At 39.3% G+C, this 288,358-nt stretch overlaps 4 protein-coding genes and 2 long non-coding RNA genes across 26 annotated transcripts; 2 read left to right on the plus strand and 4 right to left on the minus strand.

Annotated features, from left to right (window-relative positions):
- Window positions 1-17,278: 17,278 nt before the first annotated feature.
- On the minus strand, window positions 17,279-23,045 carry LOC124237809 (uncharacterized). Its single transcript, XR_006888142.1, has 5 exons — window positions 22,838-23,045; window positions 20,761-20,880; window positions 20,224-20,274; window positions 18,976-19,161; window positions 17,279-18,265 (listed from the first exon to the last, which is right to left on the minus strand). It is a non-coding gene; the product is annotated as an uncharacterized LOC124237809 (long non-coding RNA).
- On the plus strand, window positions 22,593-98,685 carry PHC3 (polyhomeotic homolog 3). Of its 12 annotated transcripts, XR_006888140.1 has the most exons (18): window positions 24,023-24,078; window positions 25,132-25,297; window positions 28,635-28,790; window positions 29,887-29,964; window positions 47,887-48,045; window positions 50,100-50,198; window positions 57,280-57,526; window positions 63,139-64,010; window positions 64,297-64,344; window positions 68,449-68,602; window positions 73,096-73,346; window positions 74,227-74,386; window positions 80,676-80,790; window positions 83,878-84,010; window positions 84,102-84,333; window positions 84,510-84,637; window positions 87,814-87,943; window positions 89,531-89,622. XR_006888140.1 is itself a non-coding variant. In XM_046657809.1 (17 exons), the coding sequence occupies exons 3-17, from the start codon at window positions 25,154-25,156 to the stop codon at window positions 89,683-89,685; spliced, it is 3,003 nt and encodes a 1,000-aa protein (XP_046513765.1). In that variant the 5' UTR covers window positions 22,626-22,644; window positions 23,431-23,520; window positions 25,132-25,153; the 3' UTR covers window positions 89,686-92,212. The 12 variants fall into 12 exon arrangements, 9 of the variants coding, with proteins under 9 accessions (XP_046513763.1, XP_046513767.1, XP_046513765.1 ...); XM_046657809.1 differs by lacking the exons at window positions 24,023-24,078; window positions 84,510-84,637; window positions 87,814-87,943 and adding exons at window positions 22,626-22,644; window positions 23,431-23,520 and having other exon boundaries at window positions 89,531-92,212; XR_006888139.1 differs by lacking the exons at window positions 84,510-84,637; window positions 87,814-87,943 and adding an exon at window positions 92,669-98,685 and having other exon boundaries at window positions 89,531-89,739.
- An 834-nt stretch (window positions 98,686-99,519) lies between these two features.
- Window positions 99,520-148,374, minus strand: GPR160 (G protein-coupled receptor 160). 9 transcript variants are annotated; one of them, XM_046657820.1, is made up of 6 exons: window positions 148,227-148,374; window positions 147,308-147,548; window positions 145,235-145,473; window positions 144,142-144,319; window positions 104,827-104,944; window positions 99,520-101,008 (listed from the first exon to the last, which is right to left on the minus strand). In XM_046657820.1, exon 6 carries the CDS (start codon window positions 100,934-100,936, stop codon window positions 99,923-99,925), a length of 1,014 nt encoding a protein of 337 aa, XP_046513776.1. In that variant the 5' UTR covers window positions 100,937-101,008; window positions 104,827-104,944; window positions 144,142-144,319; window positions 145,235-145,473; window positions 147,308-147,548; window positions 148,227-148,374; the 3' UTR covers window positions 99,520-99,922. The 9 variants fall into 9 exon arrangements, with proteins under 9 accessions (XP_046513776.1, XP_046513777.1, XP_046513779.1 ...); XM_046657821.1 differs by having other exon boundaries at window positions 144,142-144,322; XM_046657823.1 differs by lacking the exon at window positions 144,142-144,319 and having other exon boundaries at window positions 147,425-147,548.
- A 42,661-nt stretch (window positions 148,375-191,035) lies between these two features.
- On the minus strand, window positions 191,036-218,585 carry SEC62 (SEC62 homolog, preprotein translocation factor). The gene is made up of 8 exons (XM_046658540.1): window positions 218,409-218,585; window positions 209,984-210,092; window positions 208,871-208,976; window positions 203,539-203,743; window positions 203,178-203,270; window positions 200,719-200,779; window positions 198,083-198,202; window positions 191,036-194,794 (listed from the first exon to the last, which is right to left on the minus strand). The coding sequence occupies exons 1-8, from the start codon at window positions 218,442-218,444 to the stop codon at window positions 194,325-194,327; spliced, it is 1,200 nt and encodes a 399-aa protein (XP_046514496.1). The 5' UTR covers window positions 218,445-218,585; the 3' UTR covers window positions 191,036-194,324.
- A 12,349-nt stretch (window positions 218,586-230,934) lies between these two features.
- SAMD7 (sterile alpha motif domain containing 7) lies at window positions 230,935-248,275 on the minus strand. The gene is made up of 7 exons (XM_046659304.1): window positions 248,190-248,275; window positions 246,784-246,908; window positions 243,109-243,187; window positions 241,363-241,985; window positions 240,223-240,344; window positions 236,141-236,251; window positions 230,935-232,875 (listed from the first exon to the last, which is right to left on the minus strand). Exons 1-7 carry the CDS (start codon window positions 248,273-248,275, stop codon window positions 232,681-232,683), a joined length of 1,341 nt encoding a protein of 446 aa, XP_046515260.1. The 3' UTR covers window positions 230,935-232,680.
- Window positions 244,311-247,849, plus strand: LOC124238388 (uncharacterized). Of its 2 annotated transcripts, none has more exons than XR_006888300.1 (3): window positions 244,311-244,490; window positions 247,420-247,459; window positions 247,699-247,849. It is a non-coding gene; the product is annotated as an uncharacterized LOC124238388 (long non-coding RNA). The 2 variants fall into 2 exon arrangements; XR_006888301.1 differs by having other exon boundaries at window positions 247,702-247,849.
- Window positions 248,276-288,358: the final 40,083 nt, after the last annotated feature.

Genomic DNA, 288,358 nt, shown 5'->3' on the forward strand with positions numbered 1-288,358 from the left:
GTCAGCCCACTTGGGCCTTCGGGTAGATTTGCCCGGCGGGTTTCTGGGATTTGAAGTTGCCGTGGGATTCTGGGATTTGAGGTTCTTTACGTGTAGAGCGCCCCGCCTTCTGGCTGAGTGAGTCTGTCTCCACAGTGCGCCCCAGGACCCGTCGGCGTGGAAATCCTGAGTCCAGCCCTGGCGTCTGAGGTCCCTGGAAATGATTGGGCTTCGTCATGATCTAGACTTTGTTCTTTTATGAATTCTCCCTTCCAATTACATAAATCGTCTCAAGTATATAGTGCCTTTTTTTGGGCACAAGAATTTGATTACCTGTGCAGCATAGCCTCTTCCGTGGAAAGAATTTAATAATATACGTAACAAATGTAATAATGAATGTCATAAAGGAGGAAACTCAACTAGAAGATATGATGGAAGAATGACTTTTATTCCTCCACGGCCCCCATATCTAGGCCCCCGTATATTGCCATTGCGTGGAACAGGTGCATAATGAGTATTTATCCAGTCCATCCATCCATTCGTCCATCCGTCCATCCTTCCATCAGCATTTTTTCTAACACTGGCTAACCAGGCATTATAAAGAATCTGTTCTTGTAGCCTAGTCTCTGACGTTCCACTGGTCTTGGCTCTGTCACATACTGCAATTACAGGCAGCATGAATTCAGCCCCTGCATCAATCTTGGTACCAACACATACTAAAAGGGTTGGAATAATCAAAGAAATAATTTTCTTTAGGCTTGGGAGTTGACTCATCAGAGTTATATGTGACACTTAGCCTGGGAGGATATCATACAACTGCTACAAACTTGGATTCTACACTCTTCATAAAAACTCCGGTTGGAGACTTGGTATCAAGGTTTTTGGCAACTGGGGACATGCATCAGCTTGTTAAATACGAATTAACTATGGAATATAAACTGTTTTTAAAGCGAGATTGTGAAATAACTGGATTAGTGGAAAATTTAATATGCTTGTGACAAATTTGAAAAATTATGTAATGCTCTAGAAAAGGAAATTATGTTATATGGGAAGTGAGAGTTTAGAAAGGAAAGTCAGAAAAAACTTCTTATTTTGGATCCTTACTCCTTAGTAGTTTGAAAAATCCTTCATCATTGCCCTCATGGCATACTTTGAAGGTAGTCCTTGTTTTCAGAGGAAGCTTATTGCTTACTTTGTCATCAATAACAATCTGTAAATATTGATAATTTGCATCAATCCCATCATACAAATAAGTTTTCCTTTTCTGAATGAAGAAAGCTTTTGGTCGTGGTTATCAGGGAAAGCATAACCTTAATTTTTTAACAGCATTATGGAGATATAATTCACATAACATACAATTCATTCATTTAAAATGTACTATTCAGGGCTGGCCTGGTGGCGCAGCGGTTAAGTGCGCATGTTCTGCTTTGGCGGGCTAGGGTTTGCCAGTTCGGATCTGGGTTATGGACATGGCACCAGTTGGCAAACCATGCTGTGGTAGGCGTCCCACATATAAAGTAGAGGAAGATGGAATGGATGTTAGCTCTTCCTCAGCAAAAAAGAGGAGAATTGGTGGCAGATGTTAGCTCAGGGCTAATCTTCCTCAAATAAATAAATAAAAATAAAAGTGTACCATTCAATAGTTTTTAGAATATTCACAAAGTGATGCGATTATCACCACTATCTAATTTCAGAAAATTTTCATCCCCCCAAAAAGAAACTACACATGCATTAACAGCAACTCTCCATTCTCCTTAGCCTCTGGCAACCATTAGCATATTTACCGTTGCTGTGCATTTTCCTATTCTGGACATTTCCTGTGAAACTCGAGATCTGAATCTGCTAACCTGGGTCACCAAAGTGGAGCACTCAGAACTTTAACCACTTAGCCATAGGACCACTGGGCCCCTCTACTCTTAATTTTTTGAGGAACCGCCATAATGTTTTTCATATTGGCTGCACCAATTTACATTCCCATTCTAATTTAATTTTTGATTATTCATTGCTAGTGTATAGAAATATGATGGATTTTCCATATATCTTGTATCCTACAAGCTTGCTGAACTCTTTCTTAGTTCTAATAGTGTTTTGGTGGATTCCTTACAATTTCCTATATACATGACTATGCAATTTTAGAAGACAAATTGTGGGGCAGTTCCCGTGGCCGAGTGGTTAGGTTTGTGTGCTCTGCTTCAGTGGTCCAAGGTTTTGCTGGTTCAGATGCTGGGTGCAGACCTAGCACCACTCATCAGGCCATGCTGAGGTGACATCCCACAGAGAAGAACTAGAAGCACCTACAACTAGAATATAGAACTATGTACTGGAGGGCTTTGTGAAGAAGAAGAAGAAAAAAAAGATTGACAGCAGATGTTAGCTCAGGACCAATCTTTAAAATAAAAAAAGAAGACAAGTTGATTTACATCTTCCTTTCCAATCTGGATGCCTTTTACTATTTTTTCTTGCCTGATTGCATTAACTAGGACCTCTAATACTATCTTGAATAAAGAGGAGAGTGTAAACATCCTTGTCTTATTCTCAGTCTTTGTTTTTTAAAGATTTTATTTTTTTTCCTTTTTCTCCCCAATACTCCCTGGTACGTAGTTGTATATTCTTAGTTGTGGGTCCTTCTAGTTGTGGCATGTGGGACGCCGCCTCAGTGTGGCTAGATGAGCAGTGCCATGTCCGCGCCCAGGATTTGAAGCAACGAAACACTGGGCTGCCTGCAGCAGAGCACGTGAACTTAACCACTCAGCCCCAGAGCTGGCCCCCTTTTTTTTTAAGATTTTGTTTTTCCTTTTTCTCCCCAAAGTCCCCCAGTACACAATTGTGTATTTTTTAACTGTGGGTCCTTCTAGCTGTGGCATATGGGAGGCCACCTCAGCATGGCTGGATGAGCAGTGCCATGTCCGCACCCAGGACCCGAACCAGCAAACCCTGGGCTGCCAAATCTGAACACATGAACCTAACCGCTCAGCCATGGGGCCAGCCCCTTATTCTCAGTCTTACATGGATAGCTTGCAGTCTTGCACCATTAAATGTAATGGTTGCTCTAGATTTTTTTGTAGATGCCCTTTGTCAGGTTGAGGAAGTTCCATTCTATTCCTAATTTGTTGGCTATTTTTATTATGAAAGGGTGTTGGGTTTTGTTTAGTGCTTTTTCTGTGTCTGTTGAGATAATGATATGGTTCTGTCCCTTATTCTGTTGGTATGGTATGTTACATTAGTTGATTTTTTCTTTTTTTTTTTAGCTGAGGAAGATTTGCCCTTAGCTAACATTTGCTGCCAATCTTCCTATTTTTGTATGTGAGCCACCACCACAGCATGGCCACTGACAGACAAGTGGTGTAGGTCCGCACCCAGGAACAGAACCCAGGCCACTGAAGCAGAGCACACCAAGCTCAACTATTAGGCCACCAGGGCTGGCCCATTAATTGATTTTTGGATGTAAGCCAACCTTGCATTTCTGGGACAAATCCTGCTTGGTTATGACATATAATCCCTTTTATATGTTGCTGGATTCAGTTTGCTAATATTTTGTTGAGGAATTTTGAATCTATACTCATAAGCATGGTTTCCTTTAGTTCTTTGAACATATTTATAATAGCTGCTTTGAAGTCTTAGTCTGCTAAGTCCAACATCTGCGTCTTCTCAAAGGCAGTTTCTGTGTGCATAGGTCCCACTTGCCTGTTTCTTTTTATGTCTCATAATTTTTTTTGTTGCAAACTGTACAGGTCCATTGTAACAACACTGGAGATTGATCTAGACTGGCTCCAGGGCTTGTTGTCATTGTTGTTGTTGTTTGCTTGTTTATTTGTTTAGTGACTCGGCTAGACTAGTTCAGTCAAGTCTATTTCCCCTACAGTGTGCAGCCTCTGATGTCTCTCCTCAGAGGGTGCATCTCTGGCATGCACACTGTCACACTGAATCCTTCTCCTTCCCCTGGGGGATGATAGTTGTTTCAGTCAAGTTCTCTTTGACTGCCTCTTTCCTCCATCTCCCTCTCAAGCTTTTGGCTGGTTTGGCCTTTACTGATGTCGCTCCTAGCTGTTAGCCTCCACTCAATGGCAACTGATTGCCCCAGTGTTTTTGACAATGCCCTGGAGCATAAACTGCTCCACAGTCTGATCCAATGATAGTTTTTTATTTATAATTTTCACTAGTGATGATTGTTTCATTGGGGAGAGTATACAGGGAGCTCATGTCTCTATTCTGGACATGCTCTGACATTAATTTTTAAAGTCAATGTGATGCCGTTGAAATAGATATAAGGCACAAAGAGTTATGCATATGGGATGATCAGGGCACAGCAATTGTGTTACTTTTAGTAAACAGATATTAGAAACTACTGAGCCACTTCTTTAGTTTAAAGAAAATAGGACTCTGTAAAAGGTTTTAAGAGGAACCAGGAGTCACATTAATCGTATCTTCTGGGACATTTGGCTTCCTATCTACAGATTGAGCTGCTCTAACAAGAAAATGACTGATCAGAAGATCTTTCAGGTAGACCTTTATATTCAGTCTTAATTACCCTCACCAGTGTGCCCTGCAACCAAGATCAAATATGAAAATTTGTCTGCCATGTTCTTTATGTCACCTGATAAATTCTGCTACTGGATCTTCGAAGCCTGTTTCTTAACCGAGAATCAAATGATACAAAACGGGAATTCAGTGGTAGACACTGAACAAGCCTCCTACAGCCCATTTTCTTTCTGTTGTATGCTTACTAATAATGGTGCTTACTAATACCCTCAACTTTGCATAAGCCTGCCGCCCTTAACCTAGCATTCTTCAGCGGTTACACTGAGCATGTGATAATGTCATTAAAAGGAGAAAAAAGTGTTTAAACTGAAAGTCTTGATCATTTGGAGGGACTTTGTGACCTGTGGAGATAAATATTGGGCACTGAGCTGAATTATACTTGCCTTTGTCTCACTGCAATAAATTTAATAGGAAAAAATTAATTAAATCCACAGGCTTAAGGGATTTAAATATTTTTGGCCAACATCTCTCCTTTTGTGATCATCAGAGTGCTTGTCTCAATGTGGAGCAAAGGAATAACCTGCTTGGAGAATTGTAAATGAGACAATAAATAGTACATAGGTCCTGTGTGATCATGTCCTAATATCACATTAATTGTTTCACTTAACTTTCAAGAGCAGAAGCCATGACTAAAACTCCTGATTGGAGTCCTGACAGCTGAGGTTAGTGAGCGAGTTTAGTTTTTATTCTGTAATTAACCTGACTGAGTTAGTGTAAATATCAAACAATACCCCCATGATTTCCCTTTTCCCCTTCCTCTTCTTATGCCCTCCCACTGCCCCATTGACATCTCCCACTTTGTCTCCAAGTCCCTCCAGCCACACAAATTTATCTTCATTCTAGTTCCTCAGTCTACTCCCACAATGCAGATAATGACATAAAGCAGTTTGAGCGTTAATTTATTTTGCCTTTGAAATAAAATGTCTTCACTTTAAGTTTAAAATAGTTATAAAATTCATGTTATATGTTCCCTGATAATCACTCATTTATTGATGCCGGTGACACATATTTCCACCTTTCTATATACAGTACCCTCTGCTTAGTCTGAAAAGCCCTCCCCAGCTCAGTCCCCATGATGCCTGGCCCACTTCCACTCTCCGCTAGGAACCATTTACAAACTCTCCTCTGCCCCCAGGCTGTTAGATACTCATTCCCGTCATTTTTCCTCTTTCTCTGTACTCCTGCTCTACGCTATGTTTATATATCAATTACAACACACACGTATTACACAGTATCAGTTTCTTTTTTCTCCTTTTTTTCCTGGGCTAACATCTGTTGCCAATCTTCCTCTTTTTGCTTGAGGGAAATTATCGCTCAGCTAACATCTGTGACAATCTTCCTCTATTTTATGTGGGATACCACCACAGCGTGGCTTGACGAGCTGTACTAGGTCGGTGCCTGGGATCCAAAACTTCAAACCCCGGTCCAGTGAAATGGAGCACTCAAACTGAAGTACTAAGCCAGCCGTTCCCAGAGTTTATTTTCTTGCTGGCACATTCATAAGGCTGGGACTGTAATTTGTTCTTCTCTGTATCCCTTGCATCTAGTACATAATACGTTCTCAATAATGTCTATTGACACCGAACAATATCACTTTGCTTTATTTTTCTTATCTATAAGACAAGAATAATCATTTGCTTTACTTGATAAGGATTTCCTGAGGCTGGACTAATTAATTCTTAAAATATAAAGTAGCACAATGTTAATACAAAAAACATGTGAAAGAAAAGGTTTGTTCTAATGAACCATCAATAGAGAGTTCCATTAGGCAGAAGAGTCAGCAATAACAAAGGAATTATAAAACATCGACTTAATGAAAGTCACTGAACAATCAAATAAGTGTAAGAAACCTCAACATAATTAACTCCTGTGGAGTTAATTGGTGCCAGGCACTATGCTCTCTCCTTATTTTTAAGAAAGTAAGAGTCCAGATGGGATATCAGAATATATACTGATAAAGAGAAAAAAATGGAAAATAGCAAGCTACGTGCCAGTAAATGACAAAGAAAAGTAGCAACAGTTCATAAGTACTAGCTCATCTTCTTTGGGAGCCAGAAGAACACACTTGTGTCTCGATAGACTGAAAGGCACAAAGTTGACTAGTAAAATGACATATTGAAAGAGCCTCCATCAAAACATAGAAACTTCATTTAGAAGTATCATTGTTTAATGATGTTTGCCTACCAAATATGCTGTCACTAACAGCAATCAACCGTTAAATGTAAGTTACACTCCAATTTGAAAAGGCAAACTGTTGTTGAGGATGGCATATTCAATTGAAAATGTAAACCTTATCTAATATATTCTCCCTGCTCCAGCAGCTCACCCACCCCAGCACCAGCCTCCTTCAGTAAGCTAGTTCTCTCTCACAGCCTCTGGATTCAACTCCTCTCCCCCACAAGTTTGTCAACCTCTCTCCCCTCCGACAGAGGACTAGTTCATTTTCTCTACCACCTCTGCCTACTTCCTATTGGACTCAACTATTTTCACATTGAATTTCTGCTGACCTTGAATTAAACCATGTCCTGTTTTGGGCCACAGAGAAGTCAGGGGAAAAAGCAGAGCTCATAGTCTATAATGATGTCTGGCTGCTTAATCACATGTACAAAGTCAACGGGAACAGCACCTCAGAGATAAAGCTGCCTGTTGGCTCACCTGCATGCTGTGCTTAGCACCCTGCAACTTAAGCACAAGATACTGTATTGAATTGGCATGGCTTCCTATTCCGGATAATAACAAATTATGAATCAGTCTAAAATCAACAAAGGGTCCCAGACACTGAGACTTTTAAAGCAAAGCTACCATCTTTTAGGTGCCTCAAGAGCAGGAATCTTACCTTTTAAGTTATTTTTGTCACTTAGAAAAGTGTAGGTGTTCCACAAACATTAAATTATTTAACTTAATATTTAAATAATGTTACACTGGTTTACGTCCACTTAAACACTAAAATTCATCTTAGTGTGAGAGGAAGGAAGCTGGCAACACTAAACAAGCAGAGCAAGTCTTTATTTTCTGTTTGCTTTGTTAAAGCTGTGACCTGAAAAGTTAGTTCAACTTGTGAGCGATCTGTTTACTTAAGTCAAACACGATTCCTAAGGAAGTGACTCTCATTTTACCTAACTTAGAATCTTTCAACTAGAATCATGGGATGGTAGAATTGACTAGCTAGAAGTTACTTTGTATGATCTAGGTCAGTCTTCTCGAACTTAAACATGCATGCAAATTAGGTGCAGATTTTGTTAAAATGCAGATTCTGGTTTCAAAGGTTTAGGCTGGGACCCAGATTGTGCATTTCAAACCAGCTTTCACATGATGCTGATGCTGCTGGTCCACTGATTACAGTTTGAGGAGGAAAAAATCCAGGCCCCATTTTACAAATGAAGTCCAGAGAAGTGAATGATGATGACTTTATTATTGTTGCAATCTTTTTCATTCTTTAGCATAATTGTAAAACAGCATGAATTTGAAACAGAGACTGAGTGATTTCTGGCAGGTGAGAAAAAAATTAACTTCACAAAATTCTTAGTTTTGTTTTTTTGTCTTTTATTTGTTTGTTTTGCCTGATCTAATCATATGCTAAAATGCTGTCTGGGTTCATTGTCATTAGAGAATGACTTTGAGCCACAGATAATTTGTTCTTCTCACAGTCAATTAACAGGCTCACTGGATTCCCATAGATGCATGGTAGTGTACTATCGTGTCATCACATACTCATTCTTTCTCATTCAGCAACCTTTTATTTAGTCTTAATTTTATATTTTAACTCAGTTAAACAGTTCCAAAGATTCTAGTTACGTTCTGCAAGGCGCTGCTCAATATGCAGCTAGATTATTCCATCTCCTTCCTCCACCTCACAACTAGAAAGCAAGCTTGAGATAAGAAGAGAAACAGGATGTCTTTCTCTACTTTCTGACTCAGTAATTTAAAACCAAGACTCAGAGTTCCCTTGAGAGTTAGTTTAATTTATTGGGTTCTTGGTGGAATTCTTCCAATTTTTTTTATCCTTTTAATAGAATTTTAAAACTTTTAATAGTAATATTAAGAAATATTTAAATATATAGGTACTAATTATTAGGTCTCTGTTTTCCCCATTCCTTTAGGAAAGCAAGTAGAAAGTCTCTAGAAAATTTACAAATTGAGAGAAGGTACAGAGTAAGCTTACTCTCTGAAGAGTACGCTGCCTCTTCATCTATGGGAGGGGGGAAACAGAACAAAACTTAGACCTCTTAGCTTCTTATTTTAAAAATGAATTATTTAAATACATAAATAATATGAAGCAACATCTGCTGCATGTGCACTAGGCACAAGGCTCTATATTTCATACACTAAAGTATAAAATTCAGTTCTTGCCCCTGAGTCTAGTTGGGGTAGTCTACTTAAGAAGGCCACACATTACCATGTGATAAATAACAATTCAAGATTATATAACAGTCCAAAGCAATAGTGCAGTACAAAATAAACCGCCAATTTTGTGGAAGAGCAAGTAAGATCTATAGAAATTCAGAGAAAGGAGTAACTGTGTACAGCTAGGTTGGAAGAATTTTTTTAAAAAATCTCTGATAGCAGTTATCTCAGAAGATAAGTGTGGTATGAAACAGAGGCAGTTGTCTTTATCAAGGACTAACTGAAAAAGTCCTTTGTCAACTTGCAATAGTCAGAATGAAATTTCCAGAGAGATCTGGAACCCTCTGGCAAATTTACATGAGATAGGCCACAGGCTGCCATTCAGCTTTCAAGGTCTACTTTTCCTTACTGGAAAATGAGGGGGTCCATGATCTCCAAGACACGTTCCAGTCTAGGACTGTAAGATTCTGGGACCCCTTGGAAACTTTTGGGTTGAAAAATTCATTAGATTGTGAGCTTTATGTATAAAACTTCCCCAGTACCTAGCAAAGTCTATGGCACTTGGTATTTGCTGGTTGACACTAGGAATCTCCAAACAGTTTTTCATTCATTGAACATGTTTGTTGAGGGTTTATTGTGTCATAGTCCCATGCTAGACATGGAGGTAGGAATAAAAATATCCCTACAGGGAGATCACAGTAGCAGACGTGTCAATGTTTATTTAAAAACACGTGGTAAGGGCAAAGACAATTCAGTGGGGGAAATCATATTTTTTTGGTTTGTTTTATTTTGTTCTGACAAATGATGCTGGAACAATTGGATAACCATACACAAAGGAATGAAGTTGGACCCCTACCAAAATTCTTTACAAAAATTAACTCAAAGTGAATCAAAGATCTAAATGTAAGACCTAAAATTATAAAACTCTTAGAAGAAAACATAGTAAATCTTTGTGACCTTAGATTAGGCAATAGTTTCTTAGATTGACACCCAAAGCACAAAAATCAAAAGAAAAAGACAAATTGAACTTTATCAAAATTAAAAATGCTGGTATTTCAAAGGACACCATCAAGAAAATGAAAGTCATCCATAAAATGAGAAATACATTTGCAAATCACATATCTGATAAGGGACTAGTATTCAGATATATAAGTAACTCAAAACTAAATAATAAAAAGACAAATAACTCAATTTCTTTTTGTGGGCAAAGGATTTGAATAGACATTTCTCCAAAGAAGACATACAAATAGCCAATAAAAACATGAAAAAATATTCATCCTTAGTCATTAGGAAAATGCAACTCAAAATCACGATGAGATACCACCTCACACCCACTAGGTTGACTATAATCAAAAGATGGAAAATAACAAGTGTTGGCAAAGATGTGCAGAAATTGAAACCCTCATGTGTTGGTGGCGGGAGTGTAAAGTGGTACAGCTGTTTTGGGAACTATTTCACAGTTCCTCAAGATGTTAAACATAGAGTTTCGATATGACCCAGCAATTCCACTCCTAGTTATATAACCAAAATAATTAAAAACATATGTCTGCACAAAAACTAGTACATGAATGTTCACAGAAGCATTATTCATAATTGCTGAAAAGTGAAATCAAACCAAATGTCCGTTAAGTGAAGAATGGATAACAAAATGTGATATATCCATAAAATGGAATACTATTTATCTATAAAAAGGAATGAAGTACTGAAACATATTATAATGTGGATGAACCTTGACATTAAGCTAAATAAAAGAAGCCAGATGCGAAAGGCCACAAATGGTATGATTCCATTTATATTAATGTCCAGAATATGCAAATCCATAGAGACAGAAAGCAAGTTAGTCTTTTCCAGGAGTTGCAGAGAAGGTGGAATGGAGAACGATTGCCTAATGGTCATAGAGATTCTTTTAGGGTGATGAAAATGTTCTGGAATTAGATAGTGGTGGTGGTTACACAACATTGTAAATATACACTGAGTTGTACACTTCAAATAGATGAATTTTATATTATGTGAATTATATCTCAATTAAAAATAAACACCTGGTAAGTACTACTAGAGGAATATAAACAGGGTACTATGGGAGCAACTACCTCCATCCGTGGGAGGCTGTGAAGACCCAAAGAAGAAAATGTTGAGCAGAGTCTGAAGAGTAATTCCAGCTGATGACAGTGGGTGGAGAATCAGCATATGGGAGAGGCCAGAAAATGTATTTTGGAGTTGGACTTCGGTTCCAAAGCCCATCTTGCCGCTTACTAGCTGTGTGACCTTGGAGGGGTTACTTAATCCACTAAAAATGAGTATCCTAATCAGCAAAACGGAGAATAGTAATACCTACTTCATGGGTTTGCTGTGTAAATTAGACAAGATATTCTATGTAGAGCACTCAATAAATATTGAACAAGTGTAGCCTTTTCTTTTTCCCCTCAACCTCTTCTTATGGTTATTTTAGGTGGAATTAGTGTTGAGTGTAAAGGCAGAACGGGGAGAAGGCTTAGTTTGTGTCTGAACGGTGAGAAATTCAATGAGGCTTAAGTATAAGGGCAGTTGGAAGGTATTTAACATTAGAGTTAGAAAATAAAGACTCCGTAAGCCAGGGAAGGATCTGTGGATTTAGTCCTAAATTAGCTGAAGTTTCAGGGAGAAGAGAATGTGAAGATGTTGGTTCTTTAGATGAGAGCAGAGGGAATGGTGGCCCGGAATAGACAAGAATAGCAGCTCTGGGACCTCAGGAAAGGATGCAGATTCTTAACTTCATTAATGGTAAACCAATGCCTATATCTTACAGGCACTTGATGTGGATTGTTTGCTGATAATGACTAGCTAATGATTATTTGATGACAGATTTTCTATATTTTAATTGCCTGCTCCAGCAAGTATTTTGATAAAACCAAACCTTAGGTGATTCCAGCAAAAGAAGGTGCTTATTGTGGAGAGCAGCACAATCTCCAGTCTGAGCATTATGTGGCAATATTGAAAGCCTTGCTTCTAATTTTGGCTTAAGCAGGTTACATAACTTGCTGTGTATTTATTTCCCTTACAGAGAATAAATGATGACAACCTTAACCTAACTGACTTCAAAATACTATGAAAATAAATAAACTTTTCAAAGCTCTTTGAAGTTCACTGATGGAAAGAACCCTTTAAGTCCAAAATTTCACTATATAAATAGAGAATGAATTATTATTCTTTTCCTGAATCAATTTTTAGTGTTTTCCCCTCTGATCTTTCCTTTGAACATTTCTACAATTACAACAACAACAGAAAAACCTTCTGAATTCTTATTCTGAAAAAATATCCCTGTGGTACATTGCAGTAAGAATAAACTTCAAAGACATGTATATAGTGCATTGCAGTCACAAAACACTGTGACAAGCACAGTTGCACTTAGATGAATTGATTTCTCTCAATAGTCTCGCCTGTAAAAGATTACTGTTATCCCTGCCGTAGTGAGGAACTTCAGGTTCAGAGAAGTTAAATGAATTGCCTAAGAGCACCCAGCTGGAAATGGGCAGGACCAGTGCTTAAAGTCAGGCTCTCAACTCCATATTTCAGGCCCTGCCCATCTTCCTGTATTGAACTAGACAAAGATTCACACACACAGACACACACACAAATGTTTAATTACCTACAAAATGTTTCATATCCACTACAAAGGATAGATTGCTTCTGAGCTGTTAAATATACTATATTGAGACAGAGGAAACTTATTGTAGATTAAGATTAAATAGTACAGTATTGGCTAGGGGAAAATTATCAGCTTTTAAATGTTTTATTTCCATAAAACTACTTCAAATAAGCAACCCAAGCATTCCTCAGAAAAATATGTCAATTTTATTCTATTTCTTTGAATAAAACCATATATACATTAAATCATCATAGCAGAAATCATTCTGAAATCAACGTATATCATACTACACTTTGTGTAAGTATATAGTGTATTTAAAATACTGCATAGTAATAATGGATTGTATCTCTCTTTCTTTTTGTTTTGTTTTTTTAAATTGGCACCTGAGCTAACATCTCTTGCCAATCTTCTTCTTTTTTTTTCTTCTTCTTCTCCCCAAAGTCCCCCAGTACGTAGTTATATATTCTAGTGTGGGTCCTTCCGGTTGTTCTACGTGGGACTCCGCCTCAGCATGGCTTGATGAGCAGTGCTAGGTCCACGCCCAGGATCCTAACTGATGAAACCCTGGGCTGTGCAAACTTAACCACTCAGCCACGTGGCTGGCCCCCTGGATTATATTTTTCATCTAAAGAATTTAATTGGGGAATCAACCTTCATAATACCTAAATTAGGTTAGAAATGTATTAATCATTTTTTATTTTGTATATTTTATGATGCTTTGATATCGTGGTGGCCTTACTGACACAAGAGAGACCACCCTTTCCAGGGCTAGCTAATTCCTAGAGAGAGCAAATGGCTCCTCTGTAAACGTGCCTTTCATATGCAAACCAACCAATCCAAGGCCCATATCCCCAGTCACCTCCTTTATCTAACTCACACACCAAGCCAATATTTCCCCTGTCCTAAGTCACCCCAGGGCCAGGTACTGGACAACTCGAGAACACCCCCATAGACCAGAGTCTGCCAAAATTATTCATACTATCCAATCCCAAATTTGCTCAAACTTTCCTGCACTGCCTCCCTCATTACTTCCTGCAGAAAACACTATAAAGGCTCTGGGCCGTGCTCGTTTTCATTCTTTCTGCCTCCTGACTGACCCCGGTACTTCCCTGCGTGGCTCTGCATGGTGTGGCATGCCTCCTTCTCTTGGGAACTATAAATAATAAACTCTTCTTTCAAGGGCCGTTGTCTCTATTGTCTGTCACCTTACCATACCTGAATAAAACAAATCCCAGGTACAAATCAAGACAAGTATAGTACTGTTTCTTAACTAAGGGTAAATAAAGAACTGAAGAAAAAGAAGGCAATGCTCTATGCATCATGCACAGGAAGTGAAAGATGAGATATACTTTTTTCAGTGCGTTACTTACAAGCGTATTTATTCTTCCAACACTTATTTATTGAGGGCTTGCTATGTGCCTGTCACCTTGCAAGGCACTGAGTATACAGTAATAGCTTTGGTCCTCTTACTATATACAATAATATACGCAATAGGTTTGGTTCCTGTCCTTGTGAGATGCACAGTCTGGAAAGAAAAAATAGGCAAGAAAACAAGCAAAAAAATACTTAACTACAAACTGTGGTACCTGCTCGAAAGGAAATAAATATTGTGTAGTCATAGAGAATAACGGTGGGAGGACTCTAAAATTAATCAGAAAATCTATGCAAATAAATGATATTTATGCAGAGAATTAAAGGGAAATGAGGAACCAGATTTGCAAAGTATGGGAAAGAATATTCCAGCGTTGTGAGGGAGGTCCTGAGGTAAGCAAAGTTTCGCAGGTTTGAGGAACTGGAAGGAAACAAGCACAGCGACACAGAAAGATACACTGTTAAGTGCAGAAATTTGCCGAAGAGTGTGTGTATAGTTCAATATCATTGCTGAGATAGATCTATAGACTCACATGTGTCAGTACTCAGAAATTCAAGAAGTATATACAAAAGGCTGTTAAAAATTATTATCTGGGGGCATGGAAAGAGTGGATTACAATGGACTTTCATTTTCTACTTATATATTTCTGCATTATTTAAATTTTTGCACAATTTTGTATTCAGAATTTACTAAAGATAAATATTAAAATCAAATTCTGTATCTTTGTATGCTTCTGTCAGACAAGTTTTCCCCAACTTTTCATCCCTGTTCAGTAGCTTTGCTTGTTCCCTATAATGTATTTTGTTCTGCCTCCTGGTGTGTCTGGCATTTTATGTAATCACGAGAGACTTATCTATCATAAATAGGACGTTACAATTAAGACTTAATGTGGAACTGATTTGACACTGTTTATTGTAATATATTAGGACCTTAGAGGCAAAAATCTATTCTCAAATACACTAAATATTTTTAAACACAGTATATGCAAGTTTAAAAAATGTATAATGCTAACTAACTTTCAAAAGTAAGAACTGCCTCGTAATTTTTAAAAAATGCATAACCTTTGGAAATATGATAGAAGATTATCTTCCTTTAAGCATAATAGCATGTGGCAACATAACAAAAAAGTGAGCAATAATAACAGCTATGCTTACCGAGCACTTGTCATGCTCTATTGTGGATATACATTCTTTCTTCTTTTTTTTTTGGAGGAAGATTAGCCCTGAGCTAACATCTGCTGCCAATCCTCCTCTTTCTGCTGAGGAAGACTGTCCCTCAGCTAACATGCGTTCCCATCTTCCTCTACTTTATACGTGGGACGCCTACCACAGCATGACTTGCCAAGCGGTGCCATGTCCACACCCAGGATCCAAACCAGCGAACCCCTGGCCACTGAAACAGGATGTACAAACTTAACCACTGCACCACCAGGCCCGCCCTCATTATTTCATTTTTTATTTAACTTCTACATTAACTTCTATATATTATAACATTGTGGTAAATATTATCCCCATTTTTCAGATTAGGAAAGTGGGGATTAGAGAAGTTAAATAGCTTCATTCACTGAAGGCACATTTATTGAGTACTTAATTTTTTTCTTTTTTTTTTTTGTGGGGAAGATTGTCCCTGAGCTAACATCTGTTGCCAATCTTCCTCTTTTTTGCTTGAGGAAGATCATCACTGAGCTAACATCTGTGCCAATCTTCCCCTATTTTGTGTGAGGGATATTGCCACAGCATGGCTTGATGAGCAATGTGTAGGTCTGTGCCCATGATCCGAACTGGTGCACCCCAGGCTGTTGAAGCGGAACACATGAACTTAACCACTACACCACTGGGCCGGCCCGAACACTTAGTGTTTTAAGAACTAAGAATACAACAGTGAACAAAACATGGAGGTAATAACCCAGAGGCTGTTTAGGGTAGCAAATAAATAAACACATATGTACATAACATAATGTCTGGTGCATTGAAGTGGTATGGCAAAAAGCAAAGAGAGATACGGGGAAGAAAGCGATGAGAAGGCCGTATTACTTTGGGTGGTAGGGAGTGCTCTCTGAGGAGAGACAGCTGAGAGAGTCCCGGAGGCAGTGAGGAAGCTATATCTGTGTGAAGGGCATTCCCAGCTGGGAGAGGAGAGACCCGCAGGCCAGGGTGGCTGGAGCAGAGTGAGTCAGAGAAAACTCGGGGCTTTCTGCTAAGTGTAATGGGAGGCCACTGGAGGATTTGAGCAGGACAGTGACATGATCTCACTTACAATTTTAAAAGCTTACTTAGGCTGATGTGCAGAGAACAGACTGCAGAGGAACAAGAATAGAAGGAGGGTGACCTTTGGGGAGCCAACGGCAGTGGTCTGGGAGAGACACTATGGCAGCTTGGCCTAGGCGGATCCCAGTGGAGGTGGTGAGAAGAGTCAGATTTGGTTTGTATTTTGATGATTTCATGCGTGTTCATGGTAGTGTGACCAGAGATGAGGTCATCCTTTGAGGGTAGAGCTGACAGGATGGCAAGAGGTCACACAGCTAGGGAGTGGCAGAGCCAGGATTCAAATCTAAGTTTGTCTGATTCTAAAGCCCTGCTTATAACAACTCTTCCAGGCTGCCACAGTGCTAAGCAAACACTAAGTGTGAAAGCGGAATGGAAATGAAAGTACATAGCATCTGCAAGTGTTTATTGAGCACCTAAGTGCTTGAAGTAAGGCTTTGTGGCCCAAGGCAAAAACCTCTGGACCGGTGGGTAGGGAATCAGAGTTCAGATTCTGCTTTTGCCATGGATTCTTCCTCAGTGTGGGTCCCATGATGTCTAATGCTCCTTCCAGCCTTAACGCTCTGTGTTTCTACCATTCAGCACCTGGGGAAATACAGCAGCCCGCGCACAGTGCCGCCCACAGGTGTCCAGGGAAGATAAGACTGATAAGCGTGTGATTAATACACTGATTATTGCAAGAGCGGGTGAGAGGTGGCAGCACTAGAGATTGTCTTTTCAGTTTCAATTTATCTGGTTTAGTGAAAATATTTGGTTTTAGTACACTACTTTCAAAGAAAAGAGAAAGCAAGTCTATGCATTGTGTCATTCCAATTTACAGGACATGCTAGAATTTTATACCTCATTCATCCGAATATCCAAGCATTCATTCCCTCAACAAGCATTTAAAACCTAGTCAGTCTTAGGGCTACTCAATAACATTTATTGAGCACTTCTAGGTAAAGAAAGACCTTGGTAAAAAGTTAAAAAAAGAAAAAGAAAAAGAAGATTTTTTTAGACTTTATATTTGGTTTTTAATTAAGACTTTACAGCAATCTTGTAATGTGTTGTGGTCCCCCTTTTTTTCACATTATAAAACGAAAACTTGAAGCAGTTCAATTACTTGTCTAAGGTGGTAAAGCAGTGACTTTAATATTCAAATCTGGGTCTGCTGGAGTTTTTGTCTCATCCGATAGGATCCTATGAGAGTGATCACTGTCTAGCTGGGGCATAGGACCCTGAATGTGCTGTATTAATTGCTCCAAAAGAATCTAGCACAGGGTCATCAGTGATCTAGAAAAGAGGTCAGCAAACTTTTTCCGTAAAGGGCGGGATAGTAATTGGACCGTTATAGGGTCTGCTGTAATTACTCAGCTCCACCCTTGTAGCACAAAAGCAGCCGTAAACAATACATAAATGAACGAGTGCAGCTGTGTTCCAATAAGACTTTATTTATGGACACTGAAATTTAAATTTCACATAATTTTCACTTGTCACAAAATATTCTTCTTCCTTTGTTTTTTCAATCATTAGAAAATGTAAAAGCCATTCTCAGATTGAGGGCTGTACCAAAACAAGGGGATTCGGCCTGTGGGCTTATGTTAGTCAGTCTGGGCTGCTATAACAAATACTATAGAGTAGGTGGCTTAAACAACAATTATTTTTCTCAGTCCTAGAGGCTGGGAAGTCCAAGATCAAGGTATTGGGGGATGTGGTGTCTAGTGAGAGCCTTCTTCCTGGCCTGCAGGCAGCCACTTTGTTGCTGTATTCTCATATGGCAGAAGCAAGATCATCTCCCTCATGTCTCTTCTTATAAGGGCACTAACCCCATAATCCAAATACTATCACATTGGGGATTTGGGCTTCAACACATGAACTCTGGGGGGGACACAAACATTCAGTCTATAGCAGCTTATGAGGGGAGCCCTGGCATCCTTGAAGCGCTCTTGCGATCGCTCTTCTCTCTAGGCCAGAAGTTATAGCAGAACTGTACCCATTGAATTGGGAGTAATTGGATCCCAGGGTGGCAGGGGCCAATTGGAAGTGCTCAACTGCCAGAGGCAAAGGGGGTGTGGTTACTGTGATGGACAGCAGAGTCAAAGCAGCAATCGAACAGTCTGACTGGCGCAGACCTACGTCGCTGGCTAGTTGATCATGGTGTTCCTAGAAGTAAAATAGATACGAAGTCTACTAAATTCTTACTTGAACTGTATCAGTAGAAAAGTTCTAGGTCAAGTAAACAAAAGTCTAACCTGAATAATAAAAACAGTCACAGCCCCTCAATCAATCCCAGACTTGAGCCAGTTTACAGACCCCAGAACCCCTTAAATGAAGGGGAGGCCACAGCCCCTAGAGGAAGGACACTGGTACGCTACCAGAAATTTATATAGTTAATCTTTCTTCAGCCTTCACCAAAGGGACCTACCACCTTTTACCTGAGTAACTGTGCACTGGGGAAAAGGAAATAATCACACCTTTTGGGGACTACCAGACACTGGCTCTGAACTGACTTTAATTCCAGAAGACCCAAAACGTCACTGTGGTCCACCAATCAGAGTAGGGGCTTATAGTGGTCAGGTGATCGGTGGAGTTTCCCCTTAATTCTGTGTCACAGCAGGCCCAGTGGGTCCCCAAACCAATCCCATAGTTTTTTTCCCCAGTCCTGGCATATATAATTGGAATAGAAATAATCAGCAGCTGGCAGAATCCCCACATTGGTTCCCTGCCATGTTCAGTGAGGGCTATTATGCTGGGAAGGGCCAAGTGGAAGCCACTAGAATTGTTTCTATCTAGAAAACTAGTAAACCAACAGCAATACCATATTCCTGGAGGGATTGCAGAGATTATTGCCATCACATCCCCATTCAACTCACCTATTTGATCCATGCAGAAGACAGATGAATTTTCGAGAATGACAGTGGATCTTGTAGGTTTTAACCAAGCAGTGACTCCAATTGCAGTTGCTGTACCAGAGGTGGTTTCATTGCTTGAGCAAATTAACACATCCCCTGGTAACTGGGATGTAGCTACTGACCTGGTAAATGCTTTTTTCTTGGTACCTGTTAGTAGAGACCACCAGAAGCAGTTTGCTTTGAGCTGGCAAGGCCAGCAATACACCTTCATGATTCCACATCAGGGGTATATCAACTCTCCAGCCCTGTGTCATAATTTAGTTCACAGGGACCTTGATCGCCTTTCCCTTCCATAAGATATTACACTAGTCCATCACATTGATGACATTATGCTGATTGGACCTAGTGAGCAAGAAGTAGCAACTACTCTAGACTTGTTGGTAAGACATTTACATGCCAGAGGGTGGGAAATAAATGCAAAAAGAATTTCACTTCTACCTCAGTGAAATTTCTAGGGGTCCAGTGGTGTGGGGCATGCTGAGACATCCCTTCTAAGGTGAAGGATAAATCGTTGCCTCTGGCTCCTCTTACAAACAAAAAGGAGGCACAGAACCTAATGGGCCTCTTTGGGTTTTAGAGGCAATATATTCTTCATTTGAGTATTTTACTCCATCCCATTTACTGAATGACCCGAAAAGCTGCTAGTTTTGAGTGGGGCCCAGAACAAGACACGGCTCTGTGACAGGTCCAGGCTGCTGTGTGAGCTGCTCTGCCAGTTGGGCCATATGATCCAGCAGATCCAATGGTACTTGAAGTGTCAGTGGCAGAAAGGGATGCCGTTTGGAGCCTTTGGCAGACCCCTACAAGTGAATCACAGTGCAGGCCTTTTGGATTCTGGAACAGAGCCCTGCCGTTCTTTGCAGATAACTACCCTCCCTTTGAGAAACAACTCTTGGCCTGCTACTGGGCCTTACAGAGACTGAATGCCTATGAGTCACAAGTTACCATGCAATCTGACCTGGCCATCATGAACGGAGTGTTATCTGACCCACCAATCCATAAAGTTGGGTGTGCACAGCAGCACTCATCATCAAATAAAAGCGGAATATACATGATAGGGGCAAGCAGGCCCTGAAGGCACAAGCAAGTTACATGAATAAGTGGCCCCAACGCCCATGGTCCCCACTCCTGCTACACTGCCTTCTTTCTCCACCTTGTGAGGATACAGAAAGTAGGTGGCTGTCTGCAAAGCAGGAGGAGAATCCTCACCAGACACTGAATCTGCCAGCATCTTGATCTTGGACTTCTCAGCCTCCAGAACTATAAGAAATAAATGTTTGTTGTTTAAGCCACTCAGTCTATAGTATTTGTTACAGCAACCCAAACTAAGACAGATATAGTTTGCCAACCCCCCATCTAGAGTCCACACCAGCACTGTCCAATAGAACTTTCTGCAATGATGGAAATGCTCTATATCTGCACTGTGCGATATAGTTGCCATTAGCCACACATGGTTGTTGAGCACTTGAAGTGACTAATGCAACCAGAGTTAAAATTTGAATCTAGCCCTCCCTTTTATTTTTGTAGCCCTTATCATTTCTCTAAGGATTAATATAGTTCCTCAATTAGTTTCCCTGTCTCCATTTTCACTTTTCTTCAATCCATCCTTCACAATGTGAGAGGGATTTTTCTAAAATCAAATAGGATCCTAGCAGTGGTTCCTGGAAACTTCAGAAAAAAGTTCACCCCACTAGCATGCCATAGAAATCCTTTCTTTCCTTAGGAAATCACGAAGAGGTAAAATACCTTCCTCTGTTTGATCAGATAAGTGATGGTAAATTTCTCAAGCGTAGTTCCTCCTCATGCTTTGTCTCCTCTAACTTTTTGCACAGGGACTTGCTGAATGACGCAGTGAAGAAAACTTGGCTTTGGAGAGAGAAAGCTTGAATTAGAACCCCACTTCTGGTATATTCTAGCAGAGTCACCACAAGCACGTAATCACCTTGAGCCTCACTATCCTTCTGTGCTAAATGGGAACAATGATAACTCCTTCACAGGGTTGTTGTGAAGATGAAAAGAGTCTGTGGAAGTCCTTCTGCACTTAGGAAAAGACTATCCAAATGTCAGCTGTCGTTATAATAAATACTGAGTTTTGAAATGTTTCTAAAAAGCAATACTGGTCTCACTTTACCCAATATATGTCCTGACTTTTAAAGCTGATCTGCACAAGGTGACAATGTAGATACAGGCCTTAGATGTTCAAAGGAAAGAGGGATGAAAAGGAACAGTTTTGGCCTATTTATTCCAAACGCTTCCTTGAATTATGCATTTTCAACATAGGTCTAAGACTGTGCTTTCTTCCCTTTTGTTTTTCTGAAAAAAAATTTCAGTAATACCAATGGACTGTTGACTTGTGAATTGAATGACAATGACATCATATGAGCATGTCAGAAAAGAAAGAAAAAGCAGTAATATCTTATTTTTAAGCATCTACAGGGACTTTTCAAAAGGGGACTTTCTCAGTGAGTTCTCCTAGGAGAAGTAGGAAGGGCACTGCTGTGAGAGAGGAAAATAAGGTAAAGAAACAATGTTATCAGATGGGGAATCAAGGTAAAGGGACAATTTAGCTCACATAGGAAGCGTTCTTTTCCCTTCCCTAGGGAGATTCTGCAACACAAGATTTCTAAGATTAAGTATACTTTTCATTAGACCACATTGCATTTCATGATGAATTTATATCAATATTCCATTTCTCAGTTCTCGAAATTACTGCGACTCCACCATTTTAAGAAAAGCAAAAAAGAAGACATCACTTGTGATCAGTATGGTTTTTCCTGTGAAGGGCAGTAAAGATTTATTATTCCTTGAACTTAAGGTTTCCAAAGCCCTTAATGGATCTATTCCAGAACAGTTATACTGCATGGATATCTCTATAAAATCCACGCCCCTCTCCAGATTAAGATTTCCTGGAATACAGGGTCTTTTTATACTCATCTTTATATATCCCTCTCATCCTGCCTCAGAGAAGTTGCCATATATAGTCAAGCACATTAGCAAACTGGTGGCCATTCCTGCTTGTTCTCTGTGGTATTCAAGTTTGCAATTCCTACTAAGCGCTCAGAAAATTCATGTGGAAGACATGAGTGATATTCACAGGGTAATCAGGACGATTTCTCAACCACCCCCATCACGGCATTGGAACACTATTTTAAAGCCTGTCAGGGACTGCTGGTTCTGAACCCCAAATTCCAACGCGCTCCACGTAACAAGCCCTGCAGCCACATAGCATTTCCTTTCCCTCTAAGACCTCAGCATCCTATCCTCGTATTTTCTTTCATCTCCCTCTTTGCGGTTTGCATAGGCAATGGTATATTTTAGATGTTCTTCACATTTTTAATTAAAAAGTCTAAGCAGAACTTTTCATATCTTGGTTACAGACCCCTCCCCGAGAGGAAGAAGACCCTAGGAAAGAGAAAGCGAAGGGCTGGGGATGAGACTAGCATCTAACTGGGGAAACCTGGTCACTTCCCAGACACAGCAAGGCCTGAGGTGGGAGGGGGGATTGGAAGCCGAGGACCCCACGTGACCTCGGGGGCCCCGGGCTGAGTCGACCCCGCCCCTCCGCCCGCCGCCGGGGGGCGCATGCGCAGCCCGTGCTAGTGATGGAGGAGAGAAGATGGCGGAAGCGGAGTGAGTGACTTGCTGGTGACTGATGTCGTAACCGGGGGGCGAGTGGGGGCAGCGACACGTCCCCCCCAGGGGAAAGCTCGAGGCTCCTTCGCGGGCAGTGCGGGGGAAAAGGAGACCCGAGAGCCCCCTTATCGTGGAGGAGCCCGCTTGGCCCGTGTCGGGGGACGGAGGCGAACTGTAAGGGTCCGGTTACCTCCAGGCGGGAGCGCCCCTTCCGCCGTCTGGTCCCGGATCGGCGGGGCCCTGCGCTCAGGGTCACCCCTGGGACCCCGACCGCGGGGGTCTTCCGGGAGATGAGCCCCGCTGGGCCCCTCAGGCGCTGTCACCCCTGCTAGGGGGCCTCGCGCCCGCGCCGGGGGCCCGCGGAGGCTGGGTAGGGCTGGGCGGGCATTGGCAGGCCTCCTTCGCGCTCCCCTCCTTCCCTCCCCGGCGCCACCCCACTCCTCCTCCGTGGGAGAACCGAGACGCGGGGCGGCTCGCCGCCCTCCCCCGGGAGGCGGGGAGAGGTGTCCCAGCGCGGGCCTCAGAGCGGCCCGGGCTCCTGCGGGGCTGGCCCGGCAGAAAACACCCTGGAAGGAAAGATCTTTCCCTCGGGTCTCTGGCTGCAGTGTGGATGCCTCCCTAGAGGGCCACATTCTTGTGTGGCGGTGTGATGGTATGCTTAGCGAGCGACTCAAACTTAGTGTTTCCTGCCTAGGCCTCTTGTGCACCAGGACTGGCCGGCTGCATTTTGCAGGCGTTACTATACATAGACGGTGGAGTTACCAAAATTTTCTTTTGTGCCAGATCTCCAAATGCAGTACAGTGGTTTGGCCAGTTCCACTCATCGATGTTTAGACTGGTGCCTCGAATTTGGATTCTCTGTGACCATTTTTGGTTAGTTACTGAACTGCTTACTATAGGGTTTGGGTTTGAGTTCATGGTTAAGCAGAATAGCAGTCTAAAAGGACCCGAATTTAAACTGGCTTTTTGCATATCACTGGTACGAGGTTCAGAAGTGTTATGACAGCCAGTAATTTGGTGAAAAGTTTACCTCGTCTATCATTAAATCTGTGTGATGTTGAACAGTCAACCTATGATGCTGTGCTTTGATGAGTGGAAGGCAGTTTGGAAAACTATTAAAACAACAGAGAAGCATAAAGATGTATGAGTCATTTACTATCAAAAAAGTTAGTAAGTGAAGAGTCAGCTTTTCCCCCCCACTTTTTTCCTTTTGCTTTTCCTCTTAGTAAATCGAGATCTTTATCCATTTGAATCCTTGGAGAGCGTTTGACTACTATTTGCATAAATGATATAAAGAACAAAGAAAATTTGTACATAAGAGGACACCATATGAGAATAGTGTATGCATACACAATTAGTGCCAAATTCCTTTGTCTTTTCTTGAAGAAGAATGCGTTCTTGTTACATTCTTGTCAACGCTGCTAATGTGAGGTGGGTCAGATTTTTTTTTTTCAGAAGACAAGACAGATAAGAAAGGCAGAGAAAACCAGAATATTCTCACGTGTGCTTTTCACCATTGTGATGCATTTCTAATTTTATAAAATCTACTGTAGTTCTGGTTTCCGACAACATTGAGGCCCTCCGAATTGACTTAGAATAAAGTGTTGTTTGAATTTATCCAAATACAGATTCTGTATTTAGTGGAATTTCGTACCACAATAGTGATGTGAGTTTGTAATATTGAAGGGAAAAGAATCAGAAAGTCTTGTACAAAAACGTACTTTACTGTCGATACCTGAGGAAAGTGACATAATTATGCTGTTCTCTAAATTTTTATCAATTTCGTGAAAAGAGATTTTTGTCAGAAAGTGGGGAAATTGTTGTCAGCTGCTTCTCTATTTCCCCAGTCAGAGTAATCTGCTTATAAGAGTTATTTGATGAAATAAGGACAATATTGTAGAATAATTAGGGGAAAAGCCAGTGTGAGTTAATAAACGTTATTTTTTTATTAGCTTATTTTCTAAGAGAACTTATTTTTAAAGCAAAGTGTATATATGGTACCCCAAAACTAAGCTAATTAACACAAGTTCTTAGGCATTATATTTTAATGTATAGGTAAGAATTACTTTAATTTGTGATTAGTGTGGTCAAAAGAACGTGAAGAAATATTTTAAAGTACTCTCATATTGCTTAAGTTTTTATTTTCCTACGTAGGTTAGTATTCTTGTATCACCTGTTTTGGTTTCAAAACACTCATCTTCCTTCAATAATGAAAAGATAACTTCATGCTGGGTTTTATCTGAGTTACATGTCCTGAATCAATTGAAGTCAAATTTAGTAGATATTAACTATTAAATATGCTATATATTTGTGACATACTTTTCCCTTTTAAGTGCTTGTGGTGACTGTGTGCTATCTGTATTTTATGAGGCCCTTCTTAGAAATTTAGACTGTTGCTTATTATTTCTTTGGAATAACTAAAGATTCTTTAAAGCCCATAAGATAATGCTTTTGCCAATACAAACCGTCTGTGTTGTCTGCTAGATTTAAGGACCACAGTACAGCCATGGATAGTGAACCAAATCCTGGAACCTCTTCTGCGTCGACAACCACCAACAGCAGCACCACCACCACCATCACCACTTCCTCCTCTCGAATGCAGCAGCCACAGATCTCTGTCTACAGTGGTGCAGACAGGCACGCTGTGCAGGTATTTTAGTTATAATGACGGGTAGGCCAAGACTGAGCGTGTCATTACTTTTTGCTTAAACCGGATGAATCTCTTGTTTCATATCCTCGAATGGGTTGCGTGGTATCCTCTAAATGACTACAGTTAGAATTGTTAATGATTGAAACAACCAAAAGGTTATTTAATAATCATTCTATTGACAGGGCTTACCTTTGTCACCATGTACCTTGTAAAAATGTATATCAGGAAAATTATAATTGGAAGCTTCCTAATTATTGCTGCAATATGGAGACACTCGATGTAGAGCCCCAATATGCAGAATGGCTCTAGGTTTTTCTGGGTTATTTTACATTTGAACCCAAAATATAGACTTAGGGAGATCTATTCAGGTCTGTAGATGTGTTAAGAGGTTCATTTTAAACCCAAGTGGCCTAAGAACCCTAAGCAGGAGGATCCATTCTAAAGCTCTTAGGGACAAAAGGGGAAGGGAATATGTGTTTAACTAGGAAAAGTCTTAGGCTCTTCACTTAGTTGAGAAAATTAAGCTTACTTTGTTAACCTTTATAATAATGGAGGTTGAGGCAATATGGTATTGCAGGACTGATAAAAAAAGCATGGACATTGCAGTCTGATATGTTCTTTGTTTGAATTCCATTTTCTTTGTCGCTATGTAGCCTTGGGTGAGAGGCATAATCTCCTTGAGCTTCAGGAAACTGTAACGAAGATGAGACCACCTACTTCATTAGTTATTATGAGGATTAAAGGAAACATCTCAAACTGTGTGGGGCACATTATATATACCTAATAAATAACAATAGCTAATATTTATTGAACAATTGCTATGTGCCATGTATTTGATAAATGCTTTACATGGATTCTCTCTTTTAATCCTCATCATATCTCTATGAAGTTGGTTATTATCTCCATTTTACACATGGGTGAAAACTGATGTTTTAAATAGGCTAAATAACATTTCTAAACTCACATAGCTGGTAGGTTCTCTGACATTAGAGTTGTGCCCTTAACCACTCTGTGAGTTTTTTTTTTTTCCATTATACTTGCTTACTCTCTCTCTCTAATCCCCATGATTGCATTCTACCCTGAAAATAACTTACCTGTTTGCAATGTAGTCTTCTCCCTGCTCCATTCTCCTAGAATGACTATCTCATTATAATGGCTATTTAAGTGTTCTATGGTTTAGGATTCTGAGGTTAACATGGGTGGAATCAGAATTGCTGGAGACCCAGTCAGTTCAACAGAAATTCAAACTGGATTGTAGAATGTGTTTTTTGTGTTCTTCACCTTTTTCTGAGGCAGGGGATATGGGGAAGAGTATCTAGATCTTTGAGTGTACTGATGATGTAATATTTTAATAAGCCATTTTGTTCTCTAGTTTTTACCTCAGCTGGATGTGTTAATAAAAAAATAGTGTGTTACTGGAGATGTATAGATATAGATATATCTCACAAATAGCACTTACACTAGTTCCTATGAGATCATAGAATTGCTTCTCTTAAAATGCAATCAAATCCATATTTATTGAACTACCTAAGTAGTTCTTTAATGCCTTCCAGCTTTCTTTTTCAGTCCTGTGAATTCTCTTTACCCTCCTTGTTCCTTTAGAGGAGCAAAATAAGAACAATGTGCTGTACCTTTAACGTGTATTTAAAGAGTCTCTCTCCCATGAGTATAGCCTTGAATGGTAATGAAAGACTGCTGACAATAGAAAAAAATTACTACTCTCTGGCAAAAATATCTGTCAGATAGCTTATGCATTTGTTACTTCAGTTTGATTTTAGAATTTTGTTATGGAATTAGAAGAAAATGTATACATTTACCTGACCAAAAAGACATTGTTGTAATTCTGAATCACTTAATGCTAGTCTTTAGACCTCTGCAACTAGGGGTCAAATGCCTACATTGATTTTGTGACAGGAGTCTGTAGCAGGTATAGTAAGCTAAATATGGATGAGATGGGAACACATGAAGGCAAACAGCAGAAGGAAATATGCTTTCTTGGTAGTTGGATAAAGAGATTCACAGTTTTGTGGTTCAGGGTGTCCTGACTCAGTCCCTCAAGCTGTAGGATTGTGGCTCTGTTACTCCCTTAGCCCTGTGAAAACTCTGTGGTTTGATGCTGAGATTAGGATTCGTGCTCTTTCAGAGTCAGTGTGGGCATGACATGACTTTGGGATGTGATTGCAGAGGACTGGCGTAGTCTGACTTACTGGTTTGGACTGATAAAGGATTTTTCTCTGTGATTAGAGTACTTGACTCTTCTACATTTATCTGTTTATGAAGTTTCAGACTCAGATTTTGTATTTTACTAATAAGTATTCACAGTAATTAGGACTTTCAGGAATTTTGTTTTAGTAAGAATAGTTTTATTCTATGTTGAAACAATTGAAACAAGGAATCTGACATTTAAAAAATATTTGAAAAAGTAATTATGTAGTAATTTTCTAAAAAAAATAGCTTTATAATTTTATGTGATTATTAATATAAGACCTACTCATTGTAAGTTTTTTCAGATATTTAAAGAAAAGTACAAATGAGAAGGTAAAAATCTCCTCTAATCTAGCTGCCCATTGGTAGTCTTTTAATGTTTTCTTAAATATTCTTTTACATATTTTAATATAAAAATGATATCTTACTCTATGCACTATTTAGTAACCTGCTCTTTTCACCTAATGATATATTTGGGAATTTTTTTGTTAATAAATATGGATATTTCTGTGTTGTTCAATACAGTAGATTCTGACTGCATGGGACTATTTATATTTAAATTAAAATTAAAATTCAGTGAAGTCCAAGACTCATTTTCTTGGTTGCACTAGCACAGTGCTCAGGAGACAGGTGTGGCTAGTGGCTACTGTACTGAACGGCACTCATCTACATTACTATTTGTAATGGCTGAAGGTATATATATTTTCCTCGCTGCACCCAATCCCTGAATTCTACCAAATTTTATCCAAAACGGTTATACCAGTTTACATTCATACTAACAGTGTATGAGAGTTATCTGTTTGCCTATTTAGTAGTAGTAGTCTTTTAAATCTTGATCCATCTGAAAGTTGGAAAATAGTATCTTGTTTTAATTTGTAAGTTTTAACTAATGAGATTGCAGATCTGTTCAAATGCTTATTTGGCCCTTTTTTCTTTTGTGAATTACCTCTATTGGGTAATTTTAATTTGTACAGATTAATGAATTGTAGTGATATGAAACTAGGAGAGAACTATGTTAATAAGCTTGATGACATTGAATATTACAGTAGTGAAATTTTAAACTGCTACTTTTTTATACTTTATTTTATGGTTAAGATTCTGGTTTGACATTGGTTCACTTGACTTATCACAGGTAATTCAACAGGCATTGCATCGCCCCCCCAGCTCAGCTGCTCAGTACCTTCAGCAGATGTATGCAGCTCAACAGCAGCACTTAATGCTGCACACTGCAGCTCTTCAGCAGCAGCATTTAAGCAGCTCCCAGCTTCAAAGCCTTGCTGCTGTTCAGGTGAGACTGAAATAAGAATTCAGGGGGCCAAAGTTGACAGTATCTGCAGATAATTACTGAAAATAAATACACTGGATATTTCATAGTTCTCAAATGTCCTGTGATTATTTTTCCTTAAGGAAATATAATAGCCTGCCAAATAGAAGTTAATTAAAAAAAATGGATATGTTTTCCATGTTACTCTGTTGCTAGCTTTTGTCTCACTGCTTTTTTCTACATTGCAGAAGTGCTATGCTAACTTCATGGTTTTGTATATGAAATTCTAGGTACAACAGTGAATACTTAGGGTTACATGAATTATGTTTACATTTTAACAAAAAAGGTTTTTTTTGTTTTATAAGTAATTTACACTCATTAACAACATCAGGTATTTGTTTATAAGAGGTAAAGTAGAGGTGTTCCTTTTCCACACCCACTGCTGTTGTTCACTCCTCAGTGGTGGCCGTTATAACAGTTTAATAGGTAGCCCTCCAGAAATTTTCTAAATAAAATGTGTATATGCACCTTACTAAAATCCAGTCATACTATTTTTTACTCATAATAGGATGATTTTATGATTACATGCTTATTTTTTAAAAAATTTTCATTCTTATTCTACTATTTATTTAAATAAAACTATATATGAGATTTAATCTTAAATCTCACTAGAGGAGGATCTCAGTTGACTGAACCTGAGAAAGGTTTATTTCTATTATAAACACATCCCCAGCTGTTACTTCTTGGTAGTGTAATTTTAAATAACATCGTGTTCATGATACTAGTTAGGAAACTGAAACCCACTGGTACTTGATGTAGCTTCAGTTTCTTTTTCATAACATTGGAGAGGTGATTCCACTTCACAGAAGACAGAGACCTGTAGAGTAAAACTGACGATAAGTGCAGCTATTAAAGTAAGCTTAGCCTTTGGGTTTTCACCATTCAGCTTTTTCTTTTTTTCTTAATCTGTTTAGCCAAAGCTTAATCCATGTTGACTGCAAAATGAATTGGTTCGTACATAGACATTTTGACTTTCATTCTGGTTTTGTGGTGTCCTGGTACCAGAAAGTTTTTAACTTCAGGATTTTGTAGACATATTGTAAAGATCTTATTATTTTAGGCAAGTTTGTCCAGTGGAAGACCATCCACATCCCCCACAGGAAGTGTCACGCAACAGTCAAGTATGTCCCAGACATCTGTAAGTGCTCTAAATTTTTTCCTGGATTTAAAAGTTTTAATTATTGCTTTTCAAAAGCAAACTGTTAAATTTGCAAAGCTGTTATTGTATATTTGTTGAATGCTATTTAAGTAACAAGTGCCTGGAAATAGGCATGATAAGGTTCAAGAGTTTAGAACTGATGTTAAAATTCTGAAAACCTGAGTCTTAAAAATGTTTTTGTATTTCTTATACATGCTTTCCTACTGATTGTGTTTAGATCTTATGTGATTCTAAATTATTGCAGTTTTCAGTGTGTACCGAAAGCCTAAAACACACAATGCAGGGGTCTTAGGGCATGCGTTTACTGTGATATACTAAAGAATGTCATGTCCTTGGTAGACATCTAGATGTTCCTAGCTTTTTCTCTGCAGTTCACATTTTAGACATTATACTTTTAAGCTTATACTTATTTGAGTTATCTGGGTCCAATTTACAAGTATCCATTCAAGATAGTGTAATTTATCTTGAGAAAAGAGTAAAAAGAAAGCTGATTTGCCATATTGCACATATATACTGGGAAATTGTGCAAAGTTTCCCAGTTAAAAGAACTTTACAGTTATGCTAATGCTTGCTTAAATTTTTATTTTGATAGAATTTCAAATTGCAAGAATAATGAGACAAATTTTTTATACTCTTTACTCAGATTCACCAATTGTTAGCATTTGGCTCACTGCTTTATCATTCATTCTTTCTCTCTACGTGTATATGTGTTATCTTTTTCTGAACCATTTGGGGGTGAGTTGAGACTTACTCCTTTCCTGCGTACTTTGATATATATTTCCTAGGAACAAAGCCACATGAAAGTGATCAAAGTCAGGAAATTTAACATTGATACAATGCAGTCTATATTCAGATTTCGTCAGTTGTCCCAGATTTCTCAACCTCATCACTATACATGTTATGGACCAGTTATAGGGGACTGTCCTGTGCATTATAGGATATTTAACAGCATCCCTAGCTTCCACCTACTAGATACGGCACTCCTCCTTCCCCCAGTGTGATAACCAAAAATGTCTCTAGGTACTACCAAATGTTTCCTGGGGGGCAAAATTGTCGCTGGCTGAGAACTACTGAGTTAAACCTAACAATGTTCTTTCTAGCTATTTTTTCCTGATCCAGGATGGTAGTACTTTGATACTTTGTAAAATTGACTCTAGTGGAGTATAGTTTGTAGATTGCTAAGGAATTGAAGATGAACTTTTGCTGTATGTCTTTAGCTAAGGGTGTGGTCTTTGCTGACTAAGTACGTGTATGGTGAGCATATATTTTGGTGAGCATATATATATGGTGAGCATATGTTTTTCTGGCTATCGATCTGACATTTTTAATTAAAAATTTCTTTTTTAGTATGGAAGTATCCTGGAACATGAATAAAATTAGCTAAAAAAGAAATTACTTATGGCTTGAAAATGTTAGAAGAAATGAAGAAGATGAAAAATTTAATGTAATATAGCCCTAAGCATTAATACTGTCTTTATGGTTATAGATGTGAGATAAATCTTTAACTAATACATTAGTAGTTAAGGAAAGGACTGGTAAGTAGTTTGTGGGCTGGTTAAAAAAATTATAGACAAATTCTATGAAATACTGAAATAACATTAGGTTATATATGTATAAAGAGATGTGTTTTTGAATTTTTCTCTCTTCACATTATTAAAAGGTATTCTTTTAAACTTTTTTTATTATGATTTTATGTATATGGCCTTCACAGAAATTACAGTTCCAGTGATTGTGCTTATTTTTTTATGAGATTATTAGTGCTACTTGTCATAAACCAGGTAGCCTTTTATTATGAAGTATGCCAGAACCTGTGACTGGCTGGTGGGGGAAAAGAAGTAAGTAGGGAGAACAGATGCTCAGAAAAGAAAGGAATAATGCCTCGCATTTGTTTTATTTTCTGTTCTAGCTGAGCAACAGCTCAAGTGAGTTGACTTGCAGTCCAAATGATGACACACATGGTAGCTTAGTAAATTTAGGTCAGTCTCCAAAAGAAGGTCAGAGCATGGTAGCAAAAATCTCTAGGTAGTGATAATAATGAGCCATCAGATGGCAGTGTAGTAGTTTTCAGAGTTTGGGTTATTTTGAGGTAGGTTTCCACATAACAGTGAAAGCCATGGGAAAGGGTCCAGCCTCCAGTAGAAAAAAGGGCTATAAGGTAGGTTGTCAAGTCACCAGCCAGATAGGTTGGGGTTTAGCGTAGGAGTGGGATCCCAATGTGGAAATGGAATATTATATTTTAAAAAATGGAGTCAGAAGTCCAATCATGCCACCTGGGGAAACTGTGTATCTGGAAAAGACTATTTTAATTGACTATATAGGTAAGTAGTACGTGCCAGCATTCTCTTCTTTCCCCTCAATAAAACGAAAGACTAATTCTAGACTCTTATCAGGAGCAAGAGTGGTGATTTCATGATTGATAGGCTCTAAAACTAGTTGGGACTGAGTCTTTAGGTTGATGTCTTTGTACTTCAGTTGAATGGGACTAATATTTAGTTAAACTTGATTTGCTAAAATGAAATCTAAACCAGTTAAAACTCTTCTGCAGAAAAAAAAAGCATCAGAAAAACCCAACAAAATAGTTGAAAATATGTATGTTACCATATATGTCAATCAGTTTATATTTGTGAAATACTAAGGGTTCTTTTATATTAGTGAGATAAACAATGAGAATTCACAAAAGACCTGTATAGGTAATTTTCAAAAGAAAGACTTTGTTTTATAGACACATGAAAATATATTTACCATAATAAAGAAATGTATGTAAAAACAACAATGTATTATTTTCACCTGTCAAATTAGAAAACGAGGAAAAACAGTGAGACAATACCCATTGTTGGCAAGGATGTGAGAAAGTAGGTGTGCTTACACAATATTAGTGGCAATGTAATTGGTACAGCTTTTCTGGAGGGCTGTGTGGCAGTGTGTATGAAAATTTAAACTGTCCATGCCCTTTCACATAGCACTTTCATTTTTAGTGATGTTCTTTACTAAAAATAACAGATAATTATGCAAAAAAAGACATAATTATGCAAATATGTATGGTTTGTAGTAATGAAAAACTATGAGCAATATAAATGTCCATTAATTGAGGATTAGTTAAATAAATGATAGTTAATTCATACAGTGGAATACTATAGCTACTAAAAAATGCTGTGTGTGTACATACAGAGAGGTTTAGATTTTCACTAGGTATTAAGTGAAAAAAAGCAAGAATGTATAGTATGATCTCATTTAACTCATTTATTTAGGTTATTCTGTTTCTCAATTCTAAAATTTTCATTTGGTTCTTTGTCTTCTATTTCTTTGCTGAGAGTTTATTTTTTCTTTTGTTTTAAGTGGGCTCATAATTGCTTATTCAAAGCATTTTTATGACTGCTTCAAAATCTTTGTCAGGTAATTATAAAATCTCTTGGTGTTGACATCTGTTTGTTGATTGTCTTTTTTATTCAGCTTGAGGTCTTTCTGGTTCTTGATATGATGAGTGACTTTTGATTGAAACCTGGACATTTTGAGACTATGGATCTTATTTAAAATTTTTGTTTTGGCTGGCTTCTGAAAGGGAGCATGTGCCGTGTCTTTACTGCTACGTAGGGGTAGAAGTCCACATTCCCCATTGGGTCTCTGTTGACACCCGAGGGAGTGCTCCTTGTAATTGCTCTGTGGCAGGTGAGGGGTCTGGCTCCTTACTGGGACTCCACTGATGCCTCCTTGGCTGGGAGGGATAGGATGCTGTTATTCCTCCCATGTGGTCTCACTGACATTGAAGGAATGGGGTGGGTTGGTAGTGTGGTAGTCTGTTACCGCCTGCCTGGGATGAAAGTCCTGGCTCTCCGCCTGCCTTCTCTGACACTAACCCATTGGAGGAATTGGGGGATTAGGGTGCCTCCTTACAGTCTGGCGAGGGTGGAAGTCTAGGTTTTTGCTGGTGTGGGTGTGCGTGGGGCCACAGTGTGTTCTGTGGTGTTTGGCTGGAATAGAGCAGTTATTGTCTAAAAGTTTTCTATGTTGCTAGGCTGTCCCTTTCCTAATCCTTTGGCTAGAAAGAGTGGCTTATATTGGGGCTTTTTTTCTGTCTGCATCCATTGGGGTTTCTGAGTTACCGACGACTTCGGCTCCAGGTTTGGGTTATATGAGACAAAAAGAAAACCCAGAGAGCTCACAACCACCTCATCCTCTGGGTCCTGAGGTCCCTAGTCAGTCTGCTTTTCTCCACCTTTTTGGATCTTCTTATGTTTATTTTATATGTAACATCTAGGGTTTTTAGTTGTACTTAAGGTGAGGAATAGGGAAAAGTATGTCTATCCCATCCTCCTGGAGACAGAATTCCTGTCCATTTAACTTATTTTTTAAAAGTTATCTCTGTATCTGTCTGACTATAGAGAAAGAAAATCTTTACTATACAACAAACTGTTAATCAGTGGTTATCTCTAAGGAAGTAGATTGAAGAGCTTTATTTTGTTAGTTTTTATATTGCCTAAATAAAACATGCATATACTCTTGTTGTCTAAGAGACAGACGCTACAAATGTGTAGAGTAGAAGTGACATCCCCCTGCAGTAGTCCCTTTTGCCCTGGCAAGTTTTGTGTGAAACTTTCCTATCTTATTACTGTGCATTTCTATACATAAATGTAAATAGATAGGCCTGTAGTTAATTTTATTTGCTTTAATGTAAATGAAGCGTCATCATTCTGTATACCTTCTGTTCCAAGTCTTCGGACATTTTCAGCTGGAAAGGATTATTGGCTGGAAATTGCAATCATAAGTTTTTAAATGACTCAAGGGCTGTTTGTGTCTCATTCCCTTTCCCTTTCTTCATAGTTTTTTGGCCCTGGAATCTACATTAATTCCAGATGTTTTGACTTTAATTCACTGTACTATTCTGTCAAAAGGGAAAATTATTTTTGATAGCTTTCTAGTTATGTTCCTAGGCAAGATGAGTTTTTGAAGCTCAGTTAGTTTTACGACTTTATTCATACATAATTCACTCATTCATTCAACAGATATTTATGGAGCGTTTAATATGTGCCAAACACCCTTCTAGGTGCTGGGAATACAGCAACCCAACACACAAAATCTGTGTCTGTATGGAGCTAGTTAGGGATAGACACATAGTAAACCAGTGTATAATATGTCAGATGGTGTTAAGTGCTATAGAGAAAAATAAAGCGATGAAGGGGAATGGGATGAGGGAATTTGCTGTTTTAACTAGGGTGGTCAGGGAAAGCGTTGCTAATAAAGATGGCATTTTAAGAAGGGTGAGGGAGGCAAACATGCTCAGGGAACAGAAAAGAGGGCAGTGTGGCTGGAGTGGAATGAGAGAGCTGGGGCTATCGTTTAGGGATGACGTTAGAGAGGTAGTTGTAATCCTGTCATGAGGAGATTATAAAACCCTTGGGTTTTACTCGCATGAGTTGGTAAGCTATTGGGGAAGTAACATGATCTCTAACTACAATGTTGAGAGTAGGTTCTAGGGGGCAAAGATAGAAGCATAGAGATCAGTTAAGTGGTTCTTATAGTAATCCAAGAGAGAGATATTGTTGGTTTGGACTATAATGGTGACAGAAGATGAGTGAAAAATGACTAGCCAGACTCTGAGTATCTTTTTCTTCAATATTTTATAATAGAAATTTGGATATGTTTTGAAAGTATAACTAACAAGATATTCTGATGGATTGAATAAAAGATATGAGGAAAGGCAAAGAGTCCAGGATAACTCTAGTATTTTGACCTGAACATCTGGAATAATCTGCCAAAGCAGGTGTTGGAGAAGAAAATCAGCATTTTGGTTTTGGACATTTTAGGTTGTGATGTATGTTGGATGCCCTCCTGTAGGTGTTGAGTAGACATTGGATATATGAGTTTGGAGTTCATGTGGGAGGTCTGGTGTTTCGTGATGTCTTGTGCATCTCATTGAAACTTCACGTCACGAATACGGGATGACTTTGCTAACAATTGTGGATTATCACGAGAGGAAGTTTGGTAGCATGGAGGAGATGAGGGCCCTGGGTTCTAGTCTTACATGTGACTGACTGGTGGTGTGACTTAGGGCAAGTCATTTAAACTCCTTATACCTGTGTTGTTGTTTTTTTTAATGCAAAATTTAAGTTGTCTACTTAGATGGTTTTTAGTCTTTTCGTCCAGGTGTCCCTAGGTCTGGATCAAGGAGAAGGCTCAATAGATGGTGCTATGCACTGAATTGCATTTCCCCAAAATTCTTGTGTTGAAGCCCTAAACCTCCTTGTGACTGTACTGGAAATAGGGCCTTTAAGGAGATGAGTAAGGTTAAATCAGGTCCTAAGTGTGGAGCCCTGAGCCAGTAGACCTGGTGTCCTTATAAAAGAGGAGGAGACACCGGAGATCTCTCTCTCAGTCTGCCGTGGGAGGACACAGTGAGAAGGAGGCCATCTACAAGCCAGCAGAAGAGCTTTCCCCAGAAACTGAATTGGCCAACACCTTGGTCTTGGATTTTCTAGCTTCTAGAACTGTGAGAAATAAATTTCTGTTGTTTAAGCCACCCAGTCTGTGGTACTTTGTTGTGGCATCCTGAACAGATTAAAATAGATGGGGCTCTGGGCCTTACCCTAAACTTTAAACAGAACAGCTTTGTGATCTATTTGAATCTGGGAGTTGTGAATAAGATTGTGTGTATGTGTCAGGGCTGGCCCGGTAGTGTAGTGGTTAAGTTCATGTGCTCTGCTTTGGTGGCCTGGGTTTTGCAGGTTCAGATCCTGGGTGTGGACCTAGCACCGCTTGTCAAAGCCATGCTGTGGTGGCATCCACATAAAATAGAGGAAGAGTGGCACAGATGTTAGCTCAGGGCCAATCTTCCTCACACACAAAAAGTTACTGAATAAGATTGTGTTTGAAGAAAGGGTTCTATTAAAAAAAAAAAGTGGTTTAAATGTTAAGCTAAGATTTTGTCAGGTTTTCTTGAACAGTTTATATATGTTATAAAAAACAGTGCCTGTCACACAGTAGGCGTGTAATGTTTATTGAAAGGTGAAATTACAGGAGTTATAATCATCAATTAGAATATATAATGTGTAATGTTACTTCTTGATTACTGCAAGTGGATTTTCTGCCATGCAGAGAATTCATTTTAGGATATATTCTTTTTTTTTTTTAAAGATTTTATTTTTCCTTTTTCTCCCCAAAGCCTTCTGGTACATAATTGTGTACTTTTAGTTGTGGGTCCTTCTAGTTGTGGCATGTGGGATGCCGCCTCAGCATGGCCTGATGAATGGTGCCATGTCCGCACCCAGGATTTGAACTGACGAAACCCTGGGCCGCTGAAGCGGAGTGCACGAACTTAACCACTTGGCCACAGGGCTGGCCCAAAAATCTTTTTTTTTTTTTTTTTTTTTGAGGAAGATTAGCCCTGAGCTAACATCTGCTGCCAATCCTCCTCTTTTTACTGAGGAAGACTGGCTCTGAGCTAATATCTGTGCCCATCTTTCTCTACTTTATATGTGGGACACCTACCACAGCATGGCTTGCCAAGAAGTGCCCTGTCCACACCCGGGATCCGTACCGGTGAACTCTGGGCCACCGAAGCAGAATGTGTGCATTTAACCGCTGTGCCACCCGGCTGGCCCAGGATATATTCTGATTGTCTGAAATTGTGTAATAGCAGAGAGTATAAATCCTGACCCTCAGTGATGAGATTCTTTTGTTGCCAGGTATGGGCCGGCAGCCAGTCAGCAGGTATCTCTATTGTCCGACACTGTGCTAGTTGCACTAGGGGTACACACGAGTCAAAGTCCCTTCCCTTAGGGACAGTAATATGCATTTGAAGAACTAGACATACCAAACAGTAAACAACATATCAGTATATAATCAAGGGATAAATGCCATGGGAGTTACAGAAAATAGATCTTTGGGGATTGAAGTAGTTGGAGAAGGCTTCGTCTATGGGACTTATGCTGAATTTTAAAAAATATGTAGAGTTTGCGGAGAAGAGGACTCATCATAAGCTCATGATCCTGAAACAGCAGAGCTTGGTTTCAGGGGTTTATGCCTGAGTGGGGTTCTGTGTTAGTTTCCCGTGGTCATGAGGATAATCTGTGCCAGTACTTCCTTACTGAATGCCTACTTGGGGCCAGGCATGGTGTTCAGTGCAGAGGATTCAGAGTGGACAGAGGTCTTAGGATACAGGGGTACAGGACACAGACATGTAAACAGTCAGAGGCACTGTGATAAGAGTTCTGTCTTACCGGAGTATCTTCTAATAACTTACTTGTAAATGGTACATGGAAGGTAAACTTGGAATGCTTACAGGCCTGAAAATTCCCTACCCATACCTTTCCTATAATTATTTTTACATAAGTTCTCTATTGAAGATAATTTTTTTTAGGAAATTTGAAAGCAGGGACCATTGTTTTCAAAATTTTAGTACTGCTGAAGAAAAGGCTGATGTTAAGTCTCATTATCATTCCTCGGGTGATTGGTTGTTTCTCCCTTCAGTCTTTTAGGTTTGCCTGTTTCTTTAGTTTTTCTGGAGTTTTGTGAGGATGTGTCTAGATGTCATTGTGCAGGACATTTGGTGGACTGTCTTAGTTTGAAGACTAGGTGTTTAGTGTTCATGTATATGAAACTAAAAAAGTTAAAAAAGTATTTCCTTCTATTTTCTCTGTTCCCGTTCTGGAGTTTCTTAGTTGGAGGTTGGTCTTTCTGGATTGATCCTTTATTTCTTTTATCTTTTTATTCATTTTCTGTCTTTACCTTTTTTGTTCTGTGTTATGCTTCAGTTCCTGGGTGTGGAACCACACCACTCATATGTCAGTAGCCGTGCTGGGGTGGTGGCCCACGTAGAAGAACTAGAAGGACTTACAACTAGAATATACAACTATGTATTGGGGCTTTGGGGAGGAAAAAAAAAAGAAAGAAAGAAATCTTTAAAAAAAATTAGTTCAGCCATTGTATTTCCAATTTCTAAGAGGATTTTCTTATTCTTTTTTTTATAGTATCCTGTTTTTCTGTTATGAAATATTTTAGATCTCTGTTGTAATACTTATCAGATTTTAAAACACTTTATAGTTCCTGAATAATTTATTTTCTGTAGGAACTATCTTGATTTTTTTCAGTTTGTGCTGCTGGTTTTTCTTTTGTAAGAGAAAGCAATTTTCTCTTAAAATGCTTGGTTTTCTGCTTAATTTAAGAGTGAATCATTGTGTGGATTAATCAAGTTGGGTTTCTTCCACTGGCCTGAAGATAGGTCTGCCCCCAGCAGACTTCTTTCCTTAGTGGAGAGGCTGATTAGAATTTCTGTATTTGGGGCCGGCCCCGTGGCTTAGTGGTTAAGTTCGCGGGTTCTGCTTCAGCAGCCCAGGGTTTCACCAGTTCAGATCCTGGGCGCGGACATGGCGGCTCATCAGGCCATGCTGAGGTGGCATCCCACATGCCACAACTAGAAGGACTCACAACTAAAAATATACATCTATGTACCAGGGGGCTTTGGGGAGAAAAAGGAAAAATAAAATTAAAAAAAAAATTTTTGTGTTTGCATGTAGGAAGAGCATGTGGTGACAGTGGGAAGGATATACCTTTGGCAGGTTTAGAATTGAAGCTATGCAGTGGGAAGCTGGCCTTTAGGCAGGTGAGCAGCAGTTTCAGAATAAGGAGGGTTTTAGTTCAAGGTCTGAATACCCACTCTAGAAGCCCAGCTTTTCCTCAGCAGTTCTTTGACTTATTTAGAGAAGAGTCCTTTCTTTCTAGGTCTCGATGCCTGTTGTTTTAGGTGGGACAGGGATGGGGTTATACCTGGTGAGTGTTTCGTGGATTTACCTGTAGATAATCCTTCAATTTTCAGCCCCATTTCTTACCTCTGCTTCCATGCCTCTAAATTCTGGATCTCAATCCACTCTGGTCTGTTTCTTCCTATGTTCTGGGCTGTAGCTTCCTTCTCTCTGTTTCCTCCATCAGTATGATCCCGTCTTCTTTGGATCTTGTAGAAATGTGATGAAATATCTTGATACAGATGGCACCCTCCTCTCTCTTTGCTTTATGTGTATTTTCTTTTTTTTTGATGTTGTTTTTCTTTTATCCTCTGAGGTTTTTTAAAAAATTTAAACCCACAGAAAAATGGAAAGACTAAGCAGTGACCCTCATGTACCCTTCAAGTAGCTATCTATACCAGTTGTTGAGTTTGCCATATTTTCTGTATCTCCCTCTATCTATACATACAGCATTTTCCTGACCATTTGACAGTAAGTTGAGGACACCATGACACCTCAGTCCTAGGTCTTTGAGCACATATTGCCCAAGAAGGAGATGCTCCCACACAGCCACAGTACCATATCACACCTACGAAATGAAGACAATAATATCTAGTATATGTTCCATATTTGGATTCCCTCAGTAGTCTCAAAAATACCTTTTATAGCCTCCCCTCCCCCAGGATTTAATTAAGGATCACACATTGCATGTGGGTGTCCTATTTTCCTTTAATATAAAAAAGTCTACCTGCCTTTCTTTTTTGCTTTCCTGACATTTGAAGAATCCAGCTCACTTACGGAATGTCCACCACAGTCTAGATTTGTCTGTCTGTTTCCTCATTCTTTTTGTTGTTGTTATTAACTGCTATTTCAATGGGTTTTAGGAGGAGCGAGAAGCTCTTGGGTGTGCTCAGACCACTGTCTTCTGCTTGTTGTTAGTGCTGTCAGGTGATTCTGATTCCTAGACCCTGTGTACAGCAGAGCAGAACCCTTCCTGGTCTTTGCCCATCTTCCCACCTTCTGGTGCTATGTTAGACAATGCTCTGCTGCTATTCATAGGGTTTTCATGGCCTGTTTTTTTTGGAACTGGGTGGCCAGGTCCTTCTTCCTGGTCTTAGTCTGGAAACTCCACTGAAACCTGTCCACCATGGGGGACCATACTCGAGTTTGAAATACCTGTGGCAGAGCTTTCAGCATCACAGCAACGTGCAACCACCACAGTATGACAACCAGCGTATGGGTGGTGTGGTTCCCTGACTAGGACATGAACCCTGGTCGTGGCAGTGACAGCACTGAATCTTAACCACTAGACTACCAGTTATCTTCTGTATTTATTATTTTATAAACATGATTTTTTTTATTGTGGTCATAATAGTTTATAACATTGTGAAATTTCAGTTGTACATTAATGTTTGTCAGACACCATATAAGTGTGCCCCTTTACCCCTCGTGCCCACCCTCCACCCACTTTCCCCCTGGTAACCACTAAATTGTTCTCTTTGTCCGTAAGGTTATAAACATGATTTTAAATGGCTACATAATATTCTACCTTTTTTTTAAAGACTATTTTCCTCTTGCTGGCAGTTTTAATTTTTATGTTTTTTTAGCTATTGTAACTAAACCTGCATTGAATATTTTGTTACATATCTTTGTATACATATCCAGTTACTTTCTTGAAAAAAAAAACATTTAAGAGTACACTTATTGGGTCAATGAGATTGTTTTTAGATAAAGAACCTTGAAAATGTTCAGTTTTCTCTAAAAATGTCTAAATCAGATCAACCACATATCAAATGAATCCATTATGAAATCATCTAAGAGAAAATTCCTTGCTTATTTATTTATTGTCCTTCTCAGTGTTCTATAGCTAATGTCCTCATCCTCTGTTATCTATTTTAGGAGGTACTTTGAGTTTTAAAACTCACTGTTTTCGAGGATTTTTAAAAATATAATTTCAAGTGATTGAGCCTATTCCAAAACTTAATAATAGTCTAAAATAAAACTCTAGCCTGAATATCTGTATGGTCATGAGAAGTTTACTCCATTCTCATAAAATATTCCAGCAGTACAGAAAAAGTAAAACAGTGTTACCCTCTTCAGCCTCCTTTCCCCTTCAGTCCTTCTGTTTCCTCAGTTTGCTAGATATCCCTCCAGATCTTTACTGATGCCTTATGGACATGCATAGCATGAAGAAACGTGTATGTGTGTTTAACACACCTTCTTTTTATGCACTATAAACACTGTGGTAGGTATTCTGCATTTTGTTTTTTAACTTAACTGTGTCTTGAGATCTTTCTACGTTAGTTCATAGAGCTCAGTCTCACCCACTTCAGCTACTGCATAGTGTTGTACAGTATAGATGTGCTTTATCTTATTAACCTTCTTGGCTGGACATTTTAAATTATTTCCAGTATTTTAATTGTTTCAGCAGTGCAACTTTTCTTTCTAGGGTGTCAAAAATCTGAAAGCAATTGGGAGATTGTGAGCTTGTTTTTTTGTTTGTTTTGCTGTTGTTTTTACAGCTTGTAATACAGAAAGTAGAAACAATGGTTTTCTATAATAGGATAGGCATTTTATTTCTTTTCGTTATTAAAAATGTGCAGTCTCTTAAAAAGGAAATCCTTCATGGCTAGGTATCATTACTCAAAATTTCTATATAGTATTGTGCACTTCTAGATGTTTGAATTACTCACATATAAATTCCCACTGAATAATGAGACAGGAAAATTTATATGCTACTTTAAACTGATAAAAACAATATGCTAAAGTAAATATTAAAAAAAAAAAGGAGGGGCTGGCCTGGTGCCATAGCAGTTAAGTCTGCACGCTCTGCTTTGGTGGCCCGGGGTTCGCTGGTTCGGATCCCAAGCATGGACCTATGCACCGCTTATCAAGCCATGCTATGGCAGGCGTCCTATATATAAAGTAGAGGAAGATGGGCATGGATGTTAGCTCAGGGCCAGTCTTTCTCAGGAAAAAGAGGAGGATTGGCAGCAGATGTTAGCTCAGGGCTAATCTTCCTAAAAAAAAGAGAAAATGGCATTTCCTCTCTGATTCTAAAGTTAATAACCAGTTAGAAAACATAAGAACTTTGAAAAAGAAAATATAAATCTTTGCAAATTTTACCCCTAGTAGGCATTATTCACCTTTAAGATTTTGGTGGCTATTCTTCCAAGGGGGCGTGTGTGTATGTGTATCTATGTGTATATATATCTATATGAAATATAATCATGTGCAGGTTTATGAGTGTGCATTATTGTATGTATATACAGTGCACTTTTTTCTTAACATGTTTTTTACAGGTGTGATATGTATGTATACAGTCATCCTTCAGTATCCATGGGAGATTGGTTCCAGTACCCCCACGGATACTAGAATCCTTGGATGCTCAAGTCCCTTGTGTAAAATGACATGGTCTTTACATAAAACCTACGCACAACCTCCCATATACTTTAAATCATCTCTAGATTACTGTCATACCTAATACAATGTAAATGCTATATAAATAGTTGTCATACTATATTGTTTAGGGAATAATGACAAGAAAAAAAGTCTGTACACATTCAGTACAGACATAGCCATCACAGGCCTTTTGATCTGAGGTTGGCTGAAATCTGCTGATGTGGAACCTGTGGCTGTGGAGGGCTGACTTACATGCACACAGACATTTATGTGAGTGGGGTTATACTCTACAGGGTATTCTGCAGTTTTTTCACTCACCAGTGGATCATAAAGATATTTTCATGCCATTGAATACAAGTATCCATTGTTCTTTTAATTTCTGTGTGCTGTGTCTCTCTGAGGATCAGAATCCACCTGATGGATTCTGATCAGTCAAATGGCAGCAAATGGGCTTGGCTCTAGGGAGTACTCTGGGCCAGAGACACTGTGTAACCTCCTTTTGGGGACACCAAGAGGTGGTTGGGAGTTAAGTGGCTTTTCTTGACAGACTTGGTTTTCTCCAGTGACTCATGGAATTAGTGCTAGTGGGGAGAGAGCTTCCAGTAATAGGGCTCAAGGAGTGAGTTCCTTTATGGAGTGTGGGGCTTGAGGTATGAAGTAACAGGACTGGCCAAGCCTTTAAAGTAAAAGGGAATTAGGAGTGTGGGATGGAATTGACAGAGAAAATAATGGAAACAGTTAAGGGTTTCTGGTTCAGGTCAGAGCAAAGCAGAAAAGTAGAGAAGAGCCTTATCAGTTGTGGAAAGGAAGGGACGTTTTTTAGTCAGGTCAGCTGTGGAAATGGACTTCTTGCAGAGATGGCTACTGACCTGTTTGCCCTTATGGGTTGGGCATTTGTTAGTTGACACTGCCTGAAATGTTACTTGCTGTATGAAACTTAAAAAGAAACATGATATTTGTTCTCTGATCTCACAATTTAGACAAAGTGGAATGCAGGTGGGTAGGAAGTTATTCTTTAGCTTTTTTTACTTCCTTTTTTCTTTTTTAAGAAAAAGAAAAACATTAGGTTTGTACTTGATGTTCTACTTCCTTAAAGGGCACTCTCAGGCATTTTAGCCATCAACCAATCATGTTTTTAAAAAACTTTATGTTTTTATTTAAAGACTGTGTAGTCTATCCTTACTAAAGTACCTTTCTTTCTTTTTTTTTTAAGAGTCACTGACTGAAAAAAAGTACCAATGCATCATTTTTGCAGAGTGAGCCAAATTAGTGAGCACTCGGGGTATAGGAAGGCACCCTGAATGCCGAAGTACATGGGTCCAGTTTGACCCTGCTGAGTGATTTAACCTTTGCAGCACGGCTTGATCCACAATGTCCATTTGTAGAGTAGCGTAGAAAAAGAATAAGTTTTGGAGGAAACTTATTAACCATTTATTATATAGCACATCAAAAATAGGGTTGAACTAATATCACCACACTAGCTCTGCATTTTTACTGTGCTTTGTTAGGGGCTCTACCAAAATTGTTTCTTCCTTTCTCCCATACATACACACTTATGCTCTCTGTGCTGGGTTTATATATTACATTAAAACTCTGAAGTATGTCTTAAAATAACTTGACATTCATTCACGTAATAAACTTATTGAATGATGGCACTTTCATAGATATTGGATGTATGAAGATGAATAACACATGATCCCCTCCTTAAAGAAATGATTATTTAGAAGGGTGAGATAGAAGTATACACTAGAAGTGTATGGAAGGTAACAGGCAAAGAGGAAGGGGAATAGTCAGTTACATGGGATCTGGGGATGCCTGAAAAAGCTTATTACAACAGGTGATTTTTATTTGTTTTGTTTTTTCTTTTGAAAGATTTGCCCTGAGCTAACATCTGTTGCCAGTCTTTCTCTCTCTCTTTTTTTATCCCTCCCCCAAGCCTCAGTACATAGTTGGATATTCAAGTTTTAAGTCTTTCTAGTTCTTCTATGTGAGCCACTGCCACAGCAGGGATAATGACAGACAAGTGGTGTGGTTGTGCCTCCAGGAAGCAAACCTCGGCTGCTGAAGCAGAGTGCACTGAACTTTAACCACTAGGCCATCAGGGCTGGCTCTAGAGAATTGTTCACTACATGGGCGGGGATGGGTGGGGTAGGGGAGTGCTCAGTGTAGTCCAGAGCATCATTACCAGGGCCATAGAGGCCTGAGGCATCATGACATTGCAGATAGTTTCACATGGCTAATGTGAAGGGTGTGTATGGAGGAGTGCTAAAGTAATCTATCTGGAAGTGCCATGGGCCTAGACTCCTAAGCTAAGTGATTAAAAATCAAAATGAGGGGGGCCCGCCTGGTGGCATAGTGGTTAAGTTTGCACGCTCTGCTTCGGAGGCCCCGGGTTCGTGAGTTTGGATCCTGGGTGTGGACCTACACACCCCTCATCAAGCCATGCTGTGAGGGCATCCCATATGCAAAAAGTAGAGGAGGATTGGCACAGATGTTAGCTCAGGGCGAATCTTCCTCAAGCAAAAAAAAAAAAAAAGGGAAGATTGGCAGCAAGTGTTAGCTCCGGGCCAGTCTTCCTAACCAAAAACATTTAAAATAATAAGAAAAAAAAAATCAAAATGAAAATGAGAATATAGGTGTTGAAATAATAAGACAGGTTGACTGGTTTTGTATATGTGATAAAGGAGAGGGAAGAATCAGGATGACTCCCAGATAATTGTTTTAGGGGGTTTTAGAAGTTGCCAGTGGCCATTTGAGGACAAGCTGGTTTAAAAAGGAATAATAATGAGTTTTGTGTTTGAACATGTTGAGTTTTTGTTGGTAAGCAACATCCAGAAAGATGTGTTTTGTAGGTGTTTGGATTTGAAGCTCAGAATAAGAGTTTGCCTCAAGGACTGAGAGTCATTAGGATTGAGTTGTTTGAAACTGTGGGAGGAGATGTGATAATCTAGGAATTCAAAAAGAAAAGTATTGAGGACAACACATGAACGTTTTGGGGTGGCCCAGAAGGAAGAGCTTGTAAAGAAGATTGAGAAGGGATGGCTTGAAAAGACTTCACTGAATTTGTCAGAGAGAGGGCAGTGGTGATTATTGCTAATGGGGTTTTAGTGATGTGCTAGGAGTAAAAGCCAGATTGCAGAATAATTCTGTGTATTATATTAATTGTCTGTATGCACTGAATTACAGATTTAAGTATTTTATTAAAATTAAGAATCACTTAAAAGATACAGATAAATTTAAAGAATTAGTTAACCAACTCTTGTGTGCCCACTATACAGTTTTTAAACTTTATTTTTAAATAATTATAGACTCAGAAGAAGTTACATAAATAGTACGGAGAGGTCCTCCTGTATAGCCTTCACTCAGCTTCTTCCAATCACTTTTTCAGTTTAACAGATGTCCTGGATGAGTGCAAATGCTAATGTTTTGGGATGGGTTGTGGAACTGTGCAAGTAGTATAAATTTGGATTCTGTATCTCCGCATGGCACCAGCCTGGAGCTTTGATTCTCATAGGAGCCTCTCTCCCTACACTGGGAGCAGGGCTGATGGCAGGCTTCCCTGATGCTTGTCTGGGCATATGAGTCGAGCTTTTCTAGCTCCCTTTTCATATATTGAGCAGCCCTTTTAAGGATCTTGGCTCGAAATAGGGCTTTACTTCCAGCTCTCCCCAGAAATAGGCTCAAAATCAGGTCTTCTGTCTCTGTAGGCCAGTATCCCCCCAGACTGCCTTGGTGTCAGCAGGAGCTTAAATCTTTTGAGTTTCTTCCTTTCTGGCACCTGGGAATTTCCCCCCTCCCTTCCCCTTTTTTGAGTTCGGCTATATGTTCTAATTCTTCATGTTGATCTAGCATTTCTGTGAGTCTGTTTGGGCACATGGATGTATTAGTCCAGTCTGCCTTGTTGCTTGAATCAAAAGTCTAATAAACTATTTCTTAATTTTATTCTCTAGCTTTGTCCACAAAAAGGATATGAGGTCAGATTATATTACTCCTGTTAAAAATATTATTTATTTTTAAAGTGGATGTGATAGATGTGTGTGGTATGAAATTGGAAAGATAAAGAAGTGTACACGTATCTCCCTTTGCCCTCTTTCTTACCTGCCCCACCCGTTGCCTTCACAGATACAACCAGTTACTGGTCGCTTATGTAGCCTAAAGATAGACTACACTAGTTTATTCTTAACAGCAGTTTTAACTTTAGTGTTTATAATCTAATTTTGTAACCAAAATTCAGGACTTTTCTGTCTGTTTGACAAGTAGCAATTGTATTTTCTTTTTCTCTGAGAGCTTTTGAGGGAGAATGTTATACTAATTATATGTTACATGTATGTTTTTATACATGTGAATGGATTATCCGTGTTTTAATTTTTGTTTGCTTCAGAAAGCCCTCAAAAAGTGACAGAATCTGACAAAATTGTGTAAACAGTTCGAATGTTTCATTTGAATGTTTTAAGTTATGTGTAATATTAAAATAATGGAACTTTAGCCCTAACTTTTGGGAGGTAGTAGAAATGATATTTTAAGATACTGGAATCTTATTGAAACACAATGAAGATATCCTTAAAAATTGTCCTGATTACTAACCAGTACATGCTATTGTTTGCATATGTGCAAGTAATTACCCAAAGAAGTGAGAGGGGGGTGTCTGTCAAAGATGAAGCCCTCTCTTTTAGATCCCTTAGCCACAGTTTATACTGCTATTGATTGCCTAGCTGCAGCTTGGTGAAATTCAGTGACATAGAAGCAAGAGATGGAAGCCTATGACCTAATATGTTTTCTTCCTTAGATCAACCTCTCCACTTCTCCTACACCTGCACAGTTAATAAGCCGTTCCCAGGCTTCCAGTTCTACCAGCGGCAGTATTACCCAACAGACTATGTTACTAGGGAGTACCTCCCCTACCCTAACGGCAAGCCAAGCTCAAATGTATCTCCGAGCTCAAATGGTAAGATATGAGCTACCAAATTTTTTCAGTGTTTAAGGACTTGAGAGAGATCAAAATGTTTCCTGATTTGATGCGTTGAGAGGCATTTTTAATATTTAAGGAACGTGTAATTTTTTTGAGTGTGTGTATGCTTAGCTCTTGTACATTTATGTCATGGGCCTGCTTGGTGTAATTAGCACCATTGTAATTAATGGTGATTAGCAACATTGGGAGGCTAACAGATTCTGTCACATAAGAGTGATTATTTTTTACTATCAAATTTCATTGGTTCCACACCTTTTTTCACATTTTAACATCTCTGAAACTGAAATACAGTTTATAATTTATGGCATCTTACAGTTATAATTGGTTCTTATAATGATACATAAAATCATTGTATATCTTTGATATCTTAGATTTGATGAAATAGTTAGAAATGTTAAAAACTTGGTTATTAACTGTAAGTTAGAAATTATATTATGGGATCTTCTGAAATCTGGATTTGAGTTCCTAGTAATTTACCAGATGTGATTCTTAGCTGTGATTATTCCCATCTCACATTCTGCAAAGTGATTTGTGTTCTTATGCTCATTTTGATCTTTTTAAAACAGGAATGTAAATTTTCCTGTTTATATTGAGTACCTACTGATTTCCTAATTAACTATTGAGCTTTTTAAAGGAATGTAGAAATTGGTTGACATTTACTTTATTTCATGTCTTTACAGGTAGCTAGACAAGAGCTTTGGGCCTAACATGTATATGTTTATATTCTTTTTTGTCCAGTGAACTGAATATATATCTGGATCCCCAGTTCTCCACTAAAATTACAAAGAAAGTTTCCCATCATATTTCTGACAGGAAATAATGACATGACCACCTTTTCTTTATAGATTATTCAGTAGACATTATCATATTTCTGGGTTTTTTCCCCCATGAGATCTTATTTAATTAATAAAGTGCTTCAAAATTAGGCTGAACTATTTGAAATGATTGCTATTTAATCATTTTTGACTTCAAAAACTGGCAGTTTTATACGGTTCCAGCTAAATAGAACATCATCTCCTTTAGGTTTAGTACTTTGAGCTGTTTGTACTGGAAATTACTTTCTTGTGAAAGTGATACTTTGTTGTTTAATTCACTTGAATTTAGTATATAAAGAACTGAAGTTTAAAGATCCCTTAATTGATAATTTTAATTTAAACAGGAACAGTTTTTGAGGAATTGAATAACTCTTGATGCAGTTTTGAAATAGCGTATTTATACATTCTTTGAAAACAACTGTCATAATTTACTCAGTCGGATAATTTCTGAGGGGATTGTACTGCCGTTTTGAATTAATGGCATTCTGTTTCAATATTGAAAAAACATTTGAAAAGAGATGTGATGATTAGTAAATGAATTGAATATGTCTTTACTTCTTTTACTTTTTTTTGATTTGAAGCTTTTTTGCAACCTATTTCGTTGTTGAATTTTGACATGTTGTGGCATTCACATTTAGAATGAATATTTCTTTACAACTAGTTTTTTAAAATCAAGAGCAACCTAGCTTTGTACTCTGGATTCTATGTGGCTGAGTGCAATATTATAGTGTAGTATGTGGTATAGTTATCCTTTGTGGTAAAGAGGACTGAAAAGACTTTTCGGTGTTTCTTTTCATGTTTCTCACTGAAATTTAATTTGTATTCAAGAGCAGTGACTATGATTGTCTATTATAAGTTCCATTTTAGGAATCCTGCCACAATGGTTTTGAGCTGGGAAAAGTTTAAGTATAATAGCTTATTTGGGGCAAAATTTGGTGTGAGGATTTCGTATTACCAAAATACATTTTCTCTTTTGAGCCCTGATTTATTTTTCTACTCATCAGAATCATGAGCTGTTTCAAAAATGTTTATGATTTTTTTGAGTTCTCTATTATCAGAAACTTCTCTTTGTCATGTAAAACCTTTTGCTTAGGAGGCAGTCCTAAACTGCATTGTCTTTCTGTCACAAATTTCAGTCTTTCTTGCCGCTATACATTGTGTGTGGGACACGTTCTTTTGTCTTAGGGTATTTTTTTGGTTTTTCTGTCTGTACAGCTGATTTTCACACCCGCTACCACTGTGGCTGCTGTACAGTCTGACATTCCTGTTGTCTCGTCGTCATCGTCATCTTCCTGTCAGTCTGCAGCTACTCAGGTGAGCTTGTCTAGCTTCATAACGTGGTTCTTGAGGTCTGGATCTTCAGGTTACAGATAAACATGTATTTGTGTTTAAGTTACTGATGGTTTCAGCGCTCTTTGTCATACATTTCAGATTGAAATTGAATAAAAATACAATGAGAGCTTCAAGAAAGTTTTTTTGTTCTATAGAAATTATAATACCATTAAACATAGTTATTTAGGTTATCTGACATTAGTGAAAGTAAGTTTTTGCTTTGACATTGTATGTTTAGTTTTATTGTAAAGCACATTTATTTTGTTATCTGAGATGTATTCTTTTGTGTAGATTCCTTTGTAAGCAGTTATGTAATTAAGTCAAGATTGATTTTAAGCTTAAAAATGAATTAAATTGGGTAAATTTTAAATTTAAAAAATTGAATAGAATATTTCTTTGGTACTGTGGAAAAAAATGAACCTTAACTTTCTCCTCTCATCATTCACAAAAATAAACTTTAAGTAGAATGTAGACCTAAAGGTAAAAGCCAAAACTATTAAAACCTCTAGAAGAAAACATAGGGAATATCTTTATAACTCTAGGGTAGGCAAAGCTTTCTTAGAATGCAAAAAGCACTAACCGTAAAAGAAAATAATGACACATTGGACTTTATCAAAATTAAAAACTGTTCTTCAAAAGACATTGTTGTAAAAATGAAGAAGTAAGCCACAGACTGAGGGAAGATGTGCATAGTACATATAGCTGACAGAGGACTTGTATCCAGAATATACAAGGTATGCTTACAACTCAATAAGATCATTAGCAATTCAACTCAAAATGGGCAAAAGATTTGAACTCTTCACAAGAGAAGCTGTATGAAAGTCCAGTAAGCACATGAAAAAATGCTGAACATCATTAATCACTCTAGAAATGTACATGAAAACCACAATGAATATCACCACACCCTCACTAGAATGGCTGAAATGAAGAGACTGATAATACCACATGTTAGCGAGAAAGTGGAGCAACCATATTTTTGTACATTGCTGGTGAGAGTGTAAAATGGTACATCTGCTTTGGGAAACAATTTGTCAGTTCCTTGTAAAGTTAAACTTATGCTTAACATGTGACCCCAGCAATTCCACTTCTAGATGTTTCCCATGAGAGATCTGAGAACATATACCCAACATAAAGATGTGCAAATGAATGTTCATAGCAGCTCTATTTAGAATAGCCCAAAACTGGAAGTGACCAGTGTCCTTAACTGATGAATGGATAAACAAATTGTGGAATGTTATTCATAAATAAAAAAGAGCAAACTACTGATGGATCTCAGAAACACAATTAGCAAAAGAAGCTAGACACCCGAGAGTACATACTCTTTGATTCCTGCTTGTATGAAATTTCAGAACAGGCAGAACTAATCTATAGTGAAAAAAATCAGATTGGTGGTACCTGGATCAGAAGGCGGATGAGATTGACTGGGAAGAGACATGAGTGAACTTTTAGGGTGGTGGAAATGTTCTATATCTTGATTGGGGTGGTGGTAACATGGTATATGCGTATGTCAAAGCTTATTGAACTGGTTCATTCATTTTATTGTATGTCATCTTTATCTGATGACATCTCAGTAAAGTTGATAAAAATGAATAAATTTTAAATTAAAATAACTGAGTAGAATATAGTGTTTTATACAATGTATGGCAGAAATTGGTATGTCTTAGGGTTGTCCTTGGCTTCTTGTTTTAATAATCTCAATCTTCTGGTAAACAGTGAAAAATGAGATAGTAATATTCTTTGGTACTGTTCATAGAACCTCTTAATGTATTATTTTATTTAATAATAAAGGCCAGTTTTCAAAATCAGCACATAAAGATGGTGATCAGTTAAACTGAGGTTTCTCCTTAATGTGCTTTGTGACCCTCCACAGTTCCTGAAGTTTGTTAGACCTTAGTTTCTGTATTTACAAAATGAGACTTTTGTCTTTGTTAACTTTTAGGTTCTTTCAGCTCTAAACTTTTGTAGTGTCTCTTTGTGGAATGAGTTTGTTGAATTAATGATCTTTCTGTTTTGTTTTGGTTTTATTAAACCCAGTAGAGCTAGAACATTATCAACTTGATGAATATTTTAAATTTTATTTTTATATATACCTAACTTTGTTCTAAGATTTTAATTGATTTACAAGCTGCGTATAATAAAACAAGATGAAATAAATTGAATGCGTACAAGAAAAAAGCCCAACTAAGAGTAGGAAAGTGGCATGGAGCTAGGAGTGAGGTTGCTATTCAAATTACATGCATGAAGTAATTCATGGATTTTCTTAGTTGTATGACTTTAGACAAGTTACCAAACATCTCTAATAGTCACACATACTTGTAGGGTAACTTGAAGAATGAGTAATATGTATGTGTAGTATCTAGAATGTCATAGGCACTCATCAGTACTTTTTTTTGCAAATAAGGGAATAGGAAGACCTGGGTTCAAATTCTGACTTGAGCAGCAAAAATTGCCAGCTTTATCACTTGCCAGTTGATTGATTTGGGACAAGATCATAGTATATCATAGTGTTCATAAGTTTGGACTCTGGAGCCAGACTCTCTGGGTTCAAATACTTGCTCTGCCTCTTTCTCATTGTGTATCTTTAATCTCTCACCTCGGGGCTGGCCCCATGGCCTAGTGGTTAAGTTCACATGCTCTGCTGCAGGCGGCCCAGTGTTTCGTCGGTTCGAATCCTGGGCGCGGACATGGCACTGCTCATCAAACCACGCTGAGACAGCGTCCCACATGCCACAACTAGAAGGACCCACAATGAAGAATATACAACCATGTACCGGGGGGCCTTTGGAGAGAAAAAGGAAAAAAATAAAATCTTAAAAAAAAAAAAAAACTCTCACCTCAGTTTCCACAATATACAATAAAATCAATATTTATAAAGTAATTATAATGCTTACTTCATAGGGTTGTAGTGAGGATTAAATATGTATAAATGAAAAACATAACGGTGTCTGAAACACAGCACTCCCTAATGTTAGCTGTTATTGTTATTACCTATGCTAAGCCTCAATTTCTTCGCTATAAACTGGAAGTAATAGTTCAGAGTCGTTATACGGAATAAATGAGACAATATTCGTAAAGTACTTAGCATAGTGTCTGGCACATAAGATATCACATGCCACTGATTACTGTTTTTGTTATACATTGTCTAAGGATGCATCTTGAATTTGGTTTTTAGCTTTCAAGTAGCAAATGGTGAAGAGAGAAACACACCATTTAAAGAAAAGATTTGCAGTTTTTAAGGTAAAATAAGCCACTTGTTAGGAAAATACAACTAACATGCTCTCTAGAGCACAGTTAGCTTTGTGGATTCTCATGGAGAAAATATCTTACAGTGTCTCTGATGACATCTTCAATGTGAGCATAGTCAAAGTAATTTATAACAGTGGCTCTTGGGGCCAGCCCGGTGGCGCAGTAGTTAAGTTCTCACGTTTCACTTCAGTGGCCTGGGGTTTGTCGGTTCGGATCCCAGTTGCGGACCTACACACTGCTTCTTAAGCCATGCATGCTGTGGCAGGCATCCCACATATAAAGTAGAGGAAGATGGGCATGGATGTTAGCTCAGGGCCAGTCCTCCTCAGAAAAAAGAGGAGGATTGGTGGCAGATGTTAGCTCAGGGCTAATCTTCCTCCAAAAAAACCCAAAGTGGGTCTTTGAGGTCCAGTTTTACTGATACCGATATGTGGTTCTGTGATAATCTGACTTCATTCAAAGATAGGCTGTGAGGAATTAGACGGGTGGATTGACCTTTAGGAATTTCTCTACAAATGTTTTTCTTTGCTGTTCTTTTGAAATGGCAGTGAATGAGGTTGGCAGTGGTAGGTGATGCTAATACTTTGGATATTCCAGTGATACCTGTCCTTGAGTTCAGGGCTCTTAGTTTTAAAAAATCTGTGCTCCACATTTTTAATTTTTAAACTTGTGTTTGCAGTTTTAAAAACAATTATTTTTCTTGTAATTCAGAAATACCAAATTTGAAGTTTTATTTTAATACTCCTTCAGTGACAGAAGTCAGTATAACAGTTAATTTTTCCTCAGTATTAAAATTTATTTATAGCATACTGTCAAAAGTTGAGATATTTGTAATATCCCACCCTTATTTAGTATTTTAAATGCTGTATTCTTGTCCCCACCGTGCAAAAAAAAAGAAAAAAAATCTGACTTTCAGAAAAGATATCATAGGACTAGAAGTATGTTTACAGAAAAGTAAGAAATCTTACTTATCAAGGGTATCTGGAGAATACTGTTGGAATTGAGGTGAAAACAGTGCTTTGGGTTTAAAAGCTAGAAACTCAGTTCTCCTGCCAGCAGTGTCACATTAACTCTTGGTTTCCTCGTCTGCAAAGAAGAGATGCTGTGATAATTCACACAGTATTTGTTAGATCCAAACTGAAAAATTGATGTGAGAGTATTTGGGTAATCCACTATAAAAATGTAAGATGCGAAATTAGCAAAAATACTTCACATGAAACTTAGACTTTTTCAAAAGTCAAAAAGTTTCCATAATTTGATCATAGGAAAAGTCCAGTGAAATGAAAGTTGGACATTAGAGTGCCCTAGTATTGTTTGTATTAGAAAGGGTGAGTTCTGCTCAGAAGTGAAGCTCTGTCAAAGAAATCTAAATATGTGATCTTTCTGTTAACAGCTAAATTAGCTTTATAATATACTTTAGGAGTATAGTTTACGTTTGAAACTTATTGTAAATGTTTAAGCCAAGATGACCATAGATATTATAGCCATATTCTAAACTTTATTCATAGAAATATTATATAGTCTATATTATATGCACACACATGCATTTTCTTTCTGAATTCCAGAAAACAAAAGGAAAATTAGAAGAAGAAAATACAACATTTTATAGAAATGCACTGCTGCAGGTTTTAGGGTTTATTGTGTCAAATCTTCATTTATTATGAATATGCTTTTCATTTGAAGGAAAGTTTTCAAGTTTCTCAGACTATAATTCAGCTTTTGGTTATTATGTGGTCTACGTTATCATTTATGGCAGAGGTTAAATTTTAATGCTATTTTCCCTTGCTTCCTGAGAGATTTTAATGTGCTTCCACTAGATATTTGTTGAGATCTTTTGGTTAAATATGAACAAGTTTTAATGCTAGCCTAAGAAAACTGTAAATAGAACTAAATACTTAACAACAACAACAAAAGCTGCGTAATATATATTTCTGAATCAGATGTAGGACAATATGTCAGACTTCTGAAGTTTCTGTTATGTCTGCGGCACTGAACTGCAGGGAGTACAAAAATGAATGTCAGATGAGAGCTTGCCAGCCAGACTCTTAGTATTTCACAGACACAGACATTAGTAATTCTAAAATAAGCTAGACATTTGTTAGTGCTATAGGCAATATGATCCAAATTGTATGGGAAAACCATTATAGAGGTGAGGAGAAATTGTTTCTAACCGGGGACTTTGGGGCGGTTTCTTGGGGAGAGAGAGGGGATTTTTACTGGGCTGTGAAGAGTGGGTTGGGCTTCAGGAGTCACTGCTGAAGCAGAAGGGCGTTTTAGGCAAGAGGAACTCGAGCAAGGGCTCTAAATGAAGGAAGGTATGTTTGGAGAAGGGTAAGCAGAACACTTGGCTAGAATATGAGCATTGGGACTGGAGGAGTGGAAAATGGGGCTCCAAGTGGTTTGGGCCTAGACTGTGGAGGGCCGAGTGGCAAGCCGAGAAATCTGGATTTTAGCATATTTTATTTTTGTATTACATTTCAATAATACAGCAATTGTTAGTCTGCTTATATTGCTATGAAATATTTGACAAAAATCAGAGAAGACACTCCATATGGTCTTACTTAGAAAATTCTTTCAGTAACTTAGAATAGAACTGATTGAAACCTCCGCTGCTCTGAGGCAAACATTTACTTAGCACTTGCTATTGGCTGAACACTGCATTTGGCACTTGGAAGGAGAAGGTATAGCCTTTGAACATGAGTTGATAGAGTTGTAGAGAGAGAGAGCCCTCATGAAACTGGAGAACATTCATAAAGCAGCAATATATCATTTGCTTTGTCACTTTGGAATCTTTTTTACTTCAGTTTCCCTCCCAGGGCCAGTGCTAGCATAAATGTATTTGGTGTATTCGTTCCACATAGCCAAAGAGTTAGCTGTTGGAGAGCTGTTTTCTTGCTGTTTGGAGACATTATAAACCTAAGGTGAGAGTAATTTGGATGCTCGCTGCCACCATTCAGACTGGCAGTATGTTTAGAATAGCTCCAGGTGTAGACAGGAGCCATCACATAACCCATTTCAAGGCCATGCACAATCTTTTCAGTTCATGAGATCTAGTTCTCAAAGGCAGGTGAGTGTTCATAACAATAACACAACAAGATCCAGCTAGTTAAAAAGAGTAAATGGGAAATGCTTTTCATAATTCCCTCAATAGGGTAGGTGATTTGGTGAATTAATTTTCTTGCTTAGAAGATTAGTGTTCCCTTATAATCGCTGTAGAGCTGGTAGCTTTTTGTTGTTGTTGTTGTTCTCTCTTTCTGATCTTTATTAAGACAGCAAAATTGTATCCATGCTCTCTGAATTGTACAATTGTACGTAGTAACTTCTCACAAGTTTATGAGATAGTTGTAACCTTAAAATGTTTCACTATCTCCTGACATTGGGAAGTCAGAATGAAGTTGAAGGAATTACTCATTCTCCCCTACACACCCTTGGCTCTCTCACCTCTAGCTTTGCTGAAGTTTTCCTCTTTGCCTGGAATGCCCTTCCTCTTTCTCCTTCCCTTTGGCTGTCTCCAAGCTGGTAACTTCAAAATGCAGTATGTTGCAGAATAATTTCCTCATATTCATAGTTCATTTGCAATGTATATGGTTCTACTGATTCTTTCTCAATGTCTTTTTTAAAAATTGCAACTTAATTTTTAAGATATCATTACTTAGAATAACAACTCCCCTTCAGAATTAATCAGTTGTTTCAAGTGCTTGGAGCTTTATGTATGAAAAGCATAATATATACGTGTTGTCATTGTTATAATGGTAATGATTAACACATCAATTAATACCATCTGTTTCATCCTTATTTTTTGTTATGTGGTTCTTAGGTTCAGAATTTAACATTACGCAGCCAGAAGTTGGGTGTATTATCTAGCTCACAGAATGGTCCGCCAAAAAGCACTAGTCAAACTCAGTCGTTGACAATTTGTCATAACAAAACAACAGTGACCAGTTCTAAAATCAGCCAACGAGATCCTTCTCCAGAAAGTAATAAGAAAGGAGAAAGTCCAGGTCTGGAATCACGAAGCACAGCTGTCACCCGGACATCAAGTATTCACCAGTTAATAGCACCAGGTGGGATAAAACTTTTGTTGCAAATAGTTGCATTATTCATTTTCTTGGCAGGCAGAGTAAAATAAAAGATGTCCATTGCTTGAACAAGAATGGTACTTTAAAAACGTTTTTAAATGTGAATTTCATAAGTTAAAAAAGAACATCTTAATATTGTAGCTTGGAAAAAAAGCCCCACAGTTAAAAACAAATTATAATAATAAAATAGATTTTTTTGGTCAATTGACGTTTGATTAACATCTTCATTGTGTGCTGATCTCCCATTATATAGATAAAACCTTTTAGTTTTAAAACATGTATTTGCCTGTAGTTTCTTTAATATGCTTTAGTGGAACAAAATTAAAAGCGTTTAAAAAATCAAATATATTTTTTGTTTAAAGTTGTCATTAGTGTCAAGAATTTATCACTTTCCAAAAATAAGGATTATGCATAGTTATTTTCCTTACCATGTTGCTTTTTTTCCATCTCTGAGAGGAGGGGTGTCAGGGAATCAGCTAAGTGGTTTTCATTCTCCTCAACCCTTGAATCCATGAGTGCTCCCTGCTATCTACAGATAACCTTGCTTCAGGGTTCTCATGCTGAAAATATTGGAGCCAGAGTGAGTTTCCTTACTATCTCTTCTGTTCATCTCAGAATTTCTCAGTGTTGAGCTTTCTTCACTACTACTGAGAAAAGGAAGTATCTGCTTTCTTCTTTAAAGTTAGCACTGTTAGCTTGTCATTGATTGCATCTTTTTTGATTGCGTCTTTTTTACCGGCTCCCGACCTTCTCTTGTAGTTGTTGCAGCATCTTTTGTCTCTCATGCTGGATCCTTCCCTTTGCTTCTTAAGAATACTTAGGTCTCCCTTACTCCTAATGTGTCTGCATATGTTTTTTTACCAATATACCTATTGTTTATTGAAAGTATGTGTGTGTGTGTCATGTACTAGGCTACACATCTCACATGTTTCATTAAAAAAAATTCTCCTTTAGTTCACCCTCATCAGGGAATCATATTCTTTCTGTCCTTTTGTAACTGCATTACTTTTTAAAGATTCATTTTACACTACTGAAGTTTGCTTTTTCTCTACCTTAATCTGTTTCTCTTTTCATGTTTCCCCTCTGCTAATATTGCCAGCATTCTCTCTGTCTCCCAATCTCTAAATCTCGGAATTATTTGATTCTCCTAGTTAGAAATCTCTCATCACTCTGAACTTATGTAGCATTTTTATGCTCCTTTATGGTACTTTTTCTTTTATAGTTATATGTATACTTACTGATCTTGGCTTTTGTACTAGACAGTAAGCTTTGAGGCAAGGATAGTAATATTGAGCACTTAGGTGTCAAGTACTTTACATTTATTAACTCCTTTAATCCTTTTTCTGGTTCACCCTTTCATCCTTTTATCTTGACAACACAAAGTTGTGCTTTCTTTGTACTTATCTGTAATAGGTGGACAGTAAATATTTGTTGGATTAATAGTTGGGTTTTTTTCCATTTGAATTTTGGAAGTTATAGCGCAATTTTTTCCATTTGTATTAGGTATTACTGCTTAGAATTCTTAAATCTGAATCTTAGATAAGTGTGGGCTTTGTTATAATGTTTAATTAATAAATCCATTCATAGTATAGTTAGATGTGAATTCTTTTTTATAAACATCTGCAAATTCTTTTATAAACGTCTATAAACTCTTTTTCATAAACATCTGTCTGCCAGGTCCCACTGTCTGTATGGCTTGATGACAGGATTTTTGTACTGTATTGTCTAGAGTATTCTCAGCCTCAAACCAGCTTCTGGCCAGAGTAGATAGGAGTGAGTATGGAGCAGCAGTGACCCACTGTGCTTGGAATGACTGCTCAGGGGACAATTTCTAGTGATTTCTGTAGTTTTGATAGATTATACTGGAGGGTAGGTTAATCTCCTTCGAAAGAGAATGCTACCTTCAGAGAAAGCTAGGAACTCTTTCAGGGTTAGTTCAAGCAAGATCTACTTTCAGATTTTCAGTCACCCTGGACGCCCAGTACCTAGTTCTGGTTGACACTTACTCTTCCCCCTTTCATTGATAGTGTTGTAATAGCCTTATAGTTGCCATCCTCTGATGGCCAGTATTTTATGTAGGTATAGAGGAGACCAGTAAGCCAGAACCATTGAAGAGCTGCAGGACACTTGCAATTCTTATGTGTATTAACCGAAGTCCAGTTTTCCACGGTTACTGATTAGAAACAAAACCAAATGGAACCACTAAGCTGTGTAAACCCTTGCAGCTACCAAACTTATAAATTCATTCAAGCCTTACACTGCAGTTATTCAAAGCAATTTGTATCTTCTGACAAGGCAGCAGCTATATTTTTCCCCCCTTTTAGTTTTTCTGCTCTTCTTGGTGGGCAGTTAGTTTGAAGCTAAGATGTTTTTTGTAGATTCTTGAATTGGTAATTTGTCCTTTTCCTCAATTAGAAAAATGCTTGTTCCTACAGGTCACTTTCAAACATTAAAAAATCTACTTATGTTCTAATGTAGTATAATCTAATAATTATTATTTTAATAATATATTTTAATAACATTAATTATATAATTAATATATTTAATAATATCAAATATTTATAAAACAATAAAATTTAAATAAATTATCAAATAAAATATTTAACAAAATATTATATAGTTAATTATTTTAATAATCTAATAATTATTATGTCCTTATATATATTTCTAGGGGGCTTAAATCATTTGGTTTTCTTCATCATTTCTTGAAGGTAGAGTTCCCACTTGATAGTTAATAATTCTATTTTTAATATATGAAATAAAGGCAAACTTTAACCAAATGTCTGGAAATTATCATGAACTACATTACAGCTCAAGTTTTTCTATGGCGGTTTTTAGAACTTTTATGAAATTAGTCTAGTTGGAAAAAATATGTACCATTTTTTGCAAACATTAATTCAATGTGTAGTGAAAAGCCTGTGTCAGTCCATTCAGGCTCCCATAAAAAAGTACCATAGACTGGGTGGCTTAAACAACAGAAATTTACTTTCTCACAGTTCCTCAGTCTAGAAAGCCCGAGATTAGGTCTGGCAGTGTTTGGTTTTTGGTGAGGGCTCTCTTCCTGGCTTTCATCTGAGTGCCCAGAGAGACAGAGAGAGACAGAGAGAGAGAGAGAGAGAGAGAGAGACAGAGAGAGAGACAGAGAGAGAGACAGAGAGGATAGTGAGCTCTCTGGTGTGTCTTTTTATAAGGGTACTAATCCTTTTGGGTCAGGGCCCCACCCTTCTGACCTCATTTAACTTTAATTACTTCCTTCGAGGCCCCATTACCAAATACAGTCACATTAGGGGTGGGGCTTCAACATATAAATTTTTGGGGACACAAACATTCAGTCCATAATAGGAACCCAGACTCAGCTGGGATTATGGGTTCTTTTAGACCCAGCACTGCTGCTTAATAGCTGGGTGATTTCAGACAAGTCACTTAACTACTCAGAGTTTCTTCACCTGTGATATATTGTATTGGTGTAGTACCCTGTCTACCTGGTGGGGTTATTGTAACTATTGAATGAAATAATTAATAATTTACAAGAATATATTTAATTATTTACAATAATTAAAGAATTCTACTACATATGTGAGAGAGGATGCCAATCATTAATTCTCCAAATATAAGGCCACCTTCACAATAATAAAGTGTTTATTAAAATCAGAGAAACAAATATATGTGATATTATTCTCCAGGGCGCTAGTACTTTTCTTGTACAGAAGTATTGTTTCAGATACCCTCACAATATTTCTGTAATATATGTGCTTATCAGTTGGGCTTTTGGACTAATATAAAATACATAGACTTACTTTGATTTCTGATCAAAGAAAAATTTAATCTAGGTGACAGGGTGGACTATTAATCTATTGAATTATTGGCTCTAGAATATAAAAAGTGACTGCTTACTTGCTAGAGCACAGAAAGAATTTTTATTCTTGTGAATATAATATCCATTGTACTTCAAGAATATGGTAAATTTTAATTATAACTTAAAAAACTGAATTAAAGTGGGCCTTTGCTATTATGCCTGCGAAAACTCTTTTTCTTTATCGGTAAAAAAGGGAAGAATAATACCTATCTACTCCACAGGCATTTTGTGAGTACAAATGAGAGAGATGTGAAAACACCTTGAGCTCTTTGAAAGGCACTCTACCGAAATCCAAGATTTTATTGAGTACTCTCTAATATAAAGTCTTTATCAACACATTTATAAAGTGCTGGCATAAAATTTTCAGTCTTAGTTTAAAGTGCTGTTCTAGTTATATGAAAATTATTTTGTTAGATGAAATTTTAGACCTAATTTCCTCCTCCTTTTTTTAAAACAGTTAGTGGATATTTGTTGAATCTTCTAAATGCCTCTTTCTTGAGATGTTAATCAGATGTTAATTTCCTTAAAGGCTCTCCAAAATTTTAAATAATAAGCAACCAAATGCAAAAATGTTTTTAAAAAGTTGTTAGAAGTTTTTATAAGGCTTTTGTCACAAGTGTGGTTGAATATAAAAATAGATGCAAGGTGTTATAATCTTTTATCATAACATGAGATTAAGAAAAACTTTGCCCTATCTTTAAATCTATTTTAAATGTGTATAATTTTTTCATGGTATTAATATTAAGCAGTCTTTTCAGTTTATCTTCTTGTGAGCCCAGTTTCCATACTCATTTAGATAGAGAGGATTTCACCAGCATCTCCCTCTGCAAACCTGTGCACCAATGTACACAAGAGGCATCGTGAATGGGAAACTCCTTACTACTTGATTTTGCTAATTCTTATATTTATTATCCCTGTCATGAGTGGCTTCTCTGTGGAGAAAACTGAATCCTATCAATTATAGATTAGGGGTTTTTTTTTGTGGAGAGGAAAGAAAGAAAACAAGGTCCTTTGTTTAGACACCATGGACTTCTGATTGCAAGTAACACTAGTGCTCTCCAGGATTTGGAATGGACCCTGAAATTTCATTTCTCAGTTACGGTGATTATTTAACCAAGCTATAGAATTCACACATCTGTTTTGCTTGAGTGAATTAACTTTTTATGCAAACATTTTCTCTTCCTGAGTCAAATAATACCAACTCTTCATCTCGGCTCAAATTTGGAAGTTTATTTGGGAAGCTTTATAAGTAATTACATTGACTGTTAGTTGGAAGAATGTTTAGACATAGATTAGAAAGGATGAGACCTTTATTTTATGAGTTTTAATATTGTATTTTTATTATTTTGAAGTTATCTTTATATATATTATATTTGTTCAATGATACTTCCCCTCTTCTCCCCAAAGAAGGAATTCAAGTGGATAAGCTTTGTTCAAAGTTAATGCAGATATTTTGGTGACCTATAAAATTTAACAAGAAAGGTGTAGATTCAGATTGATAAATCAGTTGTTTTAGGCACTTTTCTTTTGGAACTTATTGGTACAGCCTATTTTATGAAATCTTCATAGTTTTCTAAGGAAAAGGTTTGTCGTTAGATTTTCAAGGCACTCTTGTCTGGAAGACTGGTAGTAGATTTCTAATGATTATGACCTTCTGATATGAAAACTTTCCTCCATTAGATTTAAAAATTTCTATGATATTTTTGAAATAAATACTAATTGTCGTTTTTTTCTCTCACAGCTTCATATCCTCCAATTCAGCCTCATCCTCTAATAAAACATCAGCAGATTCCTCTTCATTCACCACCTCCCAAGGTTTCCCATCATCAGCTGATATTGCAGCAGCAGCAACAGCAAATTCAGCCAATCACACTTCAAAATCCAACTCAAGACCCACCCCCGTCCCAGCACTGTATACCACTCCAAAACCATGGCCTTCCTCCAGCTCCCACTAATGCCCAGTCACAGCATTGCTCACCCATTCAGAGTCATCCCCCTCCTTTAACAATGTCTCCCAACCAGTCACAGTCAGCACAGCAATCTGTAGTGGTGTCTCCTCCACCGCCTCATTCACCAAGTCAGTCTCCTACTATAATTATTCATCCGCAAGCACTTATTCAGCCACACCCTCTTGTGTCATCAGCTCTCCAGTCAGGGCCAAACTTGCAGCAGTCCACTGCTAATCAGGTGCAACCTACAGCACAGCTGAATCTTCCGTCCCATCTTCCGCTTCCAGCTTCCCCTGTTGTACACATTGGCCCAGTTCAGCAGTCCACTTTGGTGTCCCCAGGCCAGCAGATTGTGTCTCCAGCATCACACCAGCAATATTCAACCCTGCAGTCCTCTCCAATCCCAATTGCAACCCCTCCGCAGATGTCGACATCTCCTCCAGCTCAGATTCCACCACTGCCCTTGCAGTCTATGCAGTCTTTACAAGTGCAGCCTGAAATTCTATCCCAGGGCCAGGTTTTGGTGCAGAATGCTTTGGTGTCAGAAGAGGAGCTTCCAGCTGCAGAAGCTTTGGTCCAGTTGCCATTTCAGACTCTTCCTCCTCCACAGACTGTTGCGGTAAACCTACAAGTGCAACCACCAGCACCTGTTGATCCACCAGTGGTAAGCCCTTGGAAGCTCTTTGACTTTCTTGCTGAACTGAAAGTAAAAACTATTTTCTCCCACATTATATCATTAGATCTAAATGCCTATGAATTTAAAAAGCTTGAAATTTCCATCTGTCAGTGTCTGAGAAACTTGCTCTATGGGCAAAAAAAAAAATGCCGTTTGTTGTAGTATGGTTGCATGCTTGATAATTTGTGATGGTTATTAAAGTCCCTCGTTAATTTTATTACTATTTAAACAAATCCATCTGCTATCTTTACAGAGTTGATTTTTTTTCCCCAAGGGAATGCATTTGAACCAGTGTCATCTGCACAAAGTTTTTTCTCTTAAGGTGATTATCCTTCATAGATCCCTTCTGTTGGCTTGTATGTTCTTAAACGTATGATTTATCTAGCTAACCTTTTTGGTTGTATGCATTCTGAAGTCCTGGGCCTTTAGGGGCTTTTGTTTCAAGGTGGAAGTATGCTTGTATGATGTAGTTTTTTGGTAATATATTTTGTAATTAAAATTTTGTTAAAAAACATTTATTCTAGGAAAGAATCCAACTTAGCAAAAAAAGTTAACTGTAGACCATCTTTTAGAATTATTAAACTTCTGAGTTTTAGATTTCTACTAAGGGGAAATATATCCTTAACATATTTCTCATTAAAAAGCTTGAAAAATCTCAGTGGATGAATTGAGTACTGAGGATAAAAAAATTCATTGGGAGGAGTAAAAATTTTGAGTAATTGAGATTGGTGGTGAAATTTATCAGAATAAACCTCTAAAAATGGTGCATGTTGCCTACAAAGGAAAATTACCTTGAAAAATGTTTTTCTTTAAACATTCTTTAAAGGACTTTTTAAATTTATAAAATAATTTACAATAAAAATGGAAATAAAGTCTCTAAATGTTTAGGCAGAATGATCAAATTCAGTTTTTAACTGAGGAAAACAATCTTCTCAAAGATCAAACCTCACTGAAGAGATTTTATCATTTAAAGGCTAACAACCATGAGTTCAGAAAGGAAAGGAGTTTCAGAGTCTTTCCATAATAGGAAACATTTTGGTTCTCAGGGTGCAAATCTATAGATTCTTTTATTCTTGTCATTCTGACTGATCTTAATAGGCACAAAGAGATTGAATTTCGTTTCCTATTCACTTTTATTAAAAACAACTTGACAAAAACAACAATGGGCGTTAGAAATAAGTTTTTCATTCAATTATCATGTCTTTCCATTTTCTTTTAAAGGATTGCTGGAAGAGTTTGCAGTGGATATCGTAGCATAAAAACACAGGCTTCAGAGTATTCAGTACCTTCAAAGAGATCAAATTTAATTTAAATTTAATATTCTCACTTTTTAGTTCAGTAGACTTGGTTTTTAACAAGTAAAAAATAAAATTTCTCTCTATGCCGTATATTTTTCTAATTGTCTTTGTTAGGGGAAATCTTGGAGGGACATATTTGGGATAGAAATATCAAAAGCATAGTGACACTTAAATTAAAGCTAAAAATATTTAAGATTTTATTTTGTCAGTTCCTGACTTCTCTTAAAAAAATTTTTTAAAAAAATTCGTGTCATCTCATTTTTGCATTTTTTTCTATGAAAGTGATAACTTTCTTTTCTATCACTCATATGGTCATGCTTGCTGTAGATGTTTCTATGTTATTTTTCTTTTACCTTTGAGTACCATAGCCTATTTACTAAATTGCTATACTCTTCTTTTATTACCTATGATCAAATCTGTTTTTTTAATCGTTTCTTCATGAATTACACATTTCTTTACATATTCCTCCTTACCTCAAATATTTAAAGGTAGAGAGATTACTTCTTAAGGGATATGAAATTTTGAAAGATTAGTATAAATTATCAAAGTAAAATCGGTATTTTTTTAAAAGATATATTTTTAAAATATATTATAAAATCATGCTTTTTAAAAGATACACTTAAAAAAGATATATTTCTAAAACTAAGATTTTTCATTGCTGTTTGGTTATGCTAAGTAAGATGTGAGGGTAGATAATTTAGAACTAATAAATGTTCCACAGTTTATTTAGGAAAGGGAGACGGATGTGACTGATGTATTTTTGAGGTAAGTTTGGCAGTCATTGCCTGTTTTAGAATAGTTGTAGTTATGAACTAAACAGAATTGTGATGTGCCGTTCCCTGATCTTGTGAGCAAAACCTCCACTTCTTTGCTTTATTCAATGTTTTAGTTGTTGCGCTTAGATTTTTTTATGCTGATGGTGCCAGATGTCTGTGACAGATGTTTTTGCCTCCTTCTTTTACTCATTAACTTATTTTGCCTTTACATGGGAGATTTGGAAGAAAGTATGTAGTTAGGTTTGACTATAAATAATGAAAAGTATTTTACGGTATTCTTTGATGGATTATTTCAGAATATGCTATTTGTGTTGTGCCTCTTTTTATCCTTTAAAACTGTTTCATTATTTTTTAAAAATCAGAATTATGTGCATGAACTAACTTTGATTCCTTAAAAGCTACTGTCGTAGGTATTTGAAAAACTTGTGACAGCATTAATATTAAAAAGAGAGTTCAGCATTTTAATAAAAGATAATGATCTTTGGGAGAAAAGTAATACCTAACAAAGGAATGCTACATAGATACAATTGAACTGGTTGCTGAAACTGTACTTGTCTAATTACCTCTGAATCAGTATCCCCACCACTCTGCCAAGTTAAGGTAATCACTACGACAGCAGATGCCCCTCACTAGAAGGTTTTTTTTTTTTTTCCTTTAACCCCCAGGACATTTTTTTGGATGACTTTCCCTGTATTGGACATTATCATCATTTTAAAAAAAATTATCATGAACAGATACTAGCAGCTATCATTGTTGCACTGTACAGTAAGGAACGACTGCCTCCACTTCTGAGGATCCAGACACGAGGCAAGGAATCTCTGCTGGTGAAACAGGCTTCCAGATGCAGGGCTGTGAGCAAATAACTTTTAAAAATGTTGCCTACTTAGTAGCTGATTCAGATCACAATTCTGGATATTATATTTGATACAAAATTATCTGTACCATTAAGATTTTTAAAGTTTTAAACAGGCAAAAGAAAAGATATTTTATTCTTAGTAGAGGCTTTTAGAAAGTTAGTTGTGTTTTTTTTTTCCACACTGTTGGGGTTGTTAGAGATATCTTTGTAGATGAAACTTCATAGTCCTTTATATAATACCTGGTTTTGCTGGTTTCAGAAATCTTGATCATTTTTATATTTAATTTCACATACTTCAAATCATCAAACTTTTTCAATAGTTTGATTAAAAATGTATACAGTATTAGATATCACTTAAAATTTTTTGTTAACGTTGCTGAAAAGTTTTTTGTTTTAACATTTATTAGAAATATTAATCAATTTGGGTAAGTAATCTTAAAAACTCACAACCTTTATAAATTTAAGTAGCAAGCTTTGTACATAAAAGAAGGGAGGTGAACTGCTTTGTGGCTTTGTTTTTAGTAATCTATCATCTTCCAACAATAGTGGTTAAATAAATAGTGATGACAAATTAAAATACCTGTGTCAATCTTTAGAAGTGGACTTTGAAAATTCAGCTTGAAGTTTAATAAAAAATAATAATGTTAGTTATTTTTAGTTATATAGTTCCTTGTCAGAGTGCTTTTGAGTCCGTGTTTTCTTCTTTAGTCTTTGCTTTGGATACCAAGGTAGTTAAGTCAAAGACTTAAAAACTTTCCTCTATAAGTATGGAACAGTATTAAACAACTAAAAATAATGTGTCAGATGGCATAGGATGGTGTGTGTGTGTGTGTGTGTGTATGTATCAGTTATTTCAAGGACAGGTATTTTCTGTTTACCTGATATTAGCTTATAAAAATGCATTAGATTCTTGAGCAGATCAGAAGTTAAAAGAAAAAACGTAATTGCATACGTTTTTTGTAGTTACTTGGGCATTACTTTTCATAATTTAATCTTTAGTTCACATAAATATAATAAGGAAGACCCTGGGATGTAGTCCTTTAGGCTGTACATTTCCTGATATGTTATGTGTCATTTTGGAGATGTACTTGTTGTGCTTGTGAAAAGTATTAGTATCTATTTTGATTTTTGACAGTTAGAAGTTAACAGAAACAATAGAAAATTCCCAAAATAGTTATTCAGGTTTATAAAATCAAAACACGTTCTTTAGTTCTCAAAACTAAAAATATGTTCTGACTTGACAGATACCTTTTTGAAAACTTTAGTGATTTGTAGCCTAGATACTAATCTACAACTTGCTTTTAGTGAAATATCGTCACGTATTATCAAAAACTTCATTTGAGTGATTTGAAAGTTTTCCTTTCAACTTGTATAGTCATTTTGCCCTGTTTTTAAGTTTAAAACACTTAGAATTTATTTTTTTAAAATTAAGTTAGGAACACCTTGTTAAATGTATTTTCAGAAACGTTTTAAGGCAGTGTGGTTTGTCATTGCAGGTTTATCAAGTAGAAGATGTGTGTGAGGAAGAAATGCCGGAAGAGTCAGATGAATGTGTCCGGATGGACAGAACTCCCCCACCACCCACATTGTCTCCAGCTGCTATAACTGTGGGGAGAGGAGAAGATTTGACTTCTGAACATCCTTTGTTAGGTTAGCAAGTACCTAAATTTGTGGGAATTTTCTGTTAGATAAATTTTAGTAATGGGAAAAGTTTATTTTTTTCCCGCTAGAGATGGTATTAAACTAATTTGTTATGTAATTAATTGCAGCACAACATAGATGAGAATTCAAGGGTGTTTTTTGATACGGAACAATTAGAACAATTGATAAGGAAACAGCCAAATGAAAAACATATTTTAGCTTTCTAATTTTTAGTGGTTTGTACAGATGTATTTCAAATGCCCATTCAAATTCATGTGTCAAGCTATTTCTAGCTTAAAAATTAGAAAAAGTCAAAATCTCTATCTAAAGATTTCAGTTACAAACATTAATGTACAATTGAAATTTCACAAGTTTGTAACCTATCAATAACTCAATAAAAAAAAAAAAGATTTCAGTTATACTTTCCAAAAATCACAGTGCATTCTAAGTCATATTTGAGATTCCTCGTAATTGCTTGTGATCCAGACTGAGTAAAGGCTTTTAAAGGTGTTCTTTTCCAGACAGTACTTAAATTAAGCCTCACTAATTCTTACTAGAGACATGGATTAAAAAATTGAGTTTAAACATTCAAATTCGTACTCACTACTTCAGTGCTATTTATGACTTCAGATAAATCTTCTGTATGTTCCTCCTTACAACATCCAAGTGACTGTGAATCCTAGCTGTTCTACTAAAACGTTAGTATGACCTGTAGCCCAGTGTCTAGGTCCTGAAAAAGGTAGATTCCGAGTTAGAGTTTTTTTAAATTTATGAATATTTTATTTAGATCGGGGTTGGAAAATTATAGCTCATGCTTCAGATCTTTCCTGTTTCCTGTTTTTGTATGGCTCATGAGCTAAGGATGGTTTTAAAATTTTTAAGTGATTGAAAAAAAATTCAAAAGAAGAGTAGTGTTTCATGTCATGTAAAAATTGTGTGAAATTCAAATTTCCTTGTCCGTAAATAAAGTTCTGTTCGACACAGCCACATTTGTTTGTTCAGATATTTTCTGTGGCTACTTTTGCACTGCTTTGGCAAAGATGAGTAGTTGTGGAGACCATATAGTCCCCTATAGAAAGTTTACTGACCCCTGATCCAGATGATGCTGATCTTGGTTCAGGCCTCGTTGTGAGTCTTCTGTTCTATTCAGTATCTCATTGTCCTCATAATCATTTTCAGCACAGAAGAACCACTATAACAGGCATGGAAACAAATTGTAATGGGGAACTGACTTTGTTTGCTGCCCAGGCAGCCCTTGCTTCGCTTTTCTTTTCTTTTCTTCTGCATGCCACATCTCTAACCCTTCCCTTCTCTCTGGCTTTCCTTCTCTCACTACCAGTGTGCTTCTCTGGAAAGCATAGAAGGGGGAAAATCAATTTTCTTGCAACTTTTTTCCCCTCCTGAAAAATAGGAAACCTTTAGTCAATAAACTTATATAAAGTATTTGACAAGTTTAATGTTGTTGCCTTTGTTTATTCCAAATAATACCTTAAAAGATGGATTTAAGGAAATCTAAAAAATTTAATCATCTTTGTTGTTTCTGTCCACTGAAAATGGAACCTTCCATACACCGCAGATTTCCTGGAGTTTTGATTTAGAAAGGCAAAAATAGAAGTTTAATTGGATAGTAACCTCACACTGTGACTGTGATTTACTTACCTAATAAGCATTACTAATGGTACTCAAAGAAAATGTAAATATTTCTGAACTATTGGGACACAAGAATATCTTCACATTTTTTCCTCAGGAGTATAGTCTGAGATCCTGTCAAGAACGTCTCTGGCTAAATTGTCTAAGTACAATGTAGACTTTCGAATCTTCTTTAATTTACTATGAAGTAAATACTTAATACTCTTGTGTAATATGTGAGAAGGAAGAGCAAGCACAGGTTGATATTTAGAATAACTGTCATCAAATCGTGAAATAAACTAACCTACAAAAATAGAGGGACTTATTTCCATCCAGGATTCAGTTTTCATATACCTATAAAAATTCTGTAAAGCAAGAAGCACCCATTAAAAAAGAGAGAGAAGCAGCCCGTAGATCATGCTCAGCAAATGAGACTGAAGAGGCAGAGTGACCTGTGGCAGAGTCCTATCAGTTAATTGGGTTCTCTTCCACAGTTGTCTTAAATCCAGAGAGTGTAATGACTGTGTTTTTGTTCTACTGTAATACATTACTGTTTCTTGTGTTTTCGATTTTAGCAGCTAATTAAATCTGGCAAGTAATAGGTATTAGCTTCTTCTAAAAGTAACTTAAAGCTCTATTTTTAACACAACTTAGGACTGTGTAAAATTGGCACATTTGTACATATGATCCAAAAATTAATTAGAACATATACCAAGCAGTATTTTCTGAATAAACCAAATTATACTGAATTCAGCTTTATATTTCTAAAGTAACAGAGTATCTATGAATCTGTAAGGGACATTAGAATTTTATTTATTTTTTTTAAAGATTGGCACCTTGGCTAACAACTGTTGCCAGTCTTTTTTTTTCCCCGCTTTATCTCCCCAAACCCCTCCTGTACACAGTTGTATATCTTAGTTGCAGGTCCTTCTAGTTGTGGGATGTGGGACGCCGCCTCAACGTTGCCTGACGAGTGGTGCCGTGTCTGCGGCCAGGATCCAAACCCTGGGCCGCCACAGCGGAGCGCACGAACTTAACCACTCGGCCACGGAGCCGGCCCTTATCTTATTTTCTAGTTCCCCATAGATTTATATTTTCCTTCCAACAGAAAAAATACCTTTCAGTCCCTCTTCAGAATTTTATATGTTTTATCTCTTTTCCTCTAGGGGTTTATGGGAGGATTGGGTATAGATAAGATATTTGTTGAGTTCCTCAGTTTGGTAATACATGTGTACAATTATGTATTTGTTCTCAGAAATCAGCAAACCACCATTTTCTACTGACTTTCCTTTTTAGTTTTTCATAAGGGATTGTGTGACTTTAAACAGGTTTTCCAGTACAGTTTATCTTGCTGGATTATTTGGTAGAGCTAGATTAATTTGTGGTTATAATAGTGCTGTGATAAGCTACATATTAATCACATCGGAGCTGCTAAGTGTGAACTGTTAGCTTTTCCATTTCTGAGACTACACAGATGATCACTGCACTGTTTTGTTAGCTGGAATTTTTACACTTTAGGGATTCCTATTCTTTCTTCTCTACCGAATTGGGCTATATTTTGAGTGTCTTTGATAATGGTGTCAGTCCTTCCATACTGCTGGTGGAGAGGAGTTACCATAGCAATTAAGAGCGTTGTCTCCAGAACCCGGCTGCCTGGGTTAGTATCCCAGCTCCACTACTTATTAACTGTGCCCTTAGACAGGTTACTTTATCTTTCTGTGTCTTGGTTTCCATGTCTATAAAAACAGTACCTACTCATAGGCTAGTTTTGAGGATTAAATGTGTTATGGGGCATAGTAGTTAACTTTGCACGCTTTGCTTCAGCGGCCCAGGGTTCACAGGTTTGGATCCCAGGTGTGGACCTACACATTGCTCATCAAGCCATGCTGTGGCAGCATCCTGCATACAAAATAGAGGAAGGTGGGTACAGATGTTAGCTCAGGGACAACCTTCCTCAGCAAAAAGAGAAAAAAAAGAGTTACAACATGTAAGGCATTTACACAGCAGCTGGCATATAAGTGTTCAGTAAGTAGTAGTAGTATCTTTATACACATGCTCTTTTTTTGTTATTTTTCTCAAATATCTGTAGTCAGTGATATTCCTAGCTATCAACTGGTTCCATCTTTCCACTTTAGTACATGCAGTAAAGGTTTTTCGGTGCTATCAAATGGGTGAGTAAAGTCTCCATCACAGGCTGTTTGGTCTACTTATTGTGGTCTTCAGAGTTTGAAGGGAAGGGATCACAGAGATCCAGCCCAACATTTTTCCTTTGCCTGGTACTACAGTTGTTCCCCCAAATTGACATATACAGTGCCACTGGAGAGTTGTAAAGAAAACACCAAAGAACATGTGTGCATGGAGTTGGATTAGCCTTACTGCTTGAAGTAAAGGTGATGCCCTGTGTAATTCATCAGAATCTTTGCTTAGTCTGTGGATTTCAGGATCCCTGTTATTTAAGCATACTTTCAAAGTACTTGTTTCTCCCATGCTGTTTAGAATATATAAAAGGAACATAAGGAATTTAACATCTGTGTAGCTTAAAATTTTTTTAAAAAGCAGTTATTTTAGTAATTATTCTTAAATTGACGTTCTAAAACATTTTCATGTTTTATGGGACAGTTCTTTTTAACCAAGGTTGGAATGATAACCTTGAGCAAGCTATTCCCTTCTTCTATAAAGTAGGGGTAGAGTGGTTTCTATCTCATAAGGTTATTGTGCAGATTAAATCAGACAATAAATATAAAGTTCTTAGAATGGTTTTTTAAAATGCCAGATATTAACTGTTATTGTTATTAATCTTTATTCTTGAATTTTATTTCATATTTGCCTGGGCAGAATGCTAAAGATAAAAAAAATGACTTTTTTCTTTTCAGAGCAAGTGGAATTACCTGCTGTGGCATCAGTCAGTGCTTCAGTCATTAAATCTCCATCAGACCCTTCACATGTTTCTGTTCCTCCGCCTCCACTCTTACTTCCAGCTGCTACCACAAGGAGCAATAGTACGTCTATGCCCAGTAGCATTCCCAGTATAGAAAACAAACCTCCACAGGCTATCGTTAAACCACAGATTTTGACCCATGTTATTGAAGGCTTTGTGATTCAGGAGGGATTGGAGCCATTTCCTGTAAGTAGCAAGTAAATTTGTATTTTTTAAATTATTCACGTAGCATTATTATTATTATCATCATTATTTTGGTAGGGAAGATTGTCCCTGAGCTAACATCCATTGCCAGTCTTCCTCTTTTTGCTGAGGAAGATTGTCCCTGAGCTAACACCTGTGCCGGTCTTCCTCTGCTTTGTACGGGGGATGCCACCTCAGCGTGGCTTGATGAGTGGTGCATAGGTCTGTGCCTGGGATCCAAACCCTGGGCTGCTAAAGCAGAGTGTATGAACTTAACCACTGTGCCAGTGGGCCAGCCCCTAATTTTTTGTTGTTGTTGATATTAATGTTAATGTTTGAGGATTTTTCCACTTCTTTTTGTGATTATAATGGTTTAAGTTGTGAACTAGAGTTAGGAGGCTTGAGTTCTAGTCCTGATTCTGCTTTTGTGAAGAAATCACCTAAACACTTTGAACAGTAGTTCCCTTGTCTTTAAAGTACATACAATAATGATCCATCCTGAGGAAGTAACCCTACAAATAAAAACCTTTGTACAGGAAAAATCTTACAAGTTGTGGCAGAAAAAAAATAAATTAAGGATGCTGGCTAATCAAAATTTATTACTGATTTCTTAAGACTTTTTTTTTAACTGCTTGCCTAAACTGGGACACTAGGTTCCGTTTGACAGAGACTTTGAAGTATCTGTACTGCTGATTCCCTGGCATAGAAAGTTATTGTCCAGATTGTCTAACCTTTTCCTAGGGAATAAAGCATTTAATGAATGGATCTGATCAGTTGAACAAGTAGATTATCACAGATAGCATTCATTTCAAAAGGTTTTTTAACCAAGTTATTTCTGAAAGTCTTTTCAAAGATTACTTCATTTTATTCTCTCTCTTTTAAGGTGAGTCGTTCATCTTTGCTAATAGAACAGCCTGTGAAAAAAAGGCCTCTCCTGGATACTCAGGTGATAAATTCTGTGTGTGTTCAGCCAGAGCTACAGAATAATACAAAACATGCAGATAATTCGTCTGACACGGAGATGGAAGACATGATTGCTGAAGGTTCGTGGATGTTACTTGATACCCTTTGAGTTAACTTTGACTTTTACTACTTGAAACATAACATGGATTTTTATTCTGCACAGATTTTCACTTGAAGTATTCACTTTTATTCTCACATAATACTTTATTTCACTAAAATGGGAAAGCTAACCAGACTCTTAATGGCCAAATAATTAAAATAGCAAGACTGTTGTTAATTTGTATTATGTCAGTTTGACTTTTGAAGGAGTGTGGGTGGGAAAAGTTCCATTATATACGAAAGTAATACAGAATTTTAGCATCAAAAAACCAATTCTCTGGCTTTGTTTTTCTAAGCAGACTTTAAGTAAGTGACTGTTTTATTGAGTTTGCTTTAAAGTTTAGAGCCTATGAGTTATTTGGTTTTAGACTTCCATATTCTGATGTGTGATATCAGGTGGATATTACAATTGTATTAAGGATGTACTTTTTCATCAAGAGGTGATTAAATTTGTTCAAAGAGAAAAATAATGCTAAATCTCCTTAATGTCAAGGAATCCTTTTTTATACACTTTGTTCTAATAGTGAATGTTCCATAAAAGTCAAAGTGATATACAAAATGACTGCGGGAAAACAAACACCAATGCAAAAATGAAATATTTTATCATTTATTGATTCTCATCATGGCCCTGCAATTGATACGGTTCAGTTTAATCGAATAGCATTTAGTATAGTCAGGGCTCTATAGTAGTGAATTAATTAACATTTGTCTCTGAGTAATTATCCTCAATATATTAGTATATTTCATCTAAAATTGATTTCATTTTGCAAATACTTATTAAGCATGTCCTGTGTGCCTGTACTTTGCTAAATTAAGCAAAATAGCATGATAGTAAGCAAAATAGATATTGTCTTAGCCCACAGTTTTCTTAATTCTTAAAAGGAAGGCATCTCTGTCTTTGTTGGTAATTTATAAACTGTTGCAATGTATTCATCACTGTTTTACTTTTTATTTGAACAGCAAAGAGTATGATAGTATAAAATTAGGTTTTTACTGTTAACTTACATTAAGTTCAATTTGATGTTTTTTATTTAAAAGAATGTTAACTATGAAAAATTTCAAACATACATATAATTAGATAGGATTATATAATGAATCCCCACTCACCCAGACTCAACAATTTCAAACGTTATTTTGCCACACTAGCTTGTCCATCCGTTTTGTTTTCCTCCTTCCATTCCCTCGCTTCTCTCTTTCTCTTTCTCTTTCTCTGTTGCTTTTTCTCTTTCCCTTCTTTTCTTACTTCTGTTTAAAAAAAAAATCATAGTCCTCATTTTGTTTCACTGAGACATAGTTCATTGTGCATCTCTAAAAAATGTACATTGCCTTATATAACTATAATACTATATCACACAAAACAATAATAATTCTTTGATGTCTTCTAGTACCTGATTCATATTGAGATTTCCCCAATTATATAATTGTATAAATGTCCTTTTATAGTTATTTTGTTCAAATCAGGATTCAAATAATATCTACATTTTGCCTTTTGTTGTTACGAATATAATTTCATTCCTGAATATTTGCTTTTAGTTATGCATACTGTTTTATCTGAGAAAATGTTTCATTTAAGATGAAGAGTAGTAAAGATGAATGTGCAGGGATTTTTGTTTCTTGCATATATCTACAAGAAGTGTATAAGTGAAAGTCCTCTGCTGGACAGTGTATATAATGTGCCCTCTTTTGTGCACACATTAAAGAAAAATGGAAAACTGCTTAGAAAGCTTCATGGCATATCCCTTGGTACTCATGTTTTATAAAACAATAGACATACAGCACATGCTAGGCTGTACTAGGACCTCATCAGAGCTTCTGATCTGGTAGGAGCTAGCAAGTCTCCATAATAGAAAGATAACAAAGGAGAAACATATGGTAACTTTTAAATGAATTATATAAACAGTAAGAACTTGGGACTTTAAAACTGGTTGAGATTATTGCCAGTTTGGTGAATTTTCTCTAGAAATGGGATTTGACATGGAACTTGGATGATAAAGAATAGATTTAAGATAACAGGAAGAAACTTTCAGGTTAGAACACCATGAGTAAATGCATGAAGGGTGTGCCAAGTGCTATCTAACTTCAGGAGGGGGTGGTGAAGTAGGCAGTGGGTTAGAGAAGTAGTGGGAAGTAAGACTGGCAGAGTCAGATTCTAGAGTACCTTGGATGTTCGATTAAGGAGTTAGGAGTTATCTTGTCAAGAGGATAGTTACTGAAGATTTTTAGGCAGGTGACATGAACAAGAGTTTTTGAAAACTGCTGGTCATCTGTAGGATGAATGTAGAGGTTTGGCACATAATTGATACTTGTAGTCATGGTGGGAAGAGGAAGGGAAGGATTGATGGAAGACAAGGCAAAGGGTAGTTTAACAGAAGAAAATACCAGAGTAAGCAAAAGGAAGATTTCAAGATGATTAATCCATGCAATGTGTAGTAAATAAGCCATAGAGATCTAATGTACAGTATAATGAATGTAGACAATAATATTGTAACTACAATCATCAAACTTGCTAAGAGACTAAAAATGATCCCAACTGCTAAAAAGAAAGGATAATTACGCAGTGTAATAGAGGTGCTAAATACAGCTAAAACAGCAACCATAATATGTAAATGTATCAAATTAATATGTTGTACACTTTAAATTTACACAATGTTAAATATATTCAATACAAATAGATGATTGATCTATTTCATAGTGGAGATATATTTACATAAAAATGTGCCAAAATTTTAAATACTTCATAGTTTAATTTCCAAAGGTAATTTTATAGAATGTTTCTGTCTCTGTGTTTATGGTAAGTACTATAGGGTGAAGTGGTGAGGTCACTTATTTAGTGGCTTTGGTTTTAGTAGTATATATGGTTTTTAATTCAGTATAAAAAAACTTAATGTAAAGATTATTCTCTTTTTAAAAGATAAACTATGATTCTTTTTTGTTTTTGCTGGGAAAGCTTCACCCTGAGCTAACATCCGTTGCCAATCATCCTCCTTTTTTCTTTTCCTTTCCCAAGCCCCAGTACCTAGTTGTAAGTCCTTCTAGTTCTTCTCTGTGAGCAATCACCACAGCATGGCTACTGGCAAGTGAGTGGTGTGGTTCTACACCCGAGAACCAAACCTGGGCTGCCAGAGTGGAGTGTGCCAAACTTTAACCACTAGGCAATCAGGTCTGGCTCTAAACTATGTTTCTGTTTGGACTGGTTCTGTATCCAGAATCTCCAACTGATGGATTGTGATTTACCAAAATATCTTCTGTCTTCCCTGGTCAGTCATCACACCAATCATGGTTTCTGTCTCATTCCCTCTCTCTTTGCTGCCCATCCTCAAGTGATCTCAAGTCTTCAGGAAAATTTAAAAAATTCAGAACCTCTATTAGTTAGGATATATGTTTGGCCACTGCATTAGAGATCTAGAATAATATTGGATTAAGTAGGGTAGAAGTTTAATTTTCTCTGACATAGCCCAAAGGTAGCAGTCCGGAGCTCCATGGTGTTGGGCCCCTAAGCTCCCAGTGTCTTATGGTTCTACCATAAGGTAGGAAGAATGTTGCTCTCATTTCCAAAATAGCTATTCTTCATGATCACATTCTAATCAATGAGATGGGGGAAAAGTCACCACCTGAAATTTGCAAGCATTTCCATTCACATGTTACTGGTCAGAAATTGGCCACACCTAGGGCAGAGACTATAGTTTTTATTCTCAGTGGCCATATTCCTAGCTAAAAACTAGAATTTTGTTACTGTGGGAGAACAGCGAAGAATAGATATTGGAGAATTACCAGCTGTCTCTGCCATAGAATCCCATCTTTACTAGCTAAAGCAGCACTTTTTTAATTCATTTGGCTCTGTAATTTTTTATTCACAAATGTGAAAAAGTAGCCTTGGTAACAAATTTGTGAAAATTCTGACCAAACATTCTAAAACAGAGATTTTTAAAATCTGATCATGTTCGTCTCTTCTTTATGGGAAGTAAAACTGCTATTCTATTTTTGTTAGTTGTTAACCCTTAGACCCTACCTGGTTGTGATCTCCCCTCTCTCACCAGCAAAACATTTCCTTCTCCTTCATAAGGTATTCTAACCTGTTTTCAAGTGTTGCATATTGTTATGTTGATTAATAAAAACTTTTGAAATAAAGCTTTTGGTATACTGGAAATGGAACAACTTGAAGAATGGATTCTTTGGGTCCAGATTGGTGGCAGTGGTGCTTGAGTGAGAGGTTCTGTCTCTGGTACAGGCTTTTCAAGGTCAGGTCAGGTTACAAGCATGACCAAGTAAAATCAGTACTCCTGGAAGTTGTGACATCAGGTCCCAGGAATGTGTTGTTGGGCCACAGCTGTGAGAAAGCCTCCTCTAGGTCATTAGAAGGAGCAATTTTTATTTTACTTGTTTTGAGACTATTTCTTCCTCATTGCTACCAAATTGATGACTTTTGCTTATGGAGGTAGTCTTGGTAAGTTCTGAAAATGATCACTTGCTACTTCATGATTTTATCAGTCATGACAGTGTATTTGGATGTCCCTTGGATCTTCAAATATTATTTCACAGTATGTTTTTTAGTAGCCCTCAGTTGATTTAACACTTTGCCATTTGCTCTCTCGTTACCCTAGGATGATGTGAGTGCTTGAACTTAGTGAGAACTTATCATCCATGTCTACATTTCAGAGTCCCTTTCTTCAGCTTAACAAGTCTTGGTTAAATGAATAGCATAGAAAAGCATATATGGAGCTCACAGTTAAAAGCTTTAGTTAGTGGAGTGCTTTTTTTTACATATTTTGTATGACTTGGCATAGGAATTATGATGATGCAAGAAAATGGCAAAATATGGTAGATTTAAGAACTTAACAGTTTTCATTGGAGTATTCCTTTTCTTGTTTTTTTTGTTTTGTGAGGAAGGTGCACCCTGAGCTAACATACATGCCCGTCTTCCTCTATTTTAGATGTGGGATGCCTGCCACAGCATAGCTTGATAAGCGGTTCATAGGTATGCACCCAGGATCTAAACCGGCGAACCCCGGGTCGCCAAAGCGGAACGAGCACACTTAACTGTTGTGCCACCAGGCCCCTCCTCTTTTTTTTTCACTTGAGGAAGATTAGCCCTGAGCTAACATCTGTGCCTGTCTTCCTCTACTTTGTACATGGGATGCCTCCACAGCATGGCTGATGAGTGGAGTCGGTCACATCCCGGATCCAAACCTGTGAACCCAGGCCGCCGAAGTGGAGCGTGCAGAACTTTCACCACTTGGCCATGGGGCCGGCCCCTGAAGTATTTCTTAGCATTTATTACAGGTCTTGGTACTCTTAGTTCCTATATGGAAAGTAGGAAATACAACTGTCACTTTTTATGCCTACTCCTTGCTGGGCACTCATTTAATCTTCACTGTGATTTTTTTGGGAAAGGTATTATAAACCCTGTTTTACGGATGGGAAAACTGTGGATCATCAAGATTAAGTTGCGTGCTTATAGGTGACCCCTGCTGAATACCTGAGGATTTAGGTAGGAAGTTTCTTTGGGTCCTGTGGTATGGCTTGAAGCATGTCATGGATGTAGAGGTGGAGGAAGGATGTAATAGGGATTTAGAGGTGGAAGAAGGGCTAATAGAGAGCACCCTGACAAAGAGGGGTAGACGTTAGAAATTACGAAATTGTTGGTGATTTTTAAGATTAAATTATTTTTGTTTTAATACAATATAACTAAAAGAGACTATTTTATAATTAGATATATACATCTTTATATATTCTGTTGTGCACTGCAGATCTTTAAGTGTTAATTATTTTATTAAATCAGACATCTCAAAATTTGACATTGTTTTTGAAGGCGTCCTCATTCTCTCCAGTTAGAGTTACGTGTTCTCTGCTATGTATCTCCACAGCACAACGTACCAGAATTCCTATCCCACATGGTGTTTTTTGAAAGTGTTTCTCCTGAAAGGCAGTGACTTTGTTGTACTCATCTTCATTTCTCTTACAGTGCTTAAGAAAGTTATTTGCACATTTTAGACATGCTAGATTCTTAGCAAAATGAACCTTTAACAGTGTCTTGTTTATTTATATAGAGAAAACTCTATACAGTTTTTATGCAGGAGCAGGAGGGGCCAGTGGGGGCATTGCTGTTAGAGGCTTTTGCCTGCCACAGTGGCTGTGGACTGGAAAGTTAAAAGACCACGCCTTTACGTTTGCTGGAGGGTCTGAATTAGCAGCAGCCACACAAAGTAGAGGATGAAAGAAAATTTGCCACAAAGTTTTGGAAGTTTTTTCCTTTCTTTCCTTCTTTTTTAGAGACTTTAGAAGAAATGGACAGTGAGTTGCTCAAGTGTGAATTCTGTGGGAAGATGGGATATGCTAATGAGTTTCTGCGGTCAAAACGATTCTGCACTATGTCATGTGCCAAAAGGTATTTCTTTTCTCTTGAATTTCATAAAGCACAAACCAACAACCACTGTAACAAAACCAGAAAACTTGTGGAGTTTACTAGTAGTCAAAACTAGATATTATAAAGTAGAGGAATAATATCAAATAGGCATTATCTGGAGCTCCTTTGCTATTTAGTTATTAAATATTGCTCTGTGAAAATTCCACATTCATAACACTGACATGAGTCTTACAGTGTGATCTCATGTTGAAGTAGCACTCTGCTGTGGTAAGCGTAGTCAGGAGAATCCCTCCTGTGAATAGACTGCTAGTCCTGGAGGTATCAAAACAATATTTCTTGAATCACAAGATTGTTTTATCAATATTGACATACCTGAATTTACGTTGTTTTGTTTTAAAATGTTTTCATTTGTTTTAGCCATATCTTATTTAAGTTTCTAAGTAGGACAGCTGCAGCATAAGTTCTCCATACTGTTACATTATCTGATAGCAAAACATCTGTCTTTTCTAAATATGTATTTTCAATAGCAATATTATAGGTAAATAGTATTAATGACAAATGTTTAGTATCTTCATTGATCTTGTTTTAAGTTTAGTTTACATTAAAAAAGAAAAAAGGGGCCGGCCTGGTGGCATAGTGGTTAAGTTCGAGCGCTGTGCTTTGCCAGCCTGGGGTTCACGGTTTCGGATCCCAGGCGCGGACCTAGCCCGGCTCATAAGACCACACTGTGACGGCATCCCACATAAAATAGAGGAAGATTGGCATGGATGTTAGCTCAGTGACAATCTTCCTCAAGCTAAAAGAGGAGGATTAGCAACAGATGTTAGCCTAGGACCAATCTTCCTCACTAAAAAAAAACCCCCCCAAAAAACACCTCTGATTCTGATAATAAATCCAAATATAGGTATTTACTACTAAGGTGAAGTATATGGACAGGTTGATTATTTTGAAATTTGTTCTCTGTTCCAAAAACTGATTATTCTCTCAAAGAATGTAAGGTCTTAATTGTGTGCATTTAGGAAATTTCTTGCTTGAACATATTATTTAGTATGGTGCCACTAAAATATATTTAGTAAAATAAGTTAAATAAGTAATAAAGTATTTTTCTTCAAAAGTGAGTTCCTTGGCTTCTCAATTGTCGATCTCTTACACAAATATTCTTTTATGTCATTGATAGTCTTGATCAAATTATGTAACTCCTGTTTTAACTTGTGAGTTTTCCAGTTTGCATATACCACAGGAAAGAAGAGTGGCTTTCTGATTCTAAGTGATTAAAAATTCTGAGGGAAAAGCATTGCCTTTCATAATATTTTAAACTTCTTGACTATTTCGAAATATTTCAGGAGATTTTACACTATCATCAGTCTTCTCCCAGAGATGATTGCTAAGTTGTCACGTTATTATACCGTTGGGTGAAATCTCTTTAGAGGGTTGGGGTCCTAACATAGGGAAATGCAGATGGGAGAGCTTGGAAGAGAGGATAAATTAGTCAGGAAGAACTGCTGCTGTTTGCACGTCTGTCTAGCTGCCTGTCTTGGCGATCTACATACTTAGGGACTAAACAGCAAGTGTAGTCTCTCCTCCCTGTAGTAATGGGGAAAGAAGTTTTGTCAATTGATATGAATGGAAGTCAGAAACCTACAGAGCTGGGTCCACAAATGAGCATAGTGAGCACAGCAGGAGCTTGTTGAATTGTTTTAGGGTAAAATGAAGTGGCCTTCACGACACTTTTTTCTTTTTTGTATTTCTAGGGGAAAAATAGCCTATTCATTCTCATAGTACCCCTTACTTCTACCTCCTGATATTTTCATAAAACATAGATGAGAAAAATTTATTTTAGAATCTGGATATTGGTCTAGAACAGTTGTCAATAGCAAAGTTTATTGGGATTTATTCTTGTCATTTTCCTGAAAAATCATCTTAGAGCAAAAGAGTTTTGAAAATAAGAAATCACATTGGCAGTTTTATGTGTGTAAAAAAGGAACTGCACATGTTTTTCTTAGCCTTTCTGTAGCTTCTCAGAAATTTTGTTTCTTAGATTCTTTCCTTTTACTCTTCTTTCTAAGGAAGGGGTTGGCAAATTGACCAGGCTGAGTCCTTCCTATAACCTATTTTTGTATGGCTCCAGAGCTAAGGATAGTTTTCACATTTTTAGGTGGTTAAAAAAAAACAAAGAAGAATAATATTTCGTGACACATGAAAATTATGTGAAATTCCCATTTTAGTGTTACTAAATGAAGTTTTATTGGGATCCAGCCATGCTCATTCATTATTGTCTATGGCAGCTTTCACGTTACAAATACAGAGTTGAGTGTTGTGACAGAGACTTGTGTGGCCCACAAAGACTGAAATATTTACTATCTGGCCCTTTATAGAAAAAGTTTGCTGGCCCCTGTTCTAGGGCTTGGGAATCCACTAAATGGCAGTGGACTCTTTTAAGTTGTCATCATGCCTGATAAAGGTGTATCTTCGAAAATATTAGAGAGTTTATTTTTATAAAATAGAAATAATCTTTCAGCCAATTTTAAAGAAATATGTACTTGTGAATTTCCCGGATAAGGAGAGCTATGAATTCCTTGTGTAACTTTGAAGTCTCAACTTTACGTTTTCACTTTTTGATTTTAGTAGCATTTGAGAAATCTTTTACTAGCCGTTTGAGATTTCCCCCTCTCTACTATATTAAGCTCTTTTTAGTAATCTCTCTTCAGAAATGATTACTTGGGGAAAGTATCAGTTTGAACATCTAAATAGTTAATTCGTAACTTCTTTATCTGCTGGAAGCTTGAATTATTTTGCTGCTATAAAAAATCAGTTATCCTATGTATTTTGCAGAAAGTTTCCCACTGTCATGCTAGTTTTAGGAGAAAATATCAATACCTTGTAATAGGTGGCCAATATTATATTGAGAGCTATATTATGATAGATAGAGAGACCGTTTTTTGACTCTTAGCGTAAGTAAATCCAGTAAATATTACGGTTTACTTTCTGAGGTATTATAGTTCTTAAGTGTATGAGACTCATTCACAGTTGCACTTTGAAGTCATAATTAAATAGTAAATGTAACGTCTCGTGGATCATTTAATGTTTTTTCTTACTTGAATTTCTTAGGTACAATGTTAGCTGTTCTAAAAAATTTGCACTTAGTCGTTGGAATCGTAAGCCTGATAATCAAAGTCTTGGTCATCGTGGCCGTCGTCCAAGTGGCCCTGATGGGGCAGCAAGAGAACATCTCCTTAGGCAGGTCTGTAGAAACCTTGCTTCAATGTACAATACCCTTTTCAGAAATGCAAGGAAAGTGCAATGCTGTATTTTACTTGTACTACGTTTTCCAGCTTCCAATTACTTATCCATCTGCAGAAGAAGACTTGGCTTCTCATGAAGATCCTGTGCCATCTGCTATGACAACACGTCTGCGCAGGCAAAGTGAGCGGGAAAGAGAACGTGAGCTTCGGGATGTGAGAATTAGGAAGATGCCTGAGAACAATGACTTGCTACCAGTTGCACAAACAGAGCCATCTATATGGACAGTGGATGATGTCTGGGCCTTCATCCATTCTTTGCCTGGTATGTAATTCACCACTTTGGCCTTAATATTTTTCTTGTGCATTCACACACAGGAATGATGTTATATCCATCCACACCTAGTGCACAAAAGGGCTAGAGAGGTACTGTGTGTATGTATTAATTAAATGGCATTTGCTATTGAAATGTGATCTCTTTCCTCTTGCTTATTCCCTCAGCACAACTGGGTGTTTTCTCATACCCCCCAAGTCGATAAAAACTGACTAGTCCTGCTTCTGCTGTGACCCCTCAGCCGGTGAAGATATTAAAGGTGCTCTCTTCTCTTCAGTCTGATTTCTCTCGAGAGGTCAGTAGAGAGATTGAGTCAGACACTTCTTCCCTTCTGATCTTCTACTTTTCTATTCTATTTTCTCCTTATTTCCTAATTTAACCTTTTTTAAATGAAATAAGAGAGACCATAATTTTTTTTTACATTTTTGAAAGCTAATCAAGACCTTTTAGAATATGGTAAAATTTAGTTGCTTTTTAAAAAAGCTGGTTCTTTTAAGGGAAGCTGCATTCTTGGATTCTTTGCGATAAGTAGACATCAAAAACACTTCTGAAATTTGATTTGTTAAGTAGACAACTAGAATTCAGTTATGATATCCTGTTCTGATTTGAGGGTGACTTCCTTATTTGTGTTTGTTGGCTCTCTCATTTTGGCACTCTTTCGTCAGCTTAAGTCTTTATCTTTTTCCTTTAATGCAACAATAATCTTTTGTATCCCCCTTTTTCCAAGGGGCTGATGCTAAAGACAGCTACACCTTTGCTCATGATGAGACCCACACTAGTTATATATGGTAGGACAATGTATTTTTTTAAATCAGCAAATCTTATTCAATTTGACCTTACGAATATGGAAAGCAAGGAGTTTTTTTTTAATGGTTGTCCCATTTTGGTTTTATTGTAAATGGAACCGTCTCTTGACACAAGCTTTCCAGAAAAATACATCCACTTTGAACTTATCTACAGACTTATTAAAATTAATCTGGCTATTTTTGCTAATTATTCTTTCTATGAAGGTGACCACTGTCTCAGAAGCAAACTTACGGCTAATGTGCTGTGTGAGTCAAGAAAGTATATTCAGAAGTACTACTGCTTTGTAAAAACATGTCAGCCATTTGACCTTATATACAGAGCTCTATGAAGTGTTAGTAAATTATTTTTTCAATAACTTGCTTTAGAAATGCTAAATAAGTTATTTTTAAAGAAACTTAGATATGGTCACTTTTAAAGAAGGATAAAATTGTTTAAAGAGAGGATAAATTTTTCATAGTAAGATTTTTGAGTACACGCCTCAGAAAACTTAGGTGTGAGTTAAGTGCTAGCCATGTGGATTTAGAATCTGCTGTGAAACTGATGTATTAGAGGATGGTGAGTCTTCACTGGTTGTGGTTTTAAGATTTAATGAAATAAATTTTAGTGTTTAGACCAGTGTAGGTATCTTGAGAATTAGTGCTGGGATCTATACTGATCCCCTGGGACTGGACTTTGATTCTATCGTCTTCGAAAGTAGTCTGTCTTCCAGGTGGGCCATGAGCTGTTTGTTAGCCTGATTTCTCATTTGGAGGAAAGTATTTATTTTCCTTAGGGGAGGAAGATTGGTTCATATCCTGAGGAAAGTAGTTGACCATATAATTAATAAATAATAGATATTGCTGATTTTCCTATCACTTCCTATTCTTGTTTTTAGGGCTAATATTCCTCAGCATCCATTAGCCATGAAGCTTCTCTTGGCTGCTTTATCAGAACAAAGGCTAACTCTTTTGTCTCAGTCTTGCTCCATTTGAGTTAAAAAATTATTATTATTGCTTATAATTTGAGATGCTTGTCCTATTGAGTTCAAGACACTTAATTTTGTTGCCAGTTGTGTAGAGAATATTATATATCATTAAAAAGGGACTGCTTTATAATTTAGAACTGCTTGGTACTGTTCAGGAGTCTGCTTAATATAACTCGGCTTTTCTTTTACTGATTAATTGGGAGTATTCCCAAACTGCTTTGACAAGCTAAATAACAAGCTTATTTGTGTGATCAGTTATTTCTTGTTTCTCGAAGTTTTTCTCTGAAGAATGCCTGTAGCTTAAGGTAGATCTCATACCAGAAAAAGCCTTTATCTTCATTTTTCTGTCCTCTTCTGGCCTTTGTAAACTTCCTTTTGAGCCTCTTTCAGCTCATTCAGGGCTGGGTTTTTGTTGTTGTTGTTTTTTCTGAGTAGTCTCCTCCCGAGCTTTTCTCATAGAATGAACAAGCTTCTAAATTTTGTAATCTCTTGTATTTTGTTTCTTTGTAGTTGAGGATAGGCTTCCCTCTTTTATCAGGACACTTAATATTTACTGCTAGGGTTTTCTCTTCTCTTTGTATAATGTCGTCTTGTGAACCGTCCTGGTGGGACATAGAGCTGGTATGCAGTACATCCAAATCTCAGAGCTGTTAATAAGGTGAAAAATTATTTTCCTTTGAATTTTTGTTCATTAAAAAGCTCTCTACAGGAACAGTTGTTTTTATTTTCAATTAACTGCAATTATCTTCTTAGACTCTTCCTTGTTACTGTGAACTGCCTTTGGCAAAGATCAGGTTATTCTGTTTATTGATCTGTTAATCCGCAGTAGATTTGGTTTCTCTGTAGGCATATAAAATAGGAATCATCTAAAAACATACAACTGTTTACTGGTTTTTATAATACTAATACTGGGACTTGTTTATTCTGTAGTAGTGAGTGACAGGTGATAATCTTTTCACCAGCCTTACCGAGGTCACTTTGTGCGGGGGTGTTTTTGTTTTGGGTTTAGCTGGAAAAGTAACTGGACACTTGCGAAGTTCATTTGGGCCCCATGTCCATGTGCAGAGGTCCATGCCCGTCCTCACAGCTGCTTCTGGTGACGTAAAGTCAGTTGAGCCCACTGGTGGCCGCAGTAGGGATAGGTTTTGTGTGTGTCCCTGGGGTGCCAGCCATTTTACAGAAGTAGATTCTAATATCAGAAACTCAGTGAGCTTTAGCTCAGTATACCTTGAGCATCTTGAATTTTTTTTTTGTTTTTCTCTCATGAGTTTCTGGAAGTATATTTGCTTCTGCTTTGTTTTTTGTTTTTCCTTTTTCTTTTTTAAGTCACTTTATTTTCTCATTTCTATACTGATGCATAATATAACTACCATTTTTTGTGATTGGCTTAAGTTGTAATCTAAAATTCTGAAGATAATGCGTTCCCATTTGAGCATGCTGTTTTCAAAAGCACTTTTTAAAAAATTATTTTGCTAATACATTTACTGTCTACCTACAAGAAGACATTTGAAGAGAGATATCATAATACGGAGCGAAAAGAACATGCTGTGTATTTTTCTCACGGAGAGCTCCTTGTTTCTATTCCCAAATGTAGCTCTTATGGTCTTCATTACTTCTCACTGCTCCTGTTTTCTGAATCTAAGTAAGTCCTACCCTATCTTTCTCTCTCTTCTTTTCTTTCCCGTGTTCTTGTAAGTAAGACTGAAGAGAGAAGAACATTAGTTCTTTCATAAAAAGAAGGATGAAGTCACAACTAGATGCAAGATTAGTCAGTTTTGTCTGCCCAGTTTTGAGAGCTACCTCTGGGAAAAGAAAAGGGGCTTTTCTATGGTGAGTAATCTCATTTTAACTATATAGTTTCTTTTATATGGTAAATGGGCAAAACCATAAAAATTTTGCATAGGGTACTTTTGAAATGTCAGTTTTTAAAAGTCTGAGAAATTATTAAAATAGAGAAATCAAAAACCTGGCTGCTATATAGGGAACAGGAAAGATACAACCAACAGAGAAGATGGGAAAAGAAAGAACCAGGAGAAAAAGATGGCTACACAGCTGAATGCAGAAAAAAATGTTTGTATTACCTTTACAGATAGCTCCTCTGTGGCAGATTCTGTTTTTGTTCATTGTTTGTTTATTCACTCATTCAGTCCTTCACTTACCCAAAAATATATGTGTTTCATACCTGCAGTGCTTTGTGTTTGGTTATGGGGGTGACTTCATTATCTTCTATAAACAAGAGGATGACACCTTTGCTATAGAAAGATAATCATTCCAGCAAAGTTGTGGTATCCAAAGGTATCATGTAACCATTTCTCTATCTTCGTGATTTCCCTTACAATGCTGAATTGAGTAAAATAGAAAGACCTTAAGCCGTTAGTTTTTATTCTTAAATTCATTTTTATAATTTTACTGTCTCTTTTAAGGAAGCTTCCACATTTTTTTCATTTACTTCTCTCTTGGTTCCTTAATTGATTACTTTCCTGGCTGTGTCTTTACCCTTAGTAGGGAAGTTTAGTGAGTAACCTGGCTGTGCAAAATTCAGTAGATAATAAACATTTGAGGTTCAAGTAGATGCTACCGTTGTTACCTGCTGAAGCGCCTGGTTTAGACTGAGAGCTAAAATATTGGTTATTTGCTAAGAGATTAGTTAGCAAGCTCATAATTTCAATAAGAATTTATGTTTTCTTATCAAAGGGAAGATGAATTTAAATCCAGTGATTTAAGATTTGAAGTAGAAATGAGTCTATATACAAGTCATCATACAAGTCAAGCGGTGTAATACATTTCAGCAGCATCACAGTAGATTGATACTACAGTCTTGATGGTTTGGTTCTGGCTGAGTGAACAATAAAAGTTTTAGATGTGCTTGGCAATTGAAGGTTGTAAATTAGAATAAGGTATAAATGATAATGAAAGCGGTACTCTAGTACTTAAGAAAATATTCCTAAATTGTTACTGAAATGGTAGAGTATATATTTTACTTCTCTGTACCTATGTGTGAAGGACATATTTTACAAAGATGAGTTGATGAGGTATAATAACGAATTCATCCAAACTTGTTATATGTGTGGCGTGCTTTGAGGTGACACATCTTCCTTTTTGTGAAAGTATGTTATATCTGGACTGATCAATCTGTATATTTTACCTGACTCATCTAATTATTTCTATAATATTTTTAGAACAACAATTCCAAGTAAATTGCTTTACCTGGATTTCAAATTAATTCTTATTTTCAGAATACCAGGAAATGCTCACTTCTTCAGGAGTGAACCCAAGAAAGCCTACGATAAATAAATCTCATTTGTTTCTCAGCCTGTATTTCAGATACTCAGGCCCAGTAAAAGCATAATTGTGACTGTTAGGAGTAACATCCAAATGTGTGTTAATTCTAACTCCATCCCTCTGCTGAAATTCCAGGCTGCCAAGATATCGCAGATGAGTTCAGAGCACAGGAGATTGACGGACAGGCCCTTCTCTTGCTAAAGGAAGACCATCTTATGAGCGCCATGAATATCAAGCTGGGCCCGGCCCTAAAGATCTGTGCGCGCATCAACTCTCTGAAGGAGTCGTAACAGTAGCCTGACACTTTGAGATCACAGCAGGTTTACTCTTCTTAAACTCATAAGGTAAAGGCTCAAGTTGGCCTAGAATATTATCACTTACTGTGGTGGATAGCCCACCACATTGGGATCTCTGCATCAAAAGCTGACATTTCTTCTACAGATATGAAAATTCATCGTACATTTTCATAGTCAACAGTGATGAAATTAATTTTACAGGTCACACACAACATTGAAAGACTTGCTATAGACGGCCATGATATTTTTCAAAGAAACGTGTTATACTAGATAATTTTTTTAAAGGTGATGTTTATCATTAATATAAAGAATCCTTTTAAAAGTAATTTAATGATTTACCTTTCTCCTCTTTTGATTCAGTTTTCTTAGACATTTTTCTACCCTGTAAGTTTTCTATAGGTTGTCTTGTGAGAGGTAATTTAGGAATAATTTAGTAGTCCAGTGACTGGAATTGTATGCAGTGAGCTATCAGAGTGCATTTTAAAAAACATGTCTATTAGACAATGGCTATGTCTAGAAAAAAGATTGCATTCTAGCATGAATAACACTGATCTGGAAGTCAGAAGAGTTGGTTTCTATTCCAAGCTTGACCAAGAATTTGGTGTGACTGAGAAAGTTACTTTTCATGTAAATCTTTGTACATTTAGAGCAGTGGTTCTCAATGGAGGTCAGTTTTGCTCCCCAGGGGACATTTGGCAATGTCTAGGGACATTTTGGTTGTCATAGCTTGGGGGTTGGGGGGAGAGTTGCTATTGGTACCTAGTGCTGGAGGACAGAGATGTTGCTAAATATCCTACAATGCACAGGCCAGTCCTCCACAAAAAAGAGTTATCTGGTCCAAGATGTCAGTAGTGCCAAGGTTGAGAAACTTTGATGTAGGAGTGATAAATGCTGCTCTTTTTCACCCAAAGGGTTATTTTGAAAAGATAGGCCATCATAAGGAATACATTATACAATTAAGTGCTTCAGATAGCATTAATGTTCTGCTGAACATTTTTCCAGTTTTCGGCATACTAGAAAAAGGGGGAAAAAATCATTAAATTGGCCTAAAAAATAAGGACTAGTCTGCAAATAATTTGACTCTCAGAAAGTACTGATTCATATTAATTATCTTTCACATCTCTCTGCACCTCTGCATTGATGAAGGCACATATAATTATACCTTCTGAACCAGTGCACAGCCTTTGCTGGCAAGGCAATCGTTTGTAGTGGCTATGTGGTTGGTCCTGGGATTTTTTCTGAAGTTGAACGTGCTGGGTCTAGCTAGAATGCACATTCCTTTTTCCTTGACTAAACCCTTGCATACTTCCTGCAAAGCACTTACCAAGTGATATCTCTTGGATAATCAGATCCAATTTTGTCTGTACATGTTTTAGGGAAAAAAAATTTTAAAACAAAACCTTTTTAGTGTTCTCTGAGAATTATGACACTAAAACAAAATTATTCTGGGAGCCTTGAGAGCTCTGTAGTCCTGGACCTCAAAAATTTGTTTTAATTTTTTTTTATCTTATCTATACCACAAAATGGAAATGTTTTAATAATTGAAGGAACATACACAGATATTTGCCAGAGATTCAGTAGGTAGGAAAGAGTCCATGGGTTTCAGTCATTGTCACTGCTCTTTTCAAAAGGATTGTGTTGAGCTAGTAGAAGACTAAAGATGTCATTAAAGACATCACAAATATTTATCTTTTGGCTTTGTGTACATTAGAGAATGTTGATTATTTTTATACAAAAATACAGCGGGTAATTTTTTTAATCTTTAGATGCCTCTTGTTTGAATGTATGCTTTGTGGGGTTCTTTTGTGTAGTAATGTTTTAAAAAAAGATGTTTACCGATAGTTATGTGTAGGATTAGAATGTAATATAGTGTAAGGCTCATGTTCCAGACCTGCAATAGCTTGTAGTCTATGTCACATATTTCTTTATATCACATTTTTAATTATTGGATTAAAGGAAAGGATTGGATTCAAGGAAAGGTAGGTACTCTGTAGTCAATTTTCATATATTAGCAGTTAATCATTGTGACAGAGTTGTCATAGGCTTGACTTTTCCCCTCATCTTGCAACTTCAGAGCACAAGTATAGGCTAAGCATTGTAGGAGATGGCCCACTATGTGGCAGATGGGGGCACAAAGGAAAATCTCCTCTGGAATTAAAACTTGATGATAGATAATCCACAAACAGTTAATACAAAATTGATTACTTAGGGATAGACTCCTCTAGCAATAATGATTACGTCCCATAACTAAATATAAATATCTGTAGCCTTTAAGGTCATAACTTTGAACTGTGCTGTAGGTTCTCCTTTTATCTACTTCCTCTTCTCATGTCAGTCATTATGTACTTCCTGAAAGTCCCTTGTGCCTAGCACTGTGTTAAGTGTCAAGAAAGCTTACAAGAGGGGCTGGCCCCGTGGCCGAGTGGTTAAGTTTGCGCGCTCTGCTGCAGGCGGCCCAGTGTTTCGTTGGTTCGAATCCTGGGCGCGGACATGGCACTGCTCATCAAACCACGCTGAGGCAGCGTCCCACATGCCACAACTAGAAGGACCCACAACCAAGAATATACAACTATGTACCGGGGGCTTTGGGGAGAAAAAGGAAAAAAATAAAATCTTTAAAAAAAAAAAAAAGAAAGCTTACAAGAGAGGTTTCCATTTGAGAGCACCTTATATCTTAAACCTTTTAATAATCTTAAGATTAGTCCAGATCTTCTGTTGTCCCCACTGAAAACACCCAAAACATTGAGTTGTTTTATTTAGAAATGGCTCATTTGCTTTCAATTGGTAGTTTTATTCATTGATGCAGCGGTTTCTTTCTAGATGATTTAACCATCTTAATTTCAAAGCTTCAGTTAGATATAGTGGATGTAAATGATGGCCCTGGCCTGTCTCCTGAACTTTAAGCACAGTTTTAGTGTGATATAGGTGGGGAGAGTGCTACTATTTTCGTTTTCTTTCATATTACTAATTGTTTTAGGAATTTGATTGAGGAGAAGGAGTGACAAGCAGAAAGGGGACATGGGAAGTCCTTCCTTTTGCTACCGAGGTTGGTATTTTCTGACTTCTTTACACTAATGCACTCTTTTCTCACTGAGGGAAAAAACCTTACAAATTTGAGATTTTGTTTTAAGCCGTGTGTTCTGAAGGAGGTAAACAAACTGAGAGAGCTGGTTTGTGAAGGTTATTTTTTACGTGACATGGCTTTTCATCAAGCCTTGTGCAGGCATGTGTCGAACGCAGCTCTGCAGCTTTGATAGAATCAGTATAGCATGAGACAGTGCTGTTCCCAGCCTGCCGCTGTTTAAGTGGCATATAACTGGTTCCATGATGGTACTTTTAATTTGCTGTGGCATCTGCTAAACAGACTTTTTTTGGTCCCAGTTTGAGCTGTCACCTAAGAGTAGAGAAGAGGGGATGGGAAGAAAGACATGTTAGTGAAGAAGCTTGAGAATGGGAGAGGCAGACACGAGACCTGCCACTCTGTTAGCTTATCCACTTCAACACTGAACAAATTTCTGCACTTTGGAAGTTAGTATTCATGTTTTACCTAGTTTTAAGTAGAAATGATTTTTTTTAGTTAGCTCAGTGTTTATTTTCGTTTCCTGGCGTGTTGAAACGCTTAGAACTGTATGAAATAAGTATTGTTTTGCCCATGCTTTTGAATATTTTTGACATAGCTAATCTTCATATATCTAGTGTGGAATTATAGTCAGACATTTATTCAAATACCAGTCTTAGTTTAAAATCTGTCATAGTGCCCCATAGCACTGGATTGTTCCCATTATTTGCATTGGCAGGGTTTGGGTGCCATCATGGCACAAGTATGATAGGGAGGCAATACATGGATTGTATTGACTTATGTTGTGTTTACATGTGTGTAAACAGTTTTGCAAAGAAATGTGAATGATGCCATCCTCACAGCCATATCAAATGGAAAAAATCCCTGGCTGGCACTGTTAAAATGTTTTAAAGACATATTTTTAACCAGAACAGCCTGGTTATATTTTGTGGTTTGAAGATCCTCACCCTTAGTGAATGGCAGAAACACGTGCTGCCAACATGCAACTGGCATTGAGCTTTACTGACAGCACAGAAGGACCTCACTCACCCCTCACCATCCCTAAAGCCTCCTCTAGCCCCAAGGAAACTCTGCATGAAAACTTTCTTTAGACTTTTGGCTGAAAATCCTTAGAGAGGATTTTGTAGTAGGGTTAATTTTAGGGAGGTAACTGGGACAGGACTTTGTAATACCTAATAGTCTTGTTTCAGTGAAACCTTTGCGCAGTAGAAACTGGCCCATCTCTGCACAGTGTCTGCTCAGTCTGTTTCCTCTGCACCATATATGTAACTAGCTGGGCCCTGGGGAAGATATTCTAGGGGGAAGGATAGGGAAGTAGAAGAGGAGACAAATAGGAGGGAAAGCATTCCAGACCCAAGAGGATAGTACAGTTAACTGATTGAGGTCATGAAGTATAGATATGACCTTCAGTAGTTCAAAATAATAAATTGTAATGGTTGGATCCCATTATCTTATTGGATCCCATAAATCTTATGTCGAGATTTACCTGTAAGCAGACTCATTCTTTCACTCTTTTTATCAAGTGATCCTGCCCTTAGGAGCATATTAATAGTTCAAGTGATACATAAGTTAGTGATTTTTGACTTCTCAAAAAGGTGACAAATATATTTGGAGAATATTTGTTAAAAACTCAAAGGTTAATTGTTATGATTGAGTTATCAGAATTAAAGGGGAGAGAGAGTCCATTTTCAGATACCACAGTTGAATCAAGCATATGGACTGTTATAAAGAAAGGTGTTTTTAAGATAGGATTTTGTTAGGTTGTGTCTCAGTCTAAACATTGGATGACTAAGAGCTACAGGTTTCTCTTTATTAGTGTGGATTTCAGTAAAGACAAGCCTACCTCTATTTCTTTGATGCACAGTAGTGTGGATCATGAAATGAATTGTTTAATCCACACTCATCAATATTGGTATTTTATGAATCTATTTAGAAGCATTTGATTTCATCTTAAAAATTGTGATTCAAGTTAGATAAGCACAAATAACAGTATTAGGAAAAGTAAATATGTAATCTTACTAAAATTTAATTTCAACCTATTATAAGCTGTACATCTTAAAATTCTTTGGGAAGATATTCCTCTTTTGTTAGAAGTTCATAAAATGCATCACTATAATTTCCTTCATAGGAAATTTCCCTCATAGCAGCAATACAAGCCATTTCTTCAATAAAAAATGTTGAACATTGTATTATCTTCTTTGAAAAAAGTTTCCTAAATTTTTAAGAATTTTAAAGTTTTACATATTTTTTAGAGCTTATTTAATCTATTTTAAAATAATACTATGAGAAAGCTTTTTTTTGAAATTGTAAAGCACTAATACAAATATAATTATTGCCGTCATATTCCAGAGCAAACTGTTTGGCTGCTTCTGCTCTTTCGCTTCAGTACACATGGGTGAGAGGGAGCGGCACCCCCCCTCTGCTGGCTGAGGCCCGCTTCCCACACAGAGGCTCCGGGCTGCCCTCGCACAGGCGCACGTACCTCTGAAGCGCCATGCTGAGGAACCTTTTAGGAAATGTTTCCCACGGATGTTGTATTTTTCCCTTTGTATAACTTGTAAACATTTAATTTTATTTAAAGATGACAATTTTACTCTCAGATCAGATGTTGGAGAAGAGGTACATTAGAAAAATATTTTTTCCTACTGCCTCTGAAAAGTATAGTTGCTCTTGGTGATATTGGTGGCATCAGTATGAATCCATAGGAAGAAAACCTGTGCAAAGGTTTTAAAATGTATTGTTTAAAAGGAAAGAATTTTAATGTGGGAAAAAATCAAGATAAATTTAAAACACTTATGCTAACGTGGCATACATAGTTTTAAATATAAGAGTAATGTAGTAAGTCCTTTTAGACCCTAACCTGTATACACTGCCTCCTGTAATCTTAGGAATTGATAGTAGCCATCATTTATTTGCTTAAAAGTTATACTTTAGGGAATATGATCAGTGTTAAATTCATGTTTTGTGGAGCTTTGATTGATGGAGGTGAAGAAGTTGGTGTTTATGAGAGAGTGGTGGGTCTGGTAGTGAAATAAACGTCAACCTACTTTAGAAAGAAGAAACTTTTTTAGTCTTGTCTCAAGCAAACCAGAGTGACCACTGCTTAAAATCTTTGTTTAGAATGCCATGTTAAAAGTCATAATCCTTTTTGTTTTAGGTAATACTAAATAGTCTACTTCAATAGTTAATAATAGATGGAATAATCTTTAAATTAACATGATGAATAAGATAGAACGCTGGCCAGGAGATGGGTTTTACTCCAGTTGGTGATTAGCTGTGTGACGCTTCAGGCAGTTACTTAGCTCTTAACCACTTTCCTCTTCTGAGTTTACAGCATGGACCCTATACTACTCAAAATTTGAATTTTGGTACAGATCATCTTTAAAGTGCCTCCTTGCTCTAAAATGATGATTCTAGGCCACATAATGGGGTATTTTTAAAGTTGCTCCTATTTAATTAATTCTCTTTCCTTTTAATGGTTCATTTAATACTTAAGAGCTTTTGCTGAAAGATAATTATTTATTAAGCATCCATTTCTTAGGGCACCTACAGTCTTTGTCCTCCTAAAGATTAAGGTAGAAAATTCATACAGATGAGCAAATGAGGCCATTTTTCTAAATGCTTCTTGCTAGTTAACCTCTGTACATATGAACACATATGACCATTATCATTCACTGACATTTATCCATTCGTGTAGCAAACCATTTGAACATTGACTGTGTGTACTGTGTGGTGCACATGACTTAAGGAGCCCAGTAATAAGTAAACAAAATCTGGTGGCTTAAACAAACATGGACATAATTATTATTACTTAATGTACTGAACATAAAGTTGGAACTGAGAGGGAATTTTTTATGCCTTGGGCAAAGGATGAGGCAGATCACATGGAAGGTGTTTAAGTGAGTCACATCACAATTCCTACAACACATTTCACAGTTGAACACCAGTCAACCATATATCTGATAGGTTACACAATTAAGGGTACCTAACATTAAGGATTTACATTTTGAAGCTGTTGTGACAGCCCATATTTCTCAGAGTTATTTTGACACTTGAATCTATTCCAGAGGTTGCTATGCACGGTGTGTGACAGAATAGTACAAAGAAGCTGGTGCTGACTGACTTTACATTTTTAACTACAAAAACTTTACACCCAGTATTGACAGTGAAATAACTTTGTAAAACTGAAAAATCTCAAAGGAGATCGCTGAACAGGTTTGGTTTTTATTTTGGTTTTTTTTTGTTTTTAAAGCAAGAAAAATCACACAAAATAAATTTTATTGTTATTACAAATATCTGCTTTTTAGAAAGCACACATATATTACATAGTAAAAGGGTTTCCTTTAAAACGCAGAACTGGTAAACATAAAACAGTTCCCTGCTGGAATTGACAAGTATTTGAGGAGCAGACATCGATGGGATAGATTATTAATTGAGTAAAGGTTCCTTGCCTACTGGAGGATTCTGTAAATTACGTTGTAATTCCTATTGACACAGCTTTTACATAGTAATATCACTTGATACTAATGTTCTCCATAAAGATAGAAAATGAAAATATCTAATATTATAAAGATCTCTTCTCATCATAGTCACAGCTTTTTAAAGCAGGAAAATGTCCAGATACATGTTAGATTAGTGTGTGTAACAAACTGATTGAAAATTAGGAATGTTGATATTCAAATAACCAGATAGTCTGGGTTTAAAAACTTTTTTCATAGTACTGGGTAAAATTTACTTTTACAACGTTTTAATTCAACTAATTTTTCAAATATTTTATGCTGTTAAAATATCTATTGCATAAATACTTTTTGTATTTGTATTCTTATATTTTAAAAAGTCAACGGAGTGTGCAAAGATGGTATAATTTTGGATGTCTAATTTCCAAGATGTTTAACCAGAGTCCCAATCACCTCATTCAAAAGCATGGTCTTTGTTTTTTCCGTAGGAAAAAAGTCAAAGTAAGTTCCAAAAACTATTCTCAGAGTAAGGAGTGAGCTTGTGATGAAGCCTGGAGTTGTAGACAGCAGTGTGCAGGGTGGGTACTGACACTGGGGCAGGCATTTATTTCAAGCCTCTTTGTTGAATTAGTGCTTTTTGTCTTCTTGCTTGTTAAAAAAAATTTGTTGATTTAACAAAGGCAAATTGTGATAAACTTTTTTTAATTTTAATTTTTGATGCTTCAAGCACATGTTAACTGATTTTCAAAAATTCCTCCTTTTGGTTCCTCCTATTGTCCTAAAATAGGACTTTCATATTATTAAAACCTCAAAAGCTGATCCTCCCAGGATGAACAAAGCATCACCAAGGGGAAAGAAAACATTTTTTATCTTTACAGAAAACAAATGTTAAGATTATATATAGATGTATTCTTTACATTGGCTATTGTATTCGAGTCCTCCTTACAGGAAATGAAATAGTTTTAGCACTCGTAGCATTAGCGTTCCTAGATTGGTGTCTGTAGCTGCAGTTTTAAAATGTATAACCTGAAAATGAAGTTAATTTTGCATTATAAGAGCACACCATGATCTATGTAAAAAGATTGTCCATTTGGTGTATTTTTTTAAAAAAGAAAAAGCACTTTCATATTAACAAGTAGCATGTGTATGAATTTTAGATTTTCATATTTGTTGTGTCTGTATTCAGTGAAGTAAAATTGAGCATTCAGATGTTTGTTGATGGCAACATTAACTGTTAAATTAAAGCACCTTATACTCTGCTGCTTAAACTTGCTTGTAATTGCACCTTTGTTACCTGCACATTTTCACATAGAATATTGTTGTAACATTGCTTCATGTGGGTCTGGATGAAGGTTAGTGGGCCTACAGGATCATTTATTTATATTGTTTATATTACAATAATATATTGTAGACCAGTTGTAAGTTCATTTCTTTACAAATAAAAGCCTCTTCCATTTGGCTGGTCTATTGAATAATTTTTCTTTTTTTCTTTAAGCTTATGAGGCATAGGGAATACTCTTAAGTAAACAAACAAAAAGCTCAGTGAAGGGTTTGAAGTAGTTATAAATTTTCCTGATTTAAAATCTGCAGGGTGTAAATCTTTACTAATTAAGTACAATATACTTTAAAATATCTCAGTCCCATGTTGTGGTCAATTAGATAGCAGTACATTCAGAGGAAAAGTAACAGAGAAGTAGAGGGGCCAGGTTCAGATGTTGACAGATTAGACAATATCCATGTGAAGTTTAATTCACAAAGTGACTTCCAGTTATTCTGCCATTAAGATTGCTTTACTCCAGTAGTTGTCAACCAGGGGCAATTCTGCCCACCAAGGAGATCTGGCAATGTCTGGAGACATTTTGACTGTCGTGACTGGGGAAGGAGGTGCTGCTGGCATCTAGGGGGCAGAGGGCAGGGATGCTGCTAACATCCTGCAATGCACAGGGCAGCCTCCCACAGCATAGAATGCAAACCCAGCAACCCAAAATGTCAAATAGTGCTGAAGATAAGAAACCCTACTGTACAGAGTGATATGTTGCCAATGTGATTATGATTTGACATGTAAGTATGTGACATATAAGTTATCAGTGAAAATGTACCTGGTATGTCATGGAACGAGACCTAGTCACTACTCCCAGGTTTGTAAGGTGAGCAACCTAAACTTTTCTTCCAGGAATATCCACATTAAGAACAGAGATATATTTTTAAAAATAAGCTGAATTTAAATTGAGCTACTCTTCCTCTTACATTAAAGAAAATTTAAGCCAAATCATTTTAAGAACACAATCTTGATTTTCTTGCTCTGAATTTAATAAAAATGTTTATTAAAGTTCATATCTTAAAGTTGGCATTGAATCTGAGGGTTACATAGCAGTTTGCATCCAGTAGTTTTTTTGGGTAACACGAATATCAGTATGGCCAAAGGTTAGCTCATTTCACTTTTGTGTTACAAATTAATATTTTTAACATGCAGTGTTCCTGAATAGGTATAAAAATTTTCTTGTAATTATTTTGTTTAAAATAATAATAATATCATAGTCTCAAAACACATTCAGAAAAGGTATGAAAGTTAGGCAGGGTGAAAGCTTCAGTTCAGTTCATTCCTTGTGTGTCCTGAGTCGTCATCCTTTCCTGTTCATAAAATTATGATTCTTATTGTAGTTGTTAAGTTTTAATGTTTTAATACGGCAACATATTAACAAATTGTTGATAGAGGCTTTTCAGTTTGCTCAAGATTATGAATTGTAAGTGGAATGAAGCAGCATTTCCAGTTGACAAATGGATCCACAGGTAATGCAATATCTTGCAAATTAAGCTTGTGACAATTAAACCAATAAACTGTAGCAATGAGAAAACTATTGACAAAGTACAACCACGGAATGTTCATCTCAATATACGCTGGAATCTGTACTTTAAGTAAAAGGATAATTACTTGAAGTAGTACAAATGGTAACCAGGTACCAAGAAAACAGATAATGAACTTGGGCAAGAGTGTCTTTTTAGAGTTCACAGTATAACTAGAGTGGGATGAATAGGGAAAATATAAGATAGTCTCATTCATATAGGACGTTATCCTCATAGCCTGTATCAAGGTAGTAACTTCTGACCAAGAGGTTATAAAAGCTATAAATAAGATAATCACCATGGAAAATGACAGCCAGTAACTCTGAAAGCTAATGTAGAAAGGACATTGATGAGAAGAGACGTTCTGTGTCTTCAGGCTTTGGTAGATGGTTGGATCTCCTAAAACATAAGCAAGGACTGAAATCCAAATTAAAATTATTATAAAAAAATAAAATAATTTTTGCCACTTAAATGGAAGCTTGGTGGTATTAGAGAAATTGAAGTAATAATCTATACAAGCTATCAGGAAAACTGGATAATGCAAAAAGCCGTAAGTAAAAGAAATAATTTGAGTAAATAGGCAGATGTGGTATGTAGTAAACCTAACGCCTAAAAGTACAAAATCTCTGAAATACGATATAAGGGAAATGTTCACCAAAAGTAGAAGATCAGTGAATGCCAATGAAATGCAAAAATACGCCATAAAAGTTTGATAGGTGTTTTTTCTTTTCATTGCTAGTGTGAGGATATTTAGTAATATTTTCCCAAGTATAATCAATAGCAGCAAACAGTTGGCATTTAGGGGCTGATTTGCTTGGTGTAGCTGGTACTGAAAAGAGCAGTTCTCTGAAGAAAGAGCAGTCATATTTTTAGTTAGATTTCAGAAGGCTGGCTGAAATACATATGATAAAACACTGCTTCCCTTTATTTTCCATTCCTGCAAAGAAAAGTGAAAAGAAAACCTTGATGTTATCTTGATGCTCTCTCTTTTAAAACTTTACAAAGCAAGCACGTCTGTTCTCAAAAATCTGATTTAATCCATTCATTTTCCCCAAGTAAATATATAAACAGGAATTTATATTTTTCATGATACTTACAGAATACAGAACATGATCAAGAAGAATTAATGTGTATACACTGGTCATTTTTTGAGAACCACATGGTCCAGAACTCTCAGATCTATAACTAAAATGTCATATATAAGTTGCTAAAACTTCTGTATGAGTCCAGGGTTTTTTTGTTTTTGTTTTTTTGTTTTTTTGAGGACGATTAGCCCTGAGCTAACTACTGCGAGTCCTCTTTTTTCTGAGGAAGCCTGGCTCTAAGCTAACACCCGTGCCCATCTTCCTCTACTTTTTTTTTAATATGTGGGACACCTACCACAGCATGGCGTGCCAAGCGGTGCCATGTCTGCACCTGGGATCCAAACCGGTGAACCCCAGGCCGCTGAGAAGTGGAAAGTGCGAACTTACCCGCTGCGCCACCAGGCTGACCTCTGAGTACAGGTTTTAATAACTTGTGTAAATAAGTAGAAAAATACTTTTATCTAGCAAAGCCAAAACACAGGCTTAAAATAGCAGCCTGATAGAAATAGTCAGAACAATCCCACTCTGGCTCCAGACAAAATTACCCCACCCGCATTTTTGTCTTTTTGTCAGTGAAATTTAGAGGTAATGCTTATGGGGTCCTTTACTATAGCCGTTTTCAAAGCTTTTTAGCTGCAGGATCATTATTCAGATTAAATCTCTAAAGCTCAAAGATATAAAACAGATGGTTCAGCCAAAAACAATGGGGACATTAGTAAAGGAAAGAAAGATAAGATTTATCTTCTGGAACATGATCTTTCAGATGGGGCACCTGGAGAGATGAGAGAATATGGGAAGGAATAGGGACTGAGCATGGACATCTGAGACCATTAAGAAGTGCTAGGTAAAGGCAAAGGAACAAGAGTTGAGGCTTGAGTGATAAGTGCATTCGGAGGCAGGAAATAGATGATGACAAAAGAGAAAGAAATCAGGAAAGGAAAGAAATTAAGGAAATTTATCCTAGAAAAACCCTCCAGTTGATTTCTGCAAGACTGTTCAACCACAGAGTTTATAAATAACCAAACCAAACAAACCCCAAATGATAACAACAAACCTACCCACAAATGTCAATAATTGGGGATGGGTTAAAAATGATACATGGTATCATTCTTATGATGTACTATTGTGCAGCTGTTAAAAATGTTGCTCAGGATAGGAGGAAGACAGTTTCACTCTACCTTTTCTATACTTAAGACTTATGAATTTGTTACATGTTAAAAAAGATAATATAAATTTCCACAATATGTTAAGTGAGTTTCAGGTTAGGAAATTAGGCAGCAACATGTCATTTATTTTTTTTGGCTGAGGAAGATTTGCCCTGAGCTAACATCTCTGCCAATCTTCCTCTGTTTGTTAGTATGTGGGCTGCCAGCACAGCATGGCCACTAGCAGAGTGAGGTAGGTCTGTGCCTAGAAACCAATCCTGGGCCACCGGAGCAGATTGCACTAAACTTAACCACTAGGCCATGGGGCCAGCCCTGTCATTTAATTTTTGAGACACTATACATATATATCAAAAGACTAAGAAGGGTACACATTGAATTATTAATACGGTAATAGTATACTTACAGGTTCTTCAGAATATGTCAAACTTTAAGGAAAAACGTAAGTAAGAGAGTATCAAGTCTGAAAGTGAGAAAACTGAATTTGCCTAAAAGCAGATAACTGATGGTTAAATAATTTCAAGGGACTAGTGAGGATATTGTCTGAGGGTGAAGAAAGGAAATCAGTGTGGGAGAGGGCTATCAGTTCTGCCTGACAGATCAAACCTTAACTTGACACAGTCTCTCCTAGTTGAGTAGAGAGTGCAACTCTTCTAGGCCCTGACTTTGAGCTGTGTTTGTCTTTTCATTGTCCAATTTTAGCAAGAATCCTGCTAAGTCAGGTTAACCAGAATCCCCCACCCTCCGTATCTGATTAGGTTCCTCACCCCCCACTGTCCCCCACTGTCCCCCACCGTCACCCAGGTGATGTCTGGTCACCCTGGCCTGCCTTCAGCAAGACTCCTGTTAGGTCGAATGAGCCAGAATCCCCTCTTATCCCTGATGTTTCCTCCATAATATTCCATCCACTGACCCCCACCTTGTTCCTGGCTATAAATCCCCACTTTTCCTTGTTGTATCAGAGTTGGACTCAATCACTCTCCCACTGCAGAACCCCACTGCAGTGGCCTTGAGTAAAGTCTGCCTTACTGTTCTTTACCGAGGGTCATGAATAATTTTTTCCTTAACATACTCTCATGGCCATAAATCTGCTGTGTCATAAGCTCACTTATTAAGGTACACAAATTATGTATTTATACACACACATCTTTACATATATCTTTATATATGTAAAGATAGTTTTAAAAAGCACCCAATACCTATTTTCACAACCATAGGTATAAAAGAACCAATGAAACAAGTTCTTCTGTACACTCAAATTTTTTCTATAATTAAATATACTATATAGTTTAATGACCCTCTCCTGAAAAAGTTCCATTCCAGATTTGATATGCAAGGGCACAGATTCTTGGCTACCCCCTTGATGAATGCCACTAACCTTATAAGTGATGTTGCTTGGATAGGAAGCCTAGTGGAATGGTAAGACCATATAAAGTCCTCCTCATGCCAAGAAAAAAACAGGCTTAGTTTTAAATAGTAAATGTTGGTTTGAATGGGAGTGAGGAAGGGAAATAGTGTGGGTTCCAATTTTTAAAGACTCACTTTTTATTTTTTTATTATTTTTTTTTCAAGACTCACTTTTTAAAAAAGTATCTTTAAAAGAAATCTTAAAAAGTAATCTGTATAAAATGATTTTATCCTTTATAACTCGTATCAAAAATTAAATAAGTAAAGCTCAGAAATCTGTTTAAGTAGGCAACATCCAAGGGATGTTTCCCAAGTTTCCATTTCATCATTGACTCTCAGAGTGGGGCCAACTGTAAGGCCAGAAAAGCAGGCTGGTCCCTGGAGGAGGGAAGTGACAGAGTGTCTCCAAGGGGCTAAGGAAGGTCAGCAAAGGAGGAGGACGTGGAGGAGGAGGATCAGCTACGGCCTTCTGGAAGAAAGACAAACAAGTCTGAAATGGAACACATAAGAGAATCAGAAAGCTGGGAGAAACTTAGAGATGAGGGGGGAAGAGGCCCAAGGAAGATGTCCAACCCGAGGCAATAAAAAGCAATCGAAAGGAGATATATTGGAAAATGAGTTTTTGTTCATTTTACAGTGGTTCCTGAATACCATGATCATGGAAACAAATCAAAACTTTCTTAGGTGATACCAACCTTATATCCCACTTCCCCCACAGCCCACTGAAAGCATTCAAAATTCCAGTATTTGTTCTTTAAACGTCCCAGAACAAGACAGAAATCCTTTGATGGGCTACCTGTCCCAAATTTTCCCTTGAAAAATGTTCACATTAACTACAGAGATTCAGAGATTTACAAGATATGGTTCTTCTCCTGAATGATTTTTTTAAACTACTTATCAGTCAACTCATATGCTTCATATACAACTTAAAAAGTTAGTGTGGAAGTCCTTTTCAAGGCCTCTCTGTGCTTGCTGTATGATCTGACCAGTTGAGAAGTATGAGCAGGGCCTGAGGGAAGCAAACCACAAATTCTTATCATGGACCAGTCTCAGCTTTTCTATTGATAACCCTGCTAGTTCTTAAGAACCACCATACTTACTCTGCTTTCTCTAGTCGGGCTTTCTTGGCTGATGATCTTCCTATTTTATTTCAGTTTTACTGCCTTCAGTAATCTTACTTTCGGTTCCTGGCATACCAGAATGCCGTGTGAATAAGTGCTGTGTGAAAGATAGAAAACAAAAATAACCATCAATAGCCATTAATAACTGGAGTTCAGTGTAAGGGACTCCAGATCTCTGCTTAGAAAAACTGTAACTTTCTGTGGGATGGGAGCCAGTAACTGACTGCTGCTATTCTTTCCAGCAAAAGGAGGAAAGGGGGTACTTAGATCGAAAGTCCACCACAGACCCTGTGATGCGGTGCATGTAACACGGCATCTAGTGAAAGAAACCTTGCTTACATCACACAGTTCACTCACAGGCTTCAGAGTCTAAACTAGCAGTTCTCAAACTGTTTGATTTAAGGACCTTTTGATACTTGTTGCATGTTAGCAATAAGTAACATTTTTTTAAATGAAAAATTAGCATATTTTCCCAAACAAAAAAATTTAGTCAGCAGAGTGGCATTGTTTCCCATTTCACAAATTGCTTTAGTGTCTGGCCCAACAGCAGATGCCTGACTTATCTGCATTTAATCAGCTGCGACATCACACATCATGTAGCCTTTGGAAAGTCCTCTGTATTCATGAGCTTGAGAGTAAAAAAAGGTAAATAACTTCATAGTATTATTATAATCAAATAGTTGTGCTATGAAATATCAAAAGTTTAACAAAACCATGTGCATTAAAGAGTAGGATGGGAAGAAGATGGGCACAGTTAACATTCTGGTCTACTATTGTACAGAAAATGGAATTCACACTATAGCGGGATTTGCTGAGCCTCATGTGTGGAGAAAACCTGGGGGTGAAAAATGTATTGAGCCTTGTCTAGGGTTTCACATACCTTTAAGGTAATCCTTACAACAATCATGAAAGGTATATATTCTTTTTTGCCATGAGGAAACAGGCTCAGAGGTTAATAAGCACATTTCCTGAGGCTGCACAACTGACGTGTGTTGGAGCTGAAGTTCAATCTCAGATCTGGTTTCAAAGCTCATGTTCAGTAAGTCAGTTATGGCTCAGCTCTCAAGTGCAATGTAGAAGGGATCAGAGCGTTCCCGAAAGGTAACATCCAAGTAAGAGTGACTGTTGATTATTGGTACCCAAAGGACCATAACTAACTGAGCTGTTTGGATAATGGAATTTTACTCCTCCAAGAGGTAAATACACTTTTCAAAATGTGGTCCTTGCTTGATGTGTCAAAATTCAGTGAAAAAATACAGTGTCATTCAACTACAACAACATTTAAGGAAACGTGTTTTCATTTATTTACATATAATTAGATTCAATATAGAGTAAGGAAATATAGAAAATAAAGATTTTTATTTAACTTATTTTTAAAAGTAGGTAATATAATTTACATGGTATAAAACAAGTTACAGAAGTGTATATAGTGAAAATTACCCCTCCTACCCACTCTTCCAGCACCCCTCACCCCCACTCACCACTCTCCAGTCCATTTCCGTCCCTAAATAAAACCACTCTTCCCAGTTAATCGTGTATCTTTCAGAGACATTCTCAAGTAAAGTTTTAAAAAGATATCTGAAATTTACATGTTGTTAAGGCAACTAGCAAGGGATCTTGATTTTCTCTTTCCCAGGTCTCATTTATACACTGATAAAATCAGTTAAGGGTTGCAAAAGTAGAACACAGTGAAATACGAATCACTGATGGGTCAGACCACAGGAGTAATCACCAACCCAGACGTAAGGCTGGCCATGAGGAAGATCACTGGGGCCAGGAGAGGACAGGAAGTAGGGGTTATCTTGGACGAGGAGGACAGGTGACTTTCACCCTTTTCCTGGGGTACAGACTTGTAGTGCTCACTCATCCCTGCTTCTAGGCCCATGGGAAGAGTTTAGTTCCCTGACGCTTACAATTATGAGGGCCCACGTGGCTAATTCTGGCCAACAGGCTGTGAGGCCAAAGTGTTTAACTGCAGATGGGAGCCCCTCAGTCCTCTCCCCTCCCTGCCGCAGGCAATGACAAGGCCGTGTGTTCGAGATAGTACAGCTCGTGATGGTGGAGCCCTGTGCACCTGGGTCCTTGGGTCCTTGGGACTGTGTGGAGCAAAGCCGCTGAGGATTCACAATGGATGTAAAGTGTGAGCAAGAAGTAAAGGCTTGTTGTATTAAACTGCAAGGATTTTGTGATTATTTGTTATGGCTTATCCTGACTAATGTAATTCTTTATACTTTATAATCTCTCTACCCTTTGAAATTTTTTTTTAACATTTAGCATGTATTATTTATATTGTCAGAATTTTTAAAAAGCTGTACTAGAAAAAAGAACTTTGAAAAGCAACAATGCAAGTGTCAGAAAATTGGTAAAATCAAAATTCAATTTTAATACCAATACATTAATTGCTTTTGCACTGTTTTGTTCTGATTTTCTTATATTTGCCTATGTTGGAAAGGAAGTCTTGATTCAGTGACCTAAGTTAATACCTTAAGAAAAAGAAGGGTGAATTAAACCCAAAGTAAGCTAAAGGAAGGATAAAATAGCAGAAAACAATGAAATTTTTTAAACAACAGAAAAACCAATGAACCAAAAAGCTAGTTCTTTGAAAAAAACAATAAAATTGATAAATCTCCAGCCAAACTAAGAACTTCTTTCCAAATTAGGAAAGAGTAACTTACCAAATCCTATAAACATTAAAAGGATAATAAAGGACTATTATGAATAACTTTATTCCATTAAGTGAGACAACTGTGACCAAAGAGACAAATTTCTGGAAACTACCAAAACTCATTTAAAAAGATCCCTAATAAAGAAACTGATTTTGCACTTTAGAAACCTTCCCACAAAGAAAACTCTAGGCTCAGATGTTTCCATTGATGAATTCTACCAAACGTTTAAGGAAGAAGGACCAAACTTAAAGAGAACACAAGAGGAGAAAATCACCTCCCAACTCATTTTACAAGACCAGAATTACCTGATACCAAAACCACAGACATTTTAAGAAAACTACATTATAAGTCAACATCCTTGAAGAACATAGAGTCAAAAATCCTTAATAAAATACTATCAAATTAAATCCATCAATATATAAAAAGTAACATATCCTAATAGATCACAGCCAATGCAAGCTTGCTTTAACATCAGAAAATCAATGTAATTCATCATGTTAACAGAATAAAGGAGAAAAGCTATATGATCATCTGAATAGACTAGAAAAAGCATTTAACAAAATCCAACATGATAAAAACTCTCACAGACAACAGAAGGGAACTTTCCAACTAGATAAAAAGCATCAATGAAAAACCTACAGCTAACCTCATGCTCAGTGATGAAAGAGTGGCTGTTTTCACCCTAAGACCAGGAATAACATAAGGATGTCCACCCTCCACTCCTACTGAAAATTTTATTGTAAGACCTAGCCAGTGTAATAAGGCACTAACAAGAAATAAAAGGCTTGTAAACTAGAAAGAAAAGTAAAACTGTCTTTAATCATGGGTGACATGATCATGTACTTAGAAAATCTAAGGAATCTACAACAAAAGCTAATAAAAGTAACAAGTGAATTTAGCAAGGTTACCTTTAGAAATGTTTGTACATACTAGTAATAAACAGTTGGAAAATGAAATTAAAACATTTACAATAGCATCAAAAATATGAAACATTTAGGTATAAATTTGACAAAGCACATGCAAGCACAGTATTCTGGAAATTTTAAATATTGCAGAAAGAAAGAAGATCTCAATCAATGAAGACATACTGTGGACTGGAAGACTTGGCAAGTTTTTTGTAGAAATTGGCAAGCTGATTCTACAATTTATATGGAAATGTAGAGGACCCAGCAGACCCAAAATGATTTTTAAGAGCAATGAAGTTGGAGGACTTACACTACTTGATAAAGGTACAGAAATGAAGAGGGTGAGATCAGCATAAGGATGGTTCTGTAAAGCTAGGGAACAGAAGAGGATCTAGACACGGATCCACACACTTATGGTCAATTGATTTCCAACAAAAGTGCAGGGTAATTCAACGGGGGAAAGGAGAGTCTTGTTTAAAAACGGCACTGGAAACTGGATATCCATATGGGAAAAATTAATCCTTCCATCACACTACACACAAAAGTAAACTCAAAATGGATCATAAGACTAAATGTAGAAGTGAAACTGAAATTTCTAGAAGCAAACAGGAAAATCTTTGTGATCCTGGGTGGGTGTACGTCTCCTAGGACTGCCATAACAGATTACCACTGGGAGGCTCAAAACAACACAAAGTGATTCTCACAGTGTTACAGGCCAGGAGTCTGAGAGCCAGGTGTCGGCAGAGCCACACTGCCTTTGAAGGCTCTAGAGGAGAATCCTTCCTTCCTCTTCCAGCTGCGCCTGGCTCCTGGCATTCCTTGGCTTGTGGCAGTGTAACACCAATCTCTGCCTCCATCTTTACATGGTCTTCTCCCCTGTGTGTGTCCTCTCGTCTTTTTATAAGAACGATGGTCACAGGATTTAGGGCCCACCCTAATTCCGTATGACCTTACCTTAATTACATCTGCAAAAACCTATTTCCAAATAAGGCCACATTCTGGATGGACATGAATTTTGGGGGGACGCTAGTCAACCCACTATAGGAGGCATAGCTTTCTTAGGACATGCACATGTACTCATGCACATATACAAATTGATAAATTAGACTGTTAAAAAACAAACACTTCTCTTTAGAAGCATAGTTAAGAGAATGAAAAGGTAAGGTACAGACTGAGAGAAAATATTCACAATAAATATCTGACCAAAGACTTGGATCTGGAATATAAAAGGACTCTTACAACTCAGTAAAACAATTAGCCCACTGGAAAAATGGGCAAAAGATTTAAATAGATACATTGGGGAAATGAAAATGAAAAGTACATGAGATGCCACTGCACACCCACTAGAATAACTAAAATTTAAAAGACTGACAATACGAGACCTCTCAGGCATTGCTTAAACAATTTGGCAGTTTCTTACAATGTTAAACATTCAATTACCATTTCCTCCAGTAATCCTACTCCTTGGTATTTACCCAAGAGAAATGAAAACACCTGTCCACAAAAAGAAAACACACGTACACAAATGTGTGTAGCAGCTTTATTCATCATGGCTCCAAACTGGAAAACTCCAGATATTCATGAGTAGGAGGATGGATAAACAAATTGTAGTATATCCATACAATGGAATAGTTCTCAGCAATAAAAAGGAATGAGGTACTGATACCTGCTACAGAGGGATGAACCTCCAAACATGCTGAATGAAAAAACCTGACACGAGAGTACAGACTGTGTGATTCCACTTATATGGAATTCCAGAACAGCAAAACGAATCTGTAAGGCCAGACAGACCATCGGACCAGGTCGGGCAAAGAGGCACCAGGGAACTTTCTGTAGAGGTGGAAATATTCTATATTTAGATTGGGGTGGGTTGGCCAACAAGTGTGTACATTTTTCAAAATTCAAACTATACACTGAAAATGAGTGTGTTTTATTCATTTATTTTTACAGATGTTCATTTCACAGTATTGGACATAAAGCAAAAACCTGGAATTAATTTAAATATCCAACAGTAGGAAATTGGCTACATAAATCATGATACAACTTCTAATGAAAGATGGCTTTTTGAATAAATGCAATTACCTCTACTCCCTCTCGTAACACCACTAAAAGAACAGCAAATTGAGTTTGTACCTGATTCTAAAATGAACAAGCAAACCTAATTTGTCACATTTGAGGACACTAGGGAACCAAGTCACTATGTTTTTAAACTGGTAAATACAGGGAAAGAATCAAGCATTTTTCTATACTAACTATAGCACTTGGTGATGAAATACTAAGTGAGGAGGTGTTTACCTTTATAGAAGTACTCTAACTAATAAGTGAGTAAGGAATAATACAAATTGAAAATCACCATTTTGCAACCCCTGATGCACTAATGGAGGCAGCTAGTGATCATCACCAGCTACTAACATCCAAAGGGAGAGATGGAAGGATGCACCACTGCCTAGGAAGCAGACTCGCCCGAAACTTAGAAGCTGATCGAGACTGTAGATTCAACTACTTATTTACAAAAAAGAGAGGACAAAAGAACATGTTAAATATACCTCCACTAGATGCAAAAAGCAAAATCCAGATGGTAGTAAACTCTACAAGGCAAACAACTTGTTTCTTCAATAAATTGTATCAATGACACAAAAGACTTAGATATATCAACTAAGTGCACTGTGTAGAACTTATCTGAACTCACTGAAACAGGCTTACATTTATAAGACAATTGGAAATTTGAACACTGACTGGAAATCTAAGGATATTAAGGAATTATTAATTTTTGGCATGATAATGGTATTTTGTTGTGTTCCCCCCAAATTTCTATGTTGAAGCCCTGACCCCCAGTACCTTAGAATGTGACTCTCTTTGGAGATGGGGCCTTTAAAGAGGTCATTAAGATTCAGTGAGGTCGTATGGATGGGCCCTAATCCAATCTGACTGGTCTCCTTATAAGAAGAGGAGATTAAGACACACAGATGCTGGGGATGGGCACATGCAGAGGAAGACTCCAGGGATGGGCGCATGCAGAGGAAAGACCATGCAAGGATGCAGCTGGAAGGTGGCTGCCTGCAAGCTAAGGAGAGAGGCCTCAGGAGAAACCAAGCCTGTCGAGACCTTGCCCTCTGACTTCTAGCCTCTAGAATTATGAGAAAATAGATTTCTGTTGTTTAAGACAGCCTGTGGAATTTTGTCATGGCAGCCCCAGCAAACTAATACATATGGTTACTTTTTTAAATTATCATTAAAAAAAATACACACTGAAATATTTACAGATGAGGCATCTTCTCTGGAATTTGCTTCAAAATAACACACCATCTGTGTTTGGTGGGGAGTTGATGGGAGTGTAGATGGGGAAGGATCGCCCATGGTTAATGGTGATTCTGTCTAGTTGTATGTATGTTTGAAATTTTTCATTTTTTTTAAAGGCACAAACCTCCAAGGACAAAATGCAATAGTGGACACTGGCAAAAACAAAAAATCCAGAGGCTGGAAAATGAGTGGTAAATGACTTAGCACTTTGCTGCACAAAGTGTGGTCTGAGGAACAGGAGCACAAGCAGTACCCAGAAGCCCGCTGTAAATAAAGGCAGGGTCTCAGTCTCCAACTTGCACCTGCTGAATCAATTTCATTTTTAATAAAATCCTCAGGTGACTCATATATGCTAAGAATAGACTCAGGAAAGCCAGCCATGGAGAAAGCACAATGGCAAGCTAGCTTATACCTCAGGACCCTCAAAAGGCTCAGGTATTGTTGGCCCAGGTAACTTTGGAAAGGGATGTAAAGACAGGGCTAAAAACAGGAGGATTCACTGTAAATGAAACAAACAGACCTCAGATCCCTTCCCTGACTCACTGCAGCAGGTGACTGTCTCTCCCCAACCAGGGAACAAGAACGAGGTTTTCCCCTCTGAAGAGGGTAACCATGGGAAGAGATGAGGATGGAGTGGTCCCATGCTGAAAACGGGGACTGAGTAAAAATACATACATTAAAAGATGACACCTCTCCAGCCTTCTTTTCCCCATTTGGATTTCAGGAATACTATTATCACAAAACAAAGATCCAAAACTCCTTCTCTGGGGATCAGTCAAGAAATATCTAAAGATACTGACATTGAGTCTTCCCTAAGGAAACATCCTAGATGAAGCCTTCCTCCTAAGTATGACTAGACATCCAAAGGTCCCCAGACATTCAAAGGAAATCTCTCTTATGAAAAGTCAAACCCACAAGGAGGAAAAAAGACAACTTGGAAGAAAGAGACAATGGTAGAAGAAAACTTTATTTAGAAATTCATTGTTTTCAGGCAGAAAATACTGCATCCATGAAACAAGAAGAGGAGGCTACTCCCAACACCAACAACAGAAAACAGGAAAGCACTCTTGGAAAATGAAAATATGATGGCAGAAATGATAAGCTGAACAGAAGAGTTAGAAAATAAAGTTCAGGAAATGTACCAGAAAACACAACAAGAAGATAGAGAAAAGGATAAGAAAATTAGAGAACCAATCCAGCAGGTGCAAAATCTGAATAATGGGGGTCACAGAAAGCAAGAACAAACTGGAGGGGAAGAAATCGAATAAAAGGCTGTAACATTTTCTAGAAATTTCTGATGGTTTTTTAAGAGTGAAAGAGTCTATCAATGCCCACCTGGGAAGAAAACAGACGTACGTTACAGCACATCGTCAGAAATTTCAAAACAGTGATAACGGAAGAGACTACCAGTTTCCTAAGAGAAAAACCACCAACAACAGGTTTTATATAAAGAATTTAGAGATGGATATAAAGAATTTAGAGATGGAATGGATATCCTGTAAGTTAAGGGAAAGAATAAAGCATTTACCCTGCCTTATATAAGATGTACCACTGGGTAACCAAGTAGTAGATAAGAGGAAGTATCTCTTTAAAGAGTGTTCTGATTTATAAATAAAAAATAAACTGTAGTCTTAGAATTCCACCACTGCAACCAGCTCTCCTCCCTCCACCTTCCACCCGTGAATTTAACAAATGTAGACAGACATCAAGCACCTACTGCTATCATCATCACAACAGCAGAGAAACCAGACATTTCATGCCCCCTGCAGACCAAACCTGAGTCTGATCAAATCTCTAGATCCAGCTGCCAGTTTGCAAGAAATACAGAGGACACACAACTGGGAACAATCTAGATTTCTATCAACAAGTGAGTGGACAAACAAAACAGTGCTATCATCCATGCAATGGAATGCTACTCAGCAAAAGAAAGGAAGGAACTATCAATATGCAGGCAGCAACACAGAGGAATCTCAGAACAGTTATGCTGAGTGGAAGAGGCCCGGCAAAAAGAGGAATGCACGCTGCGTGATTCCATTTATATAAAAATCTTAAAAAATACACACTTACCTATAATGACACAAAGCAGATCATTAGCTGCTGAGGAGATAGGGAGGGGCAGGAGGGAGAAGTTACAAAGGGGCACAGGGAACTTCTGGGGTGACAGGTTCACTATCCTGATGGTGGTGGTCTTTTCATGGGTGTAGACATAAGGCAAAAATATCCAATTGTACACATTAAATACATGCAGTTTACTATGTCTCAACTGGACTTCAATAAAGCTGTTTTTAAAACAGGAAAGAGATACAGCAGCCAGAGGGACATCCTGAGCTGTACCACGAGTGTGCAGTCAGTGAAAGTCATGCTGTGGAAGACTCTAAAGGTCAAATGGTCCAGTTCTTCAACCAAAGAACAAGGGGAAAAAAGGAATGGAGAAGTAATCTATAGAGTAAAAAAGAGACTTAAAAGACATCTCAAATAATTACTTTTTAAAGGGTAAGACTAAATTAAAGTCTCCAGGGATAAACATTTGGGTGATGAAACTGCTTTTTAGAAATGCAAGAAAGTGGGGTGCCAGCCTGGTGGCGCAGCAGTTAAGTTCACATGTTCTGCTTCTCAGCAGCCCACGGTTTGCTGGTTTGGATTCTGGGTGCAGACGTGGCACTGCTTAGCAAAAGCCATGCTGTGGTAGGCATCCCACATATAAAATAGAGGAAGATGGGCACGGATGTTAGCTCAGGGCCAGTCTTCCTCAGCAAAAAGAGGAGGATTGGCAGTAGTTAGCTCAGGGCTAATTTTCCTCAAAAAAAAAAAAAATGCAAGAAAGTGGTTACTCTATGAGTCAAGTTATTTTGGGGGCGAGGGATGGCATTGGGAGCGGTCACAAGGAAGGGGCTTATGGCTCAGAGTTCTAGTTCCTTACCTGAGGGGTAGTTAAATGGTGTTCACCTTATGATCACCTTATGATTCATTAAGGTATACATTTTTGTGAATGGCTTTCTGTTTCTGTATTTTATTTTTCAATAAAAAAATAAAGAAAAAAGAGTCAGGATGGGGTCAGGCTCTTCAGCAACACTGGAAGCCAGGGATAACTTTGACCTTAAGAGAGTGATAAATTCAACCGAATAAAAAAACAACACTTTCTGGCATAAAAGCCACAGGCAAAATCAAAAGAAAACAACAAACTGGGAAAAAACATTACAAAACACTAATCTCCCAAATTTGTAAAGAACTCTTGGAAATCAGACAGGAAAAAGATCAAAAGCCCAATAGTGAAATTAAAAAATGAGCAAAGGCTGTGAAGAGACAATTGACAAAAAAAGGATAAATGGGCTTTAAACATATGAAAAGATGGTCAACATCACCTATAAAAAGAAAAAGAGAAATCTAAACTATGTTTGCCTCTTAAAAGCTAGGGAAACTCCCACAATTCACAAGCAGAGTACATCTGTGAGGCTGCAGCAGTGTAAATGGTTTAACTCCTGTGATGAGCCATCTGGCAATGTCTACCAAAATTACAGACATATATGTCCTTTCAGCCAACAAGTCCCTCCTAAGTAATCCTATAGATTTACTTGCATGCATGAAAAATTGCTTATAAGATTATTCATGGAAGCACTGTTTATAATAACAAAAGATTGGAAACTACCCAAATGTCCACCAATAAGGAAACCTTTAAATGAATTATGACACATCTATCCAATGCAATACTGTGTAGCTGTCTTTTAAAAGTGACACATCTCCAGGATACACTGCTAAGGAAATAACAAGATACAGAACAGTACATAGAATACACCACCCTTTGTGTAAAAGGGGTGAGGAAAAAGCATACATAGTCAAATAAGTTCCATATATGGATAAAGAAATCCTGGAAGGACGCTTAAGAAGTGAGAAACAATGGTGACAAGGGTAGCAACTTGGCAGATGGGGCCATGGATGGGATGGAGACTTCAATATATACTTTTTTCCTAGTAGTAAAATTCTCCTGGGGGGCCAGCCCCTTTGGCGAGTGGCTAAGTTTGTGGGCTCTGCTTCGGCAGCCCAGGGTTTCACTGGTTTGGATCCTGGGTGCAGACATGGCACTGCTCATCAGGCCATGCTGAGGTGGCGTCCCACATAGCACAACTAGAAGGACCTACAACTAGAATATACAACTAAGTACTGGCAGGGCTTTGGGGAGAAGAAGATGAAAATTCTTCTAACCACCTGATTGTATTAAGTATTTGAAAAGTTAAATACACTGAAAAAGGAAAAACTAAATAAGTTATCTACAAATTGGTACAACTCTCAACTATACAAATGATTTAAGTATTCCCTTTACTTTAAAAAGCTTTTAAGTCTTTAATGAAAAAATTAATATCCAATGTAGAATTCTACACAAGCTAAATGGTCAATTAAGCGTAGATATAAAACAAAGCCATTTTTAGGTATGTGAGGTCTCAAAAATGTTTGCATCACATGAAGATCTTAGGAAGCCAATGGAAGGCATACTCCGTCACAATGAGGGAGTAAACTAAGAAAGAGAAAGACTGGGATCCAGGAAACGGGGGATGCGTTAGAAGAGAGGAAGGAGGATCCTTGGGTGGAAGGAGATTATCTCCACACCACAGGTGGAGCGCACAATCTGAGCGAGAGCAGGCCATATGGCCACGGGAGAAATTTCCACAAGATGGAAACTCCAAATACCTTTGAATGTACTTAAAGAGATTTACAGAATAGGGAAGAGTCTGTGGTTGAATTAATGATAAGTATAAAGAAACAAAGAAGAAAAAAGTCCACTCAAAGGAAAACAAAAATGTTGTTCAGGAAAGGAAATGAAATTGTAATATATGACCTTGGTTAGCTGTGGAGAGTTTTTGCAGTTAGAATAATGTTAACACTGAATACGGATATAACCACAATTAATATCATAGTTACATTGACAGCATGGGGTCTGGGAAGTGTCCATGGTTATAGTGACGGTGGATGTGGGGCTTGTCAGCAAGGTGGAAGAAGCCTAAATAATCATCTTCCCTTTGGAAGTCAACAGGTAATGCTTAAAGTGAAAACCGTAATATGAGCATGTTACGGGAGGTACGAAGGTAAATACCATCAGTTATAGGAGGTGAAGTTGCCTGTGGAGAACAGGCAGAAAAATGGATTTTTTCTTTTTCCTCCTGGAATAAGCCTTGTGACCCAACTAGATAATCCTTTGAATAATGTACCTTTGTTACTTGAGTAAAAATTAAAATTTATTTAAAGAGAAAAACAAAGAAATTTCATTTTTAAACAAAAGACTGTATTTCACCTACTGTAGGTGTTACAGGTCACTGTTAGCAGGCAGTGGCTGTGCGGTAACTGTCACTGCCTATGCAGGAGTGACCTCAGTGGTTATTCCTGGCGCCATGACTGGGCAGACGCCATCACTCCGTGTTCTGGTCAACTACAATTTAAAGACCATTTGAGGAGTGCTGGTTGCTGTTTGAAAATCTCTATTGGCACTTTCTGGTGAGATCAGGAAGCATCAGAATTTGCAGCTTGGAAGAAAATCTCAGATGTAATAAAGGAACACTTTTACACTTTTTTTTTTTAAAAAAACACCTTTTTGGAATATAATTCACATGTCATACAATTCAGCCATTTAAAGTGTAAAATTCAAAGGGAGTGGAGCACTCCTAAATGCTGTACTATACAAAGCGTTTGACGGCACAGAGGATGGTACCGTGGGGGAAAACATAGACACTGAAGACTAAATTGAAATGTAATTTAGAAAAGCTGGACATTTAATGTGAAGAAGTGTTAGGAATACCATCACCAATTTATTTTGCTTAAATCTTCCTAATTATGCATATACAAAACAGATATGATGAAAACAAACTGACTAAATAAGTCTAAAGGAGCTCTTTCAATAAGTATAAATAATTCTAAGTAAAAAAACTGCATCATAATTTGGCAGGATATTTTTCTTTTTGGTGGTACATCAAATAATGATGTTTTACAATTGACGGGGTGTTAGAGTGGATAAAATATGGTAATAAGACTCATACCATAAATAAAAAATAAATAAATAAATAAAAAAGAAAATATACAGAGATGTTATATAACCATTTAAAATGTCTTTGAGGACTATTCAATGAAATGGAGAATTGTCAATCATATAACATGGAACAAAAGGAAGGAATATAAACCATGATTGGTATAATTCAATTTTGTTTAAATATATGTAGACTGGATGGAAATATACAAAAGCTTAGCAATGGTTGTCCTAGGTAGTGTGGTCCTATAGGACTTCTTTTTGTCCCTATATTTTCCCACTTTTCCTACAATGATTTTTGATTTTACGATTGGGTAGCCATTTTCCTAAATAACTATACTACTACTATTTTACCCATGAAATTAAATAGTAACATAATGATAAGATCTAGTACACAGTTCATATTCAAATTTCCCCAACTGTCCCAATATTGTCCTTTACAGCTTTTTAAAAAAATCCAAGATCCAATCAAGGATAACACATTGCATTTAGTTGTCATGTCATTTTCGTCTCTCTTAATTTAGAATACTTCCCTGCCATTTTTTTTTTTATTGAGTTACTGATAGGTTACAGTCTTGTGAAATTTTAGTTGTACATTAATGTTTGTCATTCGTGTTGTAGGTGCACCACTTCACCCTTTGTGCCCACCCCCCACCCCACCTTTCCCCTAGTAGCCACTAAACTGTTCTTAGTCCATAATTTTAAATTCCTCATATGAGTGGAGTCATACACAGATTATCCTTCTCTAGCTGGCTTATTTCACTTAACATAATTCCCTCAAGGTCCATCCATGTTATTGCAAATGAAATAATTTTGTTCTGTTTTGCAGCTGAGTAGTATTCCATTGTATATATGTACCACATCTTCATTATCCATTCGTCTGTTGATGGGCACTTAGGTTGCTTCCATGTCTTGGCTATTGTAAATAATGCTGCAATGAACATTGGGGTACATAGGACTTTTGGGATTGCTGACTTCAAGCTCTTTGGATAAATACCCAGTAGTGGGATGGCTGGATCGTATGGTAGTTCTATTTTTACTTTTTTAAGGAATCTCCATACTGTTTTCCACAGTAGCTGCACCAATTTGCATTCCCACCAGCAGTGTATGAGGGTTCCTTTTTCTCCACAACCTCTCTAACATTTGTTACTATTAGTTTTAGATAGTTTTGTCATTCTAATGGGTGTAAGGTGATATCTTACTGTAGTTTTGATTTGCATTTCCCTGATGATCAGCGATGATGAGCATCTTTTCATGTGCCTATTGGCCATCCGTATATCTTTGAAGAAATGTCTGCTCATGTCTCCAGCCCATTTTTTGATTGGGTTGTTTGATTTTTTGTTCTTGAGTTGTGAGAGTTCTTTATATATTATGGATATTAAGCCTTTGTCAGATATATGACTTGCAAATATTTTTTCCCATTTAGTGGGTTGTTTTTTTCTTTCAATCCTGTTTTCATTTGCCTTGAAGAAGCTCTTTAGTCTGAGGAAGTCCCATTTGTTTATTCTTTCTATTGTTTCCCTTGTCTGAGAAGGCATGGTGTATGAAAAGATCCTTTTAATACTGATGTCAAAGAGTGTACTGCCTACGTTTTCTTCCAGAAGCCTTATGGTTTCAGGTCTCACCTTTAGGTCTTTGATCCATTTTGAGTTTATTTTGGTGAATGGTGAAAAAGAATGGTCAATTTTCATTCTTTTACATGTGGCTTTCCAGTTTTCCCAGCACCATTTGTTGAAAAGACTTTCTTTTCTCCATTGTATGCCCTCAGCTCCTTTGTCAAAGATAAGCTGTCCATAGATGTGTGGTTTTATTTCTGGGCTTTCAATTCTGTTCCACTGATCTGTGCACCTGTTTTTGTACCAGTACCATGCTGTTTTGATTACTGTAGCTTTGTAGTATGCTTTGAAGTCAGGGATTGTGATGCCTCCCGTTTTGTTCTTTTTTCTCAGGATTGCTTTAGAAATTCGGGGTCTTTTGTTGCCCCATATGAATTTTAGGATTCTTTGTTCTAATTCTATAAAGAATGTCATTGGGATTCTGATTGGGATGGCGTTGAATCTGTAGATTGCTTTAGGTAGAATGGACATTTTAACTATGTTTATTCTTCCAATGCATGTACATGGAATGTCTTTCCATCTCCTTATGCTATCATCCAATTCTCTCAGAAAGACCTTGTAATTTTCATTATATAGGTCCTTCACTTCCTTAGTTAAATTTACCCCAAGGTATTTTATTCTTTTTGTTGCGATTGTGAATGGTATTGTATTCTTGAGTTCTTTTTCTGTTGGTTCATTACTGGAGTATAGAAATGCTACTGATTTATGCAAATTGATTTTATACCCTGCAACTTTGCTGTAGTTGTTGATTACTTCTAACAGTTTTCCAATGGATTCTTTGGGGTTTTCTATATATAAGATCATGTCGTCTGCAAACAGCGAGAGTTTCACTTCTTCCCTCCCTATTTGGATTCCTTTTATTCCTTTTTCTTGCCTGATTGCTCTGGCCAGGACCTCCAGTACTATGTTAAATAAGAGTGGTGATAGAGGGCATCCTTATCTTGTTCCTGTTTTCAGGGGGATGGCGTTCAGTTTTTGCCCATTGAGTATGATGTTGGCTATGGGTTTGTCGTATATGGCCTTTATTATGTTGAGGTAGTTTCCTTCTATGCCCATTTTGTTCAGAGTTTTTAATCATAAATGGCTGTTGGATCTTGTCAAATGCCTTCTCTGCATCTATTGAGATGATCATGTGGTTTTTATTCCTCAGTTTGTTGATGTGGTGTATCACGTTGATTGATTTGCGGATGTTGAACCATCCCTCTGTCCCTGGTATGAATCCCACCTGATCCTGATGTATGATTCTTTTGATGAATTGCTGAATTCTGGTTGCCAAAATTTTGTTTAGAATTTTTGCATCTATGTTCATCAGTGATATTGGCCTGTAGTTCTCTTTTATCGTGGTGTCCTTGTCAGGTTTTGGTATCAGCGTGATGTTGGCCTCATAGAATGTGTTAGGAAGTGTTCCATCTTCCCTAATTTTTTGGAATAGCTTGAAAAGGATAGGTATTAAATCCTCTCTGAAAGTTTGGTAGAATTCCCCAGGAAAGCCATCTGGTCCTGGGGTTTTATTCTTTGGAATGTTTTTGATTGCTGTTTCAATCTCTTTCCTTGTGATTGGTCTGTTCAAATTGTCTGCCTCTTCTTGAGTGAGCTTTGGGAGATTGTAGGAGTCCAAGAATTTATCCATTTCCTCTAGGTTATCCATTCTGTTGGCATATAGTTTTTCGTAGTATTCTCTTATAATCCGTTGTATTTCTGCAGAGTCTGTTGTTATTTCTCCTCTTTCATTGCTGATTTTGTTTATTTGAGCTTTCTCCCTTTTTTTCTTTGTAAGTCTGGCTAGTGGTTTGTCAATTTTATTTATCTTCTCAAAAAACCAACTCTTTGTTTCATTGATCCTTTCTACTGCCTTTTTCGTTTCAATAGTATTTATTTCTGCTCTGATTTTTATTATTTCTCTCCTTCTGCTGACTTTGGGCTTTATTTGTTCTTTTTTCTCTAGTTCAGTTAGGTGTGCTTTAAGGTTGCTTATTTGGGATTTTTCTTGTTTGTTAAGATGTGCCTGTATTGCGATGAATTTTCCTCTTAATACAGCTTTTGCTGTATCCCATATGAGTTGGTATGGCATGCTATCATTTTCATTTGTTTCCAGGTATTTTTTGATTTCTTCTTTAATTTCTTCAATGATCCATTGCTTGTTCAGTAGTGTGTTGTTTAGTCTCCACATCTTTGTGCCTTTCTCAGCTTTTTTCTTGTAATTAATTTCTAGCCTTATAGCACTATGATCTGAGAAGATGCTTGTTATTATTTCAATTTTTTTAAATTTGTAGAGGCTTGCCTTGTTTCCCAACATATGGTCTATCCTAGAGAATGTTCCATGTGCACTTGAGAAGAATGTGCATTCAGCTCCTTCAGGGTGGAGTGATCTATATATGTCTATTAAGTCCAATTGTTTTAGTTTTTCATTCAGCTCCACTATTTCCCTGTTGATTTTCTGTCTGGATGATCTGTCCATTGATGTGAGTGGGGTGTTGAGGTCCCCTACTATTATTGTGTTGTTTTTAACATCTTCCTTTAGGTCTGCTAATAGTTGCTTTATGAATCTTGGTGCTCCTGTGTTGGGTGCATAGATATTTATAAGCGTTATTTCTTCTTGATGAAGTGTCCCTTTGATCATTATACATTGTCCCTGTGTGTCTCTCTTTACCTGTCTTATTTTGAAATCCACTTGGTCTGATATGAGAATTGCAACACCTGCCTTTTTTTCCTTGCTATTTGCTTGAAGTATTGTCCTCCACCCCTTCACGCTGAGTCTGTGTTTGTCCTTGGGGCTGAGGTGTGTTTCCTGGAGGCAACAAATTGTTGGATCTTGTTCTTTAATCCATTTTGCCACTCTGTGTCTTTTTATTGGAGAATTCAATCCGTTCACATTGAGAGTGATTATTGATGCATGTGGACTTAATGCTGTCAATCTGTCGCTCATTATCTTGTTTTCCTGTGTTTCTTTTCCTGTGTGCTTTAGACTACCCATTTAATACTGCAATTTCTTATGCTGGGTTTCTTAGATTTTTCCTTATCTATGATTTGTGACTCTGTTCTGTATTTTATTTTAGTGTCTACCTTGAAGTTTGTATTTAGAATCTCGTGTATAATATAGTCTATTCTCTGGTGGTCTCTTACTTACTCGACCAATACTGATTTAGACCCTTTGCTCTTCCCCTCCTAAATAATTATTTTCATTTTTTATTCCAACTCGTCTTATTAATTTGTAGTTAGAGTGCTAAGATCGTCCTTGTTTTGGTAGTTTCCTTATTTTTACCCTAATGCTATAGTTGAATATTTGCTATCCTGTTCTGGTTCTATCCATCGGTCTCCCTAGTCTCTGGCTTGTGTCCCCTTTCTCCCTTTTTTCTTTTTTCAAGTATGAGAGCCTTCTTGAGGATTTCTTGTAATGGAGGGCTTTTAGTTACAAATTCCCTTAACTTTTGTTTGTCTGGAAAAGATTTAATTTCTCCCTCATATCTGAAGGAAATTCTTGCTGGATAGAGTATTCTTGGCTGAAGGTTTTTATCCTTTAAAGCTTTGAATATATCACTCCATTCTCTCCTAGCTTGTAGGGTTTCTGTAGAGAAATCCGCTGACAGTCTGATAGGGGCTCCTTTATAGGTTATTCTCTTTTTTTTTTCTTACTTCCCTGAGTATTCTTTACTTATCATTCCTATTTGCCAACTTTACTATTATGTGCCTTGAGGTGGGTCTTTTTACATTGACAAATCTAGGAGATCTAAAACCCTCCTCTACACACATTTCTCTGTTGATCCCTAGATTTGGGAAGTTCTCTTCAATAATTTCGTTAAGCACACTTTCTGCTCCATTTTCCTTTTCCATATTCTCGGGAATTCCTATGATCCTTATGTTCTTACTCTTCATTGAATCCATTATCTCTCGGAGATTTTCCTCATTTTTTTAAATTCTTAGTTCTCTTTCTTCCTCTGTCTGGTGCCATTCAGCCTGTCTGTCCTCAATTATGCTGATTTTCTCCTCTATGTTGTCTACACGGGCATTCAGGGAATCCGTATTCTGTTTTATCTGGTCCATTGTGTTTTTCATCTCTAGTAATTCTGTCTGATTCTTCTTTATGATTTCAATCTCTTTTGTGAAGTAACTCCAGAACTCGGCTTGTTTCTCTATCTTTCTCTCTACCTCATTGAGTTTTTTGATTATAGCTGCTCTGAACTCATTATCACTTAGTTTACCTAATTCCAAGTCCTCAGGACTTAATTCTATGTTTTTATTGTTTTCCTTCTGGTCTGGGGCTTTTATAAATTGCTGGATGGTTGAGGAGTGGTGTTTTTCACATGGTGGTGGAATTTGGTTGCAGTTACAGCCTGTTGCCACTAGATGGGGGTCGAGAGCCGCGTGTTATGAGCTCTCCACCTTTGGGCAAGGTGGCTGCGCCCAGTGGCTTTGCCAGGAGGGAGGGGCTACTTTTCTCACGTGCTGATCTGGATTCAGATCAGTTCTGTTCTCTGGTCTCCCTAGGCCCTGGGTTTATGGGGTCGCCGCGCACGGAAGCTTTCCCCCCCATCAGCGGGTTTCCACTGAACCAGCGGCAGGAGTCCTGGATGATCCCCGGGTCACCCGGCCCTTCCCCCGCTCCTTCCCGAGCCACGCAGCAGAGATCGCAGACTCTAGGGGAGGGAGCGGTATTCTCTCCTACCGTTCCAGTGCCTCCGAGGCCGTGAGAAAGGTTTATGATCTCCGCCTTCTTAGTATTGTAGGTCTCTAATGTGTTGGCATTAGATTTATTCTCTGAAATTCAGTTTTTCCAATCCTTTGTTGTATTTTGGAGGGGAGAGAATCCCGGGTCAGCTCACCTCACCATTTTGCTCCCCATTTTTTTCTTTCTGATGCTTCATGACACTGACATTTTTGAAGACTGTGGGTCAATCGTCTTGTAGAATATTGCACAATCTGGATTTGTCTAATTGTTTCTCAGTATTAGATACACATTTTTCAAAAGAATGCTATCTAGATCATGCATCCCATTATGTCACTTTGTCTCATGGCTGGTCATGTGAGGTTAGATCACTTGATTAAGGAGGTGTCTGCCCTATTTCCCTACTGTAGGGGTACCTTTTCATTTTTGTAATCAATAGGTAACCTCTGGGGTAATACCTTGAGACTATGCAGTTCCACAACAAAGTTTCACCTACAAGTTTTAGCATCCATTTATCATCCTTGCCTGAATCAATGACCATAATGGGAATTGCAAAATGGTTATTTTTCTAATTCTACAAAAAACAGTGATTTGTCTAATTCTATACAAACTGTAGAATTGCTTTTACAAGCTGGCAATTCTTTTTTCCTGGAAATATATTATAGACTCACGGATTTCTTTTTATTCCATACATTACAATCCACTGCCACAGTTATTCTTTTGAATGCCTAAATCTTCCCAAATTCACCCTGTTGGAGTTCCTTCTGGCTGGCCCTGTGTCCTTGTGACGTGTCCCAGGTTCTAAGCACTTGTTTGCTTTCTGGCACCTTGTACTTCTGCTGACCCAGAGTCATTTTTTTCAAGGAGCCCTCGTTTCTTTTAGTAAAAATTAGTATTTAGAAAGTAAAACCTGGGCACTAGGTGTGCACATTGCTACTGGAGTGTCCTTGTGTCTAGGCCTACAATGGGCAGGGCTGGAAAAAAATTATTATTTTCTTGATCAAGAGTTCACTGTGATAACCTCCAGTTCAGAGCTAACATCACAGGATTCTAACTCACCTATGTCATTCCACATTTTTATCTCCCTTCTTCCAGAATAAGAACGGGGTCCCCAATTACAATAGTATATTGATTTATTTGTTCTAACTAAACGCCTACCAAATAATTTCCAAGTTACCACATTAATACCATCGCCAACAACTCACCATGTAAATAAAGTACAACATTTCTCTCTCACTCTTTGTCCCTAGACTATATCCCACTATGAGTGCAGAATCTGAGCATCGTGTTACAAAGTTTTCTTTGTGGTTATGTAATCAATTTGATATACCGTTTTTTATTATTAGTTACTCTTTGTATATTCAATTACAGGATGTGCTTTGTTTTCATTTTTATTTAATTTTAAGTAATTGAATATGTAAAATATTCACATTGCTCAAAGTCAAAACTATACAGAAAGGGATACTCAGAAAAGTCCCATTTCCATCCTTATTCCCTCCACCCATATGCACCTACCCCCTTATCATTTGCTCTGGTCTATAGTTCCTAAGCATCTTTCTGCAAAGATGATTTGTGCAGTTGTTTCCTCTGGAATAATTACCAGAATGAAACTGCTAAGTCAAAGAGCAAATGGTCACATACTTTTTTAGATATTGCCAAATTCTCTTCCACAGGGACCGTCGACGCTCATTTTTTTATATGATGTATAATTATGCCATAATTTTTTAAATTGAGGTTATAATAGTTTATTACATTGTGAAATTTCAGTTGTACAAAATTTGTAAGTCACCATATAAATGCGCCCCTTCACCCCTTGTGCCCACCCCCTAACCCCCTTTCCCCTGGTAACCACTAAACTGTTCTCTTTGTCCATGTGTTTATCTTCCGCATATGAGTGAAATCATATGGTGTTTGCCTTTCTCTGTCTGGCTTATTTCCCTTAACATAATACCCTCAAGGTCCATCCATGTTGTTGCAAATGTGATGATTTTCTGTGTTTTATGGCTGAGTAGTATTCCATTGTGTATATATATATATATACACACACACACACCACTTCTTTATCGATTCATGAGTTGATGGGCACTTGAGTTGCTTCCACATCTTGGCTATTGTGAATAACGCTGCAGTGAACATAGGGCTGCATGAGTCTCTTTGAATGGTTGATTTCAAGTTTTTTGGATACATACCCAGTAGTAGGACAGCTAGATCATATGGTATTTCTGTTTTTAATTTTTTGAGAATTCTCCATACTGTTTTCCATAGTGGTTGCACCAGTTTGCATTCCCACCAGCAGTGTATGAGGGTTCCCTTTTCTCCATATTCTCTCCAACATTGGTTATTTTTTGTCTTGGTGATTATAGCCATTCTAATGGGTGTAAGGTGATATCTTAGTGTAGTTTTGATTTGCATTTCCCTGATGATTAGTGATGTTGAACATCTTTTCATGTGCCTATTGGCCATCTGTATATCTTCTTTGGAAAAATGTTCATAACCTCGGCCCATCTTTTGATTGGGTTCTTTGTTTTTTCATTGTTGAGTTGTGTGAGTTCTTTATATATTTTGGAGATTAACCCCTTGTTGGATATATGATTTGCAAATATTTTCTCCCAGTTGGTGGGTTGTCTTTTCATTTTCTTCCTGGTTTCCTTCGCCTTGCAGAAGCTCTTAAGTCTGATGAAGTCCCACTTGTTTATTTTTTCTTTTGTTTCCCTTGCCCCAGTAGACATGGTATTTGAAAAGATCCTTCTAAGACTGATGTCAAAGAGTGTACTGCCTATATTTTCTTCTAGGAGTTTTATGGTCCAGGTCTTCCCTTCAAGTCTTTGATCTATTTTGAGTTAATTTTTGTGTATGGCCAAAGATAACAGTCTACTTTCATTCTTTTGCATGTGGTTGTCCAGTTTTCCCAACACCGTTTATTGAAGTGACTTTCCTTTCTCCATTGTATGTTCTTAGCTCCTTTGTCGAAGATTAGCTGTCCGTAGATGTGTGGTTTTATTTCTGGGCTTTCAGTTCTGTTCCATTGATCTGTGTGCCTGTTTTTGTACCAGTACCATGGTGTTTTGATTACTATAGCTTTGTAGTATATTTTGAAGTCAGGGATTGTGATGCCTCCAGCTTTGTTCTTTTTTCTCAGGATTGCTTTAGCTATTCAAGGTCTTTTGTCGCCCCACATAAATTTTAGGATTCTTTATTTCCATGAAGAATGTCATTGGGATTCTGATTGGGATTGCATTGAATGTGTAGATAGCTTTAGGTAGTTTTAACATTTTAACTATGCTTATTCTTCCAATCCATGTGCATGGAATATCTTTCCATTTCTTTATGTAATCATCGATTTTTTTCAATAATGTCTTATAGTTTTCATTGTATAGGTCTTTCACCTCCTTGGCTAAATTTATTCCTAGATATTTTATTCTTTTTATTGCAATTGTAAATGGGATTGTATTCTTGAGTTCTCTTTCTGTTGGTTCATGATTATAGAAATGCAACTGATTTTTGTAAGTTGATTTTGTACCCAATTTTGCTGTAGTTGTTGATTATTTCTAATAGTTTTCTATTGGATTCATTACGGTTGTCTATGTATAAATCATGTTGTCTGCAAACAGGGAGAGTTTTACTTCTTCGCTGCCTATTTGGATTAGTTTTATTTCTTTTTATTGCCTAATTGCTTGGGCTGAAACCTCCAGTACTATGTTGAATAAGAGCGGTGAGAGTGGACACCCTTGTCTTCTTCCTGTTCTCAGAGGGATGGCTTTCAGTTTTTCCCCATTGAGTACGGTGATAGCTGTGGGTTTGTCATATATGGCCTTTATTATGTTGAGGTACTTTCCTTTTATACCCACTTTATTGAGAGTTTTTATCGTAAATTGATGTTGGATCTTGTTAAATGCTTTCTCTGCATCTATTGAGATGATCATGTGGTTTTTATTCCTCATTTTGTTCATGTGGTGTATTACATTGATTGATTGGTGGATGTGAACCATCCCAGCATCCCTGGTATAAATCACCCTTGACCATGGGGTGTAGTCTTTTTAATGTATTGCTGTATTCTGTTTGCCAATATTTTGTCAAGGATTTTTGCATTCATGTTCATCAGCGAATTTGGCCTATTGTTTTCCTTCTTTGTGTTGTCCTTGTCTGGCTTTGGGATCAGGGTGATGTTGGCCTCCTAAAATATGTTAGGAAGTGTTCTGTCTTCTTCAACTTTTTGGAATAGTTTGAGAAGGATAGGTATTGTCTTCTTTGAAGGTTTGGTAGAACTCTACAGAGAAGGCATTTGGTCCTGTATTTTTATTTTTGGGGAGGTTTTCAATTACTCTTTCAATCTCTTTACTTGTGATTAGTCTATTCAGATTCTCTGTTCCTTCTTAATTGAGTTTTGGGAAGTTGTAGGAGTCTAAGAGCTTATTCATTTCTTGTAGACTGTCCAATTTGTTAGCATAAAGTTTTTCACATATTCTCTTATAATCCTTTGTATTTCTGTGGTATCCATTAAAATTTCTCCTCTTTCATTTCTAATTTTATTTATTTGAGCCTTCTCTCTTTTTTTCTTAGTGAGTCTGGCTGAGGATTGTCAATGTTGTTTATCTTCTCAAAGAACCAGCTCTTTGTTTCATTGATCCTTTCTACTGTTTTTTTGTTTGTTTGTTTCAATTTCATTTATTTCTGCTCTAATTTTTATTATCTCCCTCCTTCTGTTGACTTTGGGCTTTTTTTTGTTCTTCTTTTTCTAATTCTGTTAGGTGTAGTTTAAGATGTTTATTTGAGATTTTTCTTGTTAAGGTGAATCTGTATTGCTATGAATTTCCCTCTTAGGACCGCTTTTGCTGCATCCCGTATGAGTTGGTATGCTGTCTTTTAGTTTTCATTTGTCTCCAGATATTTTTTGATTTCTCCTTTAATTTCTTCAATGATCCATTGGTTGTTCAGTAGCATGTTGTTTAGTCTCTACATATTTGTCACTTTCCCAGCTTTTTTCTTATAGTTTATTTCTGGTTTCATAGCACTATGGTCAGAAAAGATGTGTAATATTTCAATCTTCTTAAATTTATTGAGGCTTGCTTTGTTTCCCAACATATGGTCTATCTTCGAGAATGTTCCATGTGCACTTGAGAAGAATGTGTATTCTGCTGTTTTTGGATGTAATGTTCTATATGTATTTATTAAGTCCATCTAGTCTAGTTTTCTGTTTAATTCCACTATTTCCTTGTTGACTTTCTGTCTGGATGAGCTATCCATTGATGTAAGCAGGGTGTTAAGGTCCCCTACTATTACTGTGTTAATATCTCCTTTTAGGTTTGTTAATAGTTGCTTTATGTACTTTGGTGCTCCTGTGTTGGGTGCCTAGATATTATAAGTGTTACATCTTCTTGGTGGAGTGTCCCTTTTATCATTATATACTGTCCCTCTTTGTCTCTCATTACCTGTTTTACCTTGAAGACTACTTTGTCTGACATAAGTATGGCAATACCTGCAGTCTTTTGTTTGCCATTAGCTTGGAGTATCATCTTCCATCCCTTCACTCTGAGTTTGTGTTTGTCTTTGGAGCTCAGATGTGTTTCCTGGAGGCAGCATATTGTTGGGTCTTGCTTTTTAATCCATCCCACCACTCTCTGTCTTTTGATTGGATGATTCAGTCTATTTACACTTAGAGTGATTATTGATATATGTGGGCTTAATGCTGCCATTTTATTGCTCTTTTTCAGGTTCTTCTGAATTTCCTTTGTTTCTAGTCACAGTATTTTGGACTACCAATTCAGTTACGTAATTTTCTATGATGGTTTTTTTACTTTTCTCTTTATTTATCATTTGTGTCTCTAATTGTTTGTTTAGTGGTTACTATAAGGTCTGTATAAAACATCTTATAGATGAGAGTCCATTTTCTGATAGCCTCTTATTTCCTTAGACTAAGTTGATTCCATTCCTCTCCTCTTCCCCTTCACAACTTGTTCCATCTTGTGTTGTGCATTTGAGGTTAAAATCATGAGATTATATTTTTGGTGTTTTCCTTCCTTTTATCTTTTTATTTATTTACTTTTTAGGGAGATTAGCCATGAGCTAACATCTGCTGCTAATCCTCCTCTTTTTGCTAAGAAGATTGACTCTGAGCTAACATCCGTGCCCATTTTCCTCTACTTTATATGTAGGACAGCTGCCACAGCATGGCTTGATAAGCATGCATAGGTCCATGCCTGGGATCTGAACTGGTGAACCCTGGGCTGCCTAAGCAGAGCACGTGAACTTAACCACTAGGCCACCAGGCCAGCATCTCCTTCGCTTTCTCTTTGATGTTATAATTGTTTGCTAACCTGTTCTGATAGAGAGCTGCAATTTTCCGATTTTGTCTGCCTATTTATCTCCTTGCTGACATCTTTGTTACCCGTTTCTTTTTTTTTTCCAGGTATGAGGGCCTTCTTGAACATTTCTTGTAGAGGGGATCTTGTGGCAATGAACTTCCTTAGCTTCTATTTATCTGGGAAAGTTTTTATTTCTCCATCATATCTGAAGGATATTTTTACTGGATAGAGTATTCTTGAGTGAAAGTTTTTGTGTTTCAGAATTTTGAATATATCATTCTACTCTCTCCTAGCCTGTAAGGTTTCTGCTAGAAATCTGGTGAAAGCCTGATAGGGGTTCCTTTGTAAGTTATTTCCTTCTGCCTTGCTGCCCTTAATATTTTTCCTTTGTCATTGAATTTTGCCAGCTTTACTACTATATGCCTTGGAGAAGGTCTTTTTACATTGATATAGTTAGGAGATGTATTGGCTTCTTTCACTTGTATTTCCAACTCCTTTCCCAGGTTTGGGAAGTTTTCAGCTATTATTCCTTTGAACAAGCTTTCTGCTCTATTCTCCTTCTCTTCTCCCTCTGCAGTACCTATAATACTTATGTTCCATTTCCTAATTGAGTCAGATATTTCTTGGAGAATTTCTTCATTTCCTTTTAGTCTTAGTTCTCTCTCTTCCTCCATCAGAAGCATTTCTCTATTTCTGTCCTACAGACTGCTGATTTGCTCCTCCATAATATCAGCTCTATTTTCCTGGGAGTCCACACTTTTCTTTATCTCATCCATTGTGTTTTTCATCTCCAACATTTCTGATTAGTTCTTCTTTATAGTTTCACTCTCTTTTGTGAAGAAGTTCATGATTTCATTGAACTACTTTCTGCTAACTCTTTGAGTTTTTTTATGATAGCTATTTTGAATTCTCTGTCATTTAGATTATAAATTTCTATGCCTTCAGCACTGATTTCTGGGTGCTTGTCATTTTCCTTCTGGTCTGGAGATTTAATATATTTTTTCATACTGTTTGATGGCATGGATTTGTGTCTCTGTGTAGTGGCAGTATCTGGTCGCAGCTTCCACCTCCCACCACTGGGTGGGAGTAAGAGCTAAGTATTCTGAGCCTGCCATGATCCACAGCTCGCTGGCTCACAGCCACTGCTTTGCTGTCTGTGTGGGCACTGTGGCCGACAGGCTGAGCTGGAGCACCAGAGAGGGGGAGGGGTGCTTTCTTTCATCTGTCTGGTCCTGGTGGCATTCTCACTCTGCCCTCACTATCTATTTCCTGGAGTGCTAGCTTGATGAAGACACCCCTGCAATAGCTTAGTCACCTCTATGTGGGGCTTTCCCACAGGCTGTGAGGAAACTTGGAGAGTGAAGGTGTTCCTGTGGACAGCCACTCCTTCCCCCTTTCCTCTCAGAGCCACTCGTGGTCCGGAGCCCAGGGTCCCTAGCAGTGGGGGAGGGAGAGGAGACCACTTCCTCCGGAGGGTCCAGCACCTCCACTTTCAGACCCATGGCTGCATGGGTCTCTCAGATGTCTTCTGTGTTGTGTGAATGTCCTCTGTTTGTATATGAATGTCCTTTTCATCGTATCTTAGTAGGGAGGATCTAAGGGAAGAGCTCACTCCACTGTGATGCTGACATCACTCCTAATTCTGACCCTCATTCTTGAATGACGGTTTAACTAGTATTAAATCCTAAGTTGAAAATACTCTTGTGTTCTAAATTCTATTGTTGGTGAGAAATCTGTTTCTTAAAGGTATGGCAGGAACAGTTAATGGTTCTCAAAATTTGTGTCCCCTTCTTTTTCTGAAGCACACTGCTGACCTATATTTCCCAGTCTCCCTTGCAGTATGGTCACATGACTGATTTCTAGCCAATAGGATGTGAGCAAAAGTGATATAAACCACTTCTGGGCTGAGCTCATTCCCCCTTCCTGGGCAACAGAGCAACTCTGAGGGACACATGGTAAAGGCAGCAGAGCTACCACCAGCTGGGTCCCCGAATAAGCAGTGCCACCAATGACCTGAAATACTCACAAGGACTGTAACATGAGAGAAATAAACTTGTACTGGATTTGAGCTGTTACATTTTTGGTCATTTTTAATGCATTTCAGCCCATTCTACTTAATACAAAGTACCTGTAACTGGTTCTTTTTTATATCCCTCCCCACTTGCTGCGTATGTCCCTCCTTCTATTTCAAAATTTATCCACTGTAAACCTTCACTATATCTTTTTCCTGCTCTCAGCCTCACATAAGTATTCTTAACCAGAGCACCAACTTATGAAATATAGTATTCTGCATATACTTGTATTAACAGTTATTGATGGCTCAACTACCTGGTGATTCACCATGGCCCAGGGGCTTCTGCCAGGAAAGCCAATCATTCTCCAATTTGAACTTGCTACTTACAAAATTAATTAGCCTTCATTTGACTTTGTCCAACTTCTAAGTACCTAATTTATCCATGTGATTTTGACTCCTGTTGCCAGTATTTCTGGTACACAAACAAACATATACACAATACATCACTAGTCATGGGTTAAAATTGATTAAATATAACTGGATCCCAGACTGAACTGTGAAAGGTTAGCTGATAAGAACTATCCCACACCAGTACCTTATCCTTGATAATGTCTCTGTATGACCTTTCCACTATCTAATTGTGGTATCATCTGAGCTGAACTATGTTTCCCTGGGTTGTTGACGATTATGTTAAACATAATTAAATCAATAGCATGAGAAAGTCAAGATATATGTGCCCTGCATCCTCCAGATCCTTACAACGTTCTTGAAAAAATTAGGTTACACTGACATGATTTGGTTTTCAATACAGCTGCCATTAATTTTTACCCAATGTCCTATGTTTGCTTGTAAATTAACATGATGATGATGTATATTTTCACATATCCCTCCATCACCATGTGACTGTGTCTTCTTATTTACTGCAAATTTTACACATATATTCACCTCTTCCATCATTTTGGTGAGAACAGATAATTAATAAAAGTACAATGCTTGGAATTAAGGAGAAAGGAGTTCCATACCTTGTATTATCATTCAGTTTTTGTTACCAAATTTTAAGAAAGATATCAATAAATAGAAATATACCTAAAGAAGTCAACAAATATGGGGAAGAGATTCATAAGAGCAATAGTTAAAGTGTTATAAGAACGGGAGTTGTTCAAAGGTAGGCTATGTTATTTTGGGAGCTAGTATTTCTACCACCACCAGAAATGTCCAGATATACATGGGATGACTGCTTAGCAAACATGCTTATAAAAGAGGTTTAGTCTTCAAAGCATATTTGAACTAGAGATTGCTTCCTAGTTCTCAATGATTATCATCAACTTCAGTCTTGTTCTTAAGCATAGGAGGGGGTTTAAGCATACAATGACCTGGAAAGTACCAATCATAAAACTGTGCTCAGTAGTTCCTGGGACCCCACTCACAGTCCCAAGCTGCTGAACCCAGCTCCTGGGATGACTCAGTAACCAGAGAAATGACTACATGGCTCAAGTTCAGTGGTTCATGGTTTCTTAAACCATGGCTCTGTCTGTCATTGCTGAGAAAGTAAACAGGCGAGTTAGCTGAGGGAGCTCCTTCTCTCAACATCACACAATCTGGGATAGCCTACTCAGTCAACCAGGGTCTAGCTCTCCCATAAGTCTTTGACAACAGCATCCAAGACTATGCCAGCTTATTCTACCACCAAAAATACTCACCTCTTTTGTTTTCATTCCCTCAGGATTTGGAAAATATACACATCTCCTTAGACTGATTTTTTTAAAGAAGGAGACTAAATGGTGGAAGTTTCAGAGAGTAAGAGAAGGTTTTGGGGGCAGGTAGGACGCCCAAGTAAAATAATTCTACCTCAATGTTTTAGGTAGAAACATCTAAATATTTAGGTGTTTTTTAGATTATAACTTATTTTATGGAGATTATCTTGAACCCACATTCCACGAATGATGCCAAGATGTTCAAGTGTTTGAACTGAGTAATGGCAGTCTTTTCCCTAATTGAGGTGAGGAGAAAATGCCAAAAGATGAAAAAGAGAAATATTCACATGAACAAAATCAAGGGAAAAAAACCTACATGATCATTTTCAGAGGTGCAGAAAAAGCTTTCGACAAAATTCAACACCCATTCATGATGAAAACCTCTCAGCAAAGAAAAAATTGAGGGCAATTTCCTCAACCTGATAAAGGACATCTACGAAAAAATCTACAGCTATCATCATACTTAATTGTGAAAGACTGACCACTTTCCCCTTAAAATTGGGAACAAGGCAAAGATATCTTCTCTGAACACTGCTGTTCAACATTTTAGGATATCCTAGCTAGTTGAGTGAAGTCAGAAAAAAAATGGCATAGAGATTAGAAAGAATAAAGTAAAACTATTTGTGGATGATGTTTATATACACAGAAAATCTTATAGCATCTAACAAAAACTTACTGGAATTAATAAATTAATTTAGTAAGGTTTCAGATCAATTTTAAATATGGCATATATATATATGAATAAAATATTTGAAAATGTAAAAAATATCATATGCAATAGATTCAAAAACATAAAATACATAGGAATAAATCTTTTTAACTGCACAGAAAACATCAATGTTAAAAGCTATAAAACACTGCTGAGAGAAACTAAAGAAGACCTAAATAAATGGCAAGATATACCATATCCATAGATAAGAAGATTAATGTTGTTAAGATGTCAAATGCTCCCTAGATTAATAGGTTCAATGTAGTCCTGATCAAAATCCAACCAGGCTTTTTTGTAGAAATTGACAAGCTGATTCTAAAATGTATACGGAAATGCAAAGGGACAGAATAGTCAAAAATGTGTGAAAAGAAACAAAGTTGAAGGGCTTACACTGTCTGATTTCAAGTGTGATATTGGCTTATGAACAGACAAACAGAACAGAGTAGAGAGTTCCAACAGTCCACTTGATTTACAGGAAAGTACTAATGCAATTCAATGGAGGAAAGCAAAGTCTTTTCAATAAATGGTGCTGGACCAACTAGATAACTGTATGAAAAAGAAGGATCTCAATCCCATCTCATACCACACACACAAATTAATTCAGGATGGATCTCAGACCTAAACATAAAAGCTAAGACTCTAAAGCTTCTAGAAGAAAAACAAAGGAGAATATCTTTGCTACCCTGGGGTACCACGTAAGGAATTCTTAAGCAAAACACAAAAGCACCAATCATAAAAGAAAAAATTGATAAAGCAGACTATTAAAATTAAAATCTTCTGCTCATAAGACAATTAAAAGGCAAAAAACACACTGGGAGAAAATATTCACAACACATGTATTTAACAAAGGACTTGTGCCAAGACTACCAGACTCTATACATAGATATAGATATAGAGCCTACAAATCGACAGTAAAAAGACAAACAACTCAAAACAAAAACAGGCAAAACACCTGAAAAGACACTTCAAAAGGGAAATGTACAAATGATCAATAGTAAGTGAAAACATGCTCAACATCATTCATCATCAGGGAAAAGCTAATTAAAACCACAAGGACATAGAATTTCACATCCATCAGAATGGCTAAAATTGAAAAGACCAAGGGCCGGCCTGGTGGCATAGTGGTTAAGTTTGTGTGCTCTGCTTTGGCAGCCCGGGGTTTGCAGCTTCAGATCCTGGGAGCAGACCTAGCATCGCTCGTCAAGCCATGCTGTGGTGGCATCCCACATAAAATAGAGGAAGAGTGGCACAGATGTTAGCTCAGCAACAATCTTCCTCGCACACACACAGGCAAAATGACCAATACCAAGTATCTGAAAATATGTGGGAGTATAAATTGGTAAAACCCTTGGAAAAATTGGAAAACAGTTTGGTACTTAAATATTCACCTATCCGATGATCCAGTACTTCTCATCCTAGGAGAAATGAAACTCTATGTCCACAAAATGACTTGTATGACAACACTAAATGCTGGAGATGATGTGGAGCAACTCTCACTGTTTACATGGACCATGGACTCTCACTGTTAGTGGGAAGGCAAAATGGCAGAGCCACTTTGGAAGACAATTTGGCAGTTTCTTACAAAATGAAACATATTCTTATCGTACAATCCAGCAATCATGCTCCTTGGCATTTACCCACAGGAGTTGAAAACTTATGTCCACACAAAAACCTGCACACGAATGTTTATAGAAGCTTTGTTCATAAGTGTCCAAAGGTGGAAGCAACCAAAATGTCCTTCAGGAAGTGACTGGATAAATTTTGATTATTCAGCACTTATAAAGAGCTATCAAACCGTGAAAAGACATGGAGGAAGCTTAAATGTATATTACTAAGTAAAAGAAGCCAATCTGAAAAAGCTGCATGCTGTATGAGTCCAAGCATATGACATTCTGGAAAAGGCAAAACTATGGGGACAGGAAGAAGATCAGTGGTTGCCAGAGGTTAGGGTGGGGGAGTGCAGAAGATTTGTAGTATCACTCTGTATGACATAATAATGCTGAATATATGTCATTATACATTTGTCCAAACCCATAGAATAGACAACACCAAGAGTGAACTGTAATGTAAACTACAGATTTTGGGTGATAATGATGTGTCAGTGTAGGTTCAATGATTGTAACAAATGTACCACTGAATGGGAGATGTTGCTAATAGGGGAGGCTGTGCGTGTGTGGAGCCAGGGGGTATACGGAAAATCTCTTCGGGAAATTATACCTTCTGCTCAATTTTGCTGTGAATGTAAAATTGCTCTCAAGATAAAGCTTGTTATGAAGCTGGGAAAGTATTTCTTAGATAGGTAATTAAAAGCACAAACCATAAAAGAAATCGATAATTTAGACTTCATCAAAATTTAAAACATTTTTCTTTAAAAGGCACCATTAAGAAAATAAAAAGATAAGCCATAGATTTGGAGAAAATATTTGCAAATCATATATCTGACTTGCCTCTAGAATTTAAAAAAATATTTCAATATTCTTATTCAAATGTTTTTATTTTAATATCTTAAAGAATACTCAGAAAATTTTGCAACTCATTAAGACAATGGTGACAACCCAATTTAAAAAATGGGTTAAAGATTTACCTAGACACTTCTCCAAATAAGACATATAAATGACTAATAAGCACATGGAAAGGTACTCAACATCATTGGTCATTAGGGAAATACAAATTAAAACTGCAATGAGATACCATCACACATCCATTAGAATGGTTATAATCAAAACAACTAACAATATTGAATGTTAGTGAGAATGTGGAGAAATGAACACCCTCCTCCGTTGTGGGTGGGACTCTAATTGTACAGCCACTTTTGGAAAACAGTTTAGCAGCTTCTTCAAAAGTTAAACATAAACTTATGATATGTTCCAGTAATTACACTCCTAAGAGAAATAAAGATATAGGTCCACACAAACACCTGTCAAGAATCTTCATAGAAATGTTACTTATAATAGGCAAAAACAGAAACAATTCAAATGTGCATCAACTGGTGAATAGATAAACAAAATGTGGTACATCCGTACCATTCGACAATACAAAGGAACATGTTGCTGCAACATGGATGAGCCTCAAAAATGTTACACTACGTGAAAGAAGGCAGACACAAAAAACTACAGATTCTAGGAAATATACAGAAAAGGCAAGAGACGGGAAGCAGGTCAATGGCTGCCTGGGCTTAGGGGTGGGGATTGACTGTAAACAGGCATGTAGGAACTTCAGGGGTTACAGAAATGTTCTAAAATCAGATTGTGGTGGTGGTTGTACAAGTCTAAAAAAATCACAGAACTGTACACCTACAACGGATGGATTTTATGGCATGTAAATTACACCTCGATAAAACTGTTTTTTTAAAGAAGGACTTGTACAAGAATGTTCATAACAGCTTTATTCATAATAGCCCCAAACTGGAAACAACCCAAATGGTCTTCCAAGGAGAATGGATAAATTGTGGTATATTCAAAGAATGGAATATTAGTTATCAATAAAGAAGAACAAATTACTGAAACACAACAAACATAGATCTCAAAAACATTATGTTGATAAAAGAAACCACTTTTGTTCTCCTGTTGTATACTGTATTCCATTTATAAAAGAGTCTACTCTATATTGCATTCTATTTACATGAAGTTTAAGAACAGGCAAAGCTCACTTATGGTGCTAGAAATCAGAACAGCAATTGCCCCTGGGGTAGGGAGATTGACTGCAAAGGGGCACAAGAGAACTTTCTGGAGCATGAAAATGTTCTGTATCTTGACAAGAATGTTGTTTACATGGGTGCATATATTTAACAAAATGCAACACTTAAGATCTGTGCATTTTTACTCTATGTAAAATCAAAATTGATTGATTAAAAATGCCAAAAATAAAAAAGACTTACTACTAGACAAACTCTGAATCAATCAATCACACTTACTTCCAGAAGGTGTGGGGCGAGTGTGTCAGTTTGGAAATCATAACATGTCAAATAGTTAATGTAAATGAGTAGCTAATGATTTAATACCTATTTTTAAATGTTTTAATTGTCATGTGATACACACACACAAATATTTAACATAGGTATGTTATGAAACATAATCAAACTCATTTATTCTTTGTATGTTCACTCACTCTTTACTCAAAATTATTTGCAGAGGGCCAAAAATAAAAATATATTCCAGGCATCCAAGTTCAGATTGTGACTCAGTCACAAATATAATGCTGATATTTCACTTTCTCTTTATATCAGAATCTGAGTGTACCTTTCAGAATACAGTTTACTTAGCATGAGTTTCCTGGTCTGCTCATGGAAGGAAAAAGTGTTAGATAACCTAACAGTCCCAGACTTAGGAAGCAAAACAAGTTTGGTGCCAACCAGGTCCAGCAGATTCAGGACTAGTAAGTGAAGTTGTCATTTCAGGCCTCCACTAACTGCAGGTCCCTCTGCTCTGCTTCCTGCCCCCTCCAGCCACTGGAAGGTGGGCCCTGGAAGGTGAAGTTAGTTGTGCAGATACAGCCTGAAGGAAGCTGCTGCCTGGTCAGGGGCATCTATTACAACTCAGGACTCAGGCCAGGAGGAAGAGAATGCCACCACAACAGGCAGCCACCCACCCTTCCGGTAACTTCCCCTCCACGCCCCCAGCCCCCCTTAGAGACACACCTCAGAGGCTGCTCTAAGCCAGGCCCGGAGGTATGATGACGAATGAGGCATGACCACTGGTCCCCAGAGAGTTTGTCTACAAATGACACTACCCTGTCTGGGATGGCCGGTGTGGGGGCAGTTCCTACACTCCTGGCACATTTTAAAGAGTGTTTAAAATGCTCATTCCTTTTGACCCGGTATTTCCACTCCAGGAATTTATCCTAAGGAAACAATCAGAGTTGAAGGAAGTAATTAGTGCCTGAGCAGCATGCTTCAGCATACTTATAATAGCCTACAGAACATTCTCCCATCCCCACAAAATCAAAACAACTTCAATGCCTAACAACAGGGAAGTAGTCAAATGAATTATGATAGTCATAAGAGGGACTAGTCTCTGCAGTCACGAAAGACAAGCTTTTCAGAAAAACTAAAGAACTGGAAAATGCTGACAATATAATAAATGAGAGCAGCAAGATAAAACCTGTGTATATCAGGGCATCTCACCGGGGACAGACTGGAATTCTCCCTGCCTCCCACAGATTCTGCTGATCCCTGAATCAGTGCCACTGAGGGGAGCGTGCCCTTGTCCTCACATTGTCTAACGCTGTGGGAAGTTGAAAACCAGAGATATATAGAGTATTATCCCAACACACGGTAAATAGGAAAAATGTATATATACACATATCAGAGGTAGTTAATGACAGGCCACCTGTGATTGGTAAGGTCAGGGCCTTGCAAACCAATACTTCTCAAACTTGAATGCAGATCTTGTTAAAAGATGGATTCTGATTCAAAATGTCTGGGGTGGGCCTGAGATTCTGCATGTCTAACAAGCTCCCCGGTGATGCCTGTGCAGCTGGTCCACAGGCCACACATGGAATAGCAGGGCTGCACACAGCCCTGACCCTGGAGGAGCCAAGCTGCACCCACAGTGATGATCTCTGGTTGGTTGGTCTTTTTATTCGGTGGGGGAGGAAGAAATTTTCCTCTACCCTTCTAGTTTCTTCAGGCTGGTGTAAAAATTAAATTGACATGAGACAGATTAATAGGAGAAAATCAGATGTAATTGCATACATACAGGGACCCCACATACACAAGAGGTTCAGAAACAAAAAGGTAAAATGAGATATATATGACATCTTGAGCTAAGGAATGGGATAGGAACCCGAGGCTTCAGAGGGCAAGAGGGTAATTCACAGGATGATAAGAACAGCAGATATTTGGTAATTAGAGGTTTGCCCTGCCATTAAGATATGTCATAAAAATTTATTTCTGGTAATAACTCTTTTTATGGGAAGGCCTCCAATTTAAATTCTTTAAGGGAGAGCTAAAAGTTGAGCCCACAGAGTCGGGATTGCCTTTAGCTCAAAATATTCCACATGCCAAAGTGGTACATTTTGGGGAGGCCTGTTCTGAACTCCTTCATTTACCAGATTTTCCACAATGAAAATTTATTGCTTTCGTAATCAGAAAGAAAGCTTTTCACTATTCAAAACTTTGACTCAGTAATTATAGTAGTAATTCTTATAGGAAAATCCATCCCAAATAATGTGAAATGGAATGGAAAGGTAAAAACACTGTCTCTACTCACAACACCTCTGACACCAAATATGTGGGTTTTTCCACACCAAGCAATTCTGACATTAACTACCCAGAGTTGGTGAAGACCCCATAGGTTAAGGGCTCAGTCCCACAAGACAACTTCCCACTTCGGATGCCAGTCATGAGTCTCAGGTTGTCACTTCCACCAATGGCTATAAATCAGGTGTTCCCACAACTTCCTCTTCAGGTTCAATAATTTGCTTTAACGCTTCACAGAACTCAGAGAAACACTTTACTTCCTATAACCGATTTATTATAAAGGATACAACTCAGGAACAGCCAAATGGAGGAGATGCATAGGGCAAGGTATGGGGAAGGGGCACACCACCCTCCCAGCACCTTGCTGTGTTTACCAACCTGGAAGCTCTCCAAACCCCATTGTTGAGGGGTTTTATGGAGGTTCCATTACATAGGCATGATTGATTAAATCATTGGCCATGCGTGATTAACTCAATCTCCAGTCCTCTCCTCCCTGGAGTGGTGGGAGGCTGAAAGTTTCAACACTCTAATTAGGTGGTTGGTCCCTCTGGCAATCACATCCCGTCCTCCAAGAATCACTTTATTAGCATAAAGTCAGGTAAGGCTGAAAGAGGGTTATTATGAATAACAAAAGATGCTCCTCTCACCGGGAGCTCTGTACTAGGAAGCAGGGATGAAGACCAAATAGATTTATGTCTTACTATATTACAGAACCAAAGGTTTATGTACATTCAACTCAGAATGATTTACAATATCAAAAAATGAGCAAGCACCTAGTTCTCTAATCTTAAGAGAACGGCTAAAAAGGGCTGAAATAGCATGCAATTATTATAAATGATATTCGTAAAGATATGGAAAATGCAATGATAAATTTTAATCACAGTATGACAATTTTGTTAAAATGCTTACACAAAAGTGAATTAAATGTTTATAAAAATGTAAAAACTTATTAAGTTTATTTTTTTAAAAAAAGCAAATCAAACCAAAACAAAACTGGAATAAAATATGCCAAAATGTTAACGTCTTTGGGTCCTCGGATGGTGCAGTCAGAGATGATTTTTTTCCCTTCAACTTTCCAGAATAAAGTAAAGTTGAAAGGAGGGAAGGAGCCTGTGCAGGACTAGGAGGCAAGGACAGCAGCGGAAAATGGCAGAGGCAGTGAGAACCCGCTGAAGGGCTGGTTAGAAGGGAGCGGGCTTGGGGGCCTATTAGCTGGGAGATGGGGCCAGGGGGCGGGGGACTGTTCCTCACTGGAACACCTGGCTGGGCGTGGACGAGGAGAAATAGGAGGAGGAGAAAGGGAACGGGTTTAGCGAAGGTCTGGACCTGGGGTTTGAGGAGGAAGGAGTCCCACAGCCCACGCCTCTCCTCCCTGAGCCCCTCTGGCACTCCCACGACTGGGTCTGGGCAGCAGCTGTTAACAGGGGCGACCTCCGCCTCAGCTGCTCTGCGGGACCAGGAGGGGACACGCTGCCCCTCCATTCAGCCTCCCTGGACACAATGGATGCTTTCAGCATCCTGGGAACACCTCAGCTATCAACATCTCCCCTGCCCTCTCCAGGATGTCACCGCTCCCTAGGATACCCTAAGGACAGAAGGAATAAGAACCTTCCCTGATAAAGCAGAATGAATAGGCCAGTCCCATGTTCCCATTTCTGGGCTCATTTCTGGCCTGAGCCTCAGTTTACTTTTGTACCTCTCCTGACAGGCAACAAAAGGCAACAGAAAGAAATGCACACAAACCTGCACAGGGGTTGAAGATCAAATTAGACAGCCCTTTTAAAAACTATAAAATGCCATTTAAATATTAGTTAATAGTATCTTTATTATTTCTCCAAGTTAAATAGTAAACCTGCCGGTGCTCCTGTCCTAGGATCTCACCACCAAGGGTAAGTCGGACTCGTCCCTCACTGCGCCTGCGCCGGCTCGTAGGCGTCGGCCGCTCAGCGCTCCTGTGAGGTCTGCCTACGCCGGCCGACACACGCGTGGCGGACGCAACAGTACCCAGTGGCCACCAGCGGTGGCAGGGTCTCCTGGGCTGCCCCATTCCCCGTGACGCCAGCCTGCTCTTCCACACACGGTGGCGTCTGTCCCCACACGGCACCCCGGGGCATTCCACGTCCTCGCCACAGTCACTGTGGACTTTGACTCCCAAGCAACAGGGCCGAAGCCCTGCGGCCAGAGGGCGGCCGGCCCAGCTCCCTGTGACACGGGGGGTCAGGGCTGGGGGCCTGGCTACACCGCCGCCTTCCTCCGCCAAGTTCGGGGCACATCCCCCAAATAAAGGCCGAGGGAAGGCGGCAGGCGCTCCGAGCATCCGTGAGAGGCCCCCCGGGGAGCCGCAGGCCTCACTCTCCCGCGCGGCCTGCCGAGGGGGCCGTGTCACGACTTCCATGGGACGCGGGGGAGACTGGGGGCGCAGAGCAGTTGATGAAACAGCGCGAAGCCAGCGGCAGGTGGTGGGAGAGCCAGAAATGAATGCGGCTACATGGCTCGAGGCCACGCGCAGGGTGAGCCCGCCCGCCGGCCATGCGCTGACGGAACCCTCCGGCTCCTCAGGCCGCCTGCGCTCTCCCCCCCGCGTCCGCACACGGTCGCTGGACTGAGCGCTCTAGGGACACAGGCCTCGAAACAGCGCCGGACGGGCCCTCACCACCACGTCGTGGACCACAAGGGTCCATTCGGGCCATTTCCTCTTCCCTTTCTTCATCTTCCCACACCACACACACACAGAGCTGGGAACACTGACAATTCAGGCGAAGGAAACAAAGATCTAAATCGAAGCTTCAGCCGCAATGAAGCTCCAGATCCAGATAGAGGGGACAACGGCCGTCCCGGGACCGTCACCCGAAAGTTTCAAGAGGAGGAGATGGGGCACAGAAATCTCTCAGGGGCCGGCTCCGGGCGCCTCAGGTCCTCAGCGCTCAGAGCTCTCGGCTGGGGCCCAGGCCGTGTGCGGGGCAGACTGTCCCCACCGGAGGGGGGAGGGGCGGGGGAGCGGGGCCCCGGAGCAGCGCCAGGGAGCCAAGGCACAAGCTCAGCGTCCATACGGACCCCGAGGTTAGGCTGCCTGAAGGGGGAGGGCTTCCGGGTGCCCCATCCCCGCAGCACACCCTGGCAACCCCCCCGGCACAAGGGACCCATTCCCCCACTCACAGAGTCCGCGGTTTGGGATTTTGGAGACATTCCTCTCCCCCGCGGCAGGCTGCCCACACTCAGACTCCATCTTCCTGTATCGCAGGGGCAGCAAACTCTAAAGGTGTGTGTGACTGAGTCAAGGAGGCCGGTGTGAGGACAACGACGACATACTTGCCATTTTTCTGACATAGAAGCCCTGCTTAGTAGACACAAGAACTTCATTCCTTTCTTCATTCCCTCGAAGGAATACGCTCTTTCCCATTTTTCTTGGGACAAGAGCGTCCCAACCTATCTTTCATTATCCCACTGTGGAGAGACACATGTGGAAAGACCCCTTGCTGTAAGAGAAACAACAGGACCAGTGCGATGGCCCCCATCTCAACAGTGGGGGGCACTTTAGGGAGTCATGGGGACCAGGGGGAACTGGAGTGCCCTACCCTTCTCTAGAGAGAAGGCTGCTCTAGCGCTACCTTTGGGAATTCTTGGGAGTCAGAACGTTTGAAGTCTCCCAGTGTTCAACGTTGGTTTTCTTTTTAACTCTATGCTGGCCTGATAAGACATCTCTGTGGGTTGGATGTGGCCCATGCCCCCAGTTTCTAACTAGGCAAGTTGAGTGTGGTAAAAAGCCAGCTTGCCTAGACCAACTAACCAACTCTGGGGTGTGTAGCTCTGCTGTCTGCTAAAGGTAGTGAGGCACAGTACAGAGGCTGGAAACAAAGTAAATTCTAAGATCCAACAAGAATTTGAATCCTGGCTCTACTTTTATTGGGTACAAGACCTCGAGTGCACTATTAAACCTCTCTTAGCTACAATTCCATCTGCAAAATAGGCTGATAATACCCAACTTGAAGAGATTTATGAGAATTACAAACACGATATGTGTGTGAAGACTACTACGAAATCTTAATAAACGTTAAATTTCCTTCCCTAGCATCTCTAGCATCTTGAAAAGTCTTAGTTCCTTTAATTGCAAAGTTCTCACTTGTTAAAAACTAAAATAATCCTCCAGCACCGCTGTTCCACCTCACAGGATGGGGTGAAGTGATGGAGATAAAAGCAAAGTACTTACAAACTAAAAGAGTATTATTGACTTGACCACCAACACACTTACCTTTCATTTTTAGGCCAACAAAGCAGTCATCTGCTTTTCTAATGTGTTTATACCCTTCAACAACGTGATGCGGGGAGAAGATGGTGTCCCATGTGTAGTAATTCCTTAAAATGGCTATTAGCAATCAACACTTCAAAGTCCAGTTCCACCATCCTCACACAGAGAGTCAACGTGAGGTCACTGCCTGGTCACTAAAGGGCCCAGCAAGTTTTCTCCCTCCATGCTCTTGTTTTAGAGAACTGAGATAGAAAATAAAGACACTTTTAGCAGTTACATATTTCTTTTATCCAGACAAAGAAAACTGAACCACAAACCAAGCGACTTCATGTAAGAACCATCCTGAATTCACTAGATTTTCCAACTGTGAGGGGCTTTTTGCTGGTTCTCTCATTTTTCCATAGACTGTGACAAAGCTGGGACATACTCTTGCATTTTCTGAACTGAATCTGACAAAGCATCTTCATAACTTCTTTTACACTAGCAAATCTACGTGGGCAAGGTCTAGGCTGAGGGGATTCATCTAACACTTCAACTTTCAACTATCCCAGATGTCACTGATTTGGCTTGTTTCCTCTTGAAAGCAAAGACGCATTAAAATCAGCTCCACTGAAGCTACTAAAAAATGTGGGTTTATCTTTCAGCAGTATGCCTCCCCTTCCTCCTTCCACTGAGCTTTAATAGCTCCCTCAAACCATCATCACTTTTCCAAATTACTAGTCAAGCATCACAGAATGCATAGGAATTATACAATAAATCCAGAGGGGAAAAACCGAGCAAGCTGGATCAATATATAAGGTATCACTCCCCCAGTCTCTCCTCTTCAAAGCAGTGTCCTTGGAAAGGAAAAGAACAGTGCAGAATTTTGTTAGGAGTCAGTTCTTTTCTAAATATTTACACTCATGATGCCTGAAGCAAACAAGGTCAGGACACGAGAAGGGCAACACACACAGATCAACTCTCTTTCAGCAAAGAAGCAGAGCTCCACTCACAGTGTGGTTTGTTTTTATAATGCACACTTTTTACTGATGTATACAGTGCTTCCAGAAGTGTACCCAAAGCCTAGGTGTATATGATGTGTTCACTACTCTGAGCTCTGTTTTTTGATGAGCATAAGTTGGAAAGGATTTCGGCAGTTCAGAAAAACTGAAACACATTTTGCACAACCTGTCTGTTTGAAGACAACTCAACCCCCAGGCCGGCTAATACCCTTTGTATATAAAAAGCTGACCCAGCATCCACCTGCATCAACTTGATCCGCTCAGCTCTGTCACACTCAGCAAACACCCTCTGCCTTCTGAGCAAAATAAAGCCGCAACCCCAGAAGAGAGAAAAGAAGACTTTTCCTGAGTCTGGAGAGGCAGCCTTTACACCCAATTTACAAAGAGTGAGGGTCTGTGTAAGGCCCTGGATTTGGAATCACTAGCGGTGCCTTCCCAACCGACCTTCTGCACAAAAGCTCCCCAGGAGGTGGTGGTGATGGTGTTACTTTTAAAGGAAAATGCCAAACACACAAAAGTAGAGACAATCGTGTAAGGAACTCCGTACCCCCACACTCTTCATCCAGCTTCCGCGATTAACAACTCACAGCCAGTCTCCTCCCATCTGTTCCCCCTCTCTTACCAACTAACGGCGCTCCCCAAAACTGCATTATTTTGAAGCAAATCCATAACCTATATTTCAACTTCAGTACGTATTTCTAAAAGATGAGAGTTTTTTAAAAAACTGTAATGCTACCATTACCAAAAGTGACTAAACAAAACTAATATCCTTAATACTATCAAATAACCAGTTACAAATTTCCTCTATCGGCTCAATTTTTAAAAAACGTTTCTTCAAATCGGGATCCAACCGAGGATCACACATTGCATTGCCGCGTTCTGTCTCTTTAAAAACCACAGCTTCTCTGTTCCTGTGATTCGCACAGCAGCCAGGCTAATCCCTACCGGCAGTTCCCAATAATTCTATCCTGGGGATACCACAAAGAAACTCCAGTCTTATAGAGGGTTGAAAAAATAATATATAAATTAGTCGTTTTTATAATTAAATAAGTTTAAAAAAATCTGCAAAGCACACCTGAAACGATTTGAGCTGAAGCCGTTAGCAATTCGGAGAGGCACACACTCACTCACGCGTCCTTTGCAACTCCGATCTTGCGGGTTTTCCCAGCGGCTTGAGCAACACCGCGCTTACCCCAGGCGCTTCCACAAGGTGGGGGCGCAGCGCGCGCGCTTCCTCCCCGCCCGACGTTCCTCCGCCGCCGAGTCCTCGCGGTCCGAATGCGGCGGGCGGGCCCCCAGCCACCTACCGAGGCCACCTGCCCAGGTGAGAAAAAGAGCTCCAGCCAACGAGTTCCGGAGGGCGGTCCCGGGTTATCTAGAGAGAATTCTGAGCCAGCCAGTCTGGCCACAGAGGAACCAACCGGAACTCCACGGTCTCCGGGAACCAACAGCCCGCAAAGCCCTGGGGCTTAATCCCAGTGCCCGGCGCGCGCCCGGGCGCCGTCCCCAACGCCCGAGGGCCAGGACAGGGGACGCCAAGTCTGCCCCAACGAATACACCTGCATGTGTGTACGTCGCTGTATACGCCCACCTGTGTGTGCCAGGGAGGAGAGTGCAAGTTACCTACACCCATGTCTATAACAGCCCCTGTTTTACAATGTTTAAGAGCTGCCGCCCCTGGAAGCAGGGTGCGAGGGTCTCGGTGTGAGTATTCTCCCAACCCAGGCCACCAGGTTCCATCCCTCGGTCCCCAAGCTCACGACAGACCCCAGGCACGACGGCTACGCGATAGCCCGCAGCCGAAGAGCTCAGGCTCGGGCGTCTGCGGCTTCCAGCCAAGGCCCCGCCCCGCCCCAGGATCTCCCCGGTCCCAGGAGACCCCCGCTTCTGGGCAGCTTCTGGACCCCGGCAAGGGAAGCTGCGCTCCGCCCCGACGCGCACAACGCCCGCCGGGAAACCGGGCGCCGAGCAGCCCGGCGCCGGCCCGCACTCACCGAGCGCCGCGGCTCCCGGCTCGGCTCCGCCTCCCCGGCGCTGGGCGTGCCAGCAGCCTCGCGGCGAGGTCGCCGCCCGGGCACCTGCCGCCCGGCCCCAGGAACCGCCGAGGAGGGCCGGAGCGCCCGCTTGCACCGGGGAGGTGGGTCGGGGCGGCGAGCCCCGCCCCGGGCCCGCTCCGACCAGGAAGTGCGGGCGTCGGCGCCGGGCAGCTTTTCGCTACCAGTGGGGCGGCGAGAGGCCACGGCGGCCGCCACCTCTGGCCCCGGGAGAGGGGCTGGGCTCGAGGCTGGCAGACGGGATGCCCCGGGGGTGCGAGGTGGAGGGTGCGGGAGCGAGGGCCGCCGGGCGCTTAGTGAGACCCTGGCCCGAGGAGCTCCCTTCTCCCCAGCGGGGTGGACAAGGGGCCATTGACGGTTGTCTCCAGATGAGGGTATATACAGGGTGACAGAACTTGAAACGTGCATGCCACTAAGCAACCGCCTGTAGTGCACTATGAATTCAGTTTTTTAAATAAAGTTCTGCAAATAGCACATTTGCAAAAGCGTACTTATATTGCATTGTCTTTTTGGCGTCAACAGTGCTAATTTGTTAGATTTATTCAACAAATATTTGAGTGATAATTGTTATGTTATAACAAATATATTTGGGCTGGGAGGAGGTGACTCTGAGGAGCCAGCCTGCACCCTTGATGCCTCTTTCCAGGCCGATCCAGGAGGCTGAATTTGTCCTCAAATGCTCCCAGCATCCCCAAGTATCCCCAAGTGCCCACTGTTCTCCCTCCATTCCCAAAGCCTGTGTCAACAACTGCCCTCGGACCCCTCCTGTCTGGAGAAGATTGGGGAGCATATGGTTGTGCACACCAGACTCCTTCCCAAGGCGAACCCTGTCTCAGAGGCCGCTGTAGGGGCCTTCTTCCTAAGAGAGCCCACATCTTGTTCACGGAGGCAATGTGCTGAGCTAAAATGCTCACCTTCCCAGGGGGCCTTGCAGGGCAGTCACATGACTCGATTCCGGCCAATGAGATGCAGGAAGCACTTGCCTGGAGAGTCCTGAGAAGGTCTTTGCTTTCTTGATGCCAACGCCATTGCTATTCTCCTTCTGTTTTCTTGGCAGCGATGTTGCTGTGAGGGTGGAGGGCGCAGCCGCTTTATGACCGCAGAGCAACACACAAGAGAAAAGGAGGAGCAGTACCTACACAAACTGCCTAGCTCCAGACTTCTTACGTGAGAAAACTTATCCCCTTACTTTAAAGCACTCTCGGTCAGGGTTTGTTACAAGCAACTGACTGCAATCCTAATGGATACACTAGTCTTTCCAAAGAAAAGCCTTAAAAATCAGCCTAGCCAACCCTAACTAATACAGAGTGTTACAGCAGAAAGAGGGTGGGTTTTGGCATGAGATAATCCGAGTATGAGTTTCAGCTCTTCCATTCATTTAGCTAATGACCCTGGGCAAATTTGTGAGGTTAGATTATGTGTTGTAAAATTAGAAGTCATCATAAAAACACAGGACACAGTGCCGGGCATATGGTGAGTGATGAATAAATGATCAGTGAGATAATTCTTATCTAACAGCTTTTAGCCTCCACCACATGGACACCGGGCCAATATGGAGATTCAGAACCACATATCCACTTCCTACTCTCACCCTTTAGACTAATCTCTTTGCCTATTCAGATCTTCGATGCTTTGTAACAGCAAAGTCAATCTTAAAGTTTCAGTAAAGACCACGACTCGCCTAGCGTCTCGTTTTCTCATTTCCTAGACTATATCTGCTCTACTAAAAATGTTGAAAAGAATAGAAGCACATGTTTCGTAGTGACCAATCCTGAATTACTGGAACACTAGTTTAACAGCTACAGGTGCATATGGCTGTTTGACTCATACCTTTTTCTTAAATAAGACACTCTAATTTCAGTGCTTCTAGGTTTGTATTTTTAATTACCAAACAAGATATTTTAATGGTCCAAAAACATGCTTTTGTTAAAACTACAACATATCCTTCTTTGCTGAAATTGAATAGCATTAAAAATTAGTAGTATTCACTTAGATTTTTAATTTAAAAAATACTTGCTTTTGATCACTACAAGAGTTTTTAAGTAAGAAGTCTGTATCATAGTTTATTTAACCCGCCTTCTATTAATGGACATTTCAGTTATTTCTAGTTTCTCTCAGTTACAAACAAATTACCTTGAAGATCTTTGTCCCTACACTTTTGCCCATTCGTGTAATCTGAGCACTTCTCCCCACTCCACTGCTTCCCCGTGCTTTCAAGCCACCATCCATCTCTTGACTAGATCATTGCCTCCTGAATGGCTTCCCGTATTTGCCCTTGCCCTCCTTCAACCCCTCTGTAAGGCAACAGCTGAAATAGTCATGTTAAAATGTAGGTCCAGTATTATCTGTCTCTGCTCAGAACTTTCCAGTGGCTTCCCTCTCGTTCAGAGTAAAAACCAAAGTCCTTACAATGGCCTATAAAGCTATAATTGTCTGCCCCCATTGACATTACCCCTCTGAGCCACCTCCTTCCATACTCCATTCTCTGCTCAGCCACACTAGCTGTCTTGCTGGGGTTGTTTTTCAATGTGCTAGTAGGCCTCTGCCTCAGGCCCTTTCCACTTGCTGTCTCCTCTTTTTGGAACTCTCTTCTTCCAAATACCACATGACCTAATCCTTCACCTCTCGGATGAGAGTCTTCTCTGACCATTTATCACAAATTACAAAGTACCTGATACCTCCTGGTCCCCTTCCTTGCTTTCTCCTTTCTCCTTAGGACTTTTCACCTTTTTTTTTTTTTTTTAAGATTTTATTTTTTTCCTTTTTTTCTCCCCAAAGCCCCCCAGTACATAGTTGTATATTCTTCGTTGTGGGTCCTTCTAGTTGTGGCATGTGGGACGCTGCCTCAGCGTGGTTTGATGAACAGTGCCATGTCTGCACCCAGGATTCAAACCAACGAAACACTGGGCTGCCTGCAGCGGAGCGCGCGAACTTAAGCACTCCGCCATGGGGCCAGCCCTAGCACTTTTCACCTTTTAACATACTGTATCGTTTAAGTGTTTACCTTCTTTACTGTCTGTTTTCCCACCACCCTTCCACCCCAGAATGTGAGCTCCTAGAAGATAACTCCTTAAGATAAGTTCCTAGAAGTACAACTTCCGGGATTTATGTTTAAAATTTTAATCAACATTGCCAAATTGCCCTTTTAAAAAGTTGGAACAACATTTTACAACTAGGTGTAAGCACTGGTTTCCCCTCAAACTCCGACTTTGACCACATACATTGTCTTTCTTAAATTTTATTTGAATGGTTTATCAGTCAGTCTTAACGACAGAGAACAGAATCCACTCTAGCTAATTTAAGCAGAAAAATAATGTTTTGGAGAGAAGCTCACCGAATCTCTGGGCAGATCACAGAGCCAGATGCACAGCTACAGGCAGGAATAATGCCAAACTGACCTCGGTGGCTGCTCCAGCGAAGGCCCACTGGCCCAGCTCGCCTTCCTTGACCACCTGATTGATTGTTTACATCAACAGTGTCAACCCTGCAACTCATTCTGCTCTGTAATGATAATTCTTGCTATCGTTTACCTTAGTTTGGTATTTAAGGGGATTCATTGTTCACCAACAATCCATTAAGGCAACGTCTTTCCCATTCTTGAATTCATCTGGAACTGTCTTTTGATTGTCTAGATTTTTTTTTTTTAAAGATTTTATTTTTTTTCCTTTTTCTCCCCAAAGCCCCCCGGTACATAGTTGTATATTCTTCGTTGTAGGTCCTTCTAGTTGTGGCATGTGGGACGCTGCCTCAGCGTGGTTTGATGAGCAGTGCCATGTCCGCGCCCAGGATTTGAACCAACGAAACACTGGGCCGCCTGCAGCGGAGCACGCGAACTTAACCACTCAGCCACGGGGCCAGCCCCCTTGATTGTCTAGATTTTGCAAGTAACTTTTCCAAGAAGGGTTGATGGGTGCCATATTTTCTGAGTCATCTCTCGTATCTTTCATCTCTGATCATTGTCTTGTCTTCTCTTGGCTGCTGCCCTCTATATTTTCTCTAGCCTATTCTTCCAAGTCATTGATTCCTTTTTCAGACATATCTATACTTTTTTACTGCTTCTATTGTGATTTTCATTTCCAAAATGGTTTCAGTGTTACATTTCATTTCTTTCCTGGTTGATGCCATTTTATGTCATCGTCTTCTCTGATCTCTCATATCTCCTCCTGAAGTTCTTTTGCAAAGAATCATGGGTTCTTTTTAAATTCTTTGAGAGTGAAGTATTTTTCTTAAATATTCTTTAATACTTGTCTCTTTTTTTTTTACTTGTGCTATGCATATGACTTAAGTTGCATTCTTCCTGTGTTTGACTCATCTCTATATGTGAACAGTTACATCTGGGTCTGCTTTTTGTTCAAAAACAATTTGGAGGGGGTCACTGGAGTGAACTGGCGTAGTTGGCAACTTCAAAATGAAAATGCCGCCTCAGAATGCTGTTTCCATGCCATCTGTGTTGTCCTCTTTCTCAGTGGGACAATTTCCCTCCAAGTGAGCAGGTTGTCCCAGTAGGAGGTTGTTGTGCGCAACTGCAATGATTCCTAGATACTAGGTATTTTGTCTGGTGATTCTGTATTTACCTGTGGGCTCCGGTCAGTGCCTGCAAAGCCAGTTTTGATTTCCTCTCTCTTCTCCCTCCCACCTCTAGGCAACTTCATTAAGTCAGAAACCAGATCACAGAGAAAATAAAAAATAACTTCAAATTCAGTTTAATCATCAGCCCCACTGTCCTCAGTTCCCACTTTCCTCTTAGTCTGCTCACAATTCCATTGCTCTTGGGTTTGGTTTGGTTTGTTTTTTATTGGTTAAAATTTACAGAGAGGTTAACATGGGCCAGGCATGATGGTAAGTGTTGTACATGCATTACCTCATTTAACCCTTACAACCACCCTAGATTTTATGACCCCCATTTTATAGATGAAGTATCCGAGACACAGAGAGATGAAATAACTTGCCCAAGCCACGCAGCTTGTAAAGAACAGAACCAGGATTGGGGTGCGCAGAGCCCCTGCACTCTACCATCCTTGTTGTAGTGAAGGCCCTCTTAGGAACTGCTAACACACTCTGTACTCACAATAACCTTGCTCAAGATCTGAAGCGTCACATTTCTTCATGACTTGAGTTTTGGAGGTTGTAGTTATTTCCTTGTTTGTAGATGGACTTATCTAAGCTTTTTTATTGTTGTGGTTTTCTCTTGTTCATGTCAATAGATTTCCTGGAGAAGCCCAGCATATACACACTGTACTTCAGCTTTTACCAGAAATCTTTAGTAGCATCATTTTCAAGTAAATTGCGAAGTAGCTGTTGACTCCTCTCCCCTGGGCTCTCTAGGGCTGCTCTGTCCAATACAGTGGTCACTAGACCCAGATGGCTGTTGAGCCCTTAAAACATTGGTAGTCCAAATTGAGATATGCCGTAACTATAAAATAGACTCTGCATTTCAAAGACTTCGTACAAAAGGAAGAATGTAAAATATCTCGATAATAATTTTTTATATTGATACCATGTTGGAATGGTAATATGTTGTATTTATTAAGTTAAATGAAATGTAATATTAAAATTAATTTCACTTATTTCTTCTTTTTTTTACAATGTGGCTACTAGAAAATGTAAAATTACACACGTGGTTCACGTTATATTTTGACTGGACAGGCTGCTCTAGGGTTTCTTTTCTGTTTCACTTAGTTCTTTTTCTGGTGTTTTGTAGTGTTCCCTTGCTTGGAAAGTATTCCTTTGCCTCCTCATTATGCCTCTTTCTCTGTGCTATTTTCTTTGTACTAGGTGAGTCGGCTATGTTTCCTGATCTTGGAGAAGTGGCCTTATGTATGAGATGCCTTATGAGGCCCAGCAGTGTGCTTCCCTCTCATCACCAGACTGTAAGAACCAGGAGTGACCCCTTTGTGGGCTACTTGTGTTCTTCTGCTGTGGCAGGGTTGCTCCCACTGCAGGTAGCCAGGGAGTGTAATCTTTCCTTCCCTGGCCAGCTGTTCATAAATCCGGTTTGGAGGGCCCTCAGCACTGTTGGCTACAAAGTCTATTAGCACACTCTTATTGCAATTATCCTCTTAATTGGGTTGGTACCCAGTGTAGCTGGTTGCTAGGCTCAGGGGCGTACAGTTGTGATAGGCCTGAGGCCAACAAGGCTGTTGTCAGTTCTCTTAGGAGTGCAGCTGAGTGGGGCTGGCCCTAGGCCCACAAGTACTCAATTGTTTCAGGCTTTGGAAGGTGGGGCTGATCCTTTTTATGGCTATTTGTGAAGCACAGGTCTTCTGTGCTGGTAAGCCTCACCCCCCACAGGACCAGACACACCCTCAACACAGTCCTGGTCCGTGCACACTTCTCAACCCCCTGGAGCGTACCCCAATGCCACACTGCAGCGGCCCCCACCTCTGCCCCAATGCCCCCTGCAGTTCACCTGGTCCTCACACAAGCCCTGCCCCACAGAGGCAGATACCCTTGCCTGCCTGTAGAGGATCAAGGCACTCAGTCAATGCAGGCTGAAAAGTAGCCTGAGGGCTTGCTGTTACGTGTGGCCAGTCCCTAGGGCGGGTTGCCTGCCCTGGCTGAACTGGATTAAATCTGTGCTCTAGTGGGTGTGGCAGACCCCTGGGCTAACAGCCCAAGGGAAGCACCTCAATGGCCCCCACCAGTGTCCATATCAGCACGCCTGGACCAACTCAGAACAATGGCCCCCACCAATGTCTCAGTCTCCGGAGGGGATCCTCCTCTCACCAAGATGCCCCCAGAGCCCACCAGGTGAGTCTTATTTCACCAAAGGACAGTCAGCCCTCTCTCTGGTGATTTTAGGTTGCTGCAATGAGTGAGTTTGTGCGTGGGCCCTTTAAGACCCGGATCTTTTCGGCTTTTGGGCTGATAGCTTTTCTGGGGGTGTCCTCGCTGCAGTTAATAGCCAGCAAAGCCAGACAGTAAGACCCCCGTCTCAGCTGGGCTGAGTCCGAAGGATTGTTATAGCAGTATTGCCCCCGCTCCAGACCTCACTCCTCCAGGGAGGGCTGCGTACCTTAGGGTGGCTCCCGCCTGGCCAGCTGAGAAGCTCCACTGCTCCCAAAGGTGGCTTTTTTCCTCTCCTGCGAAGTTACTGCCTCTTCTGCTTTCATCAGGACTGTCCCTTGTCGTGGGGGTTCTTTTTATCCAGTTTTCAGTTTTCAATCCAGGGTGATTCTTCCCAAAATTGTTGTAACCTGGTTGTGTTCGTGGGAGGAGGCGAGTTCAATGTCTGCTCACAGCGCCATCTTGACGAGATCCCCCTAGGGTTTCTTTTCATGCAGCGACCCACGGCTGAGGCAGGAAGGGGAGGCAGTGCAGATCCACAAACAAGGGACTTAATCACACTCACGGTGAACATGCCAAGGGGGGAAGAACAAGAGGCAGAGGTGGTATGTTCAAGATACTTGACAGGCAGACCCACCACATTCCCTTGTCCACAATCAAAACTTTCCTCACATGGTGCGTAATTGTCTGCCTGTGCAAGTGCCGCCAATAATCCTTGCCACTCCTCCCATCTTTTCTGTGGTCAAAACCACACAGCCTATTCCTCTTTCTTGTTCCTGTTTTCCCGAGTATCTTGCTGACCAAGTCATGTGTATTTATTCTATTGATTCCATACATTCTATATTTTACCCACAGAATGTAGCATTCAAAATATTCCCAAACATGTCTGCTTCAAAATAAAACAAGAGGGGTAGAAGTTGATGGCAATATAAATGAAACAGATTGGCTATGAGTTGATCATCGTTGAAGCAGGATGATGGGTATACTGGGGTTTATTGTGCTGTTCGGTCTACTTTTGTATATGATTGAAATTTTCCATAGTGAAAAATTAAAAACAAACTCCAAGATATGCATAATTAACACAAAACCTATTTTCATGGTTCAAGGTCCACACATGTAATTCACCCCAACAATTTCTCCCTTTTAAAATATAATAAATTTCTTCTTGATCAGAAGCCATCTGTAGGAGGTAAGCAGACAAGATACAGTGTGCAATGAAGAATTCTGTGCAGAGCTTTCAAACTGGCTGAGAAGACAGGCTGTGTTCATGGCAGGCAGTAGCTTCACAACTTGAGAGATTCTAGCTTATATTTCTCTATAGGAGAGATTTGGTACAAAGTCCAACTCAATGGTTAGTGCCTTGGGCCCACAGCAAGCTGGCCTTATCATAAAAGATTTTTCAGCAGCTGCTGTTTTCCTGTGAAAATGTGCCCACAAAGCTCTGAAACCAGGACACCAAGTGGAAAGCACTGATGAATTGGAAGGTGTCCTTTATTTTATTTTTCTTGCAGCAGTACTCAAAGAATACTTGTTAGCACCAGCAGAGAGGATGGGGGATGCTGGAGTTTCAGACCCTGGGTGACTTATGGATACCTGTTTTTATTGCCTTGGTAGTTTTTTCTTTTAATCTGCAAAATAAGAATAATAAGGCATATCTCAAAGGCAGTTGTAAGGATTAGATGAAGTCGTGTCTGCAATATGCTTTGTACCATACCTGGCCCAAAGGAAGGACCCAGTAAATGTTAGCTGTTGTTTTTACAGCAAACTCTGTTTACTCTTAGTTGTTTGACACGTTACAGATTCTCTGGCTAATTAAATATTCTGGTTCCTATATATAAAACATGAGAAATTACCAATTTTCAGATAATAAATGTCTGTGTTTTCCAGTAGACTCAGTTTTTTGAGGGTGGGATCCATGTATTATTCATCTTTAAGTCCTCAAATGCAGTGTCTAGCATAATGCAGCTCATAATCTTTTATAAAGTCATATTGAATATAACAAAATACACTTAAAGTTCTGAGCATTGTTCTTGTGGTTATAAAAGGTTTAGGACACTGGTCTATGAGCAATTTATAGCATGAAATGGATGTGGCTTTTGTGTTTACCTTTCTTGGGGACCTCATTCAACAAATATTTATTAAGTGCCTCCTATTAGGAAGGTGTTGAACTGTGGGCTGGGTGCCTCAGCAGGAAATAAGACACACAGTTGTTATCCCCACAGAGTTTAATTTTAACAGGGGAGACAACTTTGCATGATTACTTATAAAATTATGATGTATAATTGGAAGAGAAGCACAGGCTACTGAGGAAGCAGACAGGGGGTCACCAGCCTTAGCCTAGAGGCCTCTTGAGAAGTGATGCGCAGGGTGATAGCAGAAGCAGGAGTAGCTGAAGCTGAGCAAAGCAGATAAAGAGGATAAAGGACAGGCTTTCTGGGCTCTGAAAATAGCCCAGCCCGAAGGCCTTAGGACCATAAGGTGACAACATAAAATGTTGAAGGAACTGAGAGGAGGCTGGTTTGACTGGGTCTGGGGAGGAGGAATAGCAAATTGTGATCTGTAGTTGGAGAAGTCAACAGGGATCATGGTAAGCCATGTGAAGGATTTAGAATTTTATTCTGAATGCATGAAAAGATCCCCTCAAAAAGCTATGACATCTGGAATTTGCTTCAAATAATCTGAGAACATTGGGGAAAGTGGGTGGGGGTCTGCATCAAATAGAATTGGCCATTCACTGATCATTGTTGAAGCTGTGTGATGGGTACATGGAAGTTTAGTATACTCTCTGTTTTTATGAATATTTAAATTTTTCCATAATTAAAGAAAAAAAATCCCTCCAGCTACAATAAAGAGAAAGAATTATAGAGGAGTAAGAGCAGATGTGAGGAGATCTGAGTGCTATAGACCAGGTGAAAGAGAAAATAGTCTTGAACTAAGGTAGTAGGAGTAAGATTTGAGGGAAGTGGGTAGATTCTAGTGATAATTGAGAACTCGAATAGATAGAATTTGGGGATTGATTAGATGTCGGGAAGAAGAAGTGGAAGATGTCACAAATGTGTCCTTGTTTTCTGGCTTGAGCAATTAGGTGGAAAAGCTCTATAAGGATGAGTGACCTGCAAAGAGAGGATTCTGGTATAGTCTTAATACTTCCTCCCACTAATTCTGTCTACCATCTCAAGGCTTAGTGTAATTCAACCTACGTTTGTTGCAGTATTACTAAGTGCTAGGCACTATATTTGGAGAGATGGAGTAGGGTAAAGAGGAATATGCAATTATAAATAGAATAAGCTACCATTAATTGAGTGTCTATGATGGGAGAGCCATTTTACATACATTATCCATAATCTTCACAGCATTCATGCAAAGGAGATATCATTAGGCCCATTTTATAGATGAGGAAACTGAGGTTCGGAGAATCACAAAGTCACATAGGCAGGTGACTGAGATAGAAGTCAAGTCAACTTTTTTGGCTCCAAAGCCTTTGGTCTTTCCACTACATAATACTGCCTCACAGGAGTGCTGAGAAGTCAGGCGAAGCTGTTCCAAAGAAAATTCTATCCATTTCACAGTTGTTTTTCTCCAATTTGTACTGAGGCTGAAAACCGCAATTTCGTGAGCCAAAGCTATTCTAATGCTAATATATTGCCTAGAAATTAATGTATGAAAATTCTGAGACAGGTCAAGCCAGTTCATCACCTCCATCATAAAGAAGCACAATTATCTCTTAATCAAGTTAAACTGTCTTTTCCCTGATGATATCTTTAGCCCTTTGAATCCAATTACTGGAATAATGTTCCAGAGTTTTATGTATTTCTTCCCTGGAGGACAGGACCATTATTGTTTCAAGACAAGCAGCAGGCAAGATATCTAGCACTTTCTCTTCTCTGCTGTGACTCCAGTGACTGTAGAAAATGACCGTTTTGTTAAATATTTGTACACCTGCTTTATTTATTTTTTAAATCTAGGCTATTATTTAGACAGTAAAATATGTCTGAATGTTAAGTTTGTTTCAGTGACATAAGGTGAAATGTGGGGCTTTTATTCCCCTTAATGTTTTTTTGTTATGGAAAATTTTAAACATTTAAAAAAACAGGATAGTATAACGAACCCCCGTGTTCCTATGGCCCAGCTTCAACAATTATTAACTCATGGCCAGGCTTATTTCATCTATACCCATCCATTTCCTCCCACGTGTTTTGTTCAGAAACAAATCCCACACATCATTTCATCTGTAAATATTTTAGTGTATATCTCTAAGAGATAAGGTCTCTTTGGGGGCCAAGTGTTTTGTCAAGCATTTCCTGAGACTAGTTTGTGCGAACATTTGCCAAGAAATGGCTCAGATGTTTTCCAGAAAGCTGCACTTGGAGAGGTGGGGAGAGAGGTCAGAGACCATGGCGCTAACAGGCAGTGGGCCTTGTGGGGAGTGTGCCAGCTGCCACTGTGGGACCAGCGCCCACCAGGGAAAGCCAGTCTCATACTTTGTGAAAACCAGGACGTCAAATCTTGGTCCCCACTCTTACTTGTTACCTCTCTCTATTTTTGGTGACTCTATTGATGTTTCTTCCTGAGTCTTAGGTGGTGTTTTAATGACCCAGCGTAGAAACTCAGCAGAGGTGGCAACGTGGTAACTGCCGTTGGAAGCGCCTGTCTCATTTGCAATGTCCTTTCATGACGCCCAGATCACCTTAACTGGACCAGTAACGGGGCTCTTCAGGAAAGCTGACAATAAATTCCTTGAGGGTAGAGTCTGGATACATGGTTGTCTCTTCACAATACCTGACAGAGTCCTTAGCACATAGTAGGTACACAGAAAATGGTTGTTGAATAAAGGAAGGGAGGAAGGAAGGAAGGAACAACTAACTGAAAGAATGCCAGAGCTTTAGACATGGTTAACTGTGACAGTAAATAAAGCAGCACAGAGTGTGGTAGGCAGACTAATGGCCGCCCCAAGATGGCCACTTTCTAATCTCCGGAACCTGTGAATATCTTGCCTTATGTGGCAAAAGGGACTGCGCAGATGTGGAAAAGTTAGGGATCACCAGGTGAGGAGCTTATCTGGGATGATCCAAATGGATCCAATGTCATGCCCAGGGTCCTGGTAAATAGGGAGACAGGAGAGTCAGGGAAGGAGACGCGAGGGCGGAAGCGGAAGGCGGAGGGATGCGAGGGCTGGCTTCGATACTGGAGGGACACCGGCAGCCCCTAGAGGCCTGAAACGGCCAGGAAGCAGAAAGCAGCCCTGTCGACGCTTGATTTCAGCCTCCTGAGACCCGTTTCAGGCTTCTGACCTCCAGAACGGTGAGATGATACATTTGTGTTGTTTTAAGACACTAAATTGGTGGTAATTTGTTACAGCAGCCGTAGGGCAGTAAGTTTGGACAGTCGCAGTCTTAGGTTCTGCTCCAGGTAAGTGATGAAGCCATTACAAATCAAGGCATAGAGGGCTCTAGTGAAAGTGTTAGAATATGTCCGGAAGGCAATCCTGTCATCTGCGTTAACAATATATTGTGACTCTGCCCGCTCTCCCGTCTCCACTGTCCCCTAATGCATGCCGCACTCCGCTTTTCTGCCGCAGCCCCGGCTGCAGCCCCCTCTCCGCCGAGCAGCAAGAGGGGCCCTGCCAGCACCGTGTGTGACGCCTCTGCTTCGCACCCCCGCTCTGCGCCTGGCACGTGCAGCCCCTCGTGCCCTGCGCTGTCCCTCTCCTGCCTCACCCACCCCACCGCCCTCACTCACTACGCCTGGTTCTGAACGGGCGAGCTTCCCTCCTGCCTGCGGCCTTGGCACTGCTGGTCCCCTGCCTGGAGCCATTTCCCGTGTCTTGACCCTTGTTCTCGGTCAGGCGTCTGTTTAAATGTCGCCTCCCCCTAGAGACCTTTCCTAAGCCTGATCCAAAGTCCTGCCTTGCCCTTCACTTGGTCTCTGTGCTGCTTTAATTTATTCAAGAACACTTACTGTTCTCTAAAATTGTCTTGTTTGTACACTTGTTTATTGTCTATTTCACCTCACTGGAAAATAGGCTTCTAAGGGCCTGGAGGCATTGTCTGTCTTGTACCAACTGTATCCTCAGTTCTTGGAACTGCCTGCCTCGTTTATATTTATCAGTGATTTATATTCACCGAACAATGGATGGATGGATGGATGGATTATTAACTAGTTGGGCTGAAGCTGGACCAGAGATTAAGATCCTCACATAATTGGGTCATTCCTACTACTCGTTAGCCTTTTGGGGGTACCTGGTGAACAAAGAATTCACCCATACAATACCTGGACGGGCATTGGTGTGCAAGGTTAATGTGGTGTGCATCCCTGGCAATGCCACTCACCTCACCTTCCAGTCCAACCCACCAGGTGTCTGGCGTCACATTCCTGTAAAGAGAGGGAGATGCTTCATGAAACAGAGTCTGTCGGTCACAGCTGATGGACCCAGAGAGCAGGCGGCTCCAAGAGCAGAGCAGTGACTGCTGGAGCCAGACAGAAGGGCACTCAGACAAGACAACATGACATCAGGAGGGTGATGACGGGGAAGGGAGACAGCAGCGTAGTAAGGAAGTGATGGGTATAGAGCGTAGGTGGTCCCTGGGCATGGGTGAGGGGGGCAGAGAGCATGCTGGGGTCATGGAAGGACCATGGTGGCCACGGGGGAGCATTTGTGAGCTCCGGTAAGGACTCCTTGAACAAAAAGGAGGGATTTGGGGGTTCGGCTCCAGGCAATTTTGATGACTGAGTCTGCACCAGACCACTTTGTTCCTCCATGTCTGCACTATTATTGTGATTTTAGCCCTAGAATGAGGAATGGGGTACAAAGGGGGATGTGTAAAAGTCAAGCACGAAGCCTTTTGTAGTGGGGCTAATTGTCACGTCAGAAATCTAGTCTGGTGCTGAGCTTTGGGTTACTGAGGTGGGTGCTGTAGTGTTGAGAGCTACGACCTTTCATTAGGTGGGTTGTGATCTATCGCTCAAAGGAAAGAGTGATTTAAAAACAACAAATCCTTCAACGTGGGACGTGTTGTACGCCAGCTTGTTTTCCATCTGAACACCCGGAGTCTTAAAGGTGATCATGTGGTTTTTTTCCCAAAAGACTATTTCAGAGCAAGAGGCCCAGCTCTTTCAATCTCCTGGCTCTGCAAAGCAGCAATAAAAGACAGTGTCTTGGGGCAGCCCCAGTTCAACCCAGGTCACCTCCAGGATGGTTGCTTTTGCTGGCAGCCACCCTGGAGGAATCATCTCTGGCTTGCAAGAAACCAGTTTACTTGAGATCTGAGCTACTATCCAAAACAGCGCTAAGGGGGCTAATGCAGACCAACTAAGCTCAAGAACCCTGCCGCTCGGAGGCTCCTCAAACGATTATCCCATCCTTTTGGAGAATTCTCTTGGCTGAGGCTCTCAGACCTCCACCTGAGTTGAGTGGTAGGCCCAGTGGGTGATCAATCATTTCCTCATTAATTGGGCACTTCCTATGTGCTCGGTACTGTGCTAGATGCTTTGGGGTGGAAATATAGTGAAAAAGCATTGGAATGGGAGCTGGGAGACCTGGGTCCTCTCTCTGGCTCCACCAGTAGCTAGCATCATGACCTTTGCATGTCCGTGAAAACGTTTCCTCATCTGTAAAGCGAGAGGGGCAGACTCTGTACCTTTAAAGTCTCGTCCCGTTCTAAAATGCTGGATTCTAAGAAGTACAAAATCAGATCTAGAGATTTTAATTGAATGTCCACTAAGTGCAAGATACTGTGAAAATGTTAGAGTCCCCAAATTCCTTGGTTAAAACATTAGGGAATATTGTTTTTGAGGTTATAACATAAAAAAGGCTTCCAAATTATGTGACTTAATTAACAGAATGTTCTACCCACAAGAGACTTGACATAGCAGTTAGGTGCTGAGTCATCCTAGGAGCCGTGCTGTGGTGAGGTGGAGGGCTGAGGGTCCCCACAGCTGTCCGGGCCACGTCTGAGAAGTCGTTCCCATGGGTGATTTGGTTTTACACCTCTGGATTCTTTTTTTTTTAAAGATTGGCACCTGAGCTAACAACTGTTGCCAATCTTTTTTTTTCTATTCCTTTTTTTTTTAAAAATTTTTTATTGAGTTAATGATAGGTTACAATCTTGTGAAATTTCAGTTGTACATTATTGTTTGTCAGTTGTGTTGTAGGTGCACCCCTTCACCCTTTGTGCCCACCCCCCACCCCACCTTTCCCCTGGTAGCCACTAATCTGTTCTCTTTGTCCACATGTTTGAATTCCTCATATGAGTGGAGTCATACAGAGATTGTCCTTCTCTATCTGGCTTATTTTACTTAACATAATTCCCTCAAGGTCCATCCTTGTTGTTGCAAATGGGACGATTTTGTTCTTTTTTACGGCTGAGTATATTCCATTGTATATATGTACCACATCTTCTTTATCCAATCATCTGTTGATGGGCCCTTAGGTTGCTTCCACATCTTGGCTATTGTAAATAATGCTGCAGTGAACATTGGGGTGCATGGGACTTTTGGAATTGCTGACCTCAAGCTCTTTGGATAGATACCCAGTAGTGGGATGGCTGGATCGTATGGTAGTTCTATTTTTAGTTTTTTGAGGAATCTCCATACTGTTTTCCATAGTGGCTGCACCAGTTTGCATTCCCACCAGCAGTGTATGAGGGTTCCTTTTTCTCCACAACCTCTCCAACATTTGTTACTATTTGTTTTAGTTATTTTTGTCATTCTAATGGGTGTAAGGTGATATCTTAGTGTAGTTTTGATTTGCGTTTTTTTTGGATTCATTTTTAAAAAGCAGTAACCAACTCAAATTGAGTTAAGCAAAAAGGTGAAATACTTTGAACATGACACTGAAATGTCAGGGGATTGGCAGGGTTTGGCATAGATTGATCCAGGAATTCAATGATGTCCCCAGGACTTGGCTTCTCTGCATCTCTCTTGTCTGCTTGTCTGTGTGTTGGCTTCATTCTCAGGCTCCGTATGGTGGCATGATGGCTACCAGGAGCTCCAACCTATCTGGACTGATGACTAATAAAAAAAAAAGATTGACAATGACAAGTGTTAGTGAGGATATAGAGGAATTGGAACTCTCATTCACTTCTAGTGGGAATTTTGGTGCAGCTGCTTTGGAAAACAGTTTTCCTGTTCCTCAAAAAGTAAAACACAGAGTTATAGATGACCCAGCAATTCCACTCCTAGGTATATAGCCAAGAGAACTGAAAACGTACATCCACACAAAAACTTGTACATGAATGTTCATAGCGGCATTATTCATGATAGCCAAAAGTGGAAACAACCCAAATGTCCATCAGCTGATGAATGGATAAACAAAATGTGGTATATCCGTAAATAATAAATAATAATATCCAGCAACAAAGAAGAATGAAGTACTGATCTATGCTGCAATGTAAATGAATCTTGGAAAACATGTTCAGTGAAAGAAGCCAGTCACAAAAGGCCATGTATTGTATGACCCATTTATATGAAATTCCCAGAAAGACAAATGCATAGGGACAGAGAGTAGATTAGTGGTTGCTGGGGGCTGGAGGGAGGGTGGACTAGGGGGTGACTGCTAATGGGTATGCGGTTTCCCTTTGGAGTGATGAAAACATTCTGGAATTAGATAGGAGTGATGGTTGCACAACCATGTGAATATACAAAAAACTACTAAATTTTACACTTTGAAAGTATGAGATTTATGGCATGTAAATTATATCTCAATAAAGAAATGAGAGATAAGATAGTTAAAAAAACTGTCCCACCTGAGGGAGGAGGGAGCTGGAATATTTATCTACCAGCTCCCAACAGTCATTGGCTGAAGGCTGTTCCTGGGATGTATGAGTCCCCTGGAACTTGTGACCTGACTTATATGTGGACTCAGGAGCTGGAGAGAATCTTTACAAGTGTGGCCCTTGAAAGTTGGGCCCAGACATTTTCAGGAAGTATCCATTCCAAAAGTGTGGACAGTTCCCTGTGGGCTCATGGGCAAATGCTGCTTGCCTTCTTGGGTTACACAATGTTGACTTCTTACTGCTCCTCACACAAGTCAAAAGTAGTCCCTCCCCCTGGAGGATGGAGCGTTATACAGTGGGGGCTTTCCGTGAAGTGTTTATGACTTGATTCATTTTGAGATTATCTAGTCATTTTAGCTGTGAACAATGAAAATCTGTCCTGGTTAGGATGTCTGTAATGAAAAAGATGGACAATAACAAGTGTTAGGGAGGATATGGCGAGCTGGAACCCTCCTTTATTGCTATAAGAAGAAAATGAATTTATTGTTAAAGTCTGAGTGGCTCTGCGTCTTACTGGAAAAGCTCTGGCTCAAACAGTGGGCCGGAGCGAGAGAAGGCACGCCGTCAGAGCCGAAGCCAAAGTTACGGCACTTCCGTTTCCAAGGCAAGCACCTTCGGCAGGGCAAGCTTGAAATGGCTAAGGTCTCACACAGCAATTTCTAGATGAAGGTAGGATGAGGCAGAATTTTGAGTCCAGAACTGCCTGAATCCACAGTCCCACACTCTTTTCTTCTGCACGTTTGCAATTTCTTTATACGTAAAAGGGATACGTGATGGCAGAAAGTAACTGTGATTGAGGATGCCCCTAGGGACTTGGATCGTGTCCCTATGTGCCAGTTGCAATTTAAATGGTGCTATTATTAAAGGTAGCCACAATCTGCAGTCATACCTGTGTCTCCAACATCTAATTGCTGAAGTTGCCAGGCAATTCTATCTGCCAGGCACAACTGGTCCACGGTGAGCATGTAAATGATTTACACCCCAGAGACGTCTCCTGGAAGCTTTTGCCCCTCCTCCATTTTGTATAACCCTCCAGCTTGAGATTTCTGGTCCCATTCTTCTGCCTCCATTTCTAAAGCCCTTCCTTCAATTCATGCTTTGCTTTTTTTTTTACCACATGGCTCTGTGTGTCACCAAACCCTCCTTATTTTTCACTCATTGTTGTCAAAGCCCTTTAAAAGCTAAGCTGCTCTAGAAAGAGCAGCTGTCATACTTTTTGGTCGCAGGACTCCTTAAATACTCTTAAAGATTATTGAGGATGCTGAAAAGCTTCTGTTTCTGTGGATTATTTCTATCAATATTTACTGCATTCAAAATTTAAAAAACAAAAATTTTAAAAAGTTATTAACGAATCTTAAAAAAACAATGAACGAGATTACAGGTTGACATAAATAACATGTTTTTATGAAAAACATTTTTCAAAACAAAAAACTTGTGAGAAGAGTGGCACTATTTTATGTTTTTAACAAATCTTTGGAATGTCTGGCTTAATTGAGGAAAGCTAGATTCTCCTTTGTGCCTCTGCATTTATTCTGTTGCCATACCACTCTGGAAAACTCCACCATATGCTGTGAGAGAACGAGTAGGAAAAGGCAATGACGTCTCAGCATTATTATGGAAATAATCTGACCTTGCAGATCTCCTGGAAGGAGGCTACCAACCGGGAGTTCCCAGGCCGTGTGCCGAGGACTGCTGCCATTTTCGGCGCTCTTCATTCCGTGTGCATCCATCCTTCCATCTGGCACCATTTTCCTCCTGTGTGAATAACTTCCTTTGACATTTCTTGCAACATGGGTCTGTTGGTAATAAGATCTTTCAGTTTTTGTATGTTTGGAAAACATCTTTATTTTGTCTAGATTTTTGAAAGATATTTTCACTGGGGCAGGAGAATTGTAGGTTGACAGTATTTTCTTTCAGGATTTTAAAGGAGTTGCTCCACTGTCTTTTAGCTTACATTGTTTCTTTTTTTAAAATTGAGATATTATCGACATATAACATTATATTGGTTTTGGGTGTATAACATACTGACTTGATATTTGTATATATTGTGAAATTATTACCACAATAAGTCTAGTTAACATCCATCATCATGCATGGTAACAAATTTTTCTTTCTTATGATGAGAACTTTTAAGTTCTAATAGCTTAGCAACTTTCAACTATACAACACAGTATTATTAACTATAGTCATCATGCTGTACATTACACACCAAGACTTTATTATTTTATAACTGGAAGTTTGCACCTTTTGATCATCTTCACCCATTTCACCCACTTTCCACCCCCTGCCTCTGGCAACCAACAAACTGTTCTGTGTCTGTGAGTTCCGTTTCTAATTTTTTTAGATTCCACATATAAGTGAGATCATACGGTATTTGTCTTTCTCTGTCTGACTTATTTCACTTAGCAAGATCCATCCATGTTGTTGCAAATGGCAGGATTTCCTTCTTGTTTGTGGCTGAATAATATTCCATTGTATATATATCACATCTTCTTTATCCATTCATCCATTGATGGACACTTAGGTTGCTGCCATGTATTGTTTGTTGCGAAGAATGCTGCAATGAACATGGGGGTGCATATATCTTTTTGAGTTAGTTTTTGTTTTGTTTTTTTGCTGAGGAAGATTCGCCCTGAACTAAATCTGTTGCCAATCTTCCTCTTTTTGCTTGAAGAAGATTTGCCCTGAGCTAACATCTATGTCAGTCTTCTTCTATTTTGTATGTGGGTTGCAGCCACACCATGGCCACCACCAAGGGGTGTAGGTCCATGCCTGGGAACTGAACTCAGGCCACTGAAGTAGAGCATGCCAAACTTAACCACTAGGCCACAGGGCCAGTCCCTTGAGTTAGTATTTTGGTTTCCTTTAGATAAATACCCAGAAGTGGAATTGCTGGATCATATGGTAGTTGTATTTTTAATTTTTTGTGGAACTTCCGTATTGTTTTCCATAATGTCTGCACCAATTCACATTCCCACCGACAGTGCACAAGGGTTCCCTTTTCTCCACATCCTCACCAACACTTGTTATTTCTTGTCTTTTTGATAATAGCCATTCTAAAAGGTGTGAGGTGATATCTTATTGTAGTTTTGATTTGCATTTCCCTGATAATTAGTGATATTGAGTACCTTTTCATGTACCAGTTGGCCATCTGTATGTCTTTTTTGGAAAAATGTCTATTCAGATCCTCTGCCCTTTTTTTTTTTTTTTTTTGGTGAGGAAGATTGGCCCTGAGCTAACATCTTATTGCCAATCTTCCTCTTTTTTTTTTTTTTCGCTTGAGGAAGATTGTCCTTGAGCTAACATCTATGCCAGTCTTCTTCTATTTTGTATGTGGGACACTGCCACAGCATGGCGTGACCAGCAGTGTGTAGGTCCACACCCAGGATCTAAGCCCACAAACCCTGGGTCAGCGAAGCAGTGTGCCAACTTAACCACTACACCACTGGGCCAGCCCCTAAAACTTCTTCTTTTTTTTTTTCTAATTTTTTTTTTAATTTTTTTCCTTTTTTTCCCCCCAACCCCCCCCCCCCCCCCCAGTACATAGTTGTATATTCTTCGCTGTGGGTCCCTCCAGTTGTGGCATGTGGGATGCCACCTCAGCGTGGTTTGATGAGCAGTGCCATGTCCGCGCCCAGGATTCAAACCAACAAAACACTGGGCCGCCTGCAGTGGAGTGCGCGAACTTAACCACTCGGCCACGGGGCCAGCCCCCCTAAAACTTCTTCTTTTTAAATAATTATAGCCTAACAGGAAGTTACAAAAATATACATAGAGTCACTTATACTCTTCTCCTAGGTTCTCCCAATGGTGTAACTGTAGTGCAATATCAAATCTGGGAAAATAACGTTGGTACGATTCTGTTAACTAGGCTATAGACCTGATTTAGTTTTTACCATTTTTAACATACATTTATTTGTGTTTGTGTGTAGTTCCATGCAGTTTTATCTTATGTATAGAGTCATGTAACCACCACCGCAATCAAGATAGAAAACTGTTTCATCATCACAAAAGAACTCCCTTGTGCTACGCTTTTATATTCAACCATCTCTGTCTCCTGATAACCATTAATCCATTCTTCATTTCTGTGGTTCTGCATTTTGAGACTATTATACAAATGGAATCATAAAGTATGTAACACCTTCAAATTGGCCAGTGAAACCATCTGAACCTGGAATTTTCTTTGTGGGAAAGTTTTGTAAATGCAAATTTCGTTTTTAAAAATGGATATAAGAGTATTCAGCTTATCTATTTCTTTTCGAATGGGCTTTGATCATTTGTATCTTTCAAGGAATCTGTCCATTTCATCTGATTTATGAAATTTATTATAATAAATTGGTTCATAATATTCCTTTACTATCTCTTAATGTCTGTAGGATCCGATAATTGTAATTTGTGTCTTCCCTTTCTTTCTTAATGAGTTTGGCTAGAGGTGTGCCTATTTTAAATATTTTCAGAGAACTATCTTTGGTTTCATTGATTTTACTCTACTGTTTTCATTGACATCTCTTTTTCTCTTTATGGTTTTCTTCTGCTTGCTTTGGGCTTAATTTATTCTTTTTTCTAGTTTCTTAAAGTAGAAGCTAAGATTTTTGCTTTGAAATCTTTCTCTTTTTCTAATATAAACATTTAGTTCTATAAATTTCTCTGTAAGCACTGCTTTGGCTACATGCCCCAAATTCTGATATGTTTTTGTCTTTATTTCCATTTGGTTCACAATATTTTCGAATTGTCCATTTGACATCCTCTTAGACCCATGAGTTATTTAGAAGCATGTTGTTTAATTTCCAAACATTTGGGGATTTACCAGATACCTTCCATTTTAGACTTCAACTTTAATTCTGTCGTGGTCAGAAAATTTTATATGATTTCAATTCTTTAAAAAAATTTTGTATGGCCCAGAATGTGGTCTATCTTGGTGAATGTTTCATGTCAACTTTAAAAGAATACCTACTCTGCTGTCATTGGGTAGAGTGTTCTATAAATGGACGTTAGGTGAAGTAGGTTGATAGTGTGATGCACTTCTATCTCCCTTCTGATTTTTCTGTCTACTTGTCCTGAGACAGTAGTGTTGAAATCTCTGACTATATTTGTAGAATAGTCTATTTCTCCTATCAGTTTTAACAGTTTTTGCTTCATGTATTTTGAAACTTTGTTCTTGAGTGCATACGTGTTCAGAATTGTTATGTTTTCTTGATAAATTAATGCCTTTATCATTGTATAATGTTCCTCTTCATTGCTGACCACTTTGTCTGATGTTAATAGAGCCTCTATAGCTTCCTTTTGATTTGCATTTGCATGGTACGTCTTTGTCCATCCTTTTCCTTTTAGCCCATCTGTGCTTTTAGCTTTATTCAGTCTGACAACCTCTGCCTTTTACTTGAGGGTATTTAGACTATTTACACTTAGTGTCAGCCTTAAATCTACCATCTTTCTAGTTGCTTTCTGTTTGTCTGATCTGTTCCTAATTCATTTTCCCTTCTTTCCCTGCCTTTTAATTTGATCAATTGAGTATTTATTGTTTTTATTTAATCTTCACTATTGACTTATTAATTATACATCATAAAAAATTTTTTTGATGGTTGCCCTAAAGTTTACAGTATATATCTTTAATTTAACGCAGTGTACTTTCAAATAATATTATGGCATTTTTTTTTTTGTTATTAGTCTGCCATCAGATGAGGTTTGCACTAGAATGTCAATCAACTATTTCACTAAGCACATCGTTTAGTTCCTCACTTTTTTTCAGACCAAGACTTCTTGATGAAGTAAGTAGTATGTTGATTACATTCTTGCACAAGCTCTCTATGTCATTGTGGTCTGGTAATAAAACAGTTACTCACATTCTTGCCCCACTGGACTAGAGTATCATCTTTATCATAAATCAAATGAATATAAATGTGAGTATTAATCTTTTTCAAGGATGTCTTGGCTATTTTTGGCTCTTACATTTCCATATGCATTTTAGAATCAGCTTATCAATTTCCATTTTAAAAAATCCCTGTTGGGATATTTGATTAGAATTTAATTGAATATATAAATCAATTTGAGGAGAACTAAAACCTTTATAATATTGTCTTATAATTCATGAACATGGTATAGTAATCAGTTTATTTATGTCTTCTTTAGTTCATCTTAATAATATTTTTAAGTTTTCAGTATAGAGAAGCATTAATTCAGTGCAATAACATTTCTTGCACATTTGTTAGATTTAATCCTAGATATTTGATATTTTTTGATGCTATTGTAAATGGTACTATTTAAATTTCGGTTTCTACTTGTTTGCTGTTTGTATATAGAAATTCCATTGAGTTTTTAATCTATTATGTATTAAACTTTACCCAGTTTAATATATGGTTTGTCTTTCCAGTTCCAGTGGTTTGTCTGTAAATTCTTTTGTATTTTCTCTGTATATAATCATGTCATACAGTTTCTTTCTTTCCAGTCCTTATGCTCTTTATTCCTTCTTGTTTCCTTATTGCATCAGCTAGGACCTCCAGTATGCTATCAAATAGGAGACACTCTTATTTCATTACTGGAATCTTACTGGAATAAGTTTTCAATAATTAATCTTTGTGATGTTTTTATAGGTTTTGTAGGTACTCTTTATTAGGTTTAGAAAATTTTCTTCTACTTGTAGTTTGCTAAGAGTATTTTTAAAAATTATGAATAAAGTTAAGTTTTATCAAATGCTTTTTCTGAATGTATAGAAGTGTTGATAGGATTTTCTCCCTTTTTTCTGTTAATGTAGTGAATCATATTGATTTATTTTCAAGTGACAAATCACGCTTGCACTTTTAGAATAACTCACCTCGTTTGTGTGTGTGTGTGTATAACTACACATATATGGTTATTCTAGAATTGCAGTGGTGGTTTATCATTTGAATAATATATATATAAAATGCATCACTGGATTTGATTTTTAACATTTTACTTAGGATTTTTTCATATATGTTCATGATAAAAATTGATCTCTACTTTCCCTTTTTTCTTATGTCCTTTTCAGAATTTTATATCAAGGTTGCACTAGCTTCATAAAATTAGTTGGGAAATGTTTTCTCTTTTTCTATTTTCCAGAAGAGTTTGTATAAGATTTTGCATAAGCAAGGAGTCCATTTGGTTTGGAAGTAGTTGACCCATCCTAGTAGCAGGAGTGGGCACAGAATCCAGGCTGCCTCATCTGATCATCTTCTGACCTTGATTGGTGCAAGCGATGGGAAGGTAGCCCAGCCAGGCTGATGAAGTGCAAGCCACAGACTTTTACTGGATGTATTGGGAAGCACACATTTTCTTTGGTACTGGAAAATGGAAGAGGAAAGTGTAATGAGATTGCCAGATATTGTTAATTTTTGAAGCTATGTGAAGGGACACTTGGGGTTCATTACCCAACTTTTCCGTTTGTTTGAAAATTTTGTAATAAAGAAAATTTTAATACGCACACAAAAAGATTGGTGATATTTTATCCTTAAACATTTGGAAGAATTTCTATGAATTCAATCTGACCCTCGAGTTTTCTTTGTGGGAAAGTTTTTTAAAAATCAGATTAAGTTTCTTTAAAAGATATATCACTATTCAGATTTTCTGGGTTTTTTCTCATTTTTTTCTCGGTGATATCACAAGTTGTAAATTTGATATTAGTGAAGCAAACATTTATAATTGGAGAAATGATTGCAATTCTGTATTCTCTCGCAAAGCAAGAACCATGTCCTCTCCAGGACCTAACAAAGGAAGATGCTACAAGTGGATGAAGGTGGGTTACGTCTTGTTATTGAGTATATACCATAGGACTGCTTATCACATGTCAATCAGTGCAGCTGAAAACAGAGTAAACTACCAAATCTTTAGAAGAAATGAAAGAAAGATCAGAGCAACACAGGACTGTTGTTAAAGCACTGTATCATTGCTTAATTGGCAGTGTTTTCTCTTTTTTAGGGATATACAAAATAAGGGTATGCTTTACAACTAATGGCTTCTTAAAATCAGTGAAATATGGTGGTGTATATGTGAAGAGTAAAAACAGAAAAATATTGTGTCTATTGGCTACTTAACAGAGTGGCCTAAAAAGAGATACCTAAAGGATACCTAAAAAGAGAAGGTCTCTGTGGATTAGAATTGGAATTATTGGTTCCAATTCTTCACGTGTCCCTTTGGCTATTCCCTTTGCCATGTGACTCTGTACTGAGATAGTGGATATTTCCCACCTCTTGACTTTGGGCTTGATTTTCTGACCAGCTTTGGCCCATGGGCTTTTAGTGTATGTGCCTTAAGTGGAGGCCTGACCTGCACTTGAATGGCTGGGCTTGCCCTTTTGTGCTTTTGCCATCACCATGAGAAGAGGTTCCCCTGTATGGCTGCTGCCCCTTTGGCCTAGGCCTCAGAATGAGCCCATGTGGAGTAGACCTCACAGTGAGAAGTCAAGCCCAGCCAGGCTCACAGCTTGCAGCAAAGCCACCTAGCCAGGCCCAGCCCAGATCAGCCAATCCACAGCTGACTCGTAGACATACAGGCTGGCTTTTAAAGAAAATTAGTAGACTTTTTTTTTACATTGGCACCTGAGCTAACATCTGTTGCCAATCTTCTTTTTTCTTCTTCTTCTTCTTCTCCCCAAAGCCCCCCAGTACATAGTTGTATATTCTAGTTGTAGGTTCTTCTGGTTGTGCTGTGTGGGACGCTGCCTCAGCATGGCCTGATGCTAGGTCGGCACACAGGATCTGAACCAGCGAAACCCTGGGCCATGGAAGCAAAGCGTGCGAACTTAACCACTTGGCCATGGGGCCAGCCCCAGTAGCCTTTTTTTTTAGAACAGTTTTAGGTTTACATAAATACTCAGCAGAAAGTACAGAGAGGCCTCATATACTCGCCTCCCCTGTTATTAACATCTTGCATTAGCATGGTACATTTGCTGCAATTGATGAGCAAATATTGACACATTATTATGAACTAAAGTCAACAGTTTTATATTATGGTACACTCTTTGTGTTGTACTTACAGGTCTGTGGATTCTGACAAATGCATAATGTCACGTATCCACTGTCGCAGTATCATACAGAATAGTTTCACTGTCCTAAAAATCCCCTGTGCTCCCCTTGTTTCTGCTTCCCCCAAGTCCCTGGCAACCACTGATCTTTTCACCGTCTTTATAGTTTTGCCTTTTCCAGATTGGCTTCTTTCACACAGCAGTTAACCTTTAAGGTTCCTCCATGTCTTTCCATGGATTGATAGTGTATTTCTTTTTACTGCTGAATAATCTTCCACTGTTTGCATGTACCACACTTTGTTGCCATTCATCAATTGAAGGTCATCGTTGTTTCCAATTTTTGGCAATTATGAATAAAGCTGCTATAAACATTTGTGTGCAGGTGTTTCTGTGGACATAAGGTTTCAACTCCTTTGGGTAAATACCTAGGAGCGTGATTGCTGGATTGTATGGTAAGTCTGCATTTATCTTTGTAAGATATGGCCAAACGGTCTTCCACAGTGGCTGCACCATTTTGCATTTCCAGCAGCAATGAAGGAAAGTTCCTGTTGTTCCACATCCTCATCAGGGTTTGGTATTGTTGGTGATTTGGCTTTTAGCCATACTAATACACGTGTGGTGGTATCTCGTTGTTTTAATTTGCATTTCCCTAAAGACATAAGATGTTGAGCATCTTTTCATATGCTTGTTCATCATCTGTTTATCTTCTTTGGTGAGGTGTCCAGATCTTTGCCCACTTTTAAATTGGGTTGTTTGTTTTCTTATTGTTGACATTTAAGAGTTGTTTGTATGTTTTGGATACAAGTCCTTTATCAGATAGGTACTTGGCAAAGATTTCCTCCCAGTCTGCAGCTTGTATTTTCATTCTCTCCATAGAGTATTTTACAGAGCAGAAGTTTTTAATATTAATGAAGAACAACTTCTCAGTGTTTTCTTTTGTGAATTGTTTTTTTTGGTATTAAATCTAAAAACTCATTGCCAAATCCAAGGTCGTCTGGGTTTTTGAAACCACTGAATTGTGAGTGATTTGTCACACAGTATTATTGTTATAATGGCTAAAATTGATACATAATCCTTTAAATTTATTCAAAGCACAAAATCCAATTCAAATCATCTCTTCCCATGCAAACATTTCTAGAAAGGCAGCTAATGATTCTGCTTATTATAGTTCAAAGCAATCACTTCAAGTCTTGAAAGCCTAGGAGGTGAGAGAGGGTTAACATGTTTCACAGCTCTGACTGTGACCCAGCTCTCCACTTCTGGAGGTCACCAGAACCGCTTCTGCATTTGCCCTTAGGTGATAGTGACGTTTTCCTGTTGCTAAACCTGAATCAGCTATCCTGCCCAAGTTTCTAACCACTATCAGCTTTGTAGTTTGCTGATTTCCTGCTGTTAACCCCCAAACGATTTCTTTACACTTTCCCCATCCTACCCCACAACAGGGCATTTATTCTGAAATGTGGTAACATCCTATCTTCTAAGATGGAGTAATAATCTTTGATGTTTGTTTAAATTTCAGTTACTCTTATGGCTGATTTGGAATATAGAAAAGACCAGAACTGGTTAATATTTCCAGCAAATTGTTATTGAACTCGCTGTACTCCAAAAATAAAGTCCCTGACTATTAGGGTTGACAGGCAGTTCAACCAGATGGAATGAAAACACATGTCTAACACACTTTTCAGGCATTTATGACACCAGCACATGAGGAAAATGCTCTGAAAATAAGGCTGCTCTCCATGCAATGATATGGAAAGACTCTGCAAGACATACTATTAAGTGACAAAGAGTAAGATACAGAATAGAGGATATGGTGTGTGCTTTTTGGGTAAAAACAAAGGTCAGGGGAGAAGGAGGGAGTGAAAATAAGAATCTATATTTGTACTTTATTGTACATGTATTAAGAAACTCTGGAAGGATAGCTACAGGAAACAGGGTGGAGTGGGAGGGAGAAACTGGGCTGATGCAAGGCTAAGAGGGAGCTTTTATTTTTTATTTTTGAACATGTGAATATAATTAAAAAATTAAACTTAAAAAAGAGACAGAGAAGAAAAAGCAAATGTTCTTGAAGGCCCCTGAAATACAGCAGCTGTAAGTTCCCAGGTGGGACTCTTGATTTCCTCCCTCCTGTCTCTCCTGGCTGTGTGGCTCCATCAGGCAGACAGAGTCCATCTCCTCTGTGGGTTTTCAGTTTCTCTCTCAAGCTTGCTTTTCCTCTCAGGTGCACTCATGTTCTCAATCTCACTCTGAACAAGTTTAAGTGTTCCAGACAAAAGGGGGCTCTTTTCATCCTGCTATCCCTTGGTCACTTCCCTCTTCTCACCACTTCCCATTCATTTACTCTTGAACTCCCTGCCGGCTGGCTCTGTCCCAGCCTCTGATGAAATTGCTCTTGCGTGCCCTATGCTGATCCCATTTTGCAAAGCCCAGTGCACTTCCTTGTTGCATTTGACTCCACTATTAGTAGCCTGGCCTTTGACTCTCTGTCCCTTGGCTTTGATGACAGCCTCCTTGATGGGCTCCTCCTTCTCTGCCTCCTCTGAAATGGCGATGTCTCCGGGGTCCAACCTTACCTCACTGCTCATCTCTCTCTCTCTTTGCTTCCTGTTGTTAATGTTACCCAGTTACATGATTTCATCCACTAGGTGTTGGTTGATGTGATGTCTCCAAAAATCAGGGGTCTAATGCTGTCCTTCCTCTCAACCTTTACATGATTATATCAATGGCCTACTGGACATTCCCATCCGGACATCCTATCTCAAACATAACATGCTTGAAACGGCACTGTCTTGCCCTACCTTCCAAACTAGGAGCTCTTCTAAAGACCCACTGTTTTCTTTTGGTTTATTTAGTTGCTGAGGCCAGAAACCTGGAATCATCTCAGACTTTGTCTTCTCTCTCCTACACAATCTTTCTTTGCATTCTTTGTCTTATTAGCCATTCTCCATCTACCCCATCTCAACCCTTCATACCACCTCCCTCATCCAGGCCTGAGATCATAGAGCCTTGAGCCAATTGGGAAGCAGAATGGCAGTTGAGAGACATTTTAAATACTTCAGTAAGTAAAGGGACAGTTTTGAAGTGGAATGAATAGAATTTGGTGACTTATTATACATGGGGACTGGGGATGACTGACTTTCTAGTTGGGCCATTTGTGACTTGAGATCAGTAAAGGCACAGCCCTACAGGGAGGGAGGGTGAAGTTCCACTTGAGACGTGCTGGTATTGAAGTGACCATAGGACTTAGGCCAGAATGAGAATCAAGGCCACGACAGAAGATTTAGGGTTACATTTGGAGCCAAGGAAATAAATGTAATCTCCTGAGGGAGTGTATAATGAGCGGGAACCAAGGGAGGAATTTTGGGAGCCCCAACATTTAAGAGGCAGATAGAGGAGCAGAAGTGGCCAGAAGCTGAGAAGAACTAGGAGAAAGCCATATCCTGGATGCTGAGGGGAGAGAGAGGTTTGAGAAGTGGGGAGGTGGGAGGTTGGTGGCTGACGGTGATGAATGTTGCCGAGATAAAGCAGAATGAAGGCTAGAAAGAGACTATTTGGCTTAGCAGTTGGGAGAGGTTGTACTTACTCAAATACCTTACTATCTGGGGGACTCTGCCTCTCACTAAAAAGCTGAGAGAGAAGGATAAAAAGTTCTTCTCCCTGACACCCGGGTGAGAGGCCAAACCCATAACCCAAGCTCAGCCAGAGGATGCTCCCACCCAGGACCTTGAGTCTTGAAAAAGTGATGCAACACTAGGGCAGTCAGATCAAGCAAGCAGCGGTGTGGGAGGATTCAACAGCAGTGAAGGCCTGAGTAGCCTGTTCTGGCGGCTGAGTCCTAGGCTGCTAGATATTTCTTGGTTCCTTCCTATTTTCCAAGCATACTTTTCCCGCCTTCCCTTCAATCTTGGGAGCCATTCAACATCCTTCCCATACACCCCATTTCTGTCTTCTCTAGCCAGAGTTGGTTCAGTTCTTTACAACCAGGAACTCTGAGACATACGGAGATCTCAGCAGCAATAATTTCAGAAGAATGTTGGGTATAGAAATTAGCTTGCAGTAGGTTAAACTGAAGTGGAGGATAAGAATTCTTAAAAAGGACAGGGAGGGGGCTGGCCCCGTGGCCGAGTGGCTAAGTTCGCGCGCTCTGCTGCAGGCAGCCCAGTGTTTCGTCAGTTCGAATCCTGGGTGCGGACATGGCACTGCTCGTCAGGCCACACTGAGGTGGCGTCCCACATGCCACAACTAGAAGGACCCACAACTAAGAATATGCAACTATGTACTGGGGGCCTTTGGGGAGAAAAAGGAAAAAAATAAAATCTTTTAAAAAAAAGGACAGGGAGTCAAGGAAGGGATGAAGATACTTGAGAGAGAAGCAAAGTGGACAAAAGTTAATTGTTAGAAAAAGGAGGTCTGAGCACATTTGTAGACTGAAGGGCAGAAACCAGTAGAAGAAGCCACTGGAATAAAGTCCTTTCTTACCTTGACATTTAAGGTCTCCTACAATATGATTCCCATCTGGCTTTCTAGACTCAGTCCCCAGTACTCCCGATGCTTAAGACAATTGAGACACTTAACATTTTGCACAATACCCCATTGTCTTTGTTTGTTTGTTTTTACTCAGGATATAGCCTTGGCCTGGAATATTTCCACAGATCATCCTATTAGTCTCATGGACCAATGAGATACCATCTCAAAGCCTTTTTCTCATCCCTTGATTGAGTGTGATTCCCTCTGACTTTAAAATTCTCAAAGCACCTTGTAGCTCTCTTATCATCTCTAATCAGATTATGCCCTTGAATTAGAGTTACTTGTGTATAGTCTTATTTCTCCTTTCTAGTGTGAGCTTCACAGCTGGGATTGTTTTCCCTGCTGCACTCACATAGCACAAGGACTCACACAGAGGAGGTGCTCAGCAAATACGAGTTGAATTCCCAGTGAAGGGAACAGAAACATTCTTAACAGGGATTGAGGTACAATGGTCGAGAGTTCTCAGGAAATTATTCATCTAGCCAGGAATCCATCCTCAGTGGATAATGGCGGCTGTCTTCATCCAATGTTAGACCGGGGAGATGAGGAAATGGAGCTGCACTCGTAGTTCCAGTCTGAGGGCAACCTCACACTCGTCTGTGTAGTTGTCTTTCCCATTCAGGATGGGATTAATAGTCCATGCAACGAAAATGAAGGAACTGCTACTACACACAATATGGATCCCACAATGTTGAAACGTCCAACACAAAAGAGTATGTAAGATGATTCCATTTACATGAAGTTAAAAACAGGCAAAACGAATCGCCGGTGTCAAAGGGAGCATGGTAGGGAGGCGTTCTGGCGTTCTGCTTCTTGGTGCGACTGATGTCACGTGGGTGTGTTCACTTGGTGATAATTCACTGAGCCATACACTTAGGATTTGTGCACTTCCCATTAGGTATGTCACGCTTTATTTTAAAAGTTTATCTTAAAATATTTGCTGTGCATTTCTTAACTAATTATCCAGTTAAGCTGTTCTAGCAGCAGAACATTAAAAGGCAGCAGGAAGTTGATCACACACAACACTAAAGCAAATCACGTCCTTTTGCTCAGTTCTTGGCTGCCTCCATCTGCAGAGGGATCTTATGTTGCTACATGAGGGACTGAGTTTTACAGCACAAATCCACTTGGAAAAAAAAATCCCTTAATTACATGTTATATCAAGAAAAAAACAGCCAACAGGAAGGAAACGGAATTGTTCTCAGCAGCACAGAACAATGTGTTGGGTTGCTTCCTCTTTGTAACATGGGAGGTGGGGGGAGAGTAAACAAAATGAGCATCCTGGTAGATTTTATTTTAAGCAGGTTTAATTTTAACCATGATAAGCACAAGATACTTAAGAGAAAAATGGAATGCTTATTTCATATTGTCCCAGATGAGAAGGCTCTGTGCTGGGAGCCTCGATCACAAAGAGGCCCAAGGAGTTATTCTTCTGTTTCTTTCCTTTCTACTCAAGCAGTTAGCAGTTACTTTTCACTGGGATTTGTAAACTCCCGGAGGGCAGTATTCCCAATTTTGGAAAGCATATGTTGATGGTAAAAAAGAAACCCAGGGAATGAGCGATGGCAGCTATAAAATCCTTGCTTGCTGGGTAAGCGCTGTCATCGGTCTTCTCTTTTCGCCTCCCGATCTTGCCTCCATGATCTCTCTCTCAAAGCCCCACAGCACCAACGTTTTGTCTTGATGTTAGGTAAGTTTCGGCTTTGTAGTCGCCTTATCGGCCACCAGGCTGGAATCTTTCGGGTGGCAGAGCCTGCAGCTCTTAGGGCAGAAGATGGGTCTCCCTCGGCATCGGTTTGCTCGCACGGGCAGAGGCCGGCTGCTCGCCCCGTCCCTGGACTGGGAGCTGTTGGGAGCAGGGGCCACAGGTTGCTGATGTTCGTATTTTCATTGTTTGGTACATAGTAGGGGCTCGGTGAGTGCTGGCTGAATGAAAACAAGAAGGCACGGTCGATCAGCTCTCCCAGATGCGAGAGTCTTCAGACGACCTGCCTGCTGAGCGCTGCACAAGTCTGTAATGGCCTCCCGAAAAGGTGGACTAGGTCTCTCGGGGCGTCCAGCTGGCATGCCTTCTGTCTCTGCTGCGCACCGCCCTCCTCTCAGTCTGTCTAGGCTGGAATAAAGAATGGGAGGTGGCAATGGGGACGAAAATTTGAGCTTCTTCCCGAGTAGTTGGCTCCCCTGAGATAGGGAGGTGATCTGTTGCTAACGGTGGCTTGGCATTGATGCAGCCTTTAAAACAAACGTTCCACGCTCCCCTCCAACACCGTCATTTAACAAGTAACTTTGGTTGGAGACTGAAGAAAATACCAGACATCTTCAGAGTCCTTGCATATGCTGTTTTAAGAAATAAAATTTGCAATCTATTCTTTGCAAAGAGACTAAGCTGGGAGTAGGGTGGAAGGTGAGGCAGAAGAAAGTATATAGGAATTTGAGAAGTGGAGAACTCTGAGAGTTCTTTTATTAAAGGCCAGTGACGAAAAAAAAGTCATTAAGAATAAGGGTTTCAATCTTGTAAACCTTGCAGATTATATGCAACTAGAGAGTTGGGATGGCGATGCGACCTGTCTTACTTTGTGCAGCATCCAACAGCTGTTACAGACATGCAGTCTGGCCGATATGGTATAGACTCGCTATATAAATGCAGGCCAGTTTCTGCATACTCATTGCTCTTGTCCTCAGATGTAGACTAATTTGCTTGTTAGTCATCTTTACTTTTTCTTTCCCACAATTGCAAGAGGTGAAGATGTGGAAAAGTTAATCATAAGATCTTCCTCTTATAATCCCCTGCAATGTTGATCATCCAACACACTGTAATGTGAATCTTTGTCTGTAACATGAAATTTGCATATACTCAGTCTAAGGTTAACATAAGTCCACATTCTCAGCTTGAAGTTGAAGAGCAGAAATACAAGTCAAAATCATAAGCTGGTCAATGATTTGTTCTGGAAAAATGTTGTCTGTGGTTTCACACTATCTTCTTTTTCCAGATCATCAGTTTTGCATATTCTAAGTTCAAGGTTCAAGGGTATGAGCCCATTTATTGAATACCTTGTGCCACCTCAGTGAACACACAGATGCACATCACACACGTCAAGGTTTAGAAGGATATATATGAGTTTTAACAGTGATTGTCCCTGGAGGGTAGGTTTGGAGGTTTTCTCTTTCCTTATTTTTGCTTTTAAATATTTTCTGAGTTTTCTGTAACAAGAAAAGATTTTACAATTATTTTAAAACAACAGGAGGGGAGTTGTGGGTATGTTAGAAATATTCAGAGAATTCCATGGTCCAGTAGCCACATCATTCTCCTTCCCTCTAGACTGGCCCCCATCAGCCCATTTCCATGTGGTTAGTGTCATCTAAGATGCAAATCCGATGGTGGCACTGCCCTGCTTTGAGTCAGTTCCCTCCAAAGGTGCTTTCAGTGTCACTCTTCACACTTACCATCCTGTGTAAGTCAGTCATCTTTCAGTTCCAAGTGACAGAAACCTCACTCAAAATAGCTTATGAAAAAATGAGGAATTTGTTCGCTCCTGTAACTGAAAAGTCCCACATTGGCTTCAGGCAGGACAAGATCTAGGAGTTCACAGACGCATTAATGCCCTGTCTTTCCTGGTTCTGTTTTTTTCACGTTGGTTTTCTTTTTAGACAGCCTGTGTCCATGTGGAGGCAACAGAGCCGTGGGCATCTCCAGGCCCACACGGTCCTTAGAAGTGAGGCGGTGAGGAAGTAATGAAGTGAGAGGGCTTGGACTAGCCTGGGTTGGGTCATGCGCTCTTTCTGGGGCTAGTCACCCCAGAATGGAACGAGGAAGACTACGGAAGGGGAAGAGGTGTTCCCCGAAGGAAGGGATTCTAGGCAAACCATACCTGCTGCCTATAACCCTCTCTAGACTCATCTCTCTTCCTCCCTCTTTTTTTTTGTGGTTCTGCAAAGACCTTTACTGGATGGTTCCTTCCAGACAGGGAGGACACATGCCCACACGGCAGTGGCCTGGCATTGCTCCCAGCTCTGCTGCCTCAATGGAAAGAACTCTGGGGAAGACACTGACTGCCGTGGTCAGCACGGGTCCAGCAGTCACTTCTCCAGGGGCGCATAATTGAGCAGCCATTCAGTCAAGTGCACACAGGCCAGCAGCATGCAATGGCTGCAGATGCACTTTGGGCCCAGCGCGTCCAGGGCAGCCCCCTTGATGTACTGAGCCTGCAGCAGCCCCAGGCAGGCCTCCCACTTGTTGCAGATGATCGTGCCACAAGTGAAGCAGCGCACCAGGATGATGATGGCAGTGCTGGCCAGTTCTACGGGCTGTCCAATCATCGGCCACATTCCACAATTCTCCAGACTCATCTCTTTTCCAGCTGCACCTGAACTATTTTCAGATCCAGGAACACGCCAGACTCACTCTGTTGGCTCTTATTTTGCATGTCTCGCTGCATTGGCCCAAAATGACCTTCTTCTCTTCTTTACTGAGCCAACTCACCCTTCAAGATCTAGTTCATGTTACTTCTATGGGATGTCTCTCCCAATGCTCCCTATCTGGGCTGGTTATTCATTTATGTGATCCCATAGGCACGCCACAGATACATCACACTGCACTCTGTGCAACTGTTTGCAGAAGTACTTGTCTCTCTCTCACTAAACTAGCTCTGAGTTCAGTGCACAACACATGGCATATAGTACTTGCCCCACAAATGTTTGTTGAATGACTAAAAGATAACCTCAGTGTGAACAATATCTTGCCCTGCTTCCTCCATTTAAGAAATTCCTAGAGGGCGGAGCAAAATGGCGGGGTGAGCTGGCCCGGGATTCTCTCCCCTCCAAAATACAACAAAAGATTGGAAGAACTGAATTTCAGAGGATAAACATAATGCCAGCTCATTAGAGACCTACAATACCAAGAAGGAGGAGATCATAAACCCTACTTACACCCTCGGAGGCGCTGGAACGGTAGAGAGAACAGTGCTCCCTCCCCTAGAGTCTGCGATCGCTGCCACACGGGTCGGGAAGGAGCGGGGGAGGGGCCGCGCGACCGGGCGATCATCCAGGACTCCTGCCGCTGATTCAGTGGAGACCCGCTGACAGGGGGAAAGCTTCCGTCCGCGGGGACCCTATAAATCAAGGGCCTTGGGAGACCAGAGAACAGAACTGATCTGAACCCAGACCAGCGCGTGTGAGTAACAGCCCCTCCCCCACAGCAAAGCCAGTGGGCGCAGCCATCTTGCCCCGAAGGCGGAGAGCTAACACGCAGCTCTCGACCCCCATCTAGTGGCGACAGGCTGTAACTGCAACCGAATTCTACCACCATGCGAAAAAACCGCTCCTCTACCATCCAGCAATTTATAAAAGCCCCAGACCAGAAGGAAAACGATAAAAACACAGAATTAAGTCCTGAGGACTTGGAATTAGGTAAACTAAGTGATAATGAATTCAGAGCAGCTATAATAAAAAAACTCAATGAGGTAGAGAGAAAGATAGAGAAACAAGCCGAGTTCTGGAGTTACTTCACAAAAGAGATTGAAATCATAAAGAAGAATCAGACAGAATTACTAGAGATGAAAAACACAATGGACCAGATAAAACAGAATACAGATTCCCTGAATGCCCGTGTAGACAACATAGAGGAGAAAATCAGCATAATTGAGGACAGACAGGCTGAATGGCGCCAGACAGAGGAAGAAAGAGAACTAAGAATTTAAAAAAATGAGGAAAATCTCCGAGAGATAATGGATTCAATGAAGAGTAAGAACATAAGGATCATAGGAATTCCCGAGAATATGGAAAAGGAAAATGGAGCAGAAAGTGTGCTTAACGAAATTATTGAAGAGAACTTCCCAAATCTAGGGATCAACAGAGAAATGTGTGTAGAGGAGGGTTTTAGATCTCCTAGATTTGTCAATGTAAAAAGACCCACCTCAAGGCACATAATAGTAAAGTTGGCAAATAGGAATGATAAGGAAAGAATACTCAGGGAAGTAAGAAAAAAAAAGAGAATAACCTATAAAGGAGCCCCTATCAGACTGTCAGCGGATTTCTCTACAGAAACCCTACAAGCTAGGAGAGAATGGAGTGATATATTCAAAGCTTTAAAGGATAAAAACCTTCAGCCAAGAATACTCTATCCAGCAAGAATTTCCTTCAGATATGAGGGAGAAATTAAATCTTTTCCAGACAAACAAAAGTTAAGGGAATTTGTAACTAAAAGCCCTCCATTACAAGAAATCCTCAAGAAGGCTCTCATACTTGAAAAAAGAAAAAAGGGAGAAAGGGGACACAAGCCAGAGACTAGGGAGACCAATGGATAGAACCAGAACAGGATAGCAAATATTCAACTATAGCATTAGGGTAAAAATAAGGAAACTACCAAAACAAGGACGATCTTAGCACTCTAACTACAAATTAATAAGACGAGTTGGAATAAAAAATGAAAATAATTATTTAGGAGGGGAAGAGCAAAGGGTCTAAATCAGTATTGGTCGAGTAAGTAAGAGACCACCAGAGAATAGACTATATTATACACGAGATTCTAAATACAAACTTCAAGGTAGACACTAAAATAAAGTACAGAACAGAGTCACAAATCATAGATAAGGAAAAATCTAAGAAACCCAGCATAAGAAATTGCAGTATTAAATGGGTAGTCTAAAGCACACAGGAAAAGAAACACAGGAAAACAAGATAATGAGCGATAGATTGACAGCATTAAGTCCACATGCATCAATAATCACTCTCAATGTGAACGGATTGAACTCTCCAATAAAAAGACACAGAGTGGCAAAATGGATTAAAGAACAAGATCCAACAATTTGTTGCCTCCAGGAAACACACCTCAGCCCCAAGGACAAACACAGACTCAGTGTGAAGGGGTGGAGGACAATACTTCAAGCAAATAGCAAGGAAAAAAAGGCAGGTGTTGCAATTCTCATATCAGACCAAGTGGATTTCAAAATAAGACAGGTAAAGAGAGACACACAGGGACAATATATAATGATCAAAGGGACACTTCATCAAGAAGAAATAACGCTTATAAATATCTATGCACCCAACACAGGAGCACCAAGATTCATAAAGCAACTATTAACAGACCTAAAGGAAGATGTTAAAAACAACACAATAATAGTAGGGGACCTCAACACCCCACTCACATCAATGGACAGATCATCCAGACAGAAAATCAACAAGGAAATAGTGGAGCTGAATGAAAAACTAAAACAATTGGACTTAATAGACATATATAGATCACTCCACCCTGAAGGAGCTGAATACACATTCTTCTCAAGTGCACATGGAACATCCTCTAGGATAGACCATATGTTGGGAAACAAGGCAAGCCGCTACAAATTTTAAAAAATTGAAATAATAACAAGCATCTTCTCAGATCATAGTGCTATAAGGCTAGAAATTAATTACAAGAAAAAAGCTGAGAAAAGCACAAAGATGTGGAGACTAAACAACACAGTACTGAACAAGCAATGGATCATTGAAGAAATTAAAGAAGAAATCAAAAAATACCTGGAAACAAATGAAAATGATAGCATGCCATACCAACTCATATGGGATACAGCAAAAGCTGTATTAAGAGGAAAATTCATCGCAATACAGGCGCATCTTAACAAACAAGAAAAATCCCAAATAAGCAACCTTAAAGCACACCTAACTGAACTAGAGAAAAAAGAACAAATGAAGCCCAAAGTCAGCAGAAGGAGAGAAATAATAAAAATCAGAGCAGAAATAAATACTATTGAAACGAAAAAGGCAGTAGAAAGGATCAGTGAAACAAAGAGTTGGTTTTTTGAGAAGATAAATAAAATTGACAAACCACTAGCCAGACTTACAAAGAAAAAAAGGGAGAAAGCTCAAATAAACAAAATCAGCAATGAAAGAGGAGAAATAACAACAGACTCTGCAGAAATACAACGGATTATAAGAGAATACTACGAAAAACTATATGCCAACAGAATGGATAACCTAGAGGAAATGGATAAATTCTTGGACTCCTACAATCTCCCAAAGCTCACTCAAGAAGAGGCAGACAATTTGAACAGACCAATCACAAGGAAAGAGATTGAAACAGCAATCAAAAACATCCCAAAGAATAAAACCCCAGGACCAGATGGCTTTCCTGGGGAATTCTACCAAACTTTCAGAGAGGATTTAATACCTATCCTTTTCAAGCTATTCCAAAAAATTAGGGAAGATGGAACACTTCCTAACACATTCTATGAGGCCAACATCACGCTGATACCAAAACCTGACAAGGACACCACAATAAAAGAGAACTACAGGCCAATATCACTGATGAACATAGATGCCAAAATTCTAAACAAAATTTTGGCAACCAGAATTCAGCAATTCATCAAAAGGATCATACATCATGATCAGGTGGGATTCATACCAGGGACAGAGGGATGGTTCAACACCCGCAAATCAATCAACGTGATACACCACATCAACAAACTGAGGAATAAAAACCACATGATCATCTCAATAGATGCAGAGAAGGCATTTGACAAGATCCAACAGCCATTTATGATAAAAACTCTGAACAAAATGGGCATAGAAGGAAACTACCTCAACATAATAAAGGCCATATACGACAAACCCATACCCAACATCATACTCAATGGGCAAAAACTGAACGCCATCCCCCTGAAAACAGGAACGAGACAAGGATGCCCTCTATCACCACTCTTATTTAACATAGTACTGGAGGTCCTGGCCAGAGCAATCAGGCAAGAAAAAGGAATAAAAGGAATCCAAATAGGGAGGGAAGAAGTGAAACTCTCGCTGTTTGCAGATGACATGATCTTATATATAGAAAACCCCAAAGAATCGATTGGAAAACTGTTAGAAGTAATCAACAACTACAGCAAAGTTGCAGGGTATAAAATCAATTTGCATAAATCAGTAGCATTTCTATACTCCAGTAATGAACCAACAGAAAAAGAACTCAAGAATACAATACCATTCACAATCGCAACAAAAAGAATAAAATACCTTGGGGTAAATTTAACTAAGGAAGTGAAGGACCTATATAATGAAAATTACAAGGCCTTTCTGAGAGAATTGGATGACGACATAAGGAGATGGAAAGACATTCCATGTACATGCATTGGAAGAATAAACATAGTTAAAATGTCCGTTCTACCTAAAGCAATCTACAGATTCAACACCATCCCAATCAGAATCCCAATGACATTCTTTACAGAATTAGAACAAAGAATCCTAAAATTCATATGGGGCAACCAAAGACCCCGAATTTCTAAAGCAATCCTGAGAAAAAAGAACAAAACGGGAGGCATCACAATCCCTGACTTCAAAGCATACTACAAAGCTACAGTAATCAAAACAGCATGGTACTGGTACAAAAACAGGTGCACAGATCAGTGGAACAGAATTGAAAGCCCAGAAATAAAACCACACATCTATGGACAGCTTATCTTTGACAAAGGAGCTGAGGGCATACAATGGAGAAAAGAAAGTCTTTTCAACAAATGGTGCTGGGAAAACTGGAAAGCCACATGTAAAAGAATGAAAATTGACCATTCTTTTTCACCATTCACCAAAATAAACTCAAAATGGATTAAAGACCTAAAGGTGAGACCTGAAACCATAAGGCTTCTGGAAGAAAACGTAGGCAGTACACTCTTTGACATCAGTATTAAAAGGATCTTTTCGGACACCATGCCTTCTCAGAGAAGGGAAACAATAGAAAGAATAAACAAATGGGACTTCATCAGATTAAAGAGCTTCTTCAAGACAAATGAAAACAGGATTGAAACAAAAAAACAACCCACTAAATGGGAAAAAATATTTGCAAGTCATATATCTGACAAAGGCTTAATATCCAAGAACTCTCGCAACTCAACCACAAAACATCAAACAACCCAATCAAAAAATGGGCTGGAGACATGAACAGAATTTCTCCAAAGAAGATATATGGATGGCCAATAGGCACATGAAAAGATGCTCATCATCGCTGATCATCAGGGAAATGCAAATCAAAACTACACTAAGATATCACCTTACACCCATTAGAATGACAAAAATATCTAAAACTAATAGTAACAAATGTTGGAGAGGTTGCGGAGAAAAAGGAACCCTTATACACTGCTGGTGGGAATGCAAACTGGTGCAGCTACTATGGAAAACAGTATGGAGATTCCTCAAAAAACTAAAAATAGAACTACCATACGATCCAGCCATCCCACTACTGGGTGTTTATCCAAAGAGCCTGAAGTCAGCAATCCCAAAAGTCCTGTGCACCCCAATGTTTATTGCAGCACTGTTTACAATAGCCAAGACGTGGAAGCAACCTAAGTGCCCATCAACAGACGAATGGATAAAGAAGATGTGGTACATATATACAATGGAATACTACTCAGCTGCAAAACAGAACAAAATCATTCCATTTGCAATAACATGGATGGACCTTGAGGGAATTATGTTAAGTGAAATAAGCCAGCGAGAGAAAGATAATCTGTGTATGACTCCACTCATATGAGGAATTTAAAACTATGGACCGAGAACAGTTTAGTGGATACCAGGGGAAAGGTGGGGTGGGGGGTGGGCACAAAGGGTGAAGTGGTGCACCTACAACATGACTGACAAACATTAATGTACAATTGAAATTTCACAAGATTGTAACCTATCAATAACTCAATAAAAAAAATATGAAATTTAAAAAAAAAAGAAATTCCTTAAAAAATCCTGAATTTTTGTTTAGGAGTAAGATATGATCTATTTTATTATTTTTATTTTGGTTTTTCTCCCCAAATCTCCCCAATACATAGTTGTATATTTTAGTTGTGAGTCCTTCTAGTTGTGGCATGTGGGATGCCGCCCCAATGTGGCCTGATGAGCGGTGCCATGTCCGTGCCCAGGATCCGAACCTGTGAAACCCTGGGCCACCGAAGTGGAGTGTGCAAACTTAACCACTCAGCCACAGGGCTGGCCCTGGTATGATCTATTTTAAATCAAACCTTACACAACACATATAACTTATTAAATAAGTTAGTGGAGTCAACGTGAGATGTGAACAATATGGAATACTAAATTATGCTAAATTGAATATCATTGGCCTTTGAATATGATGTTATAGTCCTATCTGAAATATTAGTGGATCTGATTAGCTAGGTCAGAGGTTCTTAACCTAGAGTTAAGATCTGTAAGGGATTTAAGGATAGAATTCAGAGGATATATGAACTTAGGTAGAAAAAAATTGCTTTATTTTCCACAGACTGTAGCTGAAATTGAGTATTCCTTTGATTATAAATGCAGACAGCAATCCAGAATTGTGTTAGGCAGTAACTGTGACTGCCAATAGGAGAAATCAGGTATTTTCATATCACATTACAGCTGTTGCAGAAATGTCAATATATGGTTTATGCTACTTCAGTGTCACAGCAGTCACTCAACTCCCCGCTGGGTCTGGTCACTAAATGAACACATACATTACTCTGGCGCACATTTACAAATTTTGATAACTCACACTTCAATATAATTGGTTTCCTTTGTAATCCCATGCTTCTTGTTTTCTGCACTTAAAAACATTATCATGACAAAGGCGCCAGGGCACAAAAAGGTTGACGTGATCCAGGTGTTCGCTTAAAATGAACCAAGACCAAAGCATGATGCTCTGACTCCAGACAAACAGCCTGCCCTAACTCCTTTCTAACGCCATGCTGAGAACAGAGATCACAGGCCTTTGGGACAATCCTCAGAGGACAAACCTAGGAAAAGATGTCCTCTCACAGACTGAAAATTCTATCTGGATAGAAAAGCCATGTGACTTCTTTAAGTTTCAAAGGGTCTCTGGGCTAGGTTGGAAAAGTGGAGTAAATGCATTTGGACCTACTAAAAACCTCACAAACAAATGCTGCCGACATTGGTTTAAGAGGTTGCCAAAGAAGACAAATTCATTTCTTTGTATAGCTATCTGCATAGATATCCACTAGAGCAGGACTTTGGTTATCAAAACTTGTAGAACATGCTTGACAAGGTCGTAAGATCCTTTCTAATAATGTTTGGCGACAAGGATGTGTCAAAGAGGTAAACTCCTCATTGGAATTCTTGTTCTCTAGGAATCTCTCTTTGGTTTATTGGTCTTGGTTCCAATAGAAAACAGATGGTTCTTAAAGTACGATCCTTTGAGGAGAGCTGTACGAAGGTGTGGGTGTAGGGGGCCAGAGAGGAAGCGCAGCAGCTCCAGGCCAGGAGCGGCAGAGCTGACGTCACCTCTGGGCCAGAAGGGAAGCCAACAGGGAGTGGCAACTTGAAAGTGGGAAACGGAAGTTTGGAAGTGGTGACCTTTGACCGCTGAGGGAGCCCCACTGGGAGAGAACCAAGGGAAGATGCCATGACCGTCCTCACATCTCTTGCCCAGACACTCCTTGGCCAAACCCACCCAGAAGTCAGGAGGCAAAGGCCCCACTGCTGTGGTCCACTCATCAGTCTCATGGGCAGAGAGCAGAGCGGAGCTGAAGGGGTAGAGAGAGCCAGCACATCTGGCAAATCCCTACCTTAGCACTCATCACACTATCTGACGGTCCAAGAGGGCACAACTGTATTTTTTTCTTCATGGCTATGCCTAGTAAAGTTCTGGCACGTAGTAAGTGCTCAGCATTACTCAGCAATTTAACAAAGAACTGAAATATTGCTGCAACAAAGAGTAATAACAAACTACAGCACACAGTTAGGAACTATTTACTTTCAGACAGAGCGGACATTTAAAAGGCTACGGAAATAATGGAGCATGATTGAGCAGTAAGTTCTGTTCTGTAGACCAGATAGATACACGTCACAGCTTTAGGATACAGTTAAGTACAGCCGATCTTCACTATTCGTGGATTCCGTATTTGCGAATTTGCCTTCATGGTCATGCATAGAGAGAAAATTTGACTTGCCCAACATATTTGCTCCCAGTTGACGCTGAATAAGGTGACAAGCTGCTTTCCTGCTCAGCTCTTGTAAACAAGTGTCCTTTGCTCAATTTAGTGTTTTTGCATTTTTCTTGGGGATTTCACTGCTTAAAATGTCCCCCAAATGTAGTGCTGAAGTGCTGTCTGGTGTTCCTGAAGTAGAAGAAGGCAGTGACGTGCCTCCGGGAGAAGAAACATGTGTTGGATGAGCAGCAGCCAGGGACGAGGCCACAGGGCTGCCGACCAAGAGGTCAACGTCAGTAAATCAGCAAAACAGAAAGACACCTGAAACAAGTCTATGGCTTGACTGGTTGTCGAAAATGGACCAGAGGCTCAGAGATCAGCCCTGTATTTCCCCTCGGAGCAATGATTCAGTACTCATTAATTGCGTGTTGGTGGTGACTTTATAGAACCCTACCACCACGAATAACGACAATCAACTGTACTTGCTGTTTTCCAGTTCCTAATAAAGATTCAAACAAGCAAAGTCAATTTATAAAAGATACAAGATGATTTTTCTGTAATCAGCAGCTAATTGGTACTCATAATGTAAAACTAGAAAGAGAAGAAAACATTAAAACCATCACCACTGCATAATTTCAATGTGACATATTGAAATTTATTACTTTCTGAATAGTATGTACTAAATTCAAATTATTTTAAAGTTGTCTAGAAGGCCATATAGTTTGAAAATTAAAGAAATTAATGGGAGGGAAAAGGAAAAACAATCTATTTAATACATTCACTTTAAGAACAATCATATATGCATTATTCTTATTATGTGGACTCAGCTGGTTAATTCAATCCTACTTAGTTAGGCCACTTTATACCCATTCCACAATAAATCCTACATTATCCAAAAGCTTCATGCTTCTACTTACGGTAGCATAGCAAACCTGAAGTTTCTTTTAAAAAAAGTCACCATTCCATTGACTAATGGAAACAATTCTCCAAGCTCTGGTGTAAGAGTATTTAATTTAACATTAGCCAAAAAGACAGCCATTGATTCTTCTGAGGGCCAGAATAGTGGCAGCTTTTGACTTTTCTATTTGTTTAAAGTACACAACCTTGAATAGTAGAAGACACCGAGCTGAAATTTCTAACTCACTTTCTAACCATAGTAAGAATAACATTTTCCCCCAGGGACCACCAAATATTTATAAAAATTTGTACTAACATTCTGTAAGAATTCACAAACATCAATAAAAAGCCGACTTTCTTGCCATGCTCCAAAGGTCTTTAGGACTAGACATAGTACACGTATTATAGAGAGCTTCAGGATTAAATATTGAGTGCCTGGGTATTATCATAGGAGTAAAGGTTAAGTCATTTTTATTTCTGAAAAACACTTTGGGTACCATTATCAAAACCCAAAACAGGTATTAATGCTACTGGTGATTAAGAAGCTCAGAAGCTATAATTACGCATGCCCTTACCGTGGAAATAAAGCAGGAGAGCTCTAAAAATGCAAGAGGAAACACCCAGGCACTTAAATCAATAAACATCTGCCAGGAGAAAACTTTTTAAATGACTGACGGCAGCCTTGATAGAGCTGCATTAACATCAAATAGCCACATTTCTGTCCACTTACAAGGAAAACTGTAAAGAAGCAATCAAGCCATGTTTAATAAAATGTGTCAGTATACAGAAATTGTATTTCTTCACAATTAGAAAAATTTAACACCTTTAGTCAAACACTTAGACGGGAAACAGCCTAAAAAAAGATAAAGACCTACACGCACCACGTATTTCAACTACGAAGCAGAACGCTCTGTGACCGAAGGAAAATAATTTAATATTATCAGCTTATAAGAGTATAACTCCAAGGAATGATATATTCATAAGTAAACACAAGATTTTTCCAAAAGATTTGTAACTAAAGTATGTAAGATATAAAATCAAACTGCAAAACTAGTTCAAAGCAATTAGAGTCCAATGGTTCTCTTATGTTTTCTTTTATGTTCTTTATTTTAAATTGGTATTTTAGAACAGTAAATTATCTTTCATAGCTGTGCCTCCTGGTCTGATAATACAGTCAGTACCCCATTTCTGAATGTAGAGATTTACGATAAGTCAAAATGAACATTAAGGCGTACAAACAGTTACTTTAGGTCTGCTCTTATTTAATAAGGATCGTTTTAACTCATATTCAAATACATGGAATGTTGGCACAAAACTGAAGCTGCTGTAAAAGATCACAGATGTTCTCTGGGTTATTGGAACTTCCATTTCTCTAAAAACATACCCTTAAATGGTCTTAATTTCACAAATTTATGTGTTGAGAAAATGTCTAAATAATAAGTAACAATTAAAATAAAATGTTTATTTGTAAATTATGTACAGAATACATTTTACTTTACGACAAGGAGATGGGAAGAAGGGAGAAGAGCCATCACCTTCCAGCCAACGCTGTTTGCCTTCTCTGCTGAGATGACCATGTTTCTATGAATGAGACATACAAATCAGTTTGGATTTCCTAAGTTGGAAAGGAAAATGTGTAGCTAAACTAAAAATGTTGCTGCATCATTACTAGTTGGCTTGTTTCCACAAAATGCTTTTGAACCCTGCTAACTCAGAATCTTAGAAATTTCCTGGTATAATTTTATAATCAACAAAAGCTTAACTATCCAGAACAATGGGTTTAAGTGTTTCATCTTAAAGAAACTGTAAAATGGCTACGTAACTATGCATAATCTGAAATGTTGGTGTTTCTTTTTTATCCCTTTTACTTATTTTGATTAGTCTAACAGTAAAAAGCCATACAACTATCAAAAATGCCATTAATCTAAATTTCATTGTGGAAAGTACATCTTTGATAACTATCAAAATGAATGAGACCTACTTACTGTAAAATTATCAAGTAGATAAAACTTATAAATGGCTTTAGATGTACCAACAGTAGTATTCTATGAAATGAAGGACTGAATATAATTGCTTGGATATCAAATACATTTCAGCAAATGAACTGAAAGAATGCCACAAATGTCAAGTGTACATTATGATGATCAGCCAACATAGAAAATCCAACCTCTTGCACTTAGTCCCCAAATTAGTCAGATTATGATTTTTCATGTGAAGATTGAGTTGTTTCTCCATCATTATCGTCTTCTTCCTCCTCTTCACAATCCCCATCTGTCTGCTGTTCCAGTTCCTCTTTTGTGATCATTTCAAAATCATTCCCATTTCCGCTACTGTGCTGGGACCGGTCGTCTTCCCTCCTGTCGCTGTCTGTGTCTGAGTGCCGTTCTCCACCCGAGCCTTCTGTGCCCTGACTTCCTGGTCCTGCTTTTCCCTCCTCATCTTCCTTCTTCTCACTGTCTGACTTTTCCTCACTGTCGGACTTCTGCTGCTTTTTGGTTTCAGATTTCTCATCTTTCTTTAAGTCTGCTTTTGGTCCTTTATATTCATGTGTGTACAGAGGTCTGAAGGAGTCAATGAAGCCCACGTCAGCAGTCAGATTTGGCAAGAACCAAAAGTGGTGCCTTCCTCCAGTTATGAGCCAAATGATGAGAAACAGAATGCAACGAGCTGTGGGAGAAAAATTTCTCTAATTGAATCATTCAAACACCAATTTAGACAGCAGGGAATATCTGTTAATAAAAAACTAGGAGAAGACTCAGAATTTTATTATTTGCACTTTACATGCACCTTAAATATGAATAATTAAATCCTAACTAGTTTAGCAGCTGTCACAGTATTCTAGGTGCAGGGCATTCTGCTCTGACCTTGAGGGCAAAATGGTACAATGCCACTCGAAAAATTACTTCTGTTTTTTTTCATCTGGATGCTGTTTCATGGAATATACATAGGCACTTTGCTATGTTATAGGTCAATAAAAACAGATGTGAGTTGGATGTTTAAGTATGCATGAGACCACAGTAAATGAAAGGAAATAAATGCGAGTAAGGGATGAAGAATATCTTAGGAAACCTTTAAAAAAGAAAACACAGGGCTGCCCCATGACTTTCCTAGACCCTAGGCACTTTTCTCTAAGGCAATTACTCTATAAAAAATATTAAAATTATACTTTTTACAACCATATTTCTATAAATATAAATATAATGCTGCATAGGTTCATTATTACATACATGTGTATGTATTACTTCTGATTTTAAAAGAAATGAAAATGAAAACATTTCTGTGGGTCCCTCAATGTATCTGGGCCCAAGGCATGTGGATACCCTGGCTGGAGGATAAGGCTTCTAAGTAAAAACACTTCTGAACAATCAGAGAACATTTTTCTCAACGTTACAATTTTGTTAATTAAGTAATTATGTAATTTCTGTTTATTTAAGGACCAACTCTCTCCCAATATTAGGAAACAATACAATGCTAATGAAAGCTGGATTGCTTAAACAAATAGGGTTTGAGGTAACTCTCTTGGAGCAATATATGACAAAACTGTGGTTAGATAATGGAAGAATTTGAGAATTTTAAAGTTTATAGTAATGAGTTGTCACAAACACAAACCCCAAGATTTCATATAGTTTTCTCTTAATTTGCCAATTATATAGAGCTGAGTGATCTTTTTTTTTAAAAAAAAGGTCGTGACGATTATGTGAATGTTATGGCCTAATCAATTATGACAGGGTTTTGGTTTTGTGTTCCTACAGACAACTGTACCACGTGAAGAAAGCTCATCTATGCTTCCTCCATTATTCTTTTTGGATAAATAAAGGAAATGGTATACCTGACTTAACTTTTATGAAGTAGTGATTTCTATTTTCACAAAAGAATATAAATATTCTGAAAGACTGTGCACACTGCTATCTTTTGTGGTACAAACAGAAAAGGCAAATATGTTTGAAATTATGATTTAAGAATAAATTCCACTGATAAAAAGAAATAATGAACATCTTTTAAGGAGGCTGCATATGTTTTTCTCCAAATAGAATTATGATGTTAAGACAGACTCACAGGGCTGTTAAGACAGTTCACAATATGAAATCTTGCCTCAAATCCAAGGAAAAACAATACAGAAATGGCACAAATAAAATCTAAATTCTCAACATATACAAATTGAGCATGGCAGAATTCTAACATATTTTATAGAGGCAAAAGGGGAAGAATGATGGGAAAACCACCATGACATGTCCTGTCATACTATTCCTATACTAAAGTGCCTCATTGCCAAGGTCTTATTTTAAATGGCAACATTAACAATACATATTCAAAGTAGCACCAAATTTAATTTTGACCAATATAAAATATTTCATAGGATAATACAAAAGAAATACCAATTTTAAATGGGCTACAGGTCAAAACTATTTGAAAGTATATTTAAAATGAAAAATTACAGAAAACACTACTGAACAAACAGTATTTTAAGGAGCAAAACAATATAATAACCGTAAATTATTGTGAATATTGGTTTAAATAAAAGATAAGGGGACTTTCCCAGGTGACTAAGCTAGAGGAAGGGAAAAATGAAAGGGGGTGGAGAAGGCTTCACACAGTCAGACATGACAGAGAAAAAAGGAGGCCCATGAATATGACGAAGTGAATGAAAATAGTAGCTGAGTTCCTGGGTCTATGGATGGTGGCACCAACTCAGGGCACCTTGATGTCCAGAGGGAAATTGCTTAGGGCTACAAGAGTAATGCTTTTTAAATGTAAGAATCTATTCTGTATCATGGAACCTCAGAGTAACATTCCCCTGGTTCAGATAATCTTGGCCAAATTATATACTCTAACCACAGATATTAGGTCAATAATGTGTGTTGGTTTTTCTTTTTATACAGAAGTACTCCTATATGTCTTGGTAGAAAAGCTGATTTGTCACTTGGGGAAAATAATCAGAACTTAGTAACATATACCAACATAAACTCTATAGATGGATCAAGGAATAAAGATAAGTTTAAAAATCACTAGATAGCTTTAGATAAGCTGAAAAAAATTTCTATTTCTTTCCCAAAGTGAAACATTAAATTAGACCTGCCCACCCTATATGGGAAAATCTTCAAAGATTAAGATTTTAAGTAAAATAATATTTGCTTTTTTTAATGGTAAGTAATATGCTCACTATATAAAATACAGACAAATATAAAGAACAACATTAAAATTATTTATTACTATCACCACCATTTATATTTAGGTGCATTTTCTTCCAGTTAAACCCTACCTGGCATTGAGTATTCCCATTAAAAAAAAAATCTTCCTAATAGCCAAAAATACCTCATTATCTTAATTTTATTGTTTGATTAGTAGTGATGAGCATTTTTCATATATTTATTAATCATTTTTATACTCTCTTATTTTTAGCTATGAAAGACCCCAATCATCCAGAAATGTAAAAAACATTACTTACACTTTCTTGTTTCCTTTTTAAAAACATTTTAAAATTTGTTGATGCATTTAGAATTTATTCTGGTACATGGGTGCAAACTGATTTTCCTCAAAATGGCAAATCAAGTGTCTAGAATCATTCAGTGAATATATACATAGAATTTAAATATTTAATACAAGTTTCATTTGCCTTAATTCAAAATATAAAAATATTTCCCTGAAAGTATTACGTTTAATAAATGATTAACCTCTATAAAAATACTAAAGTCCTTGTAGTAGCTAAACTTTAAAGCGTATGTACGTGCAGAGTTAAGACACATTAAATCCTTTTTCTTCAAAATAGGCTAAATCTAATCAAGCACATATACTACTTCAAGCCTGAGTCAGTTTTGGGATATGACCCAAAATTAGGTCCACGTACTTCTTCATTTGCCTAATTTTGCTATTAAGCTTTACTTGAAGCTCCAGATTATAGTCTGAACTGCTCATATCTACCTTCGTGAGGTCAGTTTCACTAACACCACTACTTACCAACAGCAAGGAGAAGAATGCTGGCTACAAAGCAGCCTGCGCCCACACTCAGGTAGTAAACCCCCACTCTCATTTCCGCTGGCCAGAGAGGGAAGAGCGTGGCTGCTATCACTGCAATCACTGGAACAAGAAACGACACGGTGACATGAGTAACTTTTAGATTAAAAGTTAAACGGCCTGGTTGCAATATCAGTGAACATGTTCCTAGAGGGAAAGCTGAAACATCTATACTGAAACATATAAAATTGTCATTTTTTTTTAAAGATTTTATTTCTTCCTTTTTCTCCCCAAAGCCCCCCAGTATATAGTTGTATATTCTTCGTTGTGGGTCCTTCTAGTTGTGGCATGTGGGACGCTGCCTCAGCGTGGTTTGATGAGCAGTGCCATGTCTGCGCCCAGGATTCAAACCAACGAAACACTGGGCTGCCTGCAGCGGAGCGCACGAACTTAACCACTCGGCCACGGGGCCAGCCCCTAAAATTGTCATTTTTATAGGTAAAAAGTGGTCAATTACCAGCCACTTCACGTAGTTCAACCTAACATTTTACTACTGTTCTTAAATCAGGTTAGGATTTTTCTATTATGAATCACACATGATTAGAAAAAAGTGCTGTCTAAAAATGTGAAATTGTTAGCTCCTTAAATGATCAACTGCTGCTGTTTTCAAGCAATGCCTACCTTACTTTTTGAATATAAGGTACTTGTCTACTGAATAGGGGAGCTTACAGAAACAACAACCAAACAACAAAGCTAACCAAAAAATGATTCCAAAGATCCCACTGTGGAGATTCTGATTCTGGGGTGGAGCTCTGACATCTGCAGATTCAAAAAGCTCACCTGGTGATTCCGATGCAGATGGTTCTTTGGTATTTAGGGAAACTGTATACAAGCACCTCCAGTTTTTTTCTAAGCATAGTGGGACCACATGGAGTAATGAGAAGAAATTAGAAGCCTGGTTATTAGGCTTTTAGAGCAAGGGAGATCAGGATTCAAATTCTTGCTCTATCATTTATAAGCTATATAACCCTGGGCAAGTTATTAAACACATATTTAATATGTGACTGTCCTTATGGTTTTTAGACTGTTGTGAGGATGAAATGAAATAATGCATGTAACATATTTAGCAAAGTGATTAGTAGATAGTAAGCGATCAATAGCTATTAGCTATATCGGTTGGATTTAATTGAGTTTCAATTCTTAAGAGTTATTTTGAATGAGATCCTATGATATCATATTAATCAAGCTTGTTTATTTAACTGCTATCTATTTTTTTCTACTTGTTAAATCATTCTCTCTTCTTCCCTCACACCCACTACCCTGAACTTAGAGGAATAACAGATACTCACGGTAAAAAAAAACAAAAAACAAACCAACAGGTGAAGTCTTCACCTAATTCTTGGTTCACTTGCCAGAGGGTAATTACTATTATGTTTCTTATTTGTACTCCCAGAGACTGCCTATATATAATTCAAACTAGCCATCCAGAATTCTTTTTCTTACAGAAATGAGCTTGTACTATTCTTACTCTTTTACAACTTTTTTTCATTTAATCTATTCTAGCTATCTTTCCATCAGTACGTCCTACCTAATTCTTTAAAAGCTGCATGGTATTCTAGTGTGTAGTACTGTAATTTACTTACCATTCTATTGAGGGACTTGAATTATTTCCAGTTTTTTCCTATTATAGGCAATAGTGCAACACATACCAATGTAGTATACACTTGTGCAACTGTGCACTACAGCATAAGATAAATCCCCGAACTGTAATTGTTCGGTCAAAAACTATAGGCATTTAAAATTTGAAAGATATTTGCTAATTATCCTCCTAACTATAGTCTGAGGGATCTGGATTAGACTAGATGACATGTCAACGCACAGTTTTGAATAGACACTTTGTACACCTGTATTAAGAACAGCCATTGGGGGAGCGGCCCCGTGGCCGAGTGGTTAAGTTCGTGCACTTGCTTCAGCAGTCCAGGGTTTCACCGGCTCGGATTCTGGGCGTGGACATGGCACTGATCATCAGGCCATGCTGGGGCGGCGTCCCACATGCCACAACTAGAAGGACCCACAACTAAAAATATGCAACTATGTACTGGGGAGCTTTGGGGAGAAAAAGGAAAAATAAACTCTCAAAAAACACAAAAGAACAGCCATGGGATAAATTCCTAGAAGTAGAAGAGGTGGGTCCGTGTGTACATATTTAAAATTTGAAAGGTATTGCCAAACTGCTCTCCATAAAAACTGAAACAATGAAAATACCATCAGTTGCTGGAGAGTGTTTGTTTTTCCTAAGTGTTGGGCCTTCACTAAGATTAAGCACTCTCATACTTTGTAATCCTTTTAATCACTGTTCTTTTAATTAGTATTTATTATGAGTGTGATTAAGTATCATTCACAATTATTGATGGCTGTATTTCTTTATCTGTGAGCTGCTTTTACCATTTTTCTACCAGGCTGTTAATCTCTTAAAGATCTCTGCTTTAATGTGTTGCAAATATTTCCCTCAGTTTATCATACATGTTCTGACTTTATCTAAAGTATACCTTATTTAAGTAATTACTTTATGTTAAATATTTTTCTTTATGGCTTTTGCATTTTTATTTTCCTTTCTAAATTTTAGACATTGTACTTACCAAGAATTAATCCCATGACAAATGTTTTGAAGTGAACTGGGTCATAGATCCACACAAATACCTAGAAGAATCAAGAAACCCCAGTGCTTAAAGTTCTAGGGTCACATTAGAAAGTTAAGCTTAATTTTAGATTTTAGATCCTCTGCAACAGGCACTTCCAACTTCTTACCATATAAGAACCACTTTCTAAGGTAAACAAATTTCAAAGACTTTTCTTTACTAGCAGTGTTTCTTTTGGTATCCATTCAGTTAGAAAATAATTTTAAAAACTATAAATTCTGTAATGCACTTAAGTAAATTTTATGTACTTACAAGCACTTAACAATTTGTTCATATGTGCAAATCATTACTTATTCAACCTAAAAACCAGCGATTGTACAGCCTTTTTGTCCCTAACATGATCATGTACACTGGCATGAGCAGAACCAGTCTGGGGTAAGAGCACAGTTAAGAGAGATTCCAGCCAGACCGTTACAGCTTCAGCAGCTCTCAACTGCATTCTGTCCTCTCCTACTGATGAGATGCAAAGAAGCACTATTAAAGATCAGGATTAGTCAACAAAGATTCTATGAGCCCCTGCAGTAACTTCATGGCCTACTCCCCCATGCAGGATGCCACCCAGAAGCTGAGAATCACTGCGTTAAAGCTTAATTTACTGTATACAACAGATATTTACTTCATTCAGAACAAGCAGAACCCTGCTCAATCATCATCCGTAAAACTCCTAGTTTTATCTCTTAGTTTCTATAAATAACAGTACTCCTCCATTTTCTGGTTCTGTTTTGACCAGAACTCTCTGTTACTGTCTTTTTGATTTCATTCTGTTTCTAACCCTGGGGATTTCATTCCTCTTTTTTAACTCTGCACATTTCCCCTGGAAATCAGATCCACAGACATCACTTCTGCCAGTTAGGCATTCTAAAAAGACAAGTTTTTAAAGACATTTCCCACCTTTGAAAGCACGCTGCTTTCTATAGAATAAAATCTAGTCTTTTTAGGAATGCAAGTACCCACACTTTTGCTCAGGCTGCTTTCTTCACCTAAAAGACCTATAAGTCCCCCAGGCGCACCTGGTAATCTGCCAGTCATCCTTTAAGGCTGAAGTGTTCCGGGTCTTCAGACTCTCCTTATCCTCTCCTGATTAAACTAATTATTCCTAAGTGGTGTTCTCCCACCATAACACTTACCACACTATAATACAGTAACATGTTTAAAAGCTTGTATCTTTGCTAGACTACAAGAGCTTCCAAGAAGAGGATTTTATCTTATTTGACATGCTATTCCCAGCACCTATAAAAATGTCCTGGCATATAGCTAGCTGATGCCTGACGTTTCATTGAAGGTATTTGAGCTTTCACGTTAGGAAAGACCTGTGGTCCTCTATTGCAGTGGTTCTTAACCAGGGGTTCACAACAGAATCACCCTGGGACGTTAACACACACACACACACCTCCCTCTCTCTCTCTCTCTCTCTCCCTGGATTCCACCCTAGAATGTCTCACGCAAGTTTGTCTAGAATGAGCCTAAAGCACATGTTTTCTGAAAAGCTTTCCCAAAATTACAAACTCATAGCTCTAGGAACCACTACTTTATATATACTACTTTTGTATTAGGTATAGCAAGAAGAGATATGTCTTGAAATTCACAATTAAATAGCCAGTACACAACTACTGTTTTGATATTGGTTAAATGACTAAATTAAACAGTCTTCATGGAAAGCTAACACCACACAAATTTCTCATTATAAAAGAAATAAAAATGATTTCCTTAAGTAATGTGTCATGTAATGTTGAAAATTTCAGGCCCCTAAAATAGTATGTCTGACCATAAGAGGCAGAAACCAGTCAGTGTCCCTCATCAACCAGTCTGCTCTTTCTTTTTTGACAGTAATGGAAACCCTGCATTTTAGCTGGGCAGATGACAACCCAGTTTAAAAAGCACATTTCTAAGACTTTACACATGACTAGGTTCTGGCCAACAGAATCCAAGCAAAAATGAAATTGCCAACTTCCAAGGTGTCCTCAAATAGGAGGCATATCCATCATTATCCTTTCCTCCTTTGGATGCAGATGTAAGGCTGGCAGTCATTTTGGACCCTGAGGTAACCTGTACTAACTGCCTCACACAGGAGGAAGAGCTCAGATCCATCATGGGGCTGCCGTATCTGTACTGCTTCCACTCAGATTCACTGATGAAGAGAAACAAGTATCTATTCTGTTTTAAGCCACTGTGATTTCAGCTTTCCTGTCACTCAGACAGTTGAATCTAAGTCTGACTGGTTTTTAATAAATTTTTTATAAATCTAAATTCAGAGAAATTATTGATTTTTAAAAAGTAGATTTTATATCTATATAGTTAGATTTATCTAAATTACTTCTTTTCTTAGTGAAGGCATCAAAGATAATTCTGAAAACTCCTATAGAAAACCGGATTACTACTTATAAGCAAGATACTCTCACCTCATTTCCATCCAGAAAAACTTGATCATCATGTGGCTCAAGCTTGAATTTTTTCTTAGTTTCCTTCTTTTTGGGAGTTCCTGGAGTTTCCTCCTGTCAAAATACAAGGTGAATAAAAGAAAAAAACATTTACAAACAAGCAAAAAGCAGGAAGACATTCAAATAGTCAAAATAATTTCACTATTTGAGACACAGAAATCAAAATTCTCAGCTATGGTATTCTCAACTATGGTATTTATAAAAACCCTAATATGGTTATCTTCAGTGGTTGTTGCATAATATTTCACAAGTGTTCATATGCCAGTAGTGATCATGCGAACATAATGATTTTTGCTTTTTACTTAATTTTAGTTGAAATCACCTTTTTGGATTCTTCCTTTTCACCATCTTTTTTTTTTTCTTTTTCCTTTTTCGTCTTTTCATCCTTTGGATTTTCTTTCTTGCTCTTTTTATCTTCTTCTTTTCCACTTTCAGCTTTTCCTTTCTCTTTTTCTTTTTTTATGTCTTTATCATACTTCATTTTCATTACTTTCAGTGCCCGGTGAAAAAACTGCTTCTTTAAAAGCCTTTGGGAAAAAAGGTATGGCATTACATTCCCTATCAATTACACAGACACAGACTAAAAAGCAAAAATATCCAAACCCAAATAAAATGAGCAAAGGAAGACAGCGTTGGCAAGCCACAAGAGAAAGTACAAGTAGTAAGCCCATAAAAAAATAGTCAACCCCACCTCTAATCAAAAAAATTGTACAATTTGATTCTATAAAAGTTGTCAACCTAATTTTCATTTTTTAACTACACAATTTAGATATAAGAGATTATAGGTTTGGAATTACCCTTACGAAGCTTTTCTCTAGGTTCATTTAACAATAAATCAAGCTCTGCTTTATTTAATGTTAAATCTCAAATTCAAAAGCAGACATAAGAAGAAATTAGATATAACAGTTTAAGAAATGTTAGATTAAAAATGTCTTCATAATTTGACTGATCCAAATTGTGTTGTCTTTCTCAAGGTTATTTTTTTCTCTCCATGTACTTCACAATTTAGCGGGCCACTATACTAAAAAATCTTGAATTAAGTAATGAATAACTAAATATACCAAGGTGAGATTTCTGGACTCTGAAAACAACTCTCACTGTATCAAATCAAAAACTGTAAAGTATACTTGGTGAAACAACACTATGTATTCCTTGTTTCACTAATTTCTCTCAATACATTGTTCTTCCCTCTATTCAGCAGTTTCTTTGTTTTTTGTTTTAACATTCCTACCTCAGGCCTTTTACATTGGCTGTTCCTTTTGTCTGGAATGCTCTTCCCCCAAACAAGCATGTCCTTTTGGCTCACTCCTTCGATTCCTTCAAGCCTTCCCTCAAATGCTACCTTCCCAACTCAGGCTACCCTGTTTAAAATGATAAACCCATCCCCCATCCTCCCTCCTGTTTGCTGTTATCCTAGCCATAGCATTTACCTTCTAACTTAATAGACAATTTATGTTATGTCTGTTTGCCCCCTTCACTACACTGTAAACTGCTTAAGAGAGAGATCCCTATGTTATTCATTTCTTTACCTGATGAGTTTAGACGCTCAGCTCTGACTCTAAGTCAACCTTGGTGGCAGTTCCTTCTAACCTTTCTAACCTTATAATCCTACTCAAGAAACTCAGTTGCCTTTACCTTTGCCATTTAAAAGCCATCTTTTCAAATCTTACATTCCAGTTGCAGAGTTCCTGATTTGTTCCTTCATTCCTGCCTTGATGAGGTACAACTACCAAAACATAAGTTAGAAGCTAGGCCTCTCTGCCACCATCTGTGCCTGTTAATGGTGACTACCCACCTTTCTATTTCCACTGGAGCCTGCTCCAGCACATCATACCACTTGTTAACTAGATGCCTCCTTTCTGCCCAAAGACCACTTATTTCTGGTCATTGCGTTGTGCCCTCTGTAGCACCTATGTTTTCCCTGCCTGGCTGGGTTTCTTTCTTATGCCCAGTCAGCTCCACTCCACGAGCATCTCCACGAAGCTAAGTCTAGATCTCCTCATTCAGGCTTCTACTTGTTCAGAATATAATTAACTACTTATGAGTGCAAAGTGAAATTTAAGAGTAGTAGTGGTGGGTATTTAAACATGAAGGAGGATTTTTAATTTTTCTCTACTTCCTCATGTCTTACAAAAATTTATAATGAACATAGTCTCAATTTTTCTTTTTTGCACTTATGTTATTTCCAGATTTTCTATCAGAAACATTTATTACCTGGAACATTCATTAATATGAAAACAAGAATACATCCTTTCTACATATTGTATGTTAACTGAAAACCAGTATTTTATATCACAGTTCAAATTACAGATCTCAATATACTCAGAGTACATGTGTACAATGTAGATACCTGAGTATACATTCTCAAATGGTAATGTAGTGTAACTGATTTTCTCCTGTATCATTTTCAAAGTTTTCTCAAATTTACTTTAGTGGGAAAAAATTGTTCTTAGTAAAGAAATAAATAATAATAAAAAAAAAAACACAGAATTTCAGGAGAAAAAAATCTTTCCCTTGATGAGTAGACACCAAAGGGCAGAGAACCAGCAGGAATGTTCACTTCTGCACCCTTCCTGCACAGCTGTCCCACCCCCATGAAAGAAAAGTAGACTATCAACCAATCAAATTAGTGTTGAAAAGTTCATGTTCAGGTAGATGAGTTCAAGTACCACCTCTACCACTTAACTAGCTGTGTGATTTTGGGTAAGTTACTTAATTTTAGTTTATTTATCAAATGGGGTATCTATCTCATAGGGGTTTCTAGGACTAAATGAGAAGTATGTAGACTGTTCAGCTTGGTGCCCGGCATATAAGTACTCAGTGTTAGTCATTATTATTGCTACAGTAAAACCCTGGATTTCATTAATAGTTATGGAATACGCACATGCAAACACATTTGGTTTCCTAATCATGATATTATAGCATCAGTTTATTCAGTAATAAGTAGAATCACTGACTTAGTTCCTTGATGGGTCTTTAGAGAATGTCTACTTCACCTCACTCCATGCTTCGAAAAGCAAGATGGCATTTACTATTGTCATGAAATCAGTGCCTCCATTTATTTAGCTTTAAACACATCAGACGGTACAAATCACTCAGACAAAGCTGACATTTTCACAGAACTACTCATACTTCCCTGTCTCACTATGTTCTGTGCCCCTTGCCAGGATCTCTAACAGACCAGAATATGCACTTTGGAGGTAAAGACCAAGACAATAGTCATCTCTGTATTCCTGTGGCCTGGCATATAATAGATATTTGATATATATTTGTTGAATAAACAAATGGATTAAAAGCAGCTGTAAAAAGTTATTAAATTGCTTATATTTTTCCTCATCTCTTAATTTTTTTTCAGGTTTAACAAACATTCAATGTCAGGTGTGTTCAGGACTTTCACCTATGCGGCAATGGTGACATTTTATTAAATGCCCACATTGTGCTAATTGCTGTGGAGTGACAATAAAGTATAAAACAGTCCTACAATTGCCTTCAGATTTAGCTGGCAAGAAAAAAAGTAACATATATGCAACAATTTTAAAATAGTTAAAGGTTAAACTGTATGATACTAACTTTATAAATTCTGTAGAAACTTAGATACAAAGATTAATGTGGGCTGGAGGACCCGAGGAAGACTACACAAGACTACACGGTAGAGATGAAACTGAAGGGATATTTATTTTCAGAGGAAGGCAGGGTAGAGGAGAACGATTTGGGAAAAGTGGCAGGTTATGATCAAAGACCAGAGAGAGAATGAGTGTGCTAAATGAATGAGAAGGACATTACTGGACTGGGGGATTGGAAATGCAAAGTTATATGGAGAGTTAGGATGCTGCTAGATTAAAGGTTGAAGAGTTCATACTTGAAATAGGCCATAAAGAAGCATCGAGCATTATTAGAAAAGATTGTTCTGTGTATCACCCTACACTTTCCTGTTTTCTTTTGTTTTTCCTCAGACTCCCTCAAGCCCACTTCGCAGCTTCAGACAATAAGACTAGACCAGTGTGCCTTTGTGGTTTTGTCTGTAGTCAGGCAGGAACTCCTAAGGGCTGGCCACCACGAGGCCTCTATGGTTCTAATACAAGTGGCTCTGAAGAATTCAGGTAGTTATGCTTCTCTGCTTTAGTGCAGAAAGGACACAAACAACCTGGCATGAATGGAACAACATATACAATGACAAGTGAGTGCATCTCTAGGACCCACTATACTTAGGTATCTCGGGCTTTTCATATAACAAGGTATCAAGACTCCTAAGAGGCCAAGAAATGTGGACTAACTCTGGCTGCTCTCCTCAGAGGTTTGGGCTCACAGATTTAATATTCAAATAGTATTGACAGGTGAATCCTTCATCTTAATTTTTGCTTCATTAAATGCATCATCATTTTGTTTGAGGAGAGAGTATAATGCAGCAGTTACAAGCATGGACTACGGAGCCCGACTGTGGGATGTAGAATTCTGGCTCTGCTACTTACTAGCTGTGTGACCTTGGGTAAGTTACCTAACCTCCCTGTTTTTGCATTTATCACATCTCTCAATTTTTAAACCATATATATTAAAAAAAAAAATCTACTTTCAGGCAGGCAGGGAAATTTGCACTTTCGAGTTGTAAATACACAAATGGCTGTAAAGGAAAAGACCTACTGTACCACTGTTAGCTCATCCCTGCCCCACCAATGAAATTTTCATTGTTTCTGAAAGGGCCATCAGTGTCTCCAGTTTTCGGCAATTAAGAATTTTAAGAAATATTTGATAATTTTTAACTTCACAGTTTCAGAAATCAGGTTGTGAAAGAGTGGTTTTTAGAGGGGTCTCATGTGGCTGATACTTTTAACGGCATTAAAGAATACATTAGTAAATGCTATCTGTACCACTCAACCAAACATAAAATAATTTAAAATGTCAAATCCCCACTGATTATAAACTTTAGTGTCACAAAAACAAAATCTGGTTTATTAACATCTTAATAAATATGCTTAATTATTTAAGTAGTAAGTAAGCCAAGGGAAAAAAGTGGAAAGAAAAACCAGCATACTTCTTTCCAAGAGCAAAGTGCTTTTCATACATCACTCATCATCAAAAGTTTTTCCCAAAGGAGAAGTGCCTACTATGAAAAACATGGCTATGTTACTGAACTGTCTATACTTCATCTTGGAATCAAGAAAAGGCAGAGGTTGCAGCTGCCTTGATTTTACAAGGAATCCATTAGCAATCACTAAACAAAATAGGAAAGGGTACATGGCCAATGGCTCAGCATGTAGGCTCTAAAAAAAAAACCCCACGCCAAGGACAAGAGGTCCATTAGGAATCCCCGCCAAAGTTTTGGAAGAGACTCCCTAACTGTCTGCTCCAGAAAAGAAAGAAACTTTTTGTTCGCTGTAGGCATTGGTATATGATTTTCATTGCTGATCTTTCAGTTCAGTCGGCCTGGCAAATGTACAAACGTAACAGAATAAAAATCATAAAAAATATGACAGTCTAACACCAAATAAAAGCATTCCAAGGTACTGAAGAAATCCAGGTTGTGTGTAAAAGCTATGTTTGAGCTGTGTTGTAATATCACTACATTTAATTATGAACACGGGTAAGGAGCTTCAGGACTAAGGAGAATATTCTTAAATTACTATTTATGTTATCCTTCACTAAGAAACAAACACTACCTGTTACAGTAGTCAACCACAGACTCCCGTGTTGTAAATAAAGCTTCCTCTCCTTTCTTGGCCTTTGCCCACTTTGAATCCAAAAGGCAATCCACTGCTTTTGAAGCTAAAGAAGAAATTTATTATTTTAAATTTAGTATACATGAGAATTTATGTCTATCTAAATTATATTTTATAAAGCAAAGTTCAACATTCTGGCATCAGAAACTAAAACTAAGTTCAAAAGAAAATTTAGTCTGATATGATCGTGATAAACAATTCCTCAAAATTTTAAAGTAACGCAGGGAAATAAATGGCATTCAAAAATATTAACTAAAGCAAGATAAATTAATGGGAAAATGTTCTAAACAAAAAAATTCAAAATAAATGTAAATATCACTCTTATCAATATAAGCACAATTAAATATATAATAAACAAAACAAAAATCTTCCTCTCCCACAATAACAGAAATTCTGTCATCAAGTTTTACTGTAACCTACTGAGGAATAAGCTCTGTGAACAATCTACTGGTGTCAGGAGAAGAAGCTAAATATATTAGGTTTGAAGAGAACAGCATGTCTATTTTTCTAAACTTGTAATGAATATCAAAATCATTAATCACAGCACTAAAGAAGAGAAGATAAGGAATTTCTTCTCTATAATGGCAATGCAATCTCAATTGATGAGACAGGTAAACTCAACCACTATTTTTAAGCCATGGGGCTAAGTTACAGATGACATTACCTTATGATGAGGTTGTTTGGATTATGTGAAGAACCAAAGCTCCTAAGTTGGTTCCAACAGACTTGTTTCACACTGAATTCTACTCTAGAGTTTTACAAAAAGATTATCTTTAAGTACATGTACTACCTGAACAAAAGGTAGTATTCATACTGAAAACAAATCCTATTTAAAAAATTTCCAATAAATATTTTCACAAAGCATTTTGAGCTTTTTATTATTGACATTTTCAATCACAAAAGAAACGAATAGGATAACCAACTGCCATACGCCCATCACCCAGCTTCACCAATCACACTGGAAAGACTTTTTTTTAAAACGTCTACACATCTCAAGTTTAGGTATCTTCATAAGATATGTACACTAATATAATTAAACTGATATAATCCTACCAATAAAATAATCAACCCGGTGACCCATCATATTGGTGGACTTCGTTGGACAGTTGAATCGAAGATATTTAGCTACAGCCTTCTCTTCTTTAGATGGTTCGCCAACTTCCTGCAAAGTAAGAATAGTAATTGAATGTAATCATCTACTTGAGAAATTCGTGCACTGAATTTACAGATCTGTTCTGCAAATCTTTTCAAGTGGAATATAGGCCTTTCTTTCAAGCTTTCTCTAGAGCAGACTGGGTCATGTATACAGAAGAAAGAACGGAGATTTTTTTAATTACATGTTTTTCAAATACAAGTGGATAGGGCCCACACCTGTCTCTCTTAGCCCTAGCGAAAAGGCATTATTTTGAGCTGTTTTTCCAGCATGGTAACTACTTTGTACTAGTTCACCTTCCTTCTTGCCTGGTCTCCTTTTATATGCCACAAAGCAATAATTTAAAAGATTAAGAGGTTGCCAATAGGGAGTGCCCAAACATCCAACTAAGTAGAAACAGGTGCCATAAACGAATGTTAAACAGCAGCCAAAGCTATGTACACTCAACAATGGACAACAGACCACAACAGGAGTTCTCAGATTAACCAAAGATAGTCAGCTATCTGTCCCAGGGAAGCAGCCGTAAGAACTACTATCTGAGATGCTGAAGATTTGTATTCCCTTCCCTTTCCCCTTGTGGTTGCAGATCCCAAATACTGTCTAGGACTCCTTTCTCACCTTGTCTTTCTTCTTTTCTTCCTTAGTAGAGGTAAAGCAAAAATAAAAATGCAACACACAGATAAATTACAATCATGTGAAGAACTGCTTAACGGAAGTGCACAGACAGAGGGTTTTGGAAAGGCTGCTTTAAGCCTTCCCTGTTTTCTTTCTTCCATTCCTTTCTCCAATGTTTTAAATCTTTCTCTTCACTGTTCATCATTCCCCATCTTCCTTTTATTTCCTTACCTTCTGAACTACTACTTTTGACAATTCCTCCTGTGTACTCATTCTCCCCACCCACATACTGAAGAAAATGAAGACAATCCACACTTGTACACATCTTATATATATGCTTTTAGAAGTTGTCTTATTGCTATAAGCTATTGAAACAAAAGTACTGTCTTTAATTACATGTTTAAGCACAATACATAGACCACTCACGCAATGTATTTCCAGCTATACGTAATCTAAATGTGAATGATTTCAGGAAAGGCTGTTTCTTAAACAAACTGCCAAATAACAGTAAAGAATTATCTGCCAAGAATCTAGGATGCTGAGAACAATTAATGCTAAAGACAGTTATGCTCCAGGCAAGACATTCTAATAGCACAAACTAGAAAAAATAATCTACCTAAATCATCTGTCTTTATGTCGGTTTTCCCCAAAATTTCATACAAATCTGAATTTAGTTACCTTTGATGACAATAAGGAACAATTAACAAACCAGGGTTTCAGCTTTAATTTTATCCTGAAAAGGAGTAATTTGTTGAATGAAGTGGAAGCCTGTGCTTTGGTTGTTGAGTCACCTGGCAGCTTCTTCTCATATTTCCTCCTTTCTACTTCCAGTAGCCCAGTTAACTGTGTATGATTCCTACACTCTGCTACTACCCCATTTGTGGGTTATTATTTGTGGCAATAAAAATTAAAAGCCTAAATCATTCAATCCAACTGAAGACTACAGTAAAAACCAAATATTTATATGAATAGAAAAGCTTTCGTTTTATATATAAAAATATGTATCATAGAAAAATAGAATCTTAAAAAATTTCACATTCAAAATCTAACACTCCAAGTTCACTAACATCTACAAGGTTCATAATGATTTAATTTGAGGCCCAGCCACAAAATATACTTTGATACACTAAAAGGTGAAAATTCTACATTTCAATTTTTGAAATCACACTAAAATATATTAACATATGTTACTATAAATATGTTAAAGGATAGTATTTAGCTACATTTCTAGGAGCCTCATCTACTAGTAACTAATATCCTATGTATTTGTGGTATAGCTAAAAAAGTAATACTATCAATAGTTGAAAATAATGAGATACCATAATTGGTTATAGAAACCAATTCTATTTTATAATCACATTCATATATGCTCAATTTTTTCCCTCATTTGATACATCTGTTGTCAACTTAAAGAGTTATCTAATTAACTGATAATGTATTACTGGATTATGTTTGATTAAAAATGATTTTGGCAGGGAAGAGTGAATAAACATAAAACATTCAAATACTTACTGAATGTCTACCCTATAATATCTTTCGGTGCTACAGTTAATACCAAAAATTTGTAAGGCCTGGTACCTAGACTTCGTTATAATTATCCAAAACAACAACTGTTATTTTCCAAAATGAGCGGTAGAAAAAATATTTTAGGAGTACACAAAGGAGTGGGGTTATCAGTGTGGATGAGAACAGCTATAAAAGACCTCCTGGAAGAGGCAGCTGGATTTTGAAAAATCGACAAGTATGGGGTAAGCTGAACGAACAGCATAAACACTGTGGCTGAGAACGAGCACACAATTTGGCTCCAGCAGAGACAAGCTGGGAAGCATTGTGAGGTTAAGCATGTAGAAGCAGAATAGGGCTAAAACGTCTTCAAAGCAGTCTGAAAAATTTCAACTTTACCCTGTAAGTACCAGAAAGATTATCAGTAGTTTTTGAATAGAAGAAGACCATGATTAGAAAAAATGACTTAGACACGTTATTTTGGAGCCTGTGCATGGAACCAATTGGGAAAAAAATGCACAAGGCAGGGAAATTAGTTTAGTATTCAAGTAAGAAGTGATGTGCTACTGGACTAGGGATGGGAAGGAACTGTGCCTATTTGAAACACTGCAAATGTAGAAGAGATAGGACTCAATGACAAAGGATGAATGAAATGGCTGAGTAAAAGATGTCAGATTTCTAATTTGATCAACTGAAAGGATAGTTTTCAATAACAAATTTGGAAGGAAGGTGATTCTGGGGAAAAAACAATCATATCAACTTAAGGCATGACAATCTACACTCATACTAACACTCAATTAAACCATTTACTAAACACATGCACAAATGTACTAATCTCCTGATTGTTGATGGAGGCATCACATGTAAAATATGATATCAGGATACACAAGAAATAGAGGATCTGATACTACAGGAATCCACAACATTTTAAGACCTCATTTTAACAGAAGCTTCAAGTTCACCAAACTCTTCTGCACAAATGCAAAACAGACTCAAGGAATCTATTTCCATTCCTTTTCCCTCCTTGATAAAGGCAGTACTAAGCAACAAGGAACAGAATAGGCCCAGAAAACACGGACTTGGCTAATTTCTCCAACTAGACACACAATTACGTATCCAGTGATACTTTCTTAAACTATCAGTAACTTCTCTGGAACTTGTGACTAGAAAAGTAGTGAATTCTTTCAAGATATTGGTCTAACAGAATTGATACCTTCCTTGCTACTTCTTGAAGTTCAAATGCGTAAAAAGTTTCTATTTTCCTTTGTGAAATATTATGAAATTTTCATTATACCACATATAAGTTATCCATATTGTAGACTGTCTTTAATGAAAAGTATAGACTTTGTGCCATCTGCTGGGGCTGTGAAGCCAGAAAGAAAGATTGCTATGGAGGCACCAACACCACCACAGGAAGCTGGCTGTATAGAAGATCCTGCCCCGCAGTCTCCATTCTCTCTGCTCCCCTGCTGCAGCCTCCACAGAGCATCAAACAGTCTCTCTCTTCCTGTTTATACATTAGACTTTAGGACCTCCCCTCTTTGTTCCCTTTTGATGTGAACAAATCTTCAGAATATTTTCATAACTTTTCTAGAAAACTTCTAACAAAATGAGAAGGCCTTTTGGGAACAGCATCACACACTAATAAAGAGAAATCAGCTCCTCAACCCTCAGAGAACTCTATAGCTCAATGAATCAACTCAAACGTCTTCAAATGAGGAATCGAAGAGGCAATAAGTTTTAAGGCTGGACAGCCATCTTTGCACCCAAATACCAAGATGGTGGCTGCCAAAACTGACAATCCAGAATTACATAAATTGAAAGTTTGGTTAGGACACTCTTTTTAAATTATTTAACAAATACTATTTTTACTTCAGAATACATCAACACTCAAATACTATAATGAAACATGTTACCACTTATAACTATGTACTGTTTTAGCCAGTACTTAAGATACTCTTCTGCAAAAAAATATTAGATCAAGAGTCTGGGGGCTGGCACCCTAAGTGGTTAAGTTCACACGCTCCACTTCAGCGGCCTGGGGTTTGCCTGTTCGGATCCTGGGTGTGGATCTACACACCGCTCATCAAGCCATGCTGTGGTGGGATCCCACATAGAAGACCTAGAATGACCTACAACTAAGATATGCAACTATGTACTGTGGCTTTGGGGAGGGAAAAAAAGAAAAAAAGAGGAAGATTGGCAACAGATGTTAGCTCAGAGCCAATCTTCCTCACCAAAAAGCATACTTTAAAAAAAAAAAAAAGCAGCTATTCTTAAAAAAAAAAAAAAAAAAAAAGAGTAAGCCGTGGACAATCTTACAGAATTTCTGATTTAGAAGATTTTTCAAAAATTGCTATATTCAATAGAAATAAGTTTAGCTGATTTGCTGAGTGAACTGAGCAAAAAAGAAAAAGCTCTACAAATTGTGAATTTGTATCTTCATAGAAGCAGTATAAAATATTTGTGAAAATGTAAATAGGTTAGCTGAATAAAATCTGAAAGCTGGAGGGGACCTGAGATAAATTATTAGCTTAAAGTCACAGCACGTGACTAATAAAGCTGTACAAGAGTCCCTGTATCTTGACTCTGACGGTGCCGGTCTGTAATACCATCCTGCTCCACTCCTATTCTAAGCCCTCCAGTAAGCCTCTGGGGGGAGTTTTCAGACTTAGGACTGGCTTCCTGGGTTCCTTCTCTTTTCCTCAAAATATCCCAGAGAGTCAGACTTGTATAGTCACAAACTTTCTCTTTTTTTCACTTTTCTGAAATTAAGCATGTAGGCCCATGATATGTCAGGGTTTTACTGCCAGGGAGATAGCTGGGTGCAACAAAATTAACTGAGATGCAGGTTATAAAAGCTCTAAGAATTAGTAAGCCAATTAAATGTTCCAAAACTCAACTGGAGACTTTATACATAAGCAGAATACTAAATGGCATGATTCTCTCTTTAGTAGGGACAAGTCACGTTAAGTCTTTTTGTTATACAATTTAATATAAAGATTTCAGGATTAAAGTATTTCAAACAATTTGTTTTTATTTTATCAATGGTGAAGTGGAAACAACATTCAACTGGGAATTAGAAGATTTGAACTAAATCTGGTGTTACTATCTTGAGTGACCCTGGGTCAAGTCACATAACCTCACTGAACCTCAGCTTCTCTGTAAAATGAGGGTGGTGGTTTAGATCAGTAAGTTTTACACGTGGTAATACTTTTAGATCTACGTCCTAGAAGCAGCTTAAAGGACCATGGACATGGGGATGATGGCAGTGGGGTACTGACGGGAAGAGCTTTCAGCCCACCACCCTGCTTTTACATAAGAACAGCATTTGTGGAAAAGGATTCCAAACAAACCCTACTATTTGAAAATCCTTTTCAATTCAAAACTTTCATGATACCAGGATTCTAAATCAACCTTTCTAGTAAGCACTTCGTTAACCTATAAGCACTTACTATATGTTCTTAAAAACTTGCATAATTGCATTTCTTAAATAACTTAAAAGTTATTTATTTTCAAGTGTTTCATTAATTTGGACTGAGGGAGAATCTCAATCATTAAAATTTCCCAACATAATGTCAATGAACACATAGCTCACTCCTGGGTTTCAGTGACAGGTAAAGTGAGTCCAAGAAGGAAATGTGATGAAATAATCCTCTTGCTTCCAACTTTGATGGGATACCAGAATCTGAAGTTATGCTACACTAGAAAAAGCAAATGAATCAGCTACTTTTTTAAACCCTTTAACTTGTTTGTATCAACCATTTCCCACAAATTACAATTTGAGGTCACTTGAATCTATTAAACATAAAAATCTTTTCTAAACATGAAACATCAAGTAATAAACAACAGGAAACTCCGCTGATTTTACAGACTTTTTTGCCCAAAAGTCTTACAACAGAATCTTTTCTGTAACTTAAACTCTGAACTTTGTCATTACATTTGATCTTTTTGTCTAAAGTGATGTCAATATTATAGTGTCTGATTTGGGGGGGAACAAGGAATTTTATAAGATACTGTATAGTTTTATAAATTTGTTAAGACTGCATAATAGTACCCCAAGTAGCACTCCCAAGATCTCCACAACATTTTAGCACAACCACATAAATAACTTCAAGGATGGGAAAAATGTTATTTATTTTCTTTTCATTGAGGTATAATTGACCTGATTTCATTTAGCAGTATGCCAGGTTGATTTTTAACAATAGATCCTCACATATTTATCTGATCCTCAAATAAACAATAAGTAAACAGCTATACTTTATGGAACTCACAACCTAACAGTTTATTTACTGAATAGATAGCTGTTAATCTTCAGCATTTTAGAGTGCTTAACAACAACCCAAACAAACCATCCAAAATCCTTCATCCTTGGGCGAGGGGGAAAAGAAAGGAGTTACATGCCAAGCACTCTTAATAACTTTTGCAACCTTTTTTAACAAGTGATTGACTCACCTATTTTTCAAAACAACCTTACAACCCTATGTGGTTTCTTTCTTTCTTTTTCTTTTTCTTTTTCTTTTTTTTTTGAGGTAAATATCCCTTCTTACAGATTTGGAAATTGAGGTAAAAAGTTAAGTAACTTGCCCAAAGTTACACAGCAAATAATTAGTAAAATGGGTACAAACAGGCAGAGTCTGGCTCAAATTTTAGCTCCCAGCCACTACCACCACTATATAGTTTCTTAATCTACCTTTCTGTTTAATACAAGGTCACAAACGAAGTAAGAGCAGCAATTCAAAAAATGAATTAGGATCACCTTTACAACAACATTAAAGAACAGCTGAAATTGTAAAAACTGTGTACTAAGGGGCATAAAATGTACTGTACGCCCAAATATAGAGAGTACAGTAAGTATAATTTGACCAGTAATGTCAATACAAATTCTATTAAAAGTACTATATATCCGTGCTTGTAACATTAAAATTTTGAAAGACTAGGAACAGTACTATTAGAAACTTCTTCCATAATAACCTTAAGCCCTGGTCTTATGACCTGTCTGAATTTGGGGGAATTTGTCTCTTTCTGATCCCCTTCTGTACTCTGTTCGCAACTACTTTCTTATTTCTCCCCAGTTCCCAGTAAATCCCAAATTTACTGATCACTGGCATCTTTTTTTCTAGTACTTCAAAGTTTCCAGGGGAATTTTAACTTGCACAGCAAAAATCACCTGTGGTGTAAGCCAATTTAAGTGATAATTTTTTTAATGGAGGCATACATTAGATAAGTCATTCTAAGCAAAGAAATAGTAAGAAACAGAAAGACAAGGAGGAGTGTAACAATTTGTGATTAGTATATTAACAATTTACAACATGTGATCAATTTATGACATAGGAAGGTTTCTAGGCACACGAGCTGATGAGTACGGACTAATAAACATCTCGAGTCTAAGATGTTCCACGTATTTAATGCTGCTGGCAAAGAGCAAGAACAACAGGGAAAATTGTAGGGCAGAAATGCACAGATGACATGCATGTGGGATGAGGGAGGGATGTTATGTAGGTTATGAGGATGACACACTAGCATACGAAAGGTTTCTGGGCGCGACCGGCCTCGTCGCAGTACCAACAGGGCAGTGTTTATTTACACGGTGCAGAAGCTCCAAGTGGACTATGAAGTTAATAACGCCGAAGAGAAAGGAGAGTGCACGCAGCTGAACATCTGGCCAGACAGATCTCCGCCTGGGCCCCCGGGCCAGCTGACCAAAGCCAGATTACTCCCCCTCCTGCGGTCCTGCTATCTGCGCACAAAGAACGGGCTGCCTTAGGTCAGCCCTCCGCCTCCTTCTACCCTAATTATCATGGCCTTAATTTCGGGATCGTTAGGGCGACGGGATGGGGTGGAGAAGGGAGAGAGGAGCCCGGGGAGGTCGCCGTCTGCGCCCGGGAGGAGGCTCACCCCCCAGCCGAGGCCCCGGCCGGAGCTGCCACGGGAATCCCGGGCTGGCGGCCGCGCCTCCGCGGCGTCTTCCGAGCCCAGCGCCTCCGGCCTTCCGCCGCTGCCCCAGCACCTCCGCCTCGGTCTCCGCCTCGGCCAGCACCGCCCCACCTCAGGCCCCTCGCAACGACGCAGCCCGCGGCCGGGGCCTCGCGGCCGAACCCCGCCCCGCCTCGCCCTCGGTTTCGCTCGCTCTTCCAGGGGCCTTTCCCTGCTTCCTCCTCTTCCGAGTGCCCTGAAGCCCCCTACCCCAGGGCTCGGCTTTACTACCTGGATCCGCTTCTTGTGTCGCCTGCGTTCCGCCATGTTGGCCGCTCCGCCCGCTTCCCTCTGACGTGGAGTGAGGAGGGGGCGGTGGAAATCTCGCGAGAGCGCGCCGCCGGGCCCGTTATGTAACCTGGCGGCTGGCGCCCGGGAGCCGGGAGGCTGCGGGAGGTCGGGAACCGGGTGGGCCCGGCTGGCCTTGGTGGCGTCTTGGCTCCCCTCTTCCCTCGGCTCCGTTTGTTGCGGGAACTGGTAATCGCTGGGGCCAGAAGGAAGTTGAGAAGTGGATTAGAGAACAAGAGGGCTGGAAAGAGTCCTTGGGTCTCAAACCTGACTGAGCGTCTGAATCACCTGGGAAGCTACTGAAATACAGATTCCCAGGCCCCACCCCCTCGGGATAGACCTTTGGGTGGGGCCTTTCCGAGAGGGACTTACTGAGCTCTGCAGAATTTGGGGCGTCTCCAACTCTCGCAATTCCCGTCTTCCCAATGAGCCCTGCCTCATTCGTCACGTGAATTCTTTTAACCCCATTTAAAAGATGGGAAAGCCAAGACAACTGAGGGGCAGAGATACGAATTGATTTATCTAAGGCTCCACAATTGGTACGCGGCAGAGCCGAGGCCTGGGCCGGTTTTTTTCCATACAGTGTACCGGGTAGTACGGCTCCTCTAAAACAGACTTTGGCTTCTCCATTCCATTTTCCACCTTGCTTCTCAAAACCCACGTTTAGAATCCAAGAGTCAGAGAGAACCCAGGGAAGTACAAGCAGCTGGTAAGATGGGTAGGAGAAAAGGTCCAAGGAGTTGGGAGTGGAGAAGAGCGCAGGCTGCTTCAAGTCTGATGAATTCCTAAGTCATTTTAGAGCCACCTAGAAGAAAGAGAACGGGCTTAAATTGCTAGTGAGTGTTTAGATCGGAAGTCCCATGACTTTATGGAGATTCAAAAGCATTTTTAATTGTGGAAAATACAAAAAAGTGAGATGGAAATAAAATTCCCTAATTCTACGACCCAGAGATCTGTTACCAGTTTAGTTTATTTTCTAGTACTTATTCGTAATTTGTGTGTACTTGTGTATATGTATCTATAGATATTTGTATTTATATTTATATATTTTCCCCTTCCCCAAATTGAGATCACACTGCATATGCAATATGGTAGCCTTTTTTTACTTAATAACGCTTATGTTGTAAGCATTATTATATCATTAAAAAATTCTTCATTTTCAATATAACATATGTAACCTAATAGCAATTAAATATGTAATTAAGGCAAATCGTGGTGTCTTGATGCCTAATCTTTTATAAAGTAAGATAGTGAAAGTTCTTTTTTGAACTACGCAATTCTGCAGTCAGGGGACAGGATCAGCAAGCCATTTAGCTCGTTTCCCCTCTAGTCTATAATTAGGGGGTGTCCGGAGAAAAAAGTGGTAATTCTTAGCAATTAACCTAAAACATAATATAGAATATGAAATGTCTTTATTTGCTCAGTCCCGCTCCCTGTCCAAAATCATGGATCTGTTTTGTACTGTTTTATTTGGAGAACATTGGATTCTTTTCATAAGAGAGCTGGTCTACAAATGAAAATAGTATTCATTTAATAGATACTGAGTGCCTACTAGATGCAAAATGTTAGGCTAGGACTATGATGGGGAACAAAAATCCTTTGTGGACAATGAGTCCCGCTCAAGCTCCTGTCCTACCACCTTCTTCAGAAGAGCTTCAATTTTTACTGTATCCGTGTTCTCACTGACATTCACTCCTTAGACAACAACAATTTGGTTTCTAACTCCACCGTTCATTAATGATTCTGGTCAAGTCCAATAGCTTCTTTTCAGCTAGCATCTTATTCAGCATTTGGCAATATTGACCATTCACTTCTTGATTTATTGTCCTTCTTTGGCATTTATGATATCAGGTTCTTCCTTCTGTTTTTCTCTTTAGCTATTCTCTCTTTACCCAGCTCTGGAATGTTCCTGGCCACCATGCTTCCATGCTCAGCTTCTTCCCTTCTCTTTACATTATGCGTTCCGGGAATTCTCATTCATGCTTACAGCTTCATTCCAAAACACTGCATGAAAGTTTATTTCCAGCTGGCTTCTGGATATCTCCACTGACAGTCCAACTAGAAATCACCATTTCCCCCACAAAACCTGCCCCTTTTACTGTATTTTAAAACTCTGATAAGTGCATCATTGTTCATTCAGTTGCTCATGCTAGAAATCTTGGAGGTATCCCAACCATGCCTCTGCCGAACAGTCACCCATCCAATTGATTCTAGACCGAGATGTTTGCAATTCTTCCCTTCCTCGTCATGCCTACTGCCGTTGTTTTGATCAGGTCTTTATCCTTACCCACCTGAACTATTGTGCAAGAGCCTCCTAATGGTTCTCCCCAACTCTAGCCTGCCTACACTGCAGACTGTCTTCCACTCCTTGTTTACCTCCACCCCGTTTCTCCCCAGTTGTGTATAGCAGCATTAATGATGGCTAATGTTCACACAGATATAAGCCAAGTGTCAAATTTCTCGGTCCTCCTTCCATTTGATAGTTATATAAAAATAGCTCCAACCCTCTTCCCAGCATCCCATTTATCTCTTTGATGGTGGCAGTGGGGAGTTTCTCCTAGCCACTTCTTGCTCTGATTTCCCTTTGAATTTGCAATCTCACTCCTGTCATTTGACTGTTATTTCTTTCCCAAATGAGGAGCATTGCCCATCTTCCTTTCTTTTGCCAAAGCAAAACTTCTCTTTGCCCCTGGGCTCTGTCATTTATTTCTAGAGCTCCCTCTGAAACTCAGATTCTCTTGCGTTACAGAGTAGAGAAATTGAGGTCTTCACTTTTTGTTGGAATCCTTAGGGGATGTAAATTTAAAAACTTGTTACCATGCTCTGCTAAACAAAGGGTTCTTCAATCTGGATCCTCTCTCCGGAGAACTGATGAATAGGGAGGGACTTGAAAAATTCAGTTTCCTGAGAGCCGCCATCCCAGTAAGTGGAAAGGAATAGTATATAGAAATGTATGACTTTGGATCAGACTTAACGCAAACTAGAAACTGGTACGTTCAGTTTTCTTTGTTTCAAATAACACTTTCTCTGGGTCCATTTTATATGTTTTTGTTTTCTTTTCTTTTGCTTTTTGCTGAGGAAGATTCGCCCTGAGCTAACATCTGTTGCCAATCTTCTGCTTTTTGTATGTGAGCCACCACAGCATGGCCACTGACAGACAAGTGGTTTAGGTCTGTGTCCAGGACTGAACCCTGGGCTGCCAAAGCAGAGCACACTGAACTTAACCACTAGGCCACCAGGGCTGGACCCATTTTATGTTAAACAAACGTACATGACTAAATGGGAAAGAAAACAAGTACAGGGAAGTATAGCAAATCATGGCCCGGCCTTTTCATAAAAGCATTTAAAAATATGTCATTAATAATGTCAGTGACTTAAAGCTGTTATCACAAAGAACAATAAATAAATTTAATATAAATATATTTACTATAAGACTAAATATGATATCCTAATTTTATTTGAAAATTGATTTAATATTTCAAAATGAGTTGATTCCTTAGAGTTCTGCTCAAGAAATAGCACAAATAAGACAACTGAGTATGTATCATTGAAAAACAAGCATAGATATTTTGTTTTGAAAAAGGAGAATATGTAAATTTTAGCCTGCTAATATTTTTTTAAATATTAAATATTTTTATGTTTAATATAGTATAAAAATCACTTGTCTTTTTAACCGAAAGAGTAGTTGTTTGTCATTTCAGACGGGAGCATTAGCAGAATCATCCTTCCCATGCAGGGCACTCATGATTTTCTTATCTTTGCCTGGGCACAGGAACAGTTTCAGTCCTGTGTGATAGGACTATGGAACCATCAGCCCCCAAGGCTGTGAAATGCTAATTGAGTTTACAAGAATGGCAAATGATGGCCACCACTGACTCATGGGCATGTGTAAGATTTCTGAGGATCCTAGAAAATTTCCAGAAATAGGGACACTGTTAAAAATTGGGTGTTTACATATAGTTGAACAAGTGGGAGTGAAGTACTATTGAGATTTAGATATTAGTATCAATGGGGCTTCATTTGTAACTGTTGTCTTAAGATAGTGAGACACCACGATTCTAGAGTTAAAACAATAATTTGCCCTTGACTATTTCCTGTTTAGAGCACACACATTAGTTATTTTCAACCTGTGAAACAAGCAGATCTTCATGAAACATCATCTTCCTGTTGCAAATGAGTGATAATAACTGCCTCCTCCTTATTCAGATCTGTTTCTTCCATATGATTTTGTGCTAATCCAAAACCCAGATGATGAACTTTAAAATTTTTTTGAATAACCCAGAGGCGATTATGACTACTAGGCAGCTAAGTGCCCATCTACCAGAAAAATCTTACACGAGGGGAAGCATGGACAGGCATGACTGAAAACCTTAGAGCTGTTAGCCTTTATCTTCCAGGAGCTTGGAAAATTCAAGAGGCGAAGTAAAGAATCTGAGAAAATAAGTTCCAGAGGAACATGGGATTTGCTACTTTGTGAGCATGCTGGGTGTCTTCCATTTGCCTTTCTGGATCCCCTCTCCATCCTCCTCCATAACTTTGCGATCCTGAGGCTACATCAGTGTTCTTCCTCCTGCTCTGACTTCTGGTTAGATTCAGCCAATGGAGAGTGCCGGCAGGAGATTGGGGGGTGGGAGGAGAGCTCAGGTTGTCTGGTCTACTGGTTCACTTCCACGCTGCGAGGCAGTGGTCTGGCGGTGCCCTTGGTTGAAGATCACAGCTCTTGCTAGGTGGCCCTCTCCATTCACATCTCTCAGTTGGGCTTCTGGAAACAGTTCTCTCCCCTTGGCCCTTTGGGTTTAGGAATGGGGTAGGCTCCAGCTGCTACTGTGTCCACAGGCAGAGAGCTCTCTAGGAAGAAGAGTATCAGGAGAAGTTGGTTGGAGCGTGCAGTCACACGTAGTCACTCAGAGTTAGAGAGATTCCCAGCCAAGTCCCAGGACAAGGGAACTGCATGCACTTTGGTTCGGGGACTCCCTGCCTCATGAGGGAAAGGACCAGGGGCTGAGGCGATGCTGGATGCCCGTGGGGGTGCTGGCTTGATAAAGGAAACGCTTGGGCAGTTCTCTCCTCTTCCAGAGTTCAAGGCTGAACAGGTAACTCCAGCAGGCATTCTTGCTACTTCCTACAGGGGAAGTATTACAAATTAAAGCTGTACTGATATTTTTCACCCATCAGACCAGCAAGGATCAAAAGTTTTGATAAAACTGTGTTGGTGAGTGTGGGGCAACAGGCACTCACTCATTGCTGGCAACAGTGTAATATTTTGTTACATTTAAAAAAACAAATCCAAGTGTAATGTGTTAACAATTGCATAAAAACGGGGTAAAAAAATATACGTACATTTTCATTTGTTACAGGAGGGCAATCAGTGGCTAGAGGACAGGGTTGGAGCAGAGGTTTTTCATTGTATACATTCTTGAGCCTTGTGACCACATGCACTAATTTTTGGAAACTATAAAATTTAAGTTTAAAGAACAAAAGTAGGAAGAGTAGCAGCAAGTGCGGCTGAAGACAGAGGGCTGCTTCACTAGCCCAGGTGGCGGCAGCGCTGGCTCCCCACCACTGCAGGAACAGGAGGGCCCAGGGGTTAAGCGCACATCCCATTTGGTGGCCACAGCAGTGATGACTGGGTCAGCAAGGTCTGGCCTAGACCCCAGGAATCAGAGACAACACTTCCAACCAGGCCTGGCACGGTGGTGCTACAAGCGTAGGGGCAAAATGTCCAAAGCTAGAGGAAATGAGCAAGAATTGAGTGTATTTCACCCATATTGGCAAAGAACAAACCTGTTCTGTTTGATCACTTGGAAAAAGCAGACACCCTGGAGGTGGTGAGCTGCAAAGCTTCAGTGCACTTGAGTGGACAAACTTCCAGGAGCTGGGTTTTCCAAGCGTGGCTCCTTCTGGTCCCCCTCAATCATGCTTAACCTACCCTCTGCCTAGGCAGGGTGAAGAGGCACGTGCAGGGAGGAGACCTCAGCATAACCCAGAGCATCATGGAAACATCTCATTTCTCAAATGCTCTCAAGGAATTGGTATGGGGTTTAAAAATGGCTCTGAGCTTGACGAGAAGGAAGGAGTAGGCGGTGATAGTTCATACCCCCTTTCCGCCCAGACAGCTGAGTTACTGATCATTTTCCTGTCTCAACCTGTTTTGATATTAGGATTTCTTTTGGTTCAGTTGCTAAGTTCCCTTACCGAAGAGAATTCATCATTCACGGATCAGCGAAGAGTTGTTCTCCACTTGTAACCCTGGAAATGGGGGATGTATTTCAGAAATGGCACAACAAAGTGTAAAGCCGTGAAACAAGAAAGGGAGCCTCAGACAGGACTGCAACAGTCCTCGGAGAATCTGAGAACTAAGAAAAGCCGCACGTAGAGAGATATTTTTATTATTTTCTGTTTTTCTTTGTTGGTTTGCATGATTTCAATTTTCCCAGCTTAGCTGCAGAAACTGTTCATAGGCATGAAACACTTGTTGGCTGGATTTCCCATAAGACCTTCAGTTTTTAGAAAATAAGCAAACCAAACCAGATTTTGTCATATGAACCCCTGAAAGCATAGATCGTGGTTCCTTTCTTCACTAAAAAAATAAAATAAGTATTTATATATGTGTATGGATAGACAGATAGACAGAGATATATATCATAGAATATAAACTGCTGGGGATCCTATAGGTCATAGGTCAATGCCTTCATTTCACAGATTAGAAGAGGGAGATTTAAAGACGTAAAATGGAGAATAAAATGACCCAGCTGGAATTCCAACTTGGATCTTCTAGCTCCAGGTTAAGGGCTCCTTCACTTGTGAAGCATTCTTTTTTTTTTTTTAACTTTTTTTTTAATTAAGTTTATAAAAGTTAACATCCTTGTGAAATTACAGTTGTACATTATTATTAGTCATGTTGTAGGTACACCACTTCACCCCTAGTGCCCTCCCCCCACCCCCCTTTCCCCTGGCAACCACCGATCAGTTCTCTTTGTCCACATGTTAACTACCACCTATGAGTGGAGTCATACAGAGTTCGTCTTTCTCTGTCTGGCTTATTTCACTCAACATAATACTCTTAAGGTCTATCCATGTTGTTGTGAATGGGACGACTTTGTCCTTTTTTATGGCTGAGTAGTATTCTATTGTGTATATATACCACAACTTCTTTATCCAATCATCAGTTGCTGGGCACTTAGGTTGGTTCCATGACTTGGCTATTGTGAATAATGCTGCAATGAAGATAGGGGTGCATGGAACTTCTGGAATTGCTGATTTCAGGTTCTTAGGATAGATACCCAGTAGTGGGATGGCTGGGTCATAAGGTATTTCTATTCTTAACTTTTTGAGGAATCTCCATACTGTTTTCCATAGTGGCTGCACCAGTTTGCATTCCCACCAACAGCGTATGAGGGTTCCCTTTTCTCCACAGCCTCTCCAACATTTGTCACTCTGGGTTTTGGATATTTTTGCCATTCTAACAGGTGTAAGGTGATATCTTAGTGTAGTTTTGATTTGCATTTCCCTGATGATTAGTGATGATGAACATCTTTTCATGTGTCTATTGGCCATCCGTATATCTTCTTTGGAGAAATGTCTGTTCATGTCCCCTGCCCATTTTGTAATTGGGTTATTTGATTTTTTATTGTTGAGTCGTGTGAGTTCTTTGTATATTATGGAGATTAACCCTTTGTTGGATATATAACTTGTGAATATTTTTTCCCAATTAGTGGGCTGTTTTTTTGTTTCAATCCTGTTTTCCCTTGCCTTGAAGAAGCTCTTTAGCCTGATGAAGTCCCATTTGTTTATTCTTTCTATTGTTTCCCTCATGTGAGGGGTTATGGTGTCCGAAAAGATTCTTTTGAAGCCGATGTCAAAGAGTGTGCTGCCGATATTCTCTTCTAGAAGACTTATTGTTTCAGGCCTAATCTTTAGGTCTTTGATGTGAAGCACTCTTTTTAAGGAGGGGTTTTCTGGTGCAGTTAGGACTTTCCTGATGGTTTCGGGTAAGTCCCAGTACATGGCATTCCTTCGGCAGGCACAGGGGACAGAGGGCAGCCATTGCTATATTATCTCCAGCAGCTTATGAGAAAAAGGAGCTGATTTGGACATTCAATTATTCATCCTTTTACTGAGTACTTACTCGTGCCAGGACTATGTTAGGTTCTATGGGGAATGAAAGATAAATAAAATTAATGATGTGTAAAGGTACTCAAAAGAATATTTACAATGAGATCCCACAGAGAGAGGGAGAGAAGGAGTAAGCAAGCTTTGAATAGCCACCAACATGTTAACCATCGTCATTTCTAAGCGGGGGAATTAAGGGACACTTCCTCCTACCTCTTTTTTTGTTTGGTTAATCTTAAATTTCTACATTCTGTGTAACAAACATGCATTGCTTTTGGAATAAGAAAAAAGTTAACTTTTAAAATTGTTTTATTGAGGTCATAATGGTTTATAACATTGTGAAATTTCAGGTGTTCATTATTATTTATCAGTATTCTGTATAGACTGCATTGTGCTTACCACCAACAGTCTAATTTTTATCCGTCACCATATATATGTGCCCCTTTACTCCTTTCATCCCCATCCCCACCCCCTTCCCCTCTGGAAGCTACTAATCTGTTCTCTTTATCCATGTGTTTTTTTGTTTTTTTGAGGAAGATATGCCCTGAGCTAACATCTGCTGCCAATCCTTCTCTTTTTTGCTGAGGAAGACTGGTCCTGAGCTAACATCCATGCCCATCTTCCTCTACTTTATATGTGGGATGCCTACCACAGCATGGCTTGCCAAGCAATGCCATGTCCGCACCTGGGATCCTAACCAGTGAACCCCAGGCTGCCGGAGAGCAATGTGCGCACTTAACCGCTGTTCCACCGGGCCGACCCCCATCCATGTTTTTGTCTCTCACATGAGTGAAATCATGCAGTGTTTGTCTTTCTCTGTCTGGCTTATTTTGCTTATCACAATACCCTCAAGGTCCATCCATGTTGCTGCAAATGGGATGATTTGTCTAAAAAAAGTTATTTTTAATTTAAAAAATTGACAAAGACGTGCTGTGTGGGTTCTTCAGAGATCCAAGTGAGCTGTGCTCAGCTGTACTTGAGCCCGAGGTCAAAGTGTCCTTGCTGGTCTCCAGTCTTCCCCAAAGCTGTGGCTCCCAGGGAGCTCCGGCTGGGTGAGGGCACAGAGGAGGAGGGATTGTCCCTGCATTCATGTGGCCCGATTTTACCCCTCCTGCCTCCTCTAGGCCACAAGTGCTTTGCACTAATTCTCATGCTCAAATACTCTCTTGCTTGTTACACCTGCCCAGGCTAAATGAGGGAAAAGCTGCTGTCATGGGCACAGCATGGAACAACAGAGACACACTCATCGGTTACCTAAGGAAGAGAGAAGTGAGAGAGTCAAAAATATTTTAAAAATCTTTTTCTAACTTAGAAAGTGTGAAAGGTGTTTTCTAGGGGGGAGGTCAGCTATGTTACATCTTCTAAAAGTATTTCCGTTTAATGGGGCAATTGTCCATTGTTCACAGGAGAAACAATTCAAAGTACTTGAAACAATGGGAAACTTTCAAGCATAGTTTATCTTGTTCTTTAACTTTGACATTATAGTGTTATTAGAAACATTGTGTACATAGTGAAAGTCTTTAAATTTCCAAAAAAAAAAAAATCAACACTAGTGTATATTTTCCTGTCCTGGGTTACCATAAATCACTTACTGGTGGTGCCCTTGGCCTTCCTCAGTCTTTTTATTATACGAATTCGGCAGGAGAAGCCAACAGGCATTTGGGAACAGAGAGATACAGCAGTTGCTATACCATCTCCAGCATCACATGAAAGAAGAGCTAGTTTGGACTTTCCATCATCCATCAATTTACTGAACACCCACCCTGTAAGGACTGTGTTAGATACTGTAAGGAATAAAAGATAAACAAAGTTAATGATGTGCAAAGATGTAAATGGTGGACCAATTATTTATTTTCCTTTTAGGTTCCATGTATGTCTGTGGAGTTAGTTTTTGCTTTTGGCCTCATTTATTTATCTCAAATGTTAACAGAGTACTAAGATAGGATTCAGAAACAACTGGGCCAGTAAATCACTTTCCTCATTCTTTGGTGTTCTTACTAGCAAAATGGAGCAAGAAAACTTCCTCTCATCCCTCCTACACACAGATTTAATTATAATATAATCAAGGCAGCAATTGGATTAATAAAGTCCCTTCCAGCTCCAATAGCCCTTGATGCCATCATTTGAGCCACTGCCGTAGCCTGAAGCCAGCTATCTGTAGTTTCAGTTCCATGATTCAATAAATTCCATTGATGATATACATCTGAGTTGGGTTTTCTAATTGTGTGTGAGTCAGGATCCTGGCAGGACACAAAAGGCACGCTTGAACAAGGTTATTGGGGAGGATTTATGAAGGACCATTTACACTGGTGTGCCTGGGGTTAAGGGAAACCAAGAAGAGCCATCAATAGCCGAGAATCTTCTCATCCCTAGGCCTGAAACAACAAGGGTAGGGGCTGGTTTCCCAGAATCCAGAATTTAGGAAGAGCTGCAGCTGTAGCTGCTGGAGACGGCTGCCTGACAGGAGCTGTGGCCTTCATGAGGGAAGCAGCCTGGCCTGGAAGGAACCCAAGGAATAAATACTCTGGCCTCTCTTTCCTCCCATTCCTTGCTCTCCTGTTGGTGGTTCCCACTGGCCAAACTCAAGTGGAACCCAGAGGGAGGGGAGGCCATTTGATGCAGTCTATTGAAGTCAGCTTCACAAGACTGTTACCATTCCTAAAAAGGGCAATAACTCTTTAATAACATTGAAATTCCCAGTTGTGTTCAAATTTCTCCAATTGTTTCATCTATTTTTTTTTTACAGTGTATTCAGTAGGGATCCAAGGAATTGTATTGAGTGATTTGAATCTTTAAAAAAAAATTTTATTGTGGTAAAATATATATAACATAAATTTGCTATTTTTAAGTGTACAATTCACTGGCATTAATTACATTTACAGTGTTACACAACCATCGTTACTACTTGTTTCCAAAACTTTGACATCTGCGTGATTTGAATCTTTAATATCTTTTAATCTATTGGTTTTCCTTTTCCTTCTCTCTTGTTTTTCCTTGTAATTTGTTTGTTGAAGAAACTCAGGTCATTTCTACCATATAGTTTCCCACAATTCAGATTTTGCTATTTCCATAACTGTGGTGATGTTTAACATGTTTCTCTGTCCTCTGAATTTCCTGTAAATTGGTTTTGGGATCTAGAGATTTAATTAGATACTGGGTAATTTTTTTTTTTTTTGGTAAGACTACTTCATATGGGGTGTCATGAACTTCCATCAGGAGGTATATAATGTCTGGTTGTTTTTCTTCTTTTGATGTTAGCAGCCATTTATGATCATTGTCTAGGTCCTTTATTTTTCAGGGGTGCAAAATGGTGATATTCGAATTCTATTATTACTGTTTAATAGCTGTACTACTTCTCTAGATGAAAGAGTTGTATAGTGCTCCATTATATGGATGTTCATTCAGTCTGTATAAATAGAATATTTCGTAAGTCGGAAGACTCTATTTAGCAAACAAACCTTATTGTGATTGGTTTTCAAACATAAGAGAGGACTTTTTGGTTGCTATTGTGGTTTTATTCTCAGAAAGGATCTAGGGTATGCTCAAGACTAAATTAGCATTTGCAGAAAAGTTAAAAACTATTTCTACATGATAATATAAGTAAAATTTTCAGCCTCCCAAATAATTTCTGTTACTCAAATGAGTCTTTTGTTAGAAGGTATCCTGGAGCCATTAATCTGGAAAGAAAACGATTTTAGTATGCACAAGCAATTTCAGTCTCCTTTTCTTCCGGTGAAGCATGCCGAGAGCTGGGGAGAGCCTCCTTTCCACGTGTCCCCTGGTTCTTTTTTTATGCCTGGATCTAAAATTAAGCCCAGTGCTTTTCTTGGCGATAGCACATGCCAGCATGGCAGATCAGAACATTTTCTTTAGAGCAATGTTGAGATGCATCTGTTCAGGTGAATCAGTCCCCAACTCCATTGACTCTTTTCACAGGGATAAGAAACTCAAAAGTCAGCATATGGGTTGAACCACGTGATCCCTTTGCCACTAAAAATATTAGCTAGCTTTTCTTTTTACCTCCTACCATAACACCTGTTACCTCACACCTGGCATCTTGTGAAACTTCTGCCTGCTGGAAATTATAGCAGGGGAAAGGTCTTGTGACAAAACTTCTTAAAATTTTGAAATTTGGGGGCCAGCCCAGTGGCCAAGTGGTTAGGTTCATGCACTTTGCTTCAGTGGCCCGGGGTTTGCTGGTTCAGATCCCGGGTGCGGACCCACTCACTGCTCATCAAAGCCATGCTGTGGTGGCATCCCACATAGAAGAACTAGAGTGACCTACAACTAAGATATACAACTATGTACTGGGGCTTTGGGGAGAAAAAGAAAAGGAAGATTGGCAACAGATGTTAGCTCAGGGCCAATCTTCCTCACCAAAAATAAATGAATAAATAAAAATTGAAATTTGGAGGAATTATTTCTCTTTCTCTGTCTCTCCAAAGAGAGTAAACTAGCAAGTCACAAGCATATTTGACCGTATAATATAATTTTATGTCAGAAAAAACCCTCTGCTGTTTTCACATTAAAAGTGAAAGAAAGCAAAGCTCCACTAAATTAGCATGGTTTATGGGGACATGACTTCAAAACTCACCTTCCAAATCAAAAAGTGAATGTGGGTAGCATGCTATATATGTTTATGGATGCAATTTATTTTTTTAGTTATCTATTGCTGTGAAACAAATTATTCCAAAACCTGGTGACTAAAGACAACACATATTTCTTATCTCCCAGTTTCTGTGGGTCAGGAATTCAGGAGCGGCTTTGCTGGGGGCCCTCAGGCTCAGGGCTGCCATTAAGTTGTAGACAGGAGCTGTATGGTCATCTCAAGGCTTGACTCAGGGAGGAGCCACCTTCAAGTTCCCTCATGTGGCTGTTGGCAGGCCTCAGAAAATTCCTTTCCAAGTTCAGTCACGCAGAGCTCTCCACAGGGCTGCCTGGAGACATCGAAGCTGGCTTCTCCGAGAGCAAGGATTCCAAAGACAGTGAGAGACGGCACCCCAGATAGAAACCGCAGAAGTGACATCCCATCACATCTGTCATATTCTGTTCATTAGAAAAGAGACAATACATTCAGCTCTCCCAAAAGGAGAGGGGATTACACAAGGCCATGGACACCAGGAAGCAGGGATCATTGGGGGCCATCTTAGAGTCTGCTTACTACAGTTTCTTTATTTTAGATATCAATTTTTAAAACGGAAAATACATTCTCATAGCTAGAAATTCAAAATGTACAAGAGGGCATGTAGTGAGTCTCCCTTGCACGCCTGTCACCCAGTCCTCTCCTTCAGCAAACTCTCCTCAGTTTCTTGCGTATCTTTTCAGAGGCTTCCTGTTAATGTGAAGTTGAAAAAAGTCATACTCCACAGAGTACGAGCAGAAAGCCACTTTAATCCTCTCCCTTCCATCTTGCCAATTCAAACCTGCTTTGCAGAGATAAGGCTGCCCCAGCGCTTGGGTGAAACATGAGGTGGGTACTATGACTTTTCACCTCCCTCTCAGATAATGAGTCCTCCAGTTATTTTTAGTCATAACATAGTTTCACATCAGAAAGAAAACGCCAAGTAAGAGTCAGACACTGAATTTTAAGGTTAAAGCTTCTGCCCTTCCCTCGCGTGGGCCTCCTCCAGCCTGGAAGCCTGTAACTAGATGAGGTGGAGCCTGTGGTCAGCTTCTTTATTTCTCTGCTTTGTACTTTTCCACTTTCTCTTCATCCTTCTTCTCACTCCACTGGGTTACCTTTGTCTCTTTCTGGTTTGAGGGATGGGAAATGAGTGAAAAGAGGTAAGGAGCTCTTTTTTTCAGTATCGTCTCTTTTGGCTTCATAGATTTCCTCATGGAAACATCCGACTGTAGCTTTTTTGATGTTTGCAAATTCTCTCCTTCGTTTAGCATTTGTTTCCAAGGATACGCCTCCAGCCACTTTGTGCTGAGGTCACTTCAGGAAGCCTCTTGGGCAAGGCCTCCTCCAAGACAGCTCTGGGAGGGCTGGCTTTCTCTTCCTCTCAGCCTCCGTCTGGTCCCGGGAAAACCTCAAACACCCTTCAGAGTATCCTAGACGCTTTGGAAAACTGATTAAGACTGTTCACGCTTTTCGAGGGTTTTAATTTCTCATACTATCTCGCTCAGTTCCCTTAGGAATTATTATATCTTTGGAACAAGGCATGTCAAACGTATCACCCCAGGAATTAGAATCCAAAACAGGGAATGTATCTGCTGGTTGATCAAATGCTTGTCTTGTATGGGCAGGAAGTGAAAGACTTTTCTTGTAGAACATACTTTCCACATGCTGAGATACCTTTGAAGACAAAATAATGAGAGTAATTAAGTCTATGAATACTTTCAATAACCTAAGGTACTCTGCTTAGCCACGGGTGGCAGGGATGCTGAGGTAATTTCAGGCACAAGGCATCTGTATAGTTGCGGGGGACTTGATTCTAGGATGTGGTGGGCTTTTTCTTTCTCTCAGAATCATACAGTGTTTACTGCTGAAAAACTAGATATCGAAGTGGTAGTAACTTTCCAAATGCCATTCCTGGTTCTGCCGTGTTTCATCTGTACACACAATTATTTCCCTCTGAGTTCACTCCACCTCTCCTTTTTCCAACGGTCCCACAGGAGGTCCCACAGAGACCCACTCCACCTCCACCAACACCCAGCCGGTCCTTCTCCTGGCGGAGGCTGGGATTCTTTAGGCAACCTCAGCACACAGCTGGCTTTCAGTTGGCTTAGTGCTGAGACATAAACGAGGCTGCTCTGGGACTTGGTGTCTCTGTACTAACCACTGGCCTTCTCTACAAACCTGACCCTAAATGGGACCTGGAAGATTTCTGTGTTGTTCACATCATCACAGCTCAAACTCAGCTTCCTTCGTTCTGGGACTATCTGAGTTCTCAAATTCCAATAACTTCTTCTTCTCCTGCCCCTTTCCTTGTGTGCCAAGTTCTGGCCCAACTTCTAAGTTTCTGCTCTGGAGGGTGGGTTTCCTTCTTCTTGGCAGGGCTCACTAACGTGGAATTTTGCCCTTGATTCCCATTTTGGAGATTGAGACTTTCTTATCTTACCTACTGATGAACTCCTGCCTGCTCACCTCTGGGTCTGTCAGATGTTACTCAGAACCTTCCAATTCTACTGCTTCAACTGGATCCCCAGAAATTCCCAAGGACTCTAGAACTGTTCTGTTTGGTTAAACATCTGGCATCAGCTGGACTGTCCCCCAAGCTTCAGTGGGAGTCCTGTCCTGTTACGCTGGTAAATGGAGCCTGGGATGTATCAACCCAATTGGGCTTCCTGGAGGCACTTACACATATCAGATGGGAGCACAGGAAATGACGACAGCCTTGTGAAAATGGTATAGAGGGTAACACTAGCAGCAAGTGAGGAGGAATTAAGAATGACTTGGAGTTGGCCACATTATAAGGATAAAAAAAAAGAAAAAGAAAAAAAGCCAACGTGATAAATCAAAGCCAAAGAAAATTTGATTTGAGAAAAATCCATGCAGTGTCATTGTAAGTATACCAAGATATATAGTATCCTCACTAAAAAAAATAAGTTGTTTAAAAGTGAATGCCATATTGTACCAATGCTAATTTCTTAGTTTTGACAAATGTACCACGTTATGTAAGCTGTTAACATTAGGAAAAGCTGAATGAATTCTCTGTACTACCTTTGCAACTTTTCTGTATCTAAAATTATTCCAGAATAAGAAGCTGGAAAAAAGAATACCAATGGAAACATTAAAGTATTTGCACTAGAAATAACTTCTTTACCCCTAAACATTTTGGGCAAATAAAAATGGTTTTTGAAGGACATTTTGAAATCTCAACTGCTGGCATAAACATGTATTATAAATGGATAGAGTCCTGTATAAATTCTGGGAAGAATTAGTTGATGCTTTTTAGTTTCACTTTCAGGAATCTCATTCTTTCTTTCTTTTTTTTTTTTTTTTAAAGATTTTATTTTTCTCCTTTTTCTCCCCAAAGCCCCCCAGTACATAGTTGTATATTTCGTTGTGGGTCCTTCTAGTTGTGGCATGTGGGACGCTGCCTCAGCGTGGTCTGATGAGCAGTGCCATGTCCGCACCCAGGATTCGAACCAACGAAACACTGGGCCGCCTGCAGCGGAGCGCGCGAACTTAACCACTCGGCCACGGGGCCAGCCCCAGGAATCTCATTCTTTCAACAGATAATTGCTGCCTATTATGGGTCTATGGGCATTTCTAAGGATACATCAGTCAACAAAACAGATAAAGATCTCTGCTCTCAGGGAGCTTACATTCTAGTAGGGGCAAGGGGAAATCAACAATAGACATGAATATAACGAATAAGTAAACTACATGGTATGATTGAAGGTGGTAGGTGCTATGGGGAAAAAGAGAAGAGCAGAAACAGGGATAGCAATAGGATGTATGGGGGGCTGGGCTGCATGCTATTTTAAATAAAGTGAACCCTGTGAGCCTCATTGAGAAGGTAGAGTAGAGCAAAGATGAAAGAGATGAGGGAGCAAAGCAGGATGCTGTCAGGGGCAAGAGCATCCCAAGCAGAAGGAATGGCCTAAGGTGGAGCAAGCCTTGATGTTCAAGTAGCATCCAGGGGCAAGTGGGCAAAAGCAGGAATCGAAGGGGAGAGCAGTGGAAGATGAGGTGAAGAAGGTAAGGGTGGTGGTGGGTGAGAAGGAGTGCAAATAATTTAGGACTTTGACTTTTACTCTGAAGGCAACAGGCGGCTCTTGCAGACTTTTGAGCAGAAGAGTGACATGATCTGTCTTATGTATTCAAAGGATCCTTCTTTACTGCTTTGTGAATAGGCTCTGGCTAGGCAAGGGCAGAGCAAGGAGAAGAGTTAGAAGGCTGATGCAGTAATCTAATAAGAGATGATGGTGCCTTAGTCCAGAATGAAGCAGTGGAGGTGATGAGAAGTGGTGTGCTGGAGCTGGCTCATTCCTGCCCTTGAGCACCAGTTGTTAAATTTTTAGGAAATCTGCAAGCCAGTTGTTAAACATGCCAATACTAAAAATTAAATTATATGAACTTACAGTTAAATACGCTATATTGAAAACTAAAGTAATAAATAACCAAACTTATCACTTATTAATTGTTTCTACCTAATTGCTTTACTATTATTATTATCTCTGCTGTTGAGGTTGTTTACACCTGTTCTAGCCATACGGTGAAAATACTCTCAAACAGGGTGCTGCTGGGCATCTCTTCCCACTTCTGTCTTCAGTGACGTTACATTAGGAGTTTGTCAGCCACGCTGGGAGTATTTACACTACAGAAATGGACAAATGCTACAAATCAGGGTTCATTTTTGTTTTTAAAGAGAGCTGGTTGTTAAACATTTACCAGCACACTTGTGTCTTCCCAACTACACCTAGGAATGAGTACCACTGCCCCATCGAATGTTTTCAGGTTCCTCCACTTCTATCATGTCCCCACCCACAGAGGAGAAACGCTTAATAAAGAGGTTAAATAGGTATTATTCATATTACGACAAGATAAAAGTAACACATTTCTCTTAAGTTTAAGACCATTAATGTATATTTAGTTATGAAAAATCTCCTACCTGCGACTGGATCTTCAGTGCTGGCCCGAGCTTTAATCCCATGGTGCTTCGAAGATGCTCCTCTGTGAGTAATGGCAAAGTTTCTCCATCAATTGCATGATCTTTAAATACCTTATTAAATACAAAAGGTGTTAACTTTGTCTAAATACCTTTTAAAAAAAATTCTAGTTTTCTACATAGATATTTTAGTTTTGGAGGAAACATTAAGACTGCTTGAGGATGACGTACAAATTGATAAAATTTCTTATTTTCAGTTATTCTCTCTTCTGTGCTCCAGCAGCACATTGTTTGTGTTCTTTAACAACCTTTGGAGTGGTAATTCTCTGTTTATAGAACCAAGTTTCAACCTGGAATAGTTATTATTTGAGGTCAGGGCCATGCCTTCTTTGCCAGTGTACGCAAACACAGTGGCTGGCACATAGCAGAAGACATGCAATAAACATTGCTGGACAAATCGGCGAGTGGGCCAATAGTCTGAGTAAAGGGATGTGGGTAAAAACCATTGCAAACAAATTTCATCTCTCACATTTCTAGGTGCTGTGCCCTCCATCCACTGCCTTACACGAACGGTAAAGGGAGGAGAGGAAATGCAGGTGAGAGCTGTCATGCTGGAACTTTCCAGCAGGGCCTGTTTGCTCTGACTGTGCAGTGGATGTGAGCATGCCTTCCTTTCTTCCAGAAACTAGGAAACCTGCTGGTGGACAAAGGTTCCAGGCTGGTAGAGAACTTCTTGGGAAGTTTCTGTACCAGGAACTTTGTGTTCTAATAGATTCTAGTTGTTCACAAACTACATTTGTTAAGTATTTCTTTTCCTATTTTAATTAAGTAAATCATAGAGTGGCTAATATCAAGTAAATCATAGAGTGGCTAATATCAATTAACTTACTTTGGGCTAAAGCAAAAAAAGTTGACTTTGGGTTAGGCTTATAGCCTTGGGGAACTGTATGATTTAGCTTAGGTTTTTTGAAATATCAAGAATAACTTAAGGATCCCTTTTACCACCTTTGAGAACTCCTAGGGGCCCAGATACTGAAAGCATATGGCCCAATATCCTCAGTGTAGAGTAATTACCATGGAAAGAGCTAGATTTGTGGTCACATACACATTTTTCAAGTATTCATTCTCTTAACTACCTTGATGCTCAGTTTTACTCAGCTGCAAAATAGGGTTAATATCTTCTTTGTAGAATTATGGTATAAATTAAATTTAGAACATAGTCTAAACAATGTGCCTAGTACAGTGTCTGGCATATAGTCTGTGCCCAACAAAGAGTAGGCATTATTATTATGATCTTTCATAAATGAGAGAACTAATGTAGCAAAAGTGGAGTTGCCCAAGAAGCACAGCTTGCCAGTTGGAGAACTTGTAAAATAACATATAGTTTATGATTCTGATCCAGGATTTTGTCTGCTTAATTGCATTGCCATTCAGAAAGAGTAGTACTGATGAAAATAGTTAAGTATATTAGTGGTAGAAATTTTGCTTCATTTCTCTTTCCTTTGTAGAGATTCCACTGAGCAGTGAAGGGACCGTGAATGAGCATCCAAAGAAGGAGACATCACAGGGCTACATTTTCAGGCGGAGGTAGGTTGGCAGCCAGGGCCTGAAATGTGTGAGGGCCTAACACCCAGCCACGGTGGATGACCCTGGGCCTGAGGCAAAGATGCAGAACATGCCACTGTCACTCAGAAGATGTCCCTCCCCATTCGTTCTCACAAGAGCAGTTTAGGTCAAGAGCACCAGATAAATGTGCACATATTTTTAGTAATTTCAGTTATTTTTAAAGTGAGAATATTTTATCTGCTGTGTTCTTTGAACTAGATATTTACTTAGAACAAGCAAAATGTGTTGCAGGGTCTCTTGGATGTCCCTAAACAGTTGAGCCACCAACCTTCTCTCTACATCTATTTAAAAGAGTTCATTTGCATGGGGCCTTTGGGTTTTAGTTGTGTTTCTTTTTTCCTAATTTCTTTTTCTACTTATAGGAGGCAGGTGGTGGGAGGTTGCTGAGTAGGCACTTAAGACAGAGGTGAGGAAGAAGAGGACTGGAGTGGGTGGGGGGAGACGGTGAGTGTAACCCTGACTAGTTGCAGGGGCTGTGAGTAAAAACCGACTGGAACATTTTACACAAGTGTCCTTGTGAAAGTTGTGCACAAGCTGTGCTGCTTCAGGTACAGGTACCCTGTACCCAGGCGCGTCCGGGGGTTCCACCATTTCTCCACAGAACACCGTCACCGAGCACGGCGGGGTCGTGCCCAGCAAAGCAGTGGCATTCTGGAAGTTGATCTCACCAGCAGTCACTGGGAGGGAACAGACTTTAACAAGGAAACAAGAGCAGGACTTGATCGTAAACATATTTGAGAAACACCTAGAAATAATTGTACCCCTTCTTGTGGCGGGGACAGGAGCACTGACATCCTGTTGGTGAGAGATAATGAGTCAGCAAAGTTTGGGGTATTCGTGTTTATGTGACTTCTGTGTACCCACAAGAGGATGTTTGGGATGATAAAGTATGAAATGCATGTAATATTATTTACTACAAGAGTGGTTATTATAAACTGCACTGTTATGACTCTGGATCACTGACTGATTAGGAATAATGACAGTGGAAACAGATTCTATCCATCAGAAGTCAGCACTTACACGTTCATTATACACAGGGTTGCTTGTTTCTGGCTGTTATCAGAATTTGGTAACTTCATTGTACTGGTAGTTGATGGGTATTTGAAAACGGCATGGATAAATTTAAAAAGCGATTGACCCACGGTTAATGACTAATAATATAGTTATACTTATTGAATAGGAGAGAATAGGACAAAAATTTTTATCAGGTATGCAAAAAGACAAAGAGGGTGACTTGAGGAATACAACTTGCTTCAAAAGTAAATTGAGGTCCTGCTCTCTCTAAGAGCCTCTGATATAATCATGAAATTAGCATTTATTGCGTACTTGCAAGGTGCCAGGCACTCTTTATAGCTTACAGCAATCCTCTGAGAATGTGTTATACTGTTAACCCCATTTTACAGACGATAAAACTGAGGCACAGAGAAGGGAGGCAACGTGTTCTAGGTCACATGTCCAGAAAGTAGAAAAGCTCGAATTTGAACTTGTACTTTCTGGTTTCATAAGCCATCCTCTTAATTACTACCCTCTATAGAATTTTTTCATAAGTCCCATAAACAGAACAAAAAAAGAAAGAAAAAAAGAATTGACAGCATTACACCAAAGGAAAATATTATTACAAAATCAAGATTTGAAAACATCAGTTAATTGTGATGTTGTTAAATCGTAATGCCCTCTCCTTGCTTTCTTTTCCTTTAATTTATAAGCCTAAGATAATGACACCAGAGTTAACAGGCACGGTCTTGCTTGGAACTGTGTTATTAACTCACTTGAGAAAGTAAACTATACACATGAAAATGTAACATTGACATAAATTTCAAAAAGTTGCCAAACCATGATTTTTGTTACCAGTTTTCCCATACAAGTAAAACTAGTCTTCTTCCCAACTGTCCTGACAGTTCATTATAATTTTAAAAATAGTATTTATCTACCAGATTGAATTATAGGTGTGTATGCTTTTTTGTACACTGCCCCAGCATATAGAATTTAAAAATAGTTAATTTCTACTTTTCAGATCTATTACCTTCGTGTCCTTTAGAATAAAGTATATATTTCTGTTACCTATTATGAGTAGCCTAAAACTTCTAGTACAGAAGTCTGTGCCCCCAAAATATTTATTATACAGACAAGTAGGAAATGTAGTAGACACTTCTCATTGTTTTCGGATGTTTGACTTCTGAATCTCCTAATTTGGGAAGAGCTTCCACCTCTGGGAGTCTTAACGGAAGAGAAACTAAACCCAACACTGCTTTCCCAGCCTCCCCTGCAGCTGGGGTGGGGCACACGACCCAAGCTCCACCAATCAGAGGCTCCTTTCCTAGGGTAGTCAATTATGTAAAGAGGGGGAGGTTATTAGGAATCCTCTGTAAAGGCAAAATGCAAGTTTGACAGAACTTATTATGAAGGAAATATACTTCAAAGTGTCTTACTTTTATGAAAATACTTAAATTTTAAGTCACCTGAGCATAGTCCGAGCAACCTGGAAGGCCACTAATGAAGTTGTGCACGTCATTCACGGTCCATTTCTGAATATCTTCATCCAAAGCCAGGTTCTCCCCAGTTGTAAGCAGTGAGTGTGTTCCTTTAAAATGGAAAGGAAATTATTTGGTGGTATAAAATTTCCAAGGAAATGGGGGAGACTAAGGCACAGTTTTCTGTATAGTTACGTTAATTTCCTGATGTTCTGTTACCATGGAGTAGTCTTTTTATATAGATCTATGTGTAAACTCCTTAAAAGATATTGAGTTACTGAGAGATGTTTTCTGAAAAGCTTAGCTGTCTCCTTTCTTTTCTTCCTCTAAAGGATCTTTACTGACAGCATTAATGTAGATAAACAAGTCCCAGAACAGCTCCAGCTTCTCTCAGATTCCAACAGAAACGCCCTGTGGATTTCATTCTCCAGATTAACACTACCATGTTCCATGACGTTATGTAGTTTATCACGCTCTCTAGGTGATGCAAGAATTTAGTTACATTTTCATCAAAATGGCAAATTAACACTTCGTAAGGGAAGCGGTTGGTATGATGATTAGATTATATACACTCCCAAATCCCTGTGTTTTAAAATATTTTTATCTAAAGAAGTTCAAGAAAACTATTCAGTGTGGTTTTTTGGGGGGGGCGGGTAGTGCATCAATACTTTTAGATTAGAAGGTATCATAACAGTAATGGGCACTGAAAGTTAATGCTTCCGTTTAATCGTCTATTTTTTTCTGCATTTAAATACAGAGGAAATAAAATTTATACTTTTAAGCAAGAAGCCCCTCTATTTTGGGTTGAAGAGATTAACAGTACATTAAATTAAAATTCTAATTAAAAATTCTGGTAGGTTTTCCCATCCTTCCTCATACTTACCTTCCTAGGCTTTGCTGAAAATTCTCTGTATAGCAATCTATAAATAGAGACAAGTTTCACTGACATGGGTGATTGGAACTAATGTATTAAAGTGACTTCAAGAAGAGGTAATTCTAAATAGGAGTAAGGAAAAGAAGGATAAAAAGAAACACAATGGTTACAGTTCACTATGTCATAACGTAATGGACTTGATGAACTGTGGTTCATGAGGATCTGCCATTGGCCATTGGCCTTTGGACAGCTACCTGGCAGCGGAGGAGCTGGAGGACAAGCCTCATTCTTTTCACCACAGGCTGCGGAAACTTGATCTGAAGGCTTCTCTTTGTCACTGTCCCAGGTCTTTGCTTCCAGGGAAGTGCCATGAGCTCCCCAGGGTTTTCTCTGGGTGAACTCCAGCTCTCCACAGGTGTTGGCAAGAGCTGTATTTGGCTTTTCATTGGTTTTGCTGGACTTCTGACTGTTGAGAACTTCAGTTTCTGGGTCTTTTGCGTACTCATCCTCTTCATAGGGAATCGCATGAGTCTGGCCTAGGGTTTTTTCTTCTGCTTGACTTTTGGAACTCTCAGTGTCACTGTCTAGAACTTTTTGATTCCCTGTACCTCTCCTGAGATGACGACGTTTCTGCCCCCAGCTCTCTAGAAAGCGTGGACCAGTTGTCACTAGCATGGGGTTTCCCTGAAGGTTTCTCAGGGCGCTTCTGTGAAAATGCAGGTCACTGGCAGGGAGCATGCTTCTGCCATGGTAGGTGGCTGGGCCAGCTGGGATACCGGACCCACAGAGGAATGGTATCCCCAGGCCCCCTAGTCCCTTGGGATTAACTTTTTCTATTCTCCTTTGCTGGTAAATGGCATGCATTTCCATTTCCATCCTAAAAACAAAACCATATATTTTATACAACCCAAGAAAACCATTAGAAATATAATTTTAATGGCCCTCTGCCTTCCCTAAATGAGCACCTATGCTTTTCCTGTGAGTCCTTGCACTACTTACCTGAAGTCTGTTAGGTGGAAACACAAATCCCCCACAAAGCCACCGGGAAAGAGAGTTTGGAGTAAGATCTGAGGGGGGAGGGTTTGGTTGAGTCTCACAATGGACGTCCAAGGCCAGTCTTTAGAGCATTACCTCTAATAGACATGGCACGTTTAGCCAGTGTGGGGATAGTGCAAGACAGAGTTGTTTCTGGCCAGAGATTAATCCTCAAAGAAACTAAAGTTCTGGGAAGAGGTTTTTAAAACCCTGCAGTTTTAGTGGAACTCGAGAAACACAATAAGTTCAATGCAAGTCTCAACTATTACAAATTAACGCTAGTGGCAGGGGTCGGGGGAGGGGGAGGACTTGTTGGTGTTTTTGCTTACGTTACTTTGCTTATTGGTCGTCATCTGGACCCATTAAGGTTCAGTGGTGAGAAGATTGACTGATGCCTTCTCTCCACCCCCAGCCATACCCTAGTCATTATTGCTGAGCTTCACTACAGCCGAAGGCCACTGCTGAGCTGACACGGCACTGTCTGGGCTCTGAGAGTGTAGTCTGAAGGGGGTTGGCAAGCTTGGCTCCTATCTTTGGGCAGAACTGAAGTCATTTAAGACAGAAATGCCAATATGAATTTCAGAGGAATCACAGCTAGGCATTTTAACTATGAGACATTGACACAGTATTATGATCTGTGGACTTAGCTTCACTGTGGAATTTCTAACCTTGCTTCATCCTTAACCAAACTGTGCACATGTTTGTATATGTTTCTCTTTGTAATATTCCTGAAATACTTTTTGTAAGTAATCAGTGTGTGTGTGTGTGTGTATAAAATCAGTGTGTGTATATATGTATATATATACACACTCAAACATAACAATATAAACAAATAGAACATTATGCAAATATAATGAATGCATGTATATATAAAGGAATATATAAATTTTATATGTATATATAACAAATGAATAAACAAACAAATGAATGCATAGAAAATAGATAAAACAACATTGCTACGTTACCTGGCAATATGCTGCCTTTGAATCATCTCATTCCTTCTAGCCATTGCCTTTATGGATTCGGGTGGTAAAATGCCCCAACCTTAAAAAAGAAAACCACCATCCCACCCCACAAACAAATTAACAACATCCATTCGAAAATAATGAAATAAAATATAATGATTTAGGACAGTATCTGCAAAAAACCACCAGCTGAGCACAAGGTTGGAAACAGTATCAGATCATTGCCATTGAGCATTTTAGAGCAACTTTGCTAATGGCATGATGACAAGAATAATTTTTTTCTTTAAGTGTGGGTCTCATGATTGGTGATGTTTTCCTGCCATACTTTAGAAGGAAAAAAGATGAAACGAACTATGATCTTTCCGTCTGTTGCTTTTGAAATAAAACTCTACAGCTTTTTAATTTTGTTTGGTATGAGAGGAATTAATTGATCTTTTACAAAAAGTAACTCAGTGCTTCTTGATGCACTGAAATGTCTGGAAATAAATGCAATGACTTAAGTGGATAAAATATAAAGTTCTCTATGTGGACTTTTTGGTGCATCTGAGGTAAAGACTTTTTCGAAAACTATTTCAATGGAGTCGGGCTGCATTACATTCTTTGTTTGTGTGAACCTTCCAAAAAGTCTTGAAATAATGGCAGCAGCATTGCCAGAATTCAAGGCTCTATCCTTGCCTGGTAACTTCATGCTTACATCGATCTTTTTTTTTTTTTGGACTCCTAATGCACTTAGCGTCTACTGGTGCTCCTCAAACTATCTACGGTTCAGGACCATTTTCTTCTTTTTAAATTTCCAACCCATCCTGGATTGAAACTTTTAAAAAATACAATAAAATGATTTTTTCGAAAACCGAAATGAGAACAAGGACAAATATAAGCATGATTTTTAAAAATTACTAGATTAACAGACATAAAATTGCCTTGTTAAATTGCTATAACAGTTTCTAAGCCCTTACTCTCTATTTATGCATTTAATTGTACAAACCCCTCACGACCGGCACAGGTCTGCAGACCACACTCTAACAATAACAGGCACACAAATTGTACTTAGTATACATAGTTTTGTTCAAAGATAGTTTTGCTTGTTTTTAAAGATTGGCACCTGCGCTAACAACTGTTGCCAATCTTCTTTTTTTTGTTGCTTCTTCTCTCCAAAGCTCCCCTAGTACATGGTTGTATATTCTAGTTATAGGTCCTTCTGGTTGTGCTGTGTGGGACGCCACCTCAGCATGGCCTGATGAACAGTGCCATGTCCGCGCCCAGGATCCGAACCCGAAAAACCCCGGGCCGTCCAAGCGGAGCGCACAAACTTAACCACTGGGCCACGGGCAGACCCTCAATGATAGTTTTTCGTATGTAAATCTGTTCTCCCCAGCAACAGGGTAAGTATCATGAAGTCTAGAATTGTTTCTTTTATTTGCTTTGTACCAAGTTAGTAGAGCTCATTAAACTCCTAATAATAATAACCTATCTTGCCATAAGCCGTATTACATCTATCTTTTTTAATGAGATTCTTTGTCATTTGTAAAATTCAAAGGTTAGATGAGGTGACCTCTAAAAATCCTTCTAACTCTAACACTCTACATTTTTATAGTTCAATGGCTTCAACATATTCTCCTTTAGACAGCTGGCATGCATAAAACTGCCAACCCATGGCGTAACACCCAAAGATGCGGAGAAAGTCTGCATAAGAAGTCCAGTGTAGAGGATGCAATTCTAATTACCTGGATTTTAGGACTCTGAAACCTAGACTCATCAAACCTATTTCAAATTTTTTTCTCTTTCCCAAAGATAATATGCAACTTAGTGCTAGTCCAGTTGTAATAATCCACTCTTTACCTAATATCCCAATTTTTGAAATAGATCTCTGTCCTAGTTTCTATTTTGCTAACTTACATAGTAGCTCAGTTTCCATGGGACTGAGGCCCTACCTTGCCCTTGCTTACCCTCCTACAGGTCAGCCTTGAGGTGGGAGACCTCACCTATGTCCCTGGGACAAGGGGTCAACCTGTTTATTTGTATTGAAATATTGGCAGTTTCTGGATTCTTCATCACTAAGGAGGACTCAGAGTCAGCAATGCAAATATTTCACTGGTCTATTTATCTGTCGCCTATAACCTTAGGCTATAGATTTACTGGATTCTTGCTGCCAGATGGGGCTTCCATCCAGGATAGCTGTTGGACCTGTCTTCTGTGGTCCTTGGACCACTCCAGTGGCTGTGTCTAGTTTCAGACTTGGTCTTTGCTTAGATGCCCAGTCTCATTGCAGTGGATCCATGCACTGAGGTAGGGAACATGCTCAAATCCAGGCGGGCCAGTGTCTTCACTGGTCCTGGCACCAACCATATTTGTTTTTGTGTCAGAATTTTCACTCACATTGTTCCTATCTATTAAGAGTTGTTGGAATTGAGGAGCAGGGACAAACAGAAACTCATGAATATAGTTGTGGGGAGAAAAGATGCATCACCTTGATCTTCAATATCGTCAGGAAATTCTCACCTCCTATTGTCTCTTGAGCCCCCACCAGTCATGTTTTCACTGACACCACTGTACTGAAATTGCTCTTATTAAGATCAGCAGTGACCTCCACATAGCTAAATCTAATCATATATTCTGGGTCTTCGTCTTACTTTATCTACGAACGGCATACTTGACACAGTTGCTCACTCTCTCCTTAAGACACTTTCTTCCGTTGGCTCCCAGGCCTCCATAGTCTCCTGGGTTTCCTCCTACCTCACTGTTCTGTTGCCCCTTCTATTTCTCCCTTGCTTGTTCCTCTTCTTCTTCTGGACCCTGTTGTTATGTGCCAGGGATCATCCTTTTAACTTTTAGCTATTCTCACATTATAGATGACCTCATCTAGTCTCGTATATGCTGATGACTTCCAAAATTATATCTCCAGGCTGTCCTCAGAAGTCCGCCCTGAACCTCAGCTGTTTTTTTGACATCTCCCATTGATTGTCTACTAGGCATATCAAATGCAATCTGAGCAAAACTGAGCCTGTGATTTTTGAGGTCATCCATAACACCTCTCCTTTCACATCCCATATCTAAACCGTGAGAAAATTCTGTTGTTTCTACCTTCAAAATAATTACAGATTCCAACCAATTCTTAGGATTTCTACTGTCACCACCCAGGGCCAGCCCATCAAAATCTTTTGACTGTTCTAATAGCACATTAACTTTCATCAGTTTATACCCAGAACTTTGATCCTATCAAGTTTGTCCCCAACACAGCAGCCAGAGTGGTCCTGGTAAACATGTCAGACTATGTCACTCCTTTCTTGAAAGTCCATGAAAGATTCCCCTCTTACTCAGAATAAAAGGCAAGACCTCACTACGACCTATCAGGAAATATATAAACAGCTCCAAGCCCCTTTAACTCTCAGATCTCATCTCCTCAAGACGTTATTAGTTCCTCATGTGTAAGATGAGACCGATAGCAACATTGCAGATTTTCATGTTATTCGTCAGTAAATTGATGATTGGAGGAGTTAAGCAACTGATCACACAGTGGTGGAACCATGATTTAAACCTAAGTAGCAACTGCAGAAACTACAAGGATAACCACCATGCAGTTCTGCCTCCAAAATCAACAGTGAATTTGAGCACAAGTTTAATGCAGCCATCCAGTTCACTGGGGCTCCGCAGAGGGGAGCCATCTATTGCTCTTACCTGAGTAGACACGATTGGACAGCAGGTTCGGCATATTTGTATTGGGTAGACCAGATGATCCAAATGGGGAAGGAACACAAAACTGTCTTGGGTCAGTGGGCGCTACAGTGGAAGGCAGTAAATCCCTAGGGAAAAAAGATACAAGGATAGATAAAATGAAGATGAAGTTATACAAAATTTCCGTTGCATAGGCAGTGAAATTTTTTTATTGCCATATGGGATTCTATCATCTCTTCCCCAAATGAAGTACCAAAGCCCTGCATTCCTTCTTGCAGGTCTCTAGTCTCTATTATTGGTTTAAGTAGAAAGATGGTAAGAAAGATTAGGAGGAAGGACCCTACTAAGGAAGGATCGACCCGGCTGACAATGCAACAGAGAAAGCAGGAAGGGAAAGCTTTAGAGATGTCTGGAAAAAAAGATCTAGTCAAATCAATACTGCTCTATGACTTTCCATGACCAGCATACCGTTCTGGCCACAACAGTCTTTTCTCATTGAATGGACATACTTTGGCTCAGTGTCTGACTACCTGGGTAGACAATCTATTTCTTTGCCAAACTTCAGTGATCTCTAGAAGTCCAACTTTATTGTTCACACTCCATGAACAAAATAAATAATGGATTTTACTTTCTCCTCAGAATGTCAAAATACTCTAAAGAAGGGAAGAAAGTGTGCAAAGTAAGTACTGATAATTTCACTTTTATTGAAGAGAAAAAACTGTTCTATCATAGGAAATCCAGAGACCCAGTTGTTACGGACTAAATTGTGTCCCCCCCCCCCCACCCCCAAATCCATATGTTGAAGTCCTAATTCCCAATGTGACAGTATTTGGAGATGGGGCCTTTAAGGAGCTAATTAAGGTTAAATGAGGTCGTAAGAGTGGGGCCCTAATCCAATAAGACTAGTTTCCTTCTAAGCAGAGGAAGAGATCCCAGGAGTGCAGGCACACAGAGAAAAAGGCCTTGTGAAGACACAGGGAGAAGGCGGCCATCAGCAAGTCAAGAAGAAAAGTCTCACCAGAAACCAACCCTGCTGGCACCTTGATCTGGGACTTTCAGCCTTGAGAATCATGAGAAATAAATTTCTGTTGTTCAAACCCCGCAGTCTGTGGTATTCTGTTATGGCAGCCTGAGCAGACTCCACCAGTGTTTACAGCCACACAAGGCTTGTCACATAGTAAGTGCTAGTTAGCTATTTGCTGAGTGACACATATGTCAAGCACTCCTCAAAGGGGAAGTGATGGGAAGTGTGTTGAAGGTACAGCCAGCAGAGTATCTTGACATGGGTTGCTGAACCACAGTTCCCTGAAATAACACTAGACAATAAAACAACACTGGGATTAACATTGTTCAAAAACTTGATTATTCATTTACTTCTTTGACCAGAATATTAAATTGGAGAGAAATACCTATCCACAGTTGGAGGTTCAAATGGTGAGGGAACCAGTGGGATCCTCTGCTGCCCCAAGGCTGTCAATAAGGGGTTCACGGCCATCATTGGATTTATCATCAATATCTCTCGCCACTGATGGAGTTCTAAAAAGAACCCAATAGATACGTTAACAAATAAGTCTACTTTTTGTGAACTATTTGAATTATTCTTGAACATAATGAACATCTTTTGTATTTTCCCAACACTTGTGAAAACTAGCTACACCAAGCTTTTGGTTACAAAAAACACCCCTCTTTGTAAGCACCAGATACAATTGTTGAACTCAGTATTTTATCAATGTGCTCTTGGAATCTGCTGCAGAGTTCACAGGTAATACCATACCACGCTGCAAGCAATAATAAAATTAAACCGGCTTTGCAAGATTCCAGAAATGCCAACTTCCTTTTTGATTTTAATATATCCAGAGGCACAGATGCATATTTACTCCCATATGTTCAATCTTCGGAAAAATACTCCTATCTAGCTGATAAGATTAAAACAGAAAAGAGAGGAGAAATCCTCTTAATGGCTAAAAATATATCTCATTAAAGTGGCTACAGGCTGACTGCATGAGGCTGTATCTAACAAGAGTAAGCGACCAAGTTATATGCAAAAGTACCCAAGCATAAGCATTCATAACTTTATCTTCAGAACCTGGTGATCAGAAAAAGGGACCATTGTTAAAGGGATAAAATTTTGCCTTACATTTTCTTGTTAATTATTAATATCCTTTGAATAATTTTAAATATTAAACAAGTACTAGTCAAATAGGTCATTTTAGCTTCTCCTTCATTCTCAATTGTCACTTTTTAAAAAAAATCTGAGCTACCTACAACTATGTTTGAAAACAAGAAAATGTTCTGCTTTTCAAAGTAATGATCTTTCTTTCTTGGGTGTATATTTGATTTAATTCTGAAAATAGTTAATACATTCATATGGTTCAAAAACTAAGAATATAATGGTATTTAAATAAGCAATTACTTCTTTAGCTTCTTTTCAGACCTAAACTTACTGATGAAATTGGAAATTCAAGTTCGTGGGTCACCTAACATTGGCTTTCACCATTCATATATATATATATATGAAAAAAACATATAAAATAAAAAATATGTATATTTTTTTCCTTCTTGCCAAAGTCCCAGGGCATGGTTATATATCACAGTTGTAAGTCCTTCTAGTTCTCTATGTGAGCTGTCGCCACATCATGGCAACTGACAGACGGATGGTGTGGTTCTGTGACGGGGACATGAACCTAGGCCGTGGGGTTGAGAGAGAACTTTAACCAGTAGACCATCAGCGCTGGCTCCATATGTTTTTTTAAACTTTCTTTATGTGGATTTATTTTCATTGCATTTCTGCGAGGTCAGTGTAATTTCCTCTCTGACGGTGGTCTTAGAGAGCCTAGTGACCAGTCAAGATTAGAATAAAAATATCTGCCAGGTGCCAGCCAGCCACAGTAAGAATGCCAATTAAGAACACAGACCAGGTACATGTCAGATACTGGCTTGTGACTCTGGTGAGGACACTGCTCCGTGGCTTGAAATCTCAGGTCCTCACCTGGGATTCAGCAGCTACCTTCCTCCTAGTCCATTACACAACAGAACAATGCGGGACACGACGTGGCCTTTCATTTCATGAACTTTGTGTCGTGAATTGAGAGTCTCTGGCAGAAGTTTGAACTTACCCGCGAATGAGGTAGAATCTCTGAAGCTGGAAAATAGAGTGCTCATCTTGCATTTTATGTGATGCCTGAGACAAATTAGGAGGAAGCAGAAAGAGGAAAGGGAGCGGTGCAGAATCTCTCCAGGGCAAGCACTGCCTAAAGGCTGACCACCCTACTTCCTCACACAGGTCACCTTAGGGAAATGCCATGGAGATTAGTCACCAAAAGAAGTAGAGACTGTCTTACTTCAGGATTCCCCCAAAGCGGACCTGAGAGAGGGACTTGAGTGGAGGTAGTTTATTTGGGAGGTGATCTCAGGAAGCCCATATGAGGAAGTGAGAAGTGAGATCAGGAAGGGAAAAACCAATAAATGGTGAGTTTCCACTGTGGGCAACCCTGCTGGCACTCTCTGAGAAATCTTGTGGTAAACACCTCAGGATTGTCTCAATGTAAGACAAACAGTTGGCCATTACCCATTGATCTCTGTCAGCCACTGGTGGTGGGCACAATTCTCTCCTACGTTTGGGTTATGCCTGAGCTAGATCGAACAAGAGCCTATGGTGCGGGAGAAAGCCATCACTGAGAAGCAGAGAGGCACAGGTGCTTGAGATGGGAAATGGCCTCTATGGTTGAGGTGTACTCAGAAGGGGGCCAAAGGGATACGGGTAGGACAGCAACAGTGTCCAGTGCTGTTGAGGCCATGTAGTTACCTTCTAATGTCATCCCACTAGATGGTTGGCACAAATGCCTTTCTTCTGGACTACCAGGTTCGCCAGGCATAGGTACATTGCTACGCGGCTCTGTAGGGTCCATTGTCTGCAACAACACAGCAGGATTTTTTTCAACATTAGTCAGGCGTTCAGTGAAAGAAATGGGGAACTGAAGGCTATCAGCCAACGGAGATGAAAAAATAAGGTGTTAGAAACGAGTCTCATCTAATTTAGTATTAGAGCCCTCTTTGGCACCATACTGTTCTGGATTCCATGGCGCTTGGGTCTGGCTTTCTTTTTGCAATGCCAGGGGGGTTGAATGTAATCTACAAAATTTTGTTACACTTCTGATAATGGTAGTTTACTATTTTTTAATTAATCCACCAAATTGTTACCTAAAATTTAAACTATTCCCAAGTCTGGGGAAGTGTCCCTAAGTCATGGAGGTCCTGGGGAGGACAACAAATCGTTGATACCTGCCCCATCTGAATGTTGTAGCTCTGGGATCCACTTGGCTTCCCCAGTTTTTTTCATATTCATACTTGTGAGCCAGTGCTTATTTATTTATCGCTATCATATCTATTGGTGCTCAAATTTTCTTTTAAAAAAAGTCATTGCCTGGTGCTATAGACTGAATGTATCCCCCTCAAATTCCTGCATTGAAACCTGATCCCTAATATGATGGTGTTTGGAGGTGGGGTCTTTGGGAGGCAATTTAGGTCATGAGGGTGGAGCCCTCACAAATGGAATTAGTACCCTTAGAAAAGAGACCCCAGAGAGCTCCTTCAACCCTTCTGTCATGTGAGAACACAGTAAGAAGATGGCCATCTATGAACCAGGAAGCGGGTTCTCACCAGACACTGAATCTGCTGGTGCCTTGATCTTGGACTTCCCAGCTTCCAGAATTGTGAGAAATAAATTTCTGTGTTTATAAGCAACCTAGACTATGATGGTGTTCTGTTATAGCAGCCTGAATGGACTAAGATACCTTTTTTAATGTTACTCCTGTTATCTTTCATATGTCCCCAATTTTATATATATATATAATAATTATATATATATTTTAATAGACTTTATTTTTTAGAGCAGTTTTAGGTTCACAGCAAAATTGAGTACACAGTATGGAAAATTCCCATATACCTCTTCTCACACATGCACAGCCTCCTCCACTATCAACATCCTGCACCAGAGTGGTACATTTGTTCTAATTTATTATAATTGATGAACCTACATTGACACATGACTGTCACGCAAAGTCCACAGTTGATATTAGGGTTCAGTCTTAGTGTTGTACATTCTGTGGGTTTTGACAAAGGTAAAATGATGTGAATTCACCATTATGGTATCATACAGAATAGTTTCACTGCCTTAAACTAGATTTTATATGTATATATTTTGTGAGTGTGTGTGCGTGCGAGGAAGATTGGCCCTGAGCTAACATCTGTTGCCAATCCTCCTCTTTTTGCTGGAGAAATACTGTTGCTGAGCTGACATCTGTGCCAGTCTTCCTCTACTTTGTGTGTGTGACACCACCACAGCATGGCTCGATGAGCAGCGTGTAGGTCTGTGGCCGGGATTCAAACATGCAAACCTTGGCCCTCCAAAGTACAGTGTGTGGACTTAACTATTACACCACTGGCCAGCCCCCCAAATTATATTTTAAAGCAAATACAATCAGACACTTTCAAGGAAATATTCTGGGGTTGACCAAATCTTTCACTTTATCAGCCAGGTAGATACTTGAAACTCCAAATCTGTGTTTCTACAGACTCACCATTTGGGGGTTACTGAGTCAGAGATCAACAGATGAGTCTTTGAATACTAACTTTCACATTTTCAGAGCGTCCTCTTCTATTTTAGAAACACGCAGACAAGTTATGCAGCAAGGTCACTTTGCTGTGGCAGATGAAATGCTCTTGGGTCAAAGTGTAGCCTGGGATATCTGTTTTAAACACAGAGGGTGCCTGGTAAGGCTGACACGGGAATGCCCTGGTGCTTAGGTTTGCATTCGGGCTGGGGCTGGATTTCTCTGCCCTAGAACTCTAATCCTGGATGCCCAGCGCTTTAGGAGGATGAAGACTGCTTAATCTCTGTCTTCAGACTCTTACCCTCAGCAAACCCCTCCAGGCAGCACACGGACGATTTAGCTAGTGCTAATTCTGTCTCAACTGATTAGGAAATAGTGGGAAGACGCGAGCTCCGTGAACTAAAGCCCTTGCCAAATCAGCAGATATTTACTGAGTCCTGCTCCTGCCAGGAACACCCACCTTGTGCACAGTAACCAGGTGCCCATTCCATTATATTTGTCTCTCGTTGGCTTTACCATGACTACTCATTAAAATCAGAACAATTTGAGTTTGGCCAACCCCAAATTTGAGCAATTATATATAGAATATTTGTTGCATGTATAATGCATGAATTCTGGGATTTTAGTCATCAAGATAAATAAATTTTCAATAACTGCTGTATTTGGTAAGTTTTTACATTTGAAAGGTAGATGGGTAAAATTAAATGTTTCTATAATTCTGAGAAAAATAAATATAAATTCTTAAATTAAAACTAGAGGGAGGGGCCGGCCCCGTGGCCGAGTGGTTAAGTTCACGAGCTCTGCCTTGGCGGTCCAGGGTTTTGCTGGTTTGGATCCTGGGCGCGGACATGGCACTGCTCATCAGGCCATGTTGAGACAGTGTCCCACATGCCACAACTGGAAGGACCCGCAACTAAAAATACACCACTATGTACTGGGGGGATTTGGGGAGATAAAGCAGAAAAAAAGAAAACTAGAGGGAGATATCTTTAGAGGCCTTCTGTTTAAACTATAAAACAACCCTCAGTAGCTTCACATATTCACTATTCTAGGCGTTTTATATGAACATGAGTTCTGAAAAGCATATTAATGCTAAAGTGCAATTCACACTTCCTTCAGTGTATTTTCAGTTTTTTAAAATAATAAATGAGAAATCTTTTTTAAAATTAGGGAAGGCCAAGAGAGCTGCCCCAAAGCATTTCATTATCAAATACTCGTCGGAGAAAAATTAGCTGTGAGAAGAGAGGGGATGGTAATTTCTCACAGCTATAGTTAGAAGTGTGAAAAGTTTATTCTTATATCTAATTTAAAAAAGATTTTTAAAAAAATTATATAAAAAATTGTATAATTGTATTGACATTCAAACTACATTTGTTAATTGAAATAAAGTTTAAGGTAAGACTAGGTGAATAAGTTAGCATAAAATATTTGACTGGTTCTATTTATAGATACATATGTTTCTTGAAAAGATTACAAGGGAATTCTAAAATTAACCAAGGACTATTTCAAGAGGAAGAAATAGTTACATTTAAAATATATTCAACTCAAATGTTCTCCATGGTCATTTATCACATATCAGACAAATGACATTGCTCCTTAAAATCTGACTGTCTGATGTCACCTTTAGCCCCCATCCCACATCTTCTGCAAGGCATCCACCCATTCCTGGAGATTTCATCCTCATGGGCACCCTGGCTCTGAGTTTATGCCCTTGTGGGGCTCCCAGTCTACCCCTCTGCTCGCCTCCTTTAGTTGTTACCTCCTCTTGGCTCTACACTGACTCAGAATGCAGTCCATTTTCCTCAACATCCACATAAAACCACTGGTACAAAGCAACACACATGTGTAGCCTCCTTTACTGAGGTCTGGGGAGATTGGAGGGGGGTATGTCAAAAACAACTTAAAATTGAACAGCAGTCTTTTCCATTGTGAAACATTCCTCTGGGCAATTTTGACAATTCAGGCTCTGGCTTCTGGTTCTTTTTCTTGACCATCTCTCAGCTGGTACTCTAAAACAATTCTTCCCACTCACTTCGGCAGAGGCCTCTCTAGCCCTTCTCTGCCACTCTGCTCCGAGCCTTTCCTTAGCAGGCCTTCCACTCCCTGTTAGTGAGTCTCTCTGTATCTCCCTTCTCTACCATCTTTACTAAGGAGAACTTTAGAGATTTCTTTTCTACTGGTTTGAATTATGCCTCTAATGTCTCACTTTACAAGGCAGCTGGACTTAATTTTGGTTTTAAATAACAATAAGCACTCTCTCTGTTATACTAGCGCAGTATAAATGAAAATGAGTTATCACTGTAGTGGTAAGTAGTGCTACCAACAAAGACAGTACCGAAGCATTTCACAGTGGACCTAAAATATATTTGACTTTTACTAAAGGCATATACTTGAGTACTTTTCTAAACATGTCACATCACAGCGTGTCCCCCGGAAAGTGGTGCTGAAGACAGATGGCATATGCGTGCCTCCCTCACCTCTTACGTCTTTTCATTCCAGAAGCTCGTTGTCATTAGATCCATCCACGCCTTTTTGAAATGTAAAGTTCTAAGTACATTTACAAATATTGTAATGAAGAGAGAGAAACTTTTATCATCATTAAGCAAGTAGAAATTATGTAATTTTGTTTGTACTTGAATTCAACATAATTTATGTGCTACTACAGTTTGTATAAATTCTGTTCACTTTCTTCAAAAGATTGTGAAGCAAAACCAATTATACATAAATTTGTTCACAGACAAGTGAAAGTCCAGCATCATACACATAATTGAACTGAATTTTAAATATGTTGGTCAGTTCATTTCAAAAAAAGAGTTTAGAAATATTAACATGAGATTTTTTTTTCATCGTCATCATTGATTGCTTCTCAATGTTTTTCTCCAAAATTTTCTACTCTGACATTTCATGGTCTGTACATCATGACAATTTTTTGAATACAGTTATCTGCAGTAATGGGAGGCCATTAAAATAATCATGAATAATAAATGTATAGTAACACACAGAGGCAGGTACTTAATCTATTTGAAGACCATAAAACACTTAACAATAAATTTATATACCACTTTGAACTGACTTTATCTTAAATAAAGTTCCCTTTACTTTTACTTAAAAAAAAAAAAAAACTAAAGCAAGGCAGAATTTATTTATTTATTTGGCAGGAGCAATATGTCATCCTTATTCTTTAGTAACTTCAGCCAAATAAGAATTTATTAGCTAACATACTATTAGTAATGGAGCCAATAAAATTTATAGATAAATCTAAGTGTTTCTTTATAAACCTTTATTTTTCCAAAGTGTGCTGTGTTTTATTTTTGTAACGTACCCAGCGATTTGGGGAGGATGCTGTTGCTGGTATTTATACAAGAATATTTCCTTACTTCTCTGTTTTTCGCTAGAACTTTATGGAACTCTATTCCTTTTAAGATAAAATTGTCCTTTTGTTTTATATGTGCAAACATTTTACTAAAAGTAAATAGCCTCAGTTTGGACTAATCAAGGTATAGATTTGCATACTTACATCCTCTATGCAGGCTTCTTGGTTTTGACATTGCTCACGGAAGAACCCACCAAAGACTTTCTATCTTCCAACTGCAGAAGCTTCTCTGACTGCAGGCTGAAAAACACACCTGACAGCTGTTCAGACTGTCTTAATTAATTCACCTTGCCTTAAATACGAACTCAACTAAGTTGATTAGTCCTATTTCATGACAGAAACGTTGCCCTCTGATATCCTCTACAGATAGGCGAAAAGACGTTAAGCCCCAGGAAAGTGCACTACCGTGTACATAAACCTGTCTCAGGGCTGAGCCTTCACTTAATACTTCCTTAGCCTTTAAGATGCTTTGTGGGTGTTCACTTAATGCCACTCTTCAATTTGACACACAAGGAAAATACTATGCTAATAAGTAATAAGATTTTCTTTGATGGAAATAGAATCTATTCACATTTCCAACAGGTTTTGAGTAAAAAGTTTCATTTTGCAAGTGGGAAAAAAAAACCTAAGTTATTTTCCACAGGGCTGCAAAATTAAACAAAAGATGGCAGTCTATTTAAGGAAGAAAGTTCTAGAATGACAACTGTACTTTAATTCTTATAGACAGTGGGGGAACTCTTCATAGTCTGTGTGAGAACTGTAATCTATATAAAAGAGAAAATATGGAATTTTGAAAATGGGACCTGTTTTATTTTCTAGAGGAACATTTGTAGCCTTGAAAAAGAACATCCATATTTTTTTATTCCTAGTAATTTACTAGTGGAAGGTACAAAATAAGAATTTAATGTGAAAAAATTAAAGTTGTATTACAAGTAATGCTTTAGGCTTCTAGTTTGAGGATAACTTGCTCCTTTGCTGACACATGTTTTTATCATTGGCTACTAGGTCATTACAGAAAATACCATGTGGTACCCAGTGATTTCACTCTAGCATTATTGTTCACAAAGCAGTGGTCAACAGCAGAGGCTTAAATCACTAACAGATCTAGTCAAGCCCCAGGCCCACCATTTATGGCCTGTATGACTTGGCCAAGTTGTCGAACTTCTTTAAGCCTTAGTTTCCTTGTCTCAGAAGAGCCTCATAGAGTTTTTCTGATGTGAAGGTGACAATGTAGACAAAGTATTTGGATAGTTCCCACTAAATGTTAGCCATTATGTTAGATAACTACATTACCTGGAGACCTCCTCTGAGGATCCATGGGAGAAATTTTTCTCAGCCAGTAGTACTAGGAATAATTGGGCTATTCCATAAGAAATCTGACCAAAACAAAATCTCAGGAATCATGTAACTAGTGGATTTCTTTCTTTGCATTGGCTACGAGGAAGCTCAGGCCCAAATTTGTAACCTGCCTTTTGGCATGCATTTTAAAACTAAAAATTGTCTATGGTTTCCTCTTGTTTTTTCTAACATTTTCCCTTTGCCTTGACTTCTTTTTTTAATTTTTTAATTTTTCCTTTTTCTCCCCAGAGCCCCCTGGTACACAGTTATGTGTTTTTAGTTGTGGGTCCTTCTAGTTGTGGCATGTAGGATGCTGCCTCAGCGTGGCTTGATGACTGGCGCCATGTCTGCACCCAGGATTTGAACTGACAAAACCCTGGGCCGCCAGAGCTCGTGAACTTAACCACTTGGCCACGGGGCCAGCCCCTGCCTTGACCTCTTGACTAAACTTTCTCTCCTATTGTATTACATGTATATTTTTATTTTCTGCTAATAAATAATAAATGCCTATAGTTTTTCATCACTCCGGTTGTCCTCAAATTAGAAGAGCTTGTGTCTGAAAGGCTTGTTTACACATTGCTCAATGGGAACTTATAAATGCATCATTTTCATACAAGCAACATCTTAAAGGGTAATTAGGTTTCTGGCCAGCACATCAGCACCCATCGAACAATCTAACAGCAGTCTTCCTTCAACTATCGAGCCACCATTTGTATTTCTGTTTCTCTGGAAATGTGGTCAGAGTACCAGAGGGGTTCATGAACGACACGGTTTCTCCTGATCCACCAGGGAACAAGTTTCGGATCCCCACTTGCAGGTGTTATTTCTCTTGCTCCTCTACACCAGCTCCTGCTATGAGGGTGGGGCTGAGCCTGTGTTAAGGAAGGAAGGAAGGCTTGGAGCCCCCACAGGCGGAACAGGGGGAAGTAGGAGAAACAGTGGCTCCTGGAGAGTCTGCGGCTCTGATTGGAAGTGGGAGAAAAGAGGTGGAAGCCTCTGGTATCCGGTCAGCATGCACCTGTCTGGCTGTGCTGATTGTTAAAATACTGAAATTCTCCTACTCTGGTTGGAAAGTAGCCACTGCCCGAAAACAGCCCCCCCCCCCCCCCCCAGAGCTCCCCTGATTCAGTTGTGCCAGCATCTCCTGTGCCCCACAGTACAGCATCTAAGGAGATAGCTCCTAACACAACAGGAGGCCTGCGGCTCCCTGCTCCAGCACCTCAACCGGCCTCCAATCGGACTGGCCAGTACTGGGGTGACTTCCAGTGAACTAGAGAGAAAGGGGATAGTGCTAACGAAGAGTGGGTTCTCTGAAAGCCGTGACTGCCGATGGAGAGGGGAATGGAGAGCTCGTGGGGCCAGCTATTCCAGGAATAGCTGGAAGGAGCTCCCCAGGAGAGGGAAACAAGTGAGGGGAAGAGACCACAATGGCCTTGGGATTATGTGTTAATCATTCAGGAGTGCTGTGAATGTGCACCCTACATTCAGTAGGAAGAAAAGCCTCTTTATTTTCCGCAGCTGATCTAGTCTCCTTCAAAAGTCCTACTCTCTGGACAAGAGGTGAGAAAACTATGTTTAGTCCAATTTGGTAAATTCAAACCTATCCAACAAGACAGGGTTTCTCAGGTAATTTAGTCTCTTCCAAGATTACATGGTCTCCTTTAGATTCTTTCTCCTTCTCTCTTTCTTCCTTGAGAGGGCACACGGTCTCAAGGTGGACAGCCTGCAGTGTCCTTGTGGTGGAAGTGTGGGGGAGTGATGTCAGAGAGTGTTGAGGGACCGTGGGAGGCCCTTTGGCTACTGGTGCAGCTCAGGCTCTGCTGGCTTCCGATGAGCACACCCTACCTGCTGACCCATCATTGGACATACAGAGCCCCTGAGTTCGGCCATTCATTCCCTGGCTTAGGTGGTCCTCCGTGGAGCCTTGACGCCAGAGCTGTTTTTGCCCTGGCATTGGCGAGCTGCTCTAGAAGGCTTCTCAGAGGCTCTGCTGCTTTCATATCGCCCAAGGGGATGCAGGCACTTCTAGGTCCCTCCTTCCACACCACGCAGGGTCATTCAGGAAAGCTAAGTCATGCTCTCTCTCTGCCTGGTCTCTTGGCAATCCTAGATTGTTCCAGGGCACCCTGCCGGGAGGTCTTCTCCCTAGAAACCACGTAAGACATGAGGCAAGAGTTCTTCTGTGCTTAGCTTTCCCGTCCACTCATCCCACACAGTACCCCTCTCCTGGACGCTAGAATACTCTGGGTGCCCCTGGAATCAAAGCGTAGGCCACCTTCTTCCTGACCTGCTGGGATTTCTCTGCTGTACAACTGTGAGCAGGTCCTCCAGTCCCGACGCTTGACATGCTAACCAACAGGGATGATCTAGAATTAGGTTACCCATCCTCTCTTCACGAAGTCTAGTTTTAAAGATAAATGTCTCAACCCTTAGTTGAGGTGGGTGAAAAAGGAAGTGTGGGACTCCAAGCCGGCCCACCCCAGTCTCTTTGATGATGGGTGTTCTCCCCTCTCTCCCTTTGGGGCAATAAGCCTCATGGCTCCCCTCTTAGCCCCAAGAAGGGGCTGCTGCCTTTACATCTTCACATCTTTGTATCATCCCCATCAATTTAAACAACAAAATTAGCTTTTAAATTTTGTTTACTGGTAAAGTTCTTACTGACTTACCATCATTGACTCTCTAAATGTAGTAAGAATACACTGAAAAATAAAGATTGCTTTAGAACTATTTTATATCATCATTTGGTGTTTTTTTGGTGAGGAAGATTGGCCCTGAGCTAACATCTGTGCCAAACTTACTCCATTTTGTATAGAGTATATAACCTCAGCATGGCTTACATGGCTTGATGAGTGGTGTGTAAGCCCAGATCGAGGACGCAAACCTGCAAACCCTCAGCCATTGGGCTGCGGAAGGGGAGCAAGCAAAGTTAACCACTAGGTCACCGGGCCGCCCCTCATCATTTCCTTTGATACTGACACACTTCTGGATGATAAGCATGTACATATAGAAATGGAAGGTAATAGAATTTATTCCAAAGACATCTTTCCATGTAAACAAAAGACTTCCAAAGAAAGTCTGTACTTCCCTTTCTCTGTCCAAAATGTAGATGATGATTATGTCATAGTGCAAGAAAATTGTGAAAAATTGAAATCTATGGAAATCGTGAAAAATTGAAATCCTTAGCTTAATGAGATTGTGATTCCTTTTTAAAAAATATGGTTGCATTAAAAAAATCATTCTGAAATTGTTATATGCTGTTTTATAACGCTTCTAACAATTAACAGACGACTGCATTTGGTATAAGCCTGTACAAATAAAAGTATTTGCCTATGCAAATAATTGAGTTGGAAATAACAAACATTTACATCAGTTTGCATACATTTATATCTATGAAGTATATTACTGTTATAACTCTGTTATAATTCCATTAAATCAGTGAATTTTGGTTCATCTCTTGCTCATATGTATTTCACGAGTGGACAACAATTTGGAAATGGTAAGATATGAAAGATAATCAACAGAGATTTTTATTTCTTTAGATACTAGCTTTAATTGTCATTTTCCTTAATTTCCTCAATTTTAAAAAGTCTCATTTTCCTTAATATCCTCATCCAAAAATAATTACTAAGATTTAGAAAGCCATGAACCCTGAAAATAAAAGTAACACTAAAAAATTATTTCCTGCTTAGCAATGTGCTTTTAAAACATCATTTGATCTTACATAATGCTTTTTAATGGCCGTAAAATGCCAAGCACCATAAGAACTATATGGTGAAGACACCGTTCTTGCTTCTGGCTTATAAGTGCCTTTTTTTTTGCAAAGGACCCTTGTTCCTGCTACATGGCTCCCCTATTCCTCCCTTTTCACTACTGATACAGTGTAGGAATTAAGCATGAAGAATAATTGGCAAAGTATAGAAAAGAAAGCGGACTAGGAAACAGGAAGAAAGGACATTTCACCTGCAAACAGGAAAATTAACTTAAAAGGATCATTCATTAAAACAATTGCACTTGTAAACTGGTTGTTGATGGTGATAGTTTCTTTGCTACCAGGATTGCAGGATAAAAACTCTTCCAGGGAGTGGAATCTAGACGACTTGACCATACCACAGAAACTTCTGGAATTGAGCACATTTTTGTTAGGTGGGTATTAATTGTAATGGAATATGATCCTCCCAAATTACTTTCATTTGTCTAAATAATCAAAATATTCTCAAAAAAGGGCGATCGTGGAAAATGGGAGCCGCAGTTACCACGCTCTCATGGCTCTGTGAAATGTTGAGCTCTTTCGCTGAGTGTCATTATGATTCATGGGTAACATATTTTTACTGCCATTAGAAGACTTGCAAAATTAAGCTAGAATTACCTCAGTTGACTGCTATTAGCCAAAGCTCCAGGACCCAGTGCCAAAAATAAATCCTTGTAATGATATACTTCAACAGTTGTACAAAGCAGGCTTTTAAAGACTGGTTTCTGGAAACTAAATATTACTTGCTGTGACAAAGGGCCTATCATAAATAGATATCTAGCCCAGACCAATTAAATGGAGAGATTTTTAAAAAAGAATGTAACAATGTTTACAGAAGTAGCATAATAGCATTAATGATAATATTTTTTTCTTAAAGTCTTCTTCTTGGTAAAGAGGCTCTGTAGTTTTATAAATATACCCCATTCGTACCTAAAATATCTAGGTTTCTTTGGAAGGCAGTGATGGCATTTGATCAAATCCTCAAAAGATGACACAACTGCATTTTACACATGGCGCATCATGGACGCAATTGGAAGTGGCCCCCCACCGGCTCCCTCACTCCTCCAGCCTTAGAGCTCTGACTCCTGGCAAGAGCAGTATCCTGTTTCAAAGCAATCTCACATGTCAATATTTTATACCTAAATAATGAGTCAATTTTATGAGTGCCACATGACCTGAAATAGCTTCTTTTTAAAATTGTGGTAAAATACACAGAACATAAAATCTACCATTTTAACCTTTTTTGAGTGTACGGTTCAGTAGCAAGTTCATTCACATTGTTGTGCAACAATCTCCAGGACTCTTTCCGTCTTGCAAAGCTGAAACTCTATGCCCATTAAACAATGACTGCTGGCAACAACAGGTCTGCTTTCTGTTTCCATGATTTTGGCTATTCTGGGTACTCCATGTAAGCGGAGTCATAGAGTATTTGTTCTTTTGTGACTGGCTTGTTTCACATTGACACATGAGACATGACACATTTTTAAAGTTTTCATCTGGATCATTAACATTTTCCCCATCACCCTCTTAAGTCTACAATGAAAACAATCTATCAAGCTCTGATTCATAGCATTTTCTGATTTCCATGGCGTCCCTGCTTCCACCACGGCTGATTTCAAGGCACCACCATCCTTGAAGAGACACACAGCAGCACGCTGCTCTACGGTCTTCCCATCAGAATGATGAGAAGACATAAATAATCTCAAAAGCATAAAAACTAGTCAAATGTGGTAAAATAATTAGGAAGTGATGAGTTTTGAATATGTATTACCTTTCTATTCATATAATTCATTCAATCGTGAGTCTATATAGCTTGGTTTTAATAATGACTGTGCTTAACAACCAACTTGCAAAATTCCTAAAAATTTAATAAGCAGCTCACAGGAGTTTGTACAAGCTGGCCCAACACACCACTGCTTAGACCACGTCTGCCCTCAGCCATACTCTCCTTCTACCCTCCAACACTGAAAGCATTTTGCTTGGGTTTCTAAAATATAGTGTGTAACTTTGGCCTTTCCTTAAAATCTTTCAAGTGAGTCTCAACTAACGGGTATTCAAAGTCCTTCTGACTCTGGCCCCTGCACACCTAATCGCACCTCATTAACATGAACCTTGTTGCACTTCTAGTCGAGCCAGGCGCCGCACTGCCCTGCTCTTCACACAGACCTTGCACATTCTTGACTCCAGGCCGGCATCCTCTCAGATTCTCTGGAAAGCCTTCCCCCTTCCTTTCGTACTCAAGTTCCATCCTACCTCCAGGATCCAGCTCTAATCCCATTGGTTCTACGACAACTTCTCTGGGTACCTCGTAATTTCTCCTAGTGCTGTATTACACTTACAGCTTCTACCAGAAATGCACCGCTTAATGAAGTATTATTTTGTATCATCTTTTATTGTCGTCACACGTTGTTCTTAATTTCCCATTTAGAATGTGTACATTTCCAATTAGAATGTAAGGAAAAGATGCATGTTTTATACTGCGTGAGGATCCTGCCTATGTGCATCCATACATTCAAAAATATTTATTGAGCATCTACTCTGTATCAGGGGCTGTGCTGGACGTCAGGGATAAATTTGTGAAAGTCTTTGTAAAGTAACAAGACAAGTTTATCTTTGCCTACCTTCATGACAAGGCACACTCAAGGCCCTAAAAGTAATTAATTAGATTAAGTTTAGGGGTAAAGTACGTAATAGAACGACCAAATTTCAGAGCTGGCTGGGATCTTAGACCAGGGATTCTCACTGGGGACAATGGTGCCTCCTCAGGAGCTTTCAGGAAACCTGTGGAGGGTTTTCGGTCGCTCCCTTGCTCAGAGAACGTCCTGGGAGTCATGTGTGGTTACAGGGAGAGCGGCCACCCTGTGAGGCGTGGACAGTCCCGCTCAACAAAGAATTGTTGCCTCACACACAATTCTAAAGTGTTTCACTGGGAATTCATGAAGATGAATTACAAGTAGCAGAGTTAGAACTGAACTCCACTTTACATGAAACAAAAACCTTTCTCTTGTCAACTGAAAAGCAAATTCGCCTGTTATCTTACCCTCAAAATGAGTTTATTTGGGAATAGCCAAAAAAGTTGCAATTCGGGATATGTGCGCCATGGCGAACCACAGGCAAATCTGGATAACAAAAGTGGGGAGCTACCTTTATAGAGACAAAGGGAGAGAAGGGAGGGGCTGTTCTAAATGAAAATCCATGGGGGAAAGTACCAGTTCAGGGTGACAACAGCTTCTCACTGGCTGAGCTGCAAGGTTTCTCATTGGCTGGGCTGTTGCCAGGCGGGGAGAAAAATCTTCTTTCAGCAGTAATTTTACTTCCTGTCCAAGATGCAAGCATCTGTCTGTTCCTGTTTGGTGTGTTTGAGGATGTGTCATAGGCTGTGGGAGGTCCCCTACAGGCCTTCTCCATGCCATTTTAGTTAAAGTTTCTTTTACTAATTTCCACACTCCTGTGTGGTTTTGGGCATACAATGAATTTTCCATGTATTCAACTACGATATAAATTGAGGGAAAACTGCTTTCTTCTGTTCCAAACTTTATTTAGAGCGGTTCATTGTTACCAAAAATCACATCATGAACAGCAATTCGGTTCACGCTGTTTGAGTCACCAAATCAACACATTGTATCATTCTGCATTCTTAGTCATTATATATCTATATCCATATCTATTTTTCTATCTATATAAAATCTCACAAAATAATATACTAATTTAGTCCTGATTTCAAAATGTCAAATATTTTAAAAGTAAAAAATATTCTCTTGAATATGAATAACAACATATTATTATATTAAATACCATTTAAATATATTGATATACAATAAAGATATTAAATACAGTAATATAAACACATAAAAATTAAATAAATTATTTTCAACATAAGTAGTCGCAAGCAGCTGACTTTTCCTTTTTCTTTATTACGGTAACATTGGTTTATAACATTTTGTAAGTTTCAGGTGTACATCATTATATTTTGACATCTGTATAGACTATGTCATGTTCACCACTGAAAGTCTAATTGCCATCTGTCACTGTACAAATGTGCCCCTTTACCACTTTTGCCCTCCCCTCACTCCTCCTCCCCACTCGTAACCACCAAACTATTCTCTGTATCTGTGTGTGTGTTTGTTGTTGTTGTTTTTTATCTTTCACATGTGAGTACAATTATGTGATATTTGGCTTTCTCCGTCTGACTTCTTTCGCTTAGCGTAATACCCTCAACGTCCATCCATGTTGTCGCAAATGGCAAGATTTCATCTTTCTTTTTTATGGCTGAGTAGTATTCCATTGTATATATAGACCACATCTTCCTTATCCAATCGTCCTTCAATGGGCACTTAGGTTGTTTCTAAGTCTGGCTCTTGTGAATAATGCTGCAAGGAACATAGGGGTGCATGTATCTTTTTAAATTAGAGTTTTCATGTTCTTTGGATAAATACCCAACAGTGGGATAGCTGCATCGTATGGTATTTCTATTTTTAATTTTTTGAGGAATCTCCATACTGTTTTCCAGAGTGGCTACACCAGTTTGCATTCCCACCAGCAGTGTATGAGGGTTCCCTTTTCTCCACATCCTGTCCAACACTTATTATTTCTTGTCTGGTTAATTACAGACATTCTGACGGGTGTGGGTTGCTATCTCGATACAGTTTTGATTTGCATTTCCCTGATGATTAGTGATGTTGAACATCTTTTCATGTGCCTCTTGGCAGTCTGTATATCTGCTTTGGAAAAATGTCTGTTCATATCCTCTGCCCTTTTTTTAATTGGGTTGTTCGTTTTTTTGTCGTTAAGTTGTATGTCCTTCAGTATAGTTGTGCTGGGGTATTTGCATATTAAAATACATATGACTTTTTTAGATCAATTTTCTTGCTTTTCTCCTTTATGTTACAGTTGGAACATTATATTGATGTTTTGGAAGTTTGTAGGCAGCCTCTATTATTTATGAGTTCGACTTCAGGATGTCAAGGGGTGTTCCAAAATATTTGTTATGAGGAGAGGGTTTCGGTCTGCTGAGGGAGAACCACGGCTGCTGCTGCAGGACCAAGCCCGGCCTGAAACCACTAAGTGTTTTTATCTCTGTGACAGCGCTAGTTTCATTGCTGTGGGGTCTTGTTTATCTCTTGCCCTCCTCGAGAGCATTGCCCACCTGGGGCAGCGTCTGTGTTCTCTTGAATCTTGGAGGCTAGCACTCTGAAGTCAGGCAGGAACACGTGTGATGAAACAGAGGCCAAAATAATGGTCACTGCAAAGTGCAATGGAAATATTTGGCAAATAAAGCAGGTACTTGCCTGATGTGTCATTTACAATGTCATTTTAAGATACTCACAAAGGGTGGAGGGAGGAGGGCAAAGCCGGTGATTAAGGATATGTGTGTGGTGATAGATTGTAATTAGTCTTTGGGTGGTGAACACGATGTAGTCTACACAGAAATCAAAATATATAACGATATACACTTCAAATTTATATAATGTTATAAATCAATGTGACCACAATAAAAGAAAAAGTAAAAATATATATAAAAACGGTACTCATAAGTATGGTATCTGGAAATGACAATGATGACAAAAGGAAACAAGGTCTTTGAGGGTAGTTCTAAGAACTGGAGTCAGACCCCAGGGCAATCCAGCTAAATTTTAGCGCCTCCTGTTGTGTCCATCTCGTGTCAGAGTTATGTTTCCTACAACAGAATGGAGGTTTAAAACTCATCACCTAGAGGAAGGTTCTGAATACCTTGAAGTTTTGAGTCAAGGTTTAGAAAATGATGAGAAACAAAATGCTTTAAAATATATCTGGAAAGTATTGAGGAAAAAACAGCCTGGTGTTTATTATTATTAAACACATACCACTGCAGCCTCCTGTGTCTCGCCCTCTCGCTCCAAACAGCACACATAAACACTTAAACACACTAGCCACCGTTTTGCACAAACTCTGTTCTGCTTTCATTTCTTTGTGGTGTCCCCCCTTAGGTCTCCGGTCAAAAATGCAGCAGAGGGGCCGGCCCCGTGGCCGTGTGGGTGAGTTCATGCGCTCCGCTTCGGCGGCCCAGGATTTCACTGGTTTGGATCCTGGGCGCGGACAGGGCACTGCTCATGGGGCCATGCTGAGGTGGCATCCCACATGCCACAACTAGAAGGACCCACAACTAAAATATACAACTATGTACGGGGGGCTTTGGGGAGAAAAAGGAAAAATAAAATCTTTAAAAAGAAAAAATGCAGCTGAGATTCACAAAAAACTAGTAATCAAATGTCTCCAACTTGTATTACCTAAACAAAATCACCCTTGATGTGACAGGGACAAACCTGACCAAAGATGTGTGCTTCGTGCCATACCCTGGGGATGGAAACCCAGGTTCTCTGGATTGGAAGAAGAAGCAAACTTCAGAGGGGAAACAAGTTGCAGCTGGTCACCCTGCTGATTAACCACGGACCGTGATTTCCCCAGTTCACCTGCCTAGGGTGTGGGCACCCAGAGGGCAATGGGACTCTGGGGCAATGGGACCCAGCAGGGTGAGCCAACACCAGTCAGGCAAGAAGAGGAGAAGCCAACTGCAAAGACAAGCAACTGCCTGTATGTCAGGGGATTTTCTGGGATGCATTATGAATTCTTTAGGTATAATAGAAAAATAAGTAACTTTCTCTGTTGTCCCTAGGGTCAACGCATCAGTTTTTCTTGTCACAAGTTTTTCCTACTTTCTATTCACTTGCCGTCACCCTTCTAAATACCCACTAAGAGAAATAAGGATGAGATCTTATCTTTCCCATCTATTAGTGAAAAAATGGTATTTCTGCCTCTGCTCCTCCCTCAGAAACCATGGCAACAGCCTTTCTACCTGGGCAGCTGCAGCTAGGGTTTCACCTTTGTTCTCCTGAGGAAAAGGTTGCCTGTGTCACTGCCCTCGATCAGAAAAGCTCCTTTGGATTCGAGTCCTTCCAGTCATACATTTTGGGACACAATTCCAATTTTGTGGATGTTTTGTTTTATCTGGAGAGATTGACCAGCTGGCCATGTTCTGTTGAATCGTAGAAGGTGTGAAGATTATGAAATGTGACATTAGGAAATGCACTTCCATCTTACAAAATGCCCACGAAATTTGGCAGTTCTGCCCTGGCCTTTGGGAGAAACGTGCCAACATGGTTTTCATTGGACAACACTGACATCATGGTGCTAATTCAGGTTTAGAGAGAGGGATTTCTTTGTCCACAAATGTGTGCGCCCAAGGTCAAAGGAGTTATCTTCTGTTCCTTCAGCAGAACAGAGCCTTAGCACACAAGGGCACCGCGGACGCAACGCTGGCAGTAACAGTGGTGTTGGCTGACATTCACCGAGGGCTTACTCTGTATTCAGCCCCATGTCATGTACTTCTTATACACTATCTCATGTATTTATCACAACAGACCTGTGAGGCAGTTATTATTATTACTTTCATTTTAAGGGTGAAGATGCTGAGGCTCGCATGGCTAGTAAGGGACAAACTGGGATTTGAACCCAAGTCTGTCTGGCTTCACAAGATTCTCACCCTCACACACGGCCTTAGGTGGGAGTTGAGTGGATTGGAGAACTCACTTTCTGTCACTCCCAATCTTCACCCCCAGATCTGAGCCATTGGAATTTCTGGATCTTTTCTTGGTTCTCCTGCTTGTGGTCCTGTCTTCCTGGTACTCATTTTCTCTTGCAATTGAGGGCTCAGATTGCAATCATTACTATTGTCTGGTGACCTGGAGCATAGCTGTCTGCTCTTAGAAATCACAAGGTGAGCATAAGTTTCTTCAAGTTCTATGGTAATGATGCTTGGCTCTCTTTAGCTAAGGGAACATGAGTCCATAGCTGTCATCTTTCTTGCTCTAATTTTGGAAGCACTCTGATTAAGAACATAGCCACTCTAGCTGTCAGTCTACTTTACGCGTCTGAAACGACAAGGTTTTCCTTTGTTCGCTTGCTCTGGGCACAGACTCCAAACAACAGGAATGATGGTTCTGTGAAGGTGTTTCTCACAGAATGAGAGCTAGATGGACACCTGGTTTGCACATTGGCCGTGGGAAATCTTGAGTTTCCTGGCAGGTTACTAGGACTCCCATTTGCATGAGAGTGCCTCAGGGTCTTGGAAAAACGGGGTAGTGAAATTGGGGACGTTACAAACTCCTAGAACATCAAGATGGAGAATCTCAGACAAAGACATGATGAAGGCCTCCCTCAATTTAGGGCAGCTGAGGGACCCCAAAAAGCAGAGAATGTACCATGTCTTGAATGAGGGAAGGAAAATGGATCCCCGGAGAAGAGTTCAAGGGCAATAGGGGAGAAATACTTGATTACTTGCCCACATTTCTCTAGATCTGGGAAGTATATCCCAAATTCCCCACAGGAGCAGGCTCCCTTTTGAAGAGAGCTCGAAGAATAGAACAGCCAGAATAAGGCCAGGCCACTGGAAGTTAGGCCAAAAAAGCTGTTGGCTGGCAGGGGAGAAACTCTTCTTCAGCTTTAAGGATTATGGCCGTGAAAGAAGAGAGAGCTGAGAACCAAATCCCAGTGATAGGGAAGTAACAGTCGTACAACCAGGCTACCAGAACCAGAACAGGCAAGGTTAACCACAGCCGTGTTGAGGAAGCTTTAGGAGCAAGACCGAGAGGCTGCCCTGAAGCTAGTAGGAAACGAAGGAGAGCTTGGGGCCTCATCACCCAGGGACCTCCTTGGAAAGCTCAGAGTCCACGCTGGTGCAATTGTCCCCAAGGACAGGGAGGCCTGGGGAAATATGTTCACCCAGTGTTAGGGGTTGAATTGTGTTCCTCCGAAATTTATATGTTGAATCCTAACTCTCAGTACCTCAGAATGTGACCTTATTTGGAGACAAGGTCTTTACGGAAAAAATTAAGTTAAAATGAGGTCATTAGGGTGGGCCCTAATCCAATGACTGGTGTCCTTATAAAAAGGGAATTTGGGGCACAGACAGGCACAGACAGGTACACAGGGAGAATGCCTTGTGAAGATGAAGGCAGAAATCAGTGATGCTCCTATAAGCCAAGGTACGATAAAGATTGTCAGCAAATCACCACAAGCTAGGGCTGAGGCATGAAACTGGTTCTGTCTTGTAGCCCTCAGGAGTAGCCAACCCTGCAGACACCTTGAGCTTGGATTTCAAGCCTCCAGAACCGTGAGATGATAAATTTCATCTTACAGGTTTGAGCCGCCCGCCCTGTACTGCTTTGTTATAGCAGTGCCAGGAAACTTATACACCCAGCAAAGCCCTGAGACCACCAGGTATTGGAACACTTTAGTTACAACAGAGGGAACTGAAGGGATGGCAGCTCCCAATGGCACAATGAGGTTATGCCCCTTAAATGCTGTTCTCCATCCTGGCCGTGTTCTGGTGAATGACTAGAATGTCCTCTCCCCTGAAGTACAAGTGTAAATCCCATAAGACACGGTATACTCAAATATTCATTCAATGAATACTTACAGGGCAACTACTATATGCCTAGGACCTTTAAGAGTTAAAAACCGTGACAAATAGAATCGGGTTAAACATACAGTTGTCTCCTTTTAAAAATGTTTCAATGAACAGATCATTGAAACCCATTTCTAGCATTGCTGCCCCGGCCAACCCTCCAGAAGGAAGGTGGGGGGTGGAGAGAAGAACTGAGTTAGTACGTGTGGGCATACAGCAAGGTTTCATTTGTTTCAACAACACTTTATGGTTCCTGTACGGAATATATAATTGAGAGCTCTAAATGCTAGAGGATTTCCCTTTTTAGAGTGGAAATCCTGTATGGAACAATGATCAAGATAACCATCGCCTCTTTTTCTTGGCTTTTCCTTTAAGGTGAGATTGGAACAGAGATCCATTGGTCTATTTAATCTGATTTTGTCGGATTCCACTAAAGCATTTGAAATTCTTGTTTCTGAGGAGCATTTTCTCTGGTGTGTGGTTTAGGAATACAAAAGAGGATGAAGGTTGGACATAAGCCTTAAACAAAAAAACTTCTTATTCTGGATAATTTTAAACATACACCAAAAGAGACCGACTAGAGTAGTAAACCTGAATGCATCAATTATGTAGCTACAACCATTACAAACTAGGGCCCACTCTTGTTTCCTTTACTCCTTGTGCTGTCTTCCACACTGGAGTATATTGAAGGAAATATCAGCTGTGACATCATTTCATCTGTAAATATTCCAGTACAGATCTCTAAAAGAGAAAGATCTCAAAAAAAATTACCACAAAACCATGACCACACCTAAAACATTAACAGTTTTAAATATCATCTATTGTCCAGTCAGTGTTCAAGTTTCTGTGATTGTCTTATAATTTTTTTAAAAGTTGGTTTGTTGAATGAAAATCCAAAAAACGTCCACGTGTTACATTTGGTTTATGTGACTTGAGTTCCCTTTAAGCTATAGGTTCCGCTCCCCCTTCTCTTTCCTTGAAATATATTTGTTTAAGAGAACAGGTTATCTTTCCTGTGGAGTCTCCCAGAGTCGGGTTCTGCCTGTTGTTTTCCCCGATGGTGGTAACATGTTCCACAGGCCTCCATATTTCCTAAAACCTGGTTCTGAGATTTAGATGTTCAGTCTGATTCAGGTTTGGTATTTTGGCAGGACCACGTTACATAAAGATGGAATTGGATCTTCCACCAGGAGGCACGTCACATTCAGTTCTCTCTCTTCCTGTGATCTTAGTGGCTATTGATAGTCATAGCCTAGATCTTATTTCATCTGGGATTTGCCAAATGATGATATTTTAATTCTAGTATTCTTTGAGTGTGGAGGTACAGCTCACACAGGCAAGGCAGATTCAATGCTTGATTCTTTTCAGACTAATTAGTTGGTTCACTAACATCCTCCGGAGGCGACCAAGGAGTTTATTTTTAAAATATCATTATGAACTCATGACTTTTTAGTTTACTTAATATGTTTCAATCCATCGTTTGTATTAATGCTCAAACTGTCCCTTCTTTGGCCATTTGGAGCTGTTTCAAGTTGGTTCTTGAGTCTTGGACATAAGCTTTTTAACTGCTTTTGGGAAAAGGGCATAGAGATCCTTTCCAGAACTTTCCCTCATGGAGGAGTGGTGTCCAAGTTTTTTTGATTGTGAACTCCCATTAGGAAATATTTTCAAGTATGAATCCTCTCTGTATGTTTATTTCTAAATTATACACATGTTCTATTATTTAATGTACTGTGTACCTAATAAAACATCTTCAAATAGAAATTTTAAATGATAAGATAAAGTTGAAATAAACAATCTTATAAAAATAATACCACCTAAGAGATCGCTGTATAAAGCTGTCTTCGCCAACACGACAGAGTGGGGGAAGAATCTCGGCAATGGCAGAGAGCTCCACCTTTGCCTGGTGAGAAGCCAGACATCGTAAAATAGAGAGGCCGCTGGCCTCCAGCACTGGGGCCTGGAGAGCTCAGCCCCGTTTCCTGCCAAGAGGTTGGCTATGAGCAGGGCCAAGATCCCTAAAGGGTCCTGGCACCCCACCAGGCTCTTTCAACGTCCAACAATCTGGCGAGCAGGCCTGAGTTAGATGAATGTTCTGGAGAGGAGACACACAGGCTGGCTTCATAGATGTGGAAACAGCATCCTATCCATCTTCTCTCTGAGACGGGAAAATCTGACATTAGAAAAGTGTGACTTTTTTAAAGAAGGGCATCAGCTCTCATTAAAAAAGAATTGATAAAGCAAATTAGTGTAAAAGTAGTTTTTCATTGCCTTTCTATGCTGATAAAAGAAGCCAAAGGAACAATAAGTCTTTTGGAAGAGAATATAGGCAGTACACTCTTTGACATCAGTTTCAAAAGAATCTTTTCGGACACTGTAACTCCTCAGTTGAGGGAAACAATAGAAAGAATAAACAAATGGGACTTCATCAGACTAAAGAGCTTCTTCAAGGCAAGGGAAAACAGGATTGAAACAAAAACACAGCCCACTAATTGGGAAAAAATATTTACAAGCCACTTATCTGACAAAGGGTTAATCTCCATAATATACAAAGAACTCACACTGCTTAACAACAAAAAAACAAACAACCCAATCAAAAAATGGGCAGAGGACATGAACAGACATTTCTCAAAAGAAGATATGAATATGGCCAATAGACACATGAAAAGATGTTCATCATCGCTAATCATCAGGGAAATGCAAATCAAAACTACACTAAGATATCACCTTACACCCGTTAGATTGGCAAAAACATCCAAAACCAAGAGTGACAAATGTTGGAGAGGTTGTGGAGAAAAAGGAACCCTCATACACTGTTGGTGGGAATGCAAACTGGTACAGCCACTATGGAAAACAGTATGGAGATTTCTCAAAAAGTTAAAAATAGAAATACCCTACGACCCAGCCATCCCATTACTGGGTATCTATCCTAAGAACCTGATATCAGAAATCTCAAGAGTCCGTTGCACCCCTATGTTCATCGCAGCATTATTTACAATAGCCAAGACGTGGAACCAGCCTACATGCCCAGAAACTGATGATTGGATAAAGAAGATGTGGTATATATACACAATGGAATACTACTCAGCCATAAAAAAAGACAAAATTGGCCCATTCACAACAACGTGGATGGACCTCGAGGGTATTATGTTAAGCGAAATAAGCCAGTCAGAGAAAGACGAACTCTATATGACTCCACTCATAGGTGGAAGTTAGTATATTGATAAGGAGATCTGATCGGTGGTTACCAGGGAAAAAGGGGGGTGGGGGGAGGGCACAGAGGGGGAAGTGGTGTACCCACAACATGACTAACAAAAATGTACAACTGAAATCTCACAAGGTTGTAATCTATCATAACATTAATTAAAAAAAAAAAAAAGAAGAAGCCAAAGGATAAACAAATATTTATGGTTCACGCTGCTGACAAAGGACTTGCTTAAGGAATCTGGTTGAGACAAACTCTCAAGTAAAGCCTTTGCTGCATCACAAGTAGCGGCTTTCCTCCTCTGTGTTTTTATGATATTGTTTAAAGGTGAAGACTCTCTTACTGCCAAATCGTTTTGACATCCATCTAAATTGCAAAGTTTTGTGTTTGTCAATAACTCTGAAACATGACTAGAAAATCATAAAATGTTGGACACAATAGCAGTTTATGCAAGGAAACTGTTGTTGTCTCTTCAATGTATCTGAACACGAAATCGACTCTCATGTTTCCAACAAAAAAACATCTTTTGTTCTCCAAAACAATGAAAACGCCAGAACAGCGGTTGGCTTTTGAAATGGTGGCCACAGTTCCCTGCCTCTTTTGTAAAAAGTTTAAAAACAAATTTGAATAAAATAAAAATTTATCTTCTGACAATTTCTAAATTTAATCACAGAATTTTGCTCGTAATCTGCAATTGTAGCAGAGAAAGTTAAGAACTGGAAGGACCTTTGAGAGTAAGATAGTTTTAGGAGAAAGTAGAAATTTCCAAGTGGTTCCTCATCTGAAATTTTACTCTGAGGTCGCCACTCCTGGGTGTTAAGGATTGCTGACCCTAGGAGAATGCACACCTGCCCGGGAAGCAGAACACCGTGTTGCTAACATTTTGTGTGCATGAATCTTGTTTTCCTACTGAACGGAGAGACCCAGATGGGGACACTTTGCAACTTTTGGGTGACAGTCTCTTCAAATGATGGGAAATTTTTTCACCTACTGATTTTTTTTTTATATGAACATTTAAGCCCTGTTTTTGTAATGCCAACCACTCTTACTGAAAAATAAAATTTGGTCAATTTTAGAATCTATACTAGAGATTTATCCCAAAAGTTCAATTCTCAAAATTGGAGACAAAAGGTTCACACTGAAACCTAAAGAGCCTTTATTTTGTCACAATCACCTTCACCTGAGAGGAGGGCTGGCTCGCTCTTCAATCACCTGATACTACCCCCCACCCTTACTGCTTCATTTGGGATTCCAAATGATTTTTCTACAAACGATCAACATCACCAATTTATCCAAAAAAGGAGACAAATAGATTACATCATCATGGAAAAATCTCCCATTCCGTTTGATTTCCCAACTGGATTAAGTTCTTAGAGGCCCCGGGCCGGCACAGAGCTCTCCTTATAATGTAAACAAGCAAAAACAATTCCAAAGTATAAAATACTCGCAGGGAATCCAGCAAACGATTTACGATTTCCTGTGAGGACTACAACTTTTTTTCAAATATTAAATTTTTGTAAAAAGAAGTTTTTTGGTGTTTCTCTTTTGCTCATCAGCATGCGCCTGGTCTTCCCCTGGCTGAGCCAGCCCCATGTTTTCATCCCTAAAAACAACTTGCTCCATAAAGGTGGCTCAGGGCCAGGGTGTCAGTCTCTTGGGAACAGGCTCACCAGTTAGTAAACAAGTTTTTATGAAGCGTTTGCTAATGCCCAGTACTGTGCTAAGTACTGCAGGGAACTCTAAGACTTACAGGTATGGGTGGTATTTCATTCAGGGTTTATAATTGGTAGAGAAAGGTGGTGAGTTATGTAAAAATGAGGGAGCAACCAGACGTCCTTGTTGGGCAGCGTGGATCTGGAATGGAGTACCCGGGAGGCCCTTTGGAAAGAAAACGGATGTGTGGGTTGTTTCTTTATTACTTAAATTTTATATTTTGAGTAAATAATATATTCCGAAGGTTTAAAATTCCAAAGATCTTCCTTTCTTGCCTGTTCTTCAACTCCAACTTCCCTCTTCAAAAGCAATCAGTGTTACTGCCTTTTAGTATGTTTTTTCGGAAACGTTTTGTGCATTTATAAATAAGTGTGAATGGCTATTTCCTCCCTCTTTAGGGTTATGAATGGTAGCTACTCTGTGCCTTGAAACACAGAGTGGTAGTATGGTATAACTATTGAAAGCTGAGGCACTGAAGCCTGTGTTCCATCTTGGCTCTATCATTTTTGACTAGTGTGACCTTGGGCCAAAGTCGCTGAGGCTGTTTCCTGATCTCTAAAATGGAGGAAAATAGGAGTACCTGCCTCTTAAGGTTGCTGTGAGGGGCAAGTGAGCTAACGTAATCAAAAGCTTGGAACAGTCCCTGGCATGTAGAAAGCACAGTAATGCATGTTAGATATCACCATTTTCACTTCATAGATCTTGGAGATTCTTCCATATCAGCACAAATAGAGGACTCATTTATTTATTTACACATGCTTAAGATTTCACTGAAGGACATACCTATATTGTGCTCGGCCTTAAATGATGAATAATATTTAGAGAATTAGGAAAACTGGTGTTACAGTGGTTTCAGGAGGTAGAACAAAAGTAACAGGTTATCATTAATACCTCTAATTGGCTAAAATTGAAAAGACTGACCATCCCGAGTGTTGGCAAGGATATGGAACAACTGGAACTCTCCCGCAGTGCAGACAGGAGTGTAAAATGGTGTGATTGTGTTGGAAAACAGTTGGGCAGTTTGGCAATTTCTTATAAAGTTAAACACACATCTGCCGTATGGTTCAAACATTGCACTGCCAAGTATTCACCCAAGAGAAATAAAAACAGATATTCACGCGAAGACCTTGTACTCAAATGTACTTAGCAGCTTTATTTGCAACAGGCCAAATCTGGAAAGAGAGAAATGTCCATCAACAAGTGAATGAATGAGCAAGTTTTGGTAAATCTATGCAACAGAATCCTCCTCAGCAACAAAAGTGAGCAAACTAATGATAAATGCAACATGGATAAATCTCATAATAATGTTGCAAAAGAGTACCTACTGCATGATTTCATTTATAGAAAACTCTAGAAAATGCAGACTAATCTATAGTGAACAGAAAGCAGATTAGTGTCTGAGGATAGAGGTGGGAGAGTAGGGGTGAATTCCAAAAGGGCACGAGGAAACTTTCAGGGGGATGATGAACATGTGTATTGTTTTGTTGAGATAGTTTCACAGGTATATATACGTTCCAAAACTCATCAAATTGTGCACTTTAAATATGTGCAGTTTATTATGATAAAACATACCTCAATAAAATTGGGGAAGGAAAGCGAAATTATTTGTATTCAAAACAAAAGAGTTAAAGCCCCCATAATAAGCTAGTAGAAAAACCGAAAGTTTTTGAATGTCCAAATACAGTTAGTTTGAGTATGCATGCAAATATAGCATAATACCAAAATCACCTAAAAATCATTTGCATTTGGTTCTTATTTTGTGCTTTTCCTTCCTTGCTCTTGTATCCAAACTAAGAATATTTGTAGGGGAGGAAAAATCTTTGAAATGATTCGGGGTCAGTGAGCCGAGGAGTCAAAAGAAAGATTTCTTTGACTCTCAAGATCTGGCAGTAGTGCTCTTTTATTTAGAGAATAGTGTGGAATAGCATGGGGACAGGACCCATGGGCAGGCAGAGCTGGTGCATGGGGACAGGGCCCATGGGCAGTCAGAGCTCCTGCTGCTGCTGCTGCTGCTGCCCCCGCTGGCATGGGGACAGGACCCATGGGCAGGCAGAGCTGGTGCGTGGGGACAGGGCCCATGGGCAGTCAGAGCTCCTGCTGCTGCTGCTGCTGCCCCCGCTGGCATGGGGACAGGACCCATGGGCAGGCAGAGCTGGTGGTGGGGACAGGACCCACGGGCAGTCAGAGCTCCTGCTGCTGCCCCGAGTTGAGGGTTAGGGCTAAATTTAAGGCATAGGTATATGATTCATCTCTTTACAAGACAAAGGAAAGAACATGAAAAAAAGTTAAAATGGTATCAGTGCAGGTGGGGTCTGGTCATTGGGTGATCCCATGACTTTTAGACAAGAATCAAATCGGATTAAGTAAAGGTTAGAAAGGTTAGACGCCACCACCCTAAACCAGTTACATGAGATTGCCAGACAGCAACCAACTTAAGTTCTTGCCTTCCCCATTAAGAGTTTCTAGGGACAAGGTCATCTCTCCTCTTCTTCCTGTACAGAGAGGGAGGCACCTTTTACAGATATTTACCTTACAAATGTAAATGTGTCCCAACAAGGGCAAGTTCCATTCCCCAGAGCCTCCTTCCCTGTCCCAGTTTATCGAAAGCAATCAGCCCCAAACAATCCCGATGCCAAAGAGACATATCTTGGGGTGGCCAATTTCAGGTCCCTACAAGGTCATCCCCCCCTTCCTTCACAAATGCAAATGTCTATCAAAAGGGCAAGCAAAATTCCAGTCCTTGGAGCCTGCTTCTCATCTGTAGTTTTAAAAGCAACCAGCCTAAAATCCTCATCATAAACCGTTTTAAAATTAAGCAGCCTAAAAATCCTCATCACTATCTTCCTGTGTTCTGAGCCGGGGCCCCTGTAACAAAGACAGAAATAGTAAGAGAAAAACAATAGAAGTTTGTGAACGTGTATATCTCATATATGCATGGGAGAAACTTGGAGAAAGAGAAAGTAACTAAGCAAGGTGGCTTAGAAGTCCTGCTTATATAGCATCTTCAACAAAGAACAGTAAGTTTGTGGAGAAATGACAGGTGAAGGAAAGCGGTTTCAGGTTTCCAAGGGTGGCGGACTGGGGAAGGTAAGTACGCAGGAGGGAACTGATGGAATGAGGTATGGGCAGGTTCCTCTGGAGCTGCCTCTGGGCTGAGAGTCTAGGGTCATCTCCAGCAAACGAGGATTTATATCCTGCCTTTAGGCAGAACAGGGGGAGGGGAGAGACAGCTTTTCCTGCATGTGCTGCTTCTTAATTACCTTCAGCTCGAAATAATTTTTACGTCAGAGGTGTATTTTGGGGTGACATATTCTAGTTTCCTCCATCCTCATTACTCATTTGGGGAATTTTTTTTCTTTTATTTGCCTTGTTGAGTCATTTAATATTTACTTACTGAATTAAACTTTTTTCCCCTTAAGTAGGACATGAGAAAGAGCCTGACTGGGGTGTGTGTGTGTATGTGTGTTTGTGTTTGCTCTTTGAGGCAAGACATGTGGAGAGGTGGCTAGTAAGTGGCAGGGATTGAAGCCGAGTACCTGAGGGGTACTATAGATATTAAATCAATTTGCTGTTTTTCCTCTTTAACCTGAGGGGTGACTCAGGGCCTTGAGGGCTTGTGAGCTTGTTTTCAGAGGCCTGGTGAGCTGTTCTGCAGGAGAAAGAGAATGCCTTCAGGGAGGTTGCAGTCACCCACAGCCGACAGCAGCCTTTGACGCCCAGAAGTCAGATTGCCCAAAGGCTTATTGGGAGTGACCCCTTTGTTTCCCTGAAGCCCCTCCTGCCAAGCCCCTTAGCTCTGTAAAACTCCCTGCTTTCTGTTCTTGGGGAGGTAAATTTGAGCGAACCCAGGCTCCCACCTGCTTGTTTTGGCTGATTCTGATGAGGATTTTAGGCTGGTTAATTTTAAAACTGCAGATGAGAAGCAGGCTCCGAGGAGCGGAGTTTGCTCGCTCTTTGTTGGGAGGTATTTACATTTGAGGGGAAACCTCCGTCTGTGGGGTTGCCTCCCTCTCTGTGCCAGGAAGAAGGGAGATATCCTTGTCTCTAGTGTTGATGAAAATAATCCATAACCAATCTATACATGAAAATTTGGGTGAGTTTATTCTGAGATTAAATCTGAGGATTATAACCCGGGGCCTTTCTTCCCGAAGGAAGAAAGGGCACCGAAGAAGTGGGGTGCACAGAGTGGTTATATACCCCCAGAGAGGATGTTTCACATAGGATTGAAATGTCCCTTTTACAACAGTCGAGAGACTGCTCTGTCGGCACAGCGATTGATGGAAACAGCAGGTAGGTCTCCTGTCTCAGTGGACACAGCAGGGTGGCAGTCTGTTGTCTCCAGCTGAGTGGTCACAGGTGAGCTGGGTGGTCTAAGATGAGTGCAGCAATCAGTTCCTAGCCTAAGGGAAGATGCTTATCCCTAAGGAAATGCCAATGTGGGGGGAAGTCACACCTTTATCTCAAGCGCATTTGTTCTTGCCATAGGAATTGTCTAAGCAGATATACAATGCGTGCTCAACAGCCACACTCAGGCCCTTTTGGAAAAAACAAAGTCAGGCCGAATTAGGTTTATACCAAATGGCTTCCTCGTATATTCCAATATATCCTATCGCTTGCCATTTTTATTTGTCACTAGAAACTCTTAATCAATGCCAAAGGCAAGAACTTAAGTTAGTTACTGTCTGGCAACCTCATGTAACTGATTTAGGGTGGTGGCTTCTGGCCTTTACTTAATCCGATTTGATTCTTATCTAAAAGTTGTGGGACCACCCAATGGCCAAACCCCACCTGCACTGATACCATTTTGACTTTTTTACTTGTTCTTTCCTTGTCTTGTAAAGAGATGGCTCACATACCTATGCCTTAAATTTAGGCTTACTTTCCACCCATGTTTTGCAGCAGAAGCGGCAGCAGCAACATGCTGGCAGCAGCTCTGTCTGCCCATGGGTCCTGTCCCCATGCCAGCGGCGGCAGCAGCTCTGACTGCCCATGGGTCCTGTCCCCATACTATTCCACACTATTCTCTAAATAAAGGAGCACTACTGCCAGATCTTGAGAGTCCAAGAAATCTTTCTTTCGACTCCTCAGCTGACCGACCCCGCATCAATTCGACTAAACCTTTCTCCATCTCCAAGCTCCCATGTCTCAGTGTTTGACTTGCTGGGCCTTGGGTGCACGAACTTGAGATGAAGGGGTTGGTATCAGGATGTCTCAATTCAAAGCCATTGCTGTTTTCCTTACATCAGGGATTCTCAAACTTTTTTGATTTCAGAATCCATTTTGCTCTTAAAATATATTGAGTGCCTCAAAAATTTTTGTTTAAATGGGTATGTATATCAATATTTACTGTATTAGAAATAAAACCAGATAATGTAAAAAATATTTATCAATTAATTTAAAAATAACAACCCATTGCATAGCATCATATTTTTATGAAAAATATAATTTCAAAAAAATTTTAAGGAGAAGAGTGGCATTGTTTTCCATTTTTGCCAGTCTCTGTAATGTCTGGCTTCAAAGTAGATGGCTGGATTCTTCTATCTGGTTCTTCATTCTATCTGTTGTGACTTTCCATGTCAGGTACCCTCTGGAAAACTTCACTGAATAGTCTGAAATAGGAGAGTGAATAAGGCAGATAGCATCTTGCTATTGTTATGAAAATTGTTTTCACTTCAAGGACGTCAGAGAAAGGGTTTTTGTCTACCCAAAATCTCTTCTCTGGAACAGACCTTGAGCCCACGTCTGTAGGATCATATTTAAGTCACAACATACAGCTGAAAAATCTATCCTGTTTTACAAGAGTACCATTGAAAGAGAGTCAACAACCTTCCCAGTTGCACAAAATATTTACCAGACAAAGCAGCTGGAGCCTCAGAAATGTTAGGCTGGAAAAAACAGATATGAGGCCAAAGATTGCAAGGAATGTTTATATATATAGTTAATATTTGTCCCCAAAGCCTTAAAGAATGTATCTCATACTGGATTTTAAAAATCTTTATTATGGAAGACGTTTCTGAAAATTGACCCACTAAATTAAACACCTGGAGTTGCTTTAGCAATCAAGGGAGCAGTCCCCTGACCACATTTTTCCTGAATGGCAACAGTTTTCACTGTTTCCTAGACAACAACAGTTAGTCATCAAGGGCTCTTTAAGGGCAGAACGTGGTCTTCCAGTCCTGCCCAAACCAATGGATTAATTTAAAGTAATTATGTAGCAGAAACCCAGTATTGTGAGTAAATGATACTGCTTGTAGCCACAGAATTTGGAAATTGGTGGTGATTGCACCTCCAGAAAAGGCCTAACTTCGTTTAGTGTATAAATTACATAAAGCCTATTTAAGGAACAAAGAAGTCAGTAGGTTTTGGTTGTGCATTAGTTCCTGAGGTTAATTACATGCTTTCTCAGTGGGGGAAAAATAAAATACGTTAAAAAGCAGAGCAAAATCCCTCCTTCCACACACTCCAGGAGTTCCTCAGAGTATTTTTGTTTCCATCCAATCATGTTTAATTTCATTCCGTCAGGGTAGTGAGCAAGGTACCTCATTAATAGGTATAGAATGTTACTTCTGCAGGCTTTACTGGAACTAGTGGTACAGCACTTTGGAACTAAAGAAGGAGCTTGTTTTCCAAATTTAGAACAAAGTAACTTACTATGCATTGTAGGGATCAAAGGGAACCTACAAAAATATAAATTGTTTCATCATCAACAAATGTTTACTGAACCCCCACGATGTGCTCTGCCAGCAGTTATCCAAGCGTGCTGTGTGGGCCATGTGCAGCATATCCCAAAGTATGAGGTCCCCTCCTAGTAGGGAGTTTTACACTCTAGTTGTAAAAATAAGCACACAAGGTAATATTAGATCAGAACAGAGGTGTGGCGGATACATTTTTTACACTCATATGCTGCATAACAACATTTTGGTCACTGACAGACCACATGTACGTGGTCTCATAAGATTAGTATCATATAGCCTAGGTGTGTAGTAGGCTCTAACATTTAGGTTTGTGTGAGTACACTCTATGATGTTTGCACAATGACGAAATTGCTTAACAATGAGATTCTCAGAATATATCCCCATCATTGTGATGCATGATTATTATTATAATTATAATATTATATTATTTTTATCATATTAGATCAGAACAGAGGTGTAGCAGAATATTCAAAAGGCTGAGAGTCCCTTCCACTACAGACTGAATGTTTGGGTCCCCCCAAATTCCTATGCTGAAATCTAATTCCCAATGTGATGGTATTTGGAGGTAGGATCTTTGGGGGTGATTAGGTCATGAGGGTGGAGCCCTCATAAGGACGGTTAATGTCCTTTGAAAAGAGACCCCAAAGAGCTCCCTAGCCCTTTCTGCCATGTGAGGACACAGTGAGAAGACAGCTGTCTATAAATCAAGAAGTGGGTCCTCACCAGACACAGAATCTGCTGGTACCTTGATCTTGGACTTCCCAGCCTCAGGAACAGCAAGAAATAAATTTCTGTGTTTGTAAGCCATCCAGTCTGGGTTGTTCTGTTAGAGAAGCCTGTAGGGGAGGAAGATATCCTCTACCCTCTGAGTCCTTTGGCTGGGCTATGAATCAAATTCACATGAGACAGAACAACAGGAGAAAATCAAACAAAGCTTTGTAACATGTGTACATGGGAGACACTCAGGAAAACTGAGCAACTCACCAAAATGGCTGAGGCTCTCATCTTAAACATCATCTTCAGCTAAAGACAAAGGAGAATGTTGGGGGTAGTGGTTTGGGATTTCAGAGGGGAGGAAGACAATTTACATGGAAACGGGCCAACTAAAGACAGTGTGACCTGAGAGACATGTTTTACATTACATTACAGTTATCTTCTGGTATTAGCTCCTTCCTGGAACAGGCCCTTCTCTTTCAAATTCTTTCAGACAGTTGGGAGGTAGGTCAAAGTTCCTTTCATAGTCTTTTGTTATTACAAATAAACCAAAGAGAAACATTTTGGGGCGGTTAATTCGGATCCCCGACAAGCCCAAACAGACTGAGACAACTTCTGTCTGGGATTGCCCCTGAAAACTGTGTGGATATGCTGTGATCTGAGTACTCAAGATCTGAAAGACTATGGTCCATGTGGCATTATTAACGCCAATGTTCTTATTCATGATTTCCTGGCCTGAAACTAGGTTTGTGATCATGTTAAATGTTTGAAATACCTGGTATAAACTTCTTTACTATTTTCCCCCTAAGATTTAAAGAAGCAGAGGACCAAAGAATGTCCGTTGTGAATTTTTTTTTTAATGAGTTAAGTGTAAATGATTCAGAAACACAAGGATTTTATTTCTCTTAAAATAAACGGAGCTCCCAGACCAGGGGGAATATATGTGGTCCAAGGCAGCTTGCTGTTTGCCACAGGAGGCTTGTTCTGGCAGGGAGTGAGGTTGGGGGGATCATTTGACCAGGGTCCTGGCATGGTCTTCTCTTTGTCACATGTTGAACAAACTACTGTCAAGGACGCTTTTTGATATTGAGCAAATTGATGATAGTTCCTATGACTAAATAACTTTCTCAGAAAGAAATTGGATTTTATTAATTAGATGTTTCCCTAGAAAAATTTAATGGAATCAATTCTGTTTTTGGTATTGTGTAGTAAAGAATCTAAACTTGACTACAGAAAGAGGTCTGGCCTTTATCCTCAGCTTCCTGATGAGGAGGGTTTTTGTTAGCCTGGGGTCAGTCGGAGTCACAGTGGATGCAGGGTGGGGGCTTTGAGTCACGTGGCATCAGTTGACTTCCTGAGGGGCTGGAACCAGAGATCACCCGCTGGATGGGGCCCCAATAAAGACTCTGGACACCAAGACTCAAGCAACTTCCTTGGTTGGCGATACTCAATGCACATTGTCACACATCAATGCCAAAAGAGTGACAGTGTCACCACTTCATGGGGAGAGGACAATAGAGACTCAGCATTTCACCCTTGCTTGCGCTCTGCCCCCATCCTTCTTCCCTTGCCTGATTCTAATCGGTATCCTTTAGCTTTATTAAAGCATACCCACAGCATAACAGCTTTCAGTGTGTTCTGTGAGTTCTAGCAAATTATCAAACTGAAGAGTGGTCTTAGGAACCCCTGAACTTGCGACTTGTGTCAGAAGTGAGAGTAACCTCTCATGTGGACTGTTTCTTTCAACTTCTCAGTTAGCTAAACTCTCCCAGGTGTAAATGGACTTCTGTATGTCCCGAAAAAACCCCTACCATCTCAGTTTTACTGCCTGAAGTCTCTCAACCCTGGCCTGTCCTAATAAAGTGTAGGCTAGGATATTTCTCCCAACGTTTTGGTCAGGAGAAATTACATCAAAATGAAGATTAAGGGCAGTTTGGGAAAAGAGGACATATAGACACAGAAAGATGTCCATTGAAGTATTTTTCATAAAAGTGAATAGAGAACTGATTATATAAATTATGATATTCCATAGAGTGGATGTTATTTCAGTAATCAGATAGATATATATGTGCTAATAGGAAAAGATCTCAAAAATGGTTTGTTAAATTATAACGGGAAGGTACGGGGCCAGCCCCGTGGCCGAGTGGTTAAGTTCATGCTCTGCTTTGGCGGCCCAGGGTTTCTCTGGTTGGGATCCTGGGCGCAGCCATGGCACCACTCATCAGGCCATGCTGAGGTGGCATCCCACATGCCACAACCAGCAGCGCCCACAACTAGAATATACAACTATGTACAGTGGGGCTTTGGGGAGAAGAAAAAGAAGGAGGGGGAGGAGGGGGAGGAGGAGAAAGAAGATTGGCAACAGATGTTAGCTCAGGTGCCAATCTTTAAAAAAAGACAAGAGCAAGGTCCAATCAATTAGCCTTTTTTTTCCCCTCAATAATTATCCCCGAAGCAAAGGGGTAAATAGTTTAATGAAGAAACAGGTAAAGAAGGTTAAACAGTTTTCCTTGGCGGGGATGTGTCCTATCTTGGGTATGAGGATGCTTATTTTGGAACCTGAAAGAGTGAAACAGAGGAGGGAAAAAAGCCAGTCTGGAGTGTGTTAAAGAGGAGGTCACTCCTATGGGCAATGGAGCCGCTGCACGTGTCTGCTGCATGTACCCCAAGTCCCCCCACGGCCAAGGTCTGGGCTGGGGGGTGCTGACTCCCTGGAACTTCCAGGCTTGCATGCACAGTAGAATGTCTCCCTCCAGCATCCCTCAAGGCGGTAGCAGAGAAGAGCTCCTGGGTTCAGCCAAGACAGTGCTGTCAGGTTAGGCCTGCGTGCTTGGTTGTCACAGCAATGGCCAGAGCAAACTGTGGGCTAAGAGAATGTCAGATGGGACACAAAGACGTCTGACGTGGAGTGGGATTCTGGTATTTATCCCAATGCTGGATTTCCTGGGAGATGTAGAATTTCTGGAATCCCAGGTGCAATTGTGACCTGGGGAAGACTCAAAGTCAGAACTGAGATGACCAGACCAATGGCAGGCCACCACTGGGTTAAGAGCCCTGTTTCAACATTTCTCCCCTGCTGCTTTAGCAGCATCCTCCCCACATCCACTGATGGTGGGGGCTCTCTCCGCGCGCGCCCCCCCCCCCCCCGTCACTGTTGCTGGTCTTGTTCCGCTCTTTCCTCTCTCAGGCACCAGGCCTAGGAGGGAGATCCATACTTCACTGCCTGGGATCTGTCACCCTCTAAGCCCCGCTCACCTTCCACATCCCCCAGAGACCCTGACTACACACCTGCTTATGAGGCGCTTTCTTGCCTCTGATTGTTTTACTGACTGACCACTAATTCTGTATTTAAACATACGTGATCATGAATTTAGGTAATATTTGGGGGATTTACATCTTGTTTCCTCAGCTGGAGGGTTATTTCCTTAAGGACAAGAGCCATGAATTGTATTTCTTTGCACCTATCAATACTTGGTAAAAGAGGAAACATGCAATAAATGTGTGGCGGACTGTGGATGCAGGCCCCATTCTGCAAAGCTCCAAGAGCAGCTCATTTCAATGCAAATGAATAACAGCACCAGCACACCCATGGTGCATGTGTAACAAAGGACTAAATCTGCTTGTCCTTGTTACGGCAGTGAATAGATGATGAGCCAGCTTGGGTAAGCAAATTCTGCTATTGACCAAAGTCCATTTTCACAGGGACATTTCTGGTAAAGCCCTGAGCTTAGGTCTGCCAAGATAAGAATGCACATTAGCCAGCAGAGAACATGACAATAAAAGTGCAAGGGGGAAAACTATGCCTTAGAACAAAGAATACAATGTGCTTGCTTTAGGAAGTAAAACTCAAGTCACCAGCAATAGACTAATCAATACTTCCCCCCATCCCAACCTGAATGTTCAGGTCAGCTTCATGGGTAGGGGGCTGCCGCAGACCAGTATTTGCCGCTCTCCTCCACTCCCTGGATCATCCTCTGGAATATAGGTGACTTTGCGACTTGCTTTGGCCAGTGAAGTGTTCACGGAAGTGGTGCATGTCACTCCCATGCAGACGCATTTAAGAACCAGTGGCCAGGGCCAGCCCGGTGGCACAGCGCTTAAGTGCGCACATTGCGCTGTGGCAGCCCTGGGTTCCCCAGTTCGGATCCTGGGTGCGGACATGGCACCGCTTGGCAAGCCATGCTGTGGCACAAGTCCCACATATAAAGTTGAGGAAGGTGGGCACAGAGGTTAGCTTAGGGCTGGTCTTCCTCAAAAAAAAAAAGAACCAGTGGCCAACTCTCTAAGCTGTCTTCCCTTGCTGCAACAATCCTGGGAACAGGTATTCAGATAGAAATGCAAAAATATTGGAGCAGGAGGATGGAGTGCGTTCATTCAACCTCTACTTGCCCAGCACTGACCATGTGCAAAGCTCCATTAGACACTGGGAATACGCCAGTACACAAGGCAAAGTCTCCGATCTTGTGGATTTTCCTGTCTGGCAGGGCAAACATCTATTTTTAATTTCTGTAAATCAGCATTTAATTCTGGCTGTGACTCATATTATGAAGGGAGGTAGAACATGTCAAGAGAGCATGTATCATGGACATCCTGAGGTCTGAGATTTCATAGGAGGCTTGATTTAAGAACAAGTAGGAGTGACCAGTTAAAGAATGTTCCAGGCTAAGGTCCTGAGGCAGAGATGTGTGTAATCTGAAGATGAAACGGCCAATGTGGCTGGAAGAGAAAGCGGGGGAACAGTCCAACAGGCTCATGAAACATGTAGAAACCACATCGTATGGTCCTTGTGGGCTTTGTTAAAGATTTCAATCTCATGTTCTAAAACTTATTTGGGCAGTCTTGAAACAAGCAATTAGTGATCACGTGTCACCCTCCTATCATACCTTTCTTTAGCTCAGCAGCTCTTGTGCAGTGGCGTTGAGTTGGGAGAGAGTTAAGCAAGTTGAGACATTGCGCGTGGACCCCGGTCATAAGATCACTGAGTGGTGTCTCCCACTCCTCCAATGGCTACTGATGCAGGTTTGGTGAGCCAAGGAGTCGAAAGAAAGATTTCTCGGACTCTCAAGATCTGGCAGTAGTGCTCTTTTTTTAGAGAATAGTGTGGAATAGCATGGGGACAGGACCCATGGGCAGGCAGAGCTGCTGCTGCCGGCATGGGGACAGGACCCACGGGCAGTCAGAGATGATGCTGGCATGGGGAGCTGCTGTTGCCCCCGCTACTGCTGCCGCTTCTGCTGCCAACATGGGTGGAGAGTAAGGCTAAATTTAAGGCATAGGTATGTGAGCCATCTCTTTACAAGACAAAGGAAAGAACATGTAAAAAGTTAAAATGGTATCAGCGCAGGTGGGGTCTGGCCATCGGGTGGTCCCACAACTTTTAGATAGGAATCAAATCGGATTAAGTAGAGGCCAGAAGCCACCACCCTAAATCAGTTACATGAGGCTGCCAGATAGTAACCAACTTAAGTTCTTGCCTTCCCCATTAAGAGTTTCCAGAGACAAGGCCATCCCCCTTCCCCCTGGCACAGAGAGGGCGGCATCTCCACAGATGGAGGTTCCCCCCACAAATGCAAATGCCTCCCAACAAAGGGCAAGCAAATTCCACTCCTCAGAGCCTGCTTCTCATCTGCAGTTTTAAAATTAACCAGCCTAAAATCCTCATCAGTTACCACCACCTTCTGCTGTCCCAGGGTATCACACAGGTTCTTGGGCAGAGATTAGGATCCGCTCTGGTTAAA

This window comes from Equus quagga, chromosome 4, assembly GCF_021613505.1.
Source record: "Equus quagga isolate Etosha38 chromosome 4, UCLA_HA_Equagga_1.0, whole genome shotgun sequence".
Lineage (NCBI taxonomy): Eukaryota > Metazoa > Chordata > Mammalia > Perissodactyla > Equidae > Equus > Equus quagga.

Bases quoted from the DNA above. Each gene is read 5' to 3' on its own strand.
- PHC3 (XM_046657805.1), top strand. From the start codon at position 24,038: ATGCGTTCTTGTTACATTCTTGTCAACGCTGCTAATGTGAG. The intron at 64,345-68,448 runs GTGATTATCCTT...TTGTCATTGCAG, and splicing joins ACAAAGTTTTTTCTCTTAAG to GTTTATCAAGTAGAAGATGT. The intron at 68,603-73,095 runs GTTAGCAAGTAC...TTTTCTTTTCAG, and splicing joins TTCTGAACATCCTTTGTTAG to AGCAAGTGGAATTACCTGCT.
- GPR160 (XM_046657822.1), bottom strand. From the start codon at position 100,936: ATGACTGCTCTTTCTTCAGAGAACTGCTCTTTTCAGTACCAGCTACAC.
- SEC62 (XM_046658540.1), bottom strand. From the start codon at position 218,444: ATGGCGGAACGCAGGCGACACAAGAAGCGGATCCAG. The intron at 208,977-209,983 runs GTAGGATTATAT...TTTCTTCTTTAG, and splicing joins CCGGGTTGATTATTTTATTG to CTTCAAAAGCAGTGGATTGC. The intron at 203,744-208,870 runs GTAGTGTTTGTT...TTTTTCCCAAAG, and splicing joins GTGGTTGACTACTGTAACAG to GCTTTTAAAGAAGCAGTTTT.
- SAMD7 (XM_046659304.1), bottom strand. From the start codon at position 248,275: ATGGCCGTGAACCCCTTATTGACAGCCTTGGGGCAGCAGAGGATCCCA. The intron at 246,909-248,189 runs GTATTTCTCTCC...TTTTTTCCCTAG, and splicing joins GAACCTCCAACTGTGGATAG to GGATTTACTGCCTTCCACTG. The intron at 240,345-241,362 runs GTAGCTGTCCAA...TCCATTTTAAAG, and splicing joins TCCAGCTCCTCCGCTGCCAG to GAACACACTCACTGCTTACA.